Genomic DNA, 288,358 nt, shown 5'->3' with positions numbered 1-288,358 from the left:
TAATAGAAGTATGCAAAAAAATATCAAGAGAAAGAAAATTTTGTATAGCGCATACAAAAAAGGGATAGAAATGAATCAAAATACAAAGAATATGTTGAACTGCAAAGAGATCTTAAGAAAGGGATCAGGAAAGCAAAGAGGGAAATAGAAAGAAACATAGCTCTTGGAGCTAAAACTAATGCAAATAGCTTTTTTCAATACTACAGTACAGCAAGAGGTCAATAAAGGAGGAAGTGAAACAGATAAAAGGCCAGAATGGAAGAATCCTTGGAAAATGAACATGATGTGGCAAATGTTCTACATGAGTATTTCACAGAGGTTTTTACAAAAGAAAAAACAGATAACATGCCAGGTTAACAACCAGTCCAGTCAAACCCTAAGAGAGATCAGGATAAATGAGGAGGTTCTAAAGGGACTAGCAGAATTAAAAACAAACAAATCACCTGGGCCAGATGGTATATTTCCAACAGTACTTTATGAAATGAGGGAAATTATTTATAGGGTTCTAACTCAAATATTCCAAACACTTCCAGACAGTTAGAACAGGGAATGTGCCAACTGACTGGAAGATGGCAAATGTCATGCCAATCCACAAGAAAGGGGACAAAACTGAGCCAGGAAATTACAAACCAATCAGTCTCACCTGCATTACTTGCAAAAATGATTAGACAGAAAATAGAGGAGCATCTTAATGAAAACCATATTCTTGGAGATAGTCAACATGGGTTTAGACAAGGCAGATCATGTCTTACTAATTTATGTGAGTTTTTTGAACATGCAACTGCAGCTGTAGATCATTTGAAAGCATATGATATGATATACTTAGATTTTTAATAAGCTTTTGATAAGGTTACACACCAAAGACTGATCCTCAAATTGGAAGCTGTAGGCATTCAGGGTAACGTAAGTAGATGGATTATGAACTGGTTGATGTATAGGAAACAGAGGGTGTCAATAAAAGGAGTTGCTTCTAACTGGAGTGAGGTTGTTAGTGGAGTTCCACAGGGATCAGTACTAGGGCCTTTGCTTTTTCTAATCTATATTAATGATTTGGACTCTGGGATAGTTAGCAAACTTGTCAAATTTGCAGATGATACTAAAATAGGTGACTCAGCAGATACAATCTTGGCAGCACAGGTTATTCAAAGGGACTCATAATATTTAGTTGTTGGCCGACACCTGGCAGATGAAATTCAATGTGGACAAGTGCAAGATATTACATGCAGGTAACAAAAATGTCCACTATAATTACACTATGGGAGGAATAGAACTAGATGAAGTAATGCATGAGAAAGACCTAGGAGTCTATGTGGACTCCTCACTTTCTCCATCCAAACAGTGTGGGGAAGCAATAAAAAAGGCAAACAGAATGTTAGTGTATATTGTAAAAAGTGTAGAATTTAAAACAAGGGAAGTAATGTTAAGACTGTACAATGCACTAGTTAGACCTCATCTGGAATACTCTGTACAGTTCTGGGCTCCACACTTCAAGTAAGATATCGCTAGAGGCAGTTCAGAGGAGAGAAACCAGACTTATTCCAGGTTTGAAGGAAATGTCCTACTCGGAGAGACTGAGGGAACAGAACCTTTTCACCCTGGAAAAGAGAAGCCTACATGGGGACTTGATTCAAGTCTTCAAAATCATGAAATGCATCAACCACATAAAACCAGAGGAGCTTTTCCAGATCAGCAGAGATACACACACCCGGGGACACAAATGGAAATTGGCCTTCAAGGCATTCAAGACAAAAAACACGAGACACTTCTTCACACATAGAGTTGTCACAATCTGGAACAAACTCCCCAGCAATGTGGTTGAAGCTGAAAATTTGGGAACATTTAAAAACAGACTGGATAGTATCCTTGGAACACTTAATTATTAATGGACACCAAATGAGCACAATGGGTCGAATGGCCTCCTCTTGTTTGTAAACTTTCTTATGTTCTTATGTTCTATAGCATTCACTGAGTTCCCATGAAAACATCAATGTCCAAGTGTTCTCATTTTGTTTGCTAGCCAACAGTAGTCTGTGTATGACACTGAATAAACCAGCTGCTCAAGTGCTCCTGACACAGGTTCAGCATCCCATTCTGACACCAGTATAATACTTTGGGGGATTCTGGGGAGCTACCTTACCACATCACTAAAAGTCCTCTTAGTAATTCTTCAGACTTACAGATTTCTATAGACCTTAAATAAAACTGGGTGATAGACCAGAGGGACATGCTAAGCTGAATAAAAACTACTGCTGCCCCATTGTTAGCAGAGGTGAACGTTAACTTATCATTACACAAATAAGCCATGAACAACATTATCATCATCATAGATATAGAATTCTGGACAGTGCTCTGCATTTATATAATTATATGCTTATTATTTTATTTTTTCTTGGGTTTATTATTGTCCTTGATTGGTATGTTTTTCTTTATTATTGGCTTTTGTTATTATTGCCAACCCTTAATTATTTTCACCTGCACATGTTTTCCCTTTATTGTTTTATTTAATTATTCACTGATTGTTAATCACTGTGCTTTCATTTTGCACAGCCAAATTGCTAAAGCACCGCACACCTGTCCCAGATCAGGGAGATTTGCAGCTTCCTCTGATAATCGGATCACCTGTGCTCCTGGCTCTAATCTGGAAGCCAAATGAGAGATTTAAACCGGGGGATTCGAGCAGAGTGTAACAAGGAGCACTAACAGGACGCAAAGGGCAGCTACACGGCGGGGAACAGGCAGACAGAGACAGTGAGTGCACTGAGATTTGTGAGAAGGGCTTCGTGGACCTATGTGAAGGAGGGATCCGGAGCTGCAGTCGGAGTTTGTGAGAGACTGCTAAGAGGACAAGGATGAATCCAGGGACAAGCAGTGACAGAAATGGGAAGATACACTCCGCAACTCAAGCTAAGTATATACTATATGCTGAGAAACCCTAAGAAAGCATTCGAGACAGACACGGTTGATTGGAAGACATTTATTACACTGCATTGCCTGTTGCCCCACAGTCCCCGTTGTAGCTGGTTGAGTAGCGTGCTAGTTGGAGACCTGAAATCAAGTAGAGAAATATTTATTTGAATTAAATCCTCAATCGCAGTTTAGTAATTACTGCACTTGCCCATAGATCTACCTGGGAGTGGTGATGCATGGAGTCCACAGCAGCTGTGGCCAGAGTTCCTGCATCCCTATCGTTGCTCCTGCAGCTGCGTATACCTGGAAGATAAGTGAAGGTTGAACTACCAGATTTTTGTACAGAAGGAAGAGACCACAAAAGGACTTACCTGCACAGAGCCCCAGAGGGACAAGAGGGAGTGTCCGAGCCTGCGTGGGGGAGAATAGAGGGTGGTGCGAGGGTTCCCTCCTATAAAATACTGGGGTGGCATAGAGCGACTTGCTGTCACAAGACCACCTGTGACATTTAGGAATGGGTTGATGGAGCTGGAAGGTGGAGGAGAGAGAGGGAGAGATTGGGAACAAAAACCCTGATAAAATTTTGGCTGTGGAGTACATTTGGATTCTGATTTGGACCCGTTTTCTGTTTTGTATTTGGTCTGTCATTTTGATTTAAGTTGATGTTTAAAAAGGGATCTGTTTCACTGTGTAGTTAGGCTCAACAAGGAGCTAGGGCTTGGTTTTGAGTCTTATTTGGTTTGGAACTGTCAACAAACTGCACTATACTTCCTGTTGTCTCTGTCCTGAGGCCCAACCTATCGTGTTAACGCCCCATAGTGTTACTATATATATATTACTATTCCAGGCAGCAGATCCTTCATCCACACATTTTCATATAGTTGATCTTTGTGGCAGATAGCAGTTTTTCAAGTTTAATAATTTATGTGTGGAATATTTTCACATTCACACCAGAGATGACTCTGACTCCAGTTTGCAGTGTAAGGCTGGTAAGGGACAGCAATCTATTAAATATGATTACTTTAAAAATCTGCTATTTATGATTTATTTTTTATTAAAACGACCATATACGGGCACTGTGTGACATGCAACAATGCAATTGCCAATTGATATGTTTCAATGTTTTTTTTTTTTTAATCTGTGGTTTGATTAGTGAAATCATTCAGTTTAGTAATGCAGATTTGCCTGCTTTAAAAAAAACCTTCCAAGGCTATTAATGGTATTAATGCTGTGATAATTTATAGATAATCATAAGTCAGAACACCGCTAATATGGTAGCATTTCCTTTTCAGAGTCATCCCATTGAAAGACCCAACACTTTATCAATTGTAGCATAAGGTACACTTATACATTTCAATTAAAGAAGTGAATTTATAGTATCACCTTATCACGAATCCTGGAATCTTGTAGAACTCAATTTCTGTAATAATTTGACGCAGACACCAATTCCAAAGATATAAATTGTCAAATTTATTCAAAAACAAAGACTAAATGTAGCACTACACTAATTATACAAAAGGGAAAAACTAATTAAAATTCAACTCTAGATCAACAAATCAAAGACAAATCACTTCCGTGACCAAATCAAAGACCATGGGATCGCATATGATAACACACAAATCGTTAAACAAAAAAGGTTATAAACACATTGACTACAATACCGGTTAGTAAGACGAAGGTGAGTCTCTCATTAGTATTGTTAGTCAGACATTAAATAAATACGCAGGTTAGTATTTATGTCAGGTAACTTCTCGTTATATATATATCAGTCACATTTACGTTTAGGTGCCGAGAAAGATCCTATCATTACTTGTTACCACAATTTCCCTTAACTGATTATTATTCAATGATTAAGGATAGGCAGGGCCACCTATAATCTGGTGTCTATTAACTTTCAGACTAAACAGTTAAACAGGAATGAGAAGATATTTCTCGGTGTTGACAGATTTTATTTCTAAAATTATCAACAAAACGGTTTAATGCAAACACATTTATATTTAATAAAACTAAATGATATTACACACAGATTAACATTTCTAATTGATTTCTCAAATGTCATGAATCACAAACTCCAAACTGTTAAACTTATCTGAACTTTGTCGCAGAGAGGGCTCTCTGGCTTCGGGCTCAGATAACAGCACACGGCACGAGGTCCGTGTGGTTTGGAACAAAGGCAGTCCGGGTTCGGCTTTGTCCGAGAACTTCCACTCAGTCGATGCACCTGGAAGTTGGGGTTTCGTGAATGTAGAGTCTTATCCAAACAGATTTTCCACTGGTTTGAAGGCTCCAAGGTTGTGCACAAAATCTTCTTTGCAAGCAGGGTTTTCCACCGTACTTATTTGAAGACAAAGTCTTTGAGGAAAGCAGGGCCCTGTTTGGTTCCAAGGGTTAAGTTTCTTAACACTCAAATAGCTATTTAAATGACTGACACTTTCGTATTCAGTCGACTTAGTCAATTGTCCAGCTGTAGAACTCCACTGATCAGGTGGGCACAGGTGGGCATGCGCAGTCTGTAAAGTTCTTTATTTAATAAAGTCCTTTAAAAGAATTCTTCGTACGGCTCAATCTCCTTCTCCCAGTTTAACTCTTCTGTTGCCGGCAAAGACTTTGTTGATTTCATCCTCCCAAAACTGTCACTTTGATGTAAACCAGTTCCACACTTCCAGGAAATCTGATAACTTTGGGGGGAGAGGTCTTCTTTAGATCAGTGCTTCAGCTCAGAGCTAAAATGCTCTTTTCAAAATACACCCATCATAATGCTACACAGTCCACAAGGCCAATAATATAATGTGTTGCACTAGAATTGTGTATGGTAAGTTTAGAAGTTAGTCTTTTTGGAGCGTCACATTTTAAAAAGAGGTACTTATACAGCACTTGGTACAGATGGTCGTTTTGGCTTCTTTGGCATAACTGGGATTTTTCCATTGTGTAGGGCGAATGATGCCTTCAGGAGATGGCAGATTGTAGTTCGGAGTGGCAGATCTCATTAGTAGTCACTTGGTTATTCTTCCTGGGTTCATGGAAGCTGGATTAAGGTTCCTGAATAGGTTCCGATCACAAATATGAATTGGTGAATGTTTCAGATTTAAAGAATTATCACATTTAAACTGCTGGATTTCATCTCTAGTACCCAAGGTGGCCATTTTTTATTTTTCTCTTATTAAGAATGTAAAGTTCATTATGGGGTTGGATTAAACCAAAATGTTGACCCACCCGCTAATAGCAAACTACAAACCTGTACATCATAGCGGTTACATTTCTGATTAGAAAAAAGTGTCATCTCACTGAAAATGAAGCTGCAACTGAGTACAGTTTTGTAGTTTTCTGTTAGTGGGTTGGTCAAAGTTTTGATTTAATCCGGCCTATGATGTCACTGGGCTACTTACAGTAGCTTTCGAGTATTCAACCCCTTTGGACTTTTCTACATTTCATTGTGTGATAAATAAATACTGTTTTATTGTTGAAGTATTTTACATTTTACAAATAAAAACATTTCAAAGTTTTAATACTTGTGATAAAAAAAAAAATTTTAAATCAATTACTAAAATCACTTAAAAAAAATTTAAATCTCATAGTGATTAAATTCAAAATAACTAAACATGTGCATAAAAGAAAAACAAATGTGCTAAAAGCAAACCTGCTAACCAACAAAAAAATGTCAAATACATTGAAAATAACTGAAAATGAATCTGACAAATCAAAAAAAGAAAATAAAACAAGAAAAATAAAAAACAAACCAAAACAGTCCAATTCATTTAAAATTAAAACCAAACGGCCAATGCACTTGACAAAAAAATATAACAAAAACAGCCCAAAAGACCAATCAAACTAGTGTTTATAAAAACAACGAAATCTTTAAAAACAATTAAAATTCATTTTAAAATATAATCATTATAAAATTGTTAAAAGATCTTGGCTCGGGTTCCAGCAGGGGGAGATGACCGTCCCCGGAGGTGGGTCCCATCAAGGGATCCTAAGCTCCCCCAGATCTTGTATATGCCAGTTCTTATAGGCTTCCTCCTTCCTGACAATCGGGTCCAGCTCCTGCTTATTAAAAAGACAGATGTTCCGTCCCTCCCACAGGGCCTGCTTCACTGCGCAGACGACACGCCACCAGCACCTCAGGGAGGGAGATGTTATTCCTTTGGCAGGGCCATAAAGGATCCGCTGGGCGGTCGTCCGCACAGGAACGGCAAACGGGAAAAACAGGAGCCAGACCCTGCAGGCGGAGGGGCAATCCCTAAAGATATGAGCCTCCATCTCCTTCCCCAGGCAACCTTTATAGGGGCAGGTGTCATAAGGAGCTATGCCCCTTCTGTGCATGAACACTCGGGTGGGGAGACACCGACTCACAGCCATCCAGGAAACATCTTTCTGTGTATTAGTGAGGCAAACGTGCGTAGCGTTAGCCCAGATAAACTGGCAGGTTTCGGGAGGGAAATCTTCTATCTGGCTGGTCTCCTGGGTAGATCTCATCTGGCTACAGATGGTCTTATAATCCCAGGAGGCCAGCACGACTTTATGGAGGCCTACTTCGAGCGCAAAGGCTCGGAGCGCCCTGTAGAACGGCGGGGGATCCCACGAGTGCGGCCTGGTGTTATCCATGGCGCAGAGGCCGAATGGTCTCAGGCTGCTGGCAAAATAGAAGCGGTTCATAAAACTCACTTTCTTGCCAGCAGCCTGGATGTTCCTGACCACATAGGCCAGCCCCTGCACCTTTATCAGCCGCACAACGTCCGGGACCCCCCTGCCTCCATCCAGGGTACCCTTCACCATCTGCACTCTTTTCAGCCTCTCCATTTTGCTCCCCCAGACAAACCGAAATATAATTCGGGTCACTAGTTTTGCGATGACCTTGTCTGGGGGGGAAGATCATTCCTACGTAGAGGAGTATCGGGAAGAGGATGGCCTTTACGACCAGCACCTTACCAGCCATCGTCAAGGTCCTTGTGCTCCAGCCGTGGATCTTCCTTTGGACCTTCGCTATGGCCTCCTCCCAGCTTCGGGTGCCCGTGTTGGTCCCGTCGATCGTGATCCCCAGAACCTTGATAAACGGCTTCACAGGGAACACGGTCGGCGGGCCCCGGCCGACAGGACATGCCCTGGAGAGGTAGACCTCGCTCTTGGCCTTGTTGACAGCGGCCTCCGTCGCCCTGCAGAAGCCGTCCAGCAGTTCCTCGACCCTGGCCACGGACGGAGCGTCCGTGCAAACCATGGCCACGTCGTCCATGTAGGCCAGGGCCTTCAGTTGCTCTCCGCCGGAACCCGGGAGATGGAAACCTGTCACCCGGACGTCCCGGCGGATCGCCTGCATGAACGGCTCCAGACAGAGGACGTACAGCAGGGGGCAACCCTGCCGGACCCCCGACCTGACCGGAAATGGTTCGGTCAGGTGGCGGTTCACAAGGACCCTGCTGCTTAGACCGCTGTAAATGATCTTAACCCATTTCTTCCGGCCAAGAGCGAGACCCATCCTCTCCATGACGAGCTGCAGGTATAAGTGGCCCACTCTGTCGAAGGCTTTCTCCTGGTCCAAGCTGATTAGGACCAGGGGAAGCCCTCTCTCGTTCGAGTAGGCCACGACATCCCTGAGCAGCATGGCGTTGTCGGCCGCCGATCTCCCCCGGGCACCACAGACCTGGTCGGGACCCACGTCTTGAGGGAGTGGCCGCTGCAGCTGGAGCGTCAGTGCTTTGGCCAGTATCTTGTAGTCGGTGCACAGGAGGCTGACCGGCCGCCAGTTCCTCAGATCTTGTTGGTCTCCCTTCTTGTGAAGAAGGGAGAGGATACTCTTCTTCATAGAAGGGGCCAATCTACCCTCTCTGTACATCGACCCCAAAACCTGGGCCAGATCTTCTTTAAGCACCTCCCAAAATATCTTATAGAACTCAGCAGGGATCCCATCGGGACCCGGTGTCCTTCCAGAGTGAAGACTCTTTATCACCTGGGAGAGTTCAGTGGTGGTGATCTCTGGATTCTCCTCCTCCTCCTCGTCCCCCTCATTGCGGGACTCCAACAGGGACAGAAAGTGATGGATCAGATTTTGATCCACCACCTTCTGATCATACAACTCCCTGTAGAAATCCCGCACCACTGTCTCAACAGCCTCTCTGCCCTCCACCTCTTGCCCCGAGGAGTCGATCATGGAGGACATTGCAGGCCGCCTCTCCTTTGTTTTCTTGAAGAAGAAGCGGCTGCATTTCTCATCGTCCTCCATGATGCGGACCCTGGAAAGGACCTTGATCTTCTCTTGCTCCTCCCGATAGAGGGCGGAGAGACTCAGTTTGACCCGAGCCACCTCCTCAGCTAGGTCAAAGCCTCTGAGCTGTAAAAGACTCAGGCGCTGGAGGCGGGCGTTTAGATGGGAATATCTCGCCCGCCTCTCACGAGCTTTCCGTTTCCCTAGCTGAATGAAGTAGCCCTTGGTCCTTTTCTTCACCATCTCCCACCACTCTATGGGAGAATCAAAAAGGTCCTTCAGGGTCCTCCACTCCTCGAGGCATCTGCTAAAGGTCTTAATAACACGAGGGTCATCGAGCAGGGAGGTGTTGAGCTTCCAGACCCCAGGCCCCGACTCCCGTGTGCTCGGGATGAGCACCTCTGTCGTCAGGAGCCTGTGTTCTGAAAAGAAGACCGCCTCCGAAGACATGGCGGTCCTCTCCAGTGGCTTACTGAGGAGGACGAGATCTATCCTGGAGAAGGAGGAGCCAGAAGAACGCACCCAGGTGAACAAGGGGACCAGGTCCCGACCTGCGTCGCAGAGTTCAAAGTCCTCCACGAACGCAGCGAGGTCCCTGCTGGATCTATCATTGCGGGGCTTACTCCGGTCTACATCCCTCAGAGCACAGTTGAAATCACCTGAAATGATAACTGGTAAGGTGCCGATCAGGAGCGGGCGTAGCTGAGGGAGAAAGAGGACTCTCTCTCTCTGGCTGGTGGGGGCATAGACATTGACCAGCCTCAATACAGCCCCCTTGTATTTAAAATCGAGGCTGGCCAATCTGCCCGCCTCTATTACCTTAAATGTCTTTACCTCTATGAAGGGGTTTTTCGGGAGTACGGCAATCCCGTCTGCTCGGGACACATTGGACCCCGACCAGAAGGATTCTCCTAGGGTCCAAGTGTCCCAGAGATCTTTATATTCCTTTTGGAACGGGATGCCACACTCCTGCAAACAGATGACATCCGCCTTCATACCAGCCAGAGAGTTTAAAACATTGGTCCTCTTTTTCACCTCAGCAATGCTCCTCACATTTATTGATATAATAATTAATGCCATAATGGCTGTGAGGGCAATTACCCGCTACGTAACAATCATGTAAAGAAACCTTTCTCCTCCCCACTCCTCTCTTCTCCCTCACCTAGCTTAGCGCTAGCACCCATCATTTCAATCATTTGCCTCACCGCTTGATCCTCTAGGAAGACTATGGGGGGGCTCGGTAACCCGGTAAGGCTGGCGAAACTCCACTGGGCTCAGGACCCATGGTGCTGGAGGTTCTCCCTGGTTCCTTTGTGGCCGAGGCCCGACGAGCAGATGGCAGGGCAGAGGCTTTGTGTACAACTGGGGAGAGAACTGGGTAGACCCCGCTTGTTGTTCTTTTTACTAATGGTGGGGGAGGGGGTGGTCTCTCCCTTCCCGGTTGTCTGCTGCCGCAGGCCTCCTCCCCCAGCGCCAGTGACCTTGCCATTACGTCCCTTAGGTCTTTATGGCAAAAGACACTGGCGCCGACTCTCCTCTCTTGAGGACCTGCGGCTCTCCCACTACTGCCGGGAGGGCATACCTGACCCCTCCCCTGGGAGAGTCTCAGTTGTGGGGCAGGAGGAATATTATTTCTAGGGGGCCTCTCATCCACCAGGCTGCCCACTCGGGGCAGTGGAGAAGGCCCACAGCTCTCCTCTCTGGAGTCAGAGTGGGGCGTGTAGAAATTAGAGGGAGAGGTCTCTGTAGCGGGGGAGGAGCTGGCAGGGGGGGGAGAATCTGCAGAGTGAATCCTTTTATTCATCATACCCCCCCTACCCATGCTCCTCTTTTCTGCTCTCCTCCTCTTCCCCACTACCACTGTCCACTCCCCCTCTTCCTCCACTTCTGACCCAGAGTCAGAGAGGGAGCCTATGAGACTCCTGAGGACTGTTTCCTCTCTACCCCCATCTTGGGGTATCACCTTTGGAGGAGCCTCCACTTGATTCTCTCTCTCTCCACCACCCCCGAGGACCCGCGCCCTATTTGCATAGGAGGAGGGACAATTCCTGAAGAGATGCCCTCCCCCACCGCACAGGTTGCAGGCCCTCTCCTGCTTGCAGGCCCTGGTCAGATGTTCTCCGCCGCAGACCTTGCACTTAACAACAGTGCAGGCTGTGGCTAAGTGACCCAGGGCCCCGCAGTTCCTGCACAATTTGGGCATGCCATGGTAGAAGACAAGCCCCCTATTTGCTCCTAGTACCACGGTGCTCGGCAGATGGCGTACTCCGCCGATGGCGGCCACTTCCACCTGCAGGCGCACCTGCCACCGCCGAGCACCGGTCCAGACCCCGTCCTCATCATTAACTCTCCTACTTTCAGGATCTCACAGTGTCTCCTCAGCCAGACCTCTACATCATGCTCTGCCACTGCTTCATTATAAAACTGGATAGTTACTATTTTAATCTCTCTATCAGTCAGGGCATCGACCACAAAGTCACTCAGGGGCATACTATCTTTTTTTTCTCTATATAGATTCCAGAAACTCTCCAGCACTTGAGGGTTCTTAAAACTCACCTCAAACACGTCCCTAGGTCCAGGCAGTTTCACCACGCAGTTCAGCTCAGAAGGGGCAAAGCCCAGGCCCCTCTGCAGCACGGACCTGCTGAACTCCAGCCGGGTGAGGGCCGCGGTCTCGGCTCCAGCCCCACGGCTGAAGCGCACCGCATTATGGCGCCTCACACCGGCGGTTCGCTGGGCCATGCTGCGCTTTCCTACCTGGGAGAAGGGTCCAGAGGCTCTCAATCCGGAGGTCGGGGCAAGTCCACCTGGCTGGGGAGCAGCTTCCACCTCCGGGGCTCTTGCAGGGAGCGGGCCTTGCGGGGAGAAGTCCGGGCCCTGGCTGCAGGAGGCCTCCCTCAGGGACGTTGCCGATCGGCCTGGTCGGTCCCTGGGATCCGAGGCCTCTCCTGGATCCTGGCTGGTGACGTCAGCAGGGAGCAGTCCTGGTCAGGCCGGGCTCCGGGTAGATGGTCGGCCGGGCTTCTGGATGGGACCCACTCCGTGAGGAGTCCGCCGACTCCTCTGGCTAGGTCCCCTGTCGGTCCCGGTCCGTCCCAATCTCCACATTGGTTGGTCTAATTTACCCACAGCATGATCAACATCATTCTCATACCACAGTGCTCTTGCCATTTTAATTTACTAACTCATGCACATGTGATTTTGTATTTAACCCGAGGCCAGCATAACCCTGTTGTCCTGTTGGCAAGTTGGGAACCCCTGGTCTAGTGTGAAAGGAACTTTAGAGGGCTTTTGCTTACCTTCCTTTATTATGATTGCTTGCCAATTTGAATGGATTACAGTGAATGGCAGCGCACAGTCACACTCTGGCAAAAATAGCAGCCTACAATAGCAAAAAACATGCAAGTGTGGTATTTAAAATGTATTCATTAAATACTGTGATTTGTCTTTAATTAGTTATGTATGTTGCTGTGCAATTGGAGCCAACACTCGGATTGGGACCACCATCTCGGTCACAACCTCTGAGTGTACTGCTACATACAGTTCCATCAGCATAGCAACAAATCAGTTACTTTAAAATACTGGTCCCCTGACACACAGGGTTTGTACAGAGCTCATAGAGGGATGGCATCATGAGCTTATGATGAGCTCATACACTATGAGCCCTGTTACACATGCTCAGTAGACCTACATACATACGTGTCAAGGGTGGTCTTTTCCTTTAAGATGACTTTGGAGAAAATAAACATAGGAAGTGATGTGCATTGGGGTCAATGGCTGGGGAGGCACTGGCTAGTATCAGAGCTAGATTTACACACATATTAACCTGATAAAGGTAGCTTAAATTCACCATTCAATTGGCAGGTTGCACAATGACTATTGGTTAGGCGACCGAATGTTTCATATTTCATATCAGCATTCTTTACAACACACGCATACAGGTAAGTTATTATTATTATTATTTCTTGGCAGACGCCCTTATCCAGGGTGACTTACATCATAAGTGTAAAACAAAGTATAAAAATACAGTTAAGTAAAAGGCATCAATCAATGCAAATTCAATTAAACTAAAACATAGCAATTCAAAATAATACATTTTACAAATTCCAATTTACACAAGCAAGTACAGTAAGTAAGGTCCTACATCCTAGACGGTAAAAGCTAAGTGCTTAAGATGTAGGGTCACAGTCAAGGGCTATGGTAAAGGGAGCAAGGAGGAAAACAATCAAAAGTGCAAGAAGCATAATAGCACTTCACAAGAGTTTTATCTAACAGGGATTAAAAAGACTAATATTACTGTTGGAAAAGATGCGTCTTGAGTATGCGCCGGAAGGAGGTCAAAGACTGCCGTTTCGACTTCGGTGGGCAGGTCGTTCCACCATTTAGGGGCCAGGGATGAGAAGGAGCGGGCTCTGGAGGAAGGAGAGTGGAGAGGAGGTAGAGTTAGTCTTCTGGCACTGGAGGAGCGCAGTGGTCTGGAGGGGATGTATGGAGAGACGAGTGTCTGAAGGTAACTTGGTGCAGTGTGGTCGAGATTGCGGTAGGTGAGGGTCAATGTCTTGAACTGAATGCGTGCCGGTATCGGGAGCCAGTGGAGGGAGCGGAGTAGTGGAGTAGCGTGTGCGAATCGTGGCAGAGAGAATACCAGACGAGCCGCAGAGTTCTGGATGAGCTGGAGCAGGCGGGTAGTAGTTGCAGGCAGGCCGGTCAGGAGGGAGTTGCAGTAGTCCAGGCGGGAGAGGACCAGTGACTGGACAAGCAGCGGAGTCGAGTAGTCGGTGAGGAAGGGACGGATCCGGCGTATGTTGCTCAGGAAGAATCTGCAGGTGCGTGTCAGCGTGGTGATGCGCTCTCCTACACCCAGCACAGGATCGAGGGTGACTCCTACGTTTTTAGCGGATGAAGAAGGAGAGAGTGTGGTGGATTCCAAGGGGATCGAGATGGGGAGGTCAGCAGAAGGTGAGGAAGAGTGGGGGAAAAACAGGAGATCCAATTTGGAGAGGTTGAGCTTGAGGTGGTGCGAGTGCATCCAGGCGGAAATGGCAGACAAGCAGGAAAAGATGTGAGAGGGGATGAGAGGGTCGGAAGAGTGAAAAGACAGGAAGATCTGGGCATCATCAGCGTAGAAGTGGTAGGAGAAACCATGGGATGCGATGAGGGGGCCCAGGGAGCGAGTGTTGAGAGAGAACAGGAGCGGGCCCAGGACGGAGCCTTGGGGAACGCCTGTGAGGAGAGGTTGGGGGGTGGATGAGGAGCCTCGCCATGTCACTTGGTAGGACCGGTCGCTGAGGTAGGAGAGCAATCCCAGAGATTCCAAGGTCAGCAAAGCAGGAGAGGAGGATGGAGTGATTAACAGTGTCAAATGCTGCGGAGAGGTCAAGGAGGATGAGGACTGAGGAGAGGGAGGCCGCCCGAGCACAGCTGAGGGAGTCAGTGACTGCCAGGAGAGCCGTCTCAGTGGAGTGAGCTATGTGTGGATGTTGAAGTGTCCCAGGAGGATGGTAGGTGAGGACAGCGAGGGGAGGGAGGAGAGAAGAAAGTCAAGTTCATCCAGGAAGGAGGTGAGTGAACCAGGTGGACGGAAGAGAACTAGAAGAAAGAGGTGAGAGGGAGAGGTGATTTCCACTGCATGGAATTCAAAGCTGTGGGTCAAGATAGAGGAGAGAGAGGGGGGGACAGAGAAGAGGAGAGCAGGAGCCCTGTTCCTCCTCTCCACCCGGTAAGACGAGGGGAGTGGGACAGGATGAACAGAGAGGATAAGGCAGCAGGGGTGGTAGAGTTGTCTGGGGAGATCCATGTCTTGGTGAGTGCGAGGAAATCCAGAGATTGTTGGGAGGCGAAGGCAGAGATGAAGTCGGCCTATTTGGAAGCTGAGTGGCAGTTCCACAGGCCTCCAGAGAGTGGAGTAGAGGGGAGGGAGGAGGAGGGGAGAGGCAGAGAGGTGAGGTTGGAGGGATTAGGGAAACAATGGCGCGCAGGTGCTCGCCGAAAAGATGGAGAGAGCAGGACAGGAATCGGAGAGCTGGCGCAGAGGTGTGGGGGGCTGTTAAATACAACACCTGTAACTAATTAGGACAGTGCACACCTGTGTTTCATTGAATGACACAAGGCTGGTCAGGATGCCCCTCCCTCCCACGCAGGACTGCTTATAGGACAATTAATGGCCGCTTAATTTCTGAATACAAAGGCCGTGCCAGACACACGCAGTTACACTGAACAATAGCTCGTAGTAATGTTAAACAAATGCTAAATAATCACAGCCCACAGTGTAACGCTTCTGATTGCAGACAGGGCGTGTCGAGTGCGCTAAGTAACTTACTAAATTCACTAACAAACAGTCGCTGCTCTTACTACAAAACAGGTGCAAGATCTACAATTCGTAGCTAAACAACAAACCACGTAAACAATCAATGTAACTTAACTAAACTAAACTAGGAAACGCGAGAGAAAAAGCGATACTTAGCTGCAGCGACTTCTCAGATGGCTTGCCCGAGAGTCCAGTGGAAACGACAGAAACACACCGGCTAATTTAAACTGTATTAGACAATAAACTCACAAGGCTGGTCAGGATGGCCCTCCCTCCCACGCAGGACTGCTAATAGCACAATTAATGGCCGCTTAATATCTGAATACAGACAAAGACAGTGCCAGTTACACTGAACAATAGCTCATTGTAATGCTAAATAAATACTAAATAATCAAGTTACGTATTCGATTCACGTTTTATAGGCGAATGCAGTTCCACTATTCATACTCATTCAACACAAATTAAAATATATATTACCTTTACTTGTAAATTAAGTCCATTCGCCTATCCTTCTGGACTTTGTTGTAGAAGTCCTCTTTATTTTCTTTTAGTTTTAAAAGTCTCTCCACCTCAATAGAGATGATTGCCAGGGATGAAAGTCGTCCTTGGTCAGTCCGATTCGGACTGTATGTTTTGAGTCATTTCAAAGCAGGGAACGACCTTTCAACGGACGCTGTTGTAGCTGGTATAGTGAGCACCAGCAGGAGTAAATTTGTCACCTCGGGAACCGTCTGCATCTGGGGCGGGTTGTACTAACGCAATCCGATCTCAGTTGTGTTGTACTAAACGGAGCAGAGCTCAACCTGAGCTCAGTTTCGAGCTCTAAACTGATCATGCTTTTGACCAGGATCAGAGCTTGATCCGACCTTTTAAAATGGGGGAACTCCGAATACTTCGTTTGGTTCACAGACGTCAAACACACAGACCACGTTAGGAAATATCCTTTAGAGGTTTTTGGTGAGGAAGGTGTATGAAAGCGGTACACATTAACACCATGAAGTATATTAAACCTCACAGACATAATTGATCCTGTAGTGGGACCAACATCGGAGCGCAGTCATGCATACCCACACGTTTGAAGCTGTGTTTAGCGATGAGGTTTTTCGCAACCGGCAGCTTTCACCAAGTAGGTAACATTATCAATGTAGACAAGTCTGGTTAATCACAGATAAACAACATAAATGTGACTTACATTATTTACAAAGATTTGCACTTTCAAATAAACAGTATAATAATGAACTGTGCATTCTGTTTTTGTGTCTTTATGGTGAGGTGTATCTTGTGTGCGATATTGTTGTGTTTTTATTTATTTTCATTATTGTAAATAATCATGTAAAAGCTCTTATTTTCTCAAGCACCCAGATTGCAACATCAGGTAACAGAACTGACTGTAGCAGCTCCATGGCTGTGCAACGCTTTGAGAAGCGCCATTACAATGCATAGCTTTAAGAGATTTCTTGAAACTCACCTTTTTTTGAAAGCTTTTAGGATCTCTCTTTAGTTGCACATGTTTTAAATACTCTTGAGTTGCTACTGCTATATTGCCTGTTTGATCTTGTCTGTTTTGACTGCTTGCTGTAGCTCTCTGGGTATGAGAAGAGTGCGTTATAAATAAAATTGATTATTGGTTATTATAATAATAATAATTAATAATAATAATTTTGTAGTTGAGGAGTTAAAGAAACACACACCAATGCAATGAACTGTACTTTGTGCGGTTTTAATGTATCCAATGTCCTTTTCGGATGAAGTACTACATAATTGTCGGATCCAATGTACAACGACGGCATAATCACACTGACATTAACGTGCATTGGGAAACGTAGTGAAGAACTAAGCTTATTTAATTAATAAACTAATCAGATATATAGCACAGTATAGTTTTCTGAAAGGTTTATAATTGTCATTGTGTCATTAGAGCAGTAGATTAGAGTAGCAGAAGAGTAGTTCAAGTCAATAGGAAATCAGATCAGCGCAGCTGGATCTTAATCTGCTTTGTACAACACCTTTTCATGATCCGGATCCAGTGAGCCCGGATCCGATGCTGTTTTCTGATCCTGTTAGTACAACCCCAGATCATTCTGGGCCGAAAAGCTGAGGAGCTGTCCGTGTGATTTGCATTCGTTCTTCATTATTTGTGAACTATACAATCCGATAAGATCAGCCTTTAGTCTAACAAAGTCAAAGTATCTTGATAGGACTTTAATAGGCTGTGCAGTTTGGTGTCATCAAAATGTTGTGACATTTCATAAAATTGCATGCTATCGACCAAACCAAGGAAAGTTAGCTCACTGAAATGATCAAACCTAGCTTTCATTTGAACACTGATATTGTCCAGAATGTTATAAAACATTATTTTCCTCTCATCTCTGATCAGATGTTTACTTCGGGCATTGTCTGTCAGGCCAAGTGTGATGCATTTCTGCTCGAATTGGTCATAGAAACTGTCAAACTCTTGTCTCTGGCATTCCACAACTACCATTGTGTTGCGGATTCGCGCACAGCTGAATCCAATGTCCATTACTTTATTCTGCAGCACACAAAACAGTGCATCAGTTTAATTGAAAATACCCTCATATGCTATTATGAAGAAGCAGGTTGATGCTTTTGACAGCCAGAGATCATATCCAGTGGCCATCATCAGGGTGTCATTGTGTAACGGGGAGGCTACCGTAGGTAGGGGACCCAGATGACCTTTAAGGAGAACAAGTTTGCAGGATTTAGAATATCAATCAACTGCCATGAGTATGGTGGTATAGCCCAGAGAGTTAGGCAGATCAGTAATAAAATCAATAGCAATGTGATACCAGAGTCGATGAGGTATAGGAAGAGGTTCAAGGAGATCGACAGGGCATTGATGGGGGGAATTAGATTGAGTGCATGGTTAACAGGTAGCAATGATGTCAGTAAACAAGGTGGGCCACCAGAACTTTTTCGGACCAGAGTGACTGTATGATTAATCCCGGGATGACTGGAGGCAGGGGTTGAATGAAGCCAATGAAGCAACTGGGAATGGCCAGAGGGAGGGACATTTGTGCGGTTAGGTAGACAATTAAATGGAGCTGGGTCAGCAGTGAGTGCTTGTTGAATCTGATCCATTACATCCCAATGGATGGGAGCAACAATGCAGGTGGAAGGAAGGATGGGTTGTAGATAGCGAGACAGTCTGATTGTCAAATTGTCATGATAATACATCTGCTTTTGTATTATTGGAGCCGGGCTTGTGTGTGAGAATTAACTGGAAATGGGTAAAGAATAAAGCCCAGCGGGCTTGTCGGGGATTGAGTCGTTTTGCAGACTGTATGTACTCTAGATTACGGTGGTCAGTAAGTACAAGAAATTGATATTGTGTGCCCTCTAACCAGTGTCTCTACTCCTCCAATGCCAGTTTGATGGCCAGGAGTTCACGGTTTCCAATGTCATAATTTTACGCTGCAGGCGAGAGTTTCTTGGAAAAGAAGGTACATGGGTACAGTTTGGATGGCTGGCCGTGGTGTTGAGATAGCACAGCACCCACTCCGGATTCGTAAGCATCAACCTCTACTACGAATGAAAGGGAAGGATCGGGGTGCTTTAAGGAGCCAAAGAAAACAACCTTTTGAGTTTGTTAAAAGCTGTCTCGGACCAGGTTGGGGAATAGGCAGAACCTTTCATCAGAGATGTGAGAGGGGAGGCAATCGAACTGAAATTACGGATAAAGCGCCTGTAAAAGTTGGCAAAGCCGAGGAAGCATTGTAGTTCCTTGATTGTCCGGGGCTGCAGCCAGTGTATTATGGCTTTCACTTTGTCTGGATCCATATGGGCACCATCAGCATCTATAATGTAACCCAGAAATGCAATGCGTTCACAGTGGAATTCACACTTTTCAGCTTTAACATACAGTTCATTCTGCAACAGACACTGTAGTACCTGGCGAACATGGGAAATATGCTCAGAAAATGTAGGGGAATAGATTGCAATGACTTAGCGATTTAAATAGGGTCTCAGTACCTCATTAACGAAAGCCTGGAAAACATAGGGGGCATTGACAAGACCAAAGAGCATAATGAGGTATTCATAATGGCCGTTGGCAGTAATGAAAGCCGTCTTCTACTCGTCCCCCTCTTTCATAAAGAACCGGGCTCCACGTACCTGTTCCAGGTCTCTTTGAGAGTCCGTGAGGGAAAGAGGATGAATACGACCCCTAGGAGGAGCCGAGCCTGGGAGGAGATCAATGGCACATTCCCAGGACCTGTGCGGTGGCAACTGGGATGCTTGGCTTTTGCAGAACTTGGTGCTAAATCCTTATATTCTGAAGGAAACTCAGGAGGTAGGGATAGGAGGGGACTTTCGCTGTGTGTGGCTCGACATGGAATAGACAGACAATAAGAAAAACAGTGCAACCCCCAGGTGAGGATTTAGCCAGTTTTCCAGGATATGGCAGGATTGTGACGTGTGAGCCAAGGAAGTCCCAGAATGAGATCCCCGCCAGGGGAATCTGTAACCAGAAGGGAGATTTCTTAGATATGGAGAATACTTATTTGAAGAGAGGGACTGTTTGGTGACAAATACGACCAGTGCCGATACGTTGGTTATCAATTGCTGTGATCTGGAGAGGAAGCACGCACGGAAGGAGAGGAATGCCTAGTCAAGTCACTGTTGCTCCATGTAAGTTTCCAGCCGACCCTGAGTCTAGTAGCACAGAAACAAAAAGGGCATTAGGTCCCGAAGAGATTTTCCCTTTGATGAGACTCTGTGTGGGAAAGGCTGTCGGCTGATGGGAGAAGTACAGGGAGCATTGCAATAGGAAGCCTTCTTGGGAACCATCATATTTATCGGGAATGGCGAGATAAATGGTTTTGCTCTTAGGTGCAGGTGAAGGTGCTGGGGCAGCCACTGTAGAGGAAACTGGAGGAGCAGGCATTGCTGAGTCAAGACGTTTCAGAAGTTGATCCAGGGTTGACACTACTTGTTGAAACATCTGGTCGTGTTTCTCCAACACGCGACTCTGGGTGGTGATTGAGCCTTGCTCAGCTGGGTCCGAAGCCATGGCGAAGTATTCTGTAACGGGGAGGCTACTGTAGGTAGGGGACCCAGATACAAAGCGAGAGGAATCTGAGGACAGATCTGAGGTAAATGGCCGGTAAACAACAATGTCAAAGGGAAATCCAAGAGGCTTGGTCAAAGAGGCGGGCAAGAGGTCTAGGATCAGGCAAACAGTGCAGAGAAGGTAATCCAGAAATCGGGAGTCGTGAATGAGTAGCAAAGGTCGGTAATATAAAAGCAACAAGGAGACAAAAGGCTTGGAATTGATACTGGAGCTTAAACAATACTTTGCGAGAAAGAAAGGGCATGAAGGCATTATATAGAGTGGATGTAGGGCAGGGAAACAAGGGTCAGGTGCAGTGATTAGTGCAGGTAGGGAGAAGCAGTGATTCAATAAATGAAAATACTGGGGAAAAGGAGCAAGGGTGACATCTAGTGGCGACAGGGGTAAGTGTAGCAAGGGAATGTCAAACGGGGGATGTGACACATTGTCCCAACCATTGGGATTTTCAGTCATAATCTGGAACACACCACACAGATCAGATTGGTACATGCCGATTGTCTGCACTAGTCTAGAATTTGAGCTCCATCTAGTGGGTGCTGCTCTTGGTAAACATCACTTCACAACATCGTCCAGTAGGTGGGTGTGCTTGGTCGACTTACTGAAAAATGTCCCTCAACTGTTTTAAAAAGCATTTTACACTCAGGCATACATTTTGCTGAATGCGAGAGCACCAGGTTCAATTTGTGTGCATAACAATGAGTAACTCTGGCTTCAGGTGCCTTTTGTTTAATCTTGGCCTGCACCCGATTAAGATCTGATGCCATCACAGAGGCTCTGTCATAAGTCTGAGCTACCAGCTTTTCAACACAATTGTATTTCCCTAACACTCCCAAAACATAATCAGCAATAGGGATTATATAAAAAATCTAGGAGTCACCCGCGATCCTGCTAGATTCTTTCTGAGTAACATATGACGAATCTGACCCTTCCTCACCAACTACTCGACTCAGCTGCTCGTCCAGTCACTGGTCCTCTCCCACCTGGACTACTGCAACTCCCTCCTGGCTGGCCTGCCTGCAACTACTACCCGTCCACTCCAGCTCATCCAAAACTCTGTGGATCGTCTGGTATTCTCTCTGCCCCGATTCACACACGCTACTCCACTGCTCCACTCCCTCCACTGGCTCCCGATACCAGCACGCATTCAGTTCAAGACATTGACCTATACCTACCACTGTCTTGACCACACTGCTCCAAGCTACCTTCAGTCCCTCGTCTCCCCACACATCCCCTCCAGACCACTGCGGTCTTCCGGTGCCAGAAGACTAACTCTGCCTCCTCTCCACTCCCCTTCCTCCAGAGCTGCTCCTTCTCATCCCTGGCCCCTAAATGATGGAACCCACCGAAGTCAAAACAGCAGAGTTCTTGACCTCCTTCTGGCGCTTACTCAATATACATCTTTTCACACAGTCCTTTTAATCCCCGTAAGACAGCACTTCACAACATTTTACACTGTTTCTTGCATTACTAATACTAGTATTATTGATCGATTTCCCTCTTGCTCCCTTTCCCGTAGCCCTTGACTGTGACCTCTTGACAGCACTTTTACTTTCCAGGATGTATGACCTCACTTACTGTACTTACCTGTGTAAATTGGAAGTTGTAAAATGTATTCTACTTTGAATTGCTTTGTTTAATGTAAATTAGAATTTGTAATGTTTGATGCCTTGTACCTACCTGTATTCTTGCACTTTGTATTGCACTTATGTTTTAAGTCGCCCTGGATAAGGGTCGTCTGCAAAGAAATATTATTATTATTATTATTATTATTATTATTATTATTATTATTATTATTATTAATAGCTCACATCATCAAATCCCAAGAACGCCTCCCTCACCTCACAAGTCACCTCACTTTTAGCCACATAACCCAAAATTACAGAGACCTGAGCTTTGTTTGTGACATCCGTTGTCTCATCTACTGCAACAAATGGGGCTGCATTAATCTCCTCTTTGATATCATTTCTAATTACATCACCAACTGCTTCGATTCTGTTTGATAAGCCCAAAAACACAGTGGATGTCTCCAAGTGTCAAGCTAACTTTTCATCTTTCTCAGCAAAAGCATGTAATAGCTCCACATAGTTGCCATGATTAGATGAGCTTGCACTCTCTTCGTTACCACAAAATGCTAATTCCTGTTTGGCTAGGAAGCAGGTCAGATTAATAAAATATTTTAAAATCTCAAGGTTTTACTTTACCTTAGCATTGTGGATGCTGATATTTAATCTCCACTGTTCATTTAATGCCAGATCTATTCTTGAAGTTCCAAAAGTTTTTAAAGCAATTTGGCCTTGAATGTGAGTTGTCGATTTTTCATGTTTGTCGAGGCTCAAAAAAAGTCACAAAATCCCGCGCTAGTCTAAACGTTGTCGGTAGTGGAGTACAGAAGGCAGGGAAATCAAGGCGATTCTTCATAGCACAGCCACACAGCCACCCCATTTGAAATGACTGTTATTTTCTGTCCCTTCGGTTGAAGTAGGTCCTTAAGCTCAGGCATTGGTCTTCCATTGTTTATCACTCCCTGTTTTGAAATTGGAAAGTCCAATTTTGAGAATTTTTTAAGGTTAGATATAATGTTTTCCATTTTTGCAGCCACTGGAATTTTTTTGTAAGAGCTAGTTTACATGGAGAGAGAGTGAGCGTCAAGTTTGTGGGCTCAAGACACGCCCCCCTCAGTGAGGCAGATGTGATAGCTGCCTCCCCTGCTGCTTTTTCATTGCAGTTTTATGACGAGACCAGCAAGCCTAAATATCTAGGCCAGCAGAGAAGGATTTGGTGGCCCAGACGGCTCACCACTGCTTTATACACATACGTGAAATAAGTTACCTGGAACATGGAAGGCGAGGACATGTAATGAAGGGGTCTACAAACATTACATTGGTGACATACAGAGAGATAACAGGCACGCACTTATTGCCCGAACTCCATTCAGTGTCTGAGGGGTGGCGCAATCAGAGGGGAGGCTGAGCTTGTCACTGCCTCACCTCTCGTCGTTCTCTGTATTTGCAGCGAAGCTCTGCAAATTTGGTGATTTTGACTATAAACAATGATTGGAATCATACAGAAATTACATTTATAACACAGATCAGTGGAAAAATCGTAATATTTATTTTATTATTATTTTTACTTTTCGTAACAGCTATTTTCATTGGAGTAGGACAGGTGAGACTCTGCCTCCCCTGCCTCCCCTGATCGCATGTCCCTGAACAGAAGGCTGTTTTGGACTCCCACAGCAAAATATTTAATTTCAGGGTACAACAGCAAGATAATAATAATTGATGAGCAGTATTAGGAATGTGATTTAAAGCAAAAAATGACTCATTTAAAAAATCCTATTATACTTTAAATGTATTAAAAAAAAAAACTGCTACATTTAATAACAGTTGTTAGAGTCAGTTCTACACGTTTATCAAGTGTCAAGGGCAGGTCATGGAAGCTCGTATTGATGTGATATAAAAGTAACATTTCAATATGGATATCTGGAAAATTATTTCAATTTGAATGAAAAACATTTTCAGAGGCATTGCCAAAAATAAATTAAACTTATATAATTCTTCCATTTCCAGATTTTTGATGAGAACCAGAAACACTTTTATGTTCCTCACTTGCAGTCTCAGTTACATTGTGAATTATGTTTCCTAGTTCTCCGCTTGTGAAAAAAACACCACTACAGCACAGCTAGTGAAAAAAGTTGCTATAGTACTGTGGCTACAATCACCAAGCTGTTCCACAACATTGAAATTTTGAGCTGACCTCTTCTTACATGAGAACTGCATAACTTTAAAATAATAATAATAATACCAATAACAGACACACATTGTTGTTAAAATATTGAAAGGTAACATTAACAAAGAATCCAGCCATTAAAAAATATTTTTAACATTATATATATTGAAATGCAACATAATTTCATCCCTTCTTATTAAATATGCAATGCTAACCAATATGCCAGTTTATGTGAGATAACATGAAAGGTTGTGATCTGCCTGTAGTTCACATCCCCTTTCTTGAACATAAAGTGATAAGAAGCATTATAATATGTGCATGTAGGGAATGTATTCTTGAGTTCACAAGGTTTCCTATATCAATGATAAAACATGTCTCCAATTTTGCCTAAGTTAGTGTCTGCTCTATCCAGGAATTTAACTAGGTGGCTCACAACTGTGCAAGGCCACCAGGACTAGGTGGGTAGAGGTCACATCAGTGACTGTGTGGCTTCTGGGTTGTGTGCAGATTCAGGCTATTATCATTTCTACATGCATTGAATCCTCCCATTGATGTAATAGATGGGTAGTGGGCATTTGAGATATGCAGTGTGAAAAATAGAAGCATAGAGTTGCAGCCCTCTGATGACTAATTGGCTGTTCTAAATGTAGTGACTTACAGTGCATTGCAACAGAGAAAGCTAAGTATAACTTTGTAGGGTTTCATGGAAGTAGACTGAGTAGAGCTGGACACTTGTGAAAGAAGAAACAAAGAAACAACTTATTGGAAGAATAGAAACTATATTACATTTTTAAACTCCCCCTGACATAAAACTGTCTCCACCTTCCAGAAGGGCTCATCATTCTGTGTGCTGTTACCTGCAGGAAAAGAAAGAAGTGAAAGAATTAACAACCCCAATTCAAACTATGCATGTCCATGCAACAATCTATAAAAACCTGCTTCCAATGCACACCATCAGTTTAACTCCAGCTCTTTCCCGTGTAGAATGCCTTCCAAGCATTGGAATGCATTCCAGTTGCCTGCCACCCTGAAGGCCACAGTTCCAGCTGCAACCATTTTGATATATGCATCTTTTTAAGGATCCATTTTAAGGGGCAAGACTGATTTTGTATATGGCACCCACCAGCAAGTTTGTCTTTACTCAAGTTGCACCAGAAGAAATGTCCCACACTGTAATGAGATGGGCATGAAGGTGTACTACTCTCACTGCTCCTGTTGCATTCAACAAAATTATAATTAGAGTGAGGAAAAGATTACAATGTACTAGTCCACTGCAGAAGAACAAATCCAAACAATGTGAATCAGCTTTCTCCCACTGTCTCTTTTTCTCCCACACTGTCTATTCTATTACTTTTTAAAGTTAACCTTGCAGTAGGGCAGGAGCAAGAGAATTAAAATTATGAAAGATCAACAGACTGTACAAGAAAAGACAGGTAATGCACTTAAAATGAAGAGCTTTATTTCCAATGTTCCTATTCTGTGTGCTTTAATCTTCCAATAGCCCCATTTCACTCAGCCTTTAAACCACAAAGACCCTTCCTGTAACAGTTCTGGTAAAGGAAATAAATTATGCCAAATACATTAGTGGTCGATTTGAATGATTTGCTGCCTGTACTCTTTTGTGCAGGGGCAATTTATCTCACAGACATTCAATCTAATGCTGCAGTCAGCATATGGAAGCTTTTTCCATTCCTCTTTCATTGTTCAAGTTCCATAGACACAGAGCCCCCCAAGCAAAATTAGTTTAAATTGCTTCAAAAAGCATCTCAATGGGTTCTATTTTTTAACTTAAGACTAGCCTTTTCTTTTCCCTACACCAAGTCCTTCATATTTTTAATATTTGTGGCCTCTTCACAAAATCTAAAACATTAGAACATGTTTGTCATCTGTTACACAACTTCCCTCTTTTCAAAAAGTCAAAACAGAAACTTAATATATTTTGAAATGTATTAACTGGTAAATATCTTTGAGTCCTTGCATCCCCCTCACATTTCCTTACATAATGCGGCTCCAAAGTCCTGTAAAAGCATATCCCATAAGTCTCACTCTGCAGAGTACAGGTTGGAGCCTATAGCTGGTGTCCAATCCCAATTGGGTTGTTTAGAAGTCACCTGGACCCTTGTCAGTTTATCAGAATCATCTTTCCAAATATCTGCAGGTAGATTGTTAATACAGAGGTTATAATATTGTGGCCAACAAATCATCGAGGGATGTTTATTTATTAAATCAGTTTTTAAAGTGGATGGTTACCACATTAAGACCAGTTTAAATACTAGTAATCTAAGTGTCATTTAAGCAATCGAACTAGTGTCTTCAGTATAGAGATGTTGCTAAATTAAGACAATCTCTCTCAGCACTGAATGCTAACAAATTGATGCGTGCCTTCGTAACTTTATTGCAACACCCTATTTTGTAGTAGTCGGAAAAGTAAGAAAAGTCTGGTCATATTGTCACGGGTCACAAGAATTTCTGTGCTTGTTTTGTATTAATTTAATAATGATTTGTTTAATACCCTAAGCCCCAGATAATAACTTTGCATGCTTGTAGCTGGAGAAAACAGCACCCAGCAATAGCTTCCACAGTTGAGATCTCACACCTGGGTCCCCTCCCGGTTGATTGATTATGGGATAAGTAGAGAGCGGCCTGGAGAGACAAAGGAGAGATCAACACAGCGAACAGCAGGGAATGTGCTTTTTGGTTCAAATAGAGCTGTGACAGAGCGGGCGGGGGAGAGGCAGGGAGGCAGGGAGGCAGGGAGGCTGTGTGACACTGGTTTTAAAACATAGGACTATGCATTAGTATGTTCTTGTTTCTGTATCAATTGCTGCTTGATTGTTATTGTTACAGAGAAGGAGGACTATTGATAATGGAGTTTTAGAAATGTACAGGGTTTTCTTATTTGATAATCATATTAGGTATGTTTAATCATGTTTTACATTGCACAATTGAGTATTGGTGATGTGTAGTAATGTATGTTAACTTAGCCCCTCCCTTTATCTCAAGCATAATTACCCTCTAAGCTAAAGTTACCAGGTCTCAGTTATCTTCTCTGAAATCTGTTCAGGCCCCCTCTTTTCTGCAAGTATAAACAAAGACAAACAGACAGATCAAATCAAATAAGTGTTAAACAAATTGTGGTATTTCGACCCAGGTAAGGTATTTTCACCCCTGTTATCTACACTGGCTCCAGGGGTGTAGGTATTGTTGCAGAATTGGGAGGGATGCTGTCAATATTGGTGGGATGCAATCCCTACACCTATAGGGAGCCAGGGATATATTACTGGGGGGACAGTTTAACTTTCTCTCAACAGTGTCCACCCTAACATTGTATTGATATCACACAGTGTGCATTTAAGTGAGCCAGGGAATTGGGAACTAGAAGGAGCAAAAAGTGTTCAGTAGGTCACCCTTCAACACTCACTCTGGCCCCAGCTTTGCTTTTCTCTATGAACAGGGCACTGTTTGCTGCATGCTGCTGAACAAGCTTTAAAGTGTTTTCCTCTGTCCCTGTATTTCGTTAAAAAAACAATAGTTACAATAGATTGCTCACTTCATATAAATAGATAACCTGTTTATTAATTGATTCATTAGATTACATTTACTGAAAGCTATTTATTGTACTGTGTATTGTACAAATGTTAGATCATATGTTCCAGGACATGCTTATCTTTGCACTCATGATATTTACTGTGTTTTGTAATGCTTAAAAAATTATCCTTGTGACCACTGTAAGTTGCCTTGCGTAAGGGCATCTGATATGAAATAAATAAAAAAGCTTGCTGAAGGGAATAGGAAAAGTACGGAGCCCTGGAGGGGACATGAAAAATAAAATATATAAATCGTGGGAACAATTTATTATAATGTGGGAACGATTTAAGTATATCGTGGGCACGATTTATTATAATGTGGGAATGATTTAAGTATATCGTGGGAACAATTTGTGGAACTACATACTTTTTTAGTATTCTCTTTTAATTCCTGTTTAAATCACCACTGCACAGATGCCCCAAGCTGTCTTCCTTACATGTGAGGATTGCATTGAGAAGGAAGCAATTGACAGGTCATATCTAATTGCATTGTATTTTCATTTAGGAATGACATATAATGATATTTTGTCGGCACTTGCTGCAAGACATAAGTGTCAGACATCTCAAACGAATTCTGAAATCAAATGGGCTAAATCGTCGTAAGAGATACACCGATGTAGATCGAGTTATTGATTTCGGGATCAGCTGCAGGGTTCCGGTAAATTGAATGGCTATAGATGGATGTTTAGTAAATGTAAGGAGAATGGATTTAACGTACGAAAAGAAGATGTAAGAATGATACTTGCAGAACTAGATACAACTGGCGTTGAAATTCGACAAAAAAGGCGACTTCACAGGAGAGGCTATTTTTCAAAAGGTCCAAATTACATTTGACACATTGACTCCTATGATAAACTAAAACATTATAGAATCTGCATTAACGGGTGCATTGATGGATTTTCGCGAAGAATAATGTGGTTGAATGCCTATAATACCAGTAGCAATCCTAAAATAATTGGTGGTTATTTTGTCGAAACGTTAGAACAGATTGTTGGCTGTGCACGAATTTTACGATCTGATTTCGGCACGGAAAATGTACTTGTTCGAGATATAGAGCGATTCCTAAGACGTAATGCTCAAGATGAACGATCTGGCGACAGAAGTTACATTGCCGGTGCGAGCACAGCAAACCAGCGCATAGAAAGTTGGTGGGGTGTTCTCCGTAAAGAGGGCATGTAATATTGGATCCAGCTGCTTGGAGAATTGAAGGATGAAGGACAATTTTATGGAGGCTTGTTAGATAAGTCATTGGTCCAGCTGTGCTTCATGGGAACGATTCAGGTATGTATTTGACATATTGCGCTACATAAAAAAGTTGTATTATGATTTGTATCTTAACTTTCAGCCTTGATGTTGTTATAATAAATAGTACTGTTCCTACAACAGTATGCTAACTTATTGCATATTCACGTATGTTCTATAGATTTATTTACTGTATTTATTTATTTGATCTTCCATATACAGTTATATGCAAATGGGCGTAATTCCTACACCGTTCACCCAATATGGATGTAACTACCCTCACATTAAAGATGAAAGTCTACACTTAAAGCACATCTTGATAGTTTCCTTTCAAATCCTTTTTGGTGGCGTAAAGAGTCAAAATGATGACAGTTGTGTCATCATATTTATGGACCTAACTGTAACCGAACTCTTACTGTACTTTTCTTTGATAATCATTGTTTCTAGCTGAATTTCTTATAGTGATGCTGAAGTTCTTACCTATGTATCGTCGATGTCTATATTGCATGATAACCCTTTCCTATGGTTGGACTACCCCATTTTACGCAAATTCAAATAGTCTAATCAGAGTCTGTGAAATGATTACCCCTTTAAGTATATTTATGAATTAATGCACACCAAATGAGCACGATAGGTCGAATGGCCTCCTCTCGTTTGTAAACTTTCTTATGTTCTTATGTGCTAAATATGTGTAATAATAATAATAATAATAATAATAAAACTATATTGTATGTCATTGTACTTTTAAGCAGCTTGATCTTGTGAGTGTAATTGTATCATACTTGAATAACATGATATGGATAAATTTTCAGTTAAATTAGATTAAAGGTTTGGATATTTTATTTGTTTATTTAATGCATTAATGTAGCAGTCTGTGTATGTTGTATTATTTTAACTCCATAACCTACTTAGACATACACTCACCTAAAGGATTATTAGGAACGCCTGTTCAATTTCTCATTAATGCAATTATCTAACCAACCAATCACATGGCAGTTGCTTCAATGCATTTAGGGGTGTGGTCCTGGTCAAGACAATCTCCTGAACTCTAAACTGAATGTCTGAATGGGAAAGAAAGGTGATTTAAGCAATTTTGAGCGTGGCATGGTTGTTGGTGCCAGACGGGCCGGTCTGAGTATTTCACAATCTGCTCAGTTACTGGGATTTTCACGCACAACCATTTCTAGGGTTTACAAAGAATGGTGTGAGAAGGGAAAAACATCCAGTATGCGGCCTTGTTGATGCTAGAGGTCAGAGGAGAATGGGCCGACTGATTCAAGCTGATAGAAGAGCAACTTTGACTGAAATAACCACTCATTACAACCGAGGTATGCAGCAAAGCATTTGTGAAGCCACAACACGTACAACCTTGAGGCAGATGGGCTACAACAGCAGAAGACCCCACCGGGTACCACTCATCTCCACTACAAATAGGAAAAAGAGGCTACAATTTGCACAAGCTCACCAAAATTGGACAGTTGAAGACTGGAAAAATGTTGCCTGGTCTGATGAGTCTCGATTTCTGTTGAGACATTCAGATGGTAGAGTCAGAATTTGGCGTAAACAGAATGAGAACATGGATCCATCATGCCTTGTTACCACTGTGCAGGCTGGTGGTGGTGGTGTAATGGTGTGGGGGATGTTTTCTTGGCACACTTTAGGCCCCTTAGTGCCAATTGGGTATCGTTTAAATGCCAAGGCCTACCTGAGCATTGTTTCTGACCATGTCCATCCCTTTATGACCACCATGTACCCATCCTCTGATGGCTACTTCCAGCAGGATAATTCACCATGTCACAAAGGTCGAATCATTTCAAATTGGTTTCTTGAACATGACAATGAGTTCACTGTACTAAACTGGCCCCCACAGTCACCAGATCTCAAGCCAATAGAGTATCTTTGGGATGTGGTGGAACGGGAGCTTTGTGCCCTGGATGTGCATCCCACAAATCTCCATCAACTGCAAGATGCTATCCTATCAATATGGGCCAACATTTCTAAAGAATGCTTTCAGCACCTTGTTGAATCAATGCCACGTAGAATTAAGGCAGTTCTGAAGACGAAAGGGGGTCAAACACAGTATTAGTATGGTGTTCCTAATAATCCTTTAGGTGAGTGTATCTTTCAATGTTGAATTAAAATTAAAAAATCAAAATTGCTGTCCTCTTTTCTAGGAAGAATTAAATGAGATTAAGAAGATCTGGAATGCCCACAAAATCCGTCCCTCGAGAAATGTGAATTTCACTTGGATTTTTCATATACATATTATACTGTTTTAGGCAACAACAATTCAAGAAGGAGTAATACATTAAAGGCATGATTGCATTTAAGAGGTGACTGTTTAATTAGAATAATTGGATAATTATGAACCTACCAAAGAAGTTAAGTTGTTGTGGGTGGTCACTACATGGGGGAATACACTTTAACACAATAACAGGACTTGGCAACCCTGGCGCCTTCACTGCTTTTTTACAGCCGAACTCTGAATTATAATTACATTCATTTAATCTGATCAATTTCAATAGTTGCACATCTCTGCTGATTGACACATTGAAAGGCCACAAGCACAGAAAATTGTGTGGTCCTAGAAGGAATCATGGCTTGGCGAATTGTGTGCTGCCCTGAACAACCAGTCAAAGAAATCCTGCTGAAATCTGAACATCCAGTACCAGGATTGGGGACCACAGCATTATGCCACACAGTAGTCAGGAACCCCAACTGTACTTTTTAAATGTTAAATATTGCATATGCTTGAATTGTATTATATTTTATTTAATTATATGATGATGTCATATCACTATGCTGTAGTGATGTTGTTATAGTACACTTTATGTTGAGGTTAGTAAATTGATCAATAGGCAACACATAACATTACAACAGTTTTATTAAAAACTTTTAACTCTGCTACTGGTTTATTTTATTTTTTTAAAGCAGCAGTTGTGTTTGTTTGAGAGAGCAGGAGCAGGAGCTGGAGACAAGCAGCTTTAACTATACAATGTAAAGTAATACATATAAAACATTTGATGTGCATCAATAGAGGCCATTTCAATGATACTTATGTCTCCCTGATTTGCTATCCCAATTGTTATTTTATCCATTGATATCTTTTTTTAGACTCTTGTTACCTTGATGTAGGGCAGTGGTTCTCAAACCTTTGAACATCCTGGAGACCCCCCCTGCTGATTTTTATTCCAATTTAGCTCTACCTTTACCTTGGATAAAGGCATCTGCTAAATGTGTATAATACAAATAATAGAAAGAGACCTAATTGGATACAGTAAATTCTTTATTTACATTAAATCACTTTTTGAAACTCAGAATTATTCTGAAGTAAAATAAAATATTTACTGAAGTATTTACAGAAGGATTATCTCTGGCAAAAATAACTCAATCGTAGCAAAAAGTGGCAGTAAAACATTTACATGGCATACTGTATGGAACATGTATACACACTAGGGTATGTAAACTTAAATCAACATATATAGATATATAACTTGCAACATTGACAAAATGTTTAGCAGAACAAAAAATATACCTCTTTGTAGCACCTACAAGTGTCCAGAAGGCTTACAATAATTAAGTAAATATGTATAAATTACATAAATATGAAACGTATTAAATAGATACCCAGTATGATGCACTGTAAATCCCCAGCAATAGCAATTGGTTATCTAGTGTCTGAAATAGGTTAAAGAAATACTTGAATGCTAAATGTATTTTGATTTAGAACAATACTTTCATTGAAACTTAACAGTCTAGAATAGGGTTCCCAAACCAGTCCTGGAGGACCCCGTCCTACTGGTTTTTGTTCAGTTTAGTTGCATCAGTCATTGAACTGATAAGGATCAATTGTGTAATTAAGAGAAACCAGCAGGGCAGGGGGTCCTTCAGGAATGGTTTGAGAATCCCTGGTGTAGAAGTTGCTTGAATATTGAACTGTTCCATTTAAACATAGAAGTAGCTTAAACATCTTTAAACCGTTTTAAAACTATTTTCCATAGAGAGAGTATTACAACTTGCAGTGAACCTGCTTGATTTGTTAGTTGTTGTACTGCAATTATATCAAAATGAAGCAGGTTCACTCTAAATGGTTTTGGGCACATACTGCTCATACTATATCCATCACCCACACAGAACTGTTGAGAACAGCATTGAAGTCACTGCGGAAGTCTGGGTAATTGTGACAATTCAAGGGAATATTCAGATAGCACCCACATGTATGTGCTTGTGGTCGATGCTCAAATTCTCTCATTTGTACAAACTGCACAGTAATAGGGCTTCCAAGCAAAAGATCAGCTCCAGTGCAAAAACGCAAGAAATGCCTTAGAATGCCTCATCAAGTTCCCCAACATACTTCTTCAGATACCGAACTACACAATTTTCTGCCACATTTATTTCACAGGGAAATTGCAGCTGACTTTTCACTTTCTTTGGAGTTGGTATTCTTTCCTGAATCAATTTCTGCAACATTTCAGGTGGCAAACTGTCTACAATACCTCTTAAGACAGGCCTCCAACACTTGATGACAAACATTGGAGCCTGAATTAGTTCTTTATGTCCTAACTGAGATATCAGTGGAAGGATGTTGTCCTGTGATGGTGCTTGATGACATTCATGGGCGTCAAGCACATCCCAAAGTGCATGTCAACAGACTCAAAGTCATTCAAAGTCATGACTCTTTCTGACCTTGAAACGTACAAAATAAATGCATCTTTGAGATTGCTCACACTATTACCGTACATAACTTCTAAGAAAGGTACAGCCAGCTGGATGGGAAGATAGCCAACAGTCAGCCAGCCTTTCAAAAGGACTCGAGCAATTGCTTTGCCACTCCTGCTCTTGATAGTCATGCCTAATAAACTGAGTTTTTACATCTGAACCCAAGGTGCACCTACTGTAAAATTCAGTCCAGAATTCTGTTAAGCAATCCCGGAAAACCCCGGAACCTACTTCTTCTTCCATGTTTCCATTTGGTAGTCTCATTTTTATTGACACATCAGCACTCATGATCTCAGGATCAATAAATGCTTTCATCAGATCATTTAGGCACTGACCCCTGCAAACTGTGACAGTGACAGGATTTATAAGAGGTGCATGATCCACAGGAGTATTCCATGTACCCCTGCCACCTATGTCTTCTTCAATGTCACCAAATGAAGGTCCAAACACAATGTCATTATCAGTACTGTCTTCCAGGAATGCTTCTGTCACAGTGGAAGTTTCCATAGCAGCTTCCTGACCATTCCTCAAATCAGCAGTTACTGCATTCTGGTCCACATTTACCTGTCTGTCTACCCTTACCTGAAATGAAATTAAAAAACAAAACAACCACTAAACCACTATGACCACTAAAATCAAAACTTACATACGTCATTACATAAAAAAACCGTGTCATGAAAAAATCTCAATAAAACCTCTGGACTTAAAACCGATATGATCAGTGTAAAAAAAGTTTTGTTCGTTTTTTTCCCTGAGATGACATACAAGAGGCACACGAACCACTGGAGTATTCCATGTAGCTGTGTCATCTAGATCTTCTCCAGTGTCAACAAATGAAGGTCTGAACATAATCTCATTATCAGTGCTATCTTCCAGGAATTCTTCTGTCACAGTGGAAGTTTCCTGACTATTCCTCAAATCAGAAGTTACTGCACTGTGGTCCACATTGCCTTGTCTCTCTACCCTTGCATGAAACAACAATACAAACCAAACAGCATTGTATGAGGACTAAACTCAAAACTCACACACATCATTGCATAAAAAAAAAAAATCTGAGATTGAACACTACCTATCTAAACCCCTCCACTAGGACATACCTCACATTTGAGCTTTGTCTAAGACCATTGTAGACAAAGACAAGACAGAAATGTGATGGGTATTATGAAAACAATGTTTAAAGTAGCAGGATAATGAGGATATTGTTGAGATGCTGTTGTACTTACTTTAAACCGTTTCTGTGGAGTAGTAGGGGAGTGTGAATCTGAGTTTTCATCTTTCTCATGTAAATTGTTTGTATTCGAGTCTTCAAGTGATGTTAAGTCAACAGTACAGAAGTCTGAACCTACATTTGTTTTAATGCTTTCTCTTTCAGAAGACCTGGCAGGCGTGAAATCGTTTTGTGTTATTGTCTGCTCAACTAACATTTTGTGTCCATGGGATTTCGTACAAAGATATAAGCAAAGAATTTTAACTTTTCTTATCTCATATAGCTCTTCCACAGTGCAGTGACTATCTACTTCCATCTGACTAAAGTCTCGGATTTCAGTAGTAATGTCTTGAAGATTATGTTTCTAATTTGATCCATTAGGGAAAAAAATCCCCTCTGCTGTTGTGGGAAGGTCTTCGATCTTTGTGCCCTTGTCTACCCGGAGATGCCTGGTTCCACCTCCTTTACTTGACCGAACCTGTTTATATTCTTCCTCCTTCTCATCATAATCCATTCAACTTATTTCCACTCTTCTATCTTTACGTTTGGCACTAGTGTTTCCTTGCCATATCCTTGATCTTTCATCTTTTTGTGCAATTTTATTTTTGGGGGCACAAAGTTTCTCTCTCAATCTTTCAAGCAACTGACTCATTCTAGATGTCACTGCATCTGAAGCATTAAGTTGCCTACAAAAAGCAACAGTAGCCAATCGATCGCAATAAAAGGGAATGTATTTGGCAAGATCATCATCAGTCATGAGGGGTACAACTGTGGCATCAATCTGTAGAAACAAATATGCAGAAATGAATGATCATATAAAATAGATATACAGTGAGGGAAAAAAATATTTGATCCCCTGCTGATGTTGTACGTTTGCCCACTGACAATGAAATTATCAGTCTATAATTTTAATGGTAGGTGTATTTTAACAGTGAGAGACAGAATAACAACAAAAAAATCCAGAAAAATGCATTTCAAAAAAGTTATAAATTGATTTGCATGTTAATGAGGGAAATAAGTATTTGACCTCTTCAACTTAGTACTTGGTGGAAAAACCCTTGTTGGCAATCACAGCGGTCAGACGTTTCTTGAAGGTTGGCCACCAGGTTTGCACACATCTCAGGAGGGATTTTGTCCCACTCCTCTTTGCAGATCCTCTCCAAGTCATTAAGGTTGCGAGGCTGACGTTTGGCAACTCGAACCTTCAGCTCCCTCCACAGATTTTCTATGGGATTAAGGTCTGGAGACTGGCTAGGCCACTCCAGGACATTAATGTCCTTCTTCTTGAGCCACTCCTTTGTTGCCTTGGTTGTGTGTTTTGGGTCATTGTCATGCTGGAATACCCATCCACGACCCATTTTCAATGCCCTGGCTGAGGGAAGGAGGTTCTCACCCAAGATTTGATGGTACATGGCCCTGTCCATCGTCCCTTTGATGCGGTGCGGTTGTCCTGTCCCCTTAGCAGAAAAACACCCCCAAAGCATAATGTTTCCACCTCCATGTTTGACGGTGGGGATGGTGTTCTTGGGGTCATAGACAGCATTCCTCCTCCTCCAAACACGGCGAGTTGAGTTGATGCCAAAGAGCTCGATTTTGGTCTCATCTGACCACAACACTTTCACCCAGTTCTCCTCAAAATCATTCAGATGCTCATTGGCAAACTGTACATGCGCTTTCTTGAGCAGGGGGACCTTGCGGGCGCTGCAGGATTTCAGTCCTTCACGGCATAGTGTGTTACCAATTGTTTTCTTGGTGACTATGGTCCCAGCTGCCTTGAGATCATTAACAAGATCCTCCCGTGTAGTTCTGGGCTGATTCCTCACCGTTCTCATAATCATTGAAACTCCACGAGGTGAGATCTTGCATGGAGCCCCAGACCGAGGGAGACTGACAGTTATTTTGTGTTTCTTCCATTTGCGAATAATCACACCAACTGTTGTCACCTTCTCACCAAGGTGCTTGGCGATGGTCTTGTAGCCCATTCCAGCCTTGTGTAGGTGTACAATCTTGTCCCTGACATCCTTGGACAGCTCTTTGGTCTTGGCCATGGTGGAGAGTTTGGAATCTGATTGATTGATTGCTTCTGTGGACAGGTGTCTTTTATACAGGTAACGAGCTGAGATTAGGAGCACTCTCTTAAAGGGAGTGATCCTAATCTCAGCTCGTTACCTGTATAAAAGACACCTGGGAGCCAGAAATCTTGCTGCTTGATAGGGGATCAAATACTTATTTCCCTCATTAACATGCAAATCAATTTATAACTTTTTTGAAATGTGTTTTTCTGGATTTTTTTTTGTTATTCTGTCTCTCACTGTTAAAATACACCTACCATTAAAATTATAGACTGATCATTTCATTGTCAGTGGTCAAATGTACAAAATCAGCAGGGGATCAAATACTTTTTTCCCTCACTGTATGCAGATGATTGCTCCAATGGTTTCTAAAGGACTGAATTTACCAAACCACCGGCTTAATTGTTTCAAATGAAATACTTTCAGGTGTTTATATATTGGTGATAGAAGAGTGACCTCCAAAACCTGCTGGATAGGGGCTCTGCATGACCAGGGTTGGAGACCACTGATGTAGGTGGTATCTGTATCTGTATCCTGATTCTGTGTTGGGTATCCAAAAATGATAAAACAACCCATTCAGACATTAATATGACACAAAAAAGTGAAGAAAAAAAAACTTAAATGTCCACAGAAATTGAATGCAGCATATTCAATGGAGAATGAGAATCAAACAGTAAAGAATATAATATTCTATACTTTGTGGCTTAAATAAAGTGGATATTGTCCCTGCTGCTTAAATTCCTATGCAAAAGTGTGTAAAGTCAGTTCTGCACATTACATTTAATGAAAAGTAAATAGCCATAGATGGAAGCAAACCCTTAAGATATGATTAATCAGCTCCTTAAAATGATAATCCTTAAAAGCAACAAACTGAAAGGAAATGTATGGTTTCCAAATCAAACCTACTGGGTTTATTTTCTACCTGTCCATTGTGTAAACTATCCAGTTCCATTTAGTACAGATACATGGAGCTATCCTGAAAACACATATGTTTACGGGTGAATCTTTAATTAAAAATACAAATTTGTATTAATAATAATGATAATAATATGGTTTTAACACCTTTTTCACAAGTGTTTAGATAGTTTCAGAAGGAAAAACATTTGGTAAGAGTTTGTTAATGTAGATTGCATACTGGTGGGAGAATATGAATTGTCACATTGATATTCTCATTAACAATACTAGTCAATGAAATGAGTGAATGTAGCCTTTGTTTTCTGAGTCACCAATATTATTATAGCTGTGAGACTGAATGTGCATTGTAAGATTTATTCACTGTAGTCATGTCGTTCCATCTAGGTCTTTTTTGTTTGTTCTTTAAAGCAGTCCTAGTACTTGCTAGATACTAGGTCCATATCTGGTGTTCTAATGGTTGTTCCTAGTGCTTCCGCTAACTACACTTTTCAGGAAACGGTTGTTGCACTGTCGAAGTTATGTAATAATTATCTTTTGTCTAGCTAGTTTCCTGTATGTTAGTCAAAGTCATGAAAACAATGGATGGTGTCCTGAATTATTGTATTATTCATTTTCTCCAGATCTTTAGGGTTGTTCTGTTTATAAACAAGAACAATGTAAGTATAATCTGAATATGTACCGGTTTGTATGTTAATTTAATGTTCATAGTTTGATATATATTTTTTTTATCAGATCTACAACAGGATATTCCACAAATATGTAGTTCCTGGAATGTTGTGCAGTTTGTCCACCTAGTACAAAATGTCAGGACAAGGAGTGTAGCTCCCTCCAGTAGTCAACACGAAGCACGAGGTCTTGGTTAAAAAACGGGGTTTTATTTCAACAACATATCATGTCAACCCGTGAGAACTGGGTTGAAAGAGAGAAAAAAATAAAAGGAAATTATAAATACAATGCATGTATGTATGTCTTGAATACAGTTTGTGCCGTTATAGTTACACACTAGTTAACACAAGCTATGCACATGAAATATATCACAGACAACTGGATACAAAAGAAACATACCTCGTAGGCTGCTTCCTACTTAGGAGGGGCTAAATCTCAAAAGCCTTCTTCCTTGTCTTCTTTACTCGGATAATATACATTTAGATATCTTTATATTCTTAATATTTACTTAGCTCGGAGAGCTCTTGCGATGCTATGTTTTAGCTCTACACTTCAGATGTTGTGCCCCCTTTAATTACGTGCGGAACACAAGGATGGCGCTAATTAGTTCCGCCTCTACGATATCCTATTAATTTTAGGTAGGAACCAAAAAAATAGTCACAAACTTAACTAAAGCTGAGAGGCAGTTACACTCCCACCAAATCACAAGTGATTTCTCAGAAAAGCTTGGAGACACACATACTGCATATAAACTGCACATAATATTAATTTCAAAGTACTAACTATTTACTTATTATCTTAACTTAAGAACTAGTTGAAAGAGTGACTAGAGGATGCTGGAGTCTTCAGTCTGCTTCCAACAATGTAACTGTCTTATGGATGGGCCTCTCCAAATGAACAGGTTTAGAGATGCGCTTTCCTCTTCCATCCAGAGTTGAATCGCCGATAAGCAACTTGAGCCTTCTCACTCTTCCGTCCTTTCCTGGGTACACTTCAATAACCTTTGCTAACTTCCACTGGTTTCGTGGTGTAGCATCATCTTGCAAAATGACAATATCATTGACCTTAGCGTTTCTGCGGTCTTTGGTCCACTTCTGTCTCTGTTGGAGATTGAGGAGGTATTCCTTTTTCCACCGTGTCCAAAAGTTGTTGGCTAAGAGTTGAACTCTGCGCCATCTTTTACGGAGGTACAGATCTTCCCTGACGAACTTTCCAGGAGGTGGAGAGATGATCGTGGATTTCATGGTCAGGATGTGATTTGGTGTCAAGGGCTCTGGACAGGATGGATCGTTCAGATGATCAGTGGTCAGAGGTCTGCTATTTACAACCGCCATAACTTCATATAGGAACGTTCGTAGTGAGGAGCAGTCAAGTTGTCTGGCTGACTGTTCTAGAATGGACGTCAAGACACTTCTGATAGTGCGAATTTGTCTTTCCCAGACGCCACCCATATGACTTGAAGCTGGGGTGTTCATGATGAACTCACATCTCAGTTCTTTGAGTTCCTCTTGATCCATCTCCTTTAATGCTTGAATGAACTCACGCCTGGCACCAACAAAGTTTGTCCCTTGATCACACCTTATTTGCCGTACTATTCCACGAATAGCGATGCATGAACGCAGAGCGTTAATGAAGGCATCTGTGGTCAAGTCGTCGAGCATTTCAATATGCACTGCTCTGGAACACATGCAGGTAAGTAAGAGTCCATAACGCTTTAACTCTTTTCTTCCTTCCTTGATGTGGAATGGCCCGAAGCAGTCCATCCCGCAGTAAGTAAATGGAGGGGTTGTTTCCATTCGATCTTCCGGGAGATTTGCCATCCTTTGTTGTTCTGTGCATCTTCTGAACTTCCTGCACGTTGTGCATTTGTAAATATGGGATGACACTGCCCTGCTGCATCCCAGGATCCATATACCATTGGATCGGATCTCATTTATGGTCATTCCCCGTCCCTGATGGTGCACTCTCTCGTGATAGTGCTTGACGAGTAATGCCGACACGTGACTGTCTCTAGGGAGAACAGCTGGATGCTTCACATGTGGATGAAGAGCAGCATGAGTTAAGCGGCCTCCGACTCTGAGGATACCTTGGTCATCCAGGAATGGACCCAACTTGTGTAACTTGTTGGCCTTGTCTTTGATTTGTGAGTTCTTATGACACTGGATGCCCTGTATTTCTTGAGAGAGGGTTGCTTGTTGGACCATCTTGATTATGCTGAGCTCTGCATCTCTCCTTTCCTCTAAACTGGTGCTTTCCCAGGACCTTGGCCTGAGGCCTTTCGCTTCCCTTGCACGCCGCTTTAGTCTGGCTATAGCTTTCACCATTCTTGACCAGTCAGAGAACTTTCGTAGACAATCTAACAGTGACCTTATTTCCTTTGCCAGGGTGTCATGAGCCTGGGCCTTCTTGATCTCTGGATCACTACTTGCAATCTCTCCCACCTTGACTACTTCGCTGGTCAGCTCTTTCTGCCAAAGAAAGCTTGGACCCGTGAACCAGTTGGAAGCTACAAGTTGTTTTGCTGCAAGACCTCTTGAGGCATGATCTGCTGGATTCTCTTCGGAAGCCACATACCTCCATTGCGCAGACTCCGTACTTTGCTTGATGCGTTCCACACGGTTTGCCACGAACACATGAAATCTCCTGGCCTCGTTACTGATGTATCCGAGGACAACCTTTGAATCGGTCCAGAAGAATTCCTGTAGGCAATCTATCTCCAGTTCCCTTTTGAGCATGTCACTGGTGCGGACGGCTACGACTGCTGCTGACAGCTCAAGTCTTGGTATGGTGGTAACCTTAGCAGGGGCTACTCTTGACTTCCCCATTACCAAAGAGCAGTGGACTTCACCTGATGCACTGACTGCTCTGAGGTACGAACACTCGCCATAACCTGACACGCTGGCATCAGAGAAATGATGGAGCTCGTAGCTCTGAACCTTAAAGTTTAATGGAATGTAGCATCTCTGAATCTTTACACCAGCCAGGTTTTGCAGGTCTTGGAGCCAAAACTCCCACAGGGGTCGAAGATCATCAGGTAAGATGTCATCCCAACTGAGCTTGTTATGACACATCTGCTGCAGAATCTGTTTTCCCACCAGGATGAACGGTGCCACAAATCCGAGTGGATCGTATACTGAAGCGACAGTGGATAAAACTCCTCTTCGGGTAAGTGGATTTTCTTTCACAATCACTCTGAACTGGAACTCGTCAGAAGCCACGCACCACTGTATGCCAAGTGCTCTTTCCACGTGTAGCTCTCCCAGGGCCATGTCCAGGTCTTGGGCGGCTTTTGCACATTCTTCTTTGGGGATTGAGGCTAGGACTTTCTTGCTGTTGGAAATGAACTTGTGCAGCCTGAGTTTGCCTTTGTTGCAGAGCTCTCTTGCCTCCTTCACTAACTGAATAGCTTGGCTTTCAGACGCTAAGCTTGACAAGCCGTCATCAACGTAAAAGTTCTTCTGAATGAACTTGATGGTGGCTTCACTGAAGTGTCCGTGTCCTTCGGCTGCGAGGTGCTTGAGTCCATAGTTAGCGCAGCCAGGTGATGAAGCAGCGCCAAACAAGTGGACCTTCATCCGGTAGATGGATGGTTTGGCTTCAAGATTTCCATTCTCCCACCACAGGAATCTTAGGTAATCTTGGTCTTCTGCTTTAACGTGGAACTGGTGGAACATGCGTTCAATGTCACACATGATTGCCACTGGACCTTTCCGGAAACGACACAGAACTCCCACCAAGGTGTTTGTCAGCTCTGGACCGGTCAGGAGATGGTCGTTTAAGGATGTCTCTTGAAATCTCGCCGAACAATCGAAGACAACACGTATCTTCCCAGGCTTTTGGGGATGATACACCCCATGGTGTGGGATGTACCATGCTGGAGCTTTATTGAGGTCTTCTTCTGGGACCCTTTCTGCATCTCCACGTGTTATGATCTCATCCATGAAGGTCTTGTAGTCTTTGTAGTACTGTTTGTTTCTTTTCAGCTTCCGTTCTAGGCATCTGAGACGGTGGATGGCGCACACCATGTTATCTGGTAAGTTGGGTCTTTCATTCTTGAATGGCAGTGGCATCTCATAATGACCATTGTCCTTGAGCCTGATGCCTCTTTCCATCTTTGACAGGAATCGGAGATCCTCTTGAGAGATGTGACTGTCCTCCAAAGACCTTTCGACAAAGTCCGATTCCAGCACCTTGATGACATCTGCAGGTGAGACTACCTCTTTGACTTGAGTTCTACAGACATAGTGAACTTCGCTTGTGAGGTTTGAAGAGGACTGAAGACCAGGCATCACTTGCCTCACGATGACCTGGTGATTTATTCCAATTTCATCTCCATAGTCAAGACATGGGTTGCCATAGCCAACTACGCTCCAGCCCAGGTCTGTTCTCTGAGCAAAGGGCTGATTTTCTTTACCAGGCACCACTTGCCTTGGGACAAGAGCTTGAGGACAGTTGTAGCCGATTAGCAGGCCCACGTCGCAGCTTTGTTGAGGAGCAATCTCGTCTGCGATGTGTTCCAGATGAGGCCATGCCTTTGCAGTCTCTGGTGTGGGAATATGATCTCTGTTTGCAGGGATGAATTCTCTTGAGTAGGTCACTGGCAGAGGAATTATCTTGTCTGAGTAGAATCCTCTCACTTGTAGTCCAGTCAGTTTCTGACAGGACACAACTGTGTTTCTTGAAGCCATTGTGGAGAGCTTTAGCTGAACTGGTTCCTTCTTTGTGTGAAGAGTCTTTGCCATTTCTTCCAGGATGAATGTCGTGTCGCTCTGTGTATCGAGGAGTGCATACACAAGAACTTCACGATCTGGCTCACTTGTGACTGACAACCACACTGGAATGACTGTGGATGTATGAGTGTCTTTAACATTCTGTAAAACTCTGTTGGATGTTGACTCACGTGATGATCTTGCTGCCCTATCTTGTGGCCGCTCTATTTTCCTTTCCCTTGACTTGCCACTGTTCCCTGCTCCACTAAGCCGTGTTGACATCCTTTCTTCTTTGGTGCGATTATCATGGAGGCAAGCTGGATGTCTTTTTTCACACATATCGCAGATCTCTCTGTTTTCACAGTCCTTCGAGCGATGGCCAAACTTCAGACAGCCGAAACACAATTTCTTCTCTTGAACAAACTTGACTCGCTCTGAAATAGTCTCATCCATAAATTTGCGACACTTGTGTAGACTGTGACCTGCCTTCTCACAGAAGACACAGCTTGTGGTAACAGCTTTCTCGTCTGAGTTGGTTGCCAATACCTTTGCTCCATGACCTCTTGTCTTTGAAACCTTGATCTTCTCATTTTCACTTGGTTTTAGAGCGTGGAGGGACGTTATTGGGTTACAGGCGATTTTGGCTTCACGTGTGAGAAACTTGACGAACTGGCTAAAGCTTGGGAACGTGTGACTTTGTTCTTCCACTTCTATCACCTTCCTATTCCATCTTGAGGTCAGCCAGTCTGGAAGTTTAGAGAGTATTTTCTGATTTTCGTTGCAGTCGTTGAGTACTTCAAGACCTCTGATCTGAGACATGGCCGCCTCACAGCTGCGAAGGAAGTCAGCGAGTTCTTGAAGTTCCACACTCCCCTTAGAGTTTATTTTGGGCCACGTATCAAGCTTATCTCTGAAGGCCTTGGCGATAAGGAATGGATTGCCGTATCTCTCTTCTAGGATGGTCCACGCTGCACAATAAGCTGACTCTGTGCCTAGCAAGAAGTAGCTTTCAATGGCCTTTTTGGCTGGTCCACCCACATACTTTCGCAGATAGTATATTTTCTCTTCAGCTGGTATGTTTTTCCTGTCAATAAGTGTCTGAAAGGAGACTTTCCAGTCATTAAATCTGAGTGGGTCGCCGTTGAACGTTGTTGGTTCAGGTACGGGAAGACGACTCGCACTGATGGACTCTGCGAATGCTCTAACAAGAGCTGCAGTATTGTCTTCTTGTTTTGGTTGTGTCAGAGAGTGAGGTGGGGAGCGATGCTGCAATAGGCTACTTTCATGCTTGACTTCCTCATTCTCCTTCGGAGGGACACATTGATGGAGCAGCCCAAATATTTCTTCATCTGAGCATTCACTTTGTTCATATACTTGCTGTCTCGCCTTAGCAGCCTCTAGCTTCTTGATTGTCTCCAATCTTTCTAGTTCTCTGCGCTTGGCTTCCAGCACCCTTTGTCTTTCTGCATTTTCAGCCTCTTGATTAGCTCGTAAATTGGCTGCTTCAGTTTCGAGTCTTTCAAGTTCTTTGATATGACGTTCTTGCTCTAGCAGTACTTTTAAAGTGGCTTCATTGGCAGCAACTTCAGCAGCAGCATCTCGTCTTGCAGAAGACTGGCTTGAACGGGATGTTATTCTTGAGTTAGTTTGAGAATGAGCAGACGACTTGGTGCGGTGAGAGTTGACGCTTACTTTGTCTGAGGCTGCAGCTTCAATTACAGACTCTATTGATTTCACTCTTTGTTCTTCACCCCCTCTTGTGTCTAGAAGAGCCTTTGCAGTCTGGATGATTGTTCTTGTTACTGCTTCGCAGGTGTCTGCTCTGCGACGTGTGTCTTGGTCGGGAATGTCAATGTGCCTTAAATCTTCATAAACAACGTTCAGATTATCTGAGGCATTGCTTATCTTAGTGATGTGGTCACGCAGCAGGTTGTTTGAGCATTGTCCACTCAGCGCTTGTTTGGCATCCTTAGCGATAGCTTTCCACTTCTCGTAGCTCACACTGAAACGGTGTGCAAATCTTCTTACTTGCTGATCGTGCAGTTCTTGGCCCTTTTCCGTAAACCTGCGGACCCTTTGGCTTCTATGTGGCTCTTGTGAGGAAGTGTGGTTATCTCCTGTGCCTTCAGCAGCTTGTGGTTGCATGTCTGCGTAGTGCTGCTGCGCGTCTTCACCTGCACCCTCTTTGTCACTCTCAAAGAAAAGCTCAAACTCTGACATTTTGCTTTAGTTTGGTTTAAATCTAAACTTGTTTTTTAGTTGAGTAAATTACCTTGTTCACAATAATCTAAGTTATGTTTAACTTAGCTTAAGCTCAATTGAGTAGTTGTTTTTAATCTCTGATATGTGAATAGTCAGCCTTTAATTACTTGCAGCTACTGACACTACTTTGGAGAAAAATTACTCTCTGCAGCTAAATTAACTTGCTTTTTCCAAAATAAAAACTGTACTAACTGTACTCAAAGACTAGTAACACTCACTTTGTGATCTATGGAGCTATGGTCTTCTTGCCTGATAACTTGTTATAGTTATATATGGCCTTATTTAAATCTTAAATTACCACAAATGAAATTAAACAAACCAAAAATATTAACTCTTAGTTAAACTTGTACATATACCACATTAAGTAATAACCATTCACTTTTAAGTCTAAATATGACCAATTCTGCCTTACTCTCGGTACTAATAGTTCTTAATATTCACATCCTACTCATCAGTAGACACAATATCAACACAGTAGCAATATCAATCCACTTCAATTTGAGAAAAGGTAAGTAAACAAAACATTAACTAATGGGAAATGCAAAGAAATGTCTCATTCTCTTGCCCAGAACGCTTAATGTCTCTGAATTACAGCTTAATTTGCGTTATGAAACCTGATTCTTCCGTGGGCACTGCCTCTTCTCGCGCTGGAATGAAGGCGCGCACGCGCTGTCATGTGCAGATGTCTTGGCCCGACCACGATTCGCGCTCTCCGTTGCCGTCTGTGAAGGCGCGCGCTGCGATGTGGAGATGTCTCGGCCCAACCACGATTCGCGCTCTCCTATGCCGTCTTCCTCGCCTCCTCATGCGGAGCAGTCGAGTTCTCACTGTAGCTCCCTCCAGTAGTCAACACGAAGCACGAGGTCTTGGTTAAAAAACGGGGTTTTATTTCAACAACATATCATGTCAACCCGTGAGAACTGGGTTGAAAGAGAGAAAAAAATAAAAGGAAATTATAAATACAATGCATGTATGTATGTCTTGAATACAGTTTGTGCCGTTATAGTTACACACTAGTTAACACAAGCTATGCACATGAAATATATCACAGACAACTGGATACAAAAGAAACATACCTCGTAGGCTGCTTCCTACTTAGGAGGGGCTAAATCTCAAAAGCCTTCTTCCTTGTCTTCTTTACTCGGATAATATACATTTAGATATCTTTATATTCTTAATATTTACTTAGCTCGGAGAGCTCTTGCGATGCTATGTTTTAGCTCTACACTTCAGATGTTGTGCCCCCTTTAATTACGTGCGGAACACAAGGATGGCGCTAATTAGTTCCGCCTCTACGATATCCTATTAATTTTAGGTAGGAACCAAAAAAATAGTCACAAACTTAACTAAAGCTGAGAGGCAGTTACAAGGAGGTTTTTTTATTGTTAATGTGAGTCTGTGTGAATGAGTGTGCAACAAATTCTTAAATCACCACGCTCAGAGGAAATACAGATTTAGAAAGATTCTTTAAAAAGATCTCATTGCAAATATGGGAAAAATAAATTAAGTCCTATCAGTCGCCTTACCTCTCTAAAGGTCATTTGTACATTTTACTGACTTTTTTCCTGTTCTCCCTCAGTTTTGCTTGAGTCAATTGTAGATTTATCATTTTTGTTAAAGGAAATCTGATGTAATATCTGCATTCACAGCTTATTACATGCAACTGCAATATGCAATATATATACAGAGGTGGAAAGAGTACTGAAAAATCCTACTGAAGTAGAAGTACTGTTATTTGGATCAAATGTTACTCAAGCAGAAGTGAAAGTACTGGTATAAAAAAACTACTCAAGTCAAATTAAAAAGTAGCTAATTTAAAAAGTACTTGGAGTACAAGTTACCTAGTAACTTTGGTAACACTTTACAATAAGTACCCCTTAAGTATGATCTTATGAAATAACATTAAATACCTTTGTTAACATAAAGGAAAATATTGATATTTTTACTAAACATGACCAGTGCTTATTCATGTTAACTTATTCAAAAGTAAATGGCTTATTAGATGTTTTCTGTGACCTCTGTGCATCATGGTTAATGAGATCATTATTAATTTGTGGGGCAATGACTTACCAATGCATTACTGGTGCCCCTCATGCATTAGTTAACAGTAATAGGGTCTAGTTAAAACATATTGGTCTACCTATGATAAAGTGGAAACTGTCCATTCCAAAACAATGGTTTGCAAATGCTTATTAGGCAGTGTTTTTAAAGTTTTAATTTATATTTAATTTATTTAACTATACTGGTATCAATAACGCAACCTAGGGCCGGATCAAATCAAAACACTGACCCACCCGCTAATAACTACAAACCAGTACATTATAGCAGTTACATTTATGATTAGAAGAAAGTGGCATCTTACTAAAAATGAAGCCGCAACTGAATACAGTTCTGTAGTTTTCTATTAGTGGGTGGGTCAAAGCCCTAGTCTCTCAAGAGAACGTCAACAGGTGTCAGGCTGGGCTGAACCGGGACAGTCCGAGTTGTTGTGGACCCAAGTGCGGTTGGTTAAGGGATTGTCAAACAGTCGTAGAGGTCAGGAAACCGGCAAACAGTGTATTGTAGGATGGTCAATGTAACAGGCGTAGGTCAGGCAATCGGGCAAACTCAGTAAAAAGGGCAATCCAAAATACATGATGTTAGGCAGGCAGGGGTCAAAACACTAAAGATAAACACTAGATAACTTTGGATACGGCTCGAAAATTGAAATGGACACTAACAATACTTTGTGTCTTCTGTGAGGAACAAAGGGGAATACATACATGGGCTAATGGATCAGATGCAGGTGACAATGAGTGCGTAATTAGCCAGAGAAGATAATTAAATTATTAGATGGTGTAGTTAGAAGGAGACGGGGAAAAACAATGGAATACGAGTGGCCTCTGGCAGTGAGCATGAGGAATGACAGGCAGTGTGCATCACAGTACCCCCCTCCTTACAGGGTGACACCTGGAGCCCCAGAACTGCGATGGTGAGGACGGCCGCGCGATCGAGGAGCAAGAGCATCAGGGTGGTCTGCGTGAAAATCAGAGATATGGGAGGGATCGAGAATATCTGAAGCAGCAACCCAAGACTGTTCTTCAGGTCCATATCCTTCACAGTCCACAAGATATTCAAACCGTCCCCATCTACGGCGAGAGCGGAGCAGGGAACGGACTGCATCAAGCTCTATGGGAGGAGGTGACGAGACAGCTGGATCGGCGACTGAACCCAAGGGGTCTGCGAGTACAGGTTTGAGCAGGGAGACATGGAAGGTTGAAGATATACCGAAATGTGGAGGAAGTTGAAGTTTATAAGTAACAGGATTGATCTGCTGGATTATTTTGTAAGGACCAATGAATCAGGGACTTAGCTTTAGACTTAGACTTAGCTGGTTGCAATCGTGGAGCCAGTCTGCATCTGCGATCTGCCTGTTGCTTCTGATGGCACACAGCTCGCTGAAGCCGAACGTGGGCAGCCTGCCATCATCTTCGCTTCGACGGAACCATTCATCCACAGCTGGGACCTTCAGACAGCTCCCCGGTTCCTGGAAACAATGGAAGTTGATAGCCTAGGACACATTGGAAGGGTGTCAGCCCGGTAGAAGCATTGATAAAAGAATTCTGAGCATATTCTGCCCATGGTAGATATTTGCTCCAGTCAGATTGGTTATGACTACAATAAGTGCATAAAAAGTGTCCAATTTCCTGGTTCACCCTCTCGGTCTGGCCATTGGTCTGGGGATGATAACCTGAGGAAGGACTGATGATTATGTTAAGGAATCCGAAGAATGCGGTCCAGACCCGTGAAGTGATTTGTGAGCCCCAATCTGATACAATATCCTCAGGTAAACCATAAAACCGAAACACCTGGGAAAAAAATATTTCAGCTGTAGCAAGGGCTGTGGGAAGACCCTTGAGAGGAGTAAGCTGACAAGCTTTGGAAAAACGATCCACTGCTTTGAGAATCGCTGTGTGACCATTGGAATTAGGGAGATCAGTGATTTAATCAATTGAAATGTGGGACCAGAGTCTGTATGGAATGGGGAGAGGTTCCAGGAGTCCGGCTGGGAGTTGGTGTGATGGTTTGGATTGTGCACATTGGGAACAAGCGTTGACGAAACGCTGGACATCCTGAAGCAAGGAAGGCCATCAGAACATTCGCCGAACCAGGAAGAGGGTACGATGCACTCCGGGATGTCCGGAAGCCTTGGAGGCGGATATATAATATCCATTATATCCCATTTAATGGGAGCCAACAAACAGGAAGCAGGCAAAATAGGTTCACTGCTGATGGGAAAAACATACGAATTGAACGTCTTGAGAGTTCTTAGAGCCCGGGTGATAAGTGAGCGTAAAATGGAATCTGATGAAAAATAATGCCGAGCACACTTGACGGGGATTTAATCTTTTAGCAGAGCGAATATATTCAAGATTTTTATGATCAGTTAACACTAAAAAGGGCTTCTGAGCTCCCTCTATCCAGTGCCTCCACTCCTCTAATGCTAATTTCACAGCTAAGAGCTCCCTGTTTCCGATGTCATAATTTCGCTCCACGAGGGAAAGTTTCTTTGAAAAATATGCACAGGTATATAACTTGGGTGGAGAGCAGTGTCGCTGTAACAAAACTGCCCCTACACCGCTTTCCAAAGCGTCCACTTCTACAATGAAAGGCAAGGAAGAATCTGAGTGTTTTAAGAGAGGGGCTGTGGAGAACAGTGTTTAGAGCCAATCAAATGAGTCTCTGGCTGCATCAGTCCAGTGCAGTGTGCGAGCTGATCCTTTCACCAAGGAAGTGAGAGGTGCAGCCACAGAGCTGAAGTTTCTGATGAATTATTAATGTATTATTCACAGAATCAGTAAGTGGAATATACATCAAGGGACATATTAAACAATACATTTTAAATTATACTATACACAAAAAGGCCATGTTTAAATTATTAGGCTCTGTGATATTCAAAATCCTGAATGGGGTGGATGATGTCAATCTCAATGACTGCTTTGAGCTCAGTAAAGAAACAGTGACTAAAGGTCACAAGTGAAAATTAGAATTAGGTACTTTTTAGGATTGGAAATAGAAGGCACAAAGAGCAGTAGATGTCTGGAGCTAAGTACCCAGCTTTGTAGTTGATGCTGACTCAATGAGTGACTTCTTAGATCAGTTGCCTTTCAAATTCAAACAAGTAAAATAAACAGAATGGCCTGCTCTCTTATGCTTTTGTGCTCTTTTTACAGTTAAGATATACCATAGTGGAAGAAGCACAATACATTTTGACTGAGCTCAGAGTGAAGCACAGACCTACTGCAATGCATGTGACATACCCTGGTCACATGCCCTGAATTTCTGTGATGGGGCACTTCTCGAGAATGTCATGATAAATGCCAGTGATCATTATACATAGAAAAGTGAATTTAAGTTTCTTATGGCACTTAATTGCAGCATAATGCAGAAACATCAAGGATCATTAGACATAACCTTCATTTAAGCCTGGAAGATTAGTGAATAGCTGCATTCAAATGGGTGAATGCGTCTGTTACAATGCAACCAGATGCGATGCTAGCGATGCAAGACACTACAATAACAATCTGGATATACTGTTGAATCCTTCATTAAAGAGCAATGTTTGTGCTTCATCACTATTACACAGACGAAAACAGAGATTATTTACTTTGCTTCCCAAATGAGCTCTGTATTCTGGTTTGGTTTGGTTTTGATTTCGTAAGGTAACTAAAAGGGAAGTTCTTAATGCCTGAGACAACACACAGGAAATATTCGACTAGAGGGCTAGAACTAAAGATTGGATTATATCCATTTTTCAACCCACCCCTCAATCACAAATTATAAACCCAGTGCTTGATGGAGGCTTTTTATTTGCTAGAGGCTTCTGCCTTCTATGGACTGGAAATCTGCCATGAAGGACTGGGTCTGTAATAAGGAGTTGGTGGGTGGTTCAAAATTAGGACTATGTTTACTTGTTCTTTTTTAATTCTAGCCTCAGTAAAGTTAAGAGAGAAGCCACAAATAAAGTGGTAGCCATATGTTATCTGTATATCACTTTAGGAAAGGACAGATTTCTGGACTTTTTTTTATCAACAAGGTTTACACTTAGTTTAATTCATTAATAGTTGAATAGTGTTAAAAACACGGAACTGTTTTTTGTGTTTTGTTTAAGTGAATTGCATTCAGTATGTACAGCAAAGAAACTTACAATAAGCAATGCAATTATATGTTGCATTAAGTAACTTGCCAAATTTAGGAATGCCTTGTATTACTGCCTCGTGTAACTGATGTGAGTATTGCCAATTTGAACTTTAAAAGCCAACTAGAACCAAAGTAGAATTTGCACCGTACAACACTATCTATATGTATACATCCCATTTATTTATTTATTTAAAATGGGGGGCAGTTATAAATGAGTAGTTTTAAAATAATTAAAATACTATTACCTCTATTGCTACTATTATAACTAATACTAACTGTAATACTAATACTAATACTACTTACAATAATCATATTATAAGTAGTAAATAATAAGAAGAAGAAGGGTAACAATTTGTATTTACATTGTGCTTTCCATCCTGAAGCTCTGTACAGGGTAGGAGGGGATTTTCCTCATCCTCCACTGAAGTGTAGCCCCTACTTTGGTGGTGAACAGCAGCCAGTGTGCACCAGCAGCACAACTGCACAACAGATAAGGTGTAAAACTGTGAAATTACCGAATTAAATTGGTTGCATATGGTTCCAGTAGTGCTTTGGAATTTCTGGTCCAGGGGTAAGATTACCCCATACTGGTCTACCAAGGACACTTTCTGCAGCAAGAGGGTATAACTGCCAGCCTGAAAGCAGGAACAGTTAATATTTGAAATGCCATACTTTGTATACAAGGTCAGATTGACAACACTTAACAAGATTAACAACATCCATGATAAATACCGTATCCACCTACATTGCACATTTCACAAAGTACCATGACAAAACAGATGCCAGATGATTTATGTCATTAACCCCCGAGAAAACAAAACAGCTCCAAGTGCACCCTACTTAAATATGCTTCCATTGTTTTTCCTGTAGTAATTTAGCATCCCTTGAAACTCTCCCTCACAACACTGCTGTAGCAGATCTCCTGTTCAAATTGTTAAACTACATAGGGAAACAAAAACATCCCAAACTGATGAATATCCTCAGAGGAAATGTGGTTATTATCTGCCAGATGCTTGCATGTTTTAGCTGTGAATTGATTAGCAAAATGCCCTTCAAAGAACAAAGAAAAACAGTAACAAAAATTTTTCATCAATTTTGTCTTCCAAAATAAGCCAGTTTTATATTTGTGTTTCAGTCTGATGCATGAACTACTTCAACCAGTCCTTTTATTGACATCAAACTTCAGCACTGTTTAAAGGTTGAGAATGGCAAGTTGGCAAGGATGTCCCACAACATAAGTAAACTCTCTATGTGCTGAATAAGAATATTCCAGGAGAACGGTTGGGTTATTGGTTATCTTAACATTATCCCTTACGGGTAGAGACCACTCCAAAACCATAAAACAAAGTCCTGGCCATCTTCCCCCACCCAGACACTAACAACCACAGACTCCCAGGTTCCCAGTCACAATCACTACTTGGCTGCAAAGCTGGTCCTTACCAACCTAAACACAGCAGATGCTGTGCAACCTAGCTACGTACTCACTCTGTTCTTAGCTGGAACTGCCTTTCCTGCATCTGAATTTATTTTTATAATGTCCAGGACTCTCCCTTCTTCCCACAGACATATAGCAGGCAGCACATAAATCTCTCTGCTCATGTAGAGGCCCCACTATTCTTCTAAACACAAACAACTCCCACACACAATGGGTATACAGAGACACCCATATTCACACCACTCCCAAACACCTTGACTGGTATCCCACTAGCCCACCATAACACCACCCCACTAACTATCTAACAATTCATGGCTGACCTGACCATGGATGGACTGAGCATGGATGGACCAAAATCAATGCAATCCAGTACTAAAAAAGACCAGAAGCAACCCAAGACCAACAAAACAGGATTGTCCTGTCCTGGCCTAGCATCATTCAGTCTGATTAAAACAGCAAATAGCAGCAGGCAAGAATGACCTTCAAAGATTCTTTGTTTCTTTTTGTCAAATGGGTTAACCTGGTCAGTAGGTGTTTGGTTCAATCTCCGGATTGATAGTGTGCTTATCTTTCTTGTTTCTCTTTGGGACCTGTATGTCTGCTTAAATATAGGAAGGTTTAATTTTGCAGAACGTGCTCTATTTTATTTTTTTGTAGATTTAAAATGCAGCCATTTTTTATTTTAGTTTATTTTGGGCATTAGCAAGCACAGAGGGTTTCTGTGATCAGCAAATTAACAAGAAAAGATACCCACACCTGTGGTAATGTATTTAAATTATGAATGGACAGTGCACAATTTGAAAAGAGAGTTTCATGCTGCTTTGTGAACTGAGATTATATTTGAATATGGCCTTGAGAACTGGTGGTGCAGGCTTAATTCCAGTTGCATATTTCGTTGCACAATAACCCATTATTTTACAAATTCAGGTGTTTCAGAATACATCCCATTGAGTATAACACAATAATTTACTGCAAAAAGTAACTTGTGGGATGAAACCAAATGACGTGGTAGTTTTTATTGTTCTAATTTAATTTAATTTAAGAGCAAGTGGTGTGTTTCTGAGTTCTGCTTTACTATGTGTTCTTTAAATTAGTTTACTTGTCTTGTTGTTTAAATTGTTCAGATCCTGATAAGGTTTTTAAACCAATATTTATAACATATCCAGTATGCTCACTTTCAAGATGTCAGCAATAGGGGTGTATCCTCATGTTTCATCAGCTAGATGGGCAACTAAAATAACTAAGAAGTCAATATTTACATTAATGTGTTTAAACATTTACTTAATATGTTCCACAATGTTGCTTGCTCTCTGTGTATGACAACTGAAGGTGAAAACGCATTGGCATTTGTATTTTGCATTTTATTTTTTCTGTCATGATGTATCTCAATTAGTCTGTCAAATCTGTCTCTGAACACAGTATAAAGTAGTTTATGAAATCATTTGGCTGGATGCTCCAGACAAGAACAGCATCAGATGGAAAGGTCATATGCATGGGCAATTCCTCCATTTTCAGGATTTGTCTCTTTTCCAGAGAAGTCTGTCAGACAGCTGACGTAGTTAGGATCATCCTGCTAAACATTCACCTCATAAACATGTTGGAAATTATTTGTTCCAAATTTCCACTAAGAGTATAATTTAGACTATCTGAAATCCTTCTTGATAAGATGAAGATGCAGCAGAAATAAGTAGAAAAAAGGGGCACAGTTTGTTTTATGTTATACCCTTGGCCAATTATTAATCAACCTTTGAGGTATGTAGGCAATTTACACACACGTCCTCTAAAACATGCATGGCAAAGCCATGCACTTCTTTTGAAACTGTGAGTGTGCAGCATCATAGGGAGGACCAATGCAGCACTCACTGATAACACTGTGAGTTTACAGGTGCCTGGAAACCTTCAAGAAGCACTGTATTGTGACAAGCCAAGGCAACTCTGGCTGACTCAACCCCACCCGCACAAGGTTATCAACTCCTAAATTGTGTCCCTGTGGGGAATACTAGTCCCAGACAGTTATGACCAAGTTCAAATCGGCAATAGCCATAATTATAGGGTATTCTGTCCTCATAACATGTTTCACTAATGCCACACATGCATGATCTTTGATGTTTCTTTCTACCTAATTGTCCATCCTGATATTACTGTAAGCAGTCAACCTTATCAATGGACATTTCTGAGTTTAACCAAGTGGATTAAGTTCAGATTAGCTCACTAGGCAAAAGAGGTTAATGTGGTCTAATGAGGCAAATCACACCAATTTACCAGCTAATGTATACACAGTGTTGCCTTTACATCTGTCTCAAGTAATTAAAGTACAACTATCTACTAGCTTTAAACACTTTAAGGAATTTGTCTTCCTGACGGCAACAGGCTTAATAATTACATTCAGTGGGGCCTTAGTGTTAACATCTTACACATTGATAATAGAAATGCAGTAATGATAATAATTAATAATAATACCTATAAAATATAAATTCTCAGCACTTTGTTAAAAAGGAAAATTAATTGAAAATATCCACATCATCTTAATAATGCTTTATGTTATATCCATATTTTTACAAAACTGGCATGATTGCTGTAGCTCACTTTTTATCTATTTATTCATTATGTTCCCCTAAAATGGGGAACATGTGAATAAGATTCTTCATTGCGATGTACCTGGTCATTTTATACAGTGATTCGTGATTTTGTTTTCTTATGGCCTCCTGTTTTACCGGTCTGCCAAACATGGTGCAAAGGTGTACTCCAAAGACACATACAGTTCTTCCAACATGCAGTCTATGTATAGGACTATTAACTGTATTGTGGTGACACCATATATAACATATATGTAAGATTGTATCGCCACTGCTTCAAAATAACCATTAATCAAATTGTCATGCATAAGACATTCTGTGCTTCTGTATTTTTTTTCTTTCTTTTTCACTCTCCAGGAAGTGATGAAACAACAAAACATGAATGAAACATTCTGAACCCCCATACAACACTCCTTTAGCTTTTTGACAGCTATTTCACTTTGTTGAGTGTTTAAAGTTGCTAAATCACACTTTACTTCGGCTGAATAGGGGTTCTCCAGGACCAGGGTTGGACACCCCTGATGTAGACCATACATTTAAAATGTGGGATAGTTTTCCTTTAACAATTGTCAGATTTGAAGAATGAAAGTATGAATGAATAATAATTAGTTTAACAAGGTTGAGGCAATTTACACCAACTCACCAGCTAATCTCTTGACATGCACACCATTGGTAAACCTATGCTTAACCCCTTCTTTACCACAATAGGAATAAATATTTTATATCAGTGATGTTGAGAGAGATTTTGGTTCCAGTGTGAAATACCCCTTTCCTGAAATATCTTAGTAGATAACTTCAGAATTAAATTGTTTTACCAATTGGAAACATTTCAAATAGTAATGCCACTGGTATTTTCAATTAAAAATGTACTTCCTTATAGTCGCTGAATGATTCAGAATCAGAAGCATATTGAAATCCAGACAAGGAAATTCAAAAGCTGGAACCTGGAGGTAAGAAAGAACAAGGTTATGAAAACATGCACACACACGTACCTGCTGTCTCTTTTCTGTGAGCTGGCAAAGAGGAGCGATGCTGAGTTCCAATGCATGGAGAAGTCCGGTCTGGCTTCCATTACTAAAGAGGAGAGAGAAGCAGAGAGTAAAGTTGGGTGAGATGGATGTGTATGAGAGTGTGAACCAAATAACAGAGTGTGACTGTCTGTCATTGAGATAACTTGTTGCTGAGACACGTTGGCTATTGCAAAGCTGCTGCAACCTGTCCATGGTCCTGGGAGCACCTGCTGAATAAAAGCAGAGGGCAAGTGTCAAGACCTTAATTAAGGAGGTAACTTGGGGGGGAGAAGTTGAACTTGCATGTGTGAGCTGAGCTCGTTGGAGGCATATTGGTGACCCTTGCTGTTCACTATACACTCCTGTAGTGCAGCGGGAGGAGAAGGACTGGGCTGGGATGAGACAATCCATGGACAAATGCACACATGTTGAGTTTTTGATTTCTATGCTCCTGTGATGCAACTATTTTATGCACTAGGTGTTTTGTTGCTTTCACAATAGCCCATTGTATTAAAGGCAGTTTTACCAGTACTTGATTCGTTTTTAGTATTACTCACAGTTTCAACAATTATTGATTTATATATCCTTATGTATGCTAATGTATTAGCTCCCAGAGGAGCTCTTTCAGTGTTTTAAGTTGTGATGTTTCATTACAAATATTATTTAGGTAATAGGCCTCAATTACACTTAGTGTTAAAATAATAATAATTATATTATAATAATTATAATTATTGTTATAACTGTTATAGATGATGATGATGATGATGATGATGATTATTATTATTATTATTATTATTATTATTATTATTATTATTATTATTATTATTATTATAGGAGATAAATTGCATTTTTCTCATTGTTTTTCTTTAAATTACACAATCACCCAAACTCAGTAGGCTACTGTTTAAAAAGGTAGTATATAAAGAAAACATCTTTGTAGTAAGGTTTCAGTCTAAGGTCTCACTTTAGATGTAAAAACATTTATTCTAATCCATAAATATCATAATTGTTGTGGGTTGGATATTTGTGTTTACTTATACTGTTTCCCCAAAATGAACTGGATTCCTCCTGGTCATTTTATGTGAGGAAGCATGTTTTTTTCTTTCTTTGAAACTGCAATAGTTGTCCTTTAAGAGAATCTGTTTGATAGATAGTAGGCAAATCAAGATTTTCTAGAGGGTAAAGAATAGATATGAGCATGATAGATAGCAAATTAATTTAAAATTGTAACTCATCAAATGCTAGGCTATTTCCAGCCTAGGCCTGGCATTCTTTTAAATATAAGATTGATTAGGCAAGGAAACTATTAAATCCCTTGTTAGACTGTGTGTGGTTAGTATAGAAGCAGACAAGGCATCAAGTGAGCTTTGTTCTATTGTGTTCAACAGTCAGTACCATTGTACCTAAAATAATAAGGGGTGCGTGGGACCATTTTCACAGTATGTCGTTGTCTTGGGTGATTTTAGCATTTATCTGGTTATAACTGGCAATATGTGTCAAGCCTTAGTCGAGAGCATACTGAGCAAATATAATCTTCCATCTTGTTTTGTTTTCAATTTATAATCACCGCAGCGTGATAGAGTACCTCTTTCTCTTCTTTAGATATTTGTTGTGTTGCTGCCTGCATATAGCATGTGTCTGCTTGGTAGGCGTTGGTGTATCTTTTGCCTTTGCTATGTGAGAGCTATGTTGGAGTTAACCTTGCCTTGCATACTCAAGAAAAAATTACCAGTTTTCTTGCAATAGTGACAGGCCCCTGTTCTAAACTGTAGACATTAGTTTTATGATATCGACCACAATGGTCAACAGTCACCATGCAAGTTTTCTCAGATTATCATTTTAACTTCAACCTGTTGGCTCTACGGCAGTTTGCAATAATGGAAATGATAAAGCTGCATAATTGCAGATAGTTTAGGATTAAAATGAGACTGCAAACAGGTCATTAACTCATCATAACATAATTGTGTTGGTAACCAGAGTACTAAAATAGCTTAATGTGAAGTAGGAAGTAAGGCTATGCACACTCAGAAACATAGTGTAATGTTTCAGAGGACAGTTGAGGTGGACCCAAGTGCAAGCTCTTATACGTAGGAGACACGACTGACAAAGCAAAGGGGATATCCAAAATACAAGGTTTAAAGACAGCCCAGGGGTCAATAGATCAGGCAAACAGGCTGAAACAGTTAATCCAAAGGGGTGGTCAAAAAGGCAAAGGCAAAAGGTCAGGAACACAGGAAAGCCACAAGCCAGAGGGAATGCTTAGAAATACAACAATGAATGAGACTAGACTTAGCAGAGAGTGAAGGGCAAACAGGAGCTTAAGTGCAGGGCAGAGTGGAGTCAGTGGAGCTGGTGAAGAGAGGAAGAACCAATGAGTGAAGAGGGTTAGTAGGACAAGTGCACATGAAAGGTAGGAATGTTAATTGGATAATTGCAGTGTTAGTATTCAGGGGATGATGACCTCTGGTGGTGAACATGGGAACTGTGGCTGACAGGTGTGACACATAGAGTATTGTGTATCTGTATTATCAAAATAATTAGCAAGAAAAAAAAACATTCAGGTATTTCAGTATACTCTTTGAATCCATGCATGGTGAATTATTTTTCAGCACACCAACATATTGTGTCAGTTTAATTAATCAGAATTGATACAAAGTGGTGATTATTTAAGTCTTCTCCTTCTCCAGATCTCTGACCCTTTACAGTATGGTCAGTTCTAGCAGGCCATAAAATACATAAAAAATGTGCTGTATTGTGTCTAAATAGTGATACAGACATCCTGATAGAAAGCCACCATTCGAGAGATGGGATTTGTTTTATAATAAATCATTTTTTTGTATCTTTTGAACATGTGTTTCTGTCCGATCTATTCTAATGAATCGAGCTCTACTGGACAAACGTCTTAAAAGAGTTATGTAAATAAAATGGGGAAAACCAACTATTACTATATAATAGCACTTCATGTAAGGAAAAAAATATCACTAACAGTGATGTTAATTACTCAAAGTTTAGGAGTCCAAGTTATTGGAATTGCTATACAAGTTAAGTCTCACCTGTTTTAATCACTAAGAATATGAGGATCAAAATCCCCAAGTTGCTTAAGTATGTTTTCACTCAGAACAATACACTCTCTCACTTAGCTGAAACCTCACCTTGTATGGCTGCATGCAGGAGCAGAGCTGAATTGTAATGTGACCTTTGAGAATAGCAGCCTATTCCCCTAACTGAGCATCCCAACATCATCATTCCATGTTGCAGGGTTACTCTCGTACAGTCTGTTTGTTTTCTGTTAAATTCATAGCCTTCATAGTCCAAGGATTCAGTTAGCTACTGCATGCTGATAACTTACTTGGATAAATCCCTGGAAAGGAGTATTATGTGACCTGTACTTGCTAATGTGCAGATCAATACATTCTCACATTCCATGTATTGAACTCACTGGATCAGTGTGCAACATTTCAGTGGCTCTGAGTTAACTCCTAAACTCCATCCCTGAACTCCTAGTCCTAGTGTACTGCTAACAACAATAATAACAGAAAATGATGTTTCCAATCCCTAGGTCCTGCTCTTCCTGTATTTCACCCATTTTCTCCACCTATCCAGATTTCATCCTAAAATCTTTTTTTTAAACTTTTCAATACAATTTGGACATCACTATTATCATGATATTTAAGCAAAGGGATTGTCTCTTGACGGTAACATAGTTTTAGCCAATGATACTCAGAAACCATGAGAAATGAGAAGGGATAGAAATTGATGCTGGCAGATAACACACTGTTGCTATTAAACTAGCATCAGAGAAAAAGCATTCAGATTCCTGGGTAAAAAGATTAGGCTCGCAATGATGAACCTGCATGAAGACAATCGAGCCCGTCTTCTGTCCTCATACTGATGCAAAACAGAAACAGAAAACTTAAAAGCACCCAATTAGAATTAAGAAAGAATTAGCAGTAACAGTAGAACCATCCTCTTGAACAGCAGTAATCTACTTCTGGTTAGCTCATCAAATCTTTAACACAAGCTCACTGATATGGCATGATAAATCTAAAAGGCTTAATTATGTCATTGATAGACACAGATACACACAGAGAAGGGAAAGTCTGGACTTAGGTGGAAAATAAACCATCTTAAAATGCCCTAATTCATACTCAAGCCATCAGATCTGTGAACAGTCCAAACTTTGATGATCAAGCACCCACTCTTTTTTTGGAGGAAAATGTAGAATGTGCAACATGGGAGCCAAAAAGTTGTATCTTTATCTTTTATCTCTTCAGTAGTATCTGTAATGTATGATTCACATTGTCATGAATTAGCTGATGTAACCACTTACCTGCTCACATAGTGAATCACAATCAGGTCTGGGTTTACTTTAATTGACTTGATCTTCTTATGGAGATGAAAAAGGTACATAGAATAATATGTCTCTGGCAGTGTATCAAGGCTGTTATTGATCTGTCTTTAGAATGCACAAAGCAAAGGAATTTGAAATGAGCACTGTGCTTTTCCTGTAATATCACTAAATATACCTCTCTGTTTTTATTGATCTTGCTGTAGTTATGACCGATGAAAAAGCTGGCAGAAAAAGAAGCATTTATTATATTTTTCTTTTATTTTAACAGTTTTGTCTTTAAGTCATCTGGAGTTTCCCCAGCTCATAAAACAAAACTTCCTCCTCCTCCATTACTCACTGTGGCTGACATTTTGTCTTTAAATTTATTACAGGGGAAATTATATGTTTGAATGTATTATAGCTTCCTGAATTCCCAGAGAAGAACTTGTTTTCCTTTAAAGATCTGGACTTTAGATTCAAGCTGTGGGGATTGTGCATTTCCAGCTCATCAAATTAAAAGGGACCTGATTTTTTTTGCTTGTATCTGTCTGCAATCTTCTTTTAAATTACACAACTTACATCACAAGCTTCATGGGTGTCCATGGGTGTCCAATGTCCAATGTCATCAATCCAGGAGATGGCACTGTTGGAGATATGATTTAATAGTCTCTGACAAGACTTGAAGATGCCCCTCAGATCCAAAAAGATAACAGGTCATTATAAAAAAAAACAGCTGTAATGTGTGGTACCTGCTCAAATGCAAGTGACCCAGTTGCACACACAATCAGATGATCCTTTGTTTTTCCAGACTTGTTCTTTCCAAAAATATTTCAGTATAAAAGTTAAGCACTCATCATAGGTCCATTTGCCAAACTGGAAATGACAGGTATACCCTCAGTCTTTTGGTGACCTACAGTTGACACATCTAATTAATTAAATACATGTTTTTAAAGTGGTATAATCAAATTAACTCTTTGGAGAGACTGGGGCAGAAGAATAAAATAGGAGCTGATACTCTGGTAGGGAGTATGGGAGATCACTCCAGTATGGATCAGAAGAAGGTCCCCAGAAGTCTTTGCTTCATCAACTTCGATCTGTTTATGACAATGTATTTGCTGTTTTAATTTAGTTTTTTCAACTTAATTTTCACTGTAATGTGTATATTTGGTCTGTGTTGTCAAAATATGCTTAATCAAAAAAGGATTCTTTAGCAGAGATATGTAGTTTAGAAAGGAATCACACCAAAAATATCTGACATTTAAAGTCAAAGGTTCATAATCCTGTGTCCAGCTCACAAAACACCAACAAAAAGGAAAATATTCTCTTCATTAACTTAATGAACGAAAACCAGTTTTCCAGTCAATAGTTGTTTTGTTAATTAATATTATACCATTTTTGCTTGTTAGCTATGTGTTGTAGGCTACAGAATATTAATAAAAGTGACTATAGAGAGTCTTTTAGCTGCAACAGGTAACCTGGTTTATTTTCCTATAGAAATACTTCCCTCTGTTGGGCCCACGCCACCAGAAAACAATAAACCCTGCCACAGCATATAATTCATTCTGTCTAAATTAACCAGCACAGTTCCTTCATGCCTGACACTGTTGCTTCTGCCCCAAGGGTCTGGGGCACCCCTATATATAACTTTAGCCCTTGTGACCCCCTACTTCCAATCACTGCTCCCTAGCTGTCCCCACGTTGGGTTAACATCTGAGCATGGGAGTCACCACAATTTCCCTCAACAACAGGGGTAGGGGAGTCACTGCCTACTAATGTTCCCTCTAATTTCTGGTAGGCTGTGTGTGCAAAAAAAAAAAAGAATTATACAACTTTTTGAACTAGAGCTCAATTGTGTGCACCATGCATATGGTCCACGGCACCCATACCATGATGGCCATGAGGAGAATGCACCAGAGCAAGTATGTCATCATTATACTCGATTGGGTACACTTGCACATATTTCAATGTGCAATATATATGTGTAGCGTAAGGTACACTTATAAATTTCAATTAAAGAAGTGAATTTATAGTATCACCTTATCACGAATCCTGGAATCTTGTAGAACTCAATTTCTGTAATAATTGGACGCAGACACGAATTCCAAAGATAAATTGTCAAATGTATTCAAAACAAAGACTAAATGTAGCACTACACTAATTATACAAAAGGGAAAAACTAATTAAAATTCTCTAGATCAACAAATCAAAGACAAATCACTTCCGTGACCAAATCAAAGAACATGGGATTGCATATGATAACACAAATCGTTAAACAAAAAAGGTTATAAACAAATTGACTACAATACCGGTTAGTAAGACGAAGGTGAGTCTCTCGTTAGTATTATTAGTCAGACATTAAATAACTACGCAGGTTAGTATTTATGTCAGGTAACTTCTCGTTATATATATATATCAGTCTCATTTACGTTTAGGTGCCGAGAAAGATCCTATCATTACTTGTTACCACAATTTCCCTTAACTGATTATTATTCAATGATTAAGGATAGGCAGGGCCACCAATAATCTAATGTCTATTAACTTGTGTCAATTTCAGACTAAACAGTTTTCTAGGCGTTGACAGATTTTATTTCTAAAATTATCAACAAAACAGTTTAATGCAACACACATTTATATTTAAAAAAACTAAATGATATTACACATTCTAGAGTTATGAATCACAGATTAACATTTCTAATTGATTTCTCAAATGTCTTGAATCATGAACTCCAAACTGTTAAACTTATCTGAACTTCGTCGCAGAGAGGCCTCTCTGGCTTCGGGCTCAGATAACAGCACACGGCACGAGGTCTGTGTGGTTGGAACAAAGGCAGTCCGGTTCGGCTTTGTCCAAGAACTTCCACTCAGTCGATGCACCTGGAAGTTGGGGTTTTGCGAAAGTAGAGTCGTTTCCAAACAGATTTTCCACTGGTTTGAAGGCTCCAAGGCTGTGCACAAAATCTTCTTTGTAAGCAGGGTTCCACCGTAGTTACTTGAAGATGAAGTCTTTGAGGAAAGCAGGGCCCTGTTTGTTCCAAGGGTCAAGTTTCTTAAGACTCAAATAGCTATTTAAATGACTGACACTTTCGTATACAGTCAACTTAGTCAATTGTCCAGCTGTAAAACTCCACTGATCAGGTGGGCACAGGCGGGCAGCGCAGTCTGTAAAGTTCTTTATTTAATAAAGTCCTTTAAAAGAATTCTTCGTACGGCTCAATCTCCTTCTCCCAGTTTAACTCTTCTGTTGCCGGCAAAGACTTGGTTGGTTTCTGGTTCCGGTTCTGGCAACAGAGCTACAGGTTGAGCTGTGGCAGTGAGTTACTGGTTCAGGTGAGAGAGAGAGAGAGAGAGAAAGACTGTCCGCTGTTCCTTATAGTCTGTCAGATCAATAGGTGATTGGTCCCTGAGTTCTTGAGATTGGATTTCGGTTTCAGCCCCCAGTGTCCTATTGGAGGGGGGCTTGATTTATGACTGATATCAATCCATGCCATCTTTTGGAAATGCCGGTTGGCCTGGGTTCGTAGCTCTATGTCGGGATTTCGGCTCTCGTCCACTTCAAAGAGTTTTTATCACCTACAGGCCCCTTTCTCCAGACATCTCATAGCAGAATTCCAAACTATTTGGCCTCTTCTCGGTGCCATCCTCCCCAAAACTGTCACTTTGATGCAAACCAGTTCCAAGCTGATGAGCTAAGGAAATCTGATAACTTTGGGGGGGCAGAGGTCTTCTTTAGATCAGTGCTTCAGCTCAGAGCCCAAATGCTTTTATCCAAATACACCCAACATAACGCTACATATGTATGTGTATGTGTATGTGTATATGTGTAATATATATATATATATATATATATATATATATATATATATATATATATATACAGTGGGGGAAAAAGTATTTGATCCCCTCCTGATTTTGTACATTTGCCCACTGACAAAGAAATGATCAGTCTATAATTTTAATGGTAGGTGTATTTTAACAGTGAGAGACAGAATAACAACAAAAAAATCCAGAAAAACGCATTTCAAAAAAGTTATAAATTGATTTGCATGTTAATGAGGGAAATAAGTATTTGACCCCTTTGATTTAGTACGTGGTGGCAAAACCCTTGTTGGCAATCACAGAGGTCAGACGTTTCTTGTAGTTGGACACCAGGTTTGCACACATGTCAGGAGGGATTTTGTCCCACTCCTCTTTGCAGATCCTCTCCAAGTCATTAAGGTTTCGAGGCTGACATTTGGCAACTCGAACCTTCAGCTCCCTCCACAGATTTTCTATGGGATTAAGGTCTGGAGACTGGCTAGGCCACTCCAGGACCTTCATGTGCTTCTTTTTGAGCCACTCCTTTGTTGCCTTGTTTTGGGTCATTGTCATGCTGGAATACCATCCACGACCCATTTTCAATGCCCTGGCTGAGAGAAGGAGGTTCTCACCCAAGATTTGACGGTACATGGCCCCGTCCATTGTCCCTTTAATGCGGTGCAGTTGTCCTGTCCCCTTAGCAGAAAAACACCCCCAAAGCATAATGTTTCCACCTCCATGTTTGACGGTGGGGATGGTGTTCTTTGGGTCATTCCTCCTCCTCCAAACATGGCGAGTTGAGTTGATGCCAAAGAGCTTGATTTTGGTCTCATCTGAACACTTTCACCCAGTTCTCCTCTGAATCATTCAGATGTTCATTGTCAAACTTCAGATGGGCCTGTACATGTGCTTTCTTGAGCAGGGGGACCTTACAGGCGCTGCAGGATTTCAGTCCTTCACGGCGTAGTGTGTTACCAATTGTTTTCTTGGTGACTATGATCCCAGCTGCCTTGAGATCATTAACAAGATCCTCCCGTGTAGTTCTGGGCTGATTCCTCACCGTTCTCATGATCACTGAAACTCCACGAGGTGAGATCTTGCATGGAGCCCCAGACCGAGGGAGACTGACAGTTATTTTGTGTTTCTTCCATTTGCGAATAATCGCACCAACTGTTGTCACCTTCTCACCAAGCTGCTTGGTGATGGTCTTGTAGTCCATTCCAGCCTTGTGTAGGTGTACAATCTTGTCCCTGACATCCTTGGACAGCTCTTTGGTCTATATATATATATATATATATATAGATACAGACGGGTGACAAATTAAAGGAAAAACCTGAAATGAGTGGAGGAACATAACAAATGCAGATGCCTCCAAAGAGGTGTACTGCATGATACAATTAAGCAATTAACATCCTATCATGCTCTGTGACATGTATACAAATGCTGAGCAGGCCCAGTTGACCTTGATTTTGGATCAAGATTGAAAGGATCTAAGTGACTTTGAAAGAGGGGTCATTATTGGGGCACGAATGGCAGGAGCTTCAGTCACATAGACTACTCAACTGGCTAGCGTTCTCAACAAGTGGGCGAGTGCAAGTGTGGCGACACCAAGAGAATAGTACAGGCCTGACTGCTTGACCCCTACAGTGAGGGGGTCCGGAGGCTCTGTTATGCTGTGGGGGGCATTTTCCTGGCATGGTTTGGGTCTACTTCCCCTGAGGCAAGAGTCACTGCAAATCATTATTCAAAGTTCCGAGTGATCACCTTTATCCTATGGTGAAATATTTCTATCCTGAAGGGAGTGGTCTCTACCAGGATGACAATGCCCCCATCCACAGGGCACGAGGGGGCACTGAATGGTTTAATGGTTTGTGTTTTGAAAGTGCCTTTATGTAGCCTATATGTGTATTGTGCTGGAAGAGAGATTTGGAGTCGGCAGTTCTAATCAGAATGTATTATGTGCATGGGAAAAAACAGCAGAATACAGCAACAGAAAATATTAAACAAGTATAATGCTGTTTCTCCAAACTCTTCAAGGTACAAATCTTATATATCCATTCTGGGACATACCCTCAAGGGGTTTGACATTTTACTAACAGTGTCTGATTGTTCATCGAAATAACTATGATAGTAATTTCATTGGCATTCTAAAATAAGCCTACACATCTCATGAATATTATTACAATTATTATCATGAATAATAATTATTATCCTCTAAATTGCCAGCTATAGTGATAATAAACTAAAAGGAAAGTTGAGAAGTTAGAAAAGAACAGGTTCTCATAATTCATTGGAAAGAATGCAGGCAAATTAATAGTTATTGTGAGACAACTACAGGGTTACAGCACACAAAGCACAGAAGCACAAAATTATTTCTATTTTCCTCCACAGTATATATTTATTTTAATCAAGACCACACAGTAACAGGGATTTGCAGAGACTCAAAGCAATGGGGAGGGGGGGTGGGGCAGGTGTTAGACTATAGTGTGGGGCTGTGGATGAATTGTCGGTCAAGGGGGTCAGATTAATTTATTAATGGTGGCTATTAGTGGCTATTAATGGCCCCTATACCCTCCCCCATCCCTTCTGCACATCCCTGTTTTCCATTCAAATTCTACCATTGATACCCTATTTTGTTTTTCAAGAGTATATAAATAATACTATAATTACGCAAGTTAAATATTCTGCACTGACTGATGCATCGGGCATTGTTTCCATGACAAAAAACAGTTGCTGTTTCATACATTACACACTGTTTATATTCAGAGAGCAAGAGATGCAGACGTGTAGCTATTCCAAAATTGCTAGCCTAAATAAATTAAATGAAATTAATACATAATATAATTGGATGAGGTGAAATAGATGTATACATAGTTATATAGATATAAAAGAACATAAGAAAGTCTACAAAAAAGAGTAGGCAATTCAACGCCATCGTGCTCGTTTGGTGTCCATTAATAACTTAGTCATCCAAAGATCACATCCAGTCTATTTTTGAATGTTTCAAAATTTTCAGCTTCAACCACATTGCTGGAGAGTTTGTTCCAGATTGTGACAATTCTCTGTGTGAAGAAGAGTCTCCTGTTTTCCATCTTGAATGCTTTGAAGCCCAATTTCCATTTTTGTCCCCGGGTCGGTGTGTCCTTGCTGATCTGGAAAAGCTCTGTTCCAGGGTGAAAAGGTTCAGTTCCCTCAGTTTCTCCGAGTAGGGCATTCCCTTCAAGCCTGTGGGCTAAAACATGCCGTGTGCGGTGCCTGGAAGCTGTGAGATGTAAGGCTTAAATAAGGGCATATCGGCTTCTGGAGGCACAGAACCGGTGGGCTAAAGCATGATGCGTGCGGCACCTGGGTCAGCCTCGAAACCTTAATGACTTGGAGAGGATCTGCAAAGAGGAGTGGGACAAAATCCCTCCTGAGATCTGTGCAAACCTGGTGGCCAACTACAAGAAACGTCTGACCTCTGTGATTGCCAACGAGGGTTTTGCCACCAAGTACTAAGTCGAAGGGGTCAAATACTTATTTCACTCATTAACATGCAAATCAATTTATAACTTTTTGGAAATGCGTTTTTCTGGATTTTTTTGTTGTTATTCTGTCACTCACTGTTAAAATACACCTACCATTAAAATTATAGACTGATCATTTCTTTGTCAGTGGGCAAACATACAAAATCAGCAGGGGATCAAATACTTTTTTCCCTCACTGTACAAATAATTTTCAATTGGAATCCGTTTTGAAACATAACATACCATTAAAGCAGATAATTAGGCAACCAAATGTTAAGGAGCAATGATACAATGAATGACCTGGTGACTAGTTATTAATGCTGAAGCAATGTGATCATTAATTGATGCATTAAATGCTTGAAAAAGGTTAAAGAAAACTCAGAAAGTCCATGCAACATACATGAGTGAATGAGGTTCACACATAATTTAAGGTTGATTAGCAACATCATAACGTCAGTCAACTCAGCACAAGCAGTGTCAGTGACAGAAAAGGCTGCAGAGAATGTGTGACAAAAGGAGTTGTCATGGTTAAAACGCCAGACACACAAACACCAGTATATACTAACCCTGTTTACTTACCGCATCATAGTCAGGTCTGCAGTTTTCTCTCTGGTAATAAACAGTCCAGAATAATCCAGTAAGGCAGAGGTCTGTGTTGTTTGTGGATGTTTCGCTTCATGGGTGTACACATGGAGTGGAAAATCTGCTAACAAACTTTCCTGTTGCTAACATTGAAAGGCAAGGGAAGTGTTCAAACAGTGTGTCCCAAAGTCCCGGTGAGACAGCAGAGACCAAAGAGGGAGACAGTTGCAGAGATCGTTGAGCTGGTTTCCCTTTTCTGGGACTTTCTGTATGCTCAGGAAGGGCACGAGGAGGGCCTGCAGGACAAGCTGAGAGGGCTAAGACAAGCTTTACAGCCCATCCCCACTCCAATGACGCCATCACAGGTTGAGGACATCAGCCCCAGAGGACTTCTTCCAACCCCAGCACCTCAGCGCCGGGCATCAGAATGCTCAGTCAGCCAAGGACCAGCAATTCAACAAGAGGACAGACCTGCCCTGTGGCAAAGGGAACCAAAAATGCCCTTATACCAGGAGGGGGAGGACATTGAGAACTATTTGCTTTCCTTGAGCGGCTGGCCAGGACCTGGGAGTAGCCACAGTTGGAGTAGGCCTGCCAATTAGTCCTGTTGCTGACTGGGAGCACTCTAGAGGCCTACTCAGCAATAGACAAGGACCTGATGGGTTCCTACGGGCATCTCAAGGACGCACTCCTGGCCAAGTTCGATGTGTCGGAGGAAACCTACCATCTTCACTTCAGGTCTACTGTGGTTCCGGCAACCAAGTCACCCCAGGAGACTTACAATTAACCCCTGAAGGCCTGTACCGAACATGGATACGTCTGAGTCAGTGCACCAAGGAAGAGATCATCCTGGACCAGCTACTCAGAGTTTTGCCGAACAACATGAGAACCTGGGTTAGAGAGCACGAGCCAGAGAATGGCCTAGCAGCTGCTAGACTGCTGGGACAGTACTGCAGTGCAAGGCAGAACTTCCCATGGTCAGCCGTTCAGCCCAACCGATCACCTCAATGACTAGCACCACAGCTAAGTAACATGAGGGGGGGTCCCGGGAGGGGGAAACATGCCATTGATCAGTTTCTACTGTCAACAGCCAGGGCATAAAGCAGCTATTTGCCCACTTAAAAGACCTAAACTTGCTAGCTACTGTTATGTGCCTAGGGATGAGTCTGAGAAGTATGAAATGCAGACTGTGCCTCCATGTGTGGATGTTCTTGTGAATGGGAAGCCCCTTAAGCCTTTTGTGGATACAGGAAGTTCATTGTCCCTTGTTAAGAGATGTCATGTGCCAGATGCTTGTATTGACTATCAGAAGGGGGTAAAGGTTCAGTGTGTGCATGGGGACAGCAAAACATATCCAGTGGGGAAAGTGACCATCACCATCAATGACCAAGCTTTTCTGGTAAGGGTGGGGGTGGTGGAAAATCTACCTAATGAGGTTGTTTTGGGGAGGGATGTTCCAGTACTTATGGATGTGCTGCTACCAGAGAGAAAGGAACTGGTATGTGTCGCAGTAAGGCAGTTTTAAATACAGACAGGTTTAGGACCACTAGCACAGGTAACTTTTCTTTCATCCCACCTCTAGGCAAAACACTAAAGTCTTGAAGACAAAAACGTTGGGACAAAATAATAGGTTCCCCTAAAGCCTCTTTGCTGTACTCCTCCATAGCCTGCAACTCCGGGAGGGAAAGAGGATAAATACAACCCCTGAGAGGAGACGTGCCTGGCTGGAAATCTATCGCGCAGTCCCATGGTCGATGAAGTGGAAATTGGGAGGCTTGAGTTTTACTGAAAACAGCTGTGAGATAATTATATTCTGGAGGAATGTCAGTGGGCGTGGAAAGAGGTGAGCTTTCAATGTCCATTGCTGAAGAAACGGCAGCAATAGCACAGCTGGGAGTTTCCCTTCCCTTCCCTTCCCTTCCCTTCCCTTGATCAGAGAAGTTTGAGAAGTCGACAAGACGCAGAGGCAGTCTCAGTGTAGTTTCTCAAAAGTTACATTCCACAGACAGGCATAGTTTTACATAAATGCTGGTGACACGACGGACTTCTGTCCACTCCTGAAGAGGCACGGATGGCAGTTTTAGATATCCAGAGGGTCTGCTCCACCTCTGTTGCTGGGGTATAGACAGTTTAGTCAGACTTGACTCACATTGGTGATACACGAGGGATGACACAAATATATAATTATGGTGTACACATTCTTTCAGTTCCTCTTTAGCTGCAGACCTTTAGGAAAAACAACTCCGTATTTCTCATTGATACTCTTTTCATAGAAACACTTTAAAATATATTTAATTCCCCCTTTTACCCAGCCATCTTCAGTTGCACTGCAAGGTAGAGACAGGCAGCGAGAAAAACAGTTGCACCCCCAAGATAGTATGTCCCCAGCAGTCCAAGAGATGTGGTGAGACAGCCAGGGGAGCCTGAGAATGATATCTGGGAGAGTCAATGACTAGAAAGGGCACTTGTTCTGTGTGCAGAAGGCCGATGCTCAGGGTGTTGGGGATTATCAGGACTAGGACCAATAGGCTGACAGCTTTGACACAGAGAGGAGGCACACATGGCGTGAGAAGAATACTGTAGCGATTCACTGTTGTCAGATTGATAAAGTTCCCTGCAGACCCTGAATTGAGTAGCGCAGACACAAATACAGTCTTATTGCCCAGCCGGATTGTAGCTCGAACTTGCTATTTTGAGTGGGTCACAAGAGGACATACAGTCAAACACACGGGGGCTCTGGGACAGACAGGACCGGCGTCGTGGAGATGACCAGACTGTCTGCAATAAAAGCAGAGCTGGTGCTGCTCTGTCTCTCTTCAGATGACAGGCGAACACAACACAGTTGCAAAGGCGCCGCATTGACTATAGGGCTGGGTGAGTAACTGGATCGGGCAGGGAGGCGCTGTACACCACAAGTGGGGTGCTTTCGTCTGGTCTTCATTAAATTATCCAGTCTGACCACCAACTGAATGAGGTGTTCTAGATCGAGAGCTTAATTTCGGCATGCCATGTCAGATTGCAGGTCGAAGTTAAGTCCTTTGAGAAAAATGGTAAAGAGGGCACAATCATTGCACCCTCTGCTCACTGTCAGGGTGCAGAATTTCAGGGTATACACTCACCTAAAGGATTATTAGGAACACCTGTTCAATTTCTCATTAATGCAATTATCTAACCAACCAATCACATGGCAGTTGCTTCAATGCATTTAGGGGTGTGGTCCTGGTCAAGACAATCTCCTGAACTCCAAACTGAATGTCTGAATGGGAAAGAAAGGTGATTTAAGCAATTTTGAGCGTGGCATGGTTGTTGGTGCCAGACGGGCCGGTCCGAGTATTTCACAATCTGCTCAGTTACTGGGATTTTCACGCACAACCATTTCTAGGGTTTACAAAGAATGGTGTGAAAAGGGAAAAACATCCAGTATGCGGCAGTCCTGTGGGCGAAAATGCCTTGTTGATGCTAGAGGTCAGAGGAGAATGGGCCGACTGATTCAAGCTGATAGAAGAGCAACTTTGACTGAAATAACCACTCGTTACAACCGAGGTATGCAGCAAAGCATTTGTGAAGCCACAACACGTACAACCTTGAGGCGGATGGGCTACAACAGCAGAAGACCCCACCGGGTACCACTCATCTCCACTACAAATAGGAAAAAGAGGCTACAATTTGCACAAGCTCACCAAAATTGGACAGTTGAAGACTGGAAAAATGTTGCCTGGTCTGATGAGTCTCGATTTCTGTTGAGACATTCAGATGGTAGAGTCAGAATTTGGCGTAAACAGAATGAGAACATGGATCCATCATGCCTTGTTACCACTGTGCAGGCTGCTGGTGGTGGTGTAATGGTGTGGGGGATGTTTTCTTGGCACACTTTAGGCCCCTTAGTGCCAATTGGGCATCGTTTAAATGCCACGGCCTACCTGAGCATTGTTTCTGACCATGTCCATCCCTTTGTGACCACCATGTACCCATCCTCTGATGGCTACTTCCAGAAGGATAATGCACCATGTCACAAAGGTCGAATCATTTCAAATTGGTTTCTTGAACATGACAATGAGTTCACTGTACTAAACTGGCCCCCACAGTCACTAGATCTCAACCCAATAGAGCATCTTTGGGATGTGGTGGAACGGGAGCTTCGTGCCCTGGATGTGCAGCCCACAAATCTCCATCAACTGCAAGATGCTATCCTATCAATATAGGCCAACATTTCTAAAGAATGCTTTCAGCACCTTGTTGAATCAATACCACGTAGAATTAAGGCAGTTCTGAAGGCGAAAGGGGTTCAAACACAGTATTAGTATGGTGTTCCTAATAATCCTTTAGGTGAGTGTATATTCAATTGCCCATTTTTATTCTTTTGTTTTGTTATTTTTATTTTTGTTTATTGCCCCTAGATTAAAGGCATTTTAAAATAGTTTGTACTCAGATTCGAGCTGAGCCTGTGTGGGGAGAGAGATTGTGAGGCCCCCCTCCTCACCATAATTAAACGGGGGTGGCGTACACGACGCAAGTCTTCAAAATCATGACAGGCAGTGGCCGCATCAAACCAGAGGAGCTTTTCCAGATCAGCAGGGACACACGGACCTGGCATTCAATAAAGGAGACACTTCTTCACACAGAGAGTTGTCACAATCTGGAACAAACTACCCAGCAATGTGGTCGACCCTGAAAATTTGGGAACATTTAAAAATAGACCGGATAGTATCCTTGAATCACTTAGTTATTAATGGACACCAAATGAGCACGATGGGTCAAATGGCCTCCTCTCATTTGTAAACTTTCTTATGTTCTGATGTTCTTATGTTCTTCCACTGGATGGTTGAATACATCTTTGAAGTGTGCCCGGAAGGCTTGCAGAGAGTGGGTGACCTCACCCTGCTGCTCCCAGAATGCTGAAGCCTACTGAAAAGCCTTCCCAGTGAGTAGAGTGATGATAAAGTCAATTTTAGCCTTGTCAGTTGGGAAGGATGTGGATAGATGGGAGGTTTGCAGTAAAACTCATTGGAGCAGACAGGCAGGTCAGAAACAGGCAGAAGTCAAGAAACTGTCAAACAGGGCAATGTAGAGTAGGCAAGGGGTGTAATCAGGGTCACAGGCAATGGGTCAATCGATCAAGCGGACAGGGTGCAGAACGAGAATCCAAGGATGGAGATGAAGAAAGATGCAAGGGTAAAAAAAACAGGAAACTAGGAAAACTCACTAAGGTAATGCTGCAAGACAAGACTTTGCAATTGTTTGTGGTGACAAAGGAGTATAAATAGAGACCTGGGTAAATGAGGGACAGGTTGACATGAGCTGGGGATGATAATGCAATAATCAGATGGGAGGGAAAAGCCAGACTGAATTTTGGGCGACATCTGGCGGTGGACTTGGGAATGAGTGGACCTATGACATGCCAATATCCATCAGTCTTACTATGCAAATATGTAGTCATTATTTTTATTTTAATAAATTATTGTGTTTTTTTTTAATTATTATTACTTCATGTTCAACAGAGTCCTTGTATGGATAATGTACACGTGTTTCATCAGTACCATGTTTGGACAATTTGTATTTACATTCAATAAGGACAATGTAATATATATATATATATATATATATATATATATATATATATCACCATGTATGAATAAAAAATTATTGCAGTTGTTCACTAGTCTTCTTCAACCGTTGGTAGACGATGGCATATATACCAAGGTGGACATGAGCATCCAGACCTTTTTAATGGTCAGTTGACTTGCCATATGTTCAGTTTAGCCTGGTTGTATTGGCAACCACAAACAATGGGCCGGATTAAATCAAAACTTTTACCCACCCGCTAATAGAAAACTACAAATCTGTACATAGTAGCGGTTACATTTATGATTAGAAGAAAGTAGCATCTTACTAAAAATGAAGCCGCAACTGAGTACAGTTTTGTAGTTTTCTATTAGCAGGTGGGTCAAAGTTTTGATTTAATCCAGCCCAATGTTGCTCTTTTAAATTCACTTCATATAGAGACACTTTGTGTTAACATTAAGTTTTACCCACAGAGAAAAAAAACATAGCAGTAGAGCAAACAACGAATACTCAACTAGCTCGGAAACTCCCAGCCAGTAGCAAATACACTTCCCTCAGATGTTTTGCCCATAATTCCAAACACATAAAACTCCCATGGAATATGGTGGATAGGGAATATGTCTAGCTAACATTCTATAAATAAAAGGGGTATGGATGCTAGATTAAGATGATGTGTATTGATATGTCACTTATGTACATAGTATGGATGTTTAATTGAAAACAACTGCTGTATTTCTTTAAACTTAAACAAAGATAGTAAGCAAAGCACATGTGATTATGATTGGTAAATGTTATACTTATTGTTTTGGTATACTGTTTGAAGGTGATCAAAGTAAAACTTTTCTTTATTTTCAGAAACCTATATGTTGTACTGAAGTAGGCCACCGTATCACTGGATTTAGAACTCCAGTGAAAAAAGTCTGCCAAAGCACATAGACATCCCATTAAGCTAATCATGCAGGGGAGGTCTAGAATCAGAATCAAAGTATTGCTTTTTTAAGTAATAACACCTCTGACATGCATTGGGATTCTTTCAGTCCCATTTCACACAGTATAAGCCACTTTTCTGTAATCCCATTACATTGAAATTGTTTTTTTTTTTTTTCATGTTCTGTTATGCTGTTCAAAAATGTACCAAATACAAGAACTCAGTTGGCATTTGTGTATAGACAATTGTGCAGAAAGAAAAACCTTGTGAAAATCATGGGTGAATTGCCAAGACCTCACCACCTGGTTGTCAGTCTATAACTTTGTGGTAATTATCAAGCCAATCCAATTAAGCAGTTAAAAGAGAAGTGGATACATTAATATATTTTAATAATTGGTGGTAATTGTAACCATTCTGTATGGTTACTGTTCTCTTATTGGAACTATGTTTAATGGTTTTCACAGATGTTTTTTTTTTTTTTTTCAAAATTGTAATAAATCAATGACTAAAAGGCACAACTTTAAGGGATACTTCGGTATTTTGGCATTTTAGCCTGATTACTTACACAACCAGAGTCATACAAATCCAGGGAAACATTTTTTAATTCTGTGCGTCCAGTCTGAAGATATTTGAATACCGTTTCATTAGTATAGCAACATTTCTGGAAGCAAATTGTCACACATTGCTGACTCTCAAAAGCCTGCTAAGTAATAGATATTTTAAACAGCTTGGCCGTTTGTCATTTGTAGTGCTACAATACTATAAATAGTGAATTAATAGTTCAATAAAACCACTAATTTACTGGTAATCGTAAGAAATGAGTTTCCACATGCTTCCTTACGGACTACTTTGGGTTCTGCCTGTGCTGATGAAATGCATATTTCGGCGAGATTGTTGCAAAAGAAAAATATGTTTAAACATGTTTATCAAAATACTTTAGATTTTGTATAGACTTGTAGAGAATACTTAATGTACAAGTAGTTAAAAGATCTATTAGCCGGATTTTGAGAGTCAGTGATTTGCGACCATTTGCTTCCGCCTAACGAAACAATACATTCAAATTTCTTCAAACTGTACACTGGGTGAGTAAGACATCAAGCTAAAATTCCAAAATACCAAAGTATCCCTTTAAGCTTATTTCTTTTAGTTACGTTTGAAGAAAGAGGGATCCAAGTCCACCCTCTGTTTTCATTATAAAATATCTATTAAAGGGGCCATCTCTTTTCGTTTATGTCAGTGGGTAGATCAGTTGTACCTGAAAATGCTTTATTCAGGGATAAGACCGTAGTAAACCAACAGCTGAAGCGCTGATGCATTAATTATTTGCATATTCAATAGATCTGGTTAATGGAATGGCTTATTTGACTTTGTGGTTTTCTAAATTTCTAAAGACCTTAGTCAGGAGGCTGTCTTATTGAATACTGTCGTCCTTGGCAATGGTGCAATGACTGCACTGCTATTTTTTTGTCAATTGTATTTCCTTGCGATATACAGATCTGCAGACACTTGTTCATTTGTTTTTCGGCCAGGCTACATGGCTATGATTTTCTTTTTCTAAATCACTGTCCAGCAAAATACCAGTGACAAATGACAGCAGAGTGCTGCAGTGCTCTTTTTTAAAGACTGCAGTCATCATTATTTCTGTGATCTACTCCCTCCAGTGTTGCACTGTGGAAAATTGAAAATAATTATTGTGCAAATCTGAAGAAATAGATTGGGCACAAAGTGGGTATCAACCCATTTCACGTCAGCAATTAATAACTGATTTTAATTTACACATTTATAAAATAGAAAATTGGCATGGAAATATATGAAGTTATGAAAGATATGAGAACCAAGCTTTAATTTATTTGTGCTTATATGTCTCAACAAACCCAGATCTGCGAGAATGGCAGTCCCAGATACTGAGGCTTAATATTGACTGCAACACCTTGTGTACTAATCTGCCAGCTGCATCAGCCACATGGCTTGCTAAGGCAAACCTCACTGAAGGCATTTAATTTTCCATGTGCCAGTGTATAGGTCAACATTTTAGACCACATATAATTTACATGTATTGCTGCCTGGTTTAACTAAATAATACAGGAAGGCTGGGAGAACAGCAGTAGGAATACATAAGATCCCAAGCCCCCTTGTGTCACTGTTATTGTACATGTTTGCTATTGAAGTACAGTTGAATACTGTTATATTTTCCATGCCTTATACTTTATTGTGCCCAACTATATAACCTTTTGAATTATGTTGAACTGTATTCTATATATTTTTTGTTATACCACAATGCAGTATGTGACTTGTAATAATAATAATAATAATAATAATACCTTTTCATAAAGTAGAATCTCCATAAAATGCCAGAATGTTCTCCTGGTGGACTAAAACTGTTTCCCTCTACCAGTTCAGATGTGTTTTCAGCAGATACATAATTTGATTTCAGAGCAAATGTGTCTGACAATCAGTCACTTACAGAGTAACAGAGGAAATGACAACATGTCAGCATGAGTTTAATACACTGAGCTCTTTATGTACATGTGTGTATGTGCACACACACACATTAGTAAGCATATTGGTAAGTAATAAAATGTACATTCAATTGAAAACAGATTGTCACTATAGCTCAGAGAGCTTCAGAGCAGCTTGCCAGTTTATTTTGTTTGTGTCAGTCTTCTTTAGTAGTTCAGTGCCAGCCTGCAGGACACATCTCTGACCTTAATACAAGATTATGACTCTCTTCATTACCCCCAGCCTACCAGCAGTGATGCAGTTGATTAAGGCTGTCTTGGTGCTCAAGGACAGGGAAAATAAATTATCTCCTTCTCATGTTGCCAGAGACTAGGCTATTGATCCATCTGGCTTATCTATAGTCCAATCCAGATTTTCATTTTTGACATTTGTGTGAAAAAGACTACACCAGAGGATATTCCAAATGTGCAGTGATAATCTCCAAAACTAGAGCATTGCAGCCCCTTGACAGTTTGGTGGATTTATCCATTAATACAGGGTTCAGTCTAAGGACAAGGACATGGTTTGGTGAAACTGGGAACAACAGAAAGAGACAGCAGAAAATTATAAGTAGTCATGTCAAAGAGGAATGATTAACATGTGAAACTGAGAAAGATGAGCTATATTAACTTTAGGGGAAGAACAATAGTGGGATTGGGATCCTATATGACATAGGACGCCAGGTGGATAATCCTTGGTTCTAATAAAGAGAAGAATCATAAGCTTTAAAGAGAAAATATGTGTCCTTCACAGAGGTACTTAAATAGGCTATTTTTCACTGTAAATGTTGGCATAGTTAAACTACAACCTTCTTCACAATGGGGTTTAATATCTATAGTGATGTCTGATTAAAAAATGTTTTTTGTAAGTGTTCCAATCAGAAATTCTTATTTTCAGTGAAGTAGAAAACTAAGTTAATGTTGAGCGGCAATACTTTTTCTCTCCTACTGAGAACTCACTAACCTGCTTCTCTTTGATGTTATTTTGGGGGGAATGGCAGTGGTTCTGAAAATTGCTGCTCCTATTTTCAGATGGTTCACAGTCAGTCTGTCATCACATAGCTCTAGCAGTACTTTGAAGCCACACACCGCTGTACACAGATAAATGTGGGGAATGTTTTTGTTTTGTTACTTCCAAGCAAAATACTTTAGACTCTCACTTGATTTTTATGTATGCAAAATCTGATTGTAATACAACTTTCACTTATTTAGGTTGTTTTTATCACAGTGTTGATGTATTAATAGAATCCAATTTTAATTTCCATATGTACATTCTAGTCCTTCTTTCAAGTAGTTTAACTTTATCCATCCCATTTTGGATTTTGAAAACCTGAATTAAATCAATTGATAATGTCATCTTCTCAAGACTATGGACATTCAGTGCATGTAACCTGTTCAGATATGATATTCCTTTGACACTGGGAATTAGACTAGTTGCTCATCATGAAATTCACTCCAGGTCAGCAATTTCCTCTTTTGTAGAACTGAAACAAGATAAACAACATTAGATTGTTGTATTTTTTCCCAAATCTGATCATGTATATATTCCATTCCGTACATAACAATATTATATATCATATACATTCCTGTTTCTTTTTCTTTTCAAAATTAAATACAGTTGTGCCTAGTGTCTGCATAGATATGCTTAATTTGTGACAGCTCTTTACTTTTCTATATCACAATTCCCATGAAAACCCAAAATGTAAACAGTGCCTCTGTCTTTACCGTAAAGCAGTGTGTCACTGAATTGCAGCACTGTCAAAACTAGCTCTGCAAGACATAGCACTGCTGTTAGGCTATTAACTACTTCCCATACATTTGTGTCAAATGCAAATTGAACAACCAAATTAACCATACCAGTGTAGACCTTAATGTAAATGAGTAGTGGTTCTAAAACAGGTCTCTATGGTACTCCACTAAATACTTCACTCTAGCCTTAGGTTTTTCCCATTATCATTACTCCTTGTTTATTACACATTACCAATCTCCAATTCTCACACATACCTTGGATTCTTGCCATTTTCAAATTAATCCTTTGTGTGGAACTGTTTCAAAAGGAAATATAGATAATCACATTTTAAACTCTATTTCTTTTGTTGCCACTGCTTTCTTAAAAGAAAGTCAAAGAAGTTAGTTAAGCAAGATCTGCATTTTCTAACTCCATACTGACGATATCTAATATTACTTTTATTATAAAATCATTTATACTATATATAATGGAATAACACAAACTTAAAAGTAACTGAAAAAAGCTTACATAACACAATACTTAGAATAGTGGTTCTCAATCCTGGTCCTGGAGGAATACCTACCCTGGTGGTTTTTGTTCCGGCCAAGCTCTCAATTATTTTATTGAACCCTTAATTTAACTAATAATTTCCTAAGTCAGAGCCTTTTAATTCTTTTTAACAGTAGGGGGTTTAAGTTAAGTATAAAATTGTATAAGTAAATTATTATCTTATTAAGGAACCATTTTTGTTCAGTTACACAATTTAAAGATTCAAATGTCATCAAATTACTTCAATTAAGGGTTCAATTAAGTAAATGAGAGCTCAGTTGGGACAAAAGCTATCAGGGTAGGTGTTCCTACAGGACCAGGATTGAGAACCACTGATTTAGAAGATTAATCAAAAAAAGAGAGCATATAGCATCCTAATGAATTGAATCATCCACAGCACATGAGGTGTGGGATTACAATGTAGTGTCACAGAATTCCACACACAGTTCCACACATAGGAAACACAGAGGAAAAACAAGGCATTCTTAGAAATATCTGGAGGGGGAAAAATCTATTACCAACCTCACAAAATATTCTTGGTCTTATATAAATTGTTTTTATTTTTATTAAATTTTTTTCAATTGTTAGTTTAAACTGCAAGTTAGGGGTAGATCCTATTTCTATGCTGTTTTGAGGTTCTGATTGTTACTGTTCCTGGCAGACAGGGCACTTTCACGCCTAGTTCAATTGCAACTAATTTAAATCATGGTTTTCTTGTTAATGGACTATCTGAAATTCATTTTAATTGATTTATGTATGTAATCACCGACAGACAGCATTTAAATCAAATCTTGCATAAATATATTATTTTCAAATAATTCATTTGAATGACTTTGTTTTTCCTTTTCTTCTTTTTTTTAGTGCACTTGCATTGTTCTGAGGAGCATATCATTTTTTAATAATTAATTCACAGCTCACACTCCTCAATGAAACAGCAATGAGATGTCAAACGTTAATATTATCATGAGGTATATTTAGGACTTGAAATCGGAAGAACTTTTTTATTCAGTGTCAGATTTTTTGGTTTCAGAACTGCTGCTTAGCCACAGAGTGGAAGACTATTAAGTTCCTTCAAGGAATTTTAGACAATTTTCCTTGTAGAGTCCATTAGTTACTATGTACTGAACTAGCACGATGGGCCAAAATACCCAAGTCTAGATTATAAGGCTCTATTTGCAAGGCTTTAATATGAAGCTGGTGTCTTCCTTGTAATATATATTTTGTATATAAAACCCTGGCTTGAAATCTTGTACGGTCTTGTAAGAGATGGTGCAACATATTGTACCATGGTGATTTCTGCACTGCCTAGTGTACCTGGCCTGTGTGTGCTAGAAGAATACTGGCATCTCTGCTGCCAATGCAACTGTTCTATAATTTCACACCTACTATAGGGACTAAGTGTTGTAGGCTATCTAAGTGAGTTCTAACATTTTAGGTCACCTGCCATTTTTATTTTTCTGTACTTACTTAATGCACTTTTTGAAAATTACTTTTTAATTATCATGTAATTGCAGTATAATTATGCTGCAGTTGCCAGAGAATAAGTCACTAATTGTTATGTTCTCTCTCACTCTCTCTCTCTGTCTCTCTCCCTCTCTCTCTGACAAAAGCTATTTAATCTGACAGAATGTGTCCTGTAGTTAAATCTCCCCCATGTATTTCAGTTTCTGCTAATATATTCCATCTTCCAACCAGACACAAGTGTCACATGCATATATATGACTTTATGTGGTAAAAATGCAGCTGATACATTCTCTTGCATGAATATATGCAAATATATTACTTAATCCAGATGCTTACCAAATATTCTAATTGGTAATAGTCATACTTCAGAGTTTGAGAAGATCATGAATAGGTGGGATTGGTTTTATTGCATGGGAAGTGGTAGACTAGTGATTTGAAGGACTCACCTTGCTGAATAGCATTTATACATTGTTTTGTTAATAATAACAACATTTATGTTATGCGTGAATTTAAAACAATACCCCAATATCGATTCATTTTAAAATTACAAAAAGAGAGTATTCCTGAGGTGAATCCTGAGACTAAAGGTGAATTAGCTTTTTGTATTGTTTTTTTTTTTGCACATGTGCCTTTGCAAGAATACCCTGATACGAAAGTCTATCAGCAAGCCAACACGACTGGTACGGGTGTTTGGATAATTAAAAAGGAAACCATCAAACCTAATGGGGAGGCTGTTATACACAATCTGGTGCCTTTGGTCCTCCCTTAAATACAAAATAATAATAATAAAAATACCAAAAAGGCTTGTATCATTTGAAGGAATCAGTCTATTGATGCATACCCAGATGTCAGACACTTCACAGTAGTATGTGTGCTGAATAAATATTTGACTGCTATTATGTCAGAGTGCGGCAAAGAAAATAAATAAATAATGTGTCTGTATCTTAAAACTTTTCTGATGTGTTTGAGAGGTTTTCATGTAAGGTGCTTTGCCAAAAAGCAGTTGTTCCTGCTCTGCTTTCGGTATTAGTAAGCAGAAAACTGTAACAATAACAGAATGGATAATTTTGTTTTTGTTGTTTCCTTCATGCCTTGTGTTTTTTTCATTTTTCATAATTCCACATAATTATTTTGAGACAGAACGTGGTTTAGCGTTGCTCCCAAATTGAATGATATGAATGCTTTGCAAAACCAAGATTGTTTGCCATATTACCATAAGGCATTATAAGACATTTTTAGGAGTTATTCAAAAAGTTGGAGTAGAGACCTTCCATTCTTTAGACTGCAAAAGCCAAAACCAAACAATGCCCCAGGTACTTGCATGCTTTCAGATAAACTGGTCAAACAAGGACTAACACTTTTACAAACTGTGCCATGTTTTTTTTAATCCCAGTCAAATCTATAAGAGACTGTAAAATATGTGCCGCATAGACTAGCTTGTACGTTTACAGGATACACTATCTGAGAATTGTTGTTGTTGTTGTTGTTGGAAAGTGATTGGTACTGAATGGGCCTGGGGCCTGCCAGGATTGCATGCAGCCTGCTGGGTAGATCCAACACTGTAATTGATAGGTTTGAGTCATGCCTGTATATCAACTGACTGTCTCAGAGGCTCTGGTGTTTGTTTGTGTTTTGGTTACCTCAGGACAGTCCAGGGACCACAGTAGCCTTTTTGCTCCTTGAACTTGGCAGGCAGTTAAAATCCAATTCCAGGCTTTTCCTCCTGTTACTCTTCCCTTGCCAATAGGGTGACACAAAAGCCATTCACCAAAATAATTAACCAGATTACTGGGAATCTAAGGCAAAGGGAAACTGAAGACCTCTGATTGCAAATGACTTTGATTGCAAAACAGTTTGTAGTAATTATTTCTGAGTGTGTGCATTGAACTGTTCTGGCAGAACAACATTACTAATGCTTCATTCTATACCTGCTGCAACATTAGCAGAATATTCCCTTGGCTGAAGTGTAACCTTAGAAACAATGTAAGATGCCCACAGGTGATACATCTGCCATAAAGGGTTTAAAAAGAATCCTGCTTCTTCTACAACATCAAAAAACAAGTCTCTTGGTGCTCTCAAGAAGCTTAGGTTGAGCTGGTCTCCAATCCCAGCTAAGCTATTGTCAGCTTTAGTCAGTATTACCCAGGATGCAGTATACAAATGTCTGAGTGACACATGGGGTTTGGTGAGTAGTCAGCTGGCCAGTGCTCAGCTCATGGCACACTAGTGACTCCCTGTGACTTTCTATGCAGTTCCAGCTGTGTAATTTCCTCTGACTGCTGTAATCACAGTGCCAAAATAGTTAATGGCTTTGACAACATGAATTTCAGGGATATGTGCTTTGTCTCATACTTCCTGGAGAAGCTTGGATTGTAGCATTGGCTCAGCGCTACTAATGACTAATTGGCAAATCCAAAATGGGTGAGAATAAGAGGTAAAATTCCAAATTGTAAAGAGAAACGACAGCAAAAAAGCCTCTTTGCATATGAATACTTGTCACAAGCCAGCTACCAGTCTTTGGTGATCTCCCTTCCATTTTCAGAGAGATTTAAACAACTGGCAACTGTTCCACACCCTCTCACTTCTTTGTTTGCTTGCTAAATATCTTCATCCCCATAAAGATCTCATTTTCTATTTACAAACAGAGCCAAGAAGCAACACAGCACAAGCAATGCCAAGCAAGACCTATAGGCCACAAGTATGCAAATGCAGGCTCAGTTAACAACCCTTCCAAATCACTATTAATACACATTAATTTCATGGAGTGTTTAAAGTGCATCTGGAAAGTATTCACAGCGCTTCACTTTTTCCACATTTTGTTATGTTACAGCCTTATTCCAAAATGGATTAAATTCATTATTTTCCTCAAAATTCTACAAACAATACCCCATAATGACAACGTGAAAGAAGTTTGTTTGAAATCTTTGCAAATTTATTAAAAAAAAAAAAAAAAAAAAAAAAAAAAGCACATGTACATAAGTATTCACAGCCTTTGTTCAATACTTTGTTGAAGCACCTTTGGCACCAATTACAGCCTCAGGTCTTTTGGAGTATGATGCTACAAGCTTGGCACACCTATTTTTGGGCAGTTTCTCCCATTCTTCTTTGCAGGACCTCTCAAGCTCCATCAGGTTGGATGGGGAGCATTGGTGCACAGCCATTTTCAGGTCTCTCCAGAGATGTTCAATCGGGTTCAAGTCTGGGCTCTGGCTGGGCCACTCAAGGACATTCACAGAGTTGTCTTGTAGCCACTCCTTTGTGATCTTGGCTGTGTGCTTAGGGTCGTTGTCCTGTTGGAAGATGAACCTTCACCCCAGTCTAAGGTCCAGAGTGCTCTGAAGCAGGTTTTCATCAAGGATGTCTCTGTACATTGCTGCATTCATCTTTCCCTCGATCCCAACTAGTCTCCCAGTTCCTGCCGCTGAAAAACATCCCCACAGCATGATGCTGCCACTACCATGCTTCACTGTAGGAATGGTATTGGCCAGGTGATGAGCGGTGCCTGGTTTCCTCCAGACATGAGTTCAATCTTTGTTTCATCAGACCAGACAATTTTGTTTCTCATGGTCTGAGAGTCTTTCAGGTGCCTTTTGGCAAACTCAAGGCAGGCTGTCATGTGCCTTTTACAGATGAGTGGCTTCCGTCTGGCCACTCTACCATACAGGCCTGATTGGTGGAGTGCTGCAGAGATGGTTGTTCTTCTGGAAGGTTCTCCTCTCTCCACAGAGACACGCTGGAGCTCTGTCAGAGTGACCATCAGGTTCTTGGTCACCTCCCTGACCAAGGCCCTTTTCCCCCCGATCGCTCAGTTTGGCCGGGCGGCCAGCTCTAGGAAGAGTCCTGGTGGTTCCAAACTTCTTCCATTTACAGATGATGGAGGCCACTGTGCTCATTGGGACTTTCAATGCTACAGACATTTTTCTGTACCCTTCCCCAGATCTTTGCCTCAATACAATCCTGTCTCAGTGGTCTACAGACTATTCCTTAGACTTCATGGCTTGGTTTGTTCTCTGACATGCACTGTTAACTGTGGGACCTTATATAGACAGGTGTGTGCCTTTCCAAATCATGTCCAATCAACTGAATTTACCACAGGTGGACTCCAATCAAGTTGTAGAAACATCTCAAGGATGATCAGTGGAAACAGGATGCACCTGAGCTCAATTTTGAGTCTCATGGCAAAGGCTGTGAATACTTATGTACATGTGCTTTTTTTGTTTTTTATTTTTAATAAATTTGCAAAGATTTCAAACAAACTTCTTTCACGTTGTCATTATGGGGTATTGTTTGTAGAATTTTGAGGAAAATAATGAATTTAATCCATTTTGAAATAAGGCTGTAACATAACAAAATGTGGAAAAAGTGAAGCGCTGTGAATACTTTCCGGATGCACTGTATATCCAAATTAAATTTTCAAATTCAGCAGAGGCAGATACAATGAAATAAAATGTTGTATTTCCTGTAATGTGCTATTATTAGGCTGTCTAAAAAAAAGAAAGATTGCACAAAAAGGCCTCATCATTTCATGTGATATTTTTTCATGGCATGCTGTATCACTTCTGATCAATTTTGAATGCATCTCCTTTAAAGGGATAGGTGCATCTCTATCTATAATTAAAGGATTTGAACTGTACTTGTGCTGGTAACTGGATTCCTTTGCTCAGTGTTTCAAGAGTGTACCACTTTTTAGTTTTTGCTGCTCTGTCTTTTATGTTTGTTTTCTTTCAAAGGGATGAGATAATATGTCGTGATTTGTCTTGACACTCCAGCAACTGTTCAAGCATATCAGCGTCTTTACAACAATGCAACATAACTTTACTTGCTAGCTTGTCTTGGGGCTTAGATAAACCAAAGACAACATAAATTGTTGTTTTGTAAGTCAGCAGCCTTCTTAATTACAGATGGCATCTATAAGTTTAGTTAGATATCTACTAAGCATGCCTGTCTTTAATTAATGTATCCAACTGCTCTTTCAGTTGCTATGAACTGCCTAGTACAACATCAGTCAGTCCAAACCAATAAGAGCCTGGAGCATCCATGGAAGATAAGAGCACAGTTCAGACAGAAATGTAATTAACACCATAAAATCTGAAATCGTGTACTGAAGTGTTTACTATGGTTATGGTGCATACTTGTGGTATAAAGTACAGGACAAATATATAATTTTTCAGATTCCAAGTAGCCTTTTCTGTAAGATAACACATTGTAAAGTATTTATACTTGTTTGCTCTATAGTGCTAAACATTTAATTAACTGGCCATCCACATGATGTAAAAGAAAACGTGATTCATCAGACCAGGCCACCTTCTTCCATTGCTCCGTGGTCCAGTTCTGATGCTCACGTGCCCATTGTAGGCAGTGGACAGGAGTCAGCATGAGCACCCTGACTGGTCTGCGGCTACGCAGCCCCATATGCAACAAACTGCGATGCACTGTGTGTTCTGACACATTTCTATCAGAACCAGCATTAACTTTTTCAGCAAATTGAGCTACAGTAGCTCGTAGACCACACGGGCCAGCCTTCGTTCCCCACGTGCATCAATGAGCCTTGGCTGCCCATGACCCTGTCGCCGGTTCACCGCTTTTCCTTCCTTGGACCACTTTTGATAGGTACTGACCACTGCAGACCGGGAACACCCCACAAGAGCTGCAGTTTTGGAGATGCTCTGACCTAGTTCTCTAGCCATCATAATTTGGCCCTTGTCAAAGTCGCTCAGATCCTTACGCTTGCCCATTTTTCCTGCTTCTAACACATTAACTTTGAGGACAAAATGTTCACTTGCTGCCTAATATATCCCACCCACTGACAGGTGCCATGATCACGAGATTGTCAGTGTTATTCACTTCACCTGTCAGTGGTCATAATGTTATGGCTGATCAGTGTATACTCCTTTGTTCCGTTCACAAGATGCAATGTCTTGTTTTGCCTAACTGCAGCATTACTGAGCAGTCTTTCCCTGTTTATCTGTGTTTTGACATCCTATGTCTCCAGATCTTCCTTGTTTGCCTGGTTTCCCCATCGATCGACCATCCTTCTGTGACCCCGATTACGCCTTTTGCCGAGTCCTCTTTGTTCTGCTCACCAGACTCATGTTTCCAAAGTCCGTTTCCTCTACACTGCAATTGGATCCTACTCCCATCTGTCATCCCCTGTACCTGTCATGACAACAGTTGTGTGCTTGACCCAGAAGATGGATTTTCTATTTGCTAAATCTTATGTAGGTGCCTGTACTGTTCAGCATGCTCAAGATGTGTCCATATTATATTTTGGTATATTGGAGGATCAAAACATGTTTGTGAGTATTATAGCCTCCTCACTTCTTCCAAGTCACACTTCTTGATGTGTTCCAATTTAGAACTGGATTTGAGATTATTTCCTGATGTGGGCTTGAATTTGGTTCTTGAGTAGATTATGAAACAATATGTCAGCTGGTCAACTCCACAGACAACAATGCCACATAATGTCAAAAGTGTAGAATTTAAAACAAGGGAAGTAATGTAAAGACTGTACAATATGCTAGTTATTCCTCATCTGGAATACTGTGTGCAGTTCTGGGCAGCACACTTCAAGAAGGATATCGCTGCTCTAGAGGGAGAGGAGAACAACCAGACTTATTCCACGTCTGAAGGGAATGTCCTACTCAGAGAGACTGAGGGAACTGAACCTTTTCACCCTGGAACAGAGGAGACTACATGGGGACTTGATCCAAGTCTTTAAAATCATGAACGGCATCGACCACATAAAACCAGAGGAGCTTTTCCAGATCAGCAGGGACACGCACACGCACCCAGGGACACAAATGGAAGTTGGGCTTCAAGGCATTCAAAATGGAAAACAGGAGACACTTCTTCACACAGAGAGTAGTCACAATCTGGAACAAACTCCCCAGCAATGTGGTAGAAGCTGGAAATTTGGGAATGTTTATAGTCAGACTGGATAGGATCCTTGGATCACTCAGATATTAATGGACACCAAACGAGCATGATGGGTCGAATGGCCTCCTCTGGTTTGTAAACTTTCTTATGTTCTTATGGATGGATTTTCAATTTGCTAAATCTTATGTAGGTGCCTGTACTGTTCTTAGGACTTGTCTTCGGCATGCTCAAGATGTGTCCATATTATATTTTGGTATATTGGAGGATCAAAACATGTTTGTGAGTATTATAGCCTCCTCACTTCTTCCAAGTCACACTTCTTGATGTGTTCTAATTTAGAACTGGATTTGAGATTATTTCCTATGTGGGCTTGAATGTGGTTCTTTAGTAGATTATGAAACAATATGTCAGCTGGTCAACTCCACAGACAACAATGCCACCGTATCTACCCTTCCTATTACGTCCTTTCTCATTGGCCTTTTACCTCAGTCTAAAGTAGAGAAACTGGATTTCTGCTCTCAAATATTAAATTAAAAAAACCTGGGAGGAATGATGGACAAAAATGGGACAGTTGTGAAATTTACAATACATCTGAATTCACTCTGTTCGCTTCTCATCAGACCACTATTTTGTTTTCCTCAGAAGAAGCCCCTATTCACTTCACCTCTCAGTGGTCATAATGTTATGGCTGATTGGTGTGTGTATGTATATATATATATATATATATATATATATATATATATTTAGGGGCAGGGTAACTGTTCTTTATTTTTACAACACCAGGGACAGAAGTCTGAGGTTTTATAAATTGCTTTAATCCATTAGCTGCCCTCAACCTCTCTACTGTCTACATTCACCTACTAAGTGTAAGGGCGAGGTTATTTATCAACACCTCAACCTCTCCTCACAGGTGTACTCCAAGGCTCCGTCCTGGGCCCCCTCCTGTTCTTTCTCTACACACGCTCTCTGGGCCTCTAGGCCACACCCCATGGTTTCTCCTACCATTTCTACGCAGATGATGCCCAGATCTTCCTGTCTTTTCCATCTTCCGACCCCCTCATCCCCTCTCGCATCTCTTCCTGTTTGTCTGCTATCTCCACCTGGATGCACTCGCACCACCTCAAGCTCAACCTCTCAGAATCTGATCTCCTCTTCCCCCCCTCCTCCTCACCTTCTGCTGATCTCTCCATCTCAATCCCATTGGAATCTACAATACTCTCTCCCTCTTCTTCCACTAAGAACCTAGGACTTACCCTCGATCCTGCACTCTCCTACACTCAGCACATCACCACACTGACACGCACCTACCGATTCTTCCTGGGCAACATACACCAAATCCAACCCTTCCTCACCAACTACTTGACTCAGCTGCTTGTCCAGTCACTCGTCCTCTCCCGCCTGGACTAATGTAACTCCCTCCTGGCTGCCCTGCCTGAAACTACTACCCGTCCACTGCACTCATACATAACCCTGCGGCTCGGCTGGTGTTCTCTCTGCCCTGATTCGCACACGCTACTCCACTACTCCGCTCCCTCCACTGGCTCTCGATCTCGGCGCACATCCAGTTCAAAACATTGGCCCAAATGGTTTAATAGAAGTATGCAAAAGAATATCAAGAGAAAGAAAATGTTGTATAGCGCATACAAAAGGGATAGAGATTAAACAAAATACAAAGAATATGTTGAACTGCAAAGAGATCTTAAGAAAGGGATCCTATTGGAGTGTCCCCCAGTGTCCTATTGGAGGGGGGCTTGATTTATGACTGATGTCAATCCATGCCATCTTTTGGAAATGCCGGTTGGCCCAGGTTCATAGCTCTGTGTCGGGATTCCGGCTCTCGTCCATTTCGAAGAGTTTTTATTACCTACAGGCCCCCTTCACCAAACATCTCACAGCAGGGATTCCAAGCTATTTGGCCCATTCTCGGTGCCATCCTCCCAAGACTGCCACTTTGATGTAAACCAGTTCACACGCTGATGAGCCAAATAAATCTGATAACTTTGGGGGAGAGGTCTTCTTTAGATCAGAGCTTCAGCTCAGAGCTATGAATGCTCTTATCAAAATACACCCCAACACTTAACGCTAAAAATGCAAATAGTTTTTTTCAATACTACAACAGCAAGAGGTCAATAAAGGAGGAAGTGAAACAGATAAAGGGCAAAAATGGAAGTATCTTGGAAAACTAACAAGATGTGGAAAATATTCTAAATGTCACAGAGGTTTTTACTAAAGTAAAAATATAACATGCCACAGGTTAACAATCAGTGCAGTCAAACTCTTAGAGATATCAGGATAAATGAGGAGGAGGTACTAAAGGGACTAGCAGAATTAAAAACAAACAAATCACCTGGGCCAGATGGTATATTTCCAACAGTACTTAAAGAAATCAGGGAAATTATTTATAGGCCGCTATATTCCAAGTGACACTTGAACAGGGGATGTGCCAACTGACTGGAAGACAGCAGATGTCATACCAATCCACAAGAAAGGGGACAAAACTGAGCCAGGAAATTACAGACCAATCAGTCTCACCTGCGTGACTTGTAAAATGTTGGAAAAAATGATTAGACAGAAAATAGAGGAGCATCTTAATGAAAACCATATTCTTGGAGATAGTCATCATGGGTTTAGACGAGGCAGATCATGTCTTACTAATCTATTAGTTCTTTGAACATGCAACTACAGCTGTAGATCACATGAAAGCATATGATATGATATACTTAGATTTTCAAAAAGCTTTTGATAAGGTTCCACACCAAAGACTGATCCTCAAATTGGAAGCTGTAGGCATTCAGGGTAATGTAAGTAGATGGATTATGAACTGGTTGATGTATAGGAAACAGAGGGTGTCAATAAAAGGAGTTGCTTCTAACTGGAGTGAGGTTGTTAGTGGAGATCTACAGGGATCAGTACTAGGGCCTTTGCTTTTTTTAATCTATATTAATGACCTGGACTCAGGGATAGTTATCAAACTTGTAAAATTTGCAGATGATACTAAAATAGGTGGCTCAGCAGATACAATCTCGGCAGCACAAGTTATTCAAAGGGACTTATATAATATTCAGTTGTGGGATGACACCTGGCAGATGAAATTCAGTGTGGACAAGTGCACATGCAGGTAACAAAAATGTCCACTATAATTACACTATGGGAGGAATAGAACTAGATTAGGTAATGCATGAGAATGGAGTCTATGTGGATTCCTTACTTTCTCCATCCAAACAATGTGGGGAAGCAATAAAAAATGCAAATACAATGTTAGGGTATATTGTCAAAAGTGTAGAATTTAGAAGTTAGAAGGGAAGTAATGTTAAGACTGTACAATGCACAAGTTAGACCTCATCTGGAATACTGTGTATAGTTCTGGGCTCCACACTTCAAGAAAGATCATGAAAGGCAAAATCAAAATCAAAATTATGAAAGGCATCGACAACATCAAACCAGAGGAGCTTTTCCAGATCAGCAGGGACAGATCTAGAGGCAGTTCAGAGGAGAGCAACCAGACTTATTCCAGGTTTGAAGGGAATGTCCTACTCAGAGAGACTGGGGGAACTGAACCTTTTCACCCTGGAACAGAGAAGACTACAGTGAGGGAAAAAAGTATTTGATCCCCTGCTGATTTTGTATGTTTGCCCACTGACAAAGAAATGATCAGTCTATAATTTTAATGATAGGTGTATTTTAACAGTGAGACAGAATAACAACAAAAAAATCCAGAAAAACGCATTTCAAAAAAGTTATAAATTGATTTGCATGTTAATGAGGGAAATAAGTATTTGATCCCCTATCAATCAACAAGATTTCTGGCTCCCAGGTGTCTTTCATACAGGTAACGAGCTGAGATTAGGAGCACTCTCTTAAAGGGAGTGCTCCTAATCTCAGCTCGTTACCTGTATAAAAGACACCTGTCCACAGAAGCAATCAATCAATCAGATTCCAAACTCTCCACCATGGCCAAGACCAAAGAGCTGTCCAAGGATGTCAGGGACAAGATTGTATACCTACACAAGGCTGGAATGGGCTACAAGACCATTGCCAAGCAGCTTGGTGAGAAGGAGACAACAGTTGGTGCGATTATTCGCAAATGGAAGAAACACAAAATAACTGTCAGTCTCCCTCGGTCTGGGGCTCCATGCAAGATCTCACCTCGTGGAGTTTCAATGGTCATGAGAACGGTGAGGAGTCAGCCCAGAACTACACGGGAGGATCTTGTTAATGATCTCAAGGCAGCTTGGACCATAGTCACCAAGAAAACAATTGGTAACACACTACGCCGTGAAGGACTGAAATCCTGCAGCACCCGCAAGGTCCCCCTGCTCAAGAAAGCACATGTACAGGTCTGTCTGAAGTTTGCCAATGAACATCTGAATGATTCAGAGGAGAACTGGGTAAAAGTGTTTCGAGCTCTTTGGCATCAACTCAACTCGCCGTTTGGAGGAGGAGGAATGCTGCCTATGACCCCAAGAACACCATCCCCACCGTCAAACATGGAGGTGGAAACATTATGCTTTGGGGGAGATTTTCTGCTAAGGGGACAGGACAACTGCACCGCATCAAAGGGACGATGGACGGGGCCATGTACCGTCAAATCTTGGGTGAGAACCTCCTTACCTCAGCCAGGGCATTGAAAATGGGTCGTGGATGGGTATTCCAGCATGACAATGACCCAAAACACACAGCCAAGGCAACAAAGGAGTGGCCCAAGAAGAAGCACATTAAGGTCCTGGAGTGGCCTAGCCAGTCTCCAGACCTTAATCCCATAGAAAATCTGTGGAGGGAGCTGAAGGTTCGAGTTGCCAAACCTTAATGACTTGGAGAGGATCTGCAAAGAGGAGTGGGACCAAATCCCTCCTGAGATGTGTGCAAAACTGGTGGCCAACTACAAGAAAAGTCTGACCTCTGTGATTGCCTCCAAGTACTAAGTCGAAGAGGTCAAATACTTATTTCACTCATTAACATCAATTTATAACTTTTTTTAAATGCGTTTTTCTGAATTTTTTTGTTGTTATTCTGTCTCTCACTGTTAAAATACACCTACCATTAAAATTATAGATCATTTCTTTGTCAGTGGGCAAACGTACAAAATCAGCAGGGGATCAAATACTTTTTTCCCTCACTGTATGTGGGGACTTGATTCAAGTCTTCAAAATCATGAAAGGCATCAACCAAATCAAACAAGAGGAGCTTTTCCAGATCAGCAGGGACACACAGATTCGGGGACACAAATGGAAATTGGGCTTCAAGGCATTCAAGGCAGAAAACAGGAGACACTTCTTCACACAGAGAGTCATCACAATCTGGAATAAACTCTATAGCAATGTGGTTGAAACTGAAAATTTGGGAACATTTTAAAATAGACTGGATAGGATCCTTGGATCACTTAGTTATTAATGGACACCAAATGAGCACGATGAGTCGAATGGCCTCCTCTCATTTGTAAACTTTCTTATGTTCTGAAGAAATTGACCCTCACCTACTGTTGCCTCGACCAGACTGCACCTAGCTACCTTCAGACCTTGACTTCTCTGTATATCCCCTCCAGACCTCTCCGGCCTTCTGGAACCAGAAGACTAACTCTGCCTCCTCTCCACTCCCCTTCCTCCAAAGCCCACTCCTTTTCATCCCTGGCCCTAAAGTGGTGGAATGACCTTCCCACTGAAGTCAGGACAGCAGAGTCCCTGACCACCTTCAGGCGATTACTAAAGACACACCTATTCAGATTGTACTTGAAACTTAGTTGTTATTCCCCTGCATGTCTTAGCTCTCCTGTTAAATTGCACTTTATCTAGTTTTCATAGTACAACTTGCTTTTACATTGCTAGTACTTGTGTTGTTTATATTGATTGACCCTATGTCACCTTACCCTGAGCTATTAACTATGACCTCACATCTTGTCTGCAATTATCAGATCACAAATCCAGGAAGTAGGACTTGGGTATTAACTGTATATTTTCTTATGCACTTATGTAATTTTGAACTTGTACTATGTTTATAACTGTAATTTTAGACTGTATTGCACTTCTATAATGCATTTATGTTTTGTTAAATAGTCTCCCGGGATAAGGGTGTCTGCTAAGAAATAAATAATAATAATAATAATGAATAGTGACTAATTAATTCAATAATTAGATAATAATTCAACAAACAAACAGCAACAAAAAGCATGGCACACCTGTGCTGGATAAGGGCGTCTGCTAAGAAATAAAAATAATAATAATAATTATAATAATAATAACATCAGAGAATGTTTCAGACTATGTTTAGCGTGTGTGATTGAGTATCACATTCCCTGTGCAGGTTTTCTTAATCCACTGATACCCTTCCACATTCGACTTTGGTAGCAAGCACCCAAATATCCTTAAAATGTTTACTCTGTTGCAACCATATGCTTTCTGACATCTGTTGAGTACACTACAAATGGCATAATGCTTGAGAAACATTATGAGATCAATAATTATGGCTGTGTTCAATGTGTTTTTCACATATTAAGGTCATACTCCTTGCCATGTCCCTAAAGCTTTTATTATGTAATTTTATGTTTATATATATCACCATATTCATAAAACAAGCATTATGTCATTACCATGCAAGTCCAGTGTTCAGAGACCCAGGAAAAATGTGCCGAAGAAAAAGCCGCTGGTATTTAGTACCACAGAAAAGTAATAAGTAAAGCGAAGGGCCTAGGGTTAGACCTGAAGTTTGTCCCATATGTGGGCAACAAACTGACTTCCCATATGGTGCTGTAGTTTTACCAAGTGCACTGCATGCAAGACCGTTTTCCTTGAAGACATTACTTAGAAAGGACTTGTGGCTTGGATGCATTTGGCTATCCGAAGAAAAGAACATCATTACTGCTCATCTGACTTTTGAGATGGTTACAAGGTTTAGTGTAGCATTATCTCCCTCTAGTGGATAGGAGATAATTTCAGAATTGCATGTGGAAAACAGAAGTCATTTTTTCTGTAATTTAATATTATTTTCAAAATGCATTTAAAGGGATTTATCACTGTCCCTAATTGGTTTAAGTGTACTCATGTGTTAGTAATAATGTATATGTGATTTTTCTGTTCTGATTGTGGCACCCGGCAGCCCGGTTATTAGGTTGAGTATGCCACCCTTTAATTATAGCAGGAGAAAAACTCTAAATTAATAGATCTCTTATACTGTAATCCCTTCCAATTAGATGGAAGAATAAATATTAAAAGAACATACATACAGTTACATACAGAAAGGCAAAAATAAATCAATACAAAATAAAATCAATAAAATACAGAAATGTTACCTTCTAATAAAAAAGTGTACATTGGTAACTATCAGTATTTGTTATGTGACAGTAATCTCTCCCAAAGAATGCCAGGACAGGATCGATGCAGTCTCTAGATCCATAGCACCTAAGAAAACATGCTCAAAAGAAAAGAACAAAATACATGGAATAAGTGTTTTAAAATAAATCCAAAATACCATAAAAATAAAGTTTGTGTTAAAGTCAAATTAAAAGATTACACAACAAACATGCACAAGGCATCAGTGACACCAGAGGGAGGCTGCACATAGGCTCCCAAGTGCTACAGTTATTAGCACACAAGTTGGAATATACAATTGTTTAAGTTTTTAAAAAGCAAACTAATCAAATATAAAAATGCACAAAGGGACGAAATCAATAAAAACTAAATTAAAGAAGACAAAATAAAACAAAAAAAATCAATCACTTTTAAGTTTGAATTGTTACCAAAATGATAGAATGCAACAGAAAAATCACAAATATTTGGGACATACACTCCTGCTAACATATCAGTACATATAACCCATTCATTTTAGGGACTGCAACCCCATTAATTTGAGTACAGTTTTTTCATATTTCTTCCTGTCCTTTTAGGTAATGAGAATGAGACAGCATTGACTCTCAGGATAATTAGAAATCCCCCTCTGTTGCATTATATCAGTAACTCCACAATGGGTTCCAGTGCTGGTCCAAGTCCTGTTTAGATCAATTTAATTGTGCTCATTTTCTTTATGATACTGAACATAAACATTATTTAGATTTCTTAAATTCTCTCAAAATAATAACCTATTTGATGTTGACTCTCTGGGTTCCTTCAGGATATGGCTAGATCAAATTTGATTACCTACTAAGAAGCCAAATTACTTTCTTGAAATTTGTATCCTTTTTTATGTTAGAATGTAACAGCATTATTAGTGCTTGCTGCTGAAATTAATATATATATATATATATATATATATATATATATATATATATATATAATTGCAGCAGTTTTGAGCTCTCTAAAAATAAATTAATATATTATTATATTATTTTGCAAAACAGATTTGTATTGGTTTTCAGCCGTTTTAGTAATTTTTTGCTATTCCATGATTTATTTCCCTTTTAAGCTGAGCTTATATTAGGTCTGTAACCTTTTTTTCTTCGTTTCTTTGATCTGTTGTGCACAGAAAGGCCACAGATGTAGAGCAGTCAGCTTTGCTGCATCGTGTTTGAGAGAGTATAGTACCAGCTAGACATGCTAATGGGATGCTTTGTTACAACTGAATGGAATTTAGTCTGTTTTTGTTTTCAGTTATGTCTCTTTGTCTCTTTACCTTTTTTTTTTTTTTTTTTTCTGCTGCTGCTGCCTCTGAAGCTCCATAGGGCCTTAGATAATTAGGGTAATAATGGTGCTAATAACTTACTATGTTTCCCTGAATGTGCTCTGATTCTGTCCATTCATCTGCAGTTAGCTTCCTGCTGGGAATAATCTGACTGTTTACTAGTGTAGGTGGAGGCTGGTAGTTTAGTGGAGCACTGTGACACAGTGAATAATCACAGGTAGTTTCCCTTTGTTTTTGCTTATTGTTGCAGTGCTTTTCAAGTCTAGTCCTTAAGGGCCACAGAGTCTTTCATCCCATCTCTTTATTACTGATTTCTTGTTATGGGAAATATTAAATTTGTAATCGTCAGTTGTTACACAATTCTATTTCCTGCAGGAAGGGATGTAGGCAGTTCACATGCATATTCCAGAATGTTTGCTGTCAAGCCTTGCACTTTTTTCCAGAAACAGCAGGGCAAGAGCATCATGCAAAGGAATCTGAATTACTGCCTAACTTCCAGGACCTTTTACTGGTTTGTCCAGTCAGGATATGAAGAGTCATGAAATAAAGAGATGTATCAAACATAAAATAACTTAACTGCCGCACAAGTTCGGTCAGAAGTACACACTATTTTTGCATTGCAAATGTCTCTGCATACATCGTTTCTGAATGTCTTGACTAGAGTGATAGAGTCATCCATTAGATTATTGATAGGATTTAAACTTCACAAAACTGCTGTAGCTATGAATACACCTGGCACAAGACATAAATCATGCAGAGAACCCAATATGGCAGACCTTGGATACAGCTGCACTGCAATATGAATTTGAAAACTCATATAGCCTGTCTAACCTTTACATTAGTTTTATGGAAGAATATATTCCCTTAACTCAGGGTAAAATATATCGTCTTCTTCAGAGTCTGAGTGCAGTCAGTCTAAATCAAAGGTCTTTTTAAAATCAACATGACCTGGGTCGATGGGTTTCTTCTAAGGAAAACAAAATAGTGGTCTGATGAGAAGCGAACAGAGTGGATTCAGATGTATTGTAAATTTCACCACTGTCCCATTTTTGTCCATCATTCCTCCCAGGTTTTTTTAATTTAATATTTGAGAGCAGAAATCCAGTTTCTTTACTTTAGACTGAGGTAAAAGGCCAATGAGAAAGGACGTAATAGGAAGGGTAGATACGGTGGCATTGTTGTCTGTGGAGTTGACCAGCTGACATATTGTTTCATAATCTACTAAAGAACCACATTCAAGCCCACATAGGAAATAATCTCAAATCCAGTTCTAAATTAGAACACATCAAGAAGTGTGACTTGGAAGAAGTGAGGAGGCTATAATACTCACAAACATGTTTTGATCCTCCAATATACCAAAATATAATATGGACACATCTTGAGCATGCCGAAGACAAGTCCTAAGAACAGTACAGGCACCTACATAAGATTTAGCAAATTGAAAATCCATCCATAAGAACATAAGAAAGTTTACAAACCAGAGGAGGCCATTCGACCCATCATGCTCGTTTGGTGTCCATTAATATCTGAGTGATCCAAGGATCCTATCCAGTCTGACTATAAACATTCCCAAATTTCCAGCTTCTACCACATTGCTGGGGAGTTTGTTCCAGATTGTGACTACTCTCTGTGTGAAGAAGTGTCTCCTGTTTTCCATTTTGAATGCCTTGAAGCCCAACTTCCATTTGTGTCCCTGGGTGCGTGTGCGTGTCCCTGCTGATCTGGAAAAGCTCCTCTGGTTTTATGTGGTCGATGCCGTTCATGATTTTAAAGACTTGGATCAAGTCCCCATGTAGTCTCCTCTGTTCCAGGGTGAAAAGGTTCAGTTCCCTCAGTCTCTCTGAGTAGGACATTCCCTTCAGACGTGGAATAAGTCTGGTTGTTCTCCTCTCCCTCTAGAGCAGCGATATCCTTCTTGAAGTGTGCTGCCCAGAACTGCACACAGTATTCCAGATGAGGAATAACTAGCATATTGTACAGTCTTTACATTACTTCCCTTGTTTTAAATTCTACACTTTTGACATTATACCCTAACATTCTTTTTGCATTTTTTATTGCTTTCCCACATTGTTTGCATGGAGAAAGTGAGGAGTCCACGTAGACTCCTAGGTCTTCCTCATGCATTACTTCATCTAGTTCTATTCCTCCCATAGTGTAATTATAGTGGACATTTTTGTTACCTGCGTGTATTACCTTGCACTTGTCCACATTGAATTTCATCTGCCAGGTGTCGGCCCACAACTGAATGTTATCTAAATCCCTTTGAATAGCCTGTGCTGCCAAGATTGTATCTGCTGAGCCACCTATTTTAGTATCATCTGCAAATTTGACAAGTTTGATAACTATCCCTGAGTCCAGGTCATTAATATAGATTAAAAAAAGCAAAGGCCCTAGTACTGATCCCTGTGGATCTCCACTAACAACCTCACTCCAGTTAGAAGCAACTCCTTTTATTGACACCCTCTGTTTCCTATACATCAACCAGTTCATAATCCATCTACTTACATTACCCTAAATGCCTACAGCTTCCAATTTGAGGATCAGTCTTTGGTGTGGAACCTTATGAAAATCTTTTTGAAAATCTAAGTATATCATATCATATGCTTTCACATGATCTACAACTGCAGTTGCGTGTTCGACATGATCTGCCTCATCTGAAACCCATCTCCAAGAATATGGTTTTAATTAAGATGCTCCTCTATTTTCTGTCTAATCATTTTTTCCAACATTTTACATGTAATGCAGGTGAGACGGATTGGTCTGTAATTTCCTGGCTCAGTTTTGTCCCATTTCTTGTGGATTGGTATGACATTTGCTGTCTTCTAGTCAGTTGGCACATCCCCTGTTCTAAGTGTCATTTGGAATATTTTAGTTAGCAGCCTATAAATAATTTCCCTGATTTCTTTAAGTACTGTTGGAAATATACCATCTGGCCAAGGTGATTTGTTTGTTTTAAATTCTGCTAGTCCCTTTAGTACCTCTTCCTCATTTATCCTGATCTCTCTTAGGATTTGACTGGACTGATTGTAAACCTGTGGCATGTTATCCGTTTTTTCTTTTGTAAAAACCTCTGTGAAATTTAGAATATTTGCCACATTTAGTTTTCCAAGATACTTCCATTTATGCCCATTAGCTGTTTCACTTCCTCCTTTATTGACCTCTTGCTGTTGTAGTAGTTCTCCCCATGACATTCCGTTCCCTACCCATCACATAAATTCTGTACAGGTTGAACCTAACCTCTTCCATAAACCTGTCCCTGCAGCATTCAACCTAAGTGGCATTATGTATACCCAATCAGATATAAAAATAGAAACACATTATAGGTACACATTATTCAGGGACCTTCACGGCACTGCCTGGTATAGTTTTTGTAGCATTGAGTGGTAGATGTGAAATTCAGTGAAGGGACATATTGTTCTGAATTGCTGATGTCAGATTAGACTTCTCTACATCGACTTCAATTACAATAATCACATTTTTATTATAACACCACTCTGCATTAGTACCGCACTCTCTTTTAGGCCATTGTAACATTTCAATACAAAGAATAGAAAAGGAATGCACTGAATGCATGAAATTAATAGACCTGGCTTTACTTATTACCAGGCCACCTTTAACAATGTAGCATTTAGTGTAACTCTTGACTAGTCTAATTATTTCAAATGGCATTTCTCATAAGTGCATTAATGTTCTTTTTCTACTTGGATACATCCAATAATATGGGCTGATGGATTGAATTTATGTGATTAGCATTTAGAAAGTGGTGGGAGGTTTTTAGCAAGATGAAAAATGCAGCAATTCCTTATTAATGATAAGAACAGCTTTGAGAAAGGTGAATAAGAATCAGATAGCATAAGCTTATTAACATTTGGCTTTGATTGGCCATTAAAAGAATGTGGCACATCTGATTCATTGTATAAAATGTGGACTATGCTTTCTTTTTTTTAGCAATGCACCTAGCATTCATTCTGTTATTAACACAGTTGGAGTGCAACCGCAGATAATAGGCTAAGCAAAGTGATACAATTAAAAGAAACATTAGGAATATAAGTTAGAAAAATTGAGGTAAGCTACTGCAATTTTCCATCCTGGCAGAGTAATGGCTTTCCAGTTCAAGATACTGTGTAGGTTATACTTTTCTGTAGGTGCCAAAGTGTTCTTCAAGGGAAGAAAATCCTTGAGAAATCTTTGCATATATTAGACTGTTATGCAACATAGGCATTTGAAACTTAGACTGCCTCGAAGGTTAAATAAGGAGTCATGCCCATTACTTATTCTGTGCTTCCAATCATATGACTGAACATCTGCTGACCAATATAATTAGCTTTCTCCCTAAAACATGTTATTTTTAATACCATGTAAAGTTTTGTGTTATTGTTTTTTTTTTCCTCCAAGCTACAAAAGCTAAGAATTATCATACCATCCCCCTTCTGATTTAAAACATTTTTTTTTTTATCAAATGACCAATGCCAGTAGTAGTGTATGGATTATGAAGCTTGTGCTGGCTTAGTTATGGGACATTTTTACAATCATTGTGTATGTATTTAAAATTTGTATTTAATTTTATCTGAATTACTATAATGACAGCACTGGGGGAAGGGCTAGTATTTATTATGGTTTTTGTTTGATTGTTTTGTATGTTTTATAGATTTAGTTATATAAGTCATATGCCCAATATAACTTGCAGAGCTATGGATGTTCAGTATAGTCTACTCTAAACCATTTTTTCTTTTTAAGACCTTTATCGAATTTATAGCATTGGTTGGCTTTCAGTTTTTTAATTATACATAAAACATAATACAATGTAATGGCCTACAGAAATTGCATGGGGAAGTCATTCTTGAACTGTATATGGCTTCATTTGCTATTGAAATGTAATGGGGAAAAAATGTATGTATTATTGTGCAATGTCCATTAATAATAATAAACATATCATCCTCTTCAAAACAGCATCATTTTCTTTCTGTTTTAACAAAGACCCTCCATCTACATCTTTGGTGTTAGTCTTTAAATACACGGTGAAAGGGAGACCTCTGTCGGTAGCTGTGAGTATGTTCGCCACAGAGAATCAGTCCGCTTCCGTTTCCGTTTGGAGAACAGCAAGTGCTGTAGAGGCTCAGACACATCCATTGAATATGTGCTCAAATGTTGTTTAAATGTGATTCTTTTGTTATTTATATAGATATTTTTACGATTGGAAAGAATGAAAGAATCAAGCCGTGTTTGTCGACCTTTACGGTACTTTTGTACTGCTGGTAATGGCATGGAGCAGTTTCTTGTTGAAGAAATTATTTCTAAATTGTCCGCCTATGAAGTGAGTATCGAGATATGGTATTTTATGGTATTTATGATATTTGTAATTATGCTGTAGCACTGTAGTGTCACCAGAAATAATGTGATCGTTAATAGCAGCTTACTAACTGTAAATCTACTTTGCACACAACACGTTTCGATTTGGAGATTATTCCACCAATTTTAAGGAAGCCTGGTCTTTATACTTGAAAAATGCATGAAAATAATAGAGACCTACTTCTGGTAGATTTTTGTTCACAGATATAGCCCCAATCAAGGGTCAGTATGCGCTGGGAGAAGTATAGAACTAAAACTGAAGGAAGAACATATCTAAACCTTTTTTTCTATGTCTTTTTAGGTTGACCATGTGTCCGGTAAGGTTTTCTTCACGACCAGTGCTGAAATTGTGAAGTTGACAGAACTGAAATCAGCGGAGAGGCTTTTCTTGTTGTTGAAGAAAGCCCCACCCCTAAATGTGGCCTGGAAAAAAGGTGTGACGTCACGTAAATGAATTAACACGCAGCAGTTATTGTTAGCTACCCCTTCATTGTCAAGAACCATATTGAAAATATTGTAAGATTATATTATGCATAGGGATGGCTAACTATATTTCAAAACACCACATTCCACAATTTAGAAAATATAGTTGTAATACAAAGTTTTAATATATTTACAGTATTTATTTTTTCATTATGTTACTCACAAATATTATTAATTATTCCATCTCATGGAGCTTTGACTGTCACAGGGATTCTCCTTAAGCAATCAGTATCTTACACTTACAGGATGTGGCTTGTTTGTGACACGCCATTAATTGTGTGTACTGTCAGTGCACATCTACTGCATCTACATAAGGAGGAGGAATGATTTCCATCTTGTAGTGCTCTCTTGCCTTCAGAGAGGTTATAAACCCATTGTTGTAAAATATATTATTGAGATGTACTGAAGAATGGTACATTTATTTTTTATTTTTTTTTACTAACTGAAAATGACTTTATGAAATGTGGTTGTGGTTATTATTAGGCTGCCATTCTAGTTATACAACTCCTGTGATTGATTGTATTTTTTCATTTGTTGCTGTAGAAGGATTCATTAAAACCTTTGAGAATGTCAATCCAAGACTAATCCATTCATTTCATGTAAAACTCTATTCATCCGTCTACAACACAGTCAGTATCTATGTGATTGGAGATATTACACAATGCATTCCCAGCAGCTGGTTTCGAAGCTGAATGATGTCCTAATTTCGGCTGTGCAGGTGGCAGTTTTCTTTCTTAACAATACATTTTTTCCATAAAACAATATTTATTGATCACTGGTATGGAAAGGAAATGTGAATTACTGTGTGTTTTTGACTCCATGCATATAGCAAGTCAGTTTAATTTCTCTGACCTAATCAGAGCTAATTTATGCATATGTGGGTCAAAATAAAATTGACCAGTACCCCACCTAATATTAAATGCCTTTGTTTATTTCAGGGTCCTCAAATGAGTGCACATTAAGCCTATATTAAAAATATACACCACTTCTAAGGATGAAACAGGCACTTGTCATTTTAGAGGTCATAGGAAGTCAACTCTAGTGTGGATCCAACAATGGTTTACATTAGAATATAATTATTCAAATTTCATCTACAATAATAATAATAACAATAATAATAGGAAATTGTTATTTTTCCAAAGGGCTGTATAATTAGAATTATTGCATCTGCTTTGGAAGGTCACTTTTTAAGATTTTTTTGCTACTTTTATGAAGACTGAAATTATAAAATAAGTGCATTCACTTATAAATAGTTTCAAACTGCCCTCCAGAATTGTTTTGGAAAACTATTGAATCATATACCATCATTAAGGGATGCTGACGAGTAAGGAAAGGTATTTAATATTAGATTGCTTAGTTTTTATTAACCTTTTAATGACCGAGCAACATTGCCTACATTTTGGTTGTTTTTTAGATTAAAAAATACAATGTCTTGACTATTGATAGTGATTAAACAATGCAGTGTACCACTGGACTGGTGTATTGTATCTGCCCTATTACTAACCTCAGTCAGTTGTTTGTCCTTGGCATGTTTTTCAGCTAAAGTGATGCTGACATAAATAAGGGAGCCAGCTGGCAGCTTGTCCCGATCGTTTGTAGGCCTCAACCATCTTGTCACGTCAAATAGCCCTTAGGCAGTACAGCTTTCTAATCTTGTAACATCATGCATCTGAATTTTAATAAAGGTGAAGACATGGGTTTTAATGAAGGCTGTGTGTTTTCAGTGTTTTTCTTTTTCTTTTCATGTTGATATTTCAGGCTCGGAGAATGTAATGCGTTTGATTCAGGATCAGATAATGGGCGGACACCAAGCTTGGGCAGATGGACTCTCCGCCTGGCTGAGTTTTCAGAAAGATTTGCAGGACTGCAGCATGAAGCCAAGTGACGCCATAAAAGGTCAGAAGAAGAAAAGAAAAGTGGAGGAAGAAGAAGAGGAAGAGATGGGAGGTAAGTCTCTTTATGACAGAGCAAGCCTGGCGCAAACTCCAGCCGAAACATGTTATCCAGGACATGAGACAGGAAGTACAGAAGATGAGGTGTCCATGGTAGCCAACTGTATAGAAGAAAGGACCTCCTGTGAAGCAGATGAATCCACCAGCAGCAATCAGTCACCAGTGTCCTTCAGAGTTTGCTGTCGCTGCAGTGGCATTATAGCCAAGAAGTTCAGCACCCAGGTGAGAGTAGACGCCTCTAGATGAGTTTGCACACAAAGACACTTAAATGCACATGTGTTTTTAAGATAGTAACCCCATTCTCCCAAGAGAATTTTTCAAGATGCACACTTGGCATCAAGTATGTCAGATTATGACAAACCTTTATGTGTTTTTACTGCTTAGGTTTCATTTAGATTATTAGAAGAATACTTGTTCACAAATAACATGTAAACTCAGAGTACTGCACACAATGGAACCCACAAAGAGTTATTTTTCATGATAATGGTTTTATTTCTAATGTGCTTATTGATAGGCTGGTTTATTCATCTATTTTTTTTAGGGACTGCTGATATCCAAAATATACATAATCAAAACACTAAGGCTAAGGTAGTTTACATTCTGCCTATTGATTTAATATAGCACAGTGAAAAGACATGAGAAACATGAGACATGAAAAAATCCTGTAAAGTAAGAATGCTTTCAAAAATAGACATAATAGATTATATTTATCAAAGTGAGTGAACAGAAGAAAAATATAAATCAAATCCATATTTGGTGTGACCACCCTTTGCCTTCACAACGGCATCAATTCGTTTAGGTACACTTGCACACAGTTTTGAAGGAACTCGGCAGGTAGGTTGGCCCAAACGTCTTGGAGAACTAACCACAGTTCTTCTGTGGATTTAGGCAGCCTCAGTTGTTTCTCTCTCTTCATGTAAACCCAGACACTCAATGATGTTGAGATCAGGGCTCTGTGGGGGCCATACCATCACTTCCAGGACTCCTTGTTCTTCTTTACGCTGAAGATAATTCTTAATGACTTTCGCTGTATGTTTGGGGTCGTTGTCATGCTGCAGAATAAATTTGGGGCCAATTAGATGCCTCCCTGATGGTATTGCATGATGGTATTGCATGATGGATAAGTATCGGCCTGTACTTCTCAGCTGATTCCTCAATGGGAGGTGCATTCACAACTGGTTGAGCACTGCCAGGGTTGAAACGAACAGGGTTTTCTCAGCCTGTAGTACAACAACAACTTGTGTGACTTACTGGGTACCTGTGAACTGGCAATGTTATAAGCCAGAGCTGCAGTTTTCCTCCCCACAATGCTATAGCTCATTATAGTGTATAGAAATTAATGGCTTGAGAGTGCACTTTTGGGCTTTGTTTCTCTTTTAGCTGCCTACCACCATTGCATGTTAACCACAGAAGTCAAAGCAGTGAGCTTACTCGATTCCAAAAGTGGGAAGGCTTTTTAAAGAAAAAGCTTTTTTGTGTTGGAAGTCAATAATGCTTTGAGTCTGAACAATGTAATTTGTCTGCTTTTGGTAGACGTGGCTTGATTCATTGTTCCTAAATGTAATAATAGTCAAGTCAAAGCTTGGCATCATATAGCATTTAAGTGAAGTACTTAAGAAAGCTAAATGGATTAAAAAAAAAATATATGTATGTATATGCATGCATGCATGTATAAGTTCTAACTTTAATTATTGATGGATAAAGCCATGCAAAACAATAGAAAAACTAGGCCTAAATGTAAAATCAAATCTTATTTCTCAAAACCCATTCAAATCTTAAAGCACCTTTTTTAATATATATGTATATAAATTGTTTTTATTTATTTTCCATCAAAACGTAAACAGGACATCTGACAGAATCCATAAAATTACAAAAAAATAAATCAGATCAGGTAATGAACTATACATTTGTGTCTCAGAGTTTGCAATACAATACAAATAAAAACGTCAGAATGTGAGATATGGTATAATTAATTCTAGAAATGTCCCTAAACATAACCAGCCACATCTGCCATGGTGTAATATCAGAAGCAGTATTTGCTCTTACTATGATCTTGGAATAAATGTGAATAGCTCTTGCACTAATTTAATGTGAAATACTCTACAAAACATTAATATTTATACAATATAAAATAGGTAACAGTGACATTTGTAATACATGTCTTTGATGTCCGAAACAGGAGATGGTTAGAACCACGGCCTGTTGTCATTTGGTTAAAAATATATATGCAGGTCATAACTATTGCTTGACCTTTGTGTGTCATTAAGACATTAATATATGTGTTCAAATCAAAGACAGGTGTGTGATAATTTATGTAAGTTCATTGTTTATGAGTATTTTGATTGAACAACACAGTTAAAACAATTTCTTAAAGCTGATTTAAAATTTGACACATCCATAGAAATCAATTGTAACTTAAAAAGTCGAGCAAGAAGCAGTAAATGATATAGCTTTTTATTACTGTTAGCTGAAGCGAAGCTGTTATCATTAGCTGTGTTTTAGTCATCAGTTTCTTTGCCCCATGTAAAGCAGCATGTAGTCTTTGCAAAATTACACATGCACAAGGCAAACTAAAAATTCTAGCATGAATAGAAAATAAACCCTAATGTTATATAGCATCATGTCTGATTATCTTCAAAAATCTCTTTGCAAAAATTGAATCTACTAGATTTGTTCAAGTCATGTCAACATTTCAAAGAATAGAACCGTATACAAAATTATAAGAAGCTGAGTTCAAATTAAACATTTTTGCTGTGGGCAAGTTATTTTTATCGATTATTTCCTTCAGTGTAGCCTATATAAATCTTTATTTTTATAGAACCTGAAGAGTGTGTTTCAATTCATTTTTTTTTTCATTTTTTGTAGGAACTAGGAAGAATAATTGGGATGGCCATTACCAGACAGCTTGGCTGGAAAGTAGACCTCAGACACCCAGAACTGGAGGTAAAGTAATAAACAAGGATTCCACAATTGTCTTTGTTACAACAGCTGAAAAGTGTTTCTTCTGAAGAAGATAACATTTGAATGTGCAGTGCTGAATGATATGTACCTTATGTAACTACTCTTCTCGTTTCAGGTCAATGTCCACCTGAGTGACAACCTCTGTGTTCTGGGAATTCCAGTCTTGAGGTTTGCAGAAACTCTACATTAAATGTACGGTTGTTGTTGGGACTATTGACAGGGTTTCTGTAGGAAAAAACACTCCAGGGGGAAATAATGGTCTTATTTTCAGACACGCCATAGAAGCCATTTCCTGCAGTCTGGCGCTCTAAATCGCATCAAATCAGTTACCTAAAATAACATTGTCAGGATATACAATGCTGACTTGAAATCTAATATGATGATGCCAGAAAAGATATATAGTAGTGCAGAGCTATTGTTTAATATCTCTGGGGAGAACTTTTGTAATGTTATAAAGTTTGTAATGTTGGCATGCAATGGGAATTACATAGCATTTGGACTGTTATACCAGAGATTGAATTGGATAGCAGTTTGATCTATTTCAGTTACAGTTTCAGTTACAACCTGCACAGATGAAACAAGTGTTTTCCATTCCTGATTACTAATTGTCATCTATCCCCTAGGTTTCCTTTAGCTCATCGAACGTACATCAAAATAACAGGGCTAAGGTCTACCACAGCTTGGGTGATGGCCTCACTTGCTGGTATCAAGGTATCAAAAATAAACTAAGACTGCTCAAAAAGACATGTAGAGCTTACAAGTGTGTTTACCAGTAAAGACATCTGTTTGGAATGGACGTATATTCCAGAAATCCAGGGTTCGTCATTTTACTGGGCCAGCTTTTACTGTAAGTGCCTTTGCACAATTAATGAGTCGTCATTTTTTTACTGCCTCATTCCCATATTGTCACTTTACCTTCAAATTGGTAAGTCTAACAGTAATACATTTTAAGTATATATGAATAGTGCTGTATAATCACACTGGAGTTTTGAGATATTTCAATATATAGTTTTTACTTAGACAAATTAGTTGTTTCTGTTGATGGCTATTTACTTTTCATTATGAAAACGTCGTTTTGTACAGTCTATACACACTTTTGTGTAGGGAACTGAGATTCTGGTACATTATCTCTATTGTTTTCAGAATCTAAGTAAAACTGCATTTCATAATGGATCAACAACAAAAAAAAAACATGATTTGAACTCTTAACATTTAAAGATCTTGGTTACGTAAGTTGTTTTGAAATCCGCTATTTATCATCATTTTCCTTGAACGTTTGTTTGTTTGTCATTCACAGCCTGGTTGTTTGGTGTTGGATCCAATGTGTGGTGTTGGGACTATACTTTTAGAAGCAGCAAAGGAGTGGCAAGTAAGGCTTTTACAGTTGCATCAAATTACAGCTCATTTTCAATATTTATAAACCAGGCAGCAAGTGTGGATTCTTCTCTATTTGACTGTATTTTTTCCATTTTATTTATTTCATTTTTGTGTAGGTTCTCTGTTACTTTACATGAGTAGTATATCCTGGGGTACACTAATCGGTAGTCCGTGACAGTTCTATAATGTTGCATTAAATGGATATGTTTTTATAATGAATAATTTGGGCTACCAAAGTTTGTAGTAAACCACCATAGTTTACATTTTGGAAGTCCATCAGACTACTGCACATAATTAAGCAATAGAGCCCATTGATGCAGGCTTTAACATTTGATAGATGACGGAGTTGTGTGTCCGCTAGTGACAGGTCTTCAAACGTTAGTTAGAGAGGGCTCTATTAGAAACATAAGAAACATAAGAAAGAAACATAAGAAAGTTTACAAATGAGAGGAGGTCATTCGACCCATCATGCTCGTTTGGTGTCCATTAATAACTGAGTGATCCAAGGATCCTATCCAGTCTAATTTTAAATGTTCCCAAATTTTCAGCTTCAATTGCTATTAGAAAACAATGTATATATATTTATTTTTTAATACATGTAAAAACCTATATTTAATAGGTTGATATTGTGCTATTTTGTCCAGTAACCTTACGCTGAGAAAAATAGTCCCCAATGTAATTCCAACCTTTAAAAAAAAAAAATCCTGTCATGGCTCCTGACCGGTAGTTATGGAGTCCCATCGGTTATGATTAAAATTCCATTCTGGGGGTATTGAGCTTTTTGTGTTTCTGTTATTGATAAACTGTCAGCTGAAAAAATAGATGAATTAGAAAAATACAAATCTCCCTCAAAACCAGCCTTTAGTGTTTGTCTACAAAGTGTGTTGTATCACACAATACAGAGCTGCTTGTTACAGCTCTAAGGGAGATGGAAGCATGTTCACTTCTAAAAATAAAGATAAACCTCTTGAATTACCTCTGAGCTATACAACACTTTTTGTTTGCTCTTATGCTGCTAGTATCATTGATTTGTTTATTCTTTGGCTTAGATTTTCAGTGATAGAAGTATTCTTTCATTTTTGTATACATATATATATATATATATATATATATATATATATATACACACACAGTATGTGTATTAAGATTAGCACTTATCTTAGGAAAGTTATTCTTAAGGAAGACTGATGTGGTAGGATGTCAAGTATATTTTCTATTTCTCTGACACTAAATATTTCCTTGAAATTGCTTTACAAAATGTAGTATTTCTTCTCTGGCTTCGCTCATATTTCTCTTCCCTGTATTTAATTAAATAATGGAACAGAAAGAATAAATGAGAGAAAAGCCTGCAGTTTTAGCTGAGGACAGCTTGTTTATGAAAACATGATGGATTATTTTGGTCTGAAAATTCACCTTTCTCACCTATTAATCTTGTACTCTGAATTGGAAAAATACAGCTACCGAGTTTAATTATGTGAATATATTTTTCGTATTATTTACTCGTACCCCTTCTGTGACTATAGTATATAATCAGTCAAGACTTGGGCAGAATGAAATTACTGTTAACAACTAGACACGTAAAGAAGTGTGTGCTAGTTTTCCTTTTTTTTTTTTTTCTCCCCAGAATGCTTTCTTCCTTGGTTTTGATAATGATGAATTGCAGCTGAAAAGGGTGCAGGAAAATGTACGATTTGCAGATCTCATGAATAGAATTGAATTAATAAAAGCTTCTGTAATGGGTAAGATTTCTGTTTGTGTAACAGATGATACATTTAAATGTAGCCTGTACTATCCTTTCTAAGAATCCCTGTTGCTGTGCAAGTACCAAGTAATATGCGGTGATGGAGGCAGAGTCTCAGTCTATCATGCTGTAGCAATTTCTCTGGAATACAGAATACAGATAGTGTTGTCATGTGGGTGTGGGAATATGTTATTGAGGATAAGCTTTTATGTATAGTTATAAAGACGTATATATTCTTCTATTCAAGGCCACCTATTTTTAGCCCGAATTATCTGAAAACCGTCATGAAAGTGTGAAATTCTAGGGATTGAAGCACATCTTTAAGAGGCATTACATTGCTGTGAATTCTGTGCATTCATTTGAAAAAGGCACAGAATATATTTGTATTAAATTATCCTGTGCTAAGTAAGGGCACAGATAACAGCAATTCTACACTAGACAGCTTAGATTTCCCAATTTGTGTACATGCTTTCATATGGTAATACTGGCAGATAACACACTGTTTCTTCTTTCATAGAGATTCCTCTCCCTTCATCTAGTGTAGATGCTATTGTTTGTGACATTCCATTTGGGAGAAAATATTGCAGCAATACGGATATAAGGGCTGCACTGCCAGCAATTGTGAAAGAAATGGAGAGGTAAGCATTAAGTGTTGACCCTAAAAAAACACATAATTCTGGAGATGTATGTGCTCTAAACCTTTGTATGAAAATATTTGTCCATATAGTTAGTGATACTCTAAAGATCTTAAAGAGTGATGTCACACCAGATTAATTCATTTTTGTATGTGAGTTGACTTAATTAATAAATGCCAATTTAATATCAGACGCCTATGACGAGCGAGGGAAATTATGATTAATGATTTTTAAATAGAAGAAGAAAAAACGACTTTTAATACTTTTAGAGTGCTTCGTACTGAAGGGAATCTGGTGCTGCTGCTCAGTCCGCAGCTGTCTGTGTTCTTGAAGAAGATTTTGGGTCAGGACTGCTGGTTGAATCGGAGGCCTGCTGCTGACAGCTTGGCAGAACGAGTCGAAGTGCAATGCGCAGAAGAGGTTACTGTAAAGGGGGTCACTGAGGAGAAGACCAACCCAAACTGCAGCAGTGCAACATCCCAGCTCTGCCCCTCATTGGTTCTCAATGGCACATACAGATTGAGCCTAGGAGCAACAGATGCACTGATACACAGGTACAAGAAGGTGTCTCTAACGTGAACATTTTTTTGTATCTGCTGTGTTCTTAAATAATAAATAAATTCACACTTTCACTTGGTCTGATTCAATTGTTTATATTTAAGGAAGGATAGACTATTCATGTTTTCAAACACATTCATAGCTTGACATTTAACATTTTCTTACAGCTTATTCCAAAATACATTTCATTCAGTATGAGATTCTTACAAAAATAGTTACAGTCCCATGACAAAATTATTTAATCAGATAATTAACCTTGAAGAACACGGAATGTTATTTTCACACCTCTGCATCACATGACTGTTTGGCCTAAAGGTTAGCTAAATATTAATTTGAGATTGTAAATGCTTTAATGAAAAAAGGAAAGATGTATACAGGAAATAATATACATTTACACTGAAACCGATCGAGTGTAATTTGCCCTTAATTCACTGAACTGGGATAAACATTACACTAAATGGCAGCTGCTTCCCAGTCATTAGATTATCTCCACTAAGTCAGAAACTTTGTTTTTACTAACCCCCTTTTATCCTGTATCCATTTAATTTAGTCTGGCCTGTACACTTGCTTTCTAATCCTCCTCTAATCCCATCATGCTTCAGGCATTGTTTGGTACACTTCCCCTGATATGAACCTTTATGGTCACGCTTGTCAGCACTCTCCCTTCCTCTGCCAGTGGCCCTACAGCACATCAGCCAGCTCTGTGTTTTCCATTGATCTACGTCTACTTTCTTGTGTTTTTCCTCTCACTGTGCATTGAATTCAGTTCAGTCTGTGTTTAACATCAGTCTCTGTGGATGAAAAGCAACTACAACTAGGCCCTTATGCCATCACCCCTGCAAGACTGTTGAATAAAATTTTAAATATTTTACAAACTTGCTTTATTTCAGTTTCCGTGTCAGGACTGTCACTAGAAAGGATTAAGGTGCAGCTTAAATTCAGCTGTATCTTGCATTGTGTACTGTAACTTCTGTTTCTGTTCATAATATTGATACAAACCCAGCAGACAGGAAGCATCTCCTTTGCATGTCAAAGACGGTGACCATTTTATTTATTTAATGTAATTGGGCAAGTTTTTCTTTCACACCTTCCCAATTTGGAATCAATAATTCTTCCTTAGTTATAATGACTTATATCAAATTCACTAAGCATTACAACTGTGAGTCCACAGAACAAACAGCAGAGCTATTGTGTAGTGAGGAGGACTCATGCAGCTCTCACTGATAACACTACAGCCCCCTGCGCACCAGTAGATAAGTAAGGTTGCTGCTGCATAGTGAGCCAAGGAAACACTGGCTCAAGCACCCCTGGCAGCACTCGGAGGATGACCTGCCAGCCCTGGGTGAATCCTGGAAAGTCAGCTATGATATAACCCAGATTCGAAACAGATTGGTCTGAATTATAGGGCCCAACCCGCACTGACGATAGAACTCCTCAAACTGTCCATCATAAAAAGATAGTTTCTTACCTTTTATTTCCAGTTGAGCCATTCTGGAGCTCCTTTGTTAAAATATGTTAAAATATCAGTGGATCACTTTTTGCTGATATGTATGTTCCATATGAACCCTTTTATTAAATTGTTGGCTTGATTAAACTTGATTCTACTAAGCCATGTTGGTAAGTTGGATGGGGTTAGAAGCAGGTATAACCCAATCCTAAGTGCAGTGTTTCAGGAAACCCATAATTTAGGTGTACTGTTTCAATGACTCTTGTCTGGATTTTTAAATGTGTTTTCTGAAAATTCGCTTTATTTATATTCCTGTAAGGATAGGGTGGTTAAAGTACTTTACTTAATTACTTAGATTAGGGGAGCAATAGTATATTTCTAAAGTAGAAATTGGGATATTTTATGTGACAAACTGAAAACCTCTGCAAGGTACTCTTCAAGTTCATCTACTGTGAAACTGATTCAAAAGACTGGTAATTTTTAACGTGGCAAAAACAAGATTCTGCTCATGTACTTAGTGTGCTATGAAATCACTTGCTTCAATAATGCTTCAAGGCCTATCAATGATTCCTCTGAGCTTAATTATTTCTGTACAACCATAAAGATTTACATTTAAAGCCATGAAATATGTACACTCACCTAAAGGATTATTAGGAACACCTGTTCAATTTCTCATTAATGCAATTATCTAACCAACCAATCACATGGCAGTTGCTTCAATGCATTTAGGGGTGTGGTCCTGGTCAAGACAATCTCCTGAACTCCAAACTGAATGTCTGAATGGGAAAGAAAGGTGATTTAAGCAATTTTGAGCGTGGCAGCCAGACGGGCCGGTCTGAGTATTTCACAATCTGCTCAGTTACTGGGATTTTCACGCACAACCATTTCTAGGGTTTACAAAGAATGGTGTGAAAAGGGAAAAACATCCAGTATGCGGCAGTCCTGTGGGCGAAAATGCCTTGTTGATGCTAGAGGTCAGAGGAGAATGGGCCGACTGATTCAAGCTGATAGAAGAGCAACTTTGACTGAAATAACCACTCGTTACAACCGAGGTATGCAGCAAAGCATTTGTGAAGCCACAACACGTACAACCTTGAGGCGGATGGGCTACAACAGCAGAAGACCCCACCGGGTACCACTCATCTCCACTACAAATAGGAAAAAGAGGCTACAATTTGCACAAGCTCACCAAAATTGGACAGTTGAAGACTGGAAAAATGTTGCCTGGTCTGATGAGTCTCGATTTCTGTTGAGACATTCAGATGGTAGAGTCAGAATTTGGCGTAAACAGAATGAGAACATGGATCCATCATGCCTTGTTACCACTGTGCAGGCTGGTGGTGGTGGTGTAATGGTGTGGGGGATGTTTTCTTGGCACACTTTAGGCCCCTTAGTGCCAATTGGGCATCGTTTAAATGCCACGGCCTACCTGAGCATTGTTTCTGACCATGTCCATCCCTTTATGACCACCATGTACCCATCCTCTGATGGCTACTTCCAGCAGGATAATGCACCATGTCACAAAGGTCGAATCATTTCAAATTGGTTTCTTGAACATGACAATGAGTTCACTGTACTAAACTGGCCCCCACAGTCACTAGATCTCAACCCAATAGAGCATCTTTGGGATGTGGTGGAACGGGAGCTTCGTGCCCTGGATGTGCATCCCACAAATCTCCATCAACTGCAAGATGCTATCCTATCAATATGGGCCAACATTTCTAAAGAATGCTTTCAGCACCTTGTTGAATCAATGCCACGTAGAATTAAGGCAGTTCTGAAGGCGAAAGGGGGTCAAACACAGTATTAGTATGGTGTTCCTAATAATCCTTTAGGTGAGTGTATGTGTAATAAGCACAGTCTTTCACTAATTAAAATAATAAAACATCAAAGGGTATTACCAAGAACTTTTAAAATCCACTTTAGTTTAACATTGCTTTTTGACCCAAATAGTAATTCTGCTATAAACCTAGTGCTTCAGACTAAGTTGTTAGTCATAATATTTCACATCTAGTCAATCAGTACAGCACCCATTCTGTGCAGCCACATTTTATTACATTGTTAGTAAAATTTATTTATTTATTTTATGATTTATCAGCTCCACTACTGTCATGATTCTGATTATTATGAAGTCGCATATTCAGCCCTGTAAAAATGGTTTGTGCCAGTGGAGAAATGTTTAATATCACATATTCCCATTTTATATGAGAGGTAGGACGTTTTCATTCCTTATAGAAAAGAAAATCAATTAGACAGAATTGTATTATTGAACCCTGAGGCTACAATTTGGTAGTAAACAGGTTAGTCTTAGTTTGGTTGTTGAACCTTAAAATAAAATATAAAATGCTGAACAAAAAATAGTGCTTGCTGCTGTTTTACCAATGTAGATGCTATGGGTGAAATCAAAATAGATGTTTGCAATACTGAGGTTCATCACAAGGGGGAGCCAGTGATTCTTGAAAATTTGTTAAAAAATGGCCTACCAATGTTTTTAAAGTTTAGATTTGTTCATGCATTTTGCTCAAAAAACAATTTAGTCTTATGTTAAGTGACTTGAAATTGGTGGATGATTTTCATTAATTGATTCGAGAGACTGCTATCTTGTTTTTTAATTGTTTACTCATCGTTACAGGAAAAAAGTGAACAAGACCTAAGTGACTAAAAATTAAAAAATTAAATGTACTATATAACAGAATTTGTATAACAAGAAGGATGCACACATTTTGTACTCAGTGTTACTTTATTATGTAACAGAACTACTGATTTCACAGTGTACAAAATACTCACAATGTCACAGATCAGATTAATTATCTTTTATTTAAATATTTCTTTAAGAAAAACAACCACTCTAAGGCTTTTGGAATCTGTGAGGTAACATTTTATCACAGGAACAAAAACAGCTCCATAGGATCAGAGTTCAGGAAAATATAGGTTTCACTTTTTTGTGAGGATTTGATATAAGGTATAACTGACAGGAGAGGTTTACACTCATTATTTAAAATGATTTGGCATGGCTTAAATAGATCATTTGTGCCAGAAAGCACTCAAGTTCACTATGCTTTCTCGCTAGACAAACTGCTCTCTCTGTTGTTGGTAGGTGAGGAAACTCTTCTGCATTTGAAACCTGCCCAGAAACAAATATTGTAGTAGCTTACCATTATATTTTTTGTGAAAACTGTAGTTGTACCATCTAGTTCTATACTACACAATGCTATTAACACCATAGAATATATTAAAATAGGCTTCATACAATAATAGTGTCACCATGATAGTTTTAAACCTGTGGTCAACACAGCTTTTGGTGTAACTCTTTCAGTCAAGTAATACAATTTACTTAAGTTTTTAAAATAGTTATTCCTACTATTTTTCTCCTGCCTGGAAACTAACAATATAAACTAGACAAAAACACAGTTTTACACTATTTCCAGTTACTCTATAAAATAATTTCAGCCTATTCAATTTAATTGATGCATTTTACATTGTTCTTTCTGACTGGAGCCAAACAATAATACAAATGTGTTGATGGCATTTTTCAGGTTTTTCACTTCTAAGTTAAACCTATTATGCTTAATTTGTGAAAGCTTTTGGAAAGCTGTTATCCTCTGTTATCAAGACTGGTCTGCATAGAGTTTTGGGTCGGCTCAGTTGTCTTCATCAAGAGATAGAAAAACAGTTGTCCATTAGAGAATGCCACATTTCGCTAGAAGTTCAGAATCCAACACAGTAATTAACTTAATTCATGCATGAATCCATCCTGTAATCTGGGAAAGTTTGAGGGGTGGTCACAGTTTGTCTCTGTTAGCTGCATAATTCACTGTTTTTTAAGTACACCATAATGTAACTGCTGTAGCAAGGACCACTTGGGTATGAAAACAGATGTAACAGTCTACACAACGTTTTAAAGCACATTTTTTGTTGGTTTGGATTGTTTTGATCTTTTTTTTTTGTCTACGTTTTGTATTAACACAATTACATACCAAAGCCTCAAGACTGAAGACTCCCTCCTGAAGAAAAAAAAGAAAATACCATACAACGTCACATGTAGCACTAGTTTAGAGATGAACTGTAAAGCCCAAAGAACAGTGCTTGTGGTCAGAACTCACACTGATGAGTCTCTGATAGTCTTTGTCTGTATAGCCTTCGTTCTGCTGATAAAAGGATAGGTGGTACACAGGCAGCCAGACGCCACTGTCAGACCCAGACTACACCAGGCGCAGAATATGGACCAGCTGTACCCATGCTCCACATCGCTGGGAAGACCGTATATGAATGGTGGGTTTCTGGAAAGGTCATACGAGATGCTGGCTGCATAGGTGCACAGAGAGATAGTACAGAAAATACCTGTGAAGACAAAGTAGAATAAAGGGGCATTGTCATTTCTTGTATTGCTGTTTTTCACATTGAAAACATTGGAATCTTTAATTAAAGTTGAATATTGTCACTTTGCTATTATATGTTTTTGGAACCGAGTATTGTCTTGCACTTTACATTAGGTTTACTGTCACACAGGTGACTTTGGTTTTTCGATACCTATCTGGCTTAACTGGGAATCAATGTGCAGGGTAGCTATAATATAATATGGATTTCTGCTCATGAGGATATGTAAAGCATCAGGTCCATACCACATCTCTCTCTGTCCATGCTCACAAATGCAATGTGACATGCCATATCTGCCACTATATGGAATATAATCATGTCTCAGATCTGCATTTTCAAAACTCATTGTGGCTCAGTTCGTAGTTGGGATGAAGCATAGATAAAAGTGTCTACCAAATAAATAAATCAATGTTGATGTTTTATAGTAATGCTTATCTACCTGGTGGTGATTGTCCTTTATTGCTACTTTAATACTTAAGCTTCCGTAAGAAAAATCAGATGCACCATTAGATATTAGTCTCAGAGGTGGTTTTGAGACTCCAAACCACCTTGTTATTAATAAACTGCACAAACCCTGAAATGGGGAGCGTCTGTCAGAGAGAGGTGAGTGTAGGGGGCTGCTGTGTGTGTCTGATCCCGAGGGCTGAGCTGGGGAGACCTACCTGCCATTAAGAAGAGCAGGCCTGAGACGTGCTGGGTTAGGCTCTCCTCCCAGAAGAAGCTGACAGTGGCCACAATGCAGCCACACAGCAGCACTGCCGCTGCCATGCCCAGGAACCCTGCTGTGATCCTGCGCAGGTCTGAGGGCACAGAGCAACGCTCACTACAAATATCCAGCAACACACCACACCCAGACACCTCCGCAGGAGAAAGTAACAATTCCACCTTTAGGACAAGCCCACCTTCAGAGGCCTCTTTAGAAGCTAAAACATCTGATTCTAAAGGATAACCATTTACTGATGTTCAATATCAGTAACATAGATTTAACTCTCTATATTACTGGTATCAGGAAATATACATTTACTGTCAGCTGTCTGTATTTAAGAAGCAGAAGTAAATCTTGAATAACCTTGAATCAAGTCTTAAAACTTGTTTTAAACCCTCTGTGGCTTTATGCCCATTAGCCAATCAATATTTAGCTTCTCACTTTGCAGTTACATTGTTTGTTTTTAATTGTTTTATACATTGTTGTAAATATTGTTCTAATGTATTAAATTAGTGGTGTTTTGGGAATATTAAAAAAATGGTATATAAAGAGGCAGGGAAGCCACAGAGCACTTTAAGAATTGATCATAGCAATAATGCTGCATATACGTCTCAGAGTCAGAACATCTGTGACAATCTTTCTGTGGTTCTCTTGTTCACCTGAAGCTGGATGGCTCTGGATGGCTCCCACGACCAGGAGTTCCCAAGTTATGGACCTTGAATTCTACAATATTTCTCATCCAGCCTGAAAACTTAACTACTCCACATAACTGATTACTTAATGTAACATTATGATAATCTTTCCAATATCTTTAGCAATTACGATTTAATAAGACCTTATACAATCTGCAGGATCTGGACCTACAAGAGCATATTTTGTGCACCTCCTCCAGTGATATGAAAAACATTCTTAAAAAGAAAGGGTTATATTAGTGATTCAACTTTATTCAACTAAATATTATATTGATTATTTTGTTCAATACTTATAATAAATGAGATGCAGATTATTTTTTTGTATCTGTTGCCATTAATAAAAATGTATTATTTAAAAAAAGGATTTGACAACAAAATCTAAATGCCTTGTTTAGAGCATCTCAAGACTGCTGTGCAAAAAACGAATCACCCTCACAGCACTAGGAAAGGCAAAATATTATAATGCCCAAAATGCATCGTAATCATAACAGGAAGCCCTGTTTTCAATCAGCAATAGGCGTTGCAAGAGAACGCAGTCACTGAAATCCCTATTTTGTTAAGCACATAATGAGAGAACAGTTTGGGCAGTTTAACCGTTTAGCTGACACAAACACGAATAAAAAGAACGATAGCAATAGTGGGTGGAAATACGCCTTTGTTTTCTCCCATAGTACAATACAACACCTGAAGTTACGTAGTAAATATATGTTAAAACTGATTAGTTAAAACTGATATAAAAGTAATTATGACAAAAATAGAACTTGCCGAGTAAAATCTTCCTCCAAAACATTGACCTTGAATTGAACTCAACTCGTTCTTACATAGTAAACAAGATGATGTGCTGTTGATTGCTTTTTTAAGTAATTCCAGAATTTTAAGCTTTTGTTTTTAGCTTTGTTTCATGCAGTGTATTGTTGCTTGTTCAACTTCCACCATTTTGAAAATCTAGCGAATACTCAACTAATGTTTTATACACTCGACTAATTGTATTATTTGATTATTCGAATACCTCAAATAATCATGGCAGCACTAGGCTGTATATAATTTCTCTAGGTGTAAGATTATTCATTTCCATAACTAAATTACTGATCTTTAATATACTTACTTAATTTGGCATATGATCTTTAAATGTCACTTTTTAATAACTGAATCTCGTATAAATGCACTGAAAGTTCTATTACACCTCTTTTTCCTGAAATAATCTCCCATTAAAGTGTACTCAAAAAATGCATGTCTCCATATGTCTCATAGTATATTGATGTACAAATAGTTTATATTTTGTTTTTAAAATATGTTTTGCAAAACAGAAGGAGGATAATGCTTTATGTATTCTGTATGTACTGTAGTTAAAGTTTAACCCAGAGAAGCACACAATTTTAAACTTGCTTGCCATCAATATAAATTCAAGACAATACATTTACTATGTACATACTTTATACCATTATACTGATAAATATATTTCAATTTGATCACTACATTCAAATAGATCTTTAATACTATATTTGATCTGTTCTCTATGCACTATTTTTCTTCTTCCACTGTTCTACTTCTTTGAATATCTTCAAAATATCTTACCACAGCACATACTAATTTCTCCATTGATTTTCTCCTCTTTAATGAGTGTTAAATTACTTTTAAATGGTTTTAATTAAGGCAAGGCAGTGTAGGTTTTAGGGTATATATGAGAGTTGGGAGCATCGTTTTTTATATAAAGAAATATTAGTTGCTGCATGGCTAGGTCCCAAGGTTTTAATTGTGAAATTTGTACCCTGGGTTTTTATCACATTATCTTATTCTTTTAATTCACTTTGTTTTAGATTTATTATTTTCATTTTATTAAAAATATTTAAGTATATAATGGAGGGTTTACTTTCATGTTTTTAGTGTGATTGTAATATGCAGGTCCCATTTTAATAGCTGTGCACTTTATTTAATACAAAAGGCAATTTGTTACCCCACATACTACATCCTGGTTACCAAAGGAGGTGGCAGTGGTTATGTTATTTAATAAACCACACAGGATTCAGGTTTAGGTTTCTTCCTATCTTGGTCATGTTTTTTTACATACCTAAATGTATCTGTATCTGCTGATGTGGTCTGTACATCATTAAAGTAAAATGGAACTGCCTTTTTTGCAGAAAATAAATTAATAAACAACTCTTTTGAAATTGATTTTTTAATATAATTTTAATTAAGTATATTGCTGTAAATTTAATCATTTTTATGAAGCACTCCAGTAAAGGATAACAATTTGTTTAATTTAACTTTAAGTGTGTCCTCATTAATCAAAGTTTGCTACGCTTACTGAGTAATCACTTAACCTGTAAATTAAATATAAGAGATGAGAAATCCTTAAACCTTGATTCAGCTCACTGGCTGTGAAATTACCAGTGTGTCCAGGTTAATCGATATCTTATCTCTTCAGATCATGTGCCTATTTTAATTCGCTGGAGCTAGCAATTTATATATATATATATATATATATATATATATATATATATATATACACTCACCTAAAGGATTATTAGGAACACCATACTAATACTGTGTTTGACCCCCTTTCACCTTCAGAACTGCCTTAATTCTACGTGGCATTGATTCAACAAGGCGCTGAAAGCATTCTTTAGAAATGTTGGCCCATATTGATAGGATAGCATCTTGCAGTTGATGGAGATTTGTGGGATGCACATCCAGGGCACGAAGCTCCCGTTCCACCACATCCCAAAGATGCTCTATTGGGTTGAGATCTGGTGACTGTGGGGGCCAGTTTAGTACAGTGAACTCATTGTCATGTTCAAGAAACCAATTTGAAATGATTCGACCTTTGTGACATGGTGCATTATCCTGCTGGAAGTAGCCATCAGAGGATGGGTACATGGTGGTCATAAAGGGATGGACATGGTCAGAAACAATGCTCAGGTAGGCCGTGGCATTTAAACGATGCCCAATTGGCACTAAGGGGCCTAAAGTGTGCCAAGAAAACATCCCCCACACCATTACACCACCACCACCAGCCTGCACAGTGGTAACAAGGCATGATGGATCCATGTTCTCATTCTGTTTACGCCAAATTCTGACTCTACCATCTGAATGTCTCAACAGAAATTAGAGACTCATCAGACCAGGCAACATTTTTCCAGTCTTCAACTGTCCAATTTTGGTGAGCTTGTGCAAATTGTAGCCTCTTTTTCCTATTTGTAGTGGAGATGAGTGGTACCCGGTGGGGTCTTCTGCTGTTGTAGCCCATCTGCCTCAAGGTTGTACGTGTTGTGGCTTCACAAATGCTTTGCTGCATACCTCGGTTGTAACGAGTGGTTATTTCAGTCAAAGTTGCTCTTCTATCAGCTTGAATCAGTCGGCCCATTCTCCTCTGACCTCTAGCATCAACAAGGCAATTTTGCCCACAGGACTGCCGCATACTGGATGTTTTTCCCTTTTCACACCATTCTTTGTAAACCCTAGAAATGGTTGTGCGTGAAAATCCCAGTAACTGAGCAGATTGTGAAATACTCAGACCGGCCCGTCTGGCACCAACAACCATGCCACGCTCAAAATTGCTTAAATCACCTTTCTTTCCCATTCAGACATTCAGTTTGGAGTTCAGGAGATTGTCTTGACCAGGACCACACCCCTAAATGCATTGAAGCAACTGCCATGTGATTGGTTGGTTAGATAATTGCATTAATGAGAAACTGAACAGGTGTTCCTAATAATCCTTTAGGTGAGTGTATATATATATATAAACTGCTTTCCAATTTGTGAGAAATAAAAAAAGTATATATAGAAATTCAACATATTCCTAATATATATATATATATATATATATATATATACACTGAAAAAAATAATTTATTAGGTCTTATTTTATACATGGTTGGTGTAAATTCTACATAAAAACAATTGGTTCTCTTTTGTACTTGGTAATATTGGGTGTAGTTCACACTTTAACCTCATAAATAAGATTTGTAATTATGCTTCAGAAGATTTTTAAAATATTACATGTAATTTCGCAATAAAATTGTACTAAGCAGAAACTCATGGAAAGCCGGGAGTTTAGCTTTGGCGCCTGGCATCGGACGGAGTTAAAGTTCGTTTTTCGTCGAATGTGCCAGAGACACGGGCGCCGACTCTTCACGCACGACAAAACCTTCTGCTGTGCCCTGGATTTATGAATAAGATTTTTTTTTTTTTTTTTACCACAATCGACTTATACTGTAATAGAATTGTGTTGTCAATATAATGTTCGAGTAGAACTCTCTGACATAACTCGGGTTAGATTATTATATTTAACTTAAATAGCAATGCTACCTGCGTTAGCCATTAGAACTGGCAGTTAACAAGTTGTTTTTAGCCAAACCTCGGAGGTAATTTTGCTATAACTGAGCGTGAAATAAGATCTGGGATCAGAGTTAGTCATTTATATGGATTTTATTATTTGTTTGTTTTAGTCCAGTTACAAACATTTTACGATAAAAACTGAGATGTTTCAGATTGTTGTTAGCATCATTTGGAAGGTTGTTTTCATATTCTCTATGATGGCGGAGGAATTCAGAAGAATCACGGCAGTTCCTCTCACGCAAACCTTTATGAGGAAACTTGACGGTTAGGGTTAACATTTCCCAGGCTATTCTTTTGAAAAATTAATCTTTGGTATCAAATGCCATTGTTTAATTTGTGGCTGAAATGATCTAGGTCTTTGGTGATGGGTTTACTGGGACCATAGTCTGAAACACATTGAGGACTTCAACTGTGACTGCCCATTCTAACATAATTTTTAAATGATTGCAGTGTGTGAGGCATTTTTTTTCTGATGTCACCAATAACTTCAATAAAAAAGTTGACAAGATACATACTGTTCAATGTGAGTGATTTAAACATTGTTGATGGGGTTAAATGTTATGCATCTTACAATGTATAATCAATCATTTATACTGAAATAATTTAGTTTAAAATTGACAATTGGGAGTTAATTGTTATTTAATTCATTGATTTTTATACGTATTTTTGTATTTTACAATCAAGTCAAATTTACTAAGAAACTATGAAAAATTAAGTAAACCTTACCTGATATACTTTGTGAATATTATTTGCGAAAACTCAGTAAATATTACTTAGTTTATGTGGCTAAATTTAAACACAGTACATGTTTTGGGGGGTAAATCTTAGACATAATTTTTTTTCAGTGTATGAAGATAAATATACTTGACAAGGATAACTCATTTTTGTATTATTATTATTAATACATTCTTGAATATAAAGGCACTGATTAGCAAAGGATATAGAGGATTTTTTTTTTTTTACACACCAAGTAATTAATTAATAATTAAGGAATCCCAAATGCCATTCTTAAATGTATAGATAAAACAATCCAAATACCAAAGCATCTTGACAGCAGATGCCCTTATGTGTAAAGTACTCGGTACTCGGAAGGACCCGGTACTGTTTTTCTTAATAACAGAATCTGCGTGTAGCATTCAAAAAACAATTAATTAAACTTTGAATAGAGAGGATATTGATGCATTATTTTCTGTTATATCTTATTGTAGCCAAATAATTTTCTTTAAAGGAGTCCAAATGTTTCCCCAAACTCCAAATAATTTCATCAATTTCCTTCTGTCTTACAAACTAAAGCAAAATGTGTTCCCACAAATATACATTTTTAATTGGACTTTGTTATTTGTGCAAATCTAACTGTACCCAGGTCAAAATAAAAGTGTCTGGAACTGTTTTGATTTTGTTAGAATTTAAACCTAATTGTCTTGTACAAACCAGTTTTGCAAACAATTCAAATCTTTAAGTAGAATATTAATTGAGCAGCAGTTTAACTTTTATAAATAATGATATAGTCGTTGTATCAATTAATCGTGTTCTTCTTAAATTTTAGTGAAAAGCCATTTATCCACTAAGGATATTTGTGGAACTTCTTGTCTCTAGGTAAACATGTTATCTCGCAAATGTTATATTTTTTCATCTTTATGTGGGGGAGTCTTCACCACTGTAAAACACAAACCTCATTAGGACAGCCAGTAAAGTTTCCACGCAAAACATATTGATTATTTAAAATTCCATTGTCTACAACAATCCATTAACAGGAGGAAAGTTTAAGCCACCAACATTTTTCCACTGTTACAACAATACTAATTTCATTTTAGAATGGTTGCATAGCTATTTTGCAAATACTGGCATTATGGAGTTTCTCTATATAGAACATGGCCCGTTTCTCATCAGCAACTTTCATATGTAACCCACTCCCTGGGCAAAGGGGAGGTTAGCCAATATATTTCTTCACCTTTTCCCATGTAGGCCCATATATTCTCGATAACAGAACATATTTACAAAATATTTAATTGAGTTGTGCCTTTGATGCTTCAAACGTGTAAATAGGATTAATTCAAAGTAATGGTCTGCTTAATTGTATGATGGTGTAACAAAACATCTCGACAGCAGGCACCCCTTCACGTTAAGTACTTGAGGGAAGGACCCACTCAGCCAACCGAAGAGATATTATATGAGCATCCCTGAATGCACCGAAGCTCAAATGGAAATGAAACTAAGAATAATTTAAACAAATCAGGCATAGCACCAATTAAAAATCCTACTGCTTTCAGTCGTTTGTTCCTGGAAATTGTCATGTTGTAACCATTTTCATAATATATACATAGTTTATATAATCCAAAATTAATCTGTTTAATGCATGGATAAATAACATAAATTTAAATTATGAGTGTAAAAAAACATTTAGCTGGAAAGTACAAGTTGTATTTGTCTACAGGGACGTGCAGAGAGGGGGGGAGGGGGCAGGGGGGCGCAAGCCCTGCCCCTTTGTTCCGCAGTGCCCTTGATCTAATTGTACCCCCTACCCCACTCACCAATCCGTCTGCACCCCACCCCTCCCCCTGACAATCCGTTCACACCCCCCCCTGCTCCCTGGCGGGTGTGTTAGTGACTGAAATGGGGGCCCTTTTTTCTTTTTGACCACTGCCCCCCACAATATCTCTGCACGTCCCTGCTTGTGTATATACTTATATAAATAGCAAGATTAAAATGTACTTACGCAAAAGATGCCACTCATCCTGCTGAATAGTTTTTGTCAAATTAAATGGGATGTTTCTGAGTCGAATGGGCTGTGAAAAATGGTACTTCACAGACGTACATCTCTGTGCAATTCCTATGGAAAAATTAAGACTGTTACTAAACAGAACAAGAAAATGAGCAAGTATAAGGAGAGAAACAACAGTGGGAGCGAATTGCATTTGCTTAACAGCAGTACTAATTTAATATATGTGGATAAGTGATATATGAAAAGGCCACAAGATGGCATATATTTCACACTTATAAACAAAAAGGAAGGAAAATAATTAAGGCCCAAAGAAATGTATTATGATAATTGCAGATGAGTTGGCATGTTTTTTGCAAAACACTTCAAACAAGAAATAGGAATATTTAATAAAAAAAATGGGAAGAGACATTTTGTTATTAGCTATATTCAATTATTTTGTGCAGGCAATCTCAGTATGACAGTAATAAACCCAGGCAGGGCAAGGCCATATTTTGCCGTGACTACCACTCTGGACATATCTTAAAGATGCTGGCGTTTCGATTATTTCTTTACTTGATCCTGCCTGACAGTAGCATTTCAATCAGGAGTTGAACCTTCTAGAAAAGAATTGAAAGTCAAGCTCAACCCGCATTAGCTTCTAAGCTCAGACAGGTTATCACATCACACTATCACAATCTACCATTTAAACTGTCAGTGCAGTAGGCTGTAACATTAACATTAGGCAGATGATAAAGCCTATCAAATAATTACTATATGTTAAAAAATAACAGCTATACAAGGATGTCCTTCATGCATACAAGAGAATATAGCCCATGAAATTCGGATTCCAATAACAATTTTCAAGGAGAACATGGGGTCATAAAATATATCATGATAATCAAAAAGTCAGGATAGGAACAGAATAAATAAAGGGGTGGGGGGACAATCACAAAGTGATTTTAAAGCTTTATATATAATCAAATCACTGCATTTCTACTTTTAAATGGTTAGAAAGTGGATGTGCCTGATGCATTTTATATAATCATATTGAAACGAGTTTTTCTAAGTTTGCAAACAAATTCTTAGGTTGCCTGGTGTGCATCATCCCATTTAAGGGAGCTTCCAAATAAGAAAGAAAGACTGTTACAAGTAGCATATTGTAGCCTATAAGCAATAGCATTTTGCAGTTTGCATTCCATTAATAGTGGAACTGATTTTCAGAAAACCACTTTCCAAAAATGTAAGAATTCTCTATGTGATGACAACCCGCGGTTTTGCAAATCACTTTAGTTTCTACAGCTATTATGCCTTTTTTGAACAGAGTGTAACATTTTAAACCTGAGGAGGTTTCAGTGAGATGAGTGTTAGCTGTATATGGTATATATTTGAACTGCCATATCTGCAAGGAGCAGGGAGAGCAGACTACTGCTCTCAGGCAGCAGTAAGATTTTGAGGGCTTGGCTAATAATAATGAAATGTGCTGGAATTATTTTTTCATAGTGGACAAGTATGCCTATTATTTATGAGTTTATGAATATTGTGAAAAATGTATATAAATTAAATGTATATTGTTATTATTTTACCTAAAACCTATGTTAAGAAGGAAGAAGCTGCTGTTTTGTTTGTTTTTCTGTAAACCTTACTTTTACTAACTACCAGAGTGCACATCATTGAAATTAATAGTAAATATATATATACATTTAATTTATATACATTTTTCACAATATTTATAAACTCATAAATAATAGGCATACTTGTCCACTATGAAAAAATAATTCCAGCACATTTCATTATATATATATATATATATATATATATATATATATATATATCCCTGTGGAAATTAATGGCTTAGGTGGAATTGTTTGCAAATTCTTAAATACAAATTAATTACATAATTGAATGCATTATTGTTCTAATAAATCCATCGAGACAGATAATTACGATATGCTATTAAAAAAAAAATCTAAATGATTTAACACGTGTAACATATTCTGGTTGAAATCCCATATTGTTTTCATGTTTCTATAGGCTATATATAAAAACAAACAAACGAACAAATTTAATTGATAGATAGATAAAACGATTAGGTCTCTAGATACCTAGCTCAGAGTTGCCCTAACTCCAGGCTGTAGCACATTACATTTAAATGTGTTTGGCTTCAGTATATAAGTGGTAAAGCGACTGATTGCTTATGAATTCTCATAGTCTCTTTAATCCTTTACAATACGTTGTCATATCTTAACGCACAATAATAGTGATTAGAGAGGTTGTGGCTGTAATTACTAATTGTAGCCTACTCTACAACTCTACGCCTGCTACTTTATGGCTACTCTTGCCTCTTTTCATTTACCAGTATTTACAGTAATTAAAGTGACTGACAACAGACGGATTGGCATATTGTAAATGGGTCATTTTAAACTTTGTACTTTTTTGTTTCTCTGGGCTGTTCGGTTTTTCTGTGTGGCAATCGCAAATACAAATACTGTAGTCTGAGCTTCTCCCCCCATGAATATCAAATCCACTTTCTAGGTTTTAGCCTTGAAGGTCTGTTTTGAATAAGTGCTCCTTATCTATACACAAAACCTCAATTTAGACTGCTGAGGTAGTTATTTTCCTTGGTAAAATGTATCAATAGCATTAATACATTCAACTCAAATCTACTTCAGCTGTAAACGGGAATAATTTAAATTACTGTAGCATCATCAGTCAATAAGGTATTCCTGGAAATTACTCTCCAGGCTTTACAATGAATGTAGTCCATAAATAAACGTTAGTCTTATTTTAACATAACTGGTATCCTGCTGAATACACAGGGAATAAAGTCATCGTGTTATAACGGTATACAATGAACGAGAGTACAGAAATGGTAGTGGTGCACATGGGCATTATTGGATACATCGCTTTTTAATTACTCTCATTACACTGTCCGCTGTATAAATCTGCGGAACTCCATTCAAGTATCTTATTGTTATGTTTTGCATTCCCGGAAAGTTAGTTTAAACAAATTAAGTAAAATAATTTGATTAGTGTTATAAGCAATCTACTTTACTGTGCGTTTGGTCTCTTTTTTATTTGATTGTGTATTATGTAATTGTATTTTATTTCTATTCTGAATGTATGCTAGCCTATATTTCAGGAACCTGAATTGCTGACCTTCCCTTATGTGCTTCTCCTGGTGTAGAAAGCGGATGCCTCCACAGCAGACCGCGTCGAATTTCAAGGAGAAACATTAGCCTATCCTATGTGTCTCCACGGGGCTAAAGCAATGCTCTTACCCTTTGAGATCAGATTATCAATATCCTGGTCGATGCCGAGATAGTAGCATTTCCTCCAGATTCCAGAATAGGTAGAGAACAAGGGCCGGCCGCATTCGGATTCCAGAACTCCAAGTCCTAAAATCGACCTCCAGTTCTCCAGGAGGTCCTCTTCCCTGTTCCCGACAGGAATCGGATTCAGGAGTCCCATATTCCGCTTTGAGTTGCTACTGTCCATCAGAGGCAGGTGGTAAATGGGCATCACCCTGCTTTTCTGGTCATTGGATTCGGTGCCGCGCTGCTCGCAGTTCTCTTTGTGCCTCCTGGTGTCCGTCTCATACCAGTGGTCAGTGAAGATAGCGGTGACCAGCAACATCAACGAGAAGAGGCTCATGGACACGCTGATGGCAGTTATGAGAGCCTGTTTCTCCATATTTCACTCATTAGTGCTGTTTTTGGCGCTCAGTGAGTCAAGAGGGGGCAGCAGGACGTCTCTTTCAGCAACATTCACTCCAACATCTCAGCATCCCTATACCCGGCGAATGCAATACTCCCTAAATACACTCAAATGATGTGATTGGCTTTGTCATTTGCCCAGGACTGCCTGCGTGGTGCCAAATTGGTTGAGCAACGCAGGTTGATGTGAATCCCAGACTGATGCATCTATGTCGTTGAAAAAGTCAGCACAACCCGGTAAAGGCTTCTGTTTTTGCGGGTTTCTTTCGCTCCGACAGAGGGATGCTGATGGCACATCGATTGCAGCTGTAGTGCTTGTTTTTCGGCTCGTCTGTCTGTATGTCTGTCGGATGTTTCTGTGCCTTCTGGATGAATAGGGTCCAGCCGCACACAGCGCGCAGTCTGTCTTGCCCTTTCAGGACCACAGAGAGCGCTGGATGTGTTGTTTGAGACGAGGAGGGGACGACAATACTTTCTCCATATTCGCCGACCAAGTCAACTGAAGTCTCTATAGGCTAGTTCAATGCTCAAGTCTGCTCTGTTTTCAAAATATGCAGGTGTAGAATGGTGAATTTCTATAGGTCCCGCCCCCCAATTTGTCGTTTTCTGCGTTTCCCACCTGACATTATCCACCATTATTGGGACACGCTGATTTGAGTTTGTTTGCCCGATTTCCACATGGTCCTGTCATGTCAACTGTATTAATAAACTACAAACTTTTTTACACGTTTTAACTGATACCTTTCAAACATGCCAATTAAATCTGCAGTTGCGGATCTAAACGACCTTTGAAGAATAGTCTACAGTTTTCTGGTTTTGTTTGTTTTTTGTGGATGCAATCAAATCAAATGAAAACCAGTTTTCATCATGACATGACACTTCTCCCTCTTCATGCTGTCTCGTTTTGTATTGTCAGTAAATTAGCATAGAGGCGCATAGGCCTGTATTTCAGCTATATTTCACAGGTACCATTAACAACTAAACACGTTTTTGTTTAAAAACATTTGATTCAGACAAAATAAAAAAGTAGATGGAAATATTGCTTAGTTATCAATGTGCATTTGATGTATTTATTTACATTGTCACTACAATAAAGTTTAAACTATAAAATAGATATTATAAAATATTCGAGAAGCCTGATGTTTTTATTCCTAAACAAATATGTCTATGCTGAATGTAAAAACAATGTAGGTGTTATTTATTTGTTTGTATGTGTGTGTGTGTGTGTGTGTGTGTGTGTGTGTGTGTGTGTGTGTGTGTGTGTGTGTTGTTTTTTGTTTGTATTCTTGTTTTGCTTGAGAAGAAGAAACTATGATATTTAAACCTGTGGACTAGGCCACTTTAAACACGCACAAAACGCATGCCTGGGGAAAATATGATTATCTTGCACAGTTTTTAATGTGAAAACGAATATTTAAATATTATACTGGATAATCGTTTTGTCCCACGCAGATTTATTTTTAAATAATCGGTTTATATTTCAAGCAACTTCGGTTACAATCTGATTGAACCTGTACTTGAATAGTACACTGGACTCACTGGACACCCAAAATATGTGATGGTGTGAGTGCATTGTGTGTAGACAGCGTTGCATGGATATATATAAGTCTTATGTAACATCATCAGAGCAGGTAAAATAAATCTCTAGTGATGTGTTTGCTCAGCTACATTATTCCACTGTGCCTGGAGACAGTACAACACTTCTTAAGGACTGTATAGGATTCAATGATGCACCATAAAATATGCTGATCCCTGAAACTGGAATCCTATCCTTAGAGGATTAGGTTGTGAAGATGAGGGGAGGAAGAGCCAGATAATGACAACTGGACTAACTATTGCTTCGTACGGATAACTTTTCCTATCTTTTTTGAGATCTATCTGCATAATACAGCTGTTAGAAATGATCCGTTACTCGGCGCTTTATGTCTGCAGTTAGGATGCTACTGTTTGATGGTGGAATTCAAAAATAGGTTAAAGTGAATACAACTTATTTGATATATTATTTTTGCCGAAGTAAATAATCTTGCAATAAAAACGATACATTTACAAAATGTACGTGTTCTGTTGTTGCTGCCGTAATAATCACTTTGCAATTGTAAAACGTGTGTCATACAATATTTGTTATATAAACCTTCAATGTAATGTAATAATTTATTTGGTGAAATTGATCAGGAAGATACGACACTAAAAACACAGTGACACTGGTGCTTAATGGCAGTGAAAACGGATACGTTTGTGTGTGTGTGTGTGTGTGTGTGTGTGTGTGTGTTTGTTCCTGGGCATAAATTATTATTAGATACAATTAGCCTGGCTTTCGGTCGTGATAAACGGATCCCTTTCTGAACATTGAAAGCAATGATCTGTGATATAAATGTCCCTGGCGGGGGCGGGGGATATGAGCAGTTTTTGACATTGCCGTGCAGTGTTAGTGGTATCAAAACAGATTGGTCTCGTAATATTTTAAAATTTAAATCGATCTAACCACTAGGCCACTGGTTGTAAGAGGGCATCCAGCATCCACAGGTGGCATCTGTTTGGTGTCAGTTGTAACACAATGGACCTCATACACAAAAACCTATTTTTGAACCTATAATTGGACAGTTGAAGACTGGAAAAATGTTGCCTGGTCTGATGAGTCTTGATTTCTGTTGAGACATTCAGATGCTAGAGTCAGAATTTGGCGTAAACAGAATGAGAACATGGATCCATCATGCCTTGTTACCACTGTGCAGGCTGGTGGTGGTGGTGTAATGGTGTGGGGGATGTTTTCTTGGCACACTTTAGGCCCCTTAGTGCCAATTGGGCATCGTTTAAATGCCACGGCCTACCTTAGCATTGTTTCTGACCATGTCCATCCCTTTGTGACCACCATGTACCCATCCTCTGATGGCTACTTCCAGCAGGATAATGCACCATGTCACAAAGGTCGAATCATTTCAAATTGGTTTCTTGAACATGACAATGAGTTCACTGTACTAAACTGGCCCCCACAGTCACCAGATCTCAACCCAATAGAGCATCTTTGGGATGTGGTGGAACGGGAGCTTCGTGCCCTGGATGTGCATCCCACAAATCTCCATCAACTGCAAGATGCTATCCTATCAATATGGGCCATCATTTCTAAAGAATGCTTTCAGCACCTTGTTGAATCAATGCCACATAGAATTAAGGCAGTTCTGAAGGCGAAAGGGGGTCAAACACAGTATTAGTATGGTGTTCCTAATAATCCTTTAGGTGAGTGTATATAATTTAAATTAAAAAGCCTATACGTGTGTGTATGTAGTTTCCAGGTGTTTTTATACTCTGATACAGTATAATGAAAAACACTTAATGGATAATGGAAAGCAAATGTATGAAAAAGATAGGGAAGTATGAGTCCAGCACTGGTCCTGTACTGTTAGGACCCTTGAAGCACTGGAGCAACAAGAAGTACATATTAACTGTGAAAACATTTAGAGCTTCAAAAGTAGGCCTGCTTCCCGATTTAGTTGTACAGATAGCTGCATGAGACTGTATATGCAGCTTACGTAATATAATAAAGCATTGCCCTGGCTACTGTTACAACTGACCCTGGTCATTGGGTGAATTGTAATGTCTAAGTCCTTGGATTTGAAGCAATAGTACATGTTTGCATTTTACTTCTAAAACATAATAATTGTGTGAAATCACAATACACAGATTTATATTGAAAAAATCACCAAACCAGCTGTTTTGGTGGCAAGAGGTGGTCATAATGTTATGGCTGATCGGTGTATATTTTTTAATTCCACATCTGCCAAGGTTTGAATGGTCAGTATGTATTTTACTTACTCAAATATTAGCCAACATAATTTGTTAAATCAGTGCATAGGTATATAAACAGAAGTCTGTGAATTTCTGGCCTGGATAAGTGCCCAGAGATAACTAAAAGGAAAAATAAAAATGTAATAAATGCAAATAAATATTAAAATCAATAAATAATTGTGTTTTTATTCTCTGAAGCACGCTGCCATTAAAATAACAAAAACAAGAAATGAAGTTTCTCCCGATGGGTTGAATGGCCTCCTCTCGTTTGTAAACTTTCTTATGTTCTTATGTTCTTATTGAGGGGGTATGCAGCAGCAGAGGCAGAATTAATCTATAATTATCCTTTTTGGTGTGCCATAGTTTGTTATTATTTATTTGGTTTTGGTTTGTGTTTGTTTATTAGAAGCCTTCTGTTTCACCTGTGTTATAAACATGTCTCTTTTATGTTTCTAATGAACACCTGACAGAACCCTAAGATCAATACTGTTCAGCAACAAGGAAGAAAGAAAAATAGCATGCTTGTAATGAATAACATCCCCTGGGTTACTCACTGAGAGTAATAATTTAAATGTATGTTTGTATTTTATACCCTGTCAATTTGGAATTTTAAATGAATCACTGCTAAAACCCTGGTACTAAAACTGGGAGAGATGTCAGAAATGTGTACTATCAAAACATCCCCTTCTTTTCACACTGTGAGTTGCTCAATACTAAAGGCAGATATAGAATTCATAACAAACAGCAGAGAGACACAGGTGTTATAGCTTGGGCTCACAACAGTGGAAGGGTCTCGGGCAGAAAGAATCAGTATCCTGTCCATATCTCTTTATTTTTGTGTTGGTGTAATAGACAATAACCTGACTGCAGAAAAGGTCTCTTGTCATCTTGTTGCAAGCGAAAAACAATGCTCGTCCAAAGATATTCTGCCACTGGGAATTGACACAGCTTTGAAAACTCCTTATATTGCCAAGTCTGACTGAAAACTTTACAATCAGCATTGAGGAATGATTGGTAATTTAAGTCTCATATTAACAAGAGTTGGTTGATCCAAGCAATAGCTCCTACAATGACACTGAAAGGAAAAATAAAATAAGGTTGCTTTTGAATATGATGTGATCAAGTCATAAAGTTTTGAGATTCTCATTATCATCACTTGAACTCTAGCCCATCACTACTGTGTATGTTGTGCCTGTCAGTTCTCACCTGGCATGACTCACAAAGTCTGCTGTGTTCCTTTTGCAACTCAACTACTACATAAAGCAAATTCATGATGTCCCCAGTTAATATCAAACAGTAAGAATATGGAGTAAGAACACTAACACTGTTGACTTCATAATAATGACTTTTTTTTGCAGGGAAGACAGATCTGTAGTTTTTCCACTATCCAGGAAACACATCCTGAAACCCTGAAGGAGTATACATGCTGGCTTTTGACATCTGCCATTACTTGATAAGTTTTCAATTTTTAAGTTTTAAAACTTGCCTATATGATTGCTTATATGATGATGTCAACATGTAAGGATGCTTTTAAACCACGATTTTAGGGACCGTGCCAGTTTCCCTGTAAGGATTTTAGTTTTAGATACACACAGATGAGCTTAGCTGGTGAGAGTCCTCTGAACAAAAATAACCTATTTTCACTAGTCAGTCTGGTACATCACAGCTCTATGTATTTGCTCTCCATCAAATTAGATTAACACATACATTTAGACATACACTCCTAGGCAATACAAAGTATTAAAATTAAAACCTTCTGCAATAATACAACAGTAGTACTGCAGTCAAAAAATAATACAACAGATTTATTGGTTTTGGCTAATACAAATTGCTATAATTAACTTAGTGGCCAACAACCTGAAACACAGTACAGTAAAACTAATACATTACAACTACAAGTAAAACTGTACTTTCATCAAAAATACTGTGGTAAGCTACTATTTTAGTTTTCTTGGGCTGTTTGTGATTATGATGCCTGAAACTGCCTGCATCTTAAAGGCATGACGAGTCACAAGGTGAATACTTCTGGTAAATACCTTATTGTCTAGAAAGAATTTGGAAGACAATGAGTCATGCATGGTACGCAGGTGAGAAACGTATGTATTTTCTTCATGCAATAAAACAAACACACATACACACTTACCAAGAACCAGACTGACAAAATGAAACATGTTTTTCCCTATAATACTGAACACCCTGCTACTATTTTAATAGATTAGCATATTCTTCAGTAATGCCACTTTATCTATCTATTGTCATTCATCAATTTAGAATTGCCAAATATTTATTAATCACATTGCTTTGATCCTGACAAGGGAGAAATATGGAACGGTTCTTCAGTCTGGAATGAGAGAAGTAAAAGTAATTTGATTATTTTAGCACTGTGAATCCACAGTGCAAACTAGCAAAGCTGTAACAATACATGGAGGACTAAATGCAGTTTCACTTTTAGTACTGTGGAGCTCCCAGGTTACCTATACCTATCCGTCATACAGTAAGTTAACAAAACCACAGCTGACTTCAAGTCCCCCGATTGTGCTCCAAATACCACATCAGGAGAGACTCTCGCCTCTCTCTATACCTGGTCTTTAAAAATAAGTATTATTTTACATTCAACATACAACAGTCAAAGGAAAATACTATAAAATACTTTGTGATATTACTTCACCTGCAAAAAGTTTTTTCTTAAACCAGCATTCTAAAAAATCCAATAAAGCTTTTTCCCAGTAGGCCTTATTCACTGACACAGTAAGGCAACATTGGAGTGCAAGTGCCCCCCCCCCCGCCTTACTGAACAAATATTAGCTGGAAATGTATCTGATCTGAATATATAACAGCTGATCTGAAATTGATTTCCAGGAGACTGCAGCTTGTCCTTAACTCCCCCAACCCTCCCCCAACACCAAAACCACCCTTTGGCGCCAGTCCAATGTCGCACAGTATCATTGCGCTCTCAAATTGGATTTGCAAGGCTGTCGTTGGTTGTGGCTTGTTAAAGAACTTCATGACCTGAGCTGTTTGTTTATTATGCAGGAAGCATTAAATTCTCTCTTTCAGTGTCTGACAGTGACAATCACAGGTACTTCACTTTTGCAGTAATATGAGTATCAAACTCTATATTTCAATATACTTGCACTCGTTTCCTTTTAGTTCATTTCATCCTAGCTATCTGTCTACATTTCCTAGTCCCTCAAACTGTATATCAAGAGGAAATTAAATTGGCAAGAATCAGACAACAGAACTGGGGAGAAGAATCATGTGCAGGCCTTTATACAACAGTGGGTGAAGATTATTTGATACATAAACAGTCAAACTTAACAGAATTAGATCTCCTTAAAATAATAAATTTTCATTGTTCATCTTGTAATTAAATAAATAGACATATGAGTAGATTTACAGTCATTAAGAAAAGCCAGGAAACTCTGTATGTTTTTGTTTCTAGTGCCATATACTATAGTTAAGATTTTCCTCCAGATTTATGTATCGGTTACAGCAGTTTAATTGTTGTGGAGATGTTTAACTTTATTTTGCTTGAAAGTATCGCTTGCTCCTCTGTCCCATGCTGTGTTGAACACTGTCCTCCTCAGGGATGGTGTCCTATTTCAGTTTTTTAGATGCACAAAATAAGCATCTGTAGGCAATACCTCCATGGCTTGAGCATCACTCCTTGAGACGGACAAACAACAAAACTATGACATTTTGTAAAAGACTACTTTCCCCCCTCAAATCTCTTGACTGTTGTATTTGGCGAGACATTATTTTCTTCTTCTAGAAATGTGTAGGCCTCAATGAAAAACGTAGTTCCATGCAAACAAATACATATATTATGTATCTTGAGTATATATATATATATATATATATATATATATATATATATATATATATATATAAAAAACATCATTTTAAAAGGAAAGACAAGTTATTAAAGTATACGTTTAGTTTATGTACTTGTTTTAAGGGACTGCAAGTATTCAGCTTGCATCTCATCCTTTGTTGAACAGTAGTTAAATACACAAAGTGGGTTTTGATTATGGCCTGCATTTTAAATATTATAGGCCTACATATAGGCTTATATTCTCTTGTGAAAAAATATAAATATCAGCATATTTGTATCTTGGAATCAGGATCAAGTCAGCTAATCGTACTATCAACGAATCGATAGTGTAAAGCGAATGTTGATTACCACCGAGCTAAGGTAATTTATACGATGGGGTTGTCTCTGGTTACAAATTAAGTTTACCAATAATAAGCCTCTGTGAGAATCATACAAATGTCATCAGAATAAGTTGTATACCAGATATGTACATTAACTTAGGTACATACCTGCTCTCTCTATATATTATATATAGCATATATACCAGATTTCAGTGCTTGAAATATAAAATTCGTCTTTTTCCTTTAATTTTTGTTTCATGAACTGAACTTATCAACTGAATGTAACTCTTTGTACCTAAAAGTTTAATGACAGAAAATGCAAATAGCCAGCAAAGCGTGTTTGTGGAGGTGGTAGTTTGAAAATCGTCCAGGTGATAACGCGAGGAAAATGCGAACAATCCGGTTTGTCAGAGATCTGCCTCCCTAGCATTCAAAACACAAGACACTTCGCTTGGCAGGAGCATGCGTCACATGCACATAGAAATATTATTCTTATTTTTACAAACTGTGCTATTTATTTATACACCATAATTAAGGTGTTGTTGAATGATGTACATGAATTCCAAAAATATATACTGTAAATGTGGCGATTAATATGCATTCGCTCGACTCGCTGCTCATCCGCTTTCCCTGCCCATCCTTCTTTCAGTCTTTTCCGATTCCTAGCATTCTCCCTTTGGATCATGTAAACTAGACTCCTGCGCACGCGTATTGCGCAGTGGAAGCCATGTTAAAGTTACACTGAAGTCGGGCTGTGATTTTTTTTTTTTCTGAAGCCATATGTTTATTTGTTTGTTTCTACTTAACTGTGCAATCGGCGTCCCTTAAACTTAAAGACTGGAATTCAGAAACCGGGGTTCAAATGATGAATTCCAGTTTCGACCTTTCCAGACGGAATCCGCAAGAGGATTTCGAGCTGATTCAAAGGATAGGAAGCGGCACCTATGGAGATGTCTACAAGGTACATATACATATTATTATTATTATTATTATTATTATTATTATTATTATTATTATTATTATTATATGTATGCGAGCTGACCAAAGCATATCGTGCTTATGTTCTCATACCAGCTAGTATGTGCAGTGACGAGGTATTTTGTTGACATGATGGGAAAATGGTGTCAGGGGAACGATACTGTTCATTACAGAATGGAAGTGGTTTAAGCGGTTGTGTGGTGGTAAAACGTACTGTTCATATGCTATTTTTTAATTATCAAAAGGAATTGGTTAACGATTTAAATCGAAGAAACGCATATACTATAGGTTTGCCTAGTCTCCGTTTTTTTGTATTATTAAATCCATTATTTAATGGAGCCCACCATAAGTCAATAACGACTGCAGGTTTTGTGTCATGTTACGTGCCTGTTGGAAACTGCGTTGCCTGTAATGTTGCCGAAAATGTCTTGAAAGGAAGACCCTGGTTTTCCACAACAAACTAGGCCCTAACCACAGACGGACACGCAAGAATCAATCAAAAAAGCACAGATGTGTGATTAGTTTATTCGACAACTGCGAATCTACGTTGTCTTTTTTTCTTTTTCTTTTTCTTTTTCTAAAAAGGAGGACCGTTTTGTTTTCGTGTTATTTCCCCTGTGTAGCACATACGCAACAATACGGGGCCCATATGTGCTCAGAGGTATCCTTTCAGAATGCCATGGGAACTATTTTCCTTTACAGTTTTTACTTCTGTAATGTCATATTTGCAACATTATGGCACTTATATCGATTCTTCATTGCAGTTTCATTGTAATGAATAAAGACAAACGTGTATTTCAACCACATAGAAGAGGCATTTCATAGAATGTTATTTGTTTAGTTGTTTTGTAACCATGTCATGTTACATGAGCAAAAGGAATGTAACATGCAGGCCAGACGTTTTTAAAGGTATCCTATAATTTGTTTTGAGTGTAGCTTAATGAACACCTCTAAAACTCGGTAGCCTAGTTTTTAAAAACTTTTTAGTGTTTGTTTAAAAATGTGTTCCCCATTATGGGCATTTAGGGATAGACCAGTAAGATTTGTAAAACACAGTTTTGTAAATGAATAATTAAAAAATGTAGGAAATCATGTCTAGTTTGCTACTAATTTTAATATTAAAAAAACAATTATGAAAAAAGAACTCCAAACATCATTTGTTTAGATGAATTAAGGATACAACATGGTATTTCAAAGCAGAAATGGCTTCATTAATAGATGCATAATGCATCTGAGGTTTGAGTAAATATAGGGAATCTCCAGTGATGTACTTTGGTAAAGTTAAAATAATATTACTTCTGTCACGCCTCACCACATAACATTTTATCTGCCAGCGCAAACTATTTTTTAAAAGAGATTGCATTCTTGTGCTATGGTATAATGTGACCTGCAACAGAGTGTTTGAACTGCAATCTGCAAAAAAGTTAAACTAAAACCTTGTAATTCAACCACATGTTGCAAAGATATTGTCTTGACCAACAGAAATGGTTCATTCTAGGATTTGTGATGGACACTTGCAAAAGGGTTATCACATACATACAGAAAGAAAAACCACCAAGCACAGAAATAATTGCTGGTGTACAGTAGTCTGCCTAGCTGTAGAAGAGGGAAACACAACTATCCTTCAGCTGAACTGGCTGCAGTGTAGGTGAGTCAGGAGTGGGTCAGCTTAGCCAGGTTAATGAAGAGTGGGTTAATCCCTTTGGCTTTGTGTGAAATGCTGGGCTAGTGGGTAATGCTAATGTTCATTTAAAGTATTGCAAAAGTAATGGTTTCTTTCTTCATCATTACAAACTAAATAGGAGACTATGGTTCATGAAATGAAAATTAATAAACATCATGCTCAGTTTTGTTTTCTTCCTTTATGGGAGATGTTACATTTAGAATACATGTTTGGAATTAGCACACAGTGTTCTTCCTCTGTTAAATATATGCAGTGACTCTGAGGAGGTAGGCCATTTTGTTGTTCTGTCTTTGATCTATTTTGGGATTAGCTTTTGGATTACGATTTCTTAGATTTTTCATTGGACGGACTATGTATTTAGCAAAAATGACATACAAGAAGATGCTTAATGGACAGTGAAGGGTGATGTACAGGAACCTTACCTCAATGTTGTCTCATTGCAGCTCAGTGGCCTTTGATAATTTAATGTTAGTGTAGAGTTTTAATGTTCACTGCCTGACACAAAAGGCTTGTCTTGAGGTGCTGATGTGCTTTAGTTTCCAGATTTCTGGAGAACACCACTGCTCTTAAAGAGACACGTGCATGTGTGTTGTGGTAGTAATTCATGCTTGATGCTTGGTGACAAGGTGTGTCAAACTGTGTTTCCTGGATATTCTTCCAACAAAGTTCAGAGCTTGTTAATTGATCCAATCAAATTATTAACTGCATCATTGCAACCCTTCACACCAGGGTAAATAAATCACAGTATCTGTAATTTTATTCTCTTCTCACTGATATTTAGTTTGGAAAAGTAACAAGAAGCAGTCTCTGACATCAAGTAATAGACCAACAAAAATGTAGATGATTTCTTGTGTAAGTCAATTATAGTAAATGTAGGTGACTGCTTTACTAGTTCTGGTTTATAAAAACATACTTTAAGTTTGAGGCTCCCAAACTTTTTGGCTTGCGACCCTTTATACATTTGGGTCATCACCTCACATACTGCAGGTGTTTTGGTCTAACTACTAATAGGCACCCCACAGATGGTGCTATTCAACAATCCTCTATTTTGATTGGATATGGAATAATCCAATAACCGAGACCTGATTTCCACTATTGTGAGTTGCGACTATAGTTTGTTTTTAATGTGAATGTGTGCCATTGTAGAAAAAGTTGTTTCATTGAGATAGGTCGATGGATAAACTTATTTATTTCAGCAGAGTGGCAATGAATGGTTGTCGGATCTCCTCGTGGATTACATGTGTCTCGTCTTGACTTCTTACCCGTTCAACTCTTTCCCCGCACCCCCACATGAGGGTCTTGCGCCCCACAGTTTAGGAACATCTGCTTTAAGTTGATGGTAGTGGGCAAAAAATGTTTTTGCTTATCTGTTTTACTGGTTATGGATTTTGCAGTTTGGGATCAGGAAGAGAGTGCATGAATCATAATGTTTTTTTCCTGTCAATATATGGCCTGAACTTTGTTGTAATTGTTTTGTGAGTATGACCTATTGTTTTAAAACTACAGAAATAGAGGAAGCAGTTAGTAAGAGCCCTCATTACATTTTCACTTGGCTAGTTTGTAACCGGACAATGAACACACAGCTGCTAAGTTCATCCTGTTTTTCAGTTTTTTGGGCTTAGTAATTGTTGTTTGGACTTAATTGCTGAATGGATGATCCTTATTTTAATGTGATTTCTATTGTCCTGGATTATGTGTTTTTTTTTTTTTTTTTTTAATAGGTGTGAGACAGATGTATGTGTGCTGTTGTGCAATTTATATAAGCCATATATATACAGTGAGGGAAAAAAGTATTTGATCCCCTGCTGATTTTGTACGTTTGCCTACTGACAAAGAAATGATCAGTCTATAATTTTAATGGTGGGTGTATTTTAACAGTGAGAGACAGAATAACAACAAAAAAATCCTAGTGGCTAGGCCACTCCAGGACCTTAATGTGCTTCTTCTTGAGCCACTCCTTTGTTGCCTTGGCTGTGTGTTTTGGGTCATTGTCATGCTGGAATACCCATCCATGACCCATTTTCAATGCCCTGGCTGAGGGAAGGAGGTTCTCACCCAAGATTTTCCTGTACATTTGCTTTCTTGAGCAGGGGGACCTTGCGGGCGCTGCAGGATTTCAATCCTTCACAGCGTAGTGTGTTACCAATTGTTTTCTTGGTGACTATGGTCCCAGCTGCCTTGAGATCATTAACAAGATCCTCCCGTGTAGTTCTGGGCTGATTCCTCACCGTTCTCATGATCATTGAAACTCCACGAGGTGAGATCTTGCATGGAGCCCCAGACCGAGGGAGACTGACAGTTATTTTGTGTTTCTTCCATTTGCGAATAATCGCACCAACTGTTGTCACCGTCTCACCAAGCTGCTTGGCGATAGTCTTGTAACTCATTCCAGCCTTGTGTAGGTCTACAATCTTGTCCCTGACATCCTTGGAGAGCTCTTTGGTCTTGGCCATGGTGGAGAGTTTGGAATCTCATTGATTGATTGCTTCTGTGGACAGGTGTCTTTTATACAGGTAACGAGCTGAGATTAGGAGCACTCCCTTTAAGAGCGTGCTCCTAATCTCAGCTCGTTACCTGTATAAAAGACACCTGGGAGCCAGAAGTCTTGCTGATTGATAGGGGATCAAATACTTATTTCCCTCATTAACATGCAAATCAATGTATAACTTTTTTGAAATGCATTTTTCTGGATTTATTTGTTGTTATTCTGTCTCACTGTTAAAATACACCTACCATTAAAATTATAGACTGATCATTTCTTTGTCAGTGGGCAAACATACAAAATCAGCAGGGGATCAAATACTTTTTTCCCTCACTGTATATCAGTCTATATCAAAGTGTTATGTATATAACATTATTTGATATAGACCAATGGAGACTAATTGGATGCATAAACTATGGACCTGAAGGGTCAGATCTATTGAATTATTAAATCACTCTCAAAAGTGGGCAACACTGTGGAATAACAGTGTGGATTAGGGCTCTGGACTCTGAAGCACAGGGTCTTGGGTTCAGTCCCAGTTGGAGGACAACTCTGCTGTTGTACCCTTGAGCAAGGTGCTTTAACTAGATAGCTCCAGTATAAATTCAGCTGTATAAAATGAATGATCAGCATCTCATGTTCTCTTCCTGAACTACATTTATCAGTAATGGAACATCAATACTTTGTCTGGAAAAGTAACAAGAAGCAGGCTCTGACATCAAGCAATAGACCAATTTAGTTGAGGGATTTGTTTGTTTTGTATTGTATGTGAAATATAATAAGTCCAATGTTACCCTGTTAATGGTTAGTGGAAACAAAGATGAAATAATTGGGATTGTCTTTTCCAACTTGTGCAGTTAAAGTAAGCAAAACCATTGCATTTTGATTAGATGAAAGTTAGCAGAAATCCCAAGTTATTCATAACTGAATGCAGTCCTGAGTTGTTTTGTTTAAAAAATAATAATAATAAAAAAATTGTAAAATGAAAAATTTATATTAATGTCAAACTCTATTCATAGTGACACTGTAAAAATATCCATCCCCTTTCTAAGGCAAAAAAATAAATAAAGATTGTGTAACCAGATGCTGCTTAGCAATGTGTTTTCTTTGGCTTCCCTTGGAAGTCTGTCATTTCCTTCTTTTTCAGGAAGTCCAGCCATCTTTCAGGGCACTCCGGTGTTTTGCCTCCCATTCAAATTCAACAGTAACTTGCAAAGTAGTTCACAAAGCACTGAGTAAATTGATCTTCCATTGTTTATGAAGTAGCTGCCGAGGGCCTGCCTGTCTGAGTGGAAGGCAGGCAGTTTGTGCTAATCTATTTCTGCAAAAATAAGATTAGCTTTGTCTACACCCGTCACACTTTGAAAATAAGTAGTAGAAATTCATGACAGTTAGGCCATAGATGTTGTCATTGAGGTATTCCTGTACTGCTATATGGCCTGTTTTATAAACTTGTTTAAGAACCACTCTGAGTTATTGTGTCAGACTGTTGTTTTTGTCTTTCATTGCAAAGTTGTTTAATAACCTTCTGTGGTTAGATTTTACAAAATTAATCTTTTATAGTGAATAATACTCCCAATAGTATCAGGTCCAGAATCTATGTTGATACTAGCTTAAGTTTTCCCTGTTATTTAGGCTACTTGCTTTTGGCCTTTTCAAAATGGTTTTGTTTGTACTTTGAATAAGTAAACATTATTTTGTCTTGTGAGTCACAGCTGTTTTCACTTTTTTTTTTTATTCTAGAGACAGCTTGCAAACAGGTAATCTTAGTGGCTCAATGTTAAAATCAAAAGGCTGAATTAAGTATAATTCTTCACTTGTTTTCATTAATCAATTACTGTTAATAATTTTAAATTTAGAGTTGGTGTTCAGAAAATGTAAATCTGAAAGGATCATTATATGAATTGTGTAATGAAGAGCAAAATGGAATGTGACTGCAATCCCAGGGCTAATAAGTGCTGCTATTCAGTATTTATAGTTAATCTCTTAATTATTCCCTGACGTAGTACAGATTTGTTTTCTGCTTCTCTTGATTGGATTCCGTTTAGTATTAACTAGTATTATGGTTGTGAATTTCCATTTCCTCTCATTACTGACTTTCTACACCTGCTTTTTGTTGTAACAGGCAGGGTTTGACAAATTGTTGACTTTGTTGGTCCTACAAATCTGAAAGAAGTTTAAGTCATTAATTTAAATATCTTTAGAATAAAAGACATTGTTATTGGGAGTAATTCATGGCAAGTCCTTTTTTTTTGCAAATAGTAATTTTGTGTAATATTTTGGCCCAGGCAGTGTTTCAGAAGGTCGGATGACCTCCTATGTGGAAGCAAGCTACTGATGCAGGGGAAAGGAAGCTTGTTATGTATCTTTATGAATATGTGTGTGTGTGATGGAATATCTGATTGGTTGCATGAGCTTTAGTTTTAAATATCTACATCAGTTTAACTTTTTCTTTAGAGAGTTAGGCTACATTTTAAATGGCTGGTTTCACTGAACCAATTTAGCACTAGTCATGGACTTCTCAATGTTATTAAACCAGTCAAAGGGGACTTATCTTGCATATTTTTTTCTGAGTAATGAAAGGACGACATTTTGCAGTTGATGGCAACTAAAGGGAGCAGAACAATTTGTGAGGGTAATACCAAGTTAGACACAGTGCATTACAGCAGTGGCAGAATATATGATAAAATGGGAAAAATGGGAACATTTGGCCTAGTTAGTGGCTGCAAAAAATTTGATGCATGTCAAGAATGGTGTTAACTTGTCATTCTCAACTGCTATCCAATAAAAAGGATGGGATTGGGCAGGGATTTTACTGTGGAATCACTGTCAGAAATGTTCGTATGCATGTTCAAAATATGTATATGTTGTAAGACTAAAGAACATACAATTCAGTGTAGGATTTTTTTTTTTTTGTGTGGATATGAATAAACAATGTACGTTCAAATGCATTTGTGTACTCATACTGCAACACATTCATTAAGCCCACCTGCAAAGGAACTGAGCACATGGTTCTTTTCAGTAGAATCTCAGCTACACAGCTTAAAAAAAAAAAAAAAAAAAAATCACAAAAAATTGCTGATCTATGTTTGGAAACATACCTGTGCACTCGAGTTGCAGTGAATAAAACATAAATGGCAATAGCGGGCTGTGTGTGTAGCTTAATAATATTAATTAGTTTGTTGTGGTCCTCTTTTCTTTTCTGTCATTGTCAGTTTCCCAAGGACAAGGAAGTCAATCCTAAGGTCAATTTCAAACTCATGCATCATTGTTGTGCTCCTGTGCCATGTGAGTTCAGATTTGTACATTTTACAACAAACTGTCGTCTTTGCAGTGTGCAATGTAAAGTGTTCCCGAACCTTAGAAGACTTACATGACATTTCCATGTTTTTATTTTTATTTTTGGGGAGCTGTGCTCCAGGTAGACCCAACTAATTGAATTTTTCCAACAAGTTTTAATAATCAACATTAGGGTTGTCAACAATACTGATACTTCGATACTACCATGATACCAAATTTCAGAAACGGTTCTGAGCTATGCATTCGGTCGAGGTATCGGAGCACTCTACTTGTATAACAAAAATTGTGTGATTGCGTCTTTCACTTGACAAAAGAAAGACTTTTTGTCCGTGTAGTGACACCATACACCTTAGGTGGAAACAAAGAAGAGTCAGCTGATGTTGTAACCAATGGACCTTATTCCCAGTCCCAGCGAAAACGAGGCTCTGAAAGCATCAGTTCTGGAAGTGCGATAAACAAACATGTATCACTGTTGTGTTCCTAGCCCTGTGAGTGATTCCCTTTATAAAGCTGTCATTTCACAGATTTCCAGGAGATGAACAAATGGAAAGCCTGCATTATCACAATTCGCCGAGACATTGCACAACTTTTATGTAGTATTTTTGTTCAATTTGGTATTGATTGGATTGATTACATTTGGTAAGCTCCAACACTAGAACCGCTTCTAGTATTTAATCCAAGATTTTGGATTAAACACAACCACCGCACCTGCAAAATGTCTCCTTTTATACAACAGCTGTGTGACGAAAACGCTTTGAGATGGGTTTGACTGTCTGTATACAGCTGCAGGAAGGCGCTTTTCAACACCGCAGTGCATTTACCACAGACTGCATTTGAACAGCGTGAAACAGCGACAGGTCTGTCTCTGTGCATTTAGCAACCTGGCAGTGTCTTTATTCCGTGTTGAGCGAGGGGCATCTTCAGTCCTGCAGATACTGAATTGTAGTGCCAACAGTAATCTAATAAACACTAACAGCAGCCAGCCTATCGCCAGCCGCACCTGATACAAAATAATGAGCACATGATCAGACGGTGACTGATCAAGGCATTGATAGAGACCTGGGTTTGCAGCGAGATCAAGAGTGAAATCCACAGGAAAGTTACGAACTTGCTGAGCTGATGAGAGGACAGGCAGACGAGAGCTAGATCAGGTGTGATTCTTCAATTCTGTATATTTTGTGTCATCTGCTAATAAAATAAATAATGGTAATATTTGAATATATGTTTAGACATTTATATCTTTCAGCTCTCAACATGATACAAATTATTTCACAATGACTGAGTTCATTACAAATCCCAGATCGTGGGCTTTATTGTATTCAAACCTACAGCATAAACTGCGGTCCGGCAGCTGAAGAAAGTATTTATAACTTATTACATTTGACGAGTTTACAGCAAACTCCGTATTCAGTATTTTTTGTAACATATAATGACAGATAAGTGGGAGAAATTCACATACGCAGAGATATTTACTTTTGTATTGCAAAAGCCGCCTGAAATACAGCTCGGGAAAAAATTGAGACCACTTAACATTGATTTCTGAACTTGGAGTGGTCTCTTAATTTTTTCCAGAGCTGTATGTAGCTGCAGATCTAGTCTTCACTGATTCATAGCAATGTAAAAATAACATGTGTATTTACAAAACAAATATTATTGATTCAGCTATATCCTCAGCATATTCATAATATAAGCCTAGGTAATGCTGCTCGATTTCATTTTTTATTTTCTGGCTATCTGCCATAAGATTCTTAACCGACATGACTTTATCTATTAAAACGTAAGTTAAACGGTATGAATGAGTTACCTTTACTATATCCAGTATTAATATTGTTTAACGGATCAACTATGGCTCAAGACTGTGTAGATATATTTGCCTGTTATTTAATGTATTATTTTCTGGTCTGTATAGTGACTGGTGTGTGTTACATGCATGTTCTGTATGTCAAATAAAAGTACATTAAATTCCCATATGGAACACATTTTCAATATATTATAAATCTATGCAATAATAATGCAGTAAAACGTAAAACATGAATGTGCCTATTGACTGTTACTACAACAAGCCAGATTAAACCAGTCACAGAATGCTGTGTGTTATGATGGCTGAATAAATTACCAAAATATACATGAGTGTTATTAGCTACTTGCACTCTATTGTTCTGAAGAAAATGTTTGAATGAATGCAAGAAGTTTTCTTAATACTATGGTACTTGTGTTTACTGCTCCGGCCCATTTGATCTGGAGTAGAGTTCTTCACGGGTCTAAAAATGTGTGCCCGAACCTGAAGAGACGCGGAAATGTGCTATCCGGACCTGTCTCAGACCCAACTATTATTTGAAAGTTTGCACCCGGACCCGTGCATAACCGAGAAGTGCCGTAAATGTGCTATCTGGACCCGACTCGGACCCGACTATTATTTGAAATCTAGACCCAGACCCGGCCGGGACACACAGACCCGATTGAACCAGATCGGCACAGATCCCACAGCTAATCGCTATTAACAAGTTAATTTACAAGTTGTGAAAATAAAACTTTGTGTCTTACCTATATGTAACGTTAGTAGCTTCTCTCCTGTACCGGACCGTGAAGCACACAGTCCGTCCTCCTCCCCAGGAACGCTGGTAAAATAACATCCATGTTGCTCCTCTTGCTGATTAAAAGCGCCTGTATAAGCTGCTCATTATTTCAGCTAAAGCCCACTTGCTGTCACGGTGGCGGAGGACGAATGCGACTTTGCAGCTTTGCAGTTTTTTTGTATCTCGCATAATACGATAACTTCCACTGTTTGCCCATTTTGAATTATAATAGCGATGCTCATTCAGTGCCACGGCCACTGACGTTAGCATTACTAATGTGCTGTCATTGTGCTCTGAGACGCGTCAGCCATAGATTTAGAAAGTGAACGAGCTCCAACCATGATCTCTCAAAAATTGCGCCGATGCCCATAATGCACTTCGGTTTACGTCATCTGTCAAACACCGATGTGGCGGAATAAGTCCCACTTTCTAAATAAAAGAGCCAATCGTCAATTGGTAAAGTCATCGCGTCACTCGGGTATTACACACAATGTTAAACAGACCCGGGACCCAAAGTACAAGAATGGGACCCGACCCGGACCCGGCTGACGGTTTAAAATATGGACCCGAACCAGTATGGACCCGCGAAGACCTCTAATCTGGAGTTTAGATTGTGTATCTTTATGAAAGGAATGCTAATGTATGTTATGTGTACAGATTTTTTTTTTTTTCCCCGTGGTATCGAATTGGTATCGAGTATTGTGAAATTGAACTGGTATCGTATCGAAGATCAAAATTCTAGTATCGTGACAACCCTAATCAACATTATGGATTATGTTGATTACTTGTTGCAGCCCTACTGTCAAAACTAAAAAAGTAAAAACTGATCTTCATACCAGTAAGGCAGAAATCATGGGAGATAATAGGACATTGCTTTGGGATCCTCGTAATGTTATCAGGACTCTTCAGATTTTATGTGGGGTAGGAATTAAACCTCCCTTTGCACAGCTTTATCATTTTAGTTTTGTGCAGATTGAATATATTCATTATGTCTGAGTACAATGTTACTTGAAACAAGACATTCTGTCATTCGAAAGTTTTGCTTCCATTCTCTTTAAATTCTAATGGCACAACTCTTTCTCCTTACTCTGCACTTTCACCCATTGTTAGCTTGTGACTCTTGGGGGTAGAGGTGCATTTATTAATCTGCTGTATTGATTTATTTATCTACATGGTCAAATTACTCTGCTTCATGTTGTCGCTGTATGAATAGTAGGATCAGAGTTTGTAATTGCTGCATCTGTCTTGATTGCAAGGATATGAGTAAAACCAGTAAGACGCACAGAATGTAGGGGTGTAATGATACATGTATCCGTACCATACCGAACGGATTGTGATCCGAATTAATAGTTTAGTTTGAACCACGCACGTTACTGTTTTGTGTGCGGAACTAAAATTGTAAACTCAAGAGTTTCCCCGGAGACGCATCTTGGAGCCGTAACTTAGCAATTGAAGTAGCCTAGCACATGTGATGCAAACTCGTAAATAAATACAGCGAACGCAAATGACAAGCCAGAACTTGAGGACCCTCCCGTATCCTTCAGGTCTCCGGCTTTGCAGTTTCCAGGGTGCCGCCATTGTTACACTGAAATCGGGTGTGTCGCTGGCAGTATGTCGAACATGATTACTCATTTGAGACGGCATCATCCACATGTGAATATCAGTGGAACAAGGAGAAAAACGCAGTGCAGTACAAACCCTGCTGCCCGTGGCATTTAAGCAATTCAGGTGCCTATGCCTAGACCTAAGTATATTTTTATTTAAGAAAGAAGGATATGTACCTTTTATGTACCAAATTACCGAATACACCGATCAGCCATAACATTATGACCACTGACAGGTGAAGCGAATAACACTGATAATCTCCTTATCATGGCACCTGTCAGTGGGTGGGATATATTAGGCAGCAAGTGAACATTTTGTCCTCAAAGTTGATGTGTTAGAAGCAGGAAAAATTTGCAAGTGTATGGATCTGAGTGACTTTGACAAGGGCCAAATTGTGATGGCTAGATGACTGTGTCAGAGCATCTCCAAAACTGCAACTCTTGTGGGGTGTTCCCAGTCTGCAGTGGTCAGTACCTATCAAAAGTGGTCCAAGGAAGGAAAAGCGTTGAACCAGAGACAGGGTCATGGGCGGCCAAGGTTCACTGATGCACGTTGGGAGTGAAGGCTGTCCCGTGTGGTCCGATCCAACAGACGAGCTACTGTAGCTCAAATTGCTGAAAAAGTTAATGCTGGTTCTGATAGAAAGGTGTCCGAACACACAGTGCATCGCAGTTTGTTGCATATGGGACTGCGTAGTCGCAGACCAGTCAGGGTGCCCATGCTGACCCCTGTCCACTGCCTACAAGCACCTACAATGGGAACGTGAACATCAGAACTGGACCACGGAGCAATGGAAGAAGGTGAACTTGTCCGATGAATCATGAGTTCAAGGTGTTGACTTGGCCTCCAAATTCCACAGATCTCAATCCAACCGAGCATCTGTGGGATGTGCTTGCCAAACAAGTCCGATCGATGGAGCCCCCACCTCGCAACTTACAGGACAACTTACAGGACTTACAGGATCTGCTGCTAACATCTTGGTGCCAGATACCATAGCACACCTTCAGAGCTCTAGTGGAGTCCATGCCACGACGGATCAGGGCTGTTTTGGCATCAAAAGGGGGACCTACACAATATTAGGCAGGTGGTCATAATGTTATGGCTGATCGGTGTATTGTGCATTTAAATGTAGTCAGTGACTCTGATTTGAGATAACACCATTCAAATGCATGAACTATTCAAATTGATTTACATGCAAAAGATTGTATATGGGCACTCTGTCATTAACTTACTGAAACTGATTCAGTGAGAGAGGAGAGGAATTCTGCACACAACCACATTTTCAACGTATATGTGGATCTTTTTCCTGGTGAATCTCTCCCTCATCCACCATCTGAATAATCTATTTTTTTTTCAGCACTGGTAATTTTTTGTTAAAGGTAATAACAATGGAAATCACATTTTCTGTAACAACATATGTAGGGCCCACAACCCAAACATAAATGGAATTCAAATCAATGTATCCACAGTTTGAGTTCTGACAGAATTGCACTATTTACATGGATGCATCTTTCTTGGGAAAATAGTGTACTTGGGCAAGAAGGTGGTATGGATTGGCTCTCAGTTACGCTATTGCTAGCATTATCCAGGAGTTTCCAGGGGATAGCATACAAGTGGTTGAGCACTTGTGGGGCAGGATGGATAAAGTTGGCATTCTAACTCCACGTAACTCCTCTGGAACCTGTAGTTTAGCAGTTCCAAGTGTATCAAATGCTCAGACTTGGTATAACAGCTGAGCAGTGGGTATTCTGGGCCAGGGTCCGACATAATGTTAAGACTGTACAGTGCACTAGTTAGACCTCATCTGAAATACCGTGTACAGTTCTGGCCACCACACTTCAAGAAAGATATCGCTGCTCTAGAGACAGTTCATAGGAGAGCAACCAGACTTATTCCAGGTCTGACGGGAATGTCCTACTGAGACTGAGGGAACTGAACTTTTTCGCCCTGGAACAGAGGAGACTACGTGGGGACTTGATTCAAGTCTTCAAAATCATGAAAGGCATCGATCACATCAAACCAGAGAAGTTTTTCCAGATCAGCAGGGAGTCGTTTAGGAGTAAATGTTTTATCTACAAGACTGTCCGTATGTGTGTATGCATGTGTATTGTGCTAATATTTTGTACAGTGCATCCGGAAAGTATTCACAGCCACATAATGACAACGTAAAAGAAGTTTGTTTTGAAATCTCCAAAAAAAGCACATGTACATAAGTATTCACAGCCTTTGTCATGAGACTCAAAATTGAGCTCAGGTGCATCCTGTTTCCACTGATCATCCTTGAGATGTTTCTACAACTTGATTGGAGTCCACCTGTGGTAAATTCAGTTGATTTGGACATGATTTGGAAAGGCACACACCTGTCTATATAAGGTCCCACAGTTAACAGTGCATGTCAGAGCACAAACCAAGCCATGAAGTCCAAGGAATTGTCTGTAGACCTCCGAGACAGTATTGTATTGAGGCACAGATCTGGGGAAGGGTACAGAAAAATTTCTGCAGCATTGAAGGTCCCAATGAGCACAGCAGCTTCCATCATCCGTAAATGAAAGAAGTTTGGAACCACCAGGACTCTTCCTAGAGCTGGCCGCCTGGCCAAACTGAGCGATCGGAGGAGAAGGGCAACATGTCTCTGTTTAGAGACTCTGCAGCACTTCCCCAATCAGGCCTGTATGGTAGAGTGTCCAGACAGAAGCCACTCCTCGGTAAAAGGCACATGACAACCTTCCTGGAGTTTGCCAAAAGGCACCTGAAGGACTCTCAGACCATGATCAACAAAGATTGAACTCTTTGGCCTGAATGGCAAGTGTCATGTCTTGAGGAAACCAGGCAACGCTCATCACCTGGCCATTACCATGCCTACAGTGAAGCATGGTGGTGGCAACATCATGCTGTGGGGATGTTTTTCAGCGGCAGGAACTGGGAGACTAGTCAGGATCGAGGGAAAGATGATTGCAGCAATGTACAGAGACATCCTTGATGAAAACCTTATCTCCCTAGATAAGGGCGTCTGCCAATAAAAAAAATAAAAAAAATAATAATGTTACTGTTACTGTGTATCGGTATGTGTGTGTGTAACTGACTCAAGTTATTACAAATCTGCATTTTACTACCGATTATGTCATCGCGGCTGATTTGTTTACATCGGAAATGGCCATGTGACCTACAAAGTAGGCTATTCATTATATTTGGCAATCAACAGTCCTCGCTGAGTTTTCCAAATTAACTCCTGGTCCATTCGTGGCCAATCAAAAGACATCAAACCTGAGATACTTGATGCAAGTGGGTGAATGGAGATATCGACATGCATCACTGACGTGTTGTTTTGCATTTGATTATGCCAAAGATAAACAGAAAAGATCAGCAAATGATGAGAAGGATTCGAAAAGGAGGGACAGATTGTTCCAAGAATCTTGGAAAGATGAGTTTTAAACCCCATCCAAAAATTGCCGGCAATTTTCTGGCAAGGGTCCTAGTCTAATTGCCGGCAATTTGATGGCAACGGTCTGTGTGAATGGAGCAGGAAAATGATTTGCCGGCAAATTCAGCGTCAAGTCCTTACATGTCGACGCAGTGTGTCAGCTAGCTGACCAATCAGAATAGGGGCGTATTTTTGAGACCACAACACAAAGGTTAAGCCACCTTTGACCAAGAACTTGTGACTGTAACTAGAAACGGACCAGGTCGTTAGAAATGGGGGAGGCTGAAAATAATATAGTAGCAGCAATTATGAGTGTTATTGATGAACCAACAGGTTGGTGTATGTAATGCTAACGATTGTCACACATATGTAAGATGTTATGCAGTTAGCAGTTAAATGATTAGCGCGTTTAAGAAATGGCAGCAAAATGCATACAATAACATTAGGGCTGCAACAAACGAATAATTTGTTAATCGATTTAATCTGTCGATTACTACTTGGATTAATCGATTAATTGGATAAAAATAATTCCATCCAAGTGTGTTATTAAAGATTTGAGTTTTTCCTCATTTTGCGTAATTCTCTCTTTAAAACAACTTGAGATGGCAGTTTTAAAACCAATAGAAAACGTGTAAAAAAACGGCTTTATTGCATAGTGTATATATTAACAGGTGTTAAGACACAAAGCTGTTTTACTCTTCAGTTTGAAAGCTGCTAAACTCTTTTGATTAATAATGAAAAATAAAGTAAACATTAAATTCAGTGTTTACAGGCTTTTCTACATCAAATAGCTGCCACAGCAATCCAATACTGGACTGTGGAGGTAGATTTTTTTTTTTTTTCCTAAAATGAGAGACATGCTTTTGTGTCTTTATGTTTTATCTCAGTTAGTTGCAAGTTTTAAAATCCTCTTAGCCTTTTTTTATTGCTTGCTCCCCTTTATTGGCTATCCTGCTTGTTTTCTTGCTTACTTTGTCTTTTTACTGTGTCTGGTTTGACTCTTGCTTGAGTGCGTGGGTATAATAAGAATGCCTTATAAATAAAATGTATAATATGAACATTAATAATAATGTAGTTGAGGAGATAAAGAAACAGGCATAGCCCTATGAAATTTTTTTTTTCTTTACTTTATTGTACATTTTCCACTAATATATACTGTATTATAAGTGCATAATTCATGCATAGCTGAAGCTGTTCTGAATCCATAGATACATAGCAGCAGCATCTATAATAGCTGTAATGTGAGCTGAATTGTATAAGCCCCCCTCTCTCTCTCTCTCTCTCTCTCTCTCTTCTCCTCTTCCCCCCTCTCTGGCTTCTCGGTCTGTAACCTGACACTGATCAGCTGATCCATTCCACTGCCTGAGAGTTTTTTTTTTTGATTGGCTAGTTTAAAAAAGCAGATCTCCATGGCACATGACACACACAGTAACATCCTCTCCATTGGGCAATTCCAGACCCATGTGCTGCATTGAATTTCTAAAACCAGGAAGTGCGCGATGTAAACAAACCGCACATGGCTCTTTTCAGCAGAATCTCAGCTACACAGCTAAAAACACTGCATGTCTTTATCTCAAATCGTTTATCAGATAATTAATACTTTGTAATTGATGCCCCAATTTTGGGCTGATCCACCTAAATTGTCTTTGGAGGGGATTTGATTTTTTATTTTATTTTTAATCAATTTTAGCCAAATTATGGAACATTCTGCAATATTCCAAGTTTTACACTTGATTAAATTTTTATTACCAAATTCCGCGATTCCGTCCCCGTTTTCCGCATCGTGGAAATCATAGGGCTCTATGTATGCAGTTACTGAACACAACAATATGCTGCTATACTTGTGAATATTATAATCAGTGCATGTTGCGCTGCCGAGTAGTGATTGTTTTGCTTATATAAAAATATACAATAACAGTGTGATGTCCTCTAAATATCCATCTAGCAGTATGAAACGACCGAACTTGTACAAACCCATCCAGAATATGGGTGCGTGTCAATTTTCTGGCATTCAAAGCCAGTGTGAATAGGGTGCAACAGGAAAAATGATGGCAAACATTGCCATCAGTGTGAATGGGGCTTAAGTTGCTGGTGCTAATGAAGGATAGATCCCAGATGCAATGACGGTCATATATATCCCAATAGATTCCTTATAACCATGCATAACCTTCATGTGAAAAGGTGGGCAGAAATATTTTTTTGGGGCAAGTAAAATTTCAAAGCACCTGCCCTGCTGGGCAACCAGAATTTAAAAATTGTTAGACCCTGTGGACTTTCGGTATAAATTTAAGATATTCTAGTTGAATCTACATAGTTTAAATAATTTTTTTGTCCTTTCAGTTAAAGAGTTAGGCCTAAGTGGTACCAGGGCCTAACTTGAACATACCACAGTCTAAGCAAGCAGTGGATGCTTTCAATTGAAAACCAAGTATACAAATTTCCAACTTTGAGGAAGATGACCTTAGTCATTTTCTCTTGTTTTTAAAGGAGATTGAGGGCTAATAACAGATAGCTCTCACGGTTGTGATGAAAGTACTTCAGTAGGAACTCAAATAACAGTTTATTCCTTGTGAAGGATGTTTGGGTTTTGGATCCTTTTTTGGAAACATTAAAGGAAGTAGCAAACCTGAAATCTGCCAGTGAACTTGCAGATTACTACTAAAGCACTGCTTTCGGGTGTATGGCTATCTTTGGCTTGTTAAATGAGCAAATGTTGCACCCAAATTAACCTTGCATGCAAGCACTAGGATAATTTTCCCAGTTAAATCCACACCTATCTGAACCTATGGGGGGAAAAAAAAGGAACATAAAGTTTACAAATGAGAGGAGACCATTCAACCCATCATGCTCGTTTGGTGTTCATTAATAACTAAGTGATCCAAGGATCCTATCCAGTCTATTTTTGAATGTCCCAAATTTTCAGCTTCAGCCACATCGCTGTGGAGTTTGTACCAGATTGACAACTCTCTGTGTGAAGAAGTGTCTCCTGTTTTCTGTCTTGAATGCCTTGAAGCCCAATTTCCATTTACTTCCCTTAAAATTCGACACTTTTGACAATATACCCTAGCATTTTGTTTGCCTTTTTTATTGCTTCCCCACATTGTTTGAATGGGGAAAGTGAGGAGTCCACATAGACTCCTAGGCGTTACTTCTTCCTGTTCTGTTCCTCCCATAATGTAATTATAATGGACATTTTTGTTACCTGCATGTAATATCTTGCACTTCACATTGAATTTCATCTGCCAGGTGTCAACCCACACCTGAATATTGTCTATGTCCCTTTGAATATCTGTGCTGCCAAGATTGTATCTGCTGAGCCACCTATTTTTGTATCATCTGCAAATTTGACAAGTTTGCTAACTAATTGACACCCTCTGTTTCCTATACATCAACCAGTTCATAATCTACTTACATTACCCTGAATACCCACAGCTTCCAAATTTTAGGTTCCTAAATGTGCATTGAAGAAATGCTTGGGGATTTTTTGTCATGCTACTTGAAAATCACAGAACACCTTACTAGGATGGAGTAATGTACATGGAACAAATTTGTGCTGAGACCCATCCACCACCCTTCAGAGGTGTGGTGTGGATGCGAGTGAGGGGCCCGTTGCAGTGTGTGGCATTTTCGAAATCGCCGCTCTCTTGGAGAAACGTGCGATCTGTGAAGTGCCCCCTCCGGTGCAGCATGAGGGATTCCATTTCCCATTCTTCCTTGTGCCCTTGTGCAGTTCCTCCGCCTGCGCCTCGATTCCATTGCCATGCTGTCCACGCTGGTGCCAGAAAGAGTTGCCTTCATACCCGCGTGTCCCTCCCTCTTCCGGTTGAGAACCCGCGTCAGGGTGTCCCTTTGCCAGAGGCTGCTGGGCCTTCTAGCGGCTGCGTCCCAAACCCTCCCCTTCGGCCTCCTTCATCTAAGGCCTCTGCAGTGGTGGTTCGGGTCCCATGGGATGCATTCTTGCCACGACTCCAGCGTGCTGGAAGGTGCTCCGTTGGTGGCGGAGCCCTTCAAATTTAACCCTCGGTGTGCTGTTGGGGCCAATCTGCCACTGCCACTGAGTGGTTTTGACAATAAACGCCTCCAAGCAAGGTTGGGAGCTGTCTGCAATGGACAGGGAGTCCGGGGCAGTTGGACGGCGCCCGTCAGGGCCCTCCATATCAACGCCTTGGAATTACAAGCTGTGCTCTTCAGTCTCCATCACTTCACGCTGGCCCTTCGGGGCAGTCATGTTTTAGTGGGGACAGACAACACAGCGGTGGTTGCCTACATTAACAGTGAGAGACAGAATAACAACAACAAAAATTCAGAAAAACGCATTTCAAAAAAGTTATAAATTGATTTGCATGTTAATGAGGGAAATAAGTATTTGATCCCCTATCAATCAGCAAGATATCTGTCTCCCAGGTGTCTTCTATACAGGTAACGAGCTGAGATTAGGAGCACTAAAGGGAGTGCTCCTAATCTCAGCTCGTTACCTGTATAAAAGACACCTGTCCACAGAAGCAATCAATCATTCAGATTCCAAACTCTCCACCATGGCCAAGAACAAAGAGCTGTCCAAGGATGTCAGGGACAAGATTGTAGACCTACACAAGGCTGGAATGGACTACAAGACCATCGCCAAGCAGCTTGGTGAGAAGGTGACAACAGTTGGTGCGATTATTCGCAAATGGAAGAAACACAAAATAACTGTCAGTCTCCCTCTGTCTGGGGCTCCATGCAAGATCTCACCTCGTGGAGTTTCAATGATCATGAGAATGGTGAGGAATCAGCCCAGAACTACACGGGAGGATCTTGTTAATGATCTCAAGGCAGCTGGGAACATAGTCACCAAGAAAACAATTGGTAACACTACGCCGTGAAGGACTGAAATCCTGCAGCGCCCACAAGGTCCCCCTGCTCAAGAAAGCACATGTACAGGCCCGTCTGAAGTTTGCCAGTGAACATCTGAATGATTCAGAGGAGAACTGGGTGAAAGTGTTGTGGTCAGATGAGACCAAAATCGAGCTCTTTGGCATCAACTCAACTCGCCGTGTTTGGAGGAGGAGGAATGCTGCCTATGACCCCAAGAACACCATCCCCACCGTCAAACATGAGGGTGGAAACATTATGCTTTTGGGGTGTTTTTCTTTTAAGGGGACAGAACAACTGCACCACATCAAAGGGAAGATGGACGGGGCCATGTACTGTCAAATCTTGGGTGAGAACATCCTTCCCTCAGCCAGGGCATTGAAAATGGGTCGTGGATGGTGACCCAAATGACCCAAAACACAAAGCCAAGGCAACAAAGGAGTGGCTCAAGAAGAAGCACATTAAGGTCCTGGAGTGGCCTAGCCAGTCTCCAGACCTTAATCCCATAGAAAATCTGTGGAGGGAGCTGAAGGTTCGAGTTGCCAAACGTCAGCCTCAAAACCTTAATGACTTGGAGAGGATCTGCAAAGAGGAGTGGGACAAAATCCCTCCCGAGATGTGTGCAAACCTGGTGGCCATCTAGAAGAAACGTCTGACCTCTGTGATTGCCAACAAGGGTTTTGCCACCAAGTACTAAGTCGAAGGGGTCAAATACTTATTTCACTCATTAACATGCAAATCAATTGATAACTTTTTTGAAATGCATTTTTCTGGATTTTTTTGTTTGTTATTCTGTCTCTCACTGTTAAAATACACCTACCATTAAAATTATAGACTGATCATTTCTTTGTCAGTGGGCAAATGTACAAAATCAGCAGGGGATCAAATACCTTTTCCCCTCACTGTATACTGTAGCGTAAGGTACACTTATACATTTCAATTTAAGAAGTGAATTTATAGTATCACCTTATCACGAATCCTGGAATCTTGTAGAACTCAATTTCTGTAATAATTGGACGCAGACACCAATTCCAAAGATATAAATTGTCAAATTTATTCAAAAACAAAGACTAAATGTAGCACTACACTAATTATACAAAAGGGAAAAACTAATTAAAATTCAACTCTAGATCAACAAATCAAAGACAAATCACTTTCGTGACCAAATCAAAGACCATGGGATCGCATATGATAACACACAAATCGTTAAACAAAAAAGGTTATAAACACATTGACTACAATACCGGTTAGTAAGACGAAGGTGAGTCTCTCATTAGTATTGTTAGTCAGACATTAAATAACAACGCAGGTTAGTATTTATGTCAGGTAACTTCTCGTTATATATATATATCAGTCTCATTTACGTTTAGGTGCTGAGAAAGATCCTATCATTACTTGTTACCACAATTTCCCTTAACTGATTATTATTCAATGATTAAGGATAGGCAGGGCCACCAATAATCTAATGTCTATTAACTTGTGTCAATTTCAGACTAAACAGTTAAACAGGAATGAGAAGATATTTCTCGGCGTTGACAGATTTTATTTCTAAAATTATCAACAAAACAGTTTAATGCAACACACATTTATATTTAAGAAAACTAAATGATATTACACATTCTAGAGTTATGAATCACAGATTAACATTTCTAATTGATTTCTCAAATGTCATGAATCACAAACTCCAAACTGTTAAACTTATCTGAACTTCGTCGCAGAGAGGCCTCTCTGTCTTCGGGCTCAGATAACGGCACACGGCACGAGGTCCGTGTGGTTTGGAACAAAGGCAGTCCGGTTCGGCTTTGTCCAAGAACTTCCACTCAGTCGATGCACCTGGAAGTTGGGGTTTCGCGAAAGTAGAGTCATTTCCAAACAGATTTTCCACTGGTTTGAAGGCTCCAAGGTTGTGCACAAAATCTTCTTTGCAAGCAGGGTTTTCCACCGTACTTATTTGAAGACGAAGTCTTTGAGGAAAGCAGGGCCCTGTTTGTTCCAAGGGTCAAGTTTCTTAAGACTCAAATAGCTATTTAAATGACTGACACTTTCGTATACAGTCAACTTAGTCAATTGTCCAGCTGTAAAACTCCACTGATCAGGTGGGCACAGGCGGGCAGGCGCAGTCTGTAAAGTTCTTTATTTAATAAAGTCCTTTAAAAGAATTCTTCGTACGGCTCAATCTCCTTCTCCCAGTTTAACTCTTCTGTTGCCGGCAAAGACTTATCTGATCTGTAATGATCTACCATAGTCAGCCAGAACAAATGCTATTTACAGTTTTAAAGCCAGGAAGACACAGCAGAAATGTGCAATGAGAATAAATAAAAGTGAAGAATATTGATACTTCTGCTTTGAGCATATGGGTTTCAATTGCATGTTTCATCTTGATTATTAGGGGTTGTGCAAATTATTGAGCAGTATTTAAATGCATTTGAAATGTTTTTTAAACTTTCCCATAATTTTAAAATTGTAATATTTTTGTATATTCAAAAGACAGTAGTTTACATTTTTGCAGTTAATTGAAAGGTATATATGCATTTACCTCAAGTTCTCATCTTCTTCTCCTAAACTAGTGTCAAATAATATTTAAATGCACATGTGTGCTACAAAGGTTTGTTTCGAAGTATCAGTGAGCCGTGTGGTCCGATCCAACAGACGAGCTACTGTAGCATAAATTGCTGAAAAAGTTAATGCTGATCCTTCAGAGGTCTAGTGGAGTCTGTGCCACGACAGGTCAGGACTGTTTTGATGGCAAAAGGGGGACCTACACAATATTAGGCAGGTGGTCATAATGTATGGCTGATCGGTGTGTATACGTAGTTTGACAGCAAATATTTGTTATTTTGCACATTGTTTTTACAGGAATTCTGTTTTTTTGTTTTTTATTTAATGTACTCATTTCAAGTCAGCTAAAACAAAAATCATATTTACCATGACAGCCTCTTAATTGGTATTTGTTAGTTTTGCATGTTTAATGATTAAAGATACTTATTTGAATTATGTCTTTGCTCTTGCTTTGTAGCTTGTTTGGAGAAAAACAAGAAACAGATTATTTTTTATTTCATCCTGCCCTAGGTCCAGTTAATACACACATAGGCTACATCCTAGTGTTGGGCAATTATTAACTTAAATCAATATCATGGTATTTTCCACTGTCAATATGATATCATGATATACAAATTTCATGAGCTCAAATAATCATAATAATAAATGACAAACGATTACTTTTAACCTCATAAAACCTGAAAGGGTGATGCATTGGCCAGAGTATACACCTAAAAAGCTTTTTTTATCATTTAAATATATATATATATATATATATATATATATATATATATATATATATATATATATATATATATATATATATATATATATATATATATATTTACTTCTGTGGCAAAACTGTGCAACTAAAATAAAGGTATATTAATTAAATACGTATAAATTAAAATTGAATGTAAACCTATTTCAATTACTCAGGATGTAAAGGAAATTAAAACAATTATGGCTACATGGAAAGGACATTTTATTAAAAGCGTTCTGTTCAGATCTGTAGAATTCCACCGCTCCCATTGGTTGAGCAGTGCAGATTTGTGTAACACTGCAGAAATCTGCGTTTCAATAATGCAACCATAATCGGCTGAAAGTCTGAGCATTCATTGGCTAAATGGTCATATCCTGTGCTGATTATTTGAATGTACCCCATCTAAACACAGTGTGATGCAATTCTGGGCATGGTAGTTTTCTGTAGGAAGTCTGCTTACAGGCATGTAGCTGGAGTTATTGAAAAAAGGTGAGATTAAAGCGTTGAAAACCAGACTACAACTGCCATGTACAAATAGTGTGATAATATGCTTCTATTTTTTTTAAGGAAGTATTCTTGATAGAATTTCTCCATCTCCCTCAGATTTCGTGGTTTTCATGTGAGTTTTTTTAAGTTCAAACCACAAATGTGCCATTGGATTTAGCTCTGCAGATTGTCATTGCCATTCAGGAATGTTTTCTGTTCTTTAATATTTTTTTTTTTGGTAGATATGCATGCTTTGGATCATTATCATGCTGCAATGTCCATTTTCTTACCAGAGGAATCCAAGTTTTTGTCCAAAATGTATTTCCCTCGATTCTAACAAGGGCACCATGACCAGAAGATGCATAACAGTTCCACCTCCATATTTCAGAGGGCTGGTGTTTTTCTCATCATGAGCTTTGGCTCCAATCATAACCATATTTAGCATTTCTGTAAACCTTATTTTTTGTTTTATCTTGACAATAATCACAGCCCCAAACAGTGTAATTGAGGTGCAGGTAGGCAATTTTGTACAGCTTATTTTGTTGTTAGTGCTGTGCTGTTAGAAGAAGTATCTTCCTTGAAACTCTGCTATTAAGTTGAGATTCATGCAGCCAATGTTGAATGGTACTTTTTGAGACATAATATTCAGAAATCTAAAATCTTTGCTCTTGGTAGCAATCACCCAACATCAGTCACCCTTTGCCTGTAATTTTCAGACAGATCTCTGACTTTGATCATGAGGATGAATTCTACTTTGCTGTGATTGCTTCTTTGTGTAGCCTCTTTATGTACCTTGTGGAAACAGGTGACCTTTGAAAGCTTCTAATAATAGTTCCAGAAGCTTCCTATTAACTTGCAGACAACAGGAAGTTAATGTGTAATCATTTTTACAGGATTTTATTTTTGGAATAAATGTGATCATTGTGTTTTTGACCAGCAATGCAGGAATATTTTTTCAGGATATTATTTTGTGAATGTTGATCATTGTGTATTTGCCATGATTTGGAAAAAGTATGATGTTACTATTTATTGACGTATACTTGTATTTTCTCCCGTTAAATAATATTTTTGTCACAAGGCCATCAATATATTTGTAGACCACTGTATATGCAGTTCAAGAGAGCCTAAATTAAAATTCGAATTATGTGGTAGAATTTGATAATTTCTGTTGTCCCACTAAGGAGAACACAAACAAATCCTATCTGTGTTTGTGTTAAATTCCACACCACTATAATACTTTACCTCCCTCGTTTGGGGCCAGATTCCTGTAAGGAGCAGTGCTAGCAAATTGACTGTCAACCCAAGTCAGTGTTAATTACAATCACAAAGTTGAACAGAGACTTTAAATAGAACACTAATAAAGACATCAACTGAAGTTTTTTAAGTGTTGCTTCGAATCTTTATTTAATTGAAAGCCTTAACATCAGTATTATCTGTAGTCTGAATGTTAGATCTGTTTGGTGTAGCTGCTGTGGCATAGGATTTCTTGTGCAGTACACTTGTTTTTTCTTTATTGTGGAGGGAGGCTGTTTTAGGTGACCTGTTGGCATAGATTTATTTGTTCTTTATTTGAAATCTGCAATAAGTTTTCTTTTCTACCTTTCTAGTTTGATATTGCTAGTTGTGGATTGACCGGACGCACGTGTTGCCATGTTATTCCGTTTTTACATTTTGCATACAGTGCAGATTTATATTATTTATTAACTTATTCAAGGTTGGACTGTAGCAATTCTGATTGTCAACATACCGGAATCTCAGACACTTATAGGAGAAGAGGACTCTTGGGCAATTGTAGTCACAGTCAGGTAGAGGCATTTATTTTGGCCTAACATATCCTGCATTCCCAACTTCAGGTTTCATGAGTTCTGTATCTTTAGTTGTCACATTAGTTCCTGAAGAAATGCCTTTTTGCAGAGGTGATGGTTACTTCAGACCAGGTTTCCTTAATTAGACTTTGTACAGGTATCATAGGTCTCTTAATTCTTTCAACATGGGAGAAGTCCTAAATTGGTCCAGTTAAACGATTAATTACTTCAGTCACCTAATTGAGAACTCGGGTGCAATTATAAAATGGAAGACTTTGTGGCCCTGGAGGACTGAAGCTGATGTCTTCAAAATTTGTGCCCATTTGGAATTGAAGGACTGTTGCTGCGCTTTAAATTCAGTAGTCTCTTGGAGCTGCTTCCATGTAACAAGCATGTGTTATGCTGCCCTTATTCCTGTTTTTGCATTCAGTTATCACGTTGTCTGCTAATATAAGGATTCTCAAGCAGCAGATCCCAAAGGCTCGAGGCAACAAATGTGTCTAAATGCATAAATCAAAGCTGACCTCTGGGGTTTAGGGGAAATTGAACTGGTAAATTCAACAATTAAAGCGCAGTAGCTTTGAGAAGGAATACTAACAGACATCTGTCATTTCTAATTCTGAAACATGTACTCTTATTAAACATAGCAATCTGAACTGTGTATTTTTTATTTTTTGTGCTTGTTTTACCATAAGTATTCACTTCCAAACTAAAATGGGTTTGTCACCTAGTTTTCTTCAGATTTTGGTGTCAGTATATCTGTATGAAATAGCAATTTTTTTTTTTAGGTTGTATGTGTGTTCTCATACAGAGAGATGATTATTTCAAAATAAATACACTACATTTCAAATAGTAATGGGAGAAACTGTCCTCCAACAAAAATTGATTGAACTGCTCATGGTCTAAGTAGAGGATGTTTGGTTAATGTTTGAGCAAGTTTATCACAGTTATTCAAGGCGATGCTTTTGTTAACGTTTTTTCCTCAATAAAGTAATTAATAGGTAACTTGGATTTTGTGAAGAGATGATTACATCATATCAGTATCACTCTTAAATTTGAGGCTGTTTATCCATATTGTAGTAAGAGAAAACTAGGTGTTTAGCCTTCAAAACCTTTAAAGAACCAGATAACACATTTAATTCCGGAAACAGCACTTCTTTTGATCAGATTCTCTCTAAGGATTTTCTCTAAGGCACCAAATGAGGGAAGAGGTCTTCATTTTGTATTTGTTTGTTTTGGTTTGTCCCTATAGTGCCTTTTAGGACAGCCCTAAAATCTGTTTTGGCAACCATTGAGCTTTTATACCAGCTTTCTTTTGTTGACTGTCCCTTTGTTGTTCTTAACCTCTTTCTCTGTTGCTCTCTCCTAATCATGAGAGGGGGAGAGAGAACAACCCACAGAGGCCTGTATTTTCATTTTTCTGTATCATTTTGATGTGTAAGCAAAATTAAGTCTTCAGTTACACAGAGGAAGTTCAGAATTAAAATTTTGTTTTTCTTTCATCTACGTTGTTCCACTTGATTTATTGAGGTGCAGCACACAGACCTGTGCTGAACAAGCATGTACAGCACTTCAGATCTGAAGCTTTTTGTGGTTGCATGTAGTGTTGTGACTTCTCAGATGTTTTCTAGGATGTGTAGGTTACACAATGACACTCTGGGAAGCAAGGATGTGAACATTCATCTGGCGAGAGAGATAAATAATCCCTGAAAACATGGCTATGCATTCCTCTCCTCTCTCGTCAGGTGAATCAGTTTCTCTCAAATCTCCATTTAATCATTGGAATCTCTGGCAGCTGATTATCAATTTATCGGTCACCTTGGTCAATTCTTGTCTTTAATTATATATTAGGAATAAAGGCCTGAGATCCTTATTCTCAATTTTGTAGTCTTGTATTTGCCTTCTTGCATCACTGCTGTAGCCTAATCTCTAAATACATGCCTCCTTTCTGTAGTGCCGTTGTTTTATATTGTTTCACAACACACCACTGCTTCATTATGTTGTTGCTAATCAGCTGATGACTGCCAGAGAATAGTGCTAAGCCAGATGCTATCAAGTTAATTAAAACACTCTAGAACATGGGTTCCCAAAGTGTGGCCCGGGGACCAAATGCAGCCCTCAAGGATGTTTGGTGCGGTCCCCCAAAGCCAGCCTTTAACCACCTTTTTTCTGAAGCTTTTCTGTATTTTTACACTTTATTAAAATTTTCTGTAACAAACTGCACATGTAATTTGGGGGAAAATAATAAAACAACAGTTAATAAATGTTCCCTAACAGAAATGTATAGGAAATAAAATCAGTGGTTAATTTTCTACTGCGGCCACCCCCCCCATCACATGCAACCTCGGGAAATTGCCCCTCCATCACCAGATATTGGGAACCCCTGCTCTAGAAGAGCATGAAATGGCTAGCTCTGCTTTTGAATGTGATCTGCAGATTAACATTGCTTTACTGGTGCTGAATTCTGTAATTTGGGAAACAGGCCTGTTAGATTATTACATTTGTTTTCAAGTTGGAAATAAAAACTCCAACATACTCATTTCCAGAACATGATCTTGATTTAAACTGTTTGACTCACTGCTCAGATACTTTACTGTTAATCTAATGCCCCATTTCCACTGGCCACATTTAGGTGAACCTCAGCCTGTTTGAGTCCAGGCCTGCGTTTCCACTGTTTCGTATTTTGCTCCCGCTGAGTACCAAACTGGTCTAGGTGGAAGCACAGTTATGTCCCTTTACATAACCAGTTGCAACGTCTCTGCATTTTGAAATTGTAACTACAATAATGCTGGTTTGTCCCCATGACTGCCATTGATTGGATTTTTTTTGGGTAGTAGACCATTCTCGATACCCTGTGACACTCTTGTGTGTGAAAACCCTAGTTGTGTTGCTGTTTCTTACATACTCATACTGGCATGTCTGGGGTCACATGCCCTTTTCAAAATCACTTATATCTATCAAAGCACTGGTCTTTTAAACTCTTTTCTACAGTAGTACAGATGCCAGAACTTAGTTTGAGGCAGCAGGTCCAGCAGGCTTGACCCTTTCAGTAGTGAATCCAGTCAGTAGATCTTACTCGAATCAATACTGCAAAAATTTAGCTGTATTGAATGCTAAGAATAATTGTATGCCTTTACTCACTTATTTCAGTATGTGTCTGAGAGCACAGAATTAGTATACAGACCAAAAAAAATTATCTTGAAAGAGACTGCTTCCCCATATTTTGATATGGATTGATGTAAGCCAATACTTCAGTAAATGGCTGTAATAAAAATCACTGTAAAAATGCTAATTCTGTCCCAGATTCTGAAACAACTGACCTCAGTTCCTACAATTTTCTTTTTAGATTTCATATGGATTTACTGTATACATCAGCATTTAATGACTTCTAATACCAAAAATAAAATAACAATTTAAGTAATTTGTCTCGTTTACATAAAGACTTTATAGAGGTTCAGTTTAATTAATGCCAATGAGCAATGGATACATTTAATGAAGTAAGGTTTTCCAAGTTTTGCTTTAAGTTGCTAAGGGGTGTTAGAGAGGATTAAAGGACAATAATGTAAATGATGAAATTCAGGAAGTGTTTTTTTTTTCATGGGGGTGTTCTCTGTTCAAGTGGTGCATGTTTGTCCACCTACATCAATCCTTCATTCCTTCTCACTCTCCCTTTTTTATCATTATATTTTCATTTCAAGGGAGTCCTGGGATTTATATGCTGAGAGCTATATTTTTGTAGGTGGGTTTAGGGCTACAACGAATTACTATTTTAATAATTGTTTAATCTATCGATTTTACTATTTCCATTAATCGGATAAAAAATAAAAAAGTTTGGAGTTTTTCCTCATCTTGCACAATACTCTCTTTAAAACAACTTGAGATGGCAGTTATAAAACCAATATACATATGTGAAAACAATAAAGGGTTTTTATAAAGTTCATATAGTAACAGGTGTTTTTACATTGTTCTCAAAACACAAAGCTGTTTTACTCACTAAACTGTTTTGGATTGGTGGAAAAGCTTATCTGAATGTCTAACCATGAATAACTATAAACATGGCAAATAAATACATACAGACAATATTTGACAAGCTATCACGGAGGAGCTGAGCATGAATAGCACCAATTGATGTAGCCACAACAAAAATGTGATTTACATAATTTACAAAGATTTGCACTTTCAATTAAACAGTTTTTAGTATGTTGAACTACACACTCTGCTTTTGTGTCTTTATGGTGTGGTGCAGTTTTTTTTTCTTCTTGCGTCTTTGTAAAAATGATGTAAAAGCCCTGCTGCAAACTCAAAACGAAACAAACGTTTTCAATTCGTTTTTTCATTTACAATATAGATTTATATTTTGAATTCAATATTTATGGAACTAATTTGATCCCATAGTCTGAGCCTTCTGTAGCACTGTGCCACAGCTGTGCAGTGCACTTCCAGTGGTTTTGAGAAGTGCTACTCTTGATATTTTATAGAAATCTCTTAAAATTCATCTTTAAAAAAAATAAAGTTTTAAAGGATCTGTGTTAGTTCCAAGTTTTTAAATCCTCTTAGCCTCTCTTATTGCTTGCTCCCCTTTATTGGCTAACCTGCTTGTTTTCTTGCTTAGGCCTATTTTTTTTTTTCGTACTGTATGTACGGTTTGTTTTGACTCTTGACTTGTAGTGTGTGTTTTTGTTTTATGATTTTAATAACAATTTTGTAGTTGAGGAGGTAAAGAAACAGGCGTAGCTTGCGAGATGCACATCAGTTCAAGAAATGGGAAAGGCTTGTGTGCTTGTTTGGTTTTAACGGATCCAATGGGCAGTGTCCTTGATGGAGAACTTTTCAGTGACAAACTACAAATTACGTGTTGATTCGAGTGTGCAACAGCCGTGCTGAGCTGTTTCATTGTCTGTCATCATGGCTCCAAAGTAGACTTTGCTCGGATATAGCTGCAGCCTCCTCTAACACTTATCAAGTGTTTTTTTTTTTTTTTTTATAGTTGCGCCCCAAATAGACCCAACTAATCGACAATGAAATTCGTTGCCAACGATTTTTAATAATCAATGTTATCGATTTAGTTGTTGCAGCCCTAAGTGGGTTAGTTTTGCTTACTTGGCTACCTTTCGACATCTCATGAAAGTGCTACAGACAGGAAATACAGGCTGTCATCTCTAGAGAACAGGGCAGGTGTATTGGACAACATCAAGAAAGAAAATGTACACCTACATAGGCTGTACTTCAAATAACTTATCCTGCTTGCCATTTTTTAACACTGAACAAAGCTCTGGTTTTGTTCGTGTTCTCTCAGCTTACTAACCCTGTCATCTCGAATTACCTTTCAGTAGGCAACAGCAGTGCTTACCAATCTTTTCAACTGTAGGAATTTGGTCTCTACGAGTCTGGAATTAATTGTCTTGTCTTATCCTTGCCCTGGAAAATCAAATTATTGGCCACTGCAGGAATATGAACTGAAAGACAGTTGCCCTGCCCACAGGTTCTATACTGTAAAAACTATGTATTCTTGATTTTGTATTATTTTAGTCCTTTTATATTAATGAGGCAGCTGGTTCTGTTTCTCTGCCTGTGGGCACCACTCTTGGTTCCAGTTGGGAATGTTTATAAGACTACCATGCATCTCTCCTGTTCAAGCACAGCACAAACAAGAAAAAAAAAATCATAGTAAAAACTCATATAATACTGGTATTCCTAACACTGTTTCCACTTTAAGATCTAACCTGCTTTTAGGATAGTTATATCTATTATCATAAATAAAAAATAGTTAAAAAAAATCTGTTTTTAACTACATTTATTGTTTGTGCAAAATGCACAGGGGAAGCCCACAGGATAGGAGAAAATGCGGTTAGAAACCCTGTGATGATCCCGCTTGAATGCACCGGAGCTCCTGATCCTGATAGAAAGTTGCCGTGCAAATGCACTTTCAGTTTCTAGCTGTTGGCGAACTGCAGCTGCAGCAATGTAATCTGAATCGGAGTTAACAGGAGCTCCGTCAAGGCAGGCTGCCCAGTGACTGATATTCCTAAGGTAAGACAACAGGGCTGCAATGAAGCTACACAAACTGAGTGGCTGATCATTGAAACAGGGTAAAGCCTCCAGTGTGATGATGTGAAACTAGAGTATTTGCACTGCAAAGATTCCATCTTCTTTATTTGTACTCAGTTAAAAAGCATGCACTTCATGTACTGATATATTGAAGCCTTGCATTTAAATAAAAATAAAAAGGTAGGGTATGCAATCTTTTCCAGATTTTTTTTTTTTTGGTATACTGGTTGAAAGTCTCTTCACATCCTGATTGCAATCAGGTCTAAATGTAAAAATATATATATTTATCTTCTGTGGAAGGGACAGGACTAAAAAAAGGATCAACCAATCATTGCATTCAGTCCGAATGTAATGATAGGATGTCCGTCCTGTCTGTCAATCTATATTTGCATACCGCCGCGCAACTTGTTCACACAGACAATCACACGTCATCAGCGCGGGAACCTTGACGCTGTGTAGAGCGAGCGCAAGAATGGAAGACGAGCCGCAGCTACTATTTTTAAAAACATAATAACCGTAAATAAGATGTTGACGTTCGTTATAATTGTAATGTCTAACCTATGAATGACTTATGTTGTAAGTCGCCCTAGATAAGGGCGTCTGCCAAGAAATACAAATAATAATAATAATGAATGAGACATGCGGTAATCTGAAACTGTTGCAAACAATTCCACCCACACGTCTCTCCTCCTGGCGCTGAGACTCTGCTCTGTGTGTGGTGCGCATGTGTGATAGAGGGGGCGTGGCTTTGGAGACGCCTCTGAAGCGAGGGTGGGCTCTATGCTTTCCAAACAATCTTGCTAACTGCTGGCTTCTCAGGATTGCATACCCTAGCTTTAAGATTGCTAGGGAAGTAATGAAGCCAGTATAATAAACCAGAATTTATCACTCAGCTAGTCAACATTTTTTGTTTTAGATTTTTGCCTTAGACTGCCAGTGGCAACAGAAAAATATTAATATTGACATTCAAATGATGAATCTGAAAACCTGTATCTGTCAGTAGCACAAACATTTTCCATTGAAACCTCTAATCCTCCTTTAATAGAAAACACTTTTTTTTCCCCTCTCTCCCATGATCTGACAACAATGTCGACTCTGCAACATTTTTGCATCTGGATTACAATGTCAACAATCACTTTCTGTACAGCTTATGAAGTGTGACAAACAGTGTTTTGAATTAGGTCTTTATGTAGACATAATGACTCGGATGGTTTAGGGTACTGAATTTTGAAATATGAATTTTAATGTTTTACAGATTTGACATGGAAAAGGCATCACTTAACACTCAAAAATCACTTTAAACATTAACAATTAGAGATGCACCGAAATTTCGGCCGAAAGTGGCATTTTTGTTTTTGGGCCGAAAGAGAAAAAAGGCTGAAAATATGAGACGAAAATATATACATTCTCGCATTCTCCGCTTGCTTATTCCCTGAATACGAGCTTTGCAAATACAGTTTGGAATGCCACCCAAATGACTGCAGCAAGATGTAGCCACTCGCTGGAACAGTACGTACTATATGTTGCAAAGTCTACTTGAACAAAAGCGAGTCTTGGCTGCGGCAACTTTACGATCTGCCGGCAACTTTGAGTGCACATCAGTGGATGTTAATGGAAAATAGTGTGTCTTTTCTCGCTCCATTCGAACAGTTAACCAAGGAAATAAGCTTGGCTAATGTGTCTGTTGCTGGAGTTATTCCCTTGATCGCAGCACTGAAGCATCTGCTCGGAAAAGAGGCAGAAACAGACCATGGCATAAAAACGGCTAAAAAAACTCTACTAGAGGCTGTTAACACACGCTTTCTAGACACTGAGTCCAACCCTCTGTACTGCATTGCAACAGAACTAGATCCGCAATTTAAAGAACAGTACTTTGACTCAGATTAATTAAATTAATTAAAAAGTATAATACAATTATACAAAAAAACTATTTTAAAATAGGTTAAAAAAGACATTTTCGGTTTCGGTTTTCGGCCAAGTGCATCTTGAATTTTCAGTTTCGGCCCAGAATTTTCATTTCGGTGCATCACTATTTACAATGTTATTATGTCGCCCAAACTGTAGAATCTGACCTTAATATAACATGAATATGAATGTATGATATTGGGGTTTTAAAAATAATTCATTGGGCTCAGGTGGTGATCCTCACACATGGAGGAAACCATTTGGCAACTCTTCTTAACTTTTAGTTTTTGAAACAGCTAGAGTGGTCAGAGCTGCTGAATTGTAAAGCAGAAGCAGCAGTTACTACAACATACAGTACTGTGCAAACGTTTTAGGAAGGTTTGTATATGCTATAAAGTAAGAATGCTTTCAAAGATAGACGTGTTAATAGATTATATTTATCAATGAACTGAATCCAAAGTGAGTGAACAGAAAAATAATCTACATCAAATCCATATTTGGTGACCATCCTTTGCCTTCAAAACAGCATCCATTCTTCTAGGTACATTTCAGGGATTTTGTAGGCATATAGTCAGGTGTATGATTAACAATTATACCAAACAGGTGCTAATGATCATCAATTCAATATGTAGGTTGAAACACAATCATTAACTGAAACGGAAACAGCTGTGTAGGAGGAATAAAACTGGGTGAGGAACAGCCAAACTCAGCTGTGAGGTTGCTGAAGACAGTTTACTTTCAAAAGTCATACACCATGGCAAGACTGGGCACAGCAGCAAGACACAAGGTAGTTATACTGCATCAACAAGGTATCTCCCAGGCAGAAATTTCAATGCAGACAGGGGTTTCCAGATGTGCTGTTCAAGCTCTTTTGAAGAAGCACAAAGAAACGGGCAACGTTGAGGCCCATAGATGCAGTGGTCGACCATGGAAACTTACTGCAGCAGATGAAAAACCCATCATGCTTACTTCCCTCCACAATCGGAAGATGTCCAGCAGTGCCATCAGCTCAGAATTGGCAGAAAACAGTGGGACCCTGGTACATCCATCTACTGTCTGGAGAAGACTCAACTATGCATGAAAACACAGGAACTGTGGTGCAGAAAAATGGCAGCAGGTGCTCTGGACTGATGAGTCAAAAATTTAAATATTTTCAGTTTGTTTGCCGAAGGGCTGGAGAACGGTACACGAATGAGTGTCTGCAGGCAACAGTGAAGCATGGTGGAGGTTCCTTGCAAGTTTGGGGCTGTATTTCTGCAAATGGAGTTTGTGGAGGCATGTGGTCAGAATTAATGGTCTCCTCAATGCTGAGAAGTACAGGCAGATACTTCTCAATCATGCAATAGCATCAGGGAGGCATCTGATTGGCCCCAAATTTATTCTGCAGCATAACAACAACCCCAAACACAATGAAAGTCATTAAGGACTATATTCAGTGTAAAGAAGTACAAGGAGTCCTGGAAGTGATGGTATGGCCCCCACAGAGCCCTGATCTCAACATCATCGAGTCTGTCTGGGATTACATGGAGAGAGAATTAACTGAGGCTGCCTAAATCCACACAAACTGTGGTTAGTTCTCCAAGATATTTGGGCTAACCTACCTGCCGAGTTCCTTCAAAACTGTGTGCAAGTGTACCTAGAAGAATTGATGCTGTTTTGAAGGCAAAGGGTGGTTGATTTAATGTAGATTTTTCTTCTATTCACTCACTTTGCATTTTGTTAATTGATTAATATAATCTATTAACATGTCTATTTTTGAAAGCATTCTTACATTACAGCATTTTTTCACACCTGCCTAAAACTTTTGCACAGTACTGTATATGAATGACAAAAGTTTAAAAGAAATGCATGAACCCATTGCAAGCACACTGCAGGATCTGAGCAATTTAAGTAAGGAATAGCTCTGTTACTGCCCCCCCAAAGAAATGTAGAATCTCCGTTATATATTCTCAGTAGGGGCTAGAAGGGTGCTTAGGGAGAGAGTACAATAAATAAAGGATTCCAAATGACTGCTGAATTAAAGCCCTGCCTTTTAAATTGAGTAAATTGTCTGTGGCTACTTATACAGGATCACTGCAAGGGGCTTCTACTTGTCCTGCAAACCTCCTGTCAGTTTAGTTCCATTCCAAGTTACACAACTATGTGACAGGTAATGCCAAGGCAAATGCAGATACAGCAAAACTGACAAACATGACTAACATCCAGAGTGAATTAATTAAGATCACATTTTTAATAAACATACAAATTACAAACGGTCCTTCTCCCCCTCTTTTACCTCATTCTATCAGTCACCGCTCTATGATGTGATTGCAGTTTTTGTGTCACTGTGTGTCCCTTAGGCTGTGACGGGTGGATGCATACTGGGTAGCTAGAGTGGCTTTGTGTCTGTCCTTCCTCTAACAGGACTGGCAGCCTCTTTACATCTGACAGGTGTGAGAATATTAGGGCAGAACTGAATATTTTACGAATATCATGTCTTTATTTGAATGTTTTCAATCAGACAAACATTTTTCTAGGTTGCACAGTGCACTAAGGCAATATTATCCAAATTTGTAGAATATTTATGACTGGCAGCAAATAATAATTTCACGTGAGATTCACCAATAATTCACAATATCTTACAGCATATTACAAATTTAAAGGGGAACTCCACTGAAATTCCATGGTTTCTCAGGTTATTCTAAAATATAAACATTGTGTTTAGTGTGCTTATGTAGTTACTCTTCTTCAATCTTCTTGCTTCTGCCAGCAGCCAGATCAAAATAAAGGACCAGGATTCTCCTTTGGAGAAAGCGCATGTGAAATTTGTAGCCTGCATGGCAGTCCCTCGAATTATTTAATCATGTAAAATAATAGGGACAGTTCTGAGTGGATGAATATTTTTATGACTACAAACCAATGTTATATAGGTGGTTGGGCCATCGAACGTGCATAAAATGTTCATTTTTAATTTTCTTGACTTCTTTGACTTTTCTTGTCTTGGCCTATTTCTTGATCTCTGATTTCTGGTACATAGAATGAGCTGGATATGAAAAACTCACTCCACGGAATATGTTTCTACTGATAGAATAACCTGAGAAATGATGGAATTTCGGTGGACTTCCCCTTTAAATTGCTTTGTCTGTGGTGTCACTGATGCTGTATTGCTTAAGTGTAAAATGCAGGCAGGCTTAATGCCAGCACTGAACCTGAGCTGAATGTCGGTGCTGTACTTCAACATCTTTTTCTCTCTGTAAATGGCAGTGCCAGACAGGCACTGCATTTTGGTGCTTCCTATTAGTATTGGCAGATATAGCTGTAAGTTTTCCCAACACAAAATTTTGTATTGCCTTCCATTTCACATGGCACATTCAGTATCAGCTGGTCTTTCTAATAGAGGTAAAGTATTTAAGACGTGCTCTGGTTTCAACAGGCATGTCTTTCATTTTTAGAATTAACATCATACCTGTAATGATTAATTGGCTGATTGTGCCCCATATAAACCGCCAACTATCCGCTATAACCTCTAAATTTTCCTGGTTTGATTTGGACTTTGGAAAACACTATAGCCTGTCAATAACCAATAAAATGCACAAAGTATTAATCAAAGAAGTTTATATTATTCTGACCTCTGCCTCATTGACTTAATGTCTACTTATTAAACTGTTAATCACAATTAAAAAATATATCTTCATTGAAAATTAAAAAAGTTTAATCAAAGAATGTGCATTCTATGTTAATGGAAAAATGACACCCAACTACACAGATCCTGCAATATCTGTGTAACCTGTGTAAATATAAAAATGAAGAACACGAAATACAGCTTCTGTGGCAACCCTAATACCTAATTTTCTGTGTGAATATGGCTTTAGAAGAGTTAATGCTAGGAGAAGCAGATATGCATGCTGTTCCACTGATAAAACATTGCTTGTTGAAGCCTGTGTAACACTGATACAGTTCCCTACATCAATTTCCTTTGACATTTCCGAGAAGTAATTTCTGTTGTTTTCGGTAGAATAGCTTTGAAGTGTTCTCCTGTGCCATTTGTGTGAAAAGAGCTTCCGTTTTTTCAATCCTATATATATCTTAATGTCCTCTTTCGACATTGGATGAATTGGAACATTTATATAAGGCCAAAGTAGCCACTTAGAACTAAATATTTTTTCACCTTTTACACACTAGCATGTTTCCTCACTGGCGCAAGTGCTCTGAACTACTCCACAAGCCTGAATTAGTGATGGAATATTAAACTTGAAATTGAATGAAATATGAAGAGGGTGCTTTTGTGCTTGGTATAAAATCCTGTTTTTCCATTCAACCTGGCACAAATCAAGTATAAAAGACCTTCCATGTCCTTTATAAATTGTGCTGGGTGATGTTTATCTGCTTCTAAGATTGGAGATAACGGCCTTACGAGCCATATGGATTAGTCATTTTAGGTGTTTTGTACAGGTATTCAATAGAAACATCTCTTTGTGAAGCTTTCTGTATTGATGAACTCTGGGAGCTGCTTTCCTTGGCTTCATGACCCGCCTCTCTGAACCAGAGAAACTGATCCCAGTGTAACTGATGGTGAAGACACAGGCAGTTAGTCTGGGATTGTAGTCAATTATTAATTGGTTTTAATGGCCTGCTGACAGGACATGTTTTACTAACATCTGGACATTTAAACAGTCTCTCTTGTTGACCAAGGATTCATAGACTTGGTTTTCATCTTCTATTTTATAGGGCCTTGTTGGTGTACACTCATAATTACCTATTTTTTAAATACAGTTCAGTGCAATATCTATAGCACTGTGGGGAGGGCTAATACAGCTCTCACTGATAATATTGTAAGCTCACAGTTGCCTGGGAAGCCTCTGTAGCGTGACAAACCAAAGAAACCCTGTCCGTTGAGCTTGCACAACTCCAGCAGTGCTCAGCCCATGACGAATCCTATTCTCAGTGGGCTTTGACATAGCTCACATTCAGAACTGCACTGTTCAGACTACGGCACCCAATCTGCACTGTAGGAAGAGTATTTCATTTACTTTTGCATCTTTTACAAAGTTTTATTTCTCTGTATAATTGAGAGTTGTAGGATATTTTAACACTACAATCCATAACCATAGCATTGTGTATTAATTTTTGACACACCGATCTTTAAAGTGTTCATGTAAACCTAACAATCATACATTTTCTTGTCAAGATTTCCAACTGATTCAATTTGAAGGTATTTTTTAAAAAATTAGCATTGTGGTTGGCCAAAAAAAAAAAAATGCAATGTGGTGCTTTTGAATTGAGACCTATTGACATTGCTCTTCTAGAAAGTACAGAAGTCCTAAGAATGTGACCTTGTGACCCCTTCTTTTAAATGTGAGTTGCCTTGGACAAAGGGATGAGCCAAATTGTAATAAAATAAACTGAAAAAGGATTGGATATGTTATTCTTCAGAAAGAAGAATGCTGTCTGTGGTTGACACCTAGCATGTGTTCCTTTTTGGTTTCTGTCAGAGGTTAACGGTGAAAGGAAGCTACTGGTGATTGACTAAGACTCTAGTGTGTGCTCTTTGTATCAAAATCTGCTGTTTTTTTTTTTTTAATCTGATGTGTAAGGTCTTGTTCTGTTCATGTCAGCGTTTTGCTTCTCTCCTTTTCTAATGTATGTAATGCTTTGTGTGGTTATTAGTCTATTATTTTGCTAACATGCATTGCATTCTTCTTGGCAGATTGTGGTCACTGAGGTTAGGAGGGAAAAAAACCCTGTCAAACTTCTAACACTGCTTCCTCCTAAGTGTTGTTATTTTAAATTAGATTAAAATATCTCTGATACCATATCCGTTGCATATGATTTCAGTGGTTTCTTTCCTTGAACTTACTGTTGTTTCCATTAGTTGGTATTGATTGGTGTGGATATCACAATAGAAATAAAATGTATTCCAGTGTATGGAACATAACTATTTCTTCATTTTGCAGCCAGTTTGAAAATTATTACTTTTGGTTAATCATTAATGCATTGAGATAATATATAAACAACAACAACTACAAAAAAAACATTTTACCCCCTTTAGTGAAATAAAAAATCACCTAATTTAGTGAAAGTGCAGTTACTGATTCCAGCTTGGTTTTGATTCAAATCTTCTCCAAGCCCCCCTGTGGTGGGTATCAGTTTCAAGGTTGTAGTGGCTTATGCTTTTGAAACTACATTGATCATTATTTGTTCTTCTTTACCACTTCAGTTCAGAGGAGCAGAAGATGACATAGGTATTAGGCCTATACTTTTCCTTTTGGAAATAAAAGACAATGTCCAGCTCCTCTCTGTGCTGTGACAATGCATGCCATTGAGCTAATTTGAATAGTCTGTGACTGTATTGTGTCTCAGCATTAAAGATTAGTCAAATGGGTATTCCTTCTCGGTGGCAGCTCCATTGCTAGGCCTTCCCTAATGATCATTAGAATTCACAAATTGAAGATAACTGGTTCTTTCAGGATTTGTTAGTCAAAACAACCTTCAAAAACATCAGATAATGCAAGTGATTTGCATGAGCAAGCTGGGATGAAGAAAAGAGAAAGGCAGGCGAAATAAAAGAAAACCAAATAACTTTTGTTTATTAGTATTTTTATTAAGATATTTAGCAGATGCCTTTATCCAATGTGACTTCCTGGTTTAACATTCACTGACAAGAAAAGTTATACAACATTACAAGGATAACATCAAATTCGTCAACACATTACATTGAATACACCTCCTGAGTGGCCCAGTCGGTGGAGACTGAGCCCTATGAGCTGAGGTTCGCCAGTTCAATCCCAGATCATTTAATTAACTGATTGTGTCCGTGAGTTCTCAGCATTCTGGAACCACAGCAAATAAATAATGGAAACTATTAAACGTAATTGTCACAGAAAGCTGTCAACTTCTTTACCTTCAACTTTAGTCACTGTGTGCAAACTACAGCTAGCAAAATGTTGTGACCATTTGCTTGCCCTGCCCTGCAGAGAGACGGTTTGACTATGGCATCAACCCTTGCACTGGCTCAGTCTACATATTTACATCTGTAATCTTTTTTATAAGAGAATTTGAACGCACAAGCCATCTTCATATTTAACCTTTAGAACACAGAATATGTATTTGTCCATTTATTGAATACAATTCACCAACAACTTTAGCCAACATTTTGCACGACTAGGCCTCGTTTGTAAACTGTTCTTATAAATTGTTAAAATATACCCTTCACATAAACCTTTTCATACATTTCTAATGAGAATTATTATTGTTATAATAACATCAGAGGGTGTACAGTATATTTTAAATGCCAAACTTGGAGATCAATTGGGAAGATCTCATAATATTTAGATTAGACAAATTTAGGGCTAATGAATACAAGCATAAAATAAATGAACGTATGTCCTTGTAGTGTAGGCCTGTAGACTGTTTTACACATGAGCAGAGAAGGTATTACAGTAAGTTATACACATATTATCAAAAGAGACTTAATGTTACTGTGTAATAAAGCAAACCCCATTCAGATGATTTATTCTGAGGATATTAAATCAGATTTCAAATACCAATTACAGTATCCTTCAATATTGGGGGTTCTATTTGTATTCAGCCTGTACGCTATGTGATCATTATGGAACAGACTCTTTGAGCTTCATAGCACTGGTATGATTATAGTTTTAAGGTTCTGAACTGATAACCAGATTTTGGGATTCCTCTAGTCTTTACATATTCACTGTATTAAAGCGATGTAACCAGGTTCTCAAGACCATATGTGTAGGGTTGTGTTTTTGCCACATTGTGGTCCAAGCATAGTCCAATTAGCACAAGACGCACATTTATGTATTGATCCATTTGTGGACATCAATGATGACAGTTACAATCATGATGTGTCCATAAGCATTACAGAGTAATTCAGTAAGGGTACAACTGTTTTTTTTGTGTGTGTAAATTTTACTGTTCTTTAACTCAATAGTGAATAGTGTATCTTTTCTTTTTTTTCAGTTAAATGTAAAAACTTATGAGCCACATGCCAAGTTTATCTTGTTTTATTAGCTCTATAATATTCCATATGATACTTTGCCAGGATCACAAATAAAGTATTGCTTAAAACTAGAGGTTCAGATTTATTGATGAATGTTTCTTTTCAATTTCGAGCTAAATGAATTAAAAAATCGAGTGGAACTTTTAAATGATACAAGGATGAAGGTGAAATATTATTTAATTTTAATTAATTTATTTTTTATATTGGTTAAAAAAAAATCGTGTAGGAATTGGCTTTTATTCTGAAATAAATGAATAAGCACAACAGCACAACAGAGTTTATAAAAACAAACAAAACCTGCTACACCAGGTTACAAATGTATATGAATATTTCAGGTGGCCTCCCAAATTCATCATAACCTTCATGATGATTGGGAATCAACATTCAGTAGCATATACAATTGTTTGATGTAGGGCTGTGCGATATGACGATATATATCGTATGACGAAAGAAAAACGTCTATCGTTTCATATTATGCTATATAGTTTATATCGTGGTGTCGCAAATTGCAATCTTTACGGCAGTATTTTTCGTCATTAGGACGCTTTGCGTTCTTCCTGGTTCTTCCATACGTGTCGGATGCGGCAAGAAATGTGCATCAGAAACACAGACAGACATGAGGAGAGAGAACTGACACACAATAACCAACATAACCAAGAGATACTTTAATGCGCAAGCGCACACGTTGCGCCCCGCTGTCGTCGGCGGGCTAAACTCGATCTCCAAGCACCCCCCACCCCCACTAATTTAGACCTGATATCATTTGTATAAAATTAATAATAACGTTTGTTTGCATTTTAATTAATTGTAAAGCAATGCAAACAGATGCAGAAAGTATCATTTTCTTTTTATTAAGATAGTGAAGTGGTTCAACAGCTGCATTATTATTATTATTATTATTATTATTATTATTGTTATTATAACTATTTTGAATTAACAACGTGCCGTACTTCTAAGTAGAATCAAAACGTGACAGTCAAAGGAGAAATGTCCCTGTCTAGCAGATGTTAATGCGCAACTATAAACCCGGCTGTGCTAAATCTACCTGAATCTATACCTTTACAGCGCATGTGTTGCGTGATTGCTATTACTTGTGTTATTGTTGTTATGTGACAGTAAATCATAATGTGTATATGTATATATGTGCTCTGAGGAAGATAAGTCGAAACGCGTAAGCATTATGATGTTCACTTTTTCTCTAATAAATAATTTTTGAGACATCGATGAATATGGACTGTTTTTAGACGGGAGCTGCTGTCCATCCTTCCTTGACCGGATAATTGTTCTATATAAAATCCCTGGGATAAAGCACCCCGCATTTAAGATTTATTAAAACTATTGTAACGCCAGCTATTTTTAAATGTATGTATGTATATGTGTGTGTGTATATAATATACACTCACCTAAAGGATTATTAGGAACACCATACTAATACTGTGTTTGACCCCCTTTCGCCTTCAGAACTGCCTTAATTCTACGTGGCATTGATTCAACAAGGTGCTGAAAGCATTCTTTAGAAATGTTGGCCCATATTGATAGGATAGCATCTTGCAGTTGATGGAGATTTGTGGGATGCACATCCAGGGCACGAAGCTCCCGTTCCAACACATCCCAAAGATGCTCTATTGGGTTGAGATCTGGTGACTGTGGGGGCCAGTTTAGTACAGTGAACTCATTGTCATGTTAAAGAAACCAATTTGAAATGATTCGACCTTTGTGACATGGTGCATTATCCTGCTGGAAGTAGCCATCAGAGGATGGGTACATGGTGGTCATAAAGGGATGGACATGGTCAGAAACAATGCTCAGGTAGGCCGTGGCATTTAAACGATGCCCAATTGGCACTAAGGGGCCTAAAGTGTGCCAAGAAAACATCCCCCACACCATTACACCACCACCACCAGCCTGCACAGTGGTAACAAGGCATGATGGATCCATGTTCTCATTTTGTTTACGCCAAATTCTGACTCATCAGACCAGGCAACATTTTTCCAGTCTTCAACTGTCCAATTTTGGTGAGCTTGTGCAAATTGTAGCCTCTTTTTCCTATTTGTAGTGGAGATGAGTGGTACCCGGTGGGGTCTTCTGCTGTTGTAGCCCATCCGCCTCAAGGTTGTACGTGTTGTGGCTTCACAAATGCTTTGCTGCATACCTCGGTTGTAACGAGTGGTTATTTCAGTCAAAGTTGCTCTTCTATCAGCTTGAATCAGTCGGCCCATTCTCCTCTGACCTCTAGCATCAACAAGGCATTTTCGCCCACAGGACTGCCGCATACTGGATGTTTTTCCCTTTTCACACCATTCTTTGTAAACCCTAGAAATGGTTGTGCGTGAAAATCCCAGTAACTGAGCAGATTGTGAAATACTCAGACCGGCCCGTCTGGCACCAACAACCATGCCACGCTCAAAGTTGCTTAAATCACCTTTCTTTCCCATTCAGACATTCAGTTTGGAGTTCAGGAGATTGTCTTGACCAGGACCACACCCCTAAATGCATTGAAGCAACTGCCATGTAATTGGTTGGTTAGATAATTGCATTAATGAGAAATTGAACAGGTGTTCCTAATAATCCTTTAGGTCAGTGTATATATCCCATAACAACATAACACACCTAATAGTAATCACACAACACTTGCCCTGTAATGTGTTGCATTCTGCATATATTTACCATGTCAGCCTGCATGTAGTATTTGTTAATTTTGCTTATTGAAGGATTAACGAAATACTTGTAGTTTGAATGTCTTTGGTATTATTTTGTGGCTTGATTGGATAAAAACAAGAAATATCAAGATATATATCGTGTATCCCCCAAACTTCTAAAAATATCGAGATATTATTTTTAAGTCGTATCGCCCAGCCCTAGTTTGATGGATTGAATAGCATCAAAAGCAAATCTGTAAAAATATAGGCTACATTAGCATTGGAATCTATTTTTCCATTCCTTTTAGTTTTTTCATAAGTGTTGCAGTTATAACAGCAGGTGGAATAGACAGAAAAGAACATCCACATGATCTTGATTTAAAAAGAGAAAAGATCAAGTAGGCTGAATCAATAACACTGGTCTTAAACACATTCCCCAAGTAAACAGAAATTGAAGCAAAGTTTTTAAAGCTACAATGCTCGAATACTGGAAAAATCTAACGGTTTTAATAAGCATCAACAATTTTTTAAATGGTTATTTTATTATTTTCTGGTTTGTGAAGCAGATAACTGCACAGGTTTTCCATTCATTCTGGGAGTTTTCAGGTTTAACTCAGATGGAAAAAGCATTCAAGGGGTATACATCTGTCTAAATCGGAAGAACATGAAAATCAGAACAATGTAACACTGACAAAGGGTAACAAAAATTAGAAGCCACATTTTTAATAGCTAGCCTAATGAAGCTTATAGTAGCTGGTGTCACATCTCCTCTGTATTTGAATCACTGACAATTGCACCTGTGTATTCACTGATGGCTTTTTGAGATTTCAGGGAGGTTTTGTGTTTAACCTGAATTCTGAATATAGCAATGGGGGTGGGGGGTAAATACAAAAAAATCTGAACCCCTATTTAAAACAAAGCAGTCTCAACCTTTCTTTATATGCATAATTGTATGAAATAGTCACAAATGTTCATAATTAGGCCTAGTTTTTCATTATGTAGCCTAGTTAATAACTTTGTGTTGAGTTCTTAATTATTGATTAGATTAATTTAATTGGAAATGTTTAACAATTTATATTTTGATTTTAAAATGATTTAAGAAACATTTCAAACACATGACTTGACATTGTTGATATATTTAATCAGTATTTTGGGTTTTGGCTTTACATTTTCATAATTGTGGTACATCTTCCCATCCCCACAAAAATAACTTTGCACCTAGAACTTTCTTAATTGGAGCTGGAAAACAAAATCAGCTTTGCTTTGCTTTGCTTTGCTTTGCTTTGCTTCTGGGAAGTCTGTTTTAATAAGACCTGTTGTATTTTTCCATTTCAGGCTCGAAATGTCAACACTGGGGAGCTGGCAGCCATTAAGGTCATTAAGCTGGAACCTGGTAAGATGTTTATTTTGCTCATTTCATCACACTGTTTCTGTTTGACAACAAATAGAGAATGGGCTTGAACTCTAACAGGAACTTGAATGTATACTCATGCAATAAAACTGAAACCTTTGACATTGTGATAGTCAGATGTTTTAAACAAACAAACAAAATACTTAACAATTTTACTTTCCACAGACCTATAAAAAATAAAATAATAAAAAAAAGTAACTTCCCTGCCAGTATATTCCTTTACACTCACTTTTACAAAAGCATTGTTCTTACTAGGTTTTAGAGATATAACAAAAACGGATGTGTGTTTGGGCCTGGGCATTTTTATTTTTACATTATTGCTTATGAACCAACTGCTTTGTGCATTTGTATCTTTGTGATAAGTATCCTGCATTGTTAAGCTTTTAGTAGAACAAGTACATAAGGTTTTTTTTTTTTTTATATGCTATTATTTGTTATAACCTATTGTAATTCTTTCCTCTGGCTCAAGATTTTTGTTACAATTTTGTTCCATCTGTTCAATATCCAGCTTTTCTATGTCTTAATATTTCAAACAATCTAAAAGCATACAATAGGAGGCCATACTTTAGTTGAAATGGACTTTATATAACCATGTTTTAATTGAAACTTTCATTATCCATTGGTTTTTACCTATATTCCTTACCTAAATGCTATAGGATGTTCCCATGGCTGGTATTATTACATTTAAAATAGGCATTTGCATTTCTTTGTGCTAGTTTTGATGGGTTTAATCTTGAAAGGAGTGCTTATATTAGTAGATATCAAAACTATTACATAACGCTGTTTGGCAGTAACAAAATATTACTGATTTTATTATTTAGGATCTTTGAGAACCTTTGTTTTAAAAGCAATATGTATTCCAGAAATGTTAATTCAGACCCTATTTTTGTGGTTCATGAAGGGGAGAAGGAGAGTTGACCATTTAACTGCACTTTTCTTGTCAGAAACCACAAGCGCTCGTACCCTGGGGCCAACAGCTGATGATGCCATGATGACAGATTTAGGACTCTATTGTAGTTTTGAACCATTTCCCCCAACTAATTGTCTACCTGTTTGCTACAGTAGCACAATTGCAGCTGTAGTGCACATTAATTTACAATGGTGGTCTCTTGGAATCAAGAAACAACAAAAAGCGTAGGAGCCTGAGAGAGCCCTGGTGCTTCACTATCAGCTGTTCATACCAACGTAATAACCAGCAGGAAGCTGAACTGTACTGAAAATCATAGAAACCCATAAACTACATTGAAGTAATATGTTGACTAACTCCCAAGGCATTTTTCTTATCTAAACAGTTGGGAAAAAAGCTGCTTAGACCTGAAAATCTTATTTTATCACTTTAAAGAGACTGTATACCCATATCGGGTTACTTCAAATTTGAAACATCAAAGATTTTTAGTCCTAAGATCGCAGTTGGAAGTTCCTCAGCAATGAATGAATGTGTGTAATACACGGGTTTTCCCCTCACTAAAGGGGAAAGAATGAGAGAGAGAGGGAAAGGGATTGCTGTCTTTTATTCAATATTATTCGTATACCTATTACACCTCTGATTTTTACCTTTGGTCTTACCTGTTTTAAGGAGATTTAATGTCCATCCTCAGCATAAAATAGAAACCAATAGTATTGTGATACTCATCGGTATGTTCTCTCTCTCCCTCCATATATATTTATTTGGGATAATAAAATATTGAACATAATTGAAAATGAGTCGCAGAAGACTTAGGAATCTCTGTGCATAATGTTTATTTACTTACCTGAGAATCATTTAATGTTTATAATACATTCACAAAAAACAGGATTTGTAGATTATTTTTGTGTTTTCTGTGATTATATGATTTGAGCTATAAAGCATTGTTTACATTTAATTAATATATATATTTGTTTGTTTCATCACCACTACAGGTTTTCAACATTTAATAACGCTTTATCCAGTAAGATAATTGGCTTTTTTTTTTTTTTTTTTTGGGCGAGGGTTCTAAATTACTTCAGATCCATTGTACTTATTATTTTTTATAAAGAGTCAAATGAGTACTAATGGATATTATTGTTTTTGTATATATTTTAGTGGAATTAAAGCAACATGCATCAAAACAAATGTACTACTTTAAAAAATGATAATCTGAAAATGGATTATATATATAAATACATATAGCGAAATATCTATTAGACGGATTTAAAATACACATTTCAGTCAGGTTTAACATTCTGATGAAATGATTGTAGGTTTAAATAGTAATACATTATGAGACTCATTCATTCTAATTAGAAAATTCAGAAACTGTTCTATGTAGTGGTTTGGCAATTGTAAATTAAACACTTTGAGAGTGTGCAGTGGCTTTACTTTGACTTATTTTTATTTTTGGTTTGTTTCACAGAATATTTTTTTAAGAATCATCCCAGTCTGCTGGAGAAAGAATAAGCCAGCAAGTTCACATAGACAAAGTCATAATTAATTTGACCACCATTTGACACCACAGTGTCTTGGCATTACTAGGAATGACTACAGCTAACTTGTCTGGATTTTTTTAAATCCATCCACACAGTAGATATGAAATAATGAGTCAAACAGAACTAAAACTAAACAAAAATTGCTTTTTACAGCCATTGGTGTAATCTGTCCTGCCACTGTCCTGCCAAGTGAAACCTAACAAGGAAAATAATATTTTTTAAATATCAGCAGATGTATCTTGGAGGGAACTACAGTAGGTGAGATGTAGGAACATGATTTCAGTAGCCTGTAGCTTCAGTAGCTCCCCAGAGCTCTGCATAAGTACTGTATATAGGGGTGTAACAGTACACATATCCGTACCGTACATTTGGTGCAGGACGTTCGGTTTGCTATGCGTTGTGATCTGAATGAATATAGTCTAGTTTTAACCACGCATGTTACTTTTTTTGAATGTGGAACTAAAATTCTAAACTCAGTTTCCCCCTAAGAAGGATCTTGGAGCCGTAATTTAGCAAGTGAAGTAGCCTAGCACATGTGATGAAGCGTTGTAAATATGGGGAATGCAAATGACAAGCCAGAGCTTGATGACCCTCCCATATCCTTCAGGTCTTCCGTTTGGCCTCATATTGGCAAAGCGCTAATTTGCTGTATATGCTGCCTCTGTCCCGAGCGAGACAGTTTTTTCAACTGCAGGAGACATTGTTAGTGCCAGCAGATCTGCCCTTTCTGCAGACAATGTGGACAAATTCATTCTTAGGTAGGACTGTTCCACTAAATTCATGTGAAGCTGAAAGCTGCTGATGTGTACAGTTACATTTCTACATGCTGCACTTTAATGGATCTTTATTATGATATATATATTTTAATTTGAAAACCTTCAGATGCATTTTAAGTATTGACTGACATTTTAAATAATACCTAGACCTAGGTATGTTTTTATTTTAAGAAAGAAAGATATGTACCTTTATGTGCCTTTCATTGTTCATGGAATTATGGCCAATTAGCCACTGTTTACAAGTTTATAACTTCATAATAAATTAAAAGAAATGTTATGTTTTGCATGTCTTTTTTTTCCCCACTGTAACGAACCGTGACTTAAAATTTGAGGTAGGTACCGAACCGTGACTTTTGCGTACCGTTACACCCCTAGCTGTAGATAGGGTGTTATCTTTGTAGAGACTTACCAAAGTGTGCTTTGGTTGTTCTGATACAGATTGCACAGCTAAATACAGTGTTGGTCTCTTTATATAAAGTAATGTTGCAAAAATATTTTTTTCAATTTCAGCTTATGCGCAGAATAAAATTTAAAAGTGAGTTTAGATGAATTATTCAGATGGATTCTACATCTGTGATGCACAGTATTGTTACTATTACTACGATGAAAATAAGAGCAGGGTAACAGAAATATGGAATATAATAAAAAATTCTGACAAACTTTAAAACTAAAAAGTGCTAGGGTTACATGTTGCAGCAAATGTCCAAGTACTATATGTAGCATTTATAGTACAAAATTCAGAGACTTTACAGGGACCATACAAGGTGCTATAGTTAACCAATAGCTTAAATTTAAAGCATGTAGAACTAATATGTAAAGGTTATTTCAATCTTGTCTTCTGTAGTGGGCAGTTGTTAAGTAGTGTTGTGCCCGTGATAAATAGGGCTGTTAGATTCCCTTTAATTTAGTAAACGTTTAAACATTTTAAAACATAATGTAAACATTACGCCTCCCCACCCACACTTATTTATATAACATGTTAGAAGCACAATGCAGAAAGTGAAGCAAAATTTTAAAAATAATAGCATTAATTGCATGATTACAGAAATATTATGCTGTTGATTTAAATATTGCTAAAACCTTAATCTTAACCCCCCATGATGCTTGAGAAAGCATTTTCCTTTACATTTTTTTTCTACCCCCACTCCCCCTTTTTAAATAATGATGTAACATATAGAAACCACTAAGCAATATTTGAAATGAATGACATACAGGAATGTTATTTTGCTATTGATTTAAGATCTTGCTAAAATATTATTAATCCCTAACCTTAAGGATGGCCCCCCTAAATTGGGTGTGTAATTAATGTTATTGTTTAAATGTTAACTATTAACATCCCTAGTGATAACAGCATATAGGCTACAAAACAGAGTATGTATGTACAATCTAATAAAGTGAGTTTGCAACAGGCACCAGAATGTGAGATTCAGAACAGGAAATATTGTGTAACATTTGTGTAACTGAATTTGGTCACAATGGCCAAAACGTATTTACAATCACGGATAGGAGAAACATTTTAGGGAAATAATGAAAATAAACAAAACATGACATAATGCAGATCTCTGTGTCTGTCAAATGATATTGTCTGTAAAGAATTGCCAGGCAGACCCTAAAGCACACAAATCCCAGATATTCTTTGCAGTGTGATTTAATGTCTCTGTTTTAAAATTGTACAAACTAACAGAGCACACAGAAGCAGCAAGTTATTAGTTATCAGTGTAATAGTGTAATGTTTAACATGTGATTTCGCACAAACATACATAACATTCAAAACTGATGGCAAAAGGTAACAATTAACTTGCAGAGTTCCCTCTCCCTCTATCTTTCAGGGAAACAAACAGACAACCAGCTGGAGGTAGTAGCTTGTTTCTTTGTACAATCATCCAATTCCACAGGCCCGGGTTCTTGTGTCCTATTCATGGAGATGCAGCAGTGTGCTGCAGTGCACGCTGAAGCTATATCTTTGAAACTTTGAAGTGCTGCACTTGTGTGAAATCGATGGCATGCTTGGGCATCTGTTGGTAGTGTTGATTAATGTAAGAACCTTGCAGTCTCATTAGAAACATTAACACAAAAGGGGGCCATGAGACCATCCTGCAGTTTTTGTAGCTAATTCACTTCCAGAATTTCATGCAGCTCCTCTTGTAAAGGCCTAATTGAAGACTAAAGTGAAGAGATTCATATAGTCTTATATAGCTTTTCACTCCCATATTTGGAATCTAGCTAGACTACTTTCCTTTGCCTCAGTTTGTTTTATTCCGGTGATTGGAGTGATGATTTTTTTTTTTTTGCTTTTTTTGAGATAGTCAGGTAGATGTTCCTCTGTTCCACAATATACAAGCCATGCACTGTTTCATTCACACATCCCCCTGTGTAGACTAGAACACATGCAGCTTCTGCTGAATGTGTAGTCCTTCCCTGTATGCTTGTACTTGTACTATTTTCGTGCTTTAATGGTCTTAAATTGTATTGTAATTTCTTGCCCTTATTTGCTGCAGACATCTTCTAAAGTTTTTTAACCTTACTTTACAATGTATTGCATTGCAAATTCTACTGATTTAAACACTCTACATTATATACAATGTATACTGTTTAACTTCGAATCTGATTAAATGGATTCTTTTAATATGCCTGTCTCTGAAAATTGCCTTGGATAAATGGTTAAACCAAGTAAATTAGTAGTAGTAGTAAAAAGGGGCAAATGTATTTCTCTGTGAGCAAAAAGGGATGAAGAGACACCTCTATATCTTTGGAATACAAAAAACATTCCACAGATTGTACAGAGAAACTAAATATAGTGCAGAATGCCTAAACATGACAAACAAGGTCAATGACTATATGGGCTTGAATAATGAGTAAGGTAGAGCCAAGAATTGAACAAAGGGGTTCCGATATTCCATATTGGGGATATATCAATATATTCTGTATTTCATGCTTAAATAACTACACTGATTGCAGTAAGCAAGAGCTGTAGAAATAAGCAATAACTTTGTTGTAGCATTTTAAGGTGAAGAAAAACATTAATGGAAAATGATATATAGATTTCCAAGGGGGTTTTCATTGTAATCTGAAATAACATTACATTGGAGAGAAACCCTGTTTGTGTTCCATGATCTCATATTGTGACTGATGCAAGAGCAATACCATGCTTGGTTGAGGTTTACTCTCTTAACTCAGTCTACTGCCACAGTTTGTATGTGAGATAAACTTTAGTTATATCTTGGCAGTGGCTTGATTTAATCTGACCTTTTCTCTAACTGTATTTCTTTCAAGTTAAAAAAATGCATTTTTGATGTATAGAAAAAATTGTTGTATAAGAACATATGAAATTTTACAATTGAGAGGAGGCCATTTGACCCATCATGCTCATTTGGCGTCCATTAAAATGAAGTGATCCATGGATCCTATCCAGTCAATTTTTAAATGTTCCCAAATTTTCATCTTCAACCACATCGCTGGGTAGTTTGTTCCAGATTGTAACAACTCTGTTTGAAGAAGTGTCTCCTGTTTTCCGTCTTGAATGCCTTGAAGCCCAATTTCCATTTGTGTCCCTGGGTGCATGTGTCCCTGCTGATCTGGAAAAGCTCCTCTGGTTTGATGTGGTCGATGCCTTTCATGATTTTGAAGACTTGAATCAAGTCCCCATGTAATCTTCTCTGTTCCAGATTGAAAAGGTTCAGTTCCCTCAGTCTCTCCGAGTAGGACTTTCCCTTCAGACCTGGAATAAGTCTGGTTGCTCTCCTGTGAACTGAAGTGTGGTGCCCAGAACTGTACACAGTATTCCAGATGAGGTCTAATTAGTGCATTGTACAGTCTGAACATTACTGCTACAAATTCTACACTTTAGACAATACAGCTCTGGAACAAATTGAGACCACTGCAAAATAATCAGTTTCTCTGGTTTTACTATTTATAGGTACGTGTTTGGGTAAAATTAACATTTTTGTTTTATTCTATAAACTACTGACAACATTTCTCCCAAATTACAAATGCAATATTGTCATTTAGAGCATTTATTTGTAGAAAATGACAGCTTGGCTTTGTTTGATGGCTTGTGACCACCCATCTTCCTCTTGATCACATTCCAGAGGTTTTCAGTGGGGTTCAGGTCTGGACATTGGGCTGGCCATGACATTGTCTTGATCTGGTGGTCCTCCATCCACACCTTGATTGTGGCATGGAGCATTGTCCTGCTGGAAAAAACAATACTCTGAGTTTGTCAGAGCAGAAGGAAGCAAGTTTTCTTCCAGGACAACCTTGTACATGGCTTGATTCATGCCTCCTTCACAAAGACAAATCTGCCTGATTCCAGCCTTGCTGAAGCACCCCCAGATCATCACCGATCCTCCACCAAATTTCACAGTGGGTGCGAGACACTGTGGCTTGTAGTCCTCTCCCAGTCTCAGTCTAACCATTAGACGACCAGGTGTTGGGCAAAGCTGAAAATTTGACTCATCAGAGATTACCTTACTCTAGTCCTCTATGGTCCAATCCTTATGGTCTTTTGCAAACATCAGCCTGGCTCTTCTTTGCTTCTCATTGATGAAGGGCTTTTTTTTTTTTTAAAGCTTCGCACAACTTTAGCCCTGCCCCTAGGAGCCTGTTTCAAACTGTCCTCGCCGTGCACTTCACCCTAGCTGCCGTTTGCCATTCTTTTTGTAGATCACTTGATGTCATCCTACGGTTGTTGAATGACATTCAAATGAGTTGGCAGTCATCCTGGTCAGTGGAGAGTTGTTTTCGCCCTCTGCCGGTCTGTAGCTTTGTTGTCCCAAATGTGTGCTGCTTGACCTTGTTCTTGTGAACCGCCATCATTGAAATTTTAAGGATGGAAGCAACCCGACGCTCACTGTATCCCTCTGCCAGTAAAGTCAGAATTGAACCCTTCTTTTCCTCACTCAGAACTTTCCTTTTCAACTCTTTTGGCATGGTCAATAGTTATTTTTTTATTCTAATTACTTTTGAGGTACTACTAGCATTGTTTTTGCCATCCAGCTGGTCCTTATTGCAAGAGGATAGTGATGACCACAGCAGTGTTTTTTATACTTTTCCTCGTTAAATAAGATTTGGTTCAGGTTATCACCTAATCAGTACCTCATTCAGTAGAATGAGCTGTGCTTGTGTTGGAATTCAACAGACACTGGAATTTAATGGCTGTCATACATGTAGAGATGCTGATTTAAGAAAAAATTGTAGTGGTCTCAATTTTTTCCAGAGCTGTATACCCTAACATTCTGTTTGCCTTTTTTATTGCTTTCCCACATTGTTTGGATGGGGAAAGTGAGGAATCCACATAGACTCCTAGGTCTTCCTCATGCATTACTTCATCTAGTTCTGTTCCTCCCATAGTGTAATTATAGTGGACATTTTTGTTACCTGCATGTATTACCTTGCACTTGTCCACATTGAATTTCATCTGCCAGGTGTCAGCCCACAACTGAATATTATATTAAGTCCCTCTGAATAGCCTGTGCTGCCAAGATTGTATCTGCTGAGCCACCTATTTTTGAATCATCTGCAAATTTGACAAGTTTGCTAACTATGCCAGAGTCCAGATCATTAATATAGATTAGAAAAAGCAAAGGCCCTAGTACTGATCCCTGTGGAACTCCACTAACAACCTCATTCCAGTTAGAAGCTAAGCTCTTATCGACACCCTCTGTTTCCTAGAAATCAACCAGTTCATAATCCATCTACTTACATTACCCTGAGTGCCTACAGCTTCCAATTTGAGGATCAGTCTTTGGTGTAAAACCTTATGAAAAGCGTTTTCATATTTCATATATTCATATTTCATATCATATTGTATATGTCGTTCTACATATTTCCATGCCGGCAAAGTGCGGTATGGATGGTGCTAGCGAAGTGCAGTCTGGGGGGGGTCGAGGGATGGATGGTGCTGGCGAAGTGTGGTGGGATTGTGGGGGGGGGAAGCAAAATTTCACACAATCCCCCTTTGCCCCTCGTGGCACCTGATATTGATACCCTTACATTTTTTACAAACCGACATAAATCAAACATAGCCTATCAATAATGTGTTAATGTCAAAGAAGGTGTATCACGCTCAGTCATTTTAATGCAGGAGTTGGTTTCAGTTTTCTGATAATCACTGATATAGTGTAAGTCGCCCTGGGCAAAGGCGTCTGCTAAGAAATATAATAATAATAATAATAATGTAGTAAAACCTATTTTCTTTAAAACTTAAATAGGTACCTTGTCTGCAAATTGTAAGTACGTTTTAATGCTTATAAAGACTACAGTTTATTTTGTTCTATCTGTGAAGATGCACGGATCAAGCAACTTGCTATAATAAAGGGGATTTAAACGCCATGTATTGTTATCCATATTATTGTTATTGCCAGTTTCAATTCATCAGCAACTAAAACACAGTTTGAAATCATTGCAATTAGGGCGTTATTTTTAAGTGTCAACAAGTGAGGAATGTTATGCATCTTGTTTATGCAATTAACACATTGTTGACGTCTTACCTTCTTTTAAGTGAAATCTATCGGTTTGTAAAAGTTTACAGGTTTGACATGTGAGGATCCCCTGAATGCAGACTCTGTAAAGAGCACCGCACAGCATGCCACGGGTCAGGAGTTTATTTGTGCGATTTGTTTTAGACTATAAACACATTGTATGATGTTAGTTTTGTATTATATTAAGTCTTTCATTGTTAAGGTCACCGAACCAGCTAGGATGCACAGGACTATTTGTAATGTATGTGGATGTATATTAAATTTAGATAGTTTGTATTTGCAGTAATAAGTTATCCTCTCTATCGATTTTTGGTTATACAATTTCTGTGCTGCCGTTTTGCTTATTAATTGTATTACAGTTGCACACATTTAAAAATAAAATCTTACCTCCAGATGTTTTTTAGATTTTAAGTTAAGTCCTCGGAAGCAGACATTGTCCCGTGGTAGGCACATCTTGTATTGAACTTTAATATTTGCTCCATTTTCTTTCTTTGGAACTTAACAATTGCTTGTACTTCGCTGTGTGTTACTGGCTGGGATATTGCTGACTAGAAGCTCCATTCTGCTGCTTGTTGCAGCATGGCGCCGAATCAGCCACTCTTTGGCCGGAGACGGTAAATAAAAACAGTGTTGCAAAAATACTACACTTCGGATTCACTTACACTTGTACACATTGGTGTAAATTATGTAAAAGTAATCGGTAATCTCTTGCTCTTTTAAAAGTATACAAGGAATGCAAGTATCAAAATCCTGTAATCTGATTACGTAATGCCGCTACTTATATTCAGTTACTTCCCAACCCTGATTATATTATATATGTTTATCTAAGACTGTTATATTTTGGATGTACAGTTGATAACTTCAAATATGTTAATCACTCAAGATATTGCACCCACATTCATGGGACAAAAGGGTAAGACTGTACAGGCCTGGGGGCCAGCATTGCTTTGACTTTCATATTATGTGATCTGGGTTGCACTCAAGTCTGTATATATTTTTTGGGGGATGTGGGGGCCTTATAGGGCAGGGGAATATCAGACACAGGAGCATCACCAGCCGGCAGGGAAATGAGAGAGGGGTTAAAAAAAAGGTGAGGGGTTATATTTTGTACCAATATATTCCTGTGATGTATACTATTCCTCCAGTTAAAAATAAATAAATATCCACAAAACATTCCTGGAGTCTAGATAGTGTTAAATGTTAAAGTGTTAAGTGTTAAATTCATCCAGTTAATCATTTAATTAGACCAATTAAAGAGCCAAGAGCTGTGCAGGAACAAAAACCAGAACACCATGGCCCTCGGACTGGAGTTTGACACCCCTCATCTACTAAATTCGTAGTAATTATTACTAAACCATACACTGCCTCAAACATATAATTAATGGACTTTTGCCAATTGTCCTTGTTTTTCCTCTCACTTCCTGTCTCTCTCTCTATCTCTCTGTAATAACATGGGGTGGGGCGATATTTTTAATTGCCTTCAGATCATTGCAAATGCACTGGGACAGAAACATTTAATTAGCTCTTGGTATAGCAAAAGGGAAGATGATTTCCCTCTGTCGCACATTTCCTCCTCCAGACTAAGCAATTACCTGAATCATGTCGTCTCCATGATGCATATTAATTTTTGTTTTGACCCCCTCACATAGTCACACAAACACTGTATGCTTTCAGAAATCACGTCCTGCCATTTAGCTTTGTGAAGCTCGGTGTTGTGCGTGTTTGTTGATTTCATGTTCGTGTAGCTCTGCAGCCTTAATAGAACACTCTAGATTTATTTTCTGTACTGAGTCATGAAAATGTGGGCTTTTTAGAAGCAAGTCTCATTTCTTCAAACTTCTCAACACGTAAAAGCCTCTGCTTAAGGCAAGGATTTGTGCAGTAATCAAGTCAGTGTAGGTTAGAATCGGAGCTGTTTTATAGTCGACTGTTACTGCCTGGGATTCCTCACGAAGTGGCACGCAATCGCTTCCTCTCACTATGAAGTGAGAAATCTGGCTTAATTTTGTTAGTCTTTAATGTATAATATTAATTTAAGTAATTTGATTACATTTGAATCTTAATTTTATGTAACTGATAAAAAGTTGGTTCCTTACTAACAATTTTAAACTTAAATTAAAACCCCTACTGTTAAAAATATGAAAAGGTTCTGATTTTGCAAGTTATTTCTTCAATTAAGGCTTCAATTCAGTAATTGAGAGCTGAATTGTAACAAAAAACATATAGCAAGAACATTAGGTGTTTTTGCTATCTGGTACATTCTTAAAAAAATTATAATAATAATAATGCACTGCTGAGCTGAGGAACACCAAAAGGCCCGGAAGACCACGGAAAACAACTGCTGTGGATGACAGAATAATTTTTTCCTTGGTGAAAAGAAACCCTTCCCCACCGGTTGGCCAGATCAAGAGCACACTTCAGGAGGTAGATGTATCTGTGTCAAAGTCAACAATCAAGAAAAGACTTCACCAGAGTAAATACAGGGGGTTTAGCACAAGATGTAAACAGGAAACAAGAAGACCAGAGTACAGTTTGCCAAAAACATGTAAAGAACCCTGTACAGTTCTGGAACAACATCCTATGGACAGATGAGACAGAGACCAACTTGTACCAGAATGATGGGAAGAGGAGAGTATAGAGAAGGGAAGAAACTGCTCATGATCCGAAGCATAACGCCTCATCTGTGAAACATGGTGGAGGTAGTGTTATGACATGGGCATGTATGGCTGCCAAGGGAACTGGTTCCCTTGTATTTTGTGATGATGTGACTGCTGACAGCAGCCGGATGAATTCTGAAGTGTTTAGGGCTATATTATCTGCTCAGATTCAGCCGAATGCTTCAAAACTCATTGGACGGTGCTTCACGGTTCAGATGGACAATGACCCGAAGCATACTGCGAAAACAACCCAAAACTTTAAGGTGAAGAAGTGGAATGTTCTGCAATGGCCAAGTCAGCCACCTGACCTAAATCCAATTGAGCATGCATTTCACAAGGCAAAACGCTCAAAGAACAAGCAGGAACTAAAGACAGCTGCTGTACAGGCCTGGCAGATCATCACCAGAGAAGAAACCCAGCATCTGTTGATGTATATGGGTTCCAGACTTCAGGCAGTCATTGACTGCAACCAAGTATTGAAACTCACAATTTAATTTGATTGTTATGTTGTCCAAATATTTTTTTACCTTAATTGGTTGTTGGCTACATCAATTGAGTTCAGTTTGCCTTGAACTTGAGAGATGCTGTCTTGAACTTGAACTTGAGAGGCAATGATAACATATTACCCAAGTCATTTGTATTATTGTATTTCTGTGAATCTTGTCTCTGAAACAATATCTGAGGAGCTCCTAAAATAGCTGCCAAATTCTTCAGTCAAAGCAATTGATACCTGCTTTTGTTCCGCACTTTGGATTCTGCTGTATCACCTATAGGTGAACTATCCGTCTCCTTTTCATGGGAGCTAGAGAAACCTGAGAACTAAAGGCTGTGCAAATGGGTGCGAGATAAAACTGTCACAGACATGTGACTGAACTAGGGCTCTGCCGGTAAATGTCACGCCCTCACCGCAGTGAAAAATAGTCAACAGCATTGTTTTAATCGGACGTGAAGCTTTTTTTAGGCTCCAATGCTTTGATAATGTGATTGGGTATTAGACTCCCATTGAAGAATTGTTTTTAAAACGAACAGCAAAATATTGTTAAAGCCGGACAAAGACAATCTGTTGGTATTTTTGTAACCAACCTCCATTTTTGTAAGGAACCTCCACACATAACTGAACAAAAAATCATAATTGGAAAAAACTTTGAAGAATCTTCCTACTTCTTAAAGAATTGCAGAATGACCCCCTCCCCTCCCTCCGGTGCTGAAAAATATGTCACCAACACAGGCCTAGAATGAACCTCAGTGATTCTTTCCCCTCCCTTATACCTGCTTTACTGTCTAATTCCCCCACCCCCCATCATCATATAAGGAATTTCACAATTATACGCAGGGGACCATTAAAATAAAATACATTTTCAGACTATACTAAGCTGGTTTTTGATTTTCTGAATTTCCATATAAAGAATAATAAAAAAAGTCACATTTCTTGCAGACATTCCCATTATAGAATACATATGATTATTTCAGAATATAGCCTATGTATGATTATTCTTAACTATAGTTTTGTATACAGTTTGAGGTTTACAACTTGTCAAAAGCTTCATAAGAGAAAAGGTTACTGTTGCAGGGTAGGCAAGTCCCCTGCTCCTTTTTACCCGCTATCTGATTGACTGATTGGTTGGCAGAAGAATGCAGTGGAATTCCTTATTATCCTGCTTTATTAAATGCTGAGGGGAGGGTCTGCTTTTTCATCTCAGTGCTTGAACTCAGTCCCTTTGAACTAACTGGTCCCTCTGCTTTTTGGATTCACTACAAAAGCTCCTGACAGGCCAGTAAAAGTATTCAAAGTATACCTTTACTTTTTGTCACCATGCATTACCTACAGAGTCTCTCAAAACTATAAACGTTAACAAAAAAAAAAGTTTTAAACCTCATAAGACAGATTGATGTTCAAGTTTCTTAGAAAACTGTCCATGAGACCTATGCTTTCATTTCTCCCAATGTGCTCTTATATAGAGTGACATTCCATGAAATCAGAAAATACATTTAAAGGTATTCAGGGCCTGAGAATATGGTTTCTTTGGTGAGTTTGGCACATATAACAGACACTTATCTTGTCAGCAAGATTTGCACTGCAACACCCTTTTGAAGGAGAGAAGTGTACATTTATATGATTTAGTATGGAACATACTTTGTACTTAGTCTCACTTAAGGCCGATTTATACTTCTGCGTAGGTCTGCATATGTGTCTGTGCGTAGCGACGCAGAACAGGGGTTTGTGGGTAAACATAGTGCTGGGGTGACTGGTGTCCAATGTCTCGCTGTAGGCGCTGTATTACTGTATATTATTATTATTATTATTATTATTATTATTATTATTATTATTATTATTTCTTGGTAGACGCCCTTATCCAGGGCGACTTACAACATAAGTGCAAAACAGTGCAAAAATAAAGTTAAGTAAAGGCATCAATCATTACAAATTCAATTTACATAAAGCATAGCAATTCAAAATATAATACATTTTACAACTTCTAATTTACACAGGCAAGTACAGTAAGTGAGGTCCTACATCCTGGACGGTAAAAGCTAAGTGCTGTCAAGATGTAGGTTCACAGTCAAGGGCTACGGGAAAGGGAGCAAGGAGGAAAACAATCAAAAGCGCAAGAAGCATAATAAAACTCCTGTGAAGTGCTATCTAACGGGCATTAAAAGGATTAATATTATACGTACTGTCTGAAAAGATGTCTTGAGTAAGCGCTGGAATGAGGTCAGAGAAACGATGTGGTGACATACGAAAGTATTTAAACCACATAATGAGTATTTTGTGACTCGAACATAATTTACATTTTATCCCATGAATTGCCCACGTATTTCGTGGTTGGCAATTTTGGACGAAAGGTAAAATGTACTTTGCTTTCCGTGGACGGAATGAACAATTCGCATTCATGATTAAACAGGTGATGATCAAGGCATTGATCCAGAGACCCGGGTTTACAACGTGATCAGGATTTAACTGCAAAGGAAAGTTAGAAACTTGCTGCGTTAGACGAGCACTATATCAAGTGCAAATCTAATACAATAAATAATGATAATATATGATGTGTAGCAAATAGCGTGTTTCACCAATCAACATGATTATATATCACAATTACTAATTCGATTACAAAGCCCATATTGTCGGCTATATGTATTATATTATTCAGTGCGCTATAGCCTATCAAATAAACTGCGGGTCTGGCGTTTGGAGAAGAACGTATTCATAGCTCATTAATTTAGAGGAGTTTAACAGCAGAAACGGCATATATGTATCTAATTCAAATGTATAGTAACATATAAGAACGGATATGCTGGAGAAATTCACATACACAGAGACGTGTGTATGTATGTTCTGGTGTTAAGTCTATAGCCAACTATAACGAGACAATATAGATCTGCACATACAGGATGCAATTTGTATGTGTCTGTGTGTATATAGTTTCTGTAATAATAAAATAACATGTCATTAACATTGTTAATTTACATCCGTACCATTTAGGTGCACCATAGATATCGAGTTGCTTTTTTTTAGAATGCAATGTGTTATTGCAACACTGCCCCCTATGGACGCGTCAACCTTACAGCTATGCGAACATCTGCGTACTTCGCAGAAGTATAAACCAGCCTGTATTCAATTTTTTTTTTCCAGAGCGCCTTAACTTGATGTGCATGAAGATAATGCTATACAATTAGAAATCACTATTAAAAGGTTGGGGGGATTCTCAGTAGCTTATGCAATGATTATTGACAATAATTATTTCACTACATTGTAACGATTTATGCTACAAATATCCAAAATAAATAAGCTTGAATTAATTAGACATGACTCAAGTGCATTGTGTTTTAAAGGCTCTGGTTGAATGAATCTGTGTTTTAGGGGTAGCCTACATGCTGATTTAGTGGTGGGTGCTACTATATATATATATATATATATATATATATATATATATATATATATATATATATATATATATATATATATATATATAATATACACTCACCTAAAGGATTATTAGGAACACCTGTTCAATTTCTCATTAATGCAATTATCTAACCAACCAATCACATGGCAGTTGCTTCAATGCATTTAGGTGTGTGGTCCTGGTCAAGACAATCTCCTGAACTCCAAACTGAATGTCTGAATGGGAAAGAAAGGTGATTTAAGCAATTTTGAGCGTGGCATGGTTGTTGGTGCCAGACGGGCCGGTCTGAGTATTTCACAATCTGCTCAGTTACTGGGATTTTCACACACAACCATTTCTAGGGTTTACAAAGAATGGTGTGAGAAGGGAAAAACATCCAGTATGCGGCCTTGTTGATGCTAGAGGTCAGAGGAGAATGGGCCGACTGATAAATGTTGCCTGGTCTGATGAGTCTCGATTTCTGTTGAGACATTCAGATGGTAGAGTCAGAATTTGGCGTAAACAGAATGAGAACATGGATCCATCATGCCTTGTTACCACTGTGCAGGCTGGTGGTGGTGGTGTAATGGTGTGGGGGATGTTTTCTTGGCACACTTTAGGCCCCTTAGTGCCAATTGGGCATCGTTTAAATGCCACGGCCTACCTGAGCATTGTTTCTGACCATGTCCATCCCTTTATGACCACCATGTACCCATCCTCTGATGGCTACTTCCAGCAGGATAATGCACCATGTCACAAAGGTCGAATCATTTCAAATTGGTTTCTTGAACATGACAATGAGTTCACTGTACATAACTGGCCCCCACAGTCACCAGATCTCAACCCAATAGAGCATCTTTGGGATGTGGTGGAACGGGAGCTTCGTGCCCTGGATGTGCATCCCACAAATCTCCATCAACTGCAAGATGCTATCCTATCAATATGGGCCAACATTTCTAAAGAATGCTTTCAGCACCTTGTTGAATCAATGCCACGTAGAATTAAGGCAGTTCTGAAGGCGAAAGGGGGTCAAACACAGTATTAGTATGGTGTTCCTAATAATCCTTTAGGTGAGTGTATATACATATATATATATATATATATATATATATATATATATATATATATATATGCTGGAATAGTGAGTAGGTAATAATGGTGATTGTGAGGTGATCTATAGTAGGCAGTAGGGCTGTGCGATATGACGATAGAAAAACGTCTATTGTTTCATATTATGCTATATCGTTTATATCGTGGTGTCGCAAATCCCACTCTTTACGGCAGTATTTTACATCTTTAGTACGCTTTGCGTTCTTCCCGGTTCTTCCACACGTGCTGGATGCAGGTAGAAATGTGCATCAGAAACACAGACAGACATGGAGGAGAGTGAACTGACACAGAATAACCAACATAACCAAAAGATACTTTAATGCACAAGCTCACACGTTGCGCCCCGCTCTCGTCGTCGGGCTAAACTCAATCACCAAGCACCCCCCACCACCCCTGCTAAATTAGATTGATATAATTTGTATAGAATTAATTCTAACGTTTGTTTGCATTTTAATAAATTGGAAAGCAATGCAAACACATGCAGAAAGTATCATTTTATTTTTTAAGATGGTGAAGTGGTTCAACAGTTGTATTTATTATTATTATTATTAATAATAATAATAATAATAATAATAATAATAATAATTTTGTATTAAGCAGAATCGAAACACGACAATCAGTGAAGAAATGTACATGTCTAGCAGATGTTAAATGCGCCACTATAAACCCGGCTGTGGTAAATCTTGCTTAATCTATACCTTTAACAGCACGTGTTGCGTGATAACAATAACACAAGTAATAGTAATGTGACAGTAAATCATAATGCGTATATTTATATGTTTGATCTGAGGAAGATAAGTCGAAACGCTAATAAATAATTTTTGAGACATCGGTGAATATGGACTGTTTTTAGACGGGAGCTGCTGTCCATCATTCCTTGACCGGATAATTGTTCTATATAAAATTCCTTGGGATAAGGCACCCCGCATTTAAGATTTACACCGATTCGCTATTTCAGACACTTTTACTGTATTGAATAAAATACAAGTTAGTTAACATGCATTCGTCACCGCGCACACAGTTCATTATGAATATACTTAGTATGAGTGCATACATTTTCATTCATTCGTTTTTTTACTTGTATTCTTATTTAAAAAACAATGACTATAGCCTGCCTATTGATTATGGATGCGGCTGTTTTGGGGGTATTTGCCGCGCAGTCGTGGGCAGATCAATAAACTGTCGGATGATCTCCGTTGATGTTAATGGTTTGATATGCTTATTGCTTGAAGTCTGTGATGATGGTCCCAAATCACTGTTGCATTGTCCCTGTTGCCAGACACGCAGCAAAGCTCTTATGTTTTGAAAGTCGCCCTGGATAAGAGCGTCTGCTAACAAATACACAATAATAATAATAATAATAATAATCCATTGTCAGCACTGCTGGCGTGTGAGCACAAAGCGCATGACTGTAACAGATCTTATTGTGTATTTGATATCTTGATATATTTGATCTTTGATATCTGTACAATACGTTGTTTTACAATACACATGTTTTGTGTAATTCACCCTGTGCTAAGAAAATGAATTTATTCATACATTATTAATCATGCGCAAACCAACCCGGGACACATGACTCGTAGGGGCGCTGGATTCAGCGTAACACCGGACCAGATAATGACCAGTTCATTAACAAACAACATTTCTGTTCAATCTATATCGTCGCATTAACACCAGTTTTTGGTGCCAGAAAAAGCGACTCCTTGGTGGCACCGAGCCAGTTCTTTTGCGGTGGAAAAGCAAAAAATGGTTCCAAATTAGGCATCGGCTCCGATCTAGCACCGGCTCCTTGTCGGTGGAAAAGCGCTATAAGGTCTGTGCCAGAATGCTTTGGCACATTTAATCAAGTAAGAACATTGTTCTGACATGAACAGTTGCAAACCGCAGCAGAGGAACATTTTGATTGCTGTTTGTTGGATGATTAGTACAGACCAGGAGAGGAAGCCCATTGCTGGCTGGGAGTCAAATACCAGCTTCTGGCATGTGGATAGTGTTATGGTATCAGCCATGGTGTGATAAGGAAAAACAGCACTCCATCTGCAGGCTTTAATCAGTCACACTTATGCTGTCTTGGGTACCAGCATGGAAACTGGGAGTTCTCTGAGGTTAAGTTAAAAATACTATCCTAGTCATGAGGTTGCTATTTAACACTTGAAATGTCTTTTCATAACAATTACCAGGCATCATTGTGCCGCCAGTGATGTTTGTTGTAATATAAAGTGATGATGAGATTGAATATATATATTCCACTTGTTGTGCAGCATTTCATATCTGACTGTGTTGTCTCTAATGTGAGAGTGTTAACTATTCAGGTTAGACTGAGCAATTCCTTGCACCAGGATCAGTTTATTGGTAGACAGTGCCTTGTCCAGAACAAAACAAACAAAATATATATATGCAATCTAAAAGGCTAGCCAACAGATATGCAAAAACTAGTAATACAAAAAATACTAATAACAAAACAAAAAATAACTCCAGGGTAAAAACTGGGACATATTGGCAACCCAAGTGGTTTAGGGGAGTTATGAGTGGGGTATATCATGAAATTCCTGTTCAAATTCTACATTTTAATGAAAACCCTTTAATTAAAGCTGTTAGAGAAAAGTGACCTCATACATCCATCACATACACAAAAAAAGTTTGACTTAAATGTTTTTGGAAAGGGCTCATGTGCCAATTAAAACCGTGTTGTGTGCCATATGACACGTGTCATGGGGGGTGTCATCCCCTACTATAGACCATATTATACCAGTTCCAGTCTCTGAAGTCACATTTGACTGACCAAGATTCTCCAGGACGTGCCAGTGAGTTGTCTGAGTGCTGCTAGGGCTGGATGGGCTTAACGTTGGCCAGGGTTCTTGGGCTTATTGGGTGTCTGTAATGTCTGCAGAATTATCAGTAAGAGCTGCATTAATCCTCCCTGCAGTGCTATACTGTAGTTCTGTTGTTTGCACTGTGGACTCACAGTGTAGAAGGAAGTGAATGGCTGAATAACATGGCAGAAGGTTGTATTCATCTACATTCCTCCTTTCTTACTGCACAGTTTGCCGTGGTGGAAATGAAATCCGATTTATTGATATCTATAGATATCTATTGATTTCTATAGAAATGTAATATACAGATGGGTGACAAATTAAAGGAAAAAACAACATATAGTGTTTCAGTAAGGTGTTGGGCCACCATGAGCCACCAGAATAGCCTAAATGTGCCTTGGCATAGATTCTACGAGTCTCTGGAACTCTACTGGAGAGATGGAACACCACATTTGGTGATTTGATGATGGTGGTGGAGAGCGCTGTCTTACACGTCTGTCCAAAATCTTTCATAGATGTTCAACTGGGTTGAGATCTGGTGACTGCGAAGGTCATAGCATATGATTCAAAGCATTTTCATACTAATCTGGGGGGGCACTGTCATCCTGGAAGAGACCATTCCCATCAGGATAGAAATGTTTTATTATATGATAAAGGTGAGCACTCGGAATACCTTTTGTAATGATTTGCAGTGACCCCTCCCTCAGGGACAAGTGGACCCAAACCATGCCAGGAAAATGCCCCCCACAACATAACAGAGCCTCCGGACCCCCCCACTGTAGGGGTCAATCAGTCAGGCATGTACCATTCTCTTGGTGTTGCCACACATGCACTCGCCCACTTGTCCAGAACACTAGCCAGTTGAGCAGTCTTAGTGACTGAAGCTCCTGCCATTCATGCCTCAGTAATGATATATAGATGGATAGATAGACATAATGTTTAATCATATAAATGTGCCACATAGCTTGAAGACAAAAGTATTTGATCAATGCATACTACAAGTGTTGATTCATGGCTCTGAAATCAGGAAAGATGCATGCTTAAAATAACAATAAGACAGAAATAAACATCTTGCTACTTAAACGTATGCAGTGCAAGGAAATTTAAATTGAATAACAATACTTTAGGCATAGATTTGCACAGTGTCCTGTTTTTTCCTCCACTTACAAACATAGAACATCCCTGAACTTTTACAGATCCACTGCTGACTGAGTCATGTAAAGGAGATGGTTGCTAAGGAACAGTTCTCAAATCTGCGTTCCAGAAACATGACCACCTGTCAGATTTCTCTGGTGGTAACAACATGTGGGGGCAAATATCAATTACCGTAAAAATTTGTCTAATTGATTTGACCAAACTGTCCACTGTTACAAGGCATGGGCGGGGGGGTGCTGCCGAACTGGACCCCTAGTTATGAACCCAAAAATGTATGCACTCCAAAACACCAAACGTATATCCCAAACTATAAATGTGACATCATACACACCTCTTACCAGTCTCCTTGGTTTGTTTATATGTATGTAGTGAGACTTTTCTCATCACTCTCGACAACCAAAATACTTTACTCTCAAATCCACATAGCAGGGTGGTCCGTTGTATTGGATGTAATAATATTATTAGGAAACATTTGCAGATTTTGTAGAAGTATCCTGCAGAAAAAGCACTTCAGAAGCAATGCACACCCACTTTTGCAGACAACAGCAAACCAATAAAGGCTATCCAGAATGGCAGCCAACTAGCACACATACAGTGAGGGGAGAAAAGTATTTGATCCCCTGCTGATTTTGTACGTTTGCCCACTGACAAAGAAATGATCAGTCTATAATTTTAATGGTAGGTGTATTTTAACAGTGAGAGACAGAATATCAACAAACAAATCCAGAAAAACGCATTTCAAAAAAGTTATAAATTGATTTGCATGTTAATGAGGGAAATAAGTATTTGATCCCCTATCAATCAGCAAGATTTCTGGCTCCCAGGTGTCTTTTATACAGGTAACGAGCTGAGATTAGGAGCACTCCCTTTAAGAGAGTGCTCCTAATCTCAGCTCGTTACCTGTATAAAAGACACCTGTCCACAGAAGCAATCAATCAATCAGATTCCAAACTCTGCACCATGGCCAAGACCAAAGAGCTGTCCAAGGATGTCAGGGACAAGATTGTAGATCTACACAAGGCTGGAATGGGCTACAAGACCATCGCCAAGCAGCTTGGTGAGAAGGTGACAACAGTTGGTGCGATTATTTGCAAATGGAAGAAACACAAAATAACTGTCAGTCTCCCTCGGTCTGGGGCTCCATGCAAGATCTCACCTCGTGGAGTTTCAATGAACATGAGAATAGTGAGGAATCAGCCCAGAACTACACGGGAGGATCTTGTTAATGATCTCAAGGCAGCTGGGACCATAGTCACCAAGAAAACAATTGGTAACACACTACACAATGAAGGACTGAAATCCTGCAGCGCCCGCAAGATCCCCCTGCTCAAGAAAGCACATGTACAGGCTTGTCTGAAGTTTGCCAATGAACATCTGAATGATTCGTGTTTGGAGGAGGAGGAATGCTGCCTATGACCCCAAGAACACCATCCCCACCGTCAAACATGGAGGTGGAAACATTGTTTTGAGGGTGTTTTTCTGCTAAGGGGACAGGACGATGGATTGGGCCATGTACCGTCAAATCTTGGGTGAGAACCTCCTTCCCTCAGCCAGGGCATTGAAAATGGGTCGTGGATGGGTATTCCAGCATGACAATGACCCAAAACACACAGCCAAGGCAACAAAGGAGTGGCTCAAGAAGAAGCACATTAAGGTCCTGGAGTGGCCTAGCCAGTCTCCAGACCTTAATCCCATAGAAAATCTGTGGAGGGAGGTGAAGGTTCGAGTTGCCTAACGTCAGCCTCGAAACCTTAATGACTTGGAGAGGATCTGCAAAGAGGAGTGGGACAAAATCCCTCCTGACCTCTGTGGGTTTTGCCACCAAGTACTAAGTCGAAGGGGTCAAATACTTATTTCCCTCATTAACATGCAAATCAATTTATAACTTTTTTGAAATGCGTTTTTCTGGATTTTTTTGTTGTTATTCTGTCTCTCACTGTTAAAATACACCTACCATTAAAATTATAGACTGATAATTTCTTTGTCAGGGGGCAAATGTACAAAATCAGCAGGGGATCAAATACTTTTTTCCCTCACTGTATTTTGTGCTTTGATAACTTCTTCGTTTCTGATTTGAAGTTCTTCTGGCTTGCATTATTGTGAGGAACTATCCCAGTACAGCAGCTAAGCTCTTTTCATAGAGTGTTCCTAGTATAAAATTACAAACAAAAGGCAACAGTCTTGGACACAATTTTACTAACACCACAGTGGTGGAAAAAAATGATTATTTTTCACAATTTAACTTAATGGTTATAGAGCAGTTTCATAAGCATTATTATAATCCCTTTATTGCTTTCTGAGTCCCTCTTGTGGATTTTGGACATAGGGCCTTTTATTCTTTACGATGAAATAGGCCTCGATGATCAGAAATGTATATATAATGCAAGACATAGGCTATATGGTATGTTTTAACTGGTTTTAACTTTACTCCAAAATACACGTTTCATCAATACCACATCAGGATAATTGCAGTTTTAATGAAAGAACAACCTTATTTATGAATTTACTTTATTGAACTTTACGATTTACTTATTTATCTATAGAGGAATTTTCTTTCTTATATAGCTCATCTCTTCACTACTAGAAAAGTCATGTTGTGTGTAGGACGTCACGATTTTAACACTCATTACAATTAGGGGGCTTTCACACTGGGCTCGTTTGCTGCAGTCCGAGCCCGGGCGTGATTGTTCCCGGCGCCCCCCGCAGCGTTGGTCTGGTTTCACACTCAACTTGATTCTATCGAACCCTGGTGCGTTTGCGTTCATGTTATGTCATCACAAACGCACGTGGAGAACGCATGGAGAACACAACGCGACTGAGCATAGTTTTTATTTTTTTGTTATTTTGGTGCTATTATGTACAGCATAGTGAACGTCAACTGCGTTTATGTTCATTGCATGGTGTAATTCAGCACATAACCAGGGGACGGCGTGTTTCTGCTGCTCGCAATAGATTTTTTTTTTTTTAAGAAGACAGCTGAGTGCTACAAATGCATTTGTATCTTTGTTTACACTGCATGCTTACTCACAAACGAATCCAAGGTAAAGTGTCATCTCCTACACACACATTGGAAACAATGGTATTGTCAGTGTCACGCATGCGCAGGTTACTTCACTTCCTGAACAAGTGCGCACCCGAGTCCATGTTGCTTTCACATTCACACGAACCGCGACACAGTTCGGGAGCAACCGAACTCGGACCACCTCCTCCAGGTAGTCTTGGGTTCGGTACTCCAGTGCGCACCCGGGTCCGCATGACAGCGTTCATATTAGCGATTTTTCATGCGAACCGTGCCCCGTTCCGAACTAAACTGCCAGTGTGAAAGCACCCTTAGTCTGCATTCGACATTCCGAAACCTTCATATTTATCGTTTAAAGGAACTTTGGTCATTGAAAGCAGAAGGGTATTTGAGTTTTTACTCCAGATTAGCACATTTACAGATACGCTACTTCATTAATTGTTCAGAATGAAGTATTTCCCAGTCTTTAGAAAATAAATTTAGAGTTTCCTATAAAAATGGCTGGATTGAAGCTCTCCAGTACCTGGGCTGGACAACCTTGTCTTAATAGTTTTTTGAAAACAAAAATTGAAAGGCCTTGGAGATGATTGCTTAAAATCTGTCAGCTCTGAGTGAAAAGCCAATCTGAATAGCTTCCTCCCTGCTGTTGCCACAGGCCTGAGCCTTTCATTATTTTGTGTTTTTCTTCCAGCATGCTAACTCTAGCTACTAGGTTGACTAATTTTCTTCCAGCACTGGTAGGTCGACTGCCTCAAACTCGTGGAAAACCACAAAATACTGTTTATTGGTTTAAGTATTTTCTTTTCATCAATAAAAACAATTCAATTTTTAATACTTGTGATTAAAAACCACAAAACCTGGCAGACTGCGCAGAACAGGTCCAAGGAACTTTGTCAATGACCCTGCTGTTGAGAGATTGGTAGCTTCAGATGGAATGTACTCCACTGCAGGGGATGTTTGACATTCTTGAGATCTTGCAGCCTGGGGAACATAACCTCCACTATTTTCAAGTAGACTGCAGTAGTGTTGGTTTGATTTCAAGCCAAGGTGAAATCGGCTACATTGCAAAGCCAACATTATGTTGTAAAGAGGAAAAAAAGGAAATTCAAATTTTCTTGCTAATATCTGCATTATATTTGCATATTTCCCATTTTCCCATCTATGGTCTGCATAATGCTTAATTTCTTGATTCTGATCTTTTTGAATTGCTGTCACCAGCATATAATTTCTCTGTCATGGGTCCAGGCACTTGATTGATTTGACATCAATAATAGTTTGTCTAAAATTATGGAATGGAGGTGCAAGTCAGTGGGGATCAGCTGATGTCAGACTCAACAAAATTCCAACAACCTTCTAAAGAAGCAATGGCTCTTGAATTCTGTTAAAACCTCCTACTGGAGCCAACCTTTGCCCTATGGCCTGGATTGATCTGATCTCTAATCCAGGCTATCCTGTTGAAGGTTTTTGCTATGAGTTCACAGGGTACAGCTCAGAATCTGGAGGTCCAGAGGGGCGGAGCCAATAGAAATTGGTTGGGTAATCTGCTTGCCTGTGGTGTTTTTGGCTCCTGCAGATTCAGATCGAATGTTTGTAGTTGGTGTGATATTTGCATTGCAAAAAACTTTGGATGGCTTTGACAACTTGTTGTTCCAGAGACAAATGCTTTCTCAGCCAAGTGGGAAAAAGGTGGCTGATTTGAGTTATTAATAATTAGACTCAATCAGATGAAAAAAAGGATCAATAACTACTTTAAAACAATGCAGAAGCATAAAGCAGGTCAATCTGTTTATGGATGTCATTCCCCACCTTGTTTTTGAATCTGGGAAATCCTCTAAGCCCCTCCTAGGAAATCAGATTAAAGATTTTTCTGGGCAGTTGCTTTGGCAAGCCAATGAATGCATTTAATTAGATCAGTGGTTTCATCATTAGAGCTCTAATCAGATGAAGTGAATGCAAATTGCCAGTTTAAGTGAATGTAGAAAATGCAGCCCAGTATAAATGGATTATCGCAGGCTGACTTTATTGATGTGATATTGGACATTTGAGAAGCACAGACTTCATTAGGCAATGCCTGAAATGAAGTTTATGAAATTAAATGGACATTATAGTGATTAACATGTAATGCAATGAAAACAAAATGCTTTGCCAGTTGTCTTTCCATTGGTGTGATTCCAGTGAAACACTGTCAGATTTCATGTGGTTGACCTACTGGAGCTACTTTACATGGCTGCAGTGTGTACATTTACAGTGTATAGGGAGGTATTCACAAAGCACTGGCTGTAATTTCTCCATGAACATGTCTTAAGAATCATCTTGAAAATAGCCTTTCTGTGTCTATCTCTCCAGCATTCAGTCTTTTTGATCTATCTGTAATGTACAATCGTAGACAAACTGGATCTATTGACATTGAGGCCTGAGATGCTGAAATCCAAAACTCCAAACAGATCAGGTCAGACAGTCTACAGCACCAACCACAGACTTTTAACATCTTAGAATTGTTTATATAAGCACCACTGGGACAACAGCATGCACAAACAGCACTGAAAACGAATAATTACTCAGATCACAAGAGATACGAGGAACAGAAAGCAATAAGCATGCTTCTTGAGGCAATGACAAAAAGTCTCTAGAATAACATTTTACTAGTTAACTTCACAGACCCAGGAGAATTGAAGCCACATGCACATTTCCTTAGAGATATGTGTGGTCAGGCAGTTACTGGTGCTGTGAATGCAGAAACATCTGCAGGAAGGAAACCAATCTCATTGATGCTAGTGAGGTGCAAGTAACTGGATAGGATTATCATAATCTACCCCACCCAAACCATAATCCTAACCTAAAATAAAATATTTAAATACTATAGAAAATATTTATATATAACATCAAAAATGTTAATTGTATTTGAAATGTTGAATATATACTTATGTTGTAAGTCGCCCTGGATAAGGGCGTCTGCCAAGAAATAAAATTTAGAATAATAATACCACAGAATATATAAACTCTACAGCAGGATTAAAGTGTAATAAAATAAAACTAAAGGCACTATCAAACAGATTGTCTTGCTTGTTAAATACATACACACACAAATATACAGTGGGCTGCACATTTGCTTAATTGTAATGAAAAGATAATTTAACATAAGAAATGCAACACATTTTTATACTATCAACCCTCTACAGCGCAATATATGTTTTTGAATGTCGCTGTATATACACATATTTAATCTCCCCATCTTCTATTCTATAGCTTCTTTTGGCCATATTTTCACTCTTTCAATGATGCCACTTACTTTGGTTTATTCCTAGATCCATTTATTTGTTTTCTGTCGGCCTGCAGTCATTATCTTAAGGCTGGTGGTCTCCCACCTCCATCTCCAGGCAGTTGTTAACCTTAACTCTAACCCTGTTCAACCTGCATTTCTACAACAGGTGAGGATTTTGCAGTTGTGCAGCAAGAGATCGTGATGATGAAGGACTGCAAGCACTCAAACATTGTGGCATATTTTGGTAGTTATCTAAGGTAGGGGACACAACACAACCTTAAATTACAACTGTAATATTCTGTGCCAAATTCAAGCAAAGTATATCAAATATAAAGCATTGGAAAAGGAGACCTTAAGGGAATTTTCATTATTTATATATTTTTCTGAAATTGGCTTTTTTTTAAATTAATTATTAATTTTTCATAATTCATACAAAACAATGTAAAGGATGTCAAATTGTATAGCTGAAATCAAGGCTTTGGAAGATTTCCTCTTACTCTTTATCCCTTACTTCCTTGCATTAGCTGTTTTTATTATATAATTATATACATTTGTATTATATAATTATAATATGAACATAATTATGCATTATATTCTAATTATAATCTATTAAGTAAGGCTATATAAGTTGCGGGGGGAAAAATGTAAATTACATGTTAATGCCAATTCTGGTTTTACTGCAATTAGGATGAAATGGTAACCAGGAGTTTTCTTTTTCTGGGGGGCTGCAATTAATACAGAATTACTAATTAATGTTTAATGTTCATTGGTTCCCTTTTTAGGAGAGATAAATTATGGATATGCATGGAATACTGCGGAGGAGGATCACTACAGGACATCTATCATGGTAAGATATAAGGCAAACTTCCAAACTTCAGTGATATCAATCTTCTGTTTCTGCTTTTTGAAAAAAAATCCTTTTCAACCACTCACCAATGATCAGATGAATAAATCATAAACAGATGCACCTTTACAATAACAGTGTAACAATTTTTTTAGTTTTTTTTTGTTCTTGGGTAGTAAGTGTTATTTCCTGTTGCTTATGCCTCAAAAGTATAGAAAATGGCTATTATTCCCCACAAACTTTGCTTTTGTGACCAGGACAGTGATATTTTGAAATGTAACTATTTCCAATGAGAAAACTGGCAAATTTGTGTCTTTTCGTTCACATAGTCAGAAATGAATCCAAATTAACATGTATTTTTACTAAAGTAATACAAAAATGACTAAAAAAGATTTAGAAGTATGTAGTTTTTCGAGATTAACAGTATAATTGTAAATCCCCAAAAACTACTCGCTTCTAAATCTTTTGTAGTTTGTAGTTTTCTCATATTTTATGGCTGGTGGAGAATGAGTGCTGAGTAAAAACCCCAGTAATTTGAGTTCTTAATAGGGCTGCAGCTATTGATTTAATATGATAATCGATTATCCTATACATAAAACGGATCGATTTTATTCAAATCACACACACAGAAAAAGTTTTTATTATCAATGCGTTCTTATGGGGTCCTGTTGCCAACATGGCATCCTATTCTTGAGTTCGCTGAACTCTGTAAATACAGGGCTCTGATTGCCTTGAGGAGGACTAGACATTTTACATTACACTTCAACTCCAGATGGAAAAATGAAAACCCTTCCCAGGTACCAGATTAAGAAAATAATGATGATAATTATTTAAATGCCTGAAATTTATTTAAAATGTAAATATATGATGAATGAAATACAAAAAAATAACCAAATTGTGTTTTTCATTACCCCTTTATTAGGTCTGTGCGATATGGCGATATATATCGTATGACGATAGAAAAACGTATTATCGTTTCATATTGTGCTATATCGTTTATATCGTGATTTCGCAAATTGCAATCTTTACGGCAGTATTTTTCGTCATTAGGACGCTTTGCGTTCTCCCCGGTTCTTCCACACGTGTCGGATGTGGCAAGAAATGTGCATCAGAAACACAGACAGACATGAACTGACAGAATAACCAACATAACCAAGAGATACTTTAATGCGCAAGCACACACGTTGTCGTCGCTGGGCTGAACTCAATATGCCAGCACCCCCCACCCGCGCTAATTTAGATTGATATCATTTGTATAAAATTAATAATAACGTTTGTTTGCATTTTAATAACTTGGAAAGCAATGCAAACGCATGCAGAAAGTATCTATTTCTTTTTATTATGATGGTGAAGTGGTTCAACCGTTGTATTATTATTATTATTATTATTATTATTATTATTATTATTATACACACACACACACACACACACACACACAAGTGTATATTATACCTATAACAATATAACACACATAATAGTAATCACACACCACTTGCCCTGTAATGCATATAGTGCATATATTTACCACGACAGCCTGCATGTAGTATTTGTTATTTTTGCTTATTGAAGGATTAACAAAATACTTGTAGTTTGAGTGTCTTTGGTCTTATTTTGTGGCTTGATTGGATTAAAAATATATCTATATATATATCGAGATATATACCGTGTATCGCCCAAACTCCTGAAAATATCAAGATATTATTTTTAAGTCATATCGCACAGCCCAACCCTTTATATACTACATATCCAGGTTCAGTAAAAAGATAAGTACAAGGTTTTTTGAACAAAGAAAACCATGCAAATGCATTTTTTGTTTACAATATTATACTTTATAATAAATAACAAACTTTTGTAATATAAACAATACACTACAATGAAAATAAAAATATTAAACAATACACTGAAACACTAATACGCAATACATTGGAACTCATTTGAAAATAACACACAATACACTGAAACACAAATTAAGATAAAACACTGAAACGCTGTAATAATAAACAATGATCTGGCTGCGCAGACGCTGTTTCATTGCCTTCTATTCAGCACTGTTTTCTGAACATATCTAGCCACAGCACTGTAAAGCTTTTTCTAAAAACTACATAAACTACAATTAAATAAGTACAACTAATAACTAAATTAGCAATAATATAAAACTTTATTTTATGTTTGTAAAAGGTGAATGGATTGCCGCAGTAGACGGAAGACTTCTAGACGCGTACAGGTACATGGAGACTCTAAACAACATGCAATTGGATAAAAACATGGCATGATCGCGGTCCCCGGCTTTCAATTCATTCTACAGTATCATCACTGGCTTTGGGAATGACATGAAACTACATGGTACTGAGGGTTTTCATTTGACGTGTGTGCGTACATCATGGTATTGAAGTGGTTAAATGCTCAGCCCTGTTGTCCTCCATAGCGCCTGGAGCCTACATATGTTTCAAAAGTCTATATCCAAAATTCTACGTAGAATTTGACATGCCCGAAACATGCACATAATTCACGCGTCTTCCATCGCGGTGCACGTATTCGCAATATCCCACGTCTACAGCATAACTTTTACTTTAAAATTACTTTACACATAAACCTGAGTTTCCCAGCTTAAATCAATTAATTTGTTCGATGCTGTGACTGTCGGTGGCACAAGCATTGGTGAGAAACCAATTGATTTTAACTAAGAAATTCGAATGTGCTTTATTCAAAAGTCACTTTTAGTTTATTCTGTACTTTTGGAAAATTGCGTCTACGTGCACCACGATTGAAGACAGATATAGATTTACGTGTGTGTATAGGTATGCCAAGTTCGATGTTGAATTTTGGATATAGAGTTTTGCATAGATTAGCATGACAGAAAACCTTACAGCAAATACAACACTTTCGTCAGTGCAATTTCATAATTAACAACACAGCTGCTCTATTACTAGCAACGTTGCAAAAACTTACCATGCGTTTCGTTTCAAGTGCTCAAGCTTGTTTGGGTGTGCTCTTTTGGAAAGCTAATTCTGATTCACACAGTCCATGAAGCACCATACGGTTATTATTCTCTCTCTCTCTTATAAATACTCCCACAGTTGCGATGCTTTCGCCCAAGTTTTGTTTTGCGGGGTGGCTGGCTGTGACGTGCAGGTTCAGACATTTTTCCAGTGAGCCCCATACAGGTGGATGACAAACCAAGTGATGCACTACTGCTACCTACTGCTGTTTGGAATAAAACAACGGCCATTAATCATCTGCGTTAGAAAAAATATATTTTCACAAAGCTCAGTCTAATTTCACCATGATTGATGGTGTCAAAGAGCATGTTGAGGTGGGATTTCATGGATAAACTGTTGCGTTTGAGTGGATGCATGCATATTAAAGAACCTTAAATATCAGTTGCTAGTTTGTTTAGACTCTGACTATCCATGCAAATCAAATACAAGTAATAATTACATTAGGGTTGTACCCGACTCAGAATTTTGTCAGTCGAATCGGATTTGGCTGTTCAATACAGAGATTCGACTATTCATTCCTTTTTTATTTTTTGTTCAGACTATCTGGCAATCAGAAAATCCATTGGCATGAGTTTAAGTGATGATTTCGACCACATTAACATAAGCAAATGCAACAGAGTCTTGGGAACATATTTTTTTTGCATTTAAAAATCAATAGAAGACAGCTGCATATGATGCAAAATTTGAATTGCGGTCTATTTGAATTGCCGACAATGTCGTGCTACCATATGGATTTGTCGGAATAATGTGACACGTATTTATTTTTAAATAAAGCTAACCAAAATGTTTTATTTCACTGTAAACATTAAAAACAACGTGTAAATGAGTAAACAAACGACCGTTTAAAATAAATTCATGACATTGCCCGACTGACATCTCTTCTTCCAACAGGATAGGCCTACTTTTTTATGTATCTTTAAACATTACATTATCGTAATTTAGCAGACGCCTTATCCAGGGCGACTTAAATTTATACCCATTTATACAGCTGGAGCAATCTAAGTGAAGTACCTTTGCTCAAGGGTACAATATAGCATTGCCCCACCCACAACCTTCCGGTTATAAGTCCAGAGCCCTAACCACTACTCCACAGTGCTGCCCGCAACTGATAAATCAATTGAAATGACGCCATACTTTAGACTTCTTCTGAGACACAGCCTTTACCAACAATTCCACCACCTTATGTTTCAGCTTCTCTCATCAATTAGGCCGTGTGTCCACCAAAGCATTTTTTCCTGAGGCCAGCATATTTTTTCAATTGTTTGCAATGGGAGCGCCATGTATTTAAAAAAACAGCAGCGTGACGAAGCGCTGTGCGTCTATTCCACGCTGAGCGCTTGTTGTTTTCTTCTGGTTGCAGACAATGCTTTCGTCATTGTCACTTTTTACCCAGATGTCCAATCACAGTGGAGGAGGGGCGGGACAAATACCACACCACACCACCAAAGTGTCTTAGCTGAAACAACACAGCGCCTCAACAGCGCTGAGGCGCTCCGAGCTGGGCGCTTTCACAAGAGCGCCGGGCATTTTCAGCTGCAGAAAACGCTAACCACCAGGCAGCGCATGTTGTCATGCAGATTCTTTTTGGTGCAACCATGTTAGCTTGCACTGTTAGAATATAAAATATAGGCCTACAATTATTTTAATACTCCAATAACTTCTGATTTCACTGACAAAAAAAAAAAAAAAAAAGACTGCTTGACTTGAATCTCTGAGGGGTCTCCGACTGATGATTTGACTCTTCAACTTTCAGGGGGCAGCCCTAAATTACATAGTGCATAGTAAGTACATGTTGTCATAAGAATCATATAATCCTTAGTGAAATAAATTGGTGTTTGTCCTTTAGGCTTGACTTTTTAATGTCAGATTTTGACAGGCAATGCTAGAAGCCCTGGCTAAATAAAGTGGTAACATGCAGAACAATGGCAAAAATTGAAAAATAAGCAGGTTTTATTTTCAGAGCACATAAAACAATCACATAGTTGGTTATTACCAACAACAAGAGAAAAAAAAATACAAAAGGGATTAAGTAAGGATTCATAAAGAAGAAATAGAGCATACTTAAGATCATTGTGTATGATATATGTTATAACCTACTTAAATGAGCACTTCAGTCCTTAGTCCTTAGTTCTTAGTTCAGTCTTTTAGTTCGTTAACTTTTTTTTTTTAACTCCAGTATAATTTATAGGAGTCTTTACAAAATAAGGAGTATAAAAAAACATGGCAATTGCTATTATGAGGCATTTGAATTCTGCCCTACAACACTCAATCCTGGGCAGCCAACGGCTGAAAAACCTTTAACAGGTAGGCAATTTACATAATAAATAATTGGTTTACCATTACATACACATTACAATTGAAACCTAAAATATATTTGCATAAAATCACATTGAACAGATAAGGATTTACCCTTTTAATTGTCCATACCAACATAACAGTATTTAAATCCAAGACATAGGGCTCGCACGAGAAACAATCAATACAAAAGAAATGAAACAAAACATAAAAATACATTAATTTCCTGAATACATTAACAACTTGACCTTTACTTGAGAGGACACGATCATTGTATTATTCTTCAACAGGCTCCATTCCCCATTAACAAACACAAGAGAAGTAATGTTTATTTATTGATCTTTTTAATACTGTAATTGCTTGTAATATATATACCTTTAACTGAATTGTTTTTGTTAATATTTCATAAGAGAAGCAATATCGCTTCATCACACAGTATTTATCTAAATAAATCACTCAATAACATTTATTTCAAATCAAGGGGATGAAAACTTACAAGTACTACAATTGTACTTGTTCAATAATCTTTTTAGGCTCCTCCCAACACTGGAACAAACACTAATTAGTAATAGCACATTTTCCACAGTGAATTTTCACTCAGTTTTCACTTTAAATCTCTACCAAGTAGTTGGAGTAATCTGTGACTACATCAGCAATTTTAAATGTCCCTGCTGGTGCATGCTATTTGAGTTGCAATTCTCCAGTGTTTTTTGGGATACTTCTTAAAATAATGTTGAACGCTGGAGGGGTTGGTTGAGAGCTTTAAGCTGCACTGGTGGTTTTTACAAATGAAAACAACCCAAAACGTGTAATTATAGATTGTTTGGTTTAGTTGCTAAGTGACATACACTCCCACAGAACAACAGTCTAGCAGTGCCTGGTGACTAACACTAACAGACTCTCTGATCCTCTCTTTCATCAACCCATTTGGACCGTATTTATCTTCTCGGTTTGAGTGCCAACACTTTGGGGACGACAGGCCTGCATTATGACTCTCAGGAGAGCACTGAGAGCAGAGAACTCACGGTGTCACACTTACTAAGCTCAAGGTTTTCAAAACAAAGTTCCTAGAGGGAACAGTGTCTTATGTTTTGTGTTCCAAATGGAGCTCTGAATCAATTAACCTAGTTATTTTATCACTTAAGCATATTTAACTTTGTTTCTAGGGCCCGACAGATATATCGGAGCACCGATATTATCAGTCGATATTGGCCTTTTACAGAAATATCGGTATTATCACGTATATTCCTCCGATAATGCACCGATAAATGTTCTGAAATGATTGGCTAAATATTATTTTCAAATGACCATAAAATCCTTAGTCAAACTTCAGACAAAAAATAAATACATGTTTATTTTGTTTTACAGTGATATTTACCATTTACCATTGCTTTTTAACATAGTTATGGTGCTTTAGTTTTCTGCTGGAAGCTTCTGACTCCAGATTGAATTGGTACAAATGGGTACAAATTCAAGTACAGTAGCTGTTTTCCAGTTGGTGTTTTATATTAATCCCATTTATTTATAATTCTTTAAAATTCCATCCAAAATAATCCACCTTCTGAAACCCTGCGCATTTGGTTTGTTGTCACTATCTTTAAATTCCAGCAGTGTTCTCAAAATGAAATATTTCATAATAGTAATTTCAGCAAGTAAGCTGCATAATAACCTACTTTAATTCCTTTTCAGTTACTGGACCCTTGTCAGAATCACAAATAGCATATGTTTCAAGAGAAACACTACAGGTATGTTCCTTATGTCATTTGTTTCAGTGTTTATCTTTTTTTTCTTTAATTCTTTGGAATTGCCAACTGGTTCAACACTGTCACCTTTGTACTATCACAGGAGAGATACAGCTTATAGGGTCAAATGGGGTGTCCTCCAAAACGTTCACTCTCAGGCCATCCCCTTCGTTTCACGCTGCAAGTGCACAGTGCAAACAACAGAGCTGTAGCAGTGCAGGGAGTACAAATGCAGCTGTCACTTATAACTATGCAAAGTTCACAGATGCTAAGGCATGGCAGGCAAGACAAGTTGCTGTTGTGTTATAAGCTGAGAAAACTCTGATTCACTTTAAAACAACCCAACAGCCAGCAGCACTAGGCCAAATGTGCAGAGCTCCTTGGGGAATTCAGTTCACAGCTGAGACAGCCTAGATCAAAACATGGTGTGGGCTACAGGATTCAACCTGCATTTGAGTGGAGGCTTTTACCATTTGAGCCTCTAGGAAGCCCCCTGGTATTTCCTATCATTTAATAAGATTCACATGTATGTGTATAACATAAGGTTTACCCTATTCCTTTGTAGTATCATTTTCTTCCCTTTTGTTACAAACCACATAGGCTTGAACTTAAATCGTTTATTCATTTGTAAACATTAAATTGACAAAAGAATAGCCATGGGGAACTCCAGAATTGCAGCACTTAAAGTAATGGTGCAACACTCTAAATAAAAAAAAAGAGATGTCTGGCTGCTGCGCAACCTGGGTCTGTATTTTTCTACTTTAGCTCCATCAGCTGTGTAGTAGGTGACTTATTTTCAAATTGTCACAGAAAACAATGTTGGAATTTAAAGACCCTGACCGGGACTAATGTTTTCATGTACTTTCTATGTTTTTCTTCAAGGGTTTGTACTATCTCCACAGCAAAGGAAAAATGCATAGAGACATTAAGGTAAGGCAATTGCATAGCTTTTTCAGGGCGTTTTAACAGTTGGCTCTGATAAGCATATAGTTAACTTAAATCATTAAGAGTTAACTAAATGAAACGGACACCAGGACTTTCCAAGACTGGAAAAGCAATGTGAAAGCCTGGTTTATAGAATTTGTGAAGTTTAGCTATCCCACAGGTATATTTAAGTAACTATTATGAATATCTTAGATTATAGAAAGGCCTTGAAAGCTGAAAAAGTCAAGTACTACTGTAAAAATCAATCAGTTTTTACTTTTGCTTACTCTGTCTACATCAAATTACCATCACAGATCACATTTGCCTTATCTGTTTAAAGTTTTGAAACAATCGTTGTCTCCCAGTTTGCAGGGACATGTAGCTTCAAGCTCTATCTATGAACAATTCTAATCCAGTTTTAGGTCACATCATAGCACTGCTCATAAACAGCTCTTGTTTACATCATGAATGACCTACTATTGGACTGTGATGCAGACATCTAGTCTCTATGGATTGTATTAGACTCTTGGCAAATTTTGACACCTGGGAGTATCAGATTTTGTTCTGTTTGGAATCAAGCACTTTTCTAACTGGCAATGCTTTTTTCTGGTCTAAGAAGCCTTTCCTAAGTGAAAAGTCAAAACATTAAATGTCTCTGTATATCAGTTTTTTCCTAAGCCTGCTGTAAAATGCATATGTTAAAGCTTTTCTGCATTTCCAAATATCTCCATAGTGTATTTATTCTGTTTAGCTGATGTGAGCCCAGTCACTTGTTTACCTTCCTCTGCATAATAAAGCCTATTTTGATGCTGAGTTTAATGGAACCGGACATCTCCAAGTGAGTAGGGGAAGTCAGAAATAAAGAATAAGAAAAATATAGCAATGAAGAAAATTGCAGGCGAAAGTTTCGTATTTATTGAGGTCATTGGTGTACTGTGTCTGACCTTTAAACCAATCTATGAATCTTGTCAGTATCTGTTGTACTTTTTAATTGAAATTACAAGAGTTTGTAGCCCTTTTTGCTGTTCTCTTAAACATGAACTGTCAGGGAGGTTTTTGCTGTGCTGAATTTCATCTTTCCACTGTAATGTTCTGCTCCTGTCTTGTTTATTTTCAAAGGGAGCAAATATTCTCTTAACGGACAATGGCTATGTGAAACTAGGTAAGAACTTGTGAAAAATATTTTTTATACACTGTGTAATTGGCATGTAGATTTTCTTGTAGGATGGTTGATACTTGCAATTAGAAAGTTGCTAGACCTCTCTTGAGAAATGTAGGTTAAATATCTATTTAATTACATTTTAGCTTTACTCTGAAAGCTGTTGTTTTGTTTTGGCAACCTGTGAATAAAATACAAGAACTGTGAATGTAATTTTAATTCAACACATTCAATGTGTAAAATATGTTAATGAGTTATTCTAAAATAAGACCTGTAGCGTGCAAGTGTAACAGCTTTGAAATTAAAGAGCTTATTACCATTAGAGCTTGTGAATTATTAAGCACAAATCACCCTTTCTGTCTGTAGGGATGTGGTATACTAAAATGTTTTTAGATACTAAAACCTTTTTACCCGTTTAGTTTTTTTTTTTATATATATATATATGTGCTAACTAGGATCGTCACGATTCATCGAGAATCTCGAATAATTCGATTACAAAAAATTCTCAATTAACATGTACTGCCTCGAGGCTTCAATTAACCATCAGAATACGAACTAAACTCACAGCAAACACTCTATGCGTCAGGTCTCACAAATCACAGCGCTTGGTATAGTGCAGCAAATTACTTAATTTTACATAAATATATTGATCATATGAAACCTATGTATCATAAGAAATGGAAGACAGTTTTTCATTCTTTCTATAATTTGTTTATTTTTGGAATGGATACAGACATGTGCATTAGTAAAGAAACCTAAGTTATACAGACACCATTTTTATTCTCAAAACAACGTTGTTTTGAGAATGAACCTGACGGACAAACACTTAACAAAAAAAAAAAATGTATATGAATCTCCAGAATGTTCTTTTTAAAATACAAAAAAACATGTTTACAAGTAGCTGTTCAAGAAATACCATCAGTTTTGCAATGAGCGCATCTGTCTAGAAGCTCATCAGAACTACATGGCAAAACAACAAAAACAAAACTAACAAAATCGGGCTGTGTTGAATAAATATAAAAGCTTCTTTAAATGTACTTATTGTTGTCGTTATTATTTCTACCAGTTATATTTAATCATAACAATAATAATAATAATAATAATAATAATACATTTACATTGCTTACTTTGCATTGATTGCAAACACGTGTATTGGTGCAGATGTGATCCATCTTCTTCGTTGAGAAATCAGCCGGTCGTGTTTGCTTCGTTGATTACATCTTAGAATACTAATTCTGTGTATTTCTTAACCTTAGCGGTTTTCTTTTGTCAACTAATTATTTTGATTGACATGGGGATTCTGACATTTAGATTGACCAGCTGAAAAGTATGCCTCCCTCTCTTCCAAATTGCTGTCATAACTGTCTACAATACTGAATAATGTGCCCAATTAAAAGTTTACAATAGTAAAAAAAAAGTTGCTTAATTGAGTTTTATCTGTTTCAGAAGCAGTAAAACGTTCAAAACATCCCTCATTTGACTCCCTTAAAAGCACTTTCATTTACTGAGCACTTTTAGCATGACGCCATTTTCCCTATTTCCTCAAGAATTTGTTTTTAACCAATACAAAAAACCTGTTTTAAAGCAAACCTCATAAAATGAATGTTGTATTAATTGGCTAGTGCACTTTTTCCTCCTTGAATTTGGAAAATTATCCATCTGAAACATGCTTTTTATTTCTTTCCTTTGTCTTTCTAATAAGATGTGACCCCCATTATTCCCTGCTGTTCATTCTTCTTTTTTATAGTCGGGCATTAAAGTCCTTTTCACACTTCACAGTGTAAAGAGTAGAGTAGCATTGTATAGAAGAGGTTGTAATATAATTTTAAATATGACACAGTTCTCCACTGAATCTCATTAATTTCTGAAGAATGTCATTACAAATTGGTTCTACTAGAACAGTAATCTTGTCATATAGCTATCTAAGCTTAAACATTTTTGTAAATTAACCCTTTGATCTTTTGACTTGAATAAATCCATGAATCAGGGACTTCAGTGGTACTATCCACAGAAGACCAGGGCTTGGTGACAAAACTGCAGTTCACAAAACAGCAGTCAGAAAAATTGAACAGTACCATTTGAATCTAAAAGAATCACTTTAACAGTTACTACATTGTAGTATTATGTTATCCCTTTTTGAAACATTATAGAGTCACAGGCACTAAAACGTTCTGTGTAGCAGGACAATGACTGCAATAAAGCAAAATCAGATTCATTAGCAGATGCACTGAGCATCAGTGTGCAGATTGCAAAAGCTTTCTTTGGGTGTCACTGCATTTAAAAAGGTGAAAACAGTAAAACACTTTATTTGATTTGATTTAAATTGTGTTTATGTTTAGGTCTGTTGTCTCTGTGGTGTAGATGTATTTTGTTCGAGTGATTTGCATTTGAAAGCAGTCTAGGTGATGTTTCTCACCACATCTTACAGCTGACTTTGGAGTGTCTGCGCAGATAACTGCAACACTAGCCAAGAGAAAATCTTTCATCGGCACGCCCTACTGGTAACTACAGTTTTTTTTTTTGTAATTCATTTTTATTATTAAAATGCATAGTAAGTTATCAAAATTAATTTCCTACAGCTATGTCTTTAAAAAATTGATGTAATCAGCCGATATTGTGTACTGGAAAATAAAATCATATTTTTCTTTGTGGCATTTAATACTTGAACTGTCAATCCTGGTTCCAATATGTTATTATTTATGTTAAAAAAAAAATATGTACAGGATCTAATGGGATCAATTCTGTGAGAGTGCTATTCTGAAAGATAATGGATACATTTTCAGAGTTTTGAATATTTAATTAAACCAAATGCTTTAAATTGTGTTAATTCTTAGTCATATCAAAGGTGTTTCTCCTGATTATGATACATATGAACCAATAGCAAAAATGGATATGTGTAGGAGGTCCCAGTTTAATGCTATGAGAGAGATTTATGAGAATATAAAAACGCTTTGTTCAGGATGGCCCCTGAAGTAGCTGCAGTGGAGAGGAAGGGTGGCTACAACCAGCTGTGTGACATCTGGGCCGTGGGGATCACCGCCATAGAGTTGGCCGAGCTTCAGCCTCCCATGTTCGACTTGCATCCAATGAGGTCAGTACATAAATATATGTGGCCGCACAGTCTTTAAGTTGTGTGCGACAATGTAAAACAGATAATGGTAGATGTTGGTAGGGAATGAAATCTTCCAGTAGATCTTTACTAATTTGCAGTGCCACTGAGTACAATGATTCGACTACAGCAGTTTCTCTCAACCTTTGTCATTACAACGCACTCTAAGGATGATCTTTGCTGGACCACTGCTCCCTTGAAAAAAAAATAAGAATTACTGCTGATTAACAAAGCTGTTTAATTAACAAATCCATTATTGGTAACACTTTGTAATAGGTCTCCCTAATTATGTAATATGTACTCAGTAACTACATGTTAGTTACTCATTAGAACAGTGTAGTGTATGCATTTGTTAACGTACTTAATAGGCGCTTTTACACTGCCATTTCCGAACTGAATCAAATGCATCGGTAGGAATTGATCCTGCTCAAAAATGGCATTGTAAACGCTAGGCGATCGGATCAAATCTCAGGGAGATGGTATGGATCCGGATCAAATGCATCGGTAGCATTTGATCCTGGCAGTGTAAATGCTCGCTCAAGTTCCATCGTGCACTTTGGCGGAACTTGTTTTAGACAAACCCTTTGCATCAGTGGAGAAGATAAGAGAACACTTCCCTACTTCTCGTATTATTAATAAAATAATGTTAAAATGAACACTAAATGGCTGGTTACTTTGTTAACAAAAAATATATAATATTTTAATTTTATGTTACTGAAAAATATTTATTTAAAATCCTTTAGTTTACGTATTAGAATAATTTGTAATGAGAGAAAACAAATTTTTGCTATAGCTGTGTTCTAAACGACTTATTTAATATATGCATATAATTAAGTTTGGACTAGTGCACATGCGAAGATCCTTGTGGTGGATGAAAGTTGATCCTGATGTAAAGGCCTAATTTGTATTAACATATACTTAATGTGTAAAAAGTGGACCATGCCCGGTGAATTGTAAACCTATTAAAGTAACTATTAGCTTATTACCTTTAATAACTGACGAAGTAATAAAATGTCATACAAGTTCTTTTAAAAGCTATATGTTTGGGATATTTTGATTTAGTATTCTTTTTGTGATTTTTATTCAAGTGTACACATTTAATTGTGCAAAATTTTTCAATCATGTTGTAATATTCAGATTGACATTGCCAACAGTGATTTTCAAAGAATATATTTTATATGCCTAATGCTATTACATTATGAAAACATACATGTTCTTATGTTGCACTATATTTTTATCCTTCAAAATACATTTTATTGTGGGAGGAAAAAGAAATAGAATAGGCTTAATAAATGTATAGTGGGAAAATGTACTTATTATTATTCTCTAAATATTATTAATGGTTTCATGTTGCTAATTCAGTCTTGTCTAAAAAGCAATCATTAGTTTGTATTTACGCTGCTCTGGGGGCTACTTTAATTTATTAGTTCTTAATGCATTTCTGTCCGAGGGGTTACTTCTATCAAGCATAGTCTTCTCATGATTTCATTCAGCCACTCTCTTATAGGATATTCAATCAGCTGAAACGGTATAAACAGTATAAATGTGTATAAGAATGCTGACCATCACCAATCAACTACTTCAACAACAGTAACAAACTTAGGTCTGTGTTAATTATTATGTATGTGGTAAACTATTTTGTACAACTGTATTTTAATAAGATGCAATCACTTCAGACAGAGAAGACTGTAACCCATTGTCTATCTGAAGATACAAAAAGGCTTCTCCAACTCACATCCTCAGTTTTTTTCTTCACTTCATGTGAGAGGAGAGCTCCGGGTTAACCTGTATTTGTTTTCTGTAATAAACTTGTTACTTCTTAATCAGTGTATCCTGGGATTTACTAAAACCACTACAAATTAAATGTGAATACATAAAATATCGTTCTTACACAGGAAAAAAAGGTAAAGAATAGTTTGACTTACCTCGATCGAGGGAGGAAACTGTGCAAGTTGTTGGTGACCAATAAGTTGCTTGAGTTATGATTTGTCAATAAAGCTCAGAATTACACTGTGTGGTAATGAGTGTAATGCAATGTCTTTGAAGTTTGAGGCTCACTGTGTTGAGCTTTTCTAAAATGTCAGTAGGTAGGTTTCCATCCAAGATTTTTGGATGTCCCACATTTTGTGGTTTGTTCCTATTAATGGCCTTTTATTGATAAATGAAAGTGAAGTGAAGTATAGCACCAGATTGTGTTGGTGCCAAACATAGTGAACAGTAATCACCTGTGGTGCAGCAGCCTTCAACAACGCAGTCAATCCATGGTATCGACCAAACATTGCAGGGACACCATCTGTGGCACAAGCAACTATGTTTGTGAGAGGAATATCTTTCTTCTACAAATATTCCTCCTATACTTTTTAAAATGAATTCACCTTTGTTGTCGGTTTTCAAAAATAGTCTTAAGATAATTTTTTCTCATTTCACTGCAATGATAGAAACTATCATAGGTGATGAGCAAGGCTTTTTAGTTGTAATGAAAATTAAGTTTTCCCTCAAAAAAGGCCCACTCTTTTTATATACGAAATCATTGCTCAGAGGAACTGAATTTGTTATTCTGCTAGGATCACACTCCATTACTGTTGATATGACTGCTTTTACTGCAGAGATGATGGTTTTCACAAACGGCAAATGGCAAGCCACATGTATGAAGCAGTAAGAAGTTGCTAAACTTCTTATGCAGAGTCTGAGCAATTTGCATTTCTATTGTAGTTTTTTCCAGGTGAAACTTTGTGAAATGTTCCTTGTAATACAATGGTTTAATTGCCTCATTTGATAATACTCACATAACAAACACAATGGAAGATGATGATTTGATAGTGACGGAATAAAAACATTTTAAATATTCAACGGAATATTGCTTACATTTCTTCCTTGCTTGTAACATTGCACGGATAATAGTACAAATCTGATGGTATGTCAGTTTGTATAATTTTTACAGTAGTGGGTTGCACCAACATATGGTGCCACATTTTTTTATGTTTGTATATACCACCTGTGTAAATACAGTAAATAACAGACTGTGAAATTCAGATGTGTATCGTAAATAGACAAATTAAACTGCAAGTAGAATTGCTTTAATAGCAACATGCTTATCTGGAAATGCTTCTTAGTAATACTGAAATACAAGGTTCCTTAAATGTAAAATTAGAACATGATGGGCCTTTTCTTAAATAAAATGCCCCCCTCCTACCCTGTTTGATGTAAGTGCCCCCCTTTGGCATCAGAGCATACACTGGGGGGTGGTACCACCCATGTTGAGAAACACTAGACTGCAGGGATGGTGTTTTCTGGGTAAGCTGAATGAAAAATTGTAAAAGGCCAGCCAGTGTTTGTATTGATCAATTAATCATTAAACAATGAGGGAGACTAGTGACAGAGCGAAAATATGGTTGTGTGAATAACTCCTGGTTTCTCTCGCAGGTGAACTGTTTAGCTCTTATTTCTTAAAACACAGTGTGGATTGATTAATAAAAACTCTTGCAGATGTTCTATATTGAATGTCACTCACCTCAGTCAGTATTGTTTTATTCCCCATTAGAACTCTTGTTTTCTGCAGCACTAATGTTTTGTGTGTAGTAAAAGCACCTAGATCAGATCTCAGAATATTCTGAGACATCTGAAATCATCAAACTATGATTCAGCATGCAATCTTTATCACAATGACAATGACTTTTAGTGTTACTTAATACTACTTAATAGCCCTGTTTTGATTGTAGTTATTTTAATTTACTTTCAGCTTGTTTCACTCTGTATCTATTTCAACTGTATTTGATTTTGCAGGGCTTTGTTCTTGATGACAAAAAGTAATTTCCAGCCTCCCAAACTGAAAGACAAGATTAAATGGTGAGTTTAACTATTTTCATTATGGCAGCATTTGTCACACTATTCATTTTAAAAGGAATTAATTCTGCATAAGGTCTTTATTACCTATAGGTTTATACCTGTGTTCATATTCCACACATACCTTTGGTTACCTACATTTTATTTACAAATAAAAATGTGCTAGTTGTATTTTTTGTATTATTTTTGTATTTTTTGAAGATTAAAGGTATACTTTAAGGTCTCTGATGTATCACTTAGTGCATCACATCTTTTTTCTTTCTCTTTGTCCCCCACTTTATTACTTTATTTTTTAATATTTGAAGGACGAACAATTTCCACCATTTCGTTAAAATGTCCCTGACGAAAAATCCTAAGAAAAGGCCTACGGCAGAGAAACTGTTACAGGTAACCAATAATCTATCCTGTTAGTCAACAGTACTTCACGGTTACAATAACATAACAGCGATAACTACATGCATCAAAATAGAACCCAGTTGGTTGCCAGTTTGCATTAAAACCTTCAGTATGTAACAGCGTGTTTCTGTAAAAGCCAGTACAGGTGATAAACACTGTCTTTGCAAGGACATTGTTGCCAAGAGTTTTGATTGGTAATTTTGCGGGGCAATGGAAAGGGAAGTGGATGGCATTTTTGTTTTATTTTAAGACAAAGGGAAAGCAAATTATTAAACTATGCAGTTTAAACTGAATACATATTGTTGCAATCTAGTCTTGCCTCAATTGCCTTCCTAAGACCATACTCCTATTAATTGACTACACCCGTGAGCCCACATTCATCAATAACTTTTTTATGACACTGAAATGACTGACTTTACGAGCATAAGACCATTAGGTCAGTTGTAATACACACACACACACACACTCTTAATGCACATTAACAAAACAAACTGCATTAATAACTGCACTAAAAACTTGTTTTTGTTGTTGCCCTTAGTAACTCAGCTGTGTGTGGATCTAAATATAATGTATTAAGAGTAAAAGATGAACTTACCATTGGATTTAGCCTATTTGTAAACCCTGTGTAAATAAATGCCTCCTGTTCAGTGCTATGTCAGTGTTGTCCTAAGTTGCACATTTATTTATGTATGTATTTATTAATTTTTTTTGCAGCATCCTTATGTTACACAGCCCCTGAGTCGGACACTTGCCATCGAGTTGCTGGACAAGGCTAATAATCCTGACCACACCACTTTCCACGAATTTGATGACGATGATCCGGAGGTACAGAATGTTAATGGGAGTCATCCCCCCTCCCCCCCAGTATCTCTGAATGTTTGAATTGTTACACTTTAAAAGATTTGTTCTAAGGTCAGCATCATGTGTTTTTTTTTTGTTTTTTTGTAATTAGTTTTCAAGAGTTTTTTTTGGGAAGGTTGTACTACATCAAGGGCAGTCAGACTATCTCTACTGGTAAAAACCTCTATTTGGGGTGCAGGTTGAGCTCTATTGTTCAGACAGCACTGGCACCAATCTGGACTGTCTCAAAATAGTCTGTGGCTGGCATTCTTAACTGGGCAACGTGCGACTGGGTAAGTTGCCATAGCAGGATGGGCTCTATCTAATAGGTTTCCTTGCCTTGTCACACAACAGCAACTTCTGTAGCTTACCAAGACACCTACGAGGCCTGTAGTGTCAATCAGAGCTGTATCTGCTGTTTCCACTGTGGATTCACAGTGTGGGAAGCAGTGGGAACCCTGACCGAAAATGTTTCTGTGTGTTAGCTGCATGCATACAGTGCATCCGGAAAGTATTCACAGCGCTTCACTTTTTCCACATTTTGTTATGTTACAGCCTTATTCCAAAATGGATTAAATTAATTATTTTCCTCAAAATTCTACAAACAATACCCCATAATGACAACGTGAAAGAAGTTTATTTGAAATATTTGCAAATTTATTAAAAATAAAAAACAATAAAAGCACATGTACATAAGTATTCACAGCCTTTGCCATGACACTCAAAATTCAGCTCAGGTGCATCCTGTTTCCACTGATCATCCATGAGATGTTTCTACAACTTGATTGGAGTCCACCTGTGGTAAATTCAGTTGATTGGACATGATTTGGAAAGGCACACACCTGTCTATATAAGGTCCCACAGTTAACAGTGCATGTCAGAGCACAAACCAAGGCGTGAAGGTCCAAGGAATTGTCTGTAGACCTCCGAGACAGGATTATATCAAGGCACAGATCTGGGGAAGGGTACAGAAAAAATTCTGCAGCATTGAAGGTCCCAGTGAGCACAGTAAATGGAAGAAGTTTGGTACCACCAGGACTCTTCCTAGAGCTGGCCGCCTGGCCAAATTGAGCGATCGGGTAAGAAGGGCCTTAGTCAGGGAGGTGACCAAGAACCCAATGGTCACTCTGACAGAGCTCCAGCATGTCTCTGTGGAGAGAGGAGAACCTTCCAGAAGAACAACCATCTCTGCAGCACTTCACCAATCAGGCCTGTATGGTAGAGTGGCCAGATGGAAGCCACTCCTCAGTAAAAGGCACATGACAGCCTGCCTGGTGTTTGCCAAAAGGCACCTGAAAGACTCTCAGACCATGAGAAACAAAATTGTCTGGTCTGATGAAACAAAGATTGAACTCATGTCTGGAGGAAACCAGGCACCGCTCATCACCTGGCCAATACCATGCCTACAGTGAAGCAGGGTGGTGGCAGCATCATGCTGTGGGGATCTTTTTCAGTGGCAGGAACTGAGAGACTATTCAGGATCGAGGGAAAGATGAATGCAGCAATGTACAGAGACATCCTTGATTAAAACCTGCTCCAGAGCGCTCTGGACCTCAGACTGGGGCGAAGGTTCATCTTCCAACAGGACAACGACCCTAAGCACACAGCCAAGATAACAAAGGAGTGGCTACAGGACAACTCTGTGAATGTCCTTGAGGACCCAGCCAGAGCCCAGACTTGAACATCTCTGGAGAGATCTGAAAATGGCTGTGTACCGACGCTCCCCATCCAACCTGATGGAGCTTGAGATGTCCTGCAAAGAAGAATGCCCAAAAATAGGTGTGCCAAGCTGGTAGCATCATACTTAAAAGACTTGAGGCTGTAATTGGTGCCAAAGGTGCTTCAACAAAGTATTGAGCAAAGGCTGTGAATACTTCTGTACATGTGTTTTTTTTGTTTTTTATTTTTAATACATTTGCAAAGATTTCAAACAAATTTCTTTCATGATGTCATTATGGGTATTGTTTGTAGAATTTTGAGAAAAATAATGAATTTAATCCATTTAGGAATAAGGCTGTAATAAATATATACATAAATTACATACATGCAGATTTTTAAAACAAAAAATATTTTTTTGTATCTGCAGGATATCAGGGTTGTTTATTTTTTCCCTTTTTTTTTATATATTCCCCCATCCACTTCCCATTTGGGTTTATCCAGGTTCAGTTTAAGTATTTGGGGCTCTTTTCTCCAGTTTCTCCTGTATCACGCCGGGCCCTGCGCTTCGCTGGCCACAGAAAGGTACCAGGCGTGTGTGTGTGCGTGAGCAAGCATCCTTCTCTCTAACAGACCTGTGGCCTTGCCAGTGGCCTGCTGTTTTGCTCCTGTCTTTATCCCCCCCAATTTAACCCTGCCACACATGGCAATGATACTGTAGATATATTGGTGTTGCTTGACAAGTGGTATTATTATAACCATTTCTGTTGCTAGCTTTCATTTTGTTTTAGGTTTGCATTTGTCCTGTGTATACGGAATGTTTTAATGCTTTTTTTTGAGGATGATGTGATGTCTCCATTTGCCACTAACCTGGATAGTGTGACAAATCAAACATTTTTAGTTAAGTCATGAAAAGTCTCTATGTGGAAGTAGTAATAATTTTTCAGATTAAAAAAGGGGAAAGAAATAATTGGTTTGCAAGCTGAAACACTCATCAATAGCACAAGCTCACTAGTGTACTTGGAGAGCTCAATTATAGAAAAATGGCTTAATGAGGTACATTGTTTAAGATGTGTGCCATTATAGGCTAGAATCCATTGTCTGCAAATGTACTGCAGTCTTTTGTTTTTAAGTATATGCACAACACTGACATTAAACTGGTCACATCATTTCCCTTGAGGAATGTCCATTTGAAATGTCTTTTAATGAAACACATTAGTATAAAGGCCATTCTAGCCAAACAGCATAAGGTTTTAGCTGTGGAAAGATTAACAAAATAAATTATTCACTGCTGTATTTTGTGAATGTAAAGCTATGTATCATGCTGATTTTGAAGATAAACTGTAGTGTTAGAGGATTTTTAGGGAGGCATAAAGAACCCCTGTCTGTCTCAATCTAGCAGTCCATAACAAGATAACTGATTTTTACATATTTTTCCCCTAAAGGTGCAGCACTTTCAGATCTATTAAGAAAACATCACAATTCCAAGTAGTCAAGTACAATTTGTAGTCAAGCTAACAATGAAACTTTTTTATGTGTATTGTAGCCACTAGCAGGATATATTCACTAGTAACTTGAGAATGCTGGCCTGTGCCTAGCCATTTGCTAAACATTTGGGTCTCCGTTACACATAGAACTGTAAGTAATTGTTTATTTGCGGCATAGTACAACCCAGATAGCAGGTTAATAAACATTGTCCAGAAGGATTTAACTCTCTTTGTCTAATAGCCTTTTCATTGAGACCATCTCTTAGTACAAATGGAAAAAAGAGATGCTTTACTGGAGTATTCGGCTGGAATTTTTATCCAAGCCCCAGAACCATTTATTTTCTTGCAAAAAAGCAGTTTGGTGGCACTCTTGTTATAAAACATACTTTCCTTTAATGTTTAGTTGTACATAAAAGCCTTAATGGCAAATCAAAGACATTGATCAGATTTGACAAGAGAGCCTTTGTATTCATCATTACACACATAGCAGCAACCAAACCCCTAAATTCATGTACGAAGCTGTAGTTATAAATACAACACTGACAGCGTGACAATTCCTTATATAGATCATTACATTTCAATTATATGTCTGTCACAGTAAACAAACACTAGATAAATCCATATTCGTGCACATACTTGCTGTAGCAATACATTAATTGATGGCATTAGTGTTGTTGCTACTTAGGGCATTAGTTTATAACGTGTATCCAGTCGGTGATGGATAGTTGTCCATTAAATCAAGCCTGGAAACAACCACACCAGCACTAGGCTTCAGAAACTCTCAGTAAAATCAAGACACCCATTGCATTGACAACACTACTTCCCCACCCAAGAATTAAAGGCCTGCTCTCTACATTTATTGGAGATGAAGTTTTCCCAAAACTAGTGTATACCTGTTGGGACTATTTTGTATTCACATGATATTCCAAATACATTTCTGAAATAATTCCATTCTGTGGGTAAATAGACCTATTACTAAACATAGAAATCTGTACTTTTGGTTTGCTCTTATGGCTATTAAAATGGTCATTTGTATCTGCCATTTTCCTGCCCTTTCTTGGGCAGAATTCAGTCTTGTAGTTCCAGTATTTATGAATGAGCTGAGATGGTGAAAATGATTAATAGTCAGTTTCTGGAAATTAAAATACAGTTGCTGCAAGACTTCTGTTTCCAACCCCCCTAAAAACATAATTCTCCTGAAGCAGATTTATATTAAATGTGTGACTGTCAAGCTATGAAATTAAGAACATAAGAACATAAGAAAGTTTACAAACGAGAGGGGGCCATTCGACCCATCGTGCTCGTTTGGTGTTCATTAATATCTAAGTGATCCAAGGATCCTATCCAGACTATTTTTAAATGTTCCCAAACTTTCAGCTTTAACCACATCGCTGGGTAGTTTATTCCAGATTGTGACTACTCTCTGTGTAAAGAAGTGTCTCCTGTTTTCCGTTTTGAATGCCTTGAAGCCCAATTTCCATTTGTGTCCCCGGGTGCGTGTGTCCCTGCTGATCTGGAAAAGCTCCTCTGGTTTGATGTGGTCGATGCCTTTCATGATTTTGAAGACTTGGATCAAGTCCCCACGTAGTCTCCTCTGTTCCAGGGTGAAAAGGTTCAGTTCCCTCAGTCTCTCCGAGTAGGACTTTCCCTTCAGACCTGGAATAAGTCTGGTTGCTCTCCTCTGAACTGCCTCTAAAGCAGCAATATCCTTCTTGAAGTGTGGTGCCCAGAACTGTACACAGTATTCCAGATGAGGTCTAACTAGCGCATTGTACAGTCTTAACATTACTTCCCTTGTTTTAAATTCTACACTTTTGACAATATACCCTAGCATTCTGTTTGCCTTTTTTATTGCTTCCCCACATTGCTTGGATGGAGAAAGTGAGGAGTCCACATAGACTCCTAGGTCTTTCTCATGCGTCATGTGTTTTAAATTCTACAATTAAAGGATACATAGAATTCTCACAGCCTGTCCCTAACATTCACCTACGGAATGTGATTTTATTTATTTATTTATTTTATTTGGGTAATCCTCTGACACACTTTCTCTTTGGAAATACTCTTCAAGAGCTGTCTTCACCTTGTACTTGTACAATAAACAATACATTACAAGTCTTCCATTTCCTGTCCATTAAACTCAACCAACATCAGAATATTCTTAATTTTTTTTCAAGCTCTTCTAAACTGTTCCCTTCAGTGGGGGTAGAAGATTATGAACAGGTTGACCCTATTCATACTGAGACCTAATCAGACCTTTACCAATTCAGTTCTAGTAGTCTTATTGTTGGTACGTGCATTTGAACTCATCTATGTTTTGTTCACCAGTTGTAATCTTTGTGTGTGTGTGTGTCCTTGTTTAATTTGTTTTCAGCCCCCTGTTGTCGTGCCTCATCGGATTCATTCGACTAGCAGAAATGCCCGAGAAGAGAAGACGCGCTCTGAAATAAACTGTAAGTTTACTCAAACAAAATTCTTAAATCATTCTTAAAAATAATGCTTTTGTGGCATAATGTCTCAACCACAATCATTTAAAGGGTTATAGTAACTGCAGCAGGGCTGGAAATTAAGCTTACATTTAGTTTACATTTCGGGCAAGTCTTTTTGAGCAGTTTATTTAATGGAGTCTAGAATGCGACATGACCGAAAATGATGATCAGCCCCTGATAATCAGTCCACCTTAAATAAAGGCTGGGTTCATTACGCTAGTTGAATGCCAGCTGGCTAGTTAAATCTCTAACCATTGTACATTTCCATGGTAGTCATAGACCTAAATACCAGTACGTTACTTACAGAGCAAATTAACTAAAAAACAATCCTGAAAATGCATCGTTATTCACTAATTTTCCCCAACCCCAAACAAAGAAACCCAAAAGCGATGTTGCAGCTGAGTATGAAAAAGAGAGAGAGATGTTTCCAGGAGCAGTGGGAGAAAGAGGACAGAGGACTGGCTTCTGTTTAAACGGCAGAGTGGCATGTGGTGGTCAGCCTGTCAAGCACATAGCTCCAGCAAAAAGAGTCCATTCGACCTTGGTTTGACTAATTATAAACTGAAGAGCATCAAATTCCATGAAAAATCACCCAATCATTTACGGAATTTGATGGTACAGAACGTAAAAGCTCATCCAGTGATGTCAGCTACGGAGGAGTTGATCATCATTGTGAGTGCTGCTCAAGCTACTACAACACAGGGCTAGTAACATTTCAGCCAGGCTAGTTGAAATTTTGGGCTACTAGCTGTGCTGGCTAGTGCCACAAATTCTTGAGATCCACCCCTGAACTGCAGTCGTACCTCTAAAGCACTAGTATCAGATCAGTGACCAGATCAGCAGTGAGAAGAGGTGTACAAATGTAGCTTGTCTCTATAATTTTCCAGTAAATTTGCTTCCTGCTCTTCAGTTACTAAAGCACAGAAGTACATCCTTGAGGGAAGCAAACACATTCCTACCATTTCAAAATGATTTATTGTTTGCAGACAGTAAGTAGCACTCTCCTTTACTAAAGACTAATTTTAATCTCAGCTATGAAACATTCAAGCACTTTTTCCATGATCCACTGCAGCTATTACAATAATTATCTCCTGTCAATCATGCTTGTAGATGAAGTTATTAAAGGTCTAATTTATTGCTTTTTTGGAAATAAGTGCTTTTAATCCATTGTTTCAAGATATGTGCCCAATTTATCCTAATGTGAATATGAAATCCTCACCAAACAGAAATATACATATTACAAAATACAGGGAAATAATGTATACTGATTTCTATGGTACCATGTCTCTTCGAGAGTGTATACTACACTATAAAATCCGTGTGGAAACAAGTAATTGGCGACATTAGTCCAGATAAGCAATGATGACCCCTATTTTTGAAACAAGCTCTGGATTCAAATTGAGAATACTTGGTTATTCAGAGCCACATACACCAATCAGCCATAACATTTATGACCACCTACCTAATATTGTGTAGGTCCCAAAACAGCCCTGACCCGTCGAGGCATGGACTCCACTAGACCTCTGAAGGTGTGCTGTGGTATCTGGCACCAAGACTTTAGCAGCAGATCCTTTAAGTCCTGTAAGTTGTGAGGTGGGGCCTTCATGGATCGGCTTGTTTGCCAAGCACATCCCACAGATGCTCGATTGGATTGAGATCTGGGAAATTTGGAGGCCAAGTCAACACCTTGAACTCGTGATTCATCAGACCAGGCCACCTTCCATTGCTCCGTGGTCCAGTTCTGATGCTCACGTGCCCATTGTAGGCACTTTTGGCAGCCCCATACGCAACAAACTGCAATGCACTGTGTGTTCTGACACCTTTCTATCAGAACCAGCATTAACTTCTTCAGCAATTTGAGCTACAGTAGCTTTTCTGTTGGATTGGACCACACGGGCCAGCCTTCGCTCCCCACGTGCATCAATGAGCCTTGGCCGCCCATGACCCTGTCGCCGGTTCACCGCTTTTCCTTCCTTGGACCACTTTTGATAGGTACTGACCACTGCAGACTGGGAACACCCCACAAGAGCTGCAGTTTTGGAGATGCTCTGACCCAGTCGTCTAGCCATCACAATTTGGCCCTTGTCAAAGTCGCTCAGATCCTTACGCTTGCCCATTTTTCCTGCTTCTAACATATCAACTTTGAGGACAGTTTCAGTTTTCAGTTGCTGCCTAATATATCCCACCCACTGACAGGTGCCATGATAACGAGATTATCAGTGTTGTTCGCTTCACCTGTCAATGGTGATAATGTTATGGCTGATCGGTGTATATATGTGTGTGTGTGTGTGTGTGTGTGTGTATATATGTTGCAAAATGTTCCAATGTGATATTATATTCTTGTTTTTCACTAAATCAGTAGGGTTATTCTGCTCATAAACAAAATAATGTATATAGTACCCAGATGTACCTCATGTATCACATTTTACACCTTTGTGTTAATGTATCTGTAGTTCATTGTTGTTTTTTTCATTATTATCATTTATTTAATTTGGCCTTCTTTGAGCTGAATCTCATTCAAGAGACTGTAAAGAGTGACAAAGTATTAATACTGAAGTGGTGTAACGATATAGACTACAGTGCACCTTTCAATGAGTTATGCAGATAAACAAAATACAGTACAAGACACAACGTAGCAAGTAGAGCAGGACTGTAATGAACTTCGACAGTTATAATTAATAAACGAACGTGTGGTCTGATCATCTATAGTGGGCAGTATGTAGTGATATAGTGGTGAGAGGTTAACAGGTTGCAAAGGTAGGTTTGACTCTAGAGTTTACAGATCTATTGTTTTAAAGGGCGTCACGGTAGACAGAGCGCGCACACTAATCCTTATGTTTTTTGGTAGATGGGTCCATCATTTAGGCGGGCTGGGGAGCAGAAAGAATGGGAAGGGGAAGTAGGAAAGTGTGGGAAAGGTACAGTTAAAGAGCCAGTTTGAAATTGCATGGCAGACTAAATGTTAATTGAGCATATTCTTTCCCCACAGTTGGCCAGGTCAAGTTTGACCCCCCACTGAGAAAGGAGACTGAGCCCCACCATGAACCGGCAAGTACCTCACTAGTGACTGTTATGTGCCCATTTAATTGTCAAACTGAATGAAAAGGGATCTCTCCCAATCAACACACAACTCTACCTCTCCAAAGACAAGTGAATGACAAGAGAATGCCCTGTCCATTGAAAGCAAACCCCCATTTCCATTTCTTTCTGCACTTTCAAATGAATGCATGGGAAAGATCTTTTACCTGGCTTTGTCAGCACCGCCCCTTTTAGTTTGCACTTGTTCCCCTTCATATACTTTACATCTACATCAACTGTTGTAGGATATATGAATCCACAAACTCAAACACATTTCTACCAAAACATATGGTGTACCAGTTCAGTAGTGCAACAGTCTGTTGATAGGCACAACTCCTACTTCCTTTTGATTTAAATTTTGTTTTTCATGTAGCATAACATGAGAAAAAACATCCATGCTCATCTTTCCTATTTATCTCCCCTCACTCACAAACACGCCGACTAATATTATGGGATAGATAGGATGAAAAGAAAGCATATACTTAATCTTTCAGTGCTGTGCGACCATTGTGAGCATATCTGTTCTGCCTTAGATAATTCCTCAGTTTTTTTTTCTCTTCCTTGGTCCTGGCCTTGATGTGAATAACTTGAATTTCTTGGTCTCTGTCTGCAAAACAGCCCGACAGTGACGATTTTTTGGACTGTTCAGAAGAAATATACTACACTGCAAGATCTAACCTGGTATTTTTCACATTTCTGAGTTTCTGTATCGTTTTTTTGTTTTGCTTTTTGCTTGTCGTCTCTGCTGTTCTGTTTTGCCTTCTTCACGATTCTGATTGATTTTTGTTTCTGTTCGTTCACATTAGAATTTTTTTATTTTATTTATTTTATTTCTTTGTATAACCACTTGTCTAGAACTCACTCAAATCTGTGGCTGATGTTTGTTGGTCGCTATAGTTGTGGTTGTGTGGTTCATTGCTTTAGAAGTCTTTCAGGTGACTCCAGTTATTTTTATTCACAAAGAGAGCTTTGTTTTTAAATCAGTTTGCTCCAGCACAAGCCTGGCTTCTGCTAAGAGATTGCAGTCCAGTATGCCATTTTAACTTTTCTTCTATGACTAGGGCCCTGCATTTTACATTACTTTTTTTTTTCTTTTTTTTTCCATTGCCATGCCTTAGATGTCCCTGCAGCCACTCCACTTATTTTAACTGAATCCGCAATTAAGAAATCAACACATCACGCCTTCACTACTTAGAAGAATAAAAGCGAATTGTGATGCATATGAATGGTTATTGTATAAATGGATGCATTACAAGTTAAATAGAGAGACCTAAACAAGTGTGTAGCTTGGATCTGGAATCCCTCCCATTATAATGCATTTCATTATTTGATGCTGACTGTAATTCAGAAATGGACCAATACATACCATATGCAAAACAAAATGGCTATAATTTTAGATTTAAATTAAGTTATTTCCCAATTTAACTAAAAAGGCTATAAAATGTTTGTCAGTTGTTACCAATTCTGTACATGCTGGAAGTAGTGTTTCTTCTCATGGCCAAGTTTTTCCAGAACACCGACCACAATCAGTGAAAGAACATACACAGGACATTTTCTTTCATTAAACTGTAAATTACACTTATTGTCCTGCTTGTGTAAAATCTTGCAATATTATTATTGTGTACTTTATAATATATATGTTACAGCAATGGTATTATGATTGCAATATTATATATACATTGTTCTGGGAATCGATGCTGTTGTTCTTTTAAAAAAAAAAAAAAAAATTTTTCCTACCAGCAAACCAAAACATTTAAATTATTTACACATTCTCAGAATTATTGAATAAGACACCTAAGTAATAAAGGGATGCATGCCTAAATAAATGCTCATAGCTGCTGCTGCTGCTTCATCATCATGTGTTAATAGAATGACTATTTGAGATTATTAATGGAATCGGGAGATTATTATTCATTAAGTGGTTTAATTATGCAGACTATAGGACCAGCTTGCACATAGGAGAAAGGAAGAGAAGTTTAGAAAGCATGACCCTGAAACACAGGACTCCAGCTCTGACTACTGCAGCCTCTGTAGATCGCTTTTAGAACACATACACAATCGCTTATGCATAATTGAGTTGAAAGGGTGACCCCACCGAAAAAAACAAGATGTAAGATGTAATGTAAGAGTATTAAAATAAGCCTGACCTTTTTTATATGGAGTGAAACAGGAATAGAAATTAATTATCTAACTGCAAATCAGTTTAATCCATTTCAAAATTTGTACTAAATTCTTGTACAGTTTGTAAAGATGAAGTTTAAAATTAAATACAATTTTTTTTTGTATTATTTGAACTCCACATCTCTGTCTCTGGAGGAGGTGGTACTATAAAATAAGATAATGAGCTTTGAAAAATTGAGAATTGGATACTGGTTTCTTTGTAAGAGAATAAAACTTAAAGTGATTTTCAATAGGTGTCATAAACCCCATTCACACTGAAACAATTGCCGGCAATTTGTTGGCATTTTGTTGCCGGCAAGGTCTGTGAGAATGGTTATATTCTGGCAAGGTTCCTAGTCTGATTGCCGGCAGTTTTCTGGCAACGTGTCTGTGTTGAATGTAGCAGAAAAGTTATTGCTGGTGAATGACGTGTCACGTCCTTGCGTGGTCGATGCAGTGCGTAACTGATGTAACCAATCAGATTAGGGGTGCGTTTTTGCGACTGCAACACAACAAGGTAGGGATGGGCCATACCACTGATTTTCTTTTCGATCCGATACCAAGTAATACCAAGGCTAGTATCCCGATACCAATATCGATACTTTTAAAAGTCATCTTATGTACATAAAAAGGGGAAATCTTTGTTTTAGAAATCCTGAGCAATGCATATCAGTTTTTCCACAAAATAGATATAATGCATTCAGATATTGTTTGAAAATGTGTCCAATCCAGGATTTGCCAGATTGGGGGGAAAACCCCCAATTGAAGCCATGGGGAGATAATGGGGGAAAATATTGCATGGGGGGGAAACGTGTGGGGGTGGGAAAGGATATGAAACGTGGGGCAAAAGTAAAAAACGCGGGATTATTTTCCTCATTGTTCACTTCACTTCAATTTTCCGATTAAGGGGATTTTTAGGTCCAGTTTGTGGGGAAATCAAGGAGAGGACCTGGTAACACTGGTCCAATCTAGCAGCCTGTTGAGTGCGTTTACATGCAGAACAAAACCCCAACCGGTAAAAAAAAATCAGGTTATGGCAATAATTCGACTGAAGTGTTTACAGGCACAGCAATACCGAGATGTATAGGCTATATGAGGAGCGGAGGCAGAGGGCGGAAGGAGAAGTAGTTCATATCCTAAACAACAATGTGCTACATTTCATTAGATTTTCGCTTTTCAATATCTGATACACATTTAGTTTCATAAAAATAATAATAATTAAAAAAATCACTGGCTAAAGAAAGCACCTGGTATCGATATTTTTATGTGAGGATCGATTCTCAAAAATGAAACGTCAGGATCGGAAGTATCGATACTTTGGATCGATCCGCCCATCCCTACAACAAGGTTAAGACACCTTTAACGAGAACCTGTGACCATAACAAGAAACCGACCGTGTCTTTAGAAATGGTGGAGTTTGAAGATAATATAGTCGCAGCAATTCTGAGTTATTGATGAACCAGCAGGTTGGCATATTTAATGCTAACTGTTGTCACACATGTTTCAGATGTTATATACCAATAAATATTGCAAAATATAATCTCTATTCAGGCAAACGTGTTACCCCATGACACTGGGTTCGTTTCAAACAAAATCGGTTCGGTTCATTCCTTTGAAACAGTGTATCAGTGTGCTTGCTCGTTGTTCACACTTGTTTTGTGTACGTGCTCAGTTCGTTTGGAAACTATCTCGGGTTCGTTTTCATGGTTCACTTTCATGTTTTCTCAGGACTCATCACTGCTCATATTGCAATAATCGAGTGAGATCGTTTTGTATTAATAAAACATTTACATGATTAGTGCATAAGAAATGGCAGCATAACCCATACAATAACATATATATGATGGCAATAAAGTAACTACATGCAGTAGTTTAACACATTTGACAGTCTACTTCTGATACAACCAAATAGTACACGTAGGTGTAGGATGTGCGCAGATCTGACCAGAAAAGCAAATCCGTTTCAGAATCTGTGACGATTGTCTGTATCATGAACACATCCAATATTTAAACATACTGTATGCAGTTACTGAACAAAACAATATGCTGCTATACTTGTGAATATTATATTCAGTGTTGCGCTGCCGAATGGTGATTGTTTTGCCTATATACAATAACAGTGTGACGTCCCCTAAATATCCATTTAGGTGTATTTTACTGCTACTGCCATTCCAAACATAGTGGTACAAAATACATGAAATTAAGGGTTTTTATAGCAAATTTGTTATTTCTTACACTTATTTTCTCACACAAACAAAAGTACAAAAGCAGCAAAATGACTGAAAAATTACTGGGTCACACACGGCACCTTTGTATAAAATTGTACTCTCTGACGTATACATATTAAGTTTAATTTGCATTAGATTCCATTTCGATGAGAAATACCTTTTGTTACACACTTGATGAATATAGTCCAATATCCAATTGTCAGATTACTGATGTTACTGTTAACAATAAGTCAATTAATAATTTGCGTTTAATTTCGGTTAATTTGCCAATTGAAATTTGTTGTTCACACTCTTCTCCAAAATAACTAAACTGCACCGAATACAAAACAAACCTCTAATGTGAATGTGCCTTTAGACTTAATTACAGTGGCACTGATGGTAGTTTGTTTCGAATTTTATTTAATTTTAATGCAGTAATGTCAATGAAAGAAGAAAAAATTCATTTTGAACAATCAATCAATCGCAGATCTGCAAACCAAGACTTTTGGGAGATTTTTTCTCATGTATTTTACTTGATTTAACTTTGCTGCAGTGTGTCAAGACCCACACAATGCCTCTCGTCATGCGACCATGAACCGGGAGCTGAGTCTTGTACTGGGTTCACTGGTTCAAATGTTCTGTGATCACTGGGTTTAGTGACTACACTGCAAAAACACACGACCATACAACTGATGAACTGATGCACATAGATTGACATATAATTTGCCTTTCTCTCCTGACTAGTTCTTGAGTGAATGGCGTGCAACAGGAAAAAAGCAGGCAAATGTTGCCTGCAATTTTCTGGCATTTCAGTGTGAATGGGGCTTTAGTTGCATCCCTGTTAAGGTTAAACCTCTTGGGAAAAATAAAAAAAGTAACAGTAGACAGAGAATCGAATTAGGTGAAAATAGGTGAGTCGGCAATATAAACTCTAAAAGAAAAAAGCAACATCCTTTTATGTTGGTCTGGGGGAAATTATCAAACAAATGTGTTTTGGGGGCAGTTTTTGAAATTGATTTATGAGCCAAAAGTGAGTAAAGGGCAATGTTCAAGGAGGATTTTAGAATATCCAGAAAAGTCTAGCCAGTAGAGAAATCTACCCTTTGATGTAAAATAGACTAATAATTCTGGCACTGAAACATTGTAGAGGATTTTCTTTCATCAGAGCAGTAGGAGAGAGATGTAACTAATGCAGTTACAGCCCACACTTCCTTCATAGTTCACCATTTTATCCCTTTTTCAAATGTGATCTTGATTTATCTCTGCTTCCAAAGCAACTGCAGGGATATATATATATATTTTGGCATTTTTGTGGCATTTTTTTGTAGAGCAATGCTAAGAAGGAGTGACAGTGAGGTGGAAATAGACATTTTTTGTTATATGCTGACAGATCCTCCCGTGTTTAAATGAAGGGGAGAAGTCAGTCATGACCTACTTTCTTTTTTCTGTAGAAATATACAAAGTTTGTCAGCATTTTGTATTCCTCTCTGGAGTCCCTCATTCAGGGTTGTGAGATTTGAGGAATCTGAGGTAAAGCTTGCTTTTCACTTACAATTATATCCTTAATTATGAAGAAGCTACACCACATAAGATGCTGACTCATGGATAATACCCGCAAGTCAGTGTGAGCTCAGCCCTGCACCACACACAGGGTCAGATGTGCTGATGTTGCACAATTTGCCAGTGCTGGTCCTAAAAGGACACCAGAGTATAGCAATCTTTTTTTCCTCTCCTTTCCCCAGATTTTTTTGTTTTGAACGCATCCTTCCAACATTAATAAGTATGCCTCACCCCTCTGATGGAACAAGCCATTTCTCTTCCATATACATCTACACAATTATACATGGTCAAATGTCAAACTTCTTTGGAAACTCCAACTTCAGCAGCAGATTTCAATGGGCATAGCATAGTCATTTGAAAGTGCCAAGGCCTCCACTTTTGATACACATCTTGCAAAGCTTGCAAAGCTGTCACAACATTTTGCTGGTCATAGGTCCTGCCAGTTAAATGACCTGTCTTGAAACTGATAAGCTTTGAGTGACAAAGGTATTGGTTGAAATCATTGATCAAAGTTCTTAAACTATCTTTATCTGTATCTTATTCAAAGCTGAAGTACAGAAGGAAGCAAAAAGAAGGAGCCCACTTTGTCTTTATTCAGGGCGACTTACAACATATAAGAGATCAAGAAACACAGGTTGATCCTATAGCCCAGATGTTACAGGTGCTAAGCTGACCTCTTTCCCAGAAAACGTTAGCCAAATGTTATCAGAGGTTCATCAGAGTCCGAGCTTCCCAGGTTTTCCTTGGTTTACTTCACAACACTGCACCCTGTGGCTGCCTATGTGCTGGCAGTATTATCTGAGAGAGCTGTATTCATCCTCACTACAGTGCAATAGCTAAGTTGTTTGCACTGTGGACTCTTGGTGTGTGTGTGTGTGTGTCTAAAGGATGGTTTGACACTGGATATTTCAGAGGACATGCTTCCATCTCACCAAAGCAAGGTTTGAAATTAGACTCCCAATGCACAATTGTTCCTTTCCAACTTTTATTATGTAATTCATGTATTTATTTGCAGATGGCCTTGTCCAGGGCAACTTACATGAGTTGAATGCTCTTCTATGAAATGCACAGATGAAGTAGAAAAGCAGATGTTTTTAATTTAATTGTACCTGTGTGTGTGTCTCCATGCAAACATACTCAAAGGTAACAAAGTACAATTTCCAGAAGCTGGTGCTGCTTTACAAGAACCCTGCAGCTTGCTTTAATAAAATGGGAGTCTTATTTCAATCCCTGAATCCAAGGGTGGTAGAGGGGAGCTGCATGTATTAACAGTAGACCATTGCAAATTGAGAGATATAAAAATAAAAGTTAACTACTGATTCCAAATAAAATAAATAAAATAAAACTTAGAAGTATTCTAACCTTCCTTATGTTGGCTCTGTTCTTGCTACATGGAAATGCTGAGCTGGGAAAAAGTTTACAAATGATCTGAGGAATGGGAATGAAGGCAGCAATGTTTGGATGAAGCCAGCTTAGATTAGTGATGTGAGGCTGGATGTTCTTAGACAGCTTAATAAAAGCATCTTGTCAGCAAAAATGCATGTGAAAAAGAATGATATGACAACGTACTGTGTGCAGAAAAATTCTGTTGCAAACTTGGAAGACACATATGCACATAAAATCTCAGTTACTAGGAAAGAGGAGTTATTTCCAGAAGGGGAGAAAACAATGGGAACAAAGTATAAGCTTCCCAGCTTGGTGGATTAACCTTTTAGTCCGTTAGTTTCATTGCATTTAGAATTATAGATGTTATAGACAATGACATTAATAAAAATGCTAAAGCAGAAATAGTACTTCAAAATGCTTAAAAAAAAAAATAGCAGTCCCTATTGGAATCCTGTAAATATCAATAAACTGTTTATCTTGTTACATATTTTCTATGGGGTGTTAATTTCTTTATGAATTTTGTATAAATTAAATAACATTAACTTCACTAAATTGTCTGTTTTGCACACCATGAGCTAAATTGTCACACACATTTGATACAGGCTATTACAGGGTAGGGTATGGATAGAACTGGTGAAGCAGAAATGCAGTACATTTAATGCGATTTTGACTCCACATCTGTCTGTACATATTAACCCATAAGATGGTAATACCCTTGAAAAAATCCTGTTTCTAACAACCTGTCCCTTATAAAACCAGAAATGGATCAAAGAAATATGCTATGGAAGTCTTGTTCCTTCCCCAATGTTAGTTTCTTCACTGATCTACTATCCTTGAGTGTGACCAAAATAATTGGCATATTTGAAAACTACACAGACAAACTAAGGCCACTGCTAAGGATGGCAAAAAATTACAAACAATAAAAATAAATAAAAAAATATTGGTGTAAGTTTTGTGTGTTTGTAATCCTGTTTACACACATTCTTTCCAATTTTTATCAAACACAAAAATGTTTTTCTTTATTTCAATGTGTCCTTATTTGGGTGCCATGTAATTCTGTTGTACTATTCCAAGTGATATAGTCATCACTTTTAACATTTTTTTTTTCTGGACTAGTTAGTCAGAAGGGTAGGGAAAATCCCAAGTGGAAACACCCAAGGACATTAACTGGGGTGATACCATGAGCTCAGCTAGAGCTTTATTTAATTTTTGTTCCTGAAGCAAATGCCAAATATTCCATCCATTCCAGCAGAGATTTTTCGAACAGGTAGTTTTTCAACTCTCTGATTTAATTAAGGCTTTTCTTAGGGAGTCATGTGTATTTTATACACAGACCTCCCTTTCAGCCTACTGGAGAATGGGGTAGGTTGTAGGACAGCAGCCTCTTCTGGATTTCATTCCAACTGGAGAACTTGATTACTAAGTTATTGTATTATTTATAATTGATATTTTAAAATATATGGTTTCCACAAGATAATACACCTTTTTGGAGAAAAGAAAAATGCTATTTAATCCTGTAACTAGAAAAATTGAGTATCTGAGAACTGAATTTGAACAAAATCCAGAAGATTCTGTGGCCCCCAGAAATTGAATTTGACATGCTTGATGATGGTGGTATCCCCTTCTGTAATGCACTTATTTCAGGTATTATTGAAATTCTGCATCTTGTGTTTAGTCTGTTTCAGCAGGGTACAATCTTTGTTTATACATTTAATTTAATTTGGAATTTGCAAATTGCTTTTTTCCATATATACTTCCCAATTTGGAATCACCAACTGTTAATCAGCACAGCTCACCATTGCAACTCTACTCTTAACACAGGAGGCATGAAGGCAGCTGCCAGGTCTTCTGTGAAACTTGGTTTGCAGTGTCATCTGTTTCTTTTCACACTGTTAGTCCACAGTACAGACAGAGAGCCGTAGCATCATGGGCAGAACTGCTACAGCTCCAGCTGATTAAAATGTTGGAAAGCTGGAATTTAATATCAATTACTTAAATACATTATTTTCATTATTTTATGTACCAGGCGGCACTGTTTTTTGTCCAGGTTGGCCGCCTGGCCTGAATAGCACTGCAGGAAACCCTGATGTAGCAGCAACACTGGAATCTGGAATATTTTAATATTCAACTGTAATTATTAGTTTTTATCAGTATTTACTGACCTCATACCTTTATTTATGACTGGTCACCTTACATGGACCTGTTGAGAGTGCTGTATGGCCAAAGTTACATAGTGGAGAGAGGATGAACAAAAAAGACACTGACTTAATGTAATTTATTTAAAGTCATACAGAGAAGCCAGATGCAGTGAACGGTGCAGTGCATGGGAGTCTGAGTAGGGTTCCTGGGGTTGTATAAATAAAAGACAACTAAAATTCTAATGTTGTATAGTGGGCAGAGAGATGTAGCCCAGTGCTGGTGATAAGCTTGTTTGCAAAGCAGAGAGATGGATCAGTGTCTCTAGAGTCAAGCATTTCTTTGTCTTTTAAGTTGGTAATGCTTCATGTAACCATGATATTAGTAATACAAGAAATGTAATCTACAGTCAAAATTACTTTCCCCCCCTGTAAATGCAGGCAGGTAAAGGGTTATGGAATGCAGGAATAGAAAAAACTGCATGGCCCCCCTCTAAATGGATTTCAGTGTTTTTATAAGCTGCTTTTTACCTTGAACTGAAATGATCTGTTAAGCAGTATTTCTGTTTTTTTTTAAAGCAAATAGAAGAGTTTTGAAATGGCATTTCTTACGATTTGCAAACATCTGCTATTATAGTTGGATGTCAGATTTAGGACACTTTCACACCTAGTTCACTTGCAAATAATTTGAATCGTGGTTCACTTGTTTAGGTTCATTTTGATTCTTACCAGATACATTTTTTTTTTAATCAAACTTCTTTAAAAGTGAATTCAAGTTTGATTTTGTCTCTTGCCGCTTCATGGGGACCAGAATTCTATTGGTTTCACGTTTTGCACTTTTCTAATCACACTTGATTCTCTTGCAGTTTTTGAGTGGAAGTTGGGTCTAAATAAATAATATTTTCTTGCTCTATCTTTCCTTTATTTTTTGCTTTTATTGTATAACAGTAGAAGAAACGGCACATACAACAAGGTTATTCCATGTTTCAGCAAAGAGATTTTGCAAGTAATGCATTGTCAGGTAGTTTCTAGGGCTTCAACGAAGCTACAAGGCTGGGCAGTTTCTTTGAGTTTGAGTATGTCACTTGCAGTTTTGTTCTCTGTTTGGAACAGTGTATTTCCAAGTGAACCAGAATGCATTTGCAATTGCAAAACAATTGGAGGAACAGTAGCCTCATTCACACAGACTTATGCAGCCTTTTACATGGCATTTTGTCGTGTGAAAGGGTCTAAGCCGGCATATTGACACCAGGAATTCTCTCTACCTCAGGATCTAAATACTAGCATAAATTGGCAGAAGCGCGTCTGTGTGAATGGAGCAGGATTAAGGAATCCGGCATATGTATGTTGGCTAACTGGTGTAACCTATCAGAACATAATTCAAAATGTTCTCCAACTGGCAACATTTTACCCCTCTTTATGTGCAATACTAATGGGCCATGGTGAGAGAAATGATTAAATGAACCGGTTACTGAGATGGTCTCTCTTTTGGAGTGCTCAGGTATAACTTTTGAGACTTTGTTGCAGCGGCAGGAAAATACATGTGGAAATCATAATGTATAGGTATATATTTTTGCAGCCTTTATACATTCTATTTAAAGTCTCTTCAGTTTGTTCGGGAAGCCTTCACTGCAGCTGGACTTTTGAGGCCTATTATACTGTAGTGTGTGCTGAGACATTAGACGTCAATGCACACCAAGTACGTGACCCCTGAGCTGCACACACAATTGGATGCAAACATAGTGCCTTTGCCTGTGCCTGAAATAGAGAGATATACTAGTAATAGGTCACCTCTACCATGTTTAAGAATAGTTACAGCTAATCATAAGTAGACTTTTTATCAAACTTTGAATAATCAGAATCTGAAGCATAACTTCACCCCTGTTTAAAATCCTTTCTTTTTAATCACCATTAAAATAATCAAGCTCTTCTCAAGTTTGTGCTCCCCCTCCCTTCTCTCATGCACACAGTCTTTGGATGGCTTTGCCGAGACCGAGAGATTAAACAATTTAAACATTTTCACATTTTCTGCTGTTGTCTTAATTTTTGTCCATTTGTGTTTTGCATTTTTAAGGGCTATTCACACCACTGTATTAATCTGATGCATTTTTGCACACCACAAATTAAGCAATTCTGGATAATTCTGGATTAAAGTTTGACTGCACAAGCCTGTTCTTTCATGGTGCCCCCTGGTTACTGCCTTGTCAAATTAATGTAGTAGCACAAAATAACTACTGACTACTCAATTAAAAAAATAACTTTATTACTAAATTACTTTATACAGTTAGTGGGGTGGGGGTGGGGGTGCTAAACTTTCAGCTGAGTAATGCCAGAAAAGATTATTTTTTCTGTATAGTACTATAGGCACTCTTGATTTGAAACTGCAAACTTCAAGAAGTATCTTACTGCCATGGTTGTTTTCTACACTACAGGTTTTGATTAAGCAGAAATAACGTTTCTATAATTAACAAAGGTGGGGGGAAAAATGCAAATGATGGCTGTGTGTGATTAGCCTTTAAGTTTAGGCCTGCTTTTTATTTTCAAGACTATATAACGGCTTGTAAAGCAAGTCAGAAAAAAACCCCAGCATATATATTCCACAAAAACTGTCCATAAATGAGAATATATATTGCCCTTCTCAAAGAATGCATTTAAACTCATCTTGTTTTGGTAGTTTTAGTAAACACAACCACTACTGGATACAAATATCATGTGCTTTAAAATGGAATTAAATGCTACTGAATATAGATCTATGAGAATCTGTTTTATGACATAAGCACTTTGAATGACTGATTTATCCTCCCCAACAAACACCTTGTTTTAAAGCCAACTACATGAATAAAAACAAATACCATAGTACTTACCATGAGAATATATAAAAGATAATTGTTTCATATCAAGTAATTGAAAACCTTATTCTAGCTGTGCTGTGTATTTTAAAACTACAGTTAATAATAATAATAATAATACATAGTGAGAATTGTTTTTTTTTTTTTCCCCAGAGATCTTAACTTTCCCCTAATGCTTGTGTTGCAGAGCAGGTGTATCCAAATCTGAGATTTAATCCACACTCTTATGAAGGAAGATTACCAACTTTAGCATTTTCGATGAATGTTGATGAACATTCTAGTTAAGGATTGTATGTAAGAGCTAATTAGGAGCACTTAAAGGTGGAAGAGCTGGGATAGCCCTTGCGTACAGGGTCATTTGCAGACAATTCACCTGCATTTTTAGCCAGCTTCATTTTTATAAAATTTTTTTAGCCACAAATCACCTTCCAATTGGCATCTGCTGACAATTACAATGTTTCGTTGTATTTCAAGCATGAACTGAAGTGGGTATTTTTTTTCTGACTGCCAAAGAAAGCCAAGCAGTTTTTCTGTTGTTGTCCAACATTACACCTTTCAAAATGACTAACACAGGGCTCATTTTTGCTGCCTGAACATAGTTATACAGGGCTCATTTTTGCTGCCTGAACATAGTGTCTTTTATTTTCTTATTTTAACCTGAACTTTCATTCTGCGCATACAAAGTTCCTCGATCAGAAAATCAATCTTCGTTGTTTATAGACAAAATGTCACAGTTAAGGTAATTGTAACTGAAACTGCTGTAAGACTGTAATAATCACCTTTTTGTGTTTAATGCTTTCTCTCCTTTGTTTCGTTTATTTAGGATCTTCAGTTGGAATATGGACAAGGACCTCAGGGGAGTTACTTCTTTGGAGGGAATAAGTAAGTGTGTTAGAATGCAGTTGTGCTGTGATGATAATCTGATGTGGGTTTTGAGATTTGCCTGATCTCAGTTCCTACTATGGAATATACTACAGACTTTTAAGGTGCTCCCTAATGCTTCCAGTCTAGGAGGACCCAAGCTGTGGAGATCCCCTTTGAGGGAAACCACTCTGTGCATCTCCACTGCTGTTAGCAATATGTACCTGGTGGTTCTTCTTTGTCTTTCAAACATCCTCTCTCATATTTTGCAAACTACTATAATAAAATCTCTTTGTGTGTGGAAAATGGGGGACTGCAAGCACTATTTATATTGTATGTATTTATGATGGTTGACACAAAGAACAGCTACAAGAATTTGTATTAAGGAACATTGATTCACATTGATTGGCATGAGATGAGAAGCATATTTCTAGTTTCTCTCTACAGAAATGCCATCTGAAAAAATTTAACCATTGTTTCGTGTAGCCCTAAATTAAACTACAATATATGCAACATTGTCATGAATAAATTAATTAAGTCCAGGGTTGTGTATTGAATGATTTCCTGTTTGTTCCCAGAATTGAATTCCCTACCTAAAAGCTATTAAGAGTTTGTCCTGCTTTTAAAGTATTTATTTGAGCAGTTGTATGTATTATTCTTTTTTCAAAAGCTGCTTGTCTTACATTCTTTCAATTAAATGTTTTTCTTATTTGAAGGAGTCTGTTAAAGTCAGTGGAAGAAGAACTACACCAAAGGTAAATTCCAGTTTTCCTTTTCTCATCTTTAATCCTGAAGCATCTGCTTTTAATTTTTTTCTTTGCTTTTTTAAATTTGTTTTTATTTGTTTAATATTTAGTGCAACCTAACGTGCCCTTTCACCTCTGTGCTTGTCAGATTGATGTAACGGAGGACTAATTTGCTTGGACTGCCGCTGTTTACTTTTTTTTGTCATTGTTTTTGTTATATCCGAGGCAAAACACTGCACGGAAAGTAGTTGGGGAATCTGCCCCAAAGGCAGTGCATACCAGAATATTTACAGTGCATCCAGAACGTATTCACAACACTTCACTTTCTCCACATTTTGTTACAGCCTTGTTCCAAAATGGATTAAATTAATTATTTTCCTCAAAATTCTACAAACAATACCCCATATTGACAACGTGAAAGAAGTTTGTTTGAAATCTTTGCAAATTTATTAAAAATAAAAAACAAAAAAATCACATGTACATAAGTATTCACAGCCTTTGCCATGACACTCAAAATTCAGCTCAGGTGTATCCTGTTTCCACTGATCATCCATGAGATGTTTCTACAACTTGATTGGAGTCCACCTGTGGTAAATTCAGTTGATTGGACATGATTTGTAAAGGCACACACCTGTCTATATAAGGTCCCACAGTTAACAGTGCATGTCAGAGCACAAACCAAGCCATGAAGGTCCAAGGAATTGTCTGTAGACCTCCGAGACAGGATTGTATCAAGGCACAGATCTGGGGAAGGGTACAGAAAAAATTCTGCAGCATTGAAGGTCCCAGTGAGCACAGTGTCCTCCATCATCCGTAAATGGAAGAAGTTTGGTACCACCAGGACTCTTCCTAGAGCTGGGCGCCTGGCCAAACTGAGCGGCAGCACTTCACCAATCAGGCCTGTATGGTAGAGTGGCCAGACGGAAGCTACTCCTCAGTAAAAGGCACATGACAGCACGCCTGGAGTTTGCCAAAAGGCACCTGAAAGACTCTCAGACCATGAGAAACAAAATTGTCTGGTCTGATGAAACAAAGATTGAACTCGTATCTGGAGGAAACCAGGCACTGCTCATCACCTGGCCAATAGCATCCCTACAGTGAAGCATGGTGGTGGCAGCCTCATGCTGTGGGAATGTTTTTCAGCGGCAGGAACTGGGAGACTAGTCAGGATCGAGGGAAAGATGAATGCAGCAATGTACAGAGACATCCTTGATGAAAACCTGCTCCAGAGCGCTCTGGACCTCAGACTGGGGCGAAGGTTCATCTTCCAACAGGACAACGACCCTAAGCACACAGCCAATATAAAAAAGGAGTGGCTACAGGACAACTCTGTAAATGTCCTTGAGTGACCCAGCCAGAGCCCAGACTTGAACCCAATTGAACTCTGGAGAGATCTGAAAATGGCTGTGCACCGACGCTCCCAGTCCAACCTGATGGAGCTTGAGAGGTCCTGCAAAGAAGAATGGGAGAAACTGCCCAATAATACGTGTGTGCCAAGCTTGTAGCATCATACTCATCAAGACTTGAGGCTGTAATTGGTGCCAAAGGTGCTTCAACAAGTATTGAGCAAAGGTTGTGAATACTTATGTACATGTGCTTTTTTTGTTTTAATTTTTAATAAATTTTCAAAGATTTCAAACAAACTTCTTTCACGTTGTCATTATGGGGTATTGTTTGTCGCATTTTGAGGAAAATAATGAATTTAATCCATTTTGGAATAAAGCTGTAAACATAACAAAATGTGGAAAAAGTGAAGCGCTGTGAATACTTTCCGTATGCACTGTATATATATATTTTATTTTTATTTTTTATTCTTATTTATTTTTTTATACAAACAAAAACCACAGCAAAAACGCAGCTTAGCTCATATAATGCCGGACGAATCCACTGAGCTTTGGTACCTTGTTCATCTCCTCAGGGGACATGTGGCACATTTAGAGGATGATGATGGGGATGATGATGAAACTCAACAGTAAGTCTTTTCATGTTCTAGTTAGTTCATTTACCCAAATCCTGGAGAATGAGAGAGAGAGAAGGAAAAAATAGATTTTTTAGAAATTGTCTTTTTCCAGTTTCATCCACGTCTCATTACGCTTTAAATGCACCCGCTTCTCCCTGGCTTTATCTGCTTGTCCCCAGCTCAACCACAATAACAGACCTCCTGTGTAGAGGCCACTGTCACTAGCCTCTGTGTCTGTCATGGTGTTCTGGCTGCTGGTTGTGTGACCCCTCTAAGCATGTCCGTCTGTGTGATACTCTCACTTGGCCTCCCTAACACCTGACGCATCATAGTGGAGTGTTACCTTGTGTCCGTTCTCCTCTGTTTACCTTGTTTAAGATGTAGTACAGTGGCATGTGAAAGAAAATAAACCGAGGGCTCTATTCTCACACATGTGCAGAAGAATTGCTTCTCAGTTGGAATATGGAATTCAAATGGAGCCTGCTAATGTCAAATCTATTCTGTGTTCCCAAAGCAACACAAGAAGGTCTTTGGAGTCTAATGAAATCATGCATTTAATTTGAAATCAGTTACCACAGGTGTTGGGTATATCTTCCTCCACATTCACTTTACACATTTGCTTTTGTTCTCCTTTGTAGGCCAGTCTGAAACTAATAGTGGCCCAGAAACATATGTGCTGCCTAATAACCAATAATTCAGCCCTTGATTTTTGAAATAGAAGCTGTGACTATGTATTAAACCCAGAAAAAATAAAAACCTGAATAGAGCTGATCCTGTAAAATACACCCTCACTATTTTAAGCAAACAGGTGCATTGCTAAAAGGAGAAGAATATGTAATTAAATAAAAGCATGGTTCAGATTCCTTGATATAAAATTGGGAGAATTAACACATCCTGACCAGATGAACAGATTTGACTCAGATTAGGATTAACAGCTGAAAATGAGGCAATGTGAATCACTCATTGACTAATGCATTTGTATGTTTTCTCCCAAACAGAAACGGGAGAATCTTATTTATTTATTTATTTGACAGCTTTATCCAAAGATAAGGTTTACCTGAATCTTTATACAGTGCTAACAATATACAATACTACACCGATCAGCCATAACATTATCACCACCTGCCTAATATTGTGTAGGTCCTTCTTTTGCCGCCAAAACAGCCCTGACCCGTCGAGGCATGGACTCCACTAGACCTCTGAAGGTGTGCTGTGGTATTGGGCACCAAGACGTTAGCACCAGCAATGAAAGTTGTGAGGTGGGGCCTCCATGGATCGGACTTGTTTGTCCAGCACGTCCCACAGATGCTCGATTGGATTGAGATCTGGGGAATTTGGAGGCCAAGTCAACACCTTGAACTCGTGATTTATCAGACCAGGCCACCTTCTTCCATTGCTCCATGGTCCAGTTCTGATGCTCACATGCCCATTGTAGGCGCTTTCGGCAGTGGACAGGGGTCAGCATGGGCAGCCTGACTGGTCTGCGGCTACGCAGCCCCATACACAACAAACTGCGATGCACTGTGTGTTCTGACACCTTTCTATCAGAACAGCATTAACTTTTTCAGCAATTTGAGCTACAGTAGCTCGTCTGTTGGATCGGACCACACAGGCCAGCCTTCGCACCCCACGTGCATCAATGAGCCTTGGCCGCCCATGACCCTGTCGCCGGTTCACCGCTTTTCCATCCTTGGACCACTTTTGATAGGTACTGACCACTGCAGACCGGGAACACCCCACAAGAGTTGCAGTTTTGGAGATGCTCTGACCCAGTCATCTAGACATCAGAATTTGGCCCTTGTCAAAGTCGCTCAGATCCTTACGCTTGCCTGGTTATTTTTCCTGCTTCTAACACATCAACTTTGAGGACAAAATGTTCACTTGATGCCTAATATATTCCACCCATTGACAGGTGCCATGATAACAAGATTATCAGTGTTATTCACTTCAACTGTCAATGTTCATAATGTTATGGCTGATCAGTGTATATGTGCAACACAACTATAATCACATTGAGAATACATTTGAGCATCACATGACATCCTTCTCAAACGTTAGAGAATAGAGCCCCAAGTTACTTCTAAAAAATATCTAATAGAGAGGAATTAATGGGTGGTCTTCAGCCTGTCACACTGTAAAGGCTCACACCTGGGTTGTTTGTTGGAGGGCTCTTGGCTTTTAGGAGAAACATGGTGTTACTTTTGTTTTTTTTCTGGATCTAATGACGATTCTGCCTTCCCAGCAGCTCTTCCAGCTCCACCATGAGGCCAAAAGTCCCGCCGCCACTGCCCCCCAAGGTAAGAACAATCTTCTATCTAAAAAAGCTCTTCATTAGTTCTTCTCATACTGGGTTTGGGTCCTGAAGCAAGAGGACATGTTTACTGTTGCGTGAGGCAGTGTATTTACAAGCTGGCACGTAAGCTGCAATTTGATTTTTTTTTTTTAAAGTAGGCTATTTGATTGTGGTTTGTTCTCTAATTGTACTTTATTTGAATGTATTTTTACATTCCTTGCACATATCAACCCCCTCTCCCTTTATGTCCTGGGAATGTGGCTGGGCAGTGTTATCTTTCACAGGATACACAGTGCGGTGGTTGTCTCCTTTCCTGTTTGGCACTGCAGAAGGTTTTTCAACCAAAGCTTCAACTATCTGCTACAATAAAGATTACAGCGTTCCATGGTTTACAGGAGTCCTTTTTTTCCCTCTTTATTTTCTCTCCTTCGTACCTCTTAGAACTGTGTTTGAACTGTGTTTTGGTGTGTGCTTCTGTGTTTGTGCTCTACTGGCAATGCCCACGGTCAATCTGTAGTCAGTTTCTCTGTTGTACAATGCCATTACTAAATTGTAAGTCAGAATTGTACCCAACTCATGGGGTGGACCATGGTGAATCCCAGTTTTAGTTGGCTTAGCCAAGGTTCTAAACCAGCCATCTGTTGATTATGAGGCCCAACCTGCACTCCCAAGAAATGTACTTCACCTGGAGCCTGAAATTCTGACCGTGAAATCTGAACTTAACAGTGCATGTTGTGGAGAATATGTATATGTTGTTGAAATCTCTTGTTACAGAACAAGGATTGTAGCATGTGAGCTGTGTTGATTTAAAAAAAAAAAACACATTTATAAATTAGGATATTTATTTTTTAATGGTGATTTGGTAAGCACATTACACTCTTAAATTGAATACTAAGATTATCTGATTTTAATCCTTAGGGGAGTAATGTATTGTGTATAGGATGAGATCCAAATCAGGATACCTGTATGTGTTTCCCAGTGTACTTTTCTCTTCTGGGACATATCACTCTAACCTTTGTGGTTCTTTTACCCCCCTCTTGCTTTCAGCCCAAGTCCATCTGCATCCCCCAGGAGAGTCCCTCAGGAGATGATGACAACAACCAGGGAACCATCAAGAGATGCCCCACATCAGAGAGTCCAGCCAGACCGGCCTCCTATGTCCCCCCCCGTCCCCCGCCTCCCCGGCTTCCACTGCACAAGCGCAGCAGCCTAGGTAATGAGTCTAATCAGAGTGAGAGCACCTGGGAAGCAGAATGGCAATAGGGGACCTTTTAGGCAGTTCTGGCCATGGCTTCATGCCTCTCAGAATGGGGATGCCGAAAAAGGCAACCCTGCTCTGTGGATCCCTACCTCGCCTCCCACAGCTTCACCACATTTACATGACAAGCTGCACTAGCACCCCCACCCTAAACTCACCCATCCGCCTCTGGAGTCCATGGTTAATCCTGTCATTAGAAGGCTGTTCTGTGCTATATTACTCCTATCTCCTGATATGTCACTGAATCATTTTCAGGTTACTTCCTGGTTCCTACTTCATTGCAACTAGTCCCCTTAACTCATGAATACACTGTATGTATGGAAAATGTATTATAAGTTTCTTCTTCTACATTATACAAGACACAGTCTTGCAAGCCATGTGTCATTGGAAAGGTGGACACTTGAACACTTTCAAATGGTGTACCGATTGTCTGCTTCTGGGCCTTGAAAATCCACTCCCAAATCTGGAATAATACACCCATGTTTCAGTTTTGTTGCTTGGGGGTGGGGGGCGCTGATGATGGTGAATTTTCTTCTGGGGGGGGTTTGTGGGGGTGGAGCAAGAACAAGTGTGCTTGTATTTCTTAAATAAAAAGGGTGTCATATATATTTATTTTTATATACTCTACCGGTCAAAAGTTTTAGACCACCTACATTTTACCAGTTTTTATTGAAATTTATGCAGTTTAATTTCTCAGTGTACTCTGAAATTAAAGCATAGAACAAATAAACAATTGGAGATAACAAATAAATCATGGAATCATTTTGTTTAACAAAATGTGACCCCTTAAGGTGGGCACCAAAAGGGCACCAAATCCATGCGCTTCTCTTTAATCCCATGTGTACTCTTCACTGTTGTGTTGTTTGCCAAGTGTTTGGTATCCCATGAAAGCTGAGACTCCCCCCAAAATCCCCCCCCAAAACAAAGAATTTGAAATGGCGGTGTGGGGGGTTACCTGGTCTGAGTAGGAATACAAAATCTCAGAAAATATTGACAATTATGACATATTCTGGAACCAGACAGTCTACTGATCAAAACAAGACCACGTTTTGGTAGAAGGAACACACACCCGTAGAGAGCTCAAAATGTCAAGATGGAAAACTGTTTACAGTGTACTAATACACAACGATTTTACATAATTGGATCTGAACTTCTCTGTGTTTGACAGAACATCATATAATATATACTGATTATTAAGCGTTAGGTTGTTCTGAACAAAACAAGCCTAGTTGCAAAGAAATCTGATCGAAATTGGGTGATCTATGACCGTCTGAATGAGACCCCCCTCCCCCCGAGCAGACTGCGCATTTACCCCCCGTGCTCTGAATGATGGTGGGTGACACGGAAACTGTGAATTGGATGTGATTGAGAATGAAAAGCACTGGTAACCAAGAGAATAAGCTTTCAAACCATGAGCACATTCTAGGAAGTTACAGTGTAACTTCTGTGCACAGGAGCTGTGTGTAACACTGCCAAATAATGCTTAAGAGGGGGTAGAAACACAGTATATAACTCTGAAATGTACATTATTTTTCAGTTTTTGGTAACCTAAACATTTGTACCATTTCAGGTTATTCACTCGACTTGAACTGCTTATATTTCAGTAAAACTTTTGACCGGTAGTGTATATTTTTGGGAAATGCTTCCAATGTCTTGTAATTTGTCAGCCTGCATCTTCCCCCCCTCTGCTGTTATCCTTCTGTCATGTCCTGGCATGTTTTAGCATTAGAAAGTTGAATCCAAGACCTTAACACCCATACAAGAATAATATGGTAAAATCAGTTAATACTCATTTACCCATTGAAGCCTGCTTTGTGAGCTTAAGTGTACTATGGCAGCAGCCTAATATCTATATCCTCCACAGTATCTTTATTTTAGTAAGTGGGAAATGTAATGATGCATGATCATTATTTTATCTGCATAATATTCAAGTAGCCAATTTGATCACTTCTGTTCAACCTTGGGAGGAGGTGAAAACACTAATACCTGAATATGGGAAAGTGGTGTGCTGTTATTGCTTTTGAATCCAATATATGTTAATTATAACATGAATGTCTTCTGCAGGTAATGGTTTGAATGCATCCCAAGTGAATGGAGACAAGGAGCACGCCTTCCATCAGGTAGGAGAGAAGCAGTCCACCATGCCCCCTGCTGTCCCAATACGGAGAGACAAGAAGGACATACCGGTAAAAGAATTAACCCTTGGTTCTGTATTGTTCGTCTGTTCCTGCCCTTTACTTTGCACTTTTGCTGTTAGTTTTACTTGTGGCCTTCAACAGTGAGAACTGCATCTGTCCCTCACACAAAGCTGAAGCTCTGCTGTTTGCACTGTGCACTCGCAGTGTTTAAAGAATCTGAGAGGTTGGCATTTGAAGAAATTCAGTCTCCTTCCTTCTCGTATTAAGCACTGGAGTCTTAGCTGAAAGCTGAGTTGATTTATCAATTACAGATTCTAAATAAAAAAAATGGCCAATCAAAATTTAAATTAATTAATTTATAACTGTCCATTATGAAATGACAAACTCTTGCAAGATCTGTGCAGCATATTTGCATATCTGTGATTTTTTTTTAAATTTTCAGGTGAATCTTTACAATATGAGTGACCAGCCCAGTCCTTTTACAATAAGGACACAAATACATAGCTTTTTTTTTTTTTAACCCAGTACTTCTACCTCTGGTATAAAAGTCTTCTCTTCCGCATGGCCATCTATAATCAGTCTATGCATGATAATTATACGAGGGCTGGGCATTTAGGAAGCCATGAAATTCAGTTCTAATAGCAAGTACTAATCTGAGAATGGTGGGAATTAATTCAGTATAAACAACAGCTGTCTTGCAAGGCATTACATAAAATAGAAATATTTTGAGTGTAGATGACAAACCTTAGTTCTTGGTGAGATTCTGGATCTGTGAAGCTGGAACTGAGCATTTTCTGTTCTGAATTCTCACACATCTGATGCTGTGATAAGTTTATACAGCAACAATAAATTTCAAGTTCTGTAGATCTGTTTTGACAAAAGACTTGGAACACAGAGACACAAGAGACTAGAATATCTTGCTGACATCTACAGAAAAGGTGTATTCAAAGCCATATGATTACACTTCTACAGGTTAATTCTTTAAAACTATATTCACATTGCCAGCTAGAGAGAAATTTGGGATAGTGAATCAAACATTTGCTACGCACCGTAAAATTATTGCAAATACATTTTTATACATGTATTATCATCGTAATTAAATGGGAGCAAGGTCTGAAATGCTGCAATAAAAAAACTTGCAAGACAACATTTTACTGTCTTTTCTTTTGGCAGATTAAAATAAGTAAATGCAAGAGTGTGTGTTGCGGAGGACAAGATTCAAAAAGATGTGCCACTTGTTTGCTGTCTTTTTTTATAAACATAAATTGAAAAATCAATCCACATAGTGGTTTATAGCAGGTTTAGAAGATAGAAGATTCTGTGTGTATGACAATTGGGTGGGTTTAGCGATGTTTTGCAGATTCTTTGGTCCTTTGGTGTAGGGATGTTTAAAATCACAATGTTACATCATAGATAGAATGAGGGCATATATAGAAACATATAATATGCTGCTTTAAATAATCTTAATTCAGGAGACAATGCTGGTGGTGTTCATGAGTTTAGTTTTTTCCTACATCAAGTCACACCTAGTTCAGCTCTATGGAAAATCACACATTCTCTGATATCCGTTTGTTGTGTTTAATCTTTTTTTGATGAGCAACTCATAAACAACATGCGTTCTGTCTGTTTCACTGGTGAGGATTAACCAATTCAAAAACTGCTTTTGTTAAAACTTTTTGTTAAAATTTGTTCTGTAAATGGTGCTGTTTAGATATTGTGAAGTCCTTTTCTTTTCCCCCTAGAAACTTGTATGATAGCTGCAGCTGATTTTGTTTTTTTGTCGTCGTCCCCCCCCCCCCCATTTCATTTCAGAAGCCTATAAGCAATGGTCTTCCACCTACTCCAAAAGTCCATGTGAGTATACTTGACTGTGAAATCTTCATCTCGAATGTTGTTTTTCATATGGAGTTATTATGAAAGAAGAAATTATGATCAAACAACATACTTGTGATACACACATTATAATGTTAATGAATACAGTAAATCAGTTTTTTGTTTTGTTTAAAGATGTTCAGTATGAGCTGTTTAAGCTTGGCAACTATTTGTGTATAATAAATATATGTAAATATGTTTTAATGCATTTTGTTTATAATAACCCTGTATAAATAAATGAATAAATGTGTGTATATGTATATACAGTGGCAAGAAAAAGTATGTGAACCCTTTGAAATTCCCTGGATTTCTGCATAAAATGTGATCTGATCTTCATCTAAGTCACAAAAATAGACAAATGCAGTCTGCTTAAACTAGTAACACACAAACAATTATATGTTTTCATGTCTATATTGAACACACCATGTAACTTTCACAGTGCAGGGTGGAGAAAGTATGTGAACCCTTGGATTTAATAACTGGTTGACACTCCTTTGGCAGCAATAACCTTGCTGTAGTTGCAGATCAGACCTGCACAACGGTCAGGAGGAATTCTGGAACATTCCTCTTTACAAAACTGTTTCGGTTCAGCAATATTCTTCCACCCTGCACTGTGAATGTTTAAATGATGTATTCAATATAGACAAGAAAAATACAATGATGTGTGTTAGTAGTTTAAACTTAGCTGACTTAGCTGAAGATCAGGTCAAATTCTATGACCAATTTATGCAGAAATCCAGGTAATTCCAAAGGGTTCACATACTTTTTCTTGCCACTGTAAATTGGGAATTTGACAATTATTTAGTTTTTATCACTCCCAATTCTCAATAACCAGTTATTAGTGAAGTAAGCTCGCCTGAACTTAACGCAGGTCAGATTTAAACTAACACCTATCCTTAGTAAAGTGTGCTATCTAGGCCACCCCCTGTTTCACACTTTCATATTTATATTAGGATTTATATATATATACACTGACATACTAGTTTGTATTTCACTTTGTATACTTTTATTTTGACCATTTACATTGGTAATACCAGAATTAAACATATTTTTAATCCATCTACTACTCACTCGAATTAAAGAGACGGATTAGCCTCATGCTGGAACAGAGCATTTGTATTCTGGGCTTTATGCTTGAGACCGTAGTTGTAGTGGTAGAAAAAGAGGAACCGGAGCGGTCCCAATCTGAATCGATCAATGTATTTAAAGAACATTCAGTAACACCTTCTTCACATTTCATACAATTTACCAGTTATTATAAAAATAATATATTTTAGCGTCTGTGTTAATAAAAGAGATTTAATTTAATAAACGTCTCCAGTTGCCGACTTTTTAAAACTGCCAACTTTTGCGAGTCATGACCGTAGTTTGTCTTTAATGTATGTAAGTGTGGAAAAAGTAGTTTCACAGAGATAAGTCAATGCAATAGGAATCCGTTTATCTAATGCGTCTTCCACGGTGGTGACAATGAACAGTTGTCGGATCCCCTAGTTGATTTTGTGCATCTTGTCTTGACTTTTTCCCTGTTTGGGAACCACTGAGCTATATGCTACTTTTCACACTGCAAATACTATAGCATTGTGGTGAGGATTTAAGAAACTCTCACCAATTACACTGCAGATCTCACAGAATGACAAGCTATGGAAATCTTTTTGGTTCTCAATCTTTCTTGACTTGCACAAACCTATTGAAATAACCAGTTTCTAGAGCTTTGAAGTTGTAGTTTTTTGTTTTGTTTTTTTCTCCTAAAACCATTTTCTTTCATTCTGCAGATGGGTGCATGTTTCTCAAAAGTCTTCAATGGCTGTCCCTTAAAAATACATTGTGCCACATCCTGGATAAATCCTGACACTAGAGGTATTCCTTCTTTGTACTGATTTGTGTGTCAATGCGTGGCTGTGCTTATTCCTCAGGAGATTTTCCACACTAACACACACACACACACCACACTAATGTAAAACCTTTGTCGGATGGAGAAGTCTTAGATCTGCCTTCTGACTGTGATGGAGAAGGTGCATCAAATCTCTAGGCAGATTGTATAAAAATCCTGCAGTAACTGGAACTATATGAGGCAGGGTCTGAGGCATGCAGTGTGGTAAAGGTCAATAGAAGAATCTTGCTGATTGCTGTTTGCAAGATTATCACAAGTGGGATTTCATATTGGGAAGACTTGCAAATAATGAGCTTGTATTACTGTTCCATTTTAAAGTATCCATGATCTCCTTTTCAGACTGCACCTGTAGACTTCGATTAATCTCTCTACTATACAACCTGTTATTACAATTATCGCATGATCGTGATTTTTGACCGTGATCATTTTTCACAATCTTTAGATTCCACAATCATATGTTTCCATCCCAATAAGGGAATTTTATGCCAATGTTAGAAATGTTGCAACAAATATAATGCAAATTAGGTGTGTTTCCATAAATTGGATGTCTCCCCTATGGGTGCAGCATTTGACAGCATAGGGGAAAATTATGCTGCAGATAATTTACAGTCCTTTGCTGCTTAATTTAAGTATATTTAAACTCAGTTTAGAATAGTTGTAAAATGCAATCGGACCAAAAAGCTGTTTAGTCATGTAATATTATCTACATTATTATTTATTCGACAAACGCGTTTTCATCACCTATTTTGAATATAAACTTTTTCGAAAAAAGAAAAAAAAGGTGTAAAACCTTTTTAGCGATATTGTCAGTTTTGTCGAATTTTCTTGTTTCCATCCAGCTTTTCTAATTAGATGAACGTAGCTTTTTTGTTTCCCCATTGCGTATTAACTTTTGAAAATATAATCAAGTCTTGAACCACTTTTACGTTACGTTAGGTAGGCCTACACAATAGTTTTAGAACAAGCTATTTAACACTAGAACCACTGACATTTCATACTACATACACCCGCCACACCCACATAATATGTGGCTCCTTTAAAAAAAAAAAAAAAAAAGCTAAGTGTCGAAAATGAAAAACAAAGAGTTGGATTCCAAAGGAAAGACACAAACTTGCAGATCCTGTGCGATCAGGACAGACAGACGAGAGCTATATCGGGTGCAAATCTGCTAATAAAATAATGATAATATATGAATATAGGATGTGAAGACTGATTTTTCAGCAATCAACTCGATCATAAATCTTTTCACAATGACTAATTTTGGCTGTAATATATTCAGTATAGCCTACCACATAAACTGCAGTCCGGCGGTTGGAGAAGAAACTATTCATAACTTATTAATTTTGAAGAGTTTACAGCTGAAACACTGTATATGTATTTAATTCAAATATATAAGAACAGATGTGTGGGAGTAATTCACATACGCAGAGATATTTACTTTTGATTTTCAGAAGCCAATTAAATTGTTAATCGCAATTATTTGTATGACAATTAATCGTCAACTAAAATTTCATGATCATGACAGCCCTAATTTATCACCAGTACCATGCTGCCTCACACTGTAGGAGATCAGATAACAAATACCATTGTTTCATTTCAGGTTTTTCATGCAGCCTGTTCCAACATACTCTAGTCCTGTACCACATTTTGTACATTTTCAACTCTACTTCTTTATGACTCATTCAAATTTGAATTTTATTCAGTATGTATTGTGATAAAGCTTTACAATATATAACCTTAATACAGCAGTTTATTGATGAATGTGATTCACTTTGGACAGCAGACTAATTATAATAATTTTATATTAAATAACATTGGTAATGCTCCACAATATTTGTATATAGAGCTGTTTGCTCTCTGGTTAGCTATTCTGTCAATTTCTGTTATAGTAAGAGTAAATATCATCAGACAATAAGCAAACAAAATTAATTATGATATAGTTTAACTGACACTGGTAATAAACCGATGTCCACACTGAACAGTATAAATAATGTTAGCAAAAAATTAAGTCATTAATACTGGATGCATGGGAAAATCTGTTTGGTTTTTTGACTGTATTCTCTGTTGTCTGTATAAGTGCTGAATTCTGGGCCTTCTCTGGTATGTCTTTTCTTTGTGATTTTGTTAAGGAGGAGCCAAGCTTCCCGAGGGTGTCTCGTAACTGTTTTTATCGTTTGTATTTCAGACCAGTATTTGATATTTGGTGCAGAGGAAGGAATTTACACTTTAAATCTGAATGAATTGCACGAGACTTCAATGGAGCAGGTTGGCATCTCGGTTTCAGAGTGTTCCTTTGAAATGGGGTGAAGGCCAAAAAAAGTCCAAGCCTCTGGTCACACATGTTCAGAAAAAACTGGGTTTTCTGAAAACAAAAGTATTTGGAAAATTGATCATTGGTGAACTGAAAAGGACAGTGTTCTGTGTTTTACATCAAAATTCATTTACTTTTAATTCCACACCTTAGTAGTAGGAACCTAAATACAGAGAAATGTGCAATAGAACACATTTTTCAAAAAGCATGTTTCAATGATCAGAGTGCAGAATCCTTTTGGGAATTTTTAGGTGATGTTTACTTGAAAACACCCTTGTGGAATATTCCTGTATGATTTCTGAAGAACTGTGTTTACTTGACTTTTGGTAAGGGAATTGGAATTCTGAATTATATTCTAGTGTGTCCTCTGGCGTCTATTCCAGCTGAGCTCTCGATTACGTAATTAAACCCTTTATCAAACAAAAATTTCAGTGTAATTAAACATTGTTTCCAGCTTATATGAAATTGAAGATGTTAAAAACATCTAAATGGTCTGATTAAATAATTAGGTCAAGTTCTGTAAGAAAAGTAACTGGGTAACTGAGAGCTGCAACAAAAGTTAGAAGAGAGGAGACACTAGCTCATGATAAACTTCTAAGGTTGTATATTTATTTTCTGTCTGACTCTTTCTCAGCTTTTTCCACGGCGGTGTACGTGGCTCTATGTAATGAACAATAGTTTGCTTTCAATATCCGGTAAGTTTTGTTAATCCTCTAACATTGTTCACTGTTCTGATATAACTTAGCAAGGCATAAAACTATTAAAATTGAACAAAACCTAAAACACAAGCAAAGAAAAATTCAAGCAGTTAAAAAAAAGTGAAAGTAATATAACAGATGATTCTAAAGAGCTTTTAACATTCCTCAATGCCAATATGGTTTTTCCATTATATTCCTGTTACACAAATATCTTGTCTCATGTTAGTATCTAGTTCTACAAAGAAGAATATTTCCACATTCAAGTTGTTGAAACAATGAAAGAGCAATTATGAATTTTGAACCTACTCAACCAAGCATTATAATCCCTGTATAATTACATCTGTATGTATTTATTTATTTTTCAGGGAAAGCATCCCAGCTGTATTCCCATAACCTGGCAGGCCTGTTTGAATATGCTCGCCAAATGCAGAAGTTGCCTGTTGCCATCCCTACTCACAAGTTACCAGACAGAATCCTTCCCAGGTATAGAGTGTTCATTTCCTTGTTGTTTTTATATATCGCATGTATCTTATACCCCGTTTCCACTAGTCATGTTTAGCTGCACCTCAGCGTGGTCGTGCCGTGCCAGGGGGTTTCCACTAGGGCTCAGCTGCACCTCCGCCTATGCCTGGACTAGTTTTAGGAGGCACAGTTTCGCACATCATATCGGCTGTGTCCCAAACTGGTCCGGGTCAGTACTGTGCGTCTTTCATTCTAACTAGTGATGGGAGGTTCGACTCTTTACTGACTCGGATCTCTTCGAATCGTTCAGTAAAAACAACTAATCTTTCAAATAATTTCGTTCATTTGAGTCAGCAATGCCAAGAACCGCTCCCCCCGCGGCGAACGATTGCTCATCATTCAATTGAATGATAAAAATGAACGACTCTTTTTTACTCGAGCAAACGCTCGGTGTATGATTTCAGATGTGTTTATCAATACAATCAAAAATCTATTAATACATTACATGAATTAGTGTACCATGCGTCCAAATATTTGTTGCAAACATGTCTTTTGAATGCTACTGTAATATGTAATTGTAATATGTTTTATGCCTTTTACTACACTGTATTTTGTGCACTTTGTATTGCGCTTATATTTTGTAAGTTGCCCTGGATAAGGGCGTATGCTAAAAAATAAATAATGATCTATTTTTCTTTGCAAACGTAAAACTAACAGCTAGGGCTGTGCGATATGACGATATATATCGTATGACGATAGAAAAACGTCTATTGTTTCATATTATGCTATATCGTTTATATCGTGGTGTCGCAAATCCCACTCTTTACGGCAGTATTTTACATCATTAGGACGCTTTGCGTTCTTCCCGGTTGTTCCACACGTGCTGAATGCAGGTAGAAATTTGCATCAGAAACACAAGACATGGAGGAGAGTGAACTGACACAGAATAACCAACATAACCAAAAGATACTTTAATGCACAAGCACACGTTGCGCCCCGCTCTAGTCGTCGGGCTAAACTCGATCTCCTAGCACCCCCCACCCCCGCTAGTTTAGATTGATATAATTTGTATGAAATTAATACTAACGTTTGTTGGAAATTGGAAAGCAATGCAAACACATGCAGAAAGTATCATTTTCTTTTTATTAAGATGGTGAAGTGGTTCAACAGTTGTATTATTGTTATTATTATTATTATTATTCATAATAATAATATTATAATAACAATTTTGTATTAACAACGTGCTGTATCGGTAAGCAGAATCGAAACGCGACAGTCAGTGAAGAAATGTACCTGTCTAGCAGATGTTAAATGCGCCACTATAAACCCGGCTGTGGTAAATCTTCCTGAATATACCTTTAACAGCGCATGTGTTGCGTGATTACTATTACTTGTGTTATTGTTATGTGACACTAAATCATAATGTGTATATTTATATATTTGCTCTGAGGAAGCTAAGTCGAAATGCGTAAGCATTATAATGTTCACTTTTTCTCTAATACATATTTTTTGAGACATCGGTGAATATGGACTGTTTTTAGACGGGAGCTGCTGTCCATCCTTCCTTGACCGGATAATTGTTCTATATAAAATCCCTGGGATAAAGCACCCCGCATTTAAGATTTATTAAAACTATTGTAACGCCAGCTATTTTTAAACTTATGTGTGTGTATCTCATAACAACATAACACACATAATAGTAATCACACAACACTTGCCCTGTAATGTGTTGCATTATTGAAGGATTATTGAAGGATTAATGAAATACTTGGTAGTTTGAATGTCTTTGGTCTTATTTTGTGGATTGATTGGATTAATATATATATATATATATATATATATATATATATATATATATATATATATATATATCGAGATATATATTTCATACCGCCCAAACTTCTAAAAAAATCGAGAGATTATTTTTAAGTCATATCGCCCAGCCCTACTAACAGCTGTTGGACAGAGTATGCTGGAGGACTGCATATTCAGTAATGTTGGGTATAACTCCACTGCCAGCGACACCGAAATAATCGTTCAATTGAAGGATAAAAAGGAACTACTGGTTCGTTCACGAGTCTTTTTTACTTAAGCAAAAGCACGCTCCATAATTTTATGCGTTTTGTGTTTATCATGACAATGTCAACTTCTACATTCATTATTGTAACTTGTCAAATTATCAGTTACAAAACATGTTTTTATAATGCTGTCGGGTCGATCTATTTTTATTTTCGAAGGTAAAACTAACAGCTGTTGGACGGAATACTGAGCTGGAGGAGCGTATTCAGCCATATTGGGTATAACTCTGCTGCCATTCAAATGAACGAAACAATTGTTCAATTGAACATTGAACGAGTCGGTCGTTCACGAGTTTTTTACTTAAGCAAACGCTAGGTACATGGGGTCGTCCTAAAACCTGCCCGGAGGCGCCCAGAGATCACATAGACTACTAAAACCTGCCCGAAGGCTCCCGGTGGCACTAGGTAATGCCCAGATATCAAAGACAATAACAGACATGATCAAGGACATATCAAGGCGATTTACAATACAAAGCAGTCACATCCCAGCTAAAACATATCGTTGCCACGGCGTTATGGCAACATTGTGTGTTAGCAGGGATTTACACTGTACTTAAATGTAGTCTGACAATACACAGTGCAATCTAAGCCCGTAAAGTATTGGAATAAAAACATTATTATTATTATATGTATTATTAGTATAGTATTATTATTATTAATAATAATAATATCCCCTGTGCTGTTGCTGTATATGTCATTTAAGGGGGTAAGCTATGCAACATAATAGTAATAATAATAATAATAATCATATAGTAGGTTATGTGATCTCCGGGTGCTTACAGGTGCTTACGGGCGCCTCCGGGCAGGTTTTAGGACGACCGGGTGCGGGTTTTCATCTGTGTTTATCATGAAATCAAATCAATAATCAACTAACTATATTCATTATTGTAGCCTGCATCCAATTATATTAGTTATAAACATGTCTTTATAACGTTGATCGGAGCACTGTGTGAATGGTGTGCAGGACAATCCGCAGAGACAGTCAGTATGAAGGCGAACGATTCAGTTAACGAGATAAATTTACAAGATAAATTAATGAATAAATAAATACAGCAGATCTGGGTTTCCCTCTAAAACATAAGGACTGGTTTAATAAATGCGTCCATAAACACCATGACTGAGACGTGCACACTTTAGTTAAATTAAACCTGCTATATAGTAGCTGGATAATTAATCGTTAAACGTGTGTATTTTGTAACTGTAACTTGCCCTGGTTAAGGACGTCTGATAGTAAATTATAAATGATACGGCAAATAGTATCGTTTGCAATTACAAATCTGTAGTAAGAGTAATAAATTAAGGGAGTCACGCTGTGCCGTTTAAAATACATATATACTAGCACAAATGATGATAATAATAGCAATACATATTTGCTATTTAGTATTATTGTTGCGCATGGAAACGTATTTTTATGGGGACGTGCTTGTCTGAATATAATGTTGTCTATACACGTTTAGCGCTTCCTGATATCTCTTAGCAGAAACGTGTATTATTACGCTGTTTAAAATCATGTTAAGCACAAAGAATAAAACACACAAAAGTCCTCTCCACGTCAGGCTGTGTCGCTCGTAGTGTTTCCTGTCTCGGTTTTTAAAACGAAACACAAACCAAACCCACAGTCGCTGCTCCTCCCATCAGAGGGACGGACTTAACAGCGGCCTGGTTTTGCAAAAAAAGCTCTGGGACGCGTCTGAGGACGGACGCGTAAACCAGTGGAACCGAGGCATTAGACTGTCATGCTGTATATTTCATGACATGGATATATAGTGGCTACACGGGACATATTTAAACCCAGCGCACTGTATTTAATAATGCAACACAGTTCATTCTCTGACAGATAAATAATAAGGGCGAATATCTGGATACTTACATTAAGATATATTGTCAATGTTAATCGGATCATGATACAGAGAGAAGTAACACGGTTATTTACGATGCGCTGGCAAACAAAATAAACTAAATTTTAAGTGATGTAATTTGTTTTATATATTGTTTCAATGTGTCCCGGTTTCTATTTTTAAATATCTTGTATAACTTATATTATAAGACTGTTAGATATCGTAAAAACATTTCAGCCCAAAGTTTATTGCACTTCAATGTAAACGGTATTTCAGCCTCCAGTTTAAAACACTAAATCCCAGAGTGCCGAGCGTCCTAGATGCGGTTTGACCTTCCGTGTCTCAAGGCTGGTTTATACTTCTGCGTCTCTGCGTACATGCGCGGGCGTCGTGCGCAGACGGTCGCACAGCTGTCTGCCAACATACGCGTCCATAGGGGGTATTGTCGCATTAAATTCCAATCTACAAATACGTAACTCGATATCTATGGTGCACCTACGATTGTATTGATGTAAATTAACACATACTGTCAATGACTTATTTTATTATTATTACAGAAACTACACGCACACACATACAAATTGTATCCTGTATATGCAGATTTATATTGTCTTGCTATAGTTGGCTAGACACTTAACACTAGAACATACATACACACGTCTCTGCATATGTGAATTTCTGCTGCATATCCGTTCTTATATGATACTATATATTTGAATTAGATACATATATGCCCTTTCTGCTGTTAAACTCCTCAAAATTAATGAGCTATATATACGTTGTTCTCCAACCGCCAGACCTGCAGTTTATGTGATAGGCTATAGCGCACTGAATAATACATAGCCGACAATATGGGCTTTGTAATCAAATTAGTTGATTGTGATTTATAATCACGTTGATTGGTGAAACACGCTATTTTCTACACATCATATATTAATTATTATCATTATTTATTTGATTAGATTTGCACTTGATAGCGCTCGTCTGATCGGCGCAGCCTTTGCAGTTCAATCCTGATCACGTTGTAAACCCGGGTCTCTGGATCAATGCCTTGATCATCACCTGTTTAATCATGAATGCGAATTGTTCATTCGTCCACGGAAAGCAAAGTACATTTTACCTTTCGTCCAAAATTGGCAAGCACGACATACGTGGGCATTTCGTGGGATAAAATGTGAATTATGTTCTCGAAATGTGTATTATATTAGCGATTTGTGCAGTTCGAGAGACAAAATACTCATTCTGTGGACAAATGCGTTTTGTGGATGCATTTTAAATACTTTCGTATATATCACCACATTGTTTCTCTGCGGCGGCGCTACACACAGACACACATCGCACAACGGTCGCCCCAGCACTGAGCGATTGGCCGCGGCTCTCAGAATATCCTGCTCAGCCAATCAGCGCTGGCCTGACGTTACGAAGAGACGCATGTGTGGACCTACGTAGAAGTATAAATCGGCCTTCAATCACTTCCTAGGGCAGCTGGACTTCTCGATAATGAGTGGAGATGCTGCCGGGCGCAGTGTAGGTGTACAGTTACGGCACGGCCAAGCTGAGGTTCAGCTGAACGTGGCCAGTGGAAACGGAGTATTACATGCTTTGGCAATACCAAAGAAAGAGGTCATATTCTCCTGAGAAATCTGATACTCTCCATTTCTATTTTGCTGGAAAGCTTATATGATGTGGTCTTGTTATTCAATCCACTATTGTTTGTATTTAATGTTCTAGGAAGTTTGCAGTATCCACAAAAATTCCAGACACAAAAGGCTGCCAGAAGTGTTGCGTAGGTAAGCAAAATAACAAAACCATCTTCTTCATGCAGCATATTGCCTGCTGGTTCAGCTGGAGTGAATTTCTGCATTTCCAAGTGTTTTGAATGCTAATTTGTATTCTCCCTTCACTGTGCATCACCTTGATGCAAATACACATTCCCAGTAAGATGTCATACATGTTCAGATTGCTTCACATGTGATATTTTTAAATGAGATTGTTCAAGAGACAGGATACTTTTAAAAATAACTTCCTCTACATACATTTGTTTTTACAAACCCTTTCTGCAGAACTCAGTCATCTGTGAAATAGGAATCAACCTCTATGCACTGTACTATTGATATTCATTTAAACAATGTTTTTTTTCTCTAATTGAAAAAACAAGTCCACATAAAAAAATGGGTATGATGAGTGGGTCAAAATGCCCTTTCTGTATATGAAAAACAATACATTCACTTGTTCTGTGTTTATGTAATTTGCATATATATTTGTTCAGTTTTTGTTTTTTTATGTTTAAAATATAGATACCATCTAAATACCAAGTATGAAATAGAGTAGACTCAATACATTATGTCACAAGGCTCAGATCTGATTTATGTTTTCATTACTGGCTACAGAGCACTTGAATATTTCCCCTGGTAAGTTGTCTTGCAGTTTAAGTTAATTGGCTTTAACAACAATTAATTCCAAGTGTTAAGATACTGACCTACCTATAAAACCAGAAATTAATATACATAGTTTATTCTGATCATTCTACTCCTTGTCCACAGTGAGAAATCCCTATACAGGACACAAGTACCTCTGTGGTGCCTTCCAGTCCAGTGTTATCCTTTTCGAGTGGGTAGAACCCATGCAGAAGTTCATGCTCATCAAGGTGAGTTCTGGGAGGCTGGCCATAGTAGGGTTGTTAGAGGTTCTTGTTTTGTGTTGGTTTTAGTTATTTGAGGACCTTTCATGTGCTTCCAGAACATTGACTTCCCCTTGCCATGCCCATTGGAGGTGTTTGAGATGTTGGTGGTGCCCGAGCAGCAGTATCCTCTGATCTGTGTGGCCGTCAGTAAGGGCACCGAACTCAACCAAGTGGTGCGCTTCGAGACTGTCAATCCGAACTCCACCTCCTCCTGGTTCACAGAGTCAGGTGAGGCATCCCATTACAAACCTGCTAGAACTTTGCTTGCCTCGTGTTTTACCAGAAAATACTACTGAAGGGGGCACTTAGTAGCATAACCATTGATAACCTCCACCTGGACTGCAGGATGCGTCCTATATTCTGGGAAGGGCTGATTACACTATTCTCAGTCCCGTGTTCCCTCAGGTAGACACACATTTGTCCAAGTGTTACATGGCGTGGCTTCTCAGGCATCGGCTGGTTCAGCCGTTCCAGCGTAGCAAATCCTCTGAGTTGTGTAATAGCTGCATTTGTAAGAGAAAAACAGCAAATGGTTTTCACAATGTGTTACACATTACACATGACACATGCATTTTCTCATCCCTTCTGGTGAAGCACATTGCCATAGCAGTGGGCTCAGATGACTAATTCTTGATTCCAAATTGGGAGAGAGAGTGGAATAATTGGAGATTCCAAAAGAGTCTTACTTTAAAAATCATAGGAGGCAGGGAATTACATGTATGCGGCCAGTCTCAATGCTGTAGGGTAATGTCATTAAAGAGATGAACATGGCATGAACCTGTAGGGAGCCATAAAAGTCCAAAAATTAACAACTCCACAAACCACAGTTTTGGCCCCTATACTTTTTATGGGCTTCTAAGTACCATAATCACAAAATACTTCTTCATGGATTGCAGGTTGGGCCCTCCAATCAAGATTGGTTTTCTGGGCTGTGAATAACTGGGCAGTTAGAGTGGTGAGAGAGAGCTTGTGAATCGTTCAGAATTATCTCTACATTAATTTGACCTAAAATGTGATCTATTCTTCATCTAAGATAATCTGAGTAGACAACACACACAAAGTTGTACTTTTCACTGCTTTATTGAACATATTGATCAAACATTCACTCTCTTTGTTGGAAAAAACATGTGAACCTTTAGATTTAGTAAATGGTGGCACCTCCTTTAGCAGCATGACTTCAGTCAAATATTTAATGTACCTGTTGATCAGATCAGATCACATTTTAGATCAAATTAATTCAGGAATACAGATCATTCTAAAGCATTTACAGATTTGTTTTTACCAGTGTAGTTTTTTTTTTTTACAGGATTCCAAGCAAGTGGCACACTATTGTTTAATGGGCTTAGGTGATTTAGATGTTAGCCAGGTTGACCTAACCCCACCCTACCTTGGCTGTCTGGGGTGGTGCTTTGGCATAATTGTGTGAGAGATCTGCATATCTTCTGTGCTGGGATGAGGGATATACAGTCAGTCAAGCTGGTTAACAGTTGGCACTCACAAAACTGTCATGAAGAAACAGTCAGCAGATCCAAATTGAAAGAGGACAATTCAATGAAGAATGCAGGGCAGGTCAAAACAATGAGACCTTATCTCAACTTGTATTGCATCCACAGTAACTGTGAAGTTTAATAATATAATGTTATAAAGTGATGTAAAGCAGTAATGTGCACCAATGCATTCCAAACGCAGTACAGGCCTGTTAACTGCATTTGATGTATATGGGATGAAATGTTCATGAGAAGTGACGATAAGGTATTTAATGCAGGATCAAGTATTATATAAGAAATGCACATTAAACATCTTCGGTGCCTATCATGAAATCAGGATGAATGGTGAGTTTCTGTGCACAGGTTTCAGAGGGCACATCTGCAACTCTGTTCTATTAGTACAGGACCATGTTGTGTTTCGATTATATTGCAAAATATTATAAAAAGAACCTTTAATGTGGAATGTTTGTTACATTTTTGAGAATATTTTGCTTTGCTTGGGAAGTAAAAATGTTAACGTAGTGAACAACCAGTTTTGTTTTTAGAGAATTGTTATTGGTGCTTAATTTAATTAAGACGTTATCCGAAGTGATTGAAGTTAGGCTTCTTGTTAAACTATAATGCACAACAATGTTTTGGGTAATTGTAGCTCCTCTTTTTTATTATTATTTTATTATATTTATATATGTGTGTGTGTGTGTGTATATATGTATATGTGTGTGTATGTATATATATATATATATATATATATATATATATATATATACTCACCTAAAGGATTATTAGGAACACCTGTTCAATTTCTCATTAATGCAATTATCTAACCAACCAATCACATGGCAGTTGCTTCAATGCATTTAGGGGTGTGGTCCTGGTCAAGACAATCTCCTGAACTCCAAACTGAATGTTTGAATGGGAAAGAAAGGTGATTTAAGCAATTTTGAGCGTGGCATGGTTGTTGGTGCCAGACGGGCCGGTCCGAGTATTTCACAATCTGCTCAGTTACTGGGATTTTCATGCACAACCATTTCTAGGGTTTACAAAGAATGGTGTGAAAAGGGAAAAACATCCAGTATGCGGCAGTCCTGTGGGCGAAAATGCCTTGTTGATGCTAGAGGTCAGAGGAGAATGGGCCGACTGATTCAAGCTGATAGAAGAGCAACTTTGACTGAAATAACCACTCGTTACAACCAAGGTATGCAGAAAAGCATTTGTGAAGCCACAACACGTACAACATTGAGGCGGATGGGCTACAACAGCAGAAGACCCCACCGGGTACCACTCATCTCCACTACAAATAGGAAAAAGAGGCTACAATTTGCACAAGCTCACCAAAATTGGACAGTTGAAGACTGGAAAAATGTTGCCTGGTCTGATGAGTCTCGATTTCTGTTGAGACATTCAGATGGTAGAGCCAGAATTTGGCGTAAACAGAATGAGAACATGGATCCATCATGCCTTGTTACCACTGTGCAGGCTGCTGGTGGTGGTGTAATGGTGTGGGGGATGTTTTCTTGGCACACTTTAGGCCCCTTAGTGCCAATTGGGCATCATTTAAATGCCACGGCCTACCTGAGCATTGTTTCTGACCATGTCCATCCCTTTATGACCACCATGTACCCATCCTCTGATGGCTACTTCCAGCAGGATAATGCACCATGTCACAAAGGTCGAATCATTTCAAATTGGTTTCTTGAACATGACAATGAGTTCACTGTACTAAACTGGCCCCCACAGTCACCAGATCTCAACTCAATAGAGCATCTTTGGGATGTGGTGGAACGGGAGCTTCGTGCCCTGGATGTGCATCCCACAAATCTCCATCAACTGCAAGATGCTATCCTATCAATATGGGCCAACATTTCTAAAGAATGCTTTCAGCACCTTGTTGAATCAATGCCACGTAGAATTAAGGCAGTTCTGAAGGCGAAAGGGGGTCAAACACAGTATTAGTATGGTGTTCCTAATAATCCTTTAGGTGAGTGTATATATATAGATAGATAGATAGATATAGCTATATCAACTGCACCACTAGATTGCTGTACTACTTTGAGAGCAGAATACATACACTGACTGAAATGGTTTTGCAAGCTTACCATGTTAGACTGTGAAAAGAGAGGTGAACTTGTGAAATGAGGAAGATTTTAACTGTATAAATCTGGATTTCTAGATGCACCGCAGACTTGTGTGATCCATGTCACACAGTTGGAGAGAGACACCATTTTAGTCTGCCTTGACCGTGAGTAACTGTATTGTTTGCTGTTGAAGCCTACTTGGTAGGGGAATCCTGTGTGGGTGGTTTTATTAAAGGACACTTTTGGAGAGCAATATTAACAGGACAGAGATAGAAGAATGATCGTCCACATTCAGGGGTAACTCCGTCCCAGGGCAGAATTATCAGGCCTGGTATTAAAGAAAAAGACCACGCTTGAAACATATCAACTTCTATTAATAAAGTTTGTTATAAAAATAAATTGTAATTAATTGTAATTAGATTTAACCAATCTAAATCAAATATTTAGAAGTCATCCAAGAACCTTCATAAAAACTTGACTTTTTTTCCTCAGGTCCCATTAAGCCTTTTCTTTGAGAAAAAAAAAAAAAACTATCAGATTTTGTTGAAATACTGTAATTGGGTGTTTTCAGATTGACAAAACACAGGTATGAAGTCCAATTATATTGCATATAGCTGTACATTGTGAATAATGTGTTTTATGATGGATTCAAATTAAACCCATATCAGTGAAGAAATGCTGTCTTTTGAATATTAATAATACATCTTTAAATCTGTACCATTAGTTTGGAATGTAAATGTTTGATTTGACTCTTTTGATGGTGTATTGATGTTTTTCCTTTAAAATCATTAGGCGCTTTTACACTGCTATTTCGGCTCCAGATCAAATGCATCGGTAGCATTTGATCCTGCTCACAAATGACAATGTAAACGCTCGGCAATCGGATCAAATGCACCTCTCGGAGATGGTACAGATCCGGATCAAATGCATTTGTAACATTTATGTGTGTTTATTTTGGTTTTAAAAACATATGCAAGTGTGTTGGTTTTACTTGTTAGAATAATTCGTAATGAGATAAAACAACAGTTTTTGATACAGTCGTGTTCTAAAGGACTAATTTAATATATCCATATAATGAAGTTTGGACTTGCTTGTTAGTGCGCATGCGAGGACCCCTGTGGCGGCTGGCAGCGTAAACGCAACACCACTGATCGGGATCAAATGTACCGATGCATTTAATCGGGATCAGAAATGGCCTATTGTGAGTTTCTTCACAGAGACTGTTAAAACTAGTGAAAACACATTCTAAAAACATAATTTAAAAATAATGAGATTGTAAGCTTCAGAAATGATTGTGCCATTGCCCTAACTTTGTCACCTCTTTTATTTTCAGGTTGTATAAAGATAGTGAATCTTCTAGGAAGGTTAAAGTCCAGCAGGAAGTTGTCAGCAGAACTAACATTCAATTTCCAGATTGAGTCTATAGGTACGTGAATGAAAATCCATCTTGGATGCAAACCTTTTCTTATTTTTTTGGTGTAATCACCAATTATTTGTGACTCAAGGTCATTTCAGGACATCAAGGTTATAGTCAGCTATGATATAGTGCAGACTAAAGGACTGCTGTCTGAATGCAAAGCTGTCTCCTTGGGTAGTCGCTTCTCGTCCGATGACAATATCCTCGGCAGTCAGATTCTTGAAACAGTATCTTTTCTGCTTGTTTAGCTAACAATGTTGCTGATGGAGCTGTTATAGACTTATTTTGTGTCTTTGTTCTGAGATAATATGATCTTTCCAAAACAATGCAACTTATTAAATCTGCCGATTTTCCTCTCACGCACTTCCTATGCGGCTCAATAAATCGTACAAAGCCTCATCGATCACACAAGTCCTGTAAATTTAAGATGTCCCTACACCGAAATTGGAAATATAGAGTGCACACTTTTTAATGACTTGTGTAATATTCATGTTACTTTACTCTGCAGTTACTTTACTTGCAAACAATATTGTTTAGAATGTTTACACTGGAGGCCAGTCAAGAACCAACAATCTTCAAAAGCATTGAAAGTAGTGGATAACTCGGCAAAGTGGGACAGTTTGATAATGTGAATGGAAGTGGTCTCTGGACCAGTACAGTGATTTTCATCCCTCTCACGGCAGGTCTAAATACACCTTTAACAAAACCAGAAAGGGTCTCATTTAGGTTTTATTTACTCGATCTCCTGGTGTGACTCACTGATGAATCAGGGAGAAATGGATGTTGTCTTGGCATTGTATAGCACTGTTTAGAAGGGACTTAATTCAAACCTTATCTCCATTTCATAGGCTAAATAATTTTAAAGGGCAGGGAGGAATACATACTGTATATCAGTGAAGGGATGAGGCTGGATTAGACGGCATCTAAATTGCATCCTTATGTTTGAATGTAAATGTATGTGTATGTATGTGTGTATTATTACAAAAAGTATTGTAACAATAATTAAAATAACAAAACACAGTTTATAATATATTTATTAATATGTAGGTTTAGGCCTTAGTGAGTGCTGCAATCTGAGCAGGGACACTGCTCCCCACCAACCCCACTCCCACCCTCAACCTCCTTTTGATAGCCTAGTATTTGTGTGCATGTGTCTGTGTATTATTTTTCTTTAATTGAACCAGGGGACCTTTTGAGCATGGGCAGTCAGATATAATCAATTATATTACAAACATGTGAATGGTTGTATTGTTGTGAATAGGGGACCCTATTTTGTAAATACCAAAGGGGTATAACCTTTCCTTATTAACTGGATGTCTCTGAGAAACGGTCTGTCTTTAGTTTGCCTCCAGGACAGTGTTTTGGCATTCTGGAAGCACGGCATGCAAGGAAGAAGCTTCAAATCCAATGAAGTAAGTAGAGGTTCACAAATCGAATTAGACAGTGTGGTAAGGCATGAAGTAATGGAATCCTTTTTTTTTTTTTATCTGAATGAAGAGCTGTTTTTTTTTAAACTCTGTTTTTCAAGAAAGCAATATTATGACACACTTTAGGTGTGGAATCTCTGAACTGTTTTAAAAATGCAGTAGTTCATTAGATTTTATAGCAGAATTTTGCAAGGAATAATCTCAAAAGTTAAACGTATACTGCAAATTGCTGGTGTTAATGCCCAGAGATTTTCTGAACAGGAGTCTATATAGTATCAGTACTATTATTACTAGAGAGGGTAAAGGTACATTTGAGATTAAACTATATTTGTTCCAGGTATGGAGAGAATTGCATTTATTATTCAAGATTGGTGGTGTTTAATTTCAACCTTTTTAATTTCCCTTTGAAATGGCAGATCACACAGGAGATTTCTGACAATACAAGGATCTTCAGGCTATTAGGATCTGACAGGTGAGTGACTGCAAAAACCTTCAGTCTAGATCAGGAAAGAACTGCTGGAAACTTTAGTGTATCAGAATAAAATACAGGGTGTTTATAAACTGCAATTCATTTGAATATTATTATTATTATTATTATTATTATTATTATTATTATTATTGATTTCTTAGCAGATGCCCTTATCCAGGGTGACTTACAAAATATAAGCGTAATACAAAGTGCAAAAATACAGTGCAGTACAAGGCATACCATTCACACAATAGAGTGCAATTCAAAGTATAATACATTTTACAAAATCCAATTTACACAATAGATGAAGTCTTACATCCTGGACTATAAAAGAATAGGTTGTGCTACATTGCTATAATGGCTTTCCTGACAGAGGACTGAATCAAGAAATGTTTGGATTTTGTAAGATAGTAACCTTCCTGGTAGTAAGGTTCTAATGAGGAGTGCTTTATTAAGGCTATAAGCATGCCATTAAAAATGTTTGCACTTCCTTATACATTGAGCAGCAGCAGGTACACTGGTCACCTGGTGGTCATTTTTTCCCACTGCCATGTCCATGATATCATTGGTGTTGCTTCAATTGTCCAGTAAATTGGATGCAGAGTAACAGAGATAATCTTCTAAGTCATTGCATGGTTATATAATCACCATGTATACAGTTTTTTGTTTTTAAACACTAAAATTGTAGTATCTAATTTTGTGGTAACGTTACATGTTTATTTTAAGCCTATATAGTGTGGGATTTCTACAAATGTACATCATGAAGATATACAATGCTTTCCCTTCTTAACTGGCTTCCCCTGTGTTTGCATGCATTCTCACTGCTGTTTCGTTTGAATTTATACGAAATGAAGAAACTCGCAGCAGTATAACTGTGTAGCGGAGAACAGGGCGTCTGGCGAGAGCAGGGGTCTGCCCAGGTATTGTTGTAGCTCTGAGCTCTCTTCCAGTGCTCCTTGCAGCATTGTGGTCAGCCAGTGTTTCATCTCTGATCCTCTGGAAAATAAACCTTTGGTCCTCTCGGGCAGGATTTATCAAAGCCTGTGTACCAGTACAATTCCTTTATAGATACAAACCTCCCTCATTATACCACTGTAGTTCGGGACAAGCATTGGTCTTAAATAGGGTTGGAATTATAGAGGTGGTGATAGATCAGGGTTAGGCAAATCTGGTCCTAAAGGGGCAAAGGGGTATCTGGTTTTAATTCTACCTCAGGTCTAAATTGTCCAGATCACCTGTTTATTCAAGATCTGCGTCATTTGCTAATCTGAAAAGCAACTAAAAAAACCTGCTGGAACCATGCCCTCAAGCGCTCATATTGCCTAGGCCTGGTATAGAGAGACAGCTACACACTAACTGTTTATTAACAGTGTGTGAGGATGTGGTATAAGAGGGATGATTGTATATTGTATACCCAGGATAAGGGTGTCTGCTAAGAAATAAATAATACAGCATGTGTTGTTGTTTTTAGATGGATTGATATGGCTTGTTATTACATGTTTCATATTAATTATGTTCAAAACTCATGGTCCAAAATGGAATTGATAAATCCAGCCCATGGTCTATATCTGATTCTGTATTCACATATCAGGTGTCTCTTGATTGCTTTTGCTTTGGTAGGATAGTTTTTCATTCTAGAATTCACCATGTATTGTACAGTGTGTCATGTTGAAACACCTATGAATACAAAATGGTAGTGTAATGTTTAATTTCCCTTCTGAGTCGGCAGCAGTGTGAACATTCCTAGTAGAAAAGCACATTTTCAAATTTTCTCAGAGGGGAAAAACAAAAGTTTTTCACGAGGTGCACAATATGTTCCTATTTTGTGAAGTGTCATTGAGTATATTGTGTTCAAGGACACTGGTAAATTAAAGGGGTTAATGTCAAAAGTACTCAAACTGAAATGAAAAATGTCCTGCTAGGAAGACATAGTGGGAAATACAATTAGTGTTGTTGTACTATACATTGAAAACATATCAGTATCTCTTGTTGAGGCTTCCCCTTTTGGCCTTTAATTAGATCAGGTTCTGTCCACATTCCCACATTGATCTGGGTACATTTGACTGCAGTGCAGGCTTAACCAGACACCTTTAAACTCCAACTCCAACAAAGGACAGATGGGCCCATTCCCTTTTGGCTGCAGACCCAGGGTCAGTCAGAGGAGTTGCTTCAGTACAGAAAGCAGTCTGCCGTTCCTCACCTCCTCCAGCCCTGGAGTCACGAGCGCAGGCTGACATTGATTAGCACTGGCTATTCTAGGCTTGACACAGATCAGAGCCCCTTATGAACTCTGTCCTCAATGCCAAACTATGCTTAGATTAGATGCATAAAATGTGGGGCACCTTCTGGATTTTTGTTGGTCTTTTCTTCACTATCATACTGCTGCCCCCATGTGGTTTCTTGAATGAATAATGCAGAGCTTTGAGTTGCTTTTGATTGAAGTCGATTACTTATAATAAAAGTGAATTTGTCAGCTGGGTAAGAGCTGTTTCTGAACTTCCTGCAGGAAGTTAATAAAGTGATCCTAACCTGACCAGCTAAAATGAATGTAGCTCATCAGGGTTGACTGATTTACATCAACAGATCTGAATTAAATCACTTAATTTGTTACAACCTGTTATACATAGTTTCTAAAGGAAACTAAAGGAATATATTTAAATACAAGTATTTTTAATTATACACAACATATTAAACCATATTTATAGGTACATTTTAAATCCTGCAACTTATTTCTGTATTCTGAAATTGAAATAACTATTACATCTATCGATTTTAAATGCTGTATACCTCACAGTTTCTTACTTTCTAATAAGTCAAATTTAAATCAATTCCATTTAAATTACAGATTCTATTCTAATGCATCAAAACAGTGATGAGTTATTCATATTGTAATCTACATACTTTTATTTCACAAAGCAATGTCTTGTTTTTTGTATTATTATTTCATTACATTTTATATTATTTATTGGGGAAAATAAATGTACAATCTCTATGGACAGAGAACATGTTAAACTCTTTACTGTTTATTATCTGCCAGTCATTCCTTTCTGTTACTCTAATGGTTACGGATCTTTCTGGAATCTGTTAACTTTTTTTACTTGCTTAAATGTATGGGATTAGCAAGTAGAGCGGTCGTATTATTATTTGTGCCTTAATTTGGCAGGGGAAGAAATAAGATTTTTGTATTATTATCACCAACCTGGTAGCTCATCCACACACAAAACACCTCAATTTACCCAGGTACATTTTAGTAAAGATGCAGGAATAAGTATGATGAGAGATGAGGTTGGAATACTCGAATGTACTCAAATGTACCAGGGAACAAAGAGATGGTCCCAGAGAGGACACGTATCCTGACAACAATCCTAAACTTATCTGAAGGTGATTGCCTACACTGATTGGAAGCCCCCATTCTATTTCATTCTGTGAATCCATGATGATCAATGAGCTGAGCTGCCGGGTTGGGGTTCTAGAAAGAGATTGCAGGCCACAGCTATTGAAGGCATTCTCATTCCTTTTAGGGATGTGAAGGTTCTGGGACTTGCATATGTTGTTGCTTCTGCCATTTCTTGGGCGATGCCTTTCATTGGTGGGGTCTGGACCAGATTCCTGTATCACTCTGAATTTTGGTGTTCTTTTTTTATTTTATTTGTATTGTTTCTCTCTGCAGAGTGGTTGTGTTGGAGAGCAGGCCGACTGACAACCCTACAGCGCACAGCAACTTGTATATATTGGCAGGACATGAAAACAGTTACTGAGGGATTTGCATGGAGGAAACATTTGGATGCTTCGGCGTTGGAGAATGCTCGGGATGCCATGGTTATTGGATAGGTTGCATTGGACTTGTTTCTTTTTTATTTATTGTGGCATGTAACAAAGATGCAGAGGATGTTTTTCTCGTTTTCTTTTTTAATTTCTTTATATATTTTTTTTGTGTGTTGCCACCACTACTAGTATCTTAATTTACCACACAAGTGCTTAATTGATTTATATTTAATCGTTGTAAATATTAATGTAGCATCTTTTTTTTTTATTTTATTTTTTTGGTGCAAATGACTTAATACAATTTTGAAGTTGTACACTTAAAAGACTCGTAATGTAGATATCAGTGCATATATATGTTGTACAGGTGTGCAGACTGTACAGATGTAAAGGTTTGTGAGCGATTGCATATAGTTATTGGGGTACTACTTTAAAGGGCTTGGCTGTGGAGTTCTTTTGGGGTACAGTATAAAAGTATTCAGAAGACAAGAGAAGCAAAGAGCCCATCCTATTAACACTGATGTTTTGTTCTTTTAAACATGATTTAATCCTTCCAATACAAATCTTTTAACCTATGCTTTTTTACTTCGATTTTTTTAAACTCTAAGCCATTATTCATTTAAATTGCTTGTGTTTTTAAAGCTGAAGCATACACTGGTGTTAACATTTTGCACAAAAGGTAAGGAATAATGTGATATACAGATTAATATTTTATATATATATATATGTATATATCTCATATATATACAGATTATATATACACGCACATGCGCAAACTGTGATATTGGGGTTGCGTTTCACTCTAGAATCCCAAATTAACAGGTGTTTGGCTCTGTAACTGACATCATTCTATATATATGATCTTTAAATTGTCCTGTTGTTCTTCTTTTTAAGTAGAAAAGTTTCAAAACAAAGCCGGAAAAGGTCAGATGCCTTTGTCCAGTGGGTACTATTGAATAACATTTGGTGTCTTAATTATACAGAAAATGTTTTATGTAGTAATTCTCACAAGGTATTTGTTAACTATGAAATTGTTGGCTGTTAGAAAACAAACAAAAAAGACAAAAACATTCCTTTCTTTAAGGTAGCTTAAAGTTGAAGCTAAACTGTTGTACGTTTTAAATGTTATGCCAAATGAAAATGTTCAGATGTTCGATACTGTCACGTAATGGCCAAAATGAGTTGGGTGACTCTACCTCGTGCAATGCTATCTTATAAACAGCGCATTAATGGAGTGTCTCTGGTAGCTGAAAAACACATGATGTTTTCAACTTATTAGTAATAAAATGCACACTACAGGATTGTCTGTTGGATAATGTTTCCACAACTTAAGATGTAATGATTATGAACAAACTAGTGTTTTCTTTTTCCTTTATTTTCTGCAACATTAACATTTTCATATTGGATTATGTATATACTGTAAAATAAAAATCAATTGGTTTTACAAACTGTACAATGATCTGCTTTTATTTTCAAACAGGCATGTTTCATCAAACTGTGTGGGCTTTATTGACAGGAAAAATTTTGGTAATTTTTTTTTTTTTTACTAAAAATGTATTGTTTTTGACATCTTTATTTTGAAAGGTTAGGGTTTTAACAGTATCACTTGTGTTGTTTTTACAGCATCTCATGTTAGGGCTAAATATCCCCAAGTTGACCAGTAATTGATATACAGAAAGTCTAGAGTTAGCCCAGTAATATTAGGATATTAAAATTGCTCATGAAGTAAAACAAATGTCAAAATGATATTCTGTAATAACCTGAAAGGCATCCGTAGTGACATCATTGCACCACACTCTATACACATTTCTGTGTAGAGCTTCCCAACACAACACTGCAGCACATTGACTGACTGTTTATTTATTCAAAACAGAGCAAACTCAGGATGAAAGAGCCCAAAGATGGTTAAAGTAAAAGTAAGTAAAAGATCAGAGTATAAGTTGCTTGGTGCCAGCAAATGCAAGAAGGGATTTGAAGATTTGAAATTTGTAGTGCTCCTTCAACTCCCTCTTTAGATAAATCAATCCATACATTCACTATAATACCAATCTAAACAAAACCTCTCCACAATGTGAGACTATTTAATGCAATCTACGGTCTGCAGAAACAATAGCCTCAACCTCAGAGACGCATTACACTTGCCTTCAGCATTTATACATTAACACACAAGCCTGTATAACTAAAGCTAGACCTACAAATGTATACCAAATATGTTCATAATGTATTCAATCCAGAAGATCCTGTGGCTCTCCAGGACTGACTGCCCTTTACCAAAAGTAAGCCTAACGACAAGCCTTTACTCTGTCTCTCTCGGAGATAAAGACAATACTTGTGTCATTACTTTAAAAATAGCTGCTGTTGTATCTTAAATCTTGATCAGGTTCCAAGGAAACATTACAGGTTTATTCCAATCATTTTGGCACTGGCATCCATTCATAATTTATTAATTTGGTAATTTGTGTCTTATGTTTTGGGTCATAGTTGCATCAAGTCACACAGGTACTACTACATATGTGATCAATACCTTGTGTGTCCTAAATCAGCATGGAGACCGATGCATTTCTCCCAGAACACTGGGCTAAGTGTCTATTCAATCTGTATAGCCAGATCTGCAACATTTGACCATGATTGACAGACTTCGTTTTACCCACTTCGTCCCACAAAGATGTGATGATATAGCAGGCTAGTGCATGACACTGATCTCCAATTGAAGCAGAAAGTCTTGATTGTGGAGACAGACTAGTCTAATGCAAGTTAAACAGTTGCACAAAAAAATAAGACTTGGTCTGGGGATGAGGAAGCTAACATTTTAGCCCATCTTAGAATTTAAATATCATTCAATTGAAACTGATGGCCTACTACTGTGACACTGATACTGATGCTGACAGGTGAGGCCTCCCATTGGCTCGCACACACTGCTCTCCCACCCACTGGTGATTCCTCAAAATATTGAGACTCCTTCCCAAAGAGTTCAATAACCAATCCTGTGGTCTAAGTTCTCTTAACTATTTGTTTTAGCATATTCTCCCATCGTTTCTGCACGTTTATCAGATAGCACACTAAGTGGCCATATTTTATTTTCTTCAAGTGCCTTAACATTCCCAGAATGCACTGCATTTTACATCAGTGTCTATCGTTAGTATGACTGATAATTACTTTGTCTATGTTTATGCAACCTGGA

The 288,358-nt window shown here is 38.6% G+C and overlaps 3 protein-coding genes across 13 annotated transcripts; 2 read left to right on the top strand and 1 right to left on the bottom strand.

Annotated features, from left to right (window-relative positions):
* The first annotated feature begins 102,272 nt into the window (after window positions 1-102,272).
* On the top strand, window positions 102,273-112,367 carry thumpd2 (THUMP domain containing 2). Of its 2 annotated transcripts, none has more exons than XM_066696569.1 (10): window positions 102,273-102,551; window positions 102,888-103,020; window positions 104,828-105,243; window positions 107,887-107,964; window positions 108,098-108,150; window positions 108,606-108,693; window positions 109,280-109,351; window positions 110,984-111,098; window positions 111,618-111,738; window positions 112,044-112,367. In XM_066696569.1, exons 1-10 carry the CDS (start codon window positions 102,441-102,443, stop codon window positions 112,312-112,314), a joined length of 1,458 nt encoding a protein of 485 aa, XP_066552666.1. In that variant the 5' UTR covers window positions 102,273-102,440; the 3' UTR covers window positions 112,315-112,367. The 2 variants fall into 2 exon arrangements, with proteins under 2 accessions (XP_066552666.1, XP_066552665.1); XM_066696568.1 differs by having other exon boundaries at window positions 102,280-102,551; window positions 112,005-112,367.
* A 4,094-nt stretch (window positions 112,368-116,461) lies between these two features.
* tmem178a (transmembrane protein 178a) lies at window positions 116,462-130,873 on the bottom strand. Its single transcript, XM_066696567.1, has 4 exons — window positions 129,833-130,873; window positions 126,570-126,683; window positions 118,780-118,917; window positions 116,462-118,081 (listed from the first exon to the last, which is right to left on the bottom strand). Exons 1-4 carry the CDS (start codon window positions 130,242-130,244, stop codon window positions 117,840-117,842), a joined length of 906 nt encoding a protein of 301 aa, XP_066552664.1. The 5' UTR covers window positions 130,245-130,873; the 3' UTR covers window positions 116,462-117,839.
* A 7,817-nt stretch (window positions 130,874-138,690) lies between these two features.
* Window positions 138,691-286,633, top strand: LOC136718813 (mitogen-activated protein kinase kinase kinase kinase 3). Of its 10 annotated transcripts, none has more exons than XM_066696557.1 (35): window positions 138,691-139,166; window positions 184,621-184,678; window positions 212,463-212,553; window positions 213,079-213,143; window positions 220,124-220,179; window positions 221,059-221,106; window positions 222,220-222,262; window positions 224,688-224,760; window positions 225,219-225,350; window positions 229,152-229,214; window positions 229,517-229,598; window positions 230,322-230,432; window positions 235,962-236,040; window positions 239,066-239,124; window positions 239,773-239,835; window positions 252,275-252,333; window positions 253,029-253,067; window positions 254,977-255,030; window positions 257,264-257,315; window positions 258,359-258,524; window positions 260,634-260,755; window positions 262,520-262,561; window positions 264,352-264,436; window positions 266,656-266,735; window positions 267,416-267,476; window positions 267,845-267,962; window positions 273,589-273,647; window positions 274,401-274,504; window positions 274,597-274,768; window positions 278,198-278,266; window positions 279,436-279,528; window positions 280,861-280,931; window positions 281,363-281,418; window positions 282,270-282,335; window positions 285,086-286,633. In XM_066696557.1, exons 1-35 carry the CDS (start codon window positions 139,068-139,070, stop codon window positions 285,171-285,173), a joined length of 2,778 nt encoding a protein of 925 aa, XP_066552654.1. In that variant the 5' UTR covers window positions 138,691-139,067; the 3' UTR covers window positions 285,174-286,633. The 10 variants fall into 10 exon arrangements, with proteins under 10 accessions (XP_066552654.1, XP_066552653.1, XP_066552656.1 ...); XM_066696556.1 differs by having other exon boundaries at window positions 257,261-257,315; XM_066696559.1 differs by lacking the exon at window positions 254,977-255,030.
* Window positions 286,634-288,358: the final 1,725 nt, after the last annotated feature.

This window comes from Amia ocellicauda, chromosome 23 (assembly GCF_036373705.1).
Source record: "Amia ocellicauda isolate fAmiCal2 chromosome 23, fAmiCal2.hap1, whole genome shotgun sequence".
Lineage (NCBI taxonomy): Eukaryota > Metazoa > Chordata > Actinopteri > Amiiformes > Amiidae > Amia > Amia ocellicauda.
Note: the sequence above shows the minus strand (reverse complement) of the source record. Positions and strands in the feature narration are given on the sequence as shown.

Bases quoted from the DNA above. Each gene is read 5' to 3' on its own strand.
- thumpd2 (XM_066696568.1), top strand. From the start codon at position 102,441: ATGAAAGAATCAAGCCGTGTTTGTCGACCTTTACGGTACTTTTGTACT. The intron at 107,965-108,097 runs GTAAAGTAATAA...TTCTCGTTTCAG, and splicing joins TCAGACACCCAGAACTGGAG to GTCAATGTCCACCTGAGTGA. The intron at 109,352-110,983 runs GTAAGGCTTTTA...TTTTCTCCCCAG, and splicing joins AAGCAGCAAAGGAGTGGCAA to AATGCTTTCTTCCTTGGTTT.
- tmem178a (XM_066696567.1), bottom strand. From the start codon at position 130,244: ATGGAGAAACAGGCTCTCATAACTGCCATCAGCGTGTCCATGAGCCTC. The intron at 118,918-126,569 runs GTAAGTACATTT...CTGTGCCCTCAG, and splicing joins GGATGAGTGGCATCTTTTGC to ACCTGCGCAGGATCACAGCA. The intron at 118,082-118,779 runs GTAGGTCTCCCC...TTGTCTTCACAG, and splicing joins CCTGCTCTTCTTAATGGCAG to GTATTTTCTGTACTATCTCT.
- LOC136718813 (XM_066696556.1), top strand. From the start codon at position 139,068: ATGATGAATTCCAGTTTCGACCTTTCCAGACGGAATCCGCAAGAGGAT. The intron at 257,316-258,358 runs GTAAGAACAATC...TCTTGCTTTCAG, and splicing joins CGCCGCCACTGCCCCCCAAG to CCCAAGTCCATCTGCATCCC. The intron at 279,529-280,860 runs GTACGTGAATGA...GTCTGTCTTTAG, and splicing joins TTTCCAGATTGAGTCTATAG to TTTGCCTCCAGGACAGTGTT.